This window comes from Drosophila miranda, chromosome 2, assembly GCF_003369915.1.
Source record: "Drosophila miranda strain MSH22 chromosome 2, D.miranda_PacBio2.1, whole genome shotgun sequence".
Classification (NCBI taxonomy): Eukaryota; Metazoa; Arthropoda; class Insecta; order Diptera; family Drosophilidae; genus Drosophila; species Drosophila miranda.
In genome coordinates, this window is record NC_046675.1 from 3841660 (window position 1) to 4096346 (window position 254687).

At 47.1% G+C, this 254687-nt stretch overlaps 29 protein-coding genes, 2 long non-coding RNA genes and 1 other non-coding gene across 67 annotated transcripts; 13 read left to right on the forward strand and 19 right to left on the reverse strand.

Moving 5' to 3' along the window:
* Positions 1-14994: 14994 nt before the first annotated feature.
* On the reverse strand, positions 14995-15379 carry LOC108154489 (chorion class high-cysteine HCB protein 13). The gene has a single exon (XM_017284790.2). It carries the CDS (start codon positions 15332-15334, stop codon positions 15119-15121), a length of 216 nt encoding a protein of 71 aa, XP_017140279.1. The 5' UTR covers positions 15335-15379; the 3' UTR covers positions 14995-15118.
* A 1404-nt stretch (positions 15380-16783) lies between these two features.
* LOC108154426 (salivary glue protein Sgs-5) lies at positions 16784-17511 on the reverse strand. Its single transcript, XM_017284695.2, has 3 exons — positions 17264-17511; positions 17013-17201; positions 16784-16952 (listed from the first exon to the last, which is right to left on the reverse strand). Exons 1-3 carry the CDS (start codon positions 17478-17480, stop codon positions 16921-16923), a joined length of 438 nt encoding a protein of 145 aa, XP_017140184.1. The 5' UTR covers positions 17481-17511; the 3' UTR covers positions 16784-16920.
* Positions 17512-34586: 17075 nt separating this feature from the next.
* Positions 34587-35688, reverse strand: LOC108157501. Its single transcript, XM_017289601.2, has one exon. The coding sequence runs from the start codon at positions 35662-35664 to the stop codon at positions 35248-35250; it is 417 nt and encodes a 138-aa protein (XP_017145090.1). The 5' UTR covers positions 35665-35688; the 3' UTR covers positions 34587-35247.
* On the reverse strand, positions 35668-44253 carry LOC108157500 (homeobox protein Hmx). Its single transcript, XM_017289600.2, has 3 exons — positions 42998-44253; positions 38191-38300; positions 35668-36545 (listed from the first exon to the last, which is right to left on the reverse strand). Exons 1-3 carry the CDS (start codon positions 43801-43803, stop codon positions 35689-35691), a joined length of 1773 nt encoding a protein of 590 aa, XP_017145089.1. The 5' UTR covers positions 43804-44253; the 3' UTR covers positions 35668-35688.
* A 13297-nt stretch (positions 44254-57550) lies between these two features.
* On the forward strand, positions 57551-58748 carry LOC108156509 (peroxiredoxin-2). The gene is made up of 4 exons (XM_017288013.2): positions 57551-57696; positions 57821-57884; positions 57945-58086; positions 58158-58748. Exons 1-4 carry the CDS (start codon positions 57664-57666, stop codon positions 58618-58620), a joined length of 702 nt encoding a protein of 233 aa, XP_017143502.1. The 5' UTR covers positions 57551-57663; the 3' UTR covers positions 58621-58748.
* A 12-nt stretch (positions 58749-58760) lies between these two features.
* On the reverse strand, positions 58761-63386 carry LOC108156508 (splicing factor 1). Of its 3 annotated transcripts, XM_017288010.2 has the most exons (6): positions 63076-63385; positions 62351-63012; positions 62151-62285; positions 61452-61527; positions 60242-60394; positions 58761-60185 (listed from the first exon to the last, which is right to left on the reverse strand). In XM_017288010.2, the coding sequence occupies exons 1-6, from the start codon at positions 63222-63224 to the stop codon at positions 58961-58963; spliced, it is 2400 nt and encodes a 799-aa protein (XP_017143499.1). In that variant the 5' UTR covers positions 63225-63385; the 3' UTR covers positions 58761-58960. The 3 variants fall into 3 exon arrangements, with proteins under 3 accessions (XP_017143499.1, XP_017143500.1, XP_017143501.1); XM_017288011.1 differs by lacking the exons at positions 61452-61527; positions 63076-63385 and having other exon boundaries at positions 62351-62443; XM_017288012.2 differs by lacking the exons at positions 58761-60185; positions 61452-61527 and having other exon boundaries at positions 60255-60394; positions 63076-63386.
* A 299-nt stretch (positions 63387-63685) lies between these two features.
* Positions 63686-66965, forward strand: LOC108156645 (G-protein-signaling modulator 2). Its single transcript, XM_017288247.2, has 2 exons — positions 63686-65185; positions 65245-66965. Exons 1-2 carry the CDS (start codon positions 63935-63937, stop codon positions 65938-65940), a joined length of 1947 nt encoding a protein of 648 aa, XP_017143736.1. The 5' UTR covers positions 63686-63934; the 3' UTR covers positions 65941-66965.
* A 635-nt stretch (positions 66966-67600) lies between these two features.
* Positions 67601-78782, reverse strand: LOC108156644. Its single transcript, XM_017288246.2, has 6 exons — positions 78374-78782; positions 74785-74974; positions 71437-72509; positions 70925-71369; positions 69209-70861; positions 67601-69144 (listed from the first exon to the last, which is right to left on the reverse strand). Exons 2-6 carry the CDS (start codon positions 74891-74893, stop codon positions 67832-67834), a joined length of 4593 nt encoding a protein of 1530 aa, XP_017143735.1. The 5' UTR covers positions 74894-74974; positions 78374-78782; the 3' UTR covers positions 67601-67831.
* Positions 78783-81384: 2602 nt separating this feature from the next.
* Positions 81385-89731, reverse strand: LOC108156544 (attractin-like protein 1). The gene is made up of 8 exons (XM_017288060.2): positions 88950-89731; positions 86786-87022; positions 86557-86714; positions 86350-86497; positions 83432-86279; positions 83276-83362; positions 83129-83210; positions 81385-83066 (listed from the first exon to the last, which is right to left on the reverse strand). The coding sequence occupies exons 1-8, from the start codon at positions 89378-89380 to the stop codon at positions 82912-82914; spliced, it is 4146 nt and encodes a 1381-aa protein (XP_017143549.1). The 5' UTR covers positions 89381-89731; the 3' UTR covers positions 81385-82911.
* A 372-nt stretch (positions 89732-90103) lies between these two features.
* Positions 90104-122293, forward strand: LOC108156756 (tubby-related protein 4). Of its 4 annotated transcripts, none has more exons than XM_017288417.2 (11): positions 90104-90813; positions 98867-99058; positions 116464-116628; positions 116691-117150; positions 117229-117755; positions 117821-118049; positions 118111-118397; positions 118457-120463; positions 120523-120867; positions 120916-121122; positions 121189-122293. In XM_017288417.2, exons 2-11 carry the CDS (start codon positions 98963-98965, stop codon positions 121303-121305), a joined length of 4440 nt encoding a protein of 1479 aa, XP_017143906.1. In that variant the 5' UTR covers positions 90104-90813; positions 98867-98962; the 3' UTR covers positions 121306-122293. The 4 variants fall into 4 exon arrangements, with proteins under 4 accessions (XP_017143906.1, XP_017143908.1, XP_017143907.1 ...); XM_017288419.2 differs by having other exon boundaries at positions 90105-90813; positions 120931-121122; XM_017288418.2 differs by having other exon boundaries at positions 90105-90813; positions 118460-120463.
* LOC108156759 lies at positions 108592-111878 on the reverse strand. Its single transcript, XM_017288421.2, has 4 exons — positions 111489-111878; positions 109428-109878; positions 109247-109374; positions 108592-109190 (listed from the first exon to the last, which is right to left on the reverse strand). Exons 1-4 carry the CDS (start codon positions 111714-111716, stop codon positions 108711-108713), a joined length of 1287 nt encoding a protein of 428 aa, XP_017143910.1. The 5' UTR covers positions 111717-111878; the 3' UTR covers positions 108592-108710.
* LOC108156760 (probable enoyl-CoA hydratase) lies at positions 121530-123520 on the reverse strand. Of its 2 annotated transcripts, XM_033389829.1 has the most exons (3): positions 122582-123520; positions 122392-122520; positions 121530-121845 (listed from the first exon to the last, which is right to left on the reverse strand). In XM_033389829.1, the coding sequence occupies exons 1-2, from the start codon at positions 123450-123452 to the stop codon at positions 122414-122416; spliced, it is 978 nt and encodes a 325-aa protein (XP_033245720.1). In that variant the 5' UTR covers positions 123453-123520; the 3' UTR covers positions 121530-121845; positions 122392-122413. The 2 variants fall into 2 exon arrangements, with proteins under 2 accessions (XP_033245720.1, XP_017143912.1); XM_017288423.2 differs by lacking the exon at positions 121530-121845 and having other exon boundaries at positions 122084-122520; positions 122582-123519.
* A 516-nt stretch (positions 123521-124036) lies between these two features.
* Positions 124037-127214, forward strand: LOC108156649 (ras-related C3 botulinum toxin substrate 1). The gene is made up of 5 exons (XM_017288260.2): positions 124037-124307; positions 125265-125401; positions 125479-125711; positions 125793-125953; positions 126046-127214. The coding sequence occupies exons 2-5, from the start codon at positions 125286-125288 to the stop codon at positions 126121-126123; spliced, it is 588 nt and encodes a 195-aa protein (XP_017143749.1). The 5' UTR covers positions 124037-124307; positions 125265-125285; the 3' UTR covers positions 126124-127214.
* LOC117187352 lies at positions 124862-125313 on the reverse strand. The gene is made up of 2 exons (XR_004472057.1): positions 125222-125313; positions 124862-125050 (listed from the first exon to the last, which is right to left on the reverse strand). It is a non-coding gene; the product is annotated as an uncharacterized LOC117187352 (long non-coding RNA).
* Positions 127215-127231: 17 nt separating the features above from the next.
* On the reverse strand, positions 127232-144720 carry LOC108156648 (microtubule-associated protein 2). Of its 9 annotated transcripts, XM_033389828.1 has the most exons (9): positions 137553-137698; positions 135444-136197; positions 135271-135314; positions 133939-134128; positions 133680-133882; positions 132848-133033; positions 131951-131968; positions 131317-131475; positions 129577-130484 (listed from the first exon to the last, which is right to left on the reverse strand). In XM_033389828.1, the coding sequence occupies exons 1-9, from the start codon at positions 137568-137570 to the stop codon at positions 130383-130385; spliced, it is 1674 nt and encodes a 557-aa protein (XP_033245719.1). In that variant the 5' UTR covers positions 137571-137698; the 3' UTR covers positions 129577-130382. The 9 variants fall into 9 exon arrangements, with proteins under 9 accessions (XP_017143742.1, XP_017143745.1, XP_017143746.1 ...); XM_017288256.2 differs by lacking the exons at positions 129577-130484; positions 135444-136197; positions 137553-137698 and adding exons at positions 128405-129001; positions 144017-144718; XM_017288254.2 differs by lacking the exons at positions 135444-136197; positions 137553-137698 and adding an exon at positions 144017-144720 and having other exon boundaries at positions 130002-130484.
* Positions 144721-145730: 1010 nt separating this feature from the next.
* On the reverse strand, positions 145731-148342 carry LOC108157637 (myosin light chain alkali). Of its 2 annotated transcripts, XM_017289780.2 has the most exons (6): positions 148260-148342; positions 148093-148120; positions 146622-146927; positions 146465-146551; positions 146095-146141; positions 145731-145953 (listed from the first exon to the last, which is right to left on the reverse strand). In XM_017289780.2, exons 1-5 carry the CDS (start codon positions 148260-148262, stop codon positions 146098-146100), a joined length of 468 nt encoding a protein of 155 aa, XP_017145269.1. In that variant the 5' UTR covers positions 148263-148342; the 3' UTR covers positions 145731-145953; positions 146095-146097. The 2 variants fall into 2 exon arrangements, with proteins under 2 accessions (XP_017145269.1, XP_017145270.1); XM_017289781.2 differs by lacking the exon at positions 146095-146141.
* Positions 148343-150654: 2312 nt separating this feature from the next.
* Positions 150655-165214, forward strand: LOC108156741 (protein unc-80 homolog). Of its 14 annotated transcripts, none has more exons than XM_033388925.1 (30): positions 150655-150762; positions 151490-151730; positions 152435-152461; positions 152792-152812; positions 152875-153210; positions 153279-153578; positions 153639-153776; positions 153833-154146; positions 154220-154416; positions 154475-154662; positions 154908-155020; positions 155248-155265; positions 155563-155707; positions 155766-156201; positions 156255-156452; positions 156840-157182; positions 157245-157350; positions 157408-158025; positions 158093-158825; positions 158882-159025; positions 159089-159387; positions 159453-159631; positions 159689-160262; positions 160351-161212; positions 161277-162226; positions 162286-163749; positions 163803-163971; positions 164025-164081; positions 164139-164674; positions 164734-165214. In XM_033388925.1, the coding sequence occupies exons 2-30, from the start codon at positions 151500-151502 to the stop codon at positions 164971-164973; spliced, it is 9936 nt and encodes a 3311-aa protein (XP_033244816.1). In that variant the 5' UTR covers positions 150655-150762; positions 151490-151499; the 3' UTR covers positions 164974-165214. The 14 variants fall into 14 exon arrangements, with proteins under 14 accessions (XP_033244816.1, XP_033244818.1, XP_033244809.1 ...); XM_033388927.1 differs by having other exon boundaries at positions 164034-164081; XM_033388918.1 differs by having other exon boundaries at positions 164025-164674.
* On the reverse strand, positions 165094-166620 carry LOC108156742 (vacuolar protein sorting-associated protein 72 homolog). Its single transcript, XM_017288403.2, has 4 exons — positions 166310-166620; positions 166117-166249; positions 165758-166058; positions 165094-165698 (listed from the first exon to the last, which is right to left on the reverse strand). Exons 1-4 carry the CDS (start codon positions 166441-166443, stop codon positions 165208-165210), a joined length of 1059 nt encoding a protein of 352 aa, XP_017143892.1. The 5' UTR covers positions 166444-166620; the 3' UTR covers positions 165094-165207.
* A 1634-nt stretch (positions 166621-168254) lies between these two features.
* Positions 168255-169833, forward strand: LOC108156697 (hydroxysteroid dehydrogenase-like protein 2). Its single transcript, XM_033389110.1, has 2 exons — positions 168255-168730; positions 168801-169833. Exons 1-2 carry the CDS (start codon positions 168431-168433, stop codon positions 169740-169742), a joined length of 1242 nt encoding a protein of 413 aa, XP_033245001.1. The 5' UTR covers positions 168255-168430; the 3' UTR covers positions 169743-169833.
* A 503-nt stretch (positions 169834-170336) lies between these two features.
* LOC108156698 lies at positions 170337-171356 on the forward strand. Its single transcript, XM_017288345.2, has 2 exons — positions 170337-170522; positions 170584-171356. The coding sequence occupies exons 1-2, from the start codon at positions 170502-170504 to the stop codon at positions 171034-171036; spliced, it is 474 nt and encodes a 157-aa protein (XP_017143834.1). The 5' UTR covers positions 170337-170501; the 3' UTR covers positions 171037-171356.
* Positions 171357-171359: 3 nt separating this feature from the next.
* On the reverse strand, positions 171360-172990 carry LOC108156696 (E3 ubiquitin-protein ligase RING1). 2 transcript variants are annotated; one of them, XM_017288343.2, is made up of 3 exons: positions 172375-172990; positions 171617-172278; positions 171360-171537 (listed from the first exon to the last, which is right to left on the reverse strand). In XM_017288343.2, the coding sequence occupies exons 1-3, from the start codon at positions 172880-172882 to the stop codon at positions 171493-171495; spliced, it is 1215 nt and encodes a 404-aa protein (XP_017143832.1). In that variant the 5' UTR covers positions 172883-172990; the 3' UTR covers positions 171360-171492. The 2 variants fall into 2 exon arrangements, with proteins under 2 accessions (XP_017143832.1, XP_017143831.1); XM_017288342.2 differs by having other exon boundaries at positions 171617-172990.
* A 4967-nt stretch (positions 172991-177957) lies between these two features.
* Positions 177958-180289, reverse strand: LOC117187270. 2 transcript variants are annotated; one of them, XM_033389605.1, is made up of 4 exons: positions 180061-180289; positions 178965-180002; positions 178749-178871; positions 177958-178683 (listed from the first exon to the last, which is right to left on the reverse strand). In XM_033389605.1, exons 1-4 carry the CDS (start codon positions 180174-180176, stop codon positions 178560-178562), a joined length of 1401 nt encoding a protein of 466 aa, XP_033245496.1. In that variant the 5' UTR covers positions 180177-180289; the 3' UTR covers positions 177958-178559. The 2 variants fall into 2 exon arrangements, with proteins under 2 accessions (XP_033245496.1, XP_033245497.1); XM_033389606.1 differs by having other exon boundaries at positions 178749-178853; positions 180061-180276.
* Positions 178083-185101, forward strand: LOC108157396. Its single transcript, XM_017289436.2, has 4 exons — positions 178083-178473; positions 182344-182577; positions 182804-183170; positions 184339-185101. Exons 1-4 carry the CDS (start codon positions 178427-178429, stop codon positions 184723-184725), a joined length of 1035 nt encoding a protein of 344 aa, XP_017144925.1. The 5' UTR covers positions 178083-178426; the 3' UTR covers positions 184726-185101.
* Positions 185102-186430: 1329 nt separating this feature from the next.
* LOC108157397 lies at positions 186431-187128 on the reverse strand. The gene is made up of 3 exons (XR_001775187.1): positions 187114-187128; positions 186523-186975; positions 186431-186445 (listed from the first exon to the last, which is right to left on the reverse strand). It is a non-coding gene; the product is annotated as an uncharacterized LOC108157397 (long non-coding RNA).
* A 675-nt stretch (positions 187129-187803) lies between these two features.
* Positions 187804-191032, forward strand: LOC108155276 (programmed cell death 6-interacting protein). The gene is made up of 6 exons (XM_017285983.1): positions 187804-188015; positions 188220-188338; positions 188419-188700; positions 188756-190351; positions 190420-190614; positions 190670-191032. Exons 1-6 carry the CDS (start codon positions 187804-187806, stop codon positions 190789-190791), a joined length of 2526 nt encoding a protein of 841 aa, XP_017141472.1. The 3' UTR covers positions 190792-191032.
* LOC108155280 (HSPB1-associated protein 1) lies at positions 190955-192452 on the reverse strand. The gene has a single exon (XM_017285989.2). The coding sequence runs from the start codon at positions 192224-192226 to the stop codon at positions 191030-191032; it is 1197 nt and encodes a 398-aa protein (XP_017141478.1). The 5' UTR covers positions 192227-192452; the 3' UTR covers positions 190955-191029.
* A 96-nt stretch (positions 192453-192548) lies between these two features.
* On the forward strand, positions 192549-195972 carry LOC108155277 (protein CASC3). Its single transcript, XM_017285984.2, has one exon. It carries the CDS (start codon positions 192795-192797, stop codon positions 195294-195296), a length of 2502 nt encoding a protein of 833 aa, XP_017141473.1. The 5' UTR covers positions 192549-192794; the 3' UTR covers positions 195297-195972.
* Positions 195899-199420, reverse strand: LOC108155278 (peroxisomal carnitine O-octanoyltransferase). Of its 4 annotated transcripts, none has more exons than XM_017285987.2 (6): positions 199325-199420; positions 197961-198360; positions 197090-197887; positions 196900-197030; positions 196422-196838; positions 196233-196365 (listed from the first exon to the last, which is right to left on the reverse strand). In XM_017285987.2, the coding sequence occupies exons 2-6, from the start codon at positions 198336-198338 to the stop codon at positions 196233-196235; spliced, it is 1857 nt and encodes a 618-aa protein (XP_017141476.1). In that variant the 5' UTR covers positions 198339-198360; positions 199325-199420. The 4 variants fall into 4 exon arrangements, with proteins under 4 accessions (XP_017141477.1, XP_017141476.1, XP_017141474.1 ...); XM_017285985.2 differs by lacking the exon at positions 199325-199420 and adding an exon at positions 199156-199304; XM_017285986.2 differs by lacking the exon at positions 199325-199420 and adding an exon at positions 198701-198859.
* Positions 199421-199568: 148 nt separating this feature from the next.
* Positions 199569-203072, forward strand: LOC108155275 (RNA exonuclease 1 homolog). The gene is made up of 6 exons (XM_017285982.2): positions 199569-199847; positions 199898-201187; positions 201254-201773; positions 201837-202430; positions 202501-202760; positions 202823-203072. Exons 1-6 carry the CDS (start codon positions 199736-199738, stop codon positions 202900-202902), a joined length of 2856 nt encoding a protein of 951 aa, XP_017141471.1. The 5' UTR covers positions 199569-199735; the 3' UTR covers positions 202903-203072.
* Positions 203073-212698: 9626 nt separating this feature from the next.
* On the reverse strand, positions 212699-212770 carry Trnat-cgu. Its single transcript has one exon. It is a non-coding gene; the product is annotated as a tRNA-Thr (tRNA).
* A 132-nt stretch (positions 212771-212902) lies between these two features.
* On the forward strand, positions 212903-213885 carry LOC108157443 (eukaryotic translation initiation factor 2 subunit 2-like). Its single transcript, XM_017289499.2, has one exon. It carries the CDS (start codon positions 212929-212931, stop codon positions 213865-213867), a length of 939 nt encoding a protein of 312 aa, XP_017144988.1. The 5' UTR covers positions 212903-212928; the 3' UTR covers positions 213868-213885.
* Positions 213886-223841: 9956 nt separating this feature from the next.
* Positions 223842-236796, forward strand: LOC108157461 (DNA-binding protein D-ETS-4). 3 transcript variants are annotated; one of them, XM_017289534.2, is made up of 5 exons: positions 223842-224586; positions 232425-233199; positions 233267-233427; positions 234788-234953; positions 235030-236796. In XM_017289534.2, the coding sequence occupies exons 1-5, from the start codon at positions 224545-224547 to the stop codon at positions 235452-235454; spliced, it is 1569 nt and encodes a 522-aa protein (XP_017145023.1). In that variant the 5' UTR covers positions 223842-224544; the 3' UTR covers positions 235455-236796. The 3 variants fall into 3 exon arrangements, with proteins under 3 accessions (XP_017145023.1, XP_033245421.1, XP_033245422.1); XM_033389530.1 differs by lacking the exon at positions 223842-224586 and adding an exon at positions 231963-232042; XM_033389531.1 differs by lacking the exon at positions 223842-224586 and adding an exon at positions 232074-232144.
* Positions 236797-254687: the final 17891 nt, after the last annotated feature.

Here is a 254687-nt window from a genome sequence, read left to right on the forward strand (position 1 = left end):
CTGTACAATACACATGCATGAAATATTTAGCAACGCTCACACGAGCTTAGATTGCATAATGCATATTTTATGAATGTTTTCGAGCATTCGCCCCCCCCCCTCTGTACACCGCTGTACGAGTATGTTTTCGCTTTGTTCTTTCTGTGCCAAGTCAGGTCGGGTCTCACAAAAAATGTGGAAAATAAAAATAAAGTGCGCTCGCAAAAAAGGCCAAGCAGAGCAAGAAGGGAACGGAACCAAACGAATTTTAAAGGCACTGCGGCAACAAAAGCAGCGCCTGGCACGGCCCCTCCGCCAAGGACAAACATCCAGGACATGCTGCAAAAATTGTTCCTCGGTTGCTTTTGCTACTCGAGAGCGAGCCGCGCCCTTGCTGGCATTGTTGCCACCCGGACAGGATTTTTTGGATTTGTAGCATTCTCAATGTTTGGCTTGCTGGCTGACTAACTGAGTCCGTCCGCCGTGCACCTACACTGTGCGAAAACTAAGGCCAACAAGAGACAGAACAACAAAGTGTAAGAGTTAGGGACGGATCTGCCATCCTGAGGCTCGAAATGGCTCCAGTGATCCTTTACTGCAGTTCAAAAGTCAATTCTTCCAAGTCGAGTCAAAACAAAGTAAAGGATTGATAGATAGATATGATGAAAGAAAGACAGTTCCTTGCAAGCACCAGCCAGAGAACCTAAAAGATAAGAGCACTACGAGCCGAATAGAGCTGTCCTAAATCTACCTTAAGGGAGGGAAAATTCTATTACCATCCTCTAGCAACAATTGATGAACCTTATGGTAGAGTTTAATGAGTCTTATTCAATGAGAATTCCTTAAAATCATATCTTAAGTTGCAAATATTCTTCACCCATTGGAAAGCCACTGATTTTGAAGATTTCTTCTCTTGATTTTGACAAATTTTAAGACATTTTTTTTTGTCAGTGTACACCTCTATACCAGAAAGATCTGTGTGTGTGTGAGTGAGTTGGCTGATGTCAATCCATCATTTGCCTTAACACCATGATTTGATTTGTTTATTTGACGAGAGCAATATTAAGAGAAATGGAACACAATTGCCTTTCCTCTACTGCTGCCTGCTCTGATTGCCATGAATAAATAATTTTCAAATCAGACACTGGCCAAATCCCTGCTATAGAAGGTAATGACAGGCCCCCGAGTGGAATTCAGTTGGAAGAGCCGGGGCCTGCATGCCTGATTACGCAGCCAATTGTGTGGATAGTTTTGATGTCTAATAATAGTTGCATAAAAGAAGAGGAATTTTGAATCAAAATTAATGTTAAAATTGATTAATGTTCGTGCTTGCTTGGTGTTAGGTCTAAGTTAAGTGCACTTTCTTGTCGCTTGGCACACCTGAGCTTCTTCCGTTGGCCATTGAAGGACAATTTATGGGCCAGTTTTTTGGCCTAATAAACCCGAAAACAACAGAGAACTTCCTTTTTAATAAGCTCATAAAGTAACAGGCACTTAAAACATGTTGTTCACAGCAACCCAGAAAGAGCTGCCAAATAAGCCGTGAACGAGTTCCGTTCCGCCTTTGCCTGCGACAGTGCCGCACATAAACGTCAGTGCCACATCATCATCAGCGTCGTACTCAGATGCGACCCAGAGCAACCCCTAGAACCATTGACTTGCCCTGTCTGTTTATAGAAATTAAATGACTTCAGACAAAAAATATGAAACATAAACTCAAGTCAACACTTCGATATTGAACATCGTTCCGTCCCCCAAAAACCCACAAAAGCCATACATAAATCCCGGGCCACAGTTGGAGGAGGTCTGTCTCCTCCTCAGGCTTTTTAACACTTTCGTTTGGGACGACAATGCGACGGCGGAGATGGCGGGTTGTTAACATATTTTTAGTGTGATTTTAAAAATTTAAATTGTCGTAATCGTAAATTAATTTCATGGCACATAAAAATGCAACATGCCATGCCATGCCGAAACACAGCCGCAGAGACAATGTCTTTTCGGGTCGTGCGGGATTCGGTTCTGCCTCTCGCTGATTTGCCCAAACGATACTTTGCTTTATAACACAATAGATTCGGAATACGTTTCTCCTTCTTTTTATTGTATTTTGAGTGTGCTCAGTTGGCGACTGCCGCCAGGCAATTGCAATTTCGATGAAAGATATACATATATGTATAAATATACAAATTTCGGGGCCCGTTTCTGCTGACTAATTTCGAGGAGGCCAAAATTATTTAAATTGAAATTCATGTAATATTTAGAGAATGCATTAAAGAGTCATAAAAGCATTATATTCAACAGTATCGAATCGTATCTTAATTAAATGGCAAACATTCATGTTGCCTCGACTGCACACGAGTCGCCTGCATGCGATATTTGTGTCAACGCCTCATAATCATTATGGCCAGAGAAAACGGCGAAAATGTGTCGCCAAATGAATAAAGTTTTTATAAATACACATCAAGTGCAATTAGAGGCTGGCTGGGGCAGGAAATGCCAGCATGTGCCATGCGGTAATTGTTTCCTCGATGTGACAGCCCGTCCAAGGTGTGATGATCCTCCTCTTATTGAACTTGGGGATCGCCCGTCTCCCATCTATTCGGAATCCAAGCTCTTTAGGGCTTATGGTGAGGCAACCAAAACAATATTTATGATAAATTAATGCAGTAAATGCAACTTGTAAATCTGTCACGCGTCCCAGTAAATCATCCTGCATAAGTAATATGCAGTTTATCCAAGGGAAAACACATACAAAATACGAACACGCGCAGCCAGCTCCGCCAGCCCCTCCTCTGAACTCCTCCGCTCACATTTGTCACACTTGAGGAGGGTGGTGGGGCGATACTCCCATAAGTAGCTGTATCTGTATCTGCATCCACACATTCAACAGATGCTCATACCAGAAGCCAACCAGCCAGCCAACCAGCCAGCCAGAGTGGATGGGGGGAGTGTGAAATTATGTGCTCGGCGGCAAGGAGGCAGGGCCGCGGCTAATCTATGACAGAAAACATGTAACCGGAGTGCGGGCACCCGAAAATAACCCAACATTTGATTTCTGAGACCTCTTTGTAGCTCTTTGCAGCTCTTTACATTGCAATATTCCCAGAGGATAGTGCGGGGAGGCACTAAAGGGCTTTTGGGTGGCGACCCCACGCCCAATTAAAGACACAATCAACGTTTTACAATAAATTTAGTTGTACGAATTAATTATGTTGCGTGGCCGCCATGTGCTTCAGCTCCAATTCGACTCTCAGTATCATTTCCATTCCCATTTCCATTCCCGACTCCTTCAGGGGCGGCACTTTCTTTTTATGAGTGCTCTGCTGCCGCCGTCGAATAAGTGAAGCGTGAACTAATTGAAATTTGTTGCGCTGACATGTTCTACAAGATCTGCTTGCAACCGATGGAGAGAGACAGAGACCCGAGGGGAGCTGGGGAGAGGGATGATGGCTCTGCCCCACTGTTGCCCTTGTCGATCGTCTCCAGCTCATTAGTGGGCTTCCCGTTGTAGTTATTGTCTAATTTTAATTAATTTATCACATACATAAAATGGCGCAACATTCTGGCATTCTCCCCCAACCCCACAAATCACTCACACGCCTCGTTGAATGCCCCGATCCGGAGTAGAGCTACCCCTGGGCCAGGGCCACCAGTCCCCCACAGAATTGTCTAGGCATAAATATCCACTCCAGATTCTTGGCATAGCTCTCGACAATCAAACCAAATTTATGACAAGTTCTTGTCGCGTCTGGTGTTTTGACATTGTCAAACAGATACAGAAACAACCAGAGAACAAGAACAAACAGATACTTCATTTGATTGGATCATTTAAATTCTACGGCAGGTACCACCGGAAATAGTCGTTTGACAACGCTTTATTCGAACTCAAAATACTTTAAAGTAAGAAGTGCAAGAAAATGTAAAATATAAATAAGAAAACACTGATAGAATAGAAAACTATGCTGCTCAAGAGTGTGCTATCAAGAATCAATGATATTTCACAGATTCCCGCTTGATGGGATTTCGAGATCAGAAGTGTATGTATACGAAAATGTCAATAAATTTGTATCAATCACATTGGTCTTTCTTTCTATGACCAGATGTACCAGACCAGAGTGTCCAAAGGCATCATAGGGGAATGGGTTAGCTGTTGGAAAGGCAGGTCTGATTGGGGTTGCCTTACTGAAAAGTTTGTCCCTTTTTTATGCATTGAAGAATTTTGTAGATTAACGCCACTTAACAATATAAGCCCAAAAAAATCAAAGATCAAAGTTACCCAAAGGTAGGTCCTAGTAACGTGACCCCCCAAGAGCCACACACAAAGCCTACCCACCAGGAATGGACCGGAACGGAACTATCGCTGCGTTCTTTGCCGACTAAACTGAGCATAAAATTTGCGTGCGGCGCTTTGGGGTCGGCCCCGTCTTTGATCCTGTCAAAGAGGCGAAAATAAATTGCTCAATTATGAAATATTAACGGCACACGAGGAACCGAGTGAGTCTCAGGCGCAAGTTAATTACTCATTTGTTGATTGTCGACTGTGGTTAATGAAGTATCCAACTAATTACATCTCAAGACGAGCCCGGGCGCTCTCCAAGGAATATTCGTGTTCGTATTGAAAAATGCCGCCTGCGGAAATTGAAAATGCACGCGCTGCCTCCACATAGGCCTCCAGCATCTTTGGACCGCAAGTATATCGTTATAGATATAGCTTCGCCAGCTGCCGACTTGGGGCTGCTGGATGGTGGCTGGTGGTGGCAGCAATTTATTACCTTTCCCTTTGACATCTTGACACAATGTGGCCATCTCTCTCGCTCCCCCTGTCCATATCACCATCTCTATCTTTCTTGCTCGCGTTTCGAGTAGTTTCCTTGGGGGGCGCTGAGATTACTCGAATTCATCTTTTGACAGTGGAAACTCATCGCACTGGCGACTAATTAGATTATTTGTCAGTTCCCCTGTTGAATGGCGTTAGTTCTGGGACTTGTACATATATTTTTCTCCTCTGAAATGTTTCGAATACTTTGTTTCGATTGGTATTTGACAGGGGGACGCAGGCGTTGAAGGCGACATGCTAATTAGATGTTTAATCATTTGGATTGAACCTTCATTTTGGGTAATTGGATTGCCATTTGGCTATCTTATTATGGTTATATGACAAAGTTATTTATCTGAATTTTCAAATATATATTATTTTGGTATGAATTAAAATCGAGTTGACAAATTCATAAATAATTTATGAAACAAAAAATTTAAATTTGAAGAGTTAACGATTTTCAAACTGATCTGAGTGCCGCCATCCAGCGCTGGTTATATACAAATGGAATGCGTTCGCCCTCTGTCTTTGGTGTGTGTCAGGCCAAGACCGCCAACTATCACTCAGGCTCAGATACTCACAGTGCAGAACTTCATAGCATACTTTTGGGTGGAATTTGGTGGGCATACCTCATAACTCCCAACAGATGGCGCTGACAGGTCATGTTAAACTCACGTAGAACTCCAATCATGTACAAATTCGGGATCTGTCTCAAAATCCAAATCTTTGGGACAATACAAATATTTATTTCAAAAATCTGCCGTCACTGCCGTTTCTTTTAGTAGCGTTCTATCAAGTTTGTCCAAAAACTGAATGTATATTTTAAATTTAAATTGAATTTATAGTTATCAAAAATCTTAGCATCGTCAAAGGCCAGCTTAGTTTAAGTTCTTTCGGCTTAGTCTTTAATTTTTGTACTTCTTCTTTGTTTCGTACAGAATTTGCCATTTCAGAATCATTCGACTATTCCGCCAACAGCTTCTATCAGCGAGATTTTGAACAGTTACTTCGAATTGCACTGTCCGTACTGAAATTGCTGCGGGCATACGAAATTTACAGTCAAACGAAAGGAAATTCCAGTTTAAGTTTTTCACCAGGCGCACAGCGCCGCAAAGCACGGGGGCCACATTCCTGAGCTAGCAGCCAAAAAGCGAAAGTATTTGCATGTATTGGTGTGCGAGTGTGTTTGTGTGAGGGGTGTGTTCGCTTGACATTGTCACAGTTTGCTTCAGGGGTGGGTTTTGTGCTATTGACGTGGCTGCGCTGGTACCCAGTGATATCAGAGTGCAAGGAAATATTGAATTTCTGCACAATTAAAAAAAAAATGTACTTTCCGATTTGAATAACAACAAAACTAAAAAAATCGATTTTATTTCATAATTTTTGTATAATAACAATTAAATTCCTTACAATCCCTGATTAATAGAATCTTTTATCAGACTCCTGTCAGTGTGTACCGGGTATCAAATTGCCGAGGCACGCGACGGAGTATCTCTCAACTCGTGACACATCGACTACGCCCAAGTGGGTGGGCCACACCAAACCACTGCGCCATACAGAGCGTTTCAATTAGCGAGTGCGGGCACTGGGTGGGTCCAAAACGGTGCCGAACGGTACCGACTGGTTCTTTGTGATTTTTGCCAAGAACCCGGGCCAGAACCGATGCAGCAGCAGCAGAAGCAGCAGCACATTAAAAGAGACAGATACGGACACGTGTCCATCAGCGGTTTTAACCCTTCTTAAGGTAACGCCCAAGGATGACCAGGCGAACAGGATTGTCAGCAGGCAGCCCGTGCCAGATTCGCTCCCACTGCGCATGTCACGGATTGCGGGCGGTCCACTCCGCAAACTAGGGCGTATCTACGGGGCGGAGTATAACCGTACTGTGGCACGGCCGATTGCCTGCTGCCCGCCCACCAGCTGGGCCGGGTTTGACGTTACCACTGACGTTGCTGGGCCTGCGTCGAGGCCATTACATAACGCTAACAGGCGAGAGCAGTGCGGATGTCACACCCAAAACCGGTTAACATTTACGTCGTAACTAGGAGCAACCTTAGTCCACCAGGCGCCCAGAACAACCGGAGCCAAGGGCGCATTACTACGTCTTTACATTGCTGGCGCCGCCACCGCGGTGGTGGTGGGTTTTCCCTCTTCCTGACTAAGGGTTGGTTCATTGAGTGCGCGACGACTCGGCCTCAAGGTCGCAGCTCGCACACCACTCACTCTCTCGCATACAGGACCGCACTTCTGGGCGCACGCTTACGCTTGCGTGTCTTGTCTCGTTCTTGTATGCGTGCCACAGCATCGCACACTGAAGCATCCCCTGCTGCATGTGTAGGCAGAAGACACGTGTATTGTCTGTCACATACTCGTACACATTCTTTCATGGTAGATTTCGAACCAGGCGAACATAATGTTCGCCAGTGTTCCTGAGGGTTCTCAGCATAATTTCCGACACGCACAGTCGCCCATGTGTGCGCGTGGCTAATGGAATTAGTGTGCGTGTGCGTACGCACACATGTGCGGGCATGTGTGTGTGCGAGGAGGGTGTCGCGTGATTCCTTGATGTGAGGAGATGGCTTGGGTTGGGGGTGGTTTTCCTAAAAGCTCAACTAAAAAGCTTTTGAGCGAAATAAAAGCTCGTCGTGGGTTCGTGCCAAAGATATTGGAAATCGGAGCTAAATTAAGGATTATTATAGTAAAATTAAATCAAATTCACTTTAATTTAAACTTAGACCATATTATATTAAATTTGTAGTAAATATATTGAGCCTAAACATGAAAATATTCAATTTAAATGTGAACTTTCCACTCTCGGTATTCAGTTTCTCAGGGTATTCTTCTCTAGAATCATTCTGAAGTTCTACCCTACTCAAGAACTTTGGGCCACTTTTACCAAACGACCTTCTAAGACTCTCTTAGTTCGCCCTCTTATTTTCCTGGCTATTTTTGCTTGTATCTCAACTACTTTTAAACAAGCTAATATACAGTACGATTGGAGCCAAGCCATTCCGTTGGCTTGCCTTATCAAGCTCAATAATATTAGCCATTTGTTAAATTGTTTGCACGATAAGCGTCGTCGAAACATCAACTCAACTTTTCAATGGCAAACAAAACGGAACAGGACAGAACAGCAAACAAGGACAATTGAGTGCCGGCCAACACTTTAAACAAAAAGGGCAGGCCGAAATGAAAAGGAGAGCCAAAGCAAGAGTCCTGGACAATGACAATCACAATGATGATCATGATGATCATGATGATGATGGCACTTGTCATTGTGTGTGATGTTGCTACTTAAAATTGCTTTTATATACACACTCACATGTACGTATCTGCCACTGAAAATCGCACAAAGCACAAAGCGACAACAGCGGGAAGACAACTTCATAGGTAGCCGAGTTGTCATTGCGTGTTTGCAACAAACTGGCGACAAAGCTTATCTCAGATGGACACTCACAAAGAGTCACAAGTCGGAGTCAGCGCCAGCGCCAGCCACTCTTTGAGTCGAAGAATGACAAAAGGGATTCCCGGCAGGCGAACGGAGGATGGAAAGATGAGATCTCGCTGGCCACTCGAACAGCTGGTCCCATTTTGATAGTTTCGTAATTAAACCCGGCAAGTGGCTCTTAAGTGACCTGAAGGAGGATCTGTCTGCTGTCGTTCCTCAAATGCAAGTCATAAATTTGATTGTCGTTTCGTTTGCTCAGGGCTGCGTCGCGTCTATCACGGCATGCCCCGGCCCAAGGACCAGGCCCAGGCCCGGGCCCAGCCCTGCCCTGCCCATCCTTGACTCCGGCCATAGTTTGTCGCTTATCTAAAGTCAAAACAATTTTCATATATTTTCCAGCCAACAGCCAGTTACACGGCGAGCTTTTCATTGTCCACCGACATGCCATTCCGCAATTAGCATTGGCGTACTCGCAACTAATTTGCGCTGCGGGAGTCCTGTCCAGTCCTGTCCTGTCCCGCCTGCACCCACATGTTAATTAACAGCTAGCCCGGCCAGAGCGGCCATCATTTGTACTTAAGTTGAATTTTATTTTGTGAACAATTATGCTAATTTGTTAAATAAATAGGCACACGCACTGTAGAGTAATGCTTGGAAAATGCTGGCTTTGCAGCTCAAGTTAAGTTTTATGGCGAGTTTTTTTATTTTATTGCCAGCTCGAAGACTCGGACAGGCAGACAGACCAGACAGACCAGACAGACGGACATGGCCGATGGCCATTCCAATTAAGTTTGCGTTTGCCATTTAATTACTCTAATATGCTAGCCTGCCAGCCAGTCAGCGTCAGCCAACTGAATCAACCACCTCCGCCCTCAAATGATTTTCCGTGTATTTGTGCGCGTGCCGAGCATGAAAATTAGTTTGTACATTTCCCTGTTTCGCTGTTTCCCTGGACGGACGAGGCAGCCAGGCCACACCTCGAATTGATGGCGCCATTTGTTTTGAGCCGCCATTGCTACCAAGTTATCAAAGCTCCCTTTGACACCCACATTCATTTGTCAAGCCGTCGCCCCAATCTGAATCTGTGCCACAGCGAAAATGGAATGGACTGCAAAACAAACATCCAAGAGCACTGGCAGCAACAACAAGTTGCCTACTTGGCGGCACATTTAATTAGTTTTAACCTTACACATTGGTATGCAAAGCAAGGGCACAACTTCGTCGTGATTATAAAGTTTGCTGTGCAAGAATTGGATGGCTGTCAGTCAGGGGCCAAAATCAAATCATAAGTATGATAATTTTGCACTGACCAAAAAACCGAGAACCAATCAGAGTTTCTATCAACTGGAATCCGGCGAAATTGACTGACAAAAAAGGGAGCAATAGCCATGTGGAGAGCAGCGACGGGTAGGGATCCCTACCCTACCAGCAATGTCCTCGACCCATACTGAAATCAAAGCAGCACAAAACAAACACACAAAAAAATAAAAATAAAACTTTAAATGGAAGGGAACACACGCCGTCTAGAGCGATGTTGACAGGGAAATGTGAAAAGCAGCAAACAGCATCAAAAGTTTTGCTTCCTTTTCGAGTCTAGTCCTTTCATCTTTTGGCTGCCACTGCGCCCTGCCCCTCTATGGAGGGGAAGCCAATTTTTGATTGCAACATTTTGCACCAAAGGCAAAATACATGCTGCAGCACAGGAGTGGAGCAGGAGCAGGATGCAGGACACAACATACAAACGAAAGATGTTAATGCTAATTTTAATATTTTTCGTGACATGGCGTTCACTTTGAGTGTGCCACAGCTTTTGTCGTTGTTTGTCTAATTTGTGTATTCATCCGTTAACAGATACTCTCTTCTCTCTCACAGATTCACACATGTATTGGTGCACACATATTCAGTCCCTCTCGTCTCGTAAGTGTAGTTGCCCCCATGCCCATGCGGCAGGCTCTTTGGCCGGAAGCGACAAGTAATTTTACTTGGAAAAATAAATTTCACAGTCTTCGCTGGCTTTGTGCTGCTCATGAGATTTTCTGTGTGTGTGCGATGGTGTTTTTGTGTGCTTGCGTTTGCGTACTTTTTTTTGTTCATTGGCCAGAATTTATTGTTAAACTGATGTCACTTTATTAGTTTGTAGGGAACACAAATGCTCTCGATTACTTCACGATTTGTACTTCAAATTAATTAAAAAATATTTGTGACAAATGCAATATTTGTGGACGACAACAAAAACTTTCTTGTTTAAACTTAACTTTGATTTGAAGAAAATCTTGACGAATGTCGTCCGGCAGTAACATGTCCAATACGATGGAAAATTGGCAGAAGGCGTGAGGGATCTTTTTGCCACTTCCGTCCGCAATGAGATATTGAATCATAAGGTCCAGGGGACCTTGAGTGGCATCTGCAACCAAAGATCATAGCGGACATTATCTCTGGAGTGACACGCAAGGAGACACCGAATGTGTACTTTAAGGACCAGGGGAATTCGAGTGGCAGCTGCGATCAGGGACCTGTCACATAGTTCATATATTCTGTGTATACTATTTTTTATTTATTCGATATATTTAATTTATTTATTCATCATGGAAAATTGAAATTGAAAAATATACTATAAAAAACATGCATACCATCCAAATCGATAAATAAAACCTTTAGGTACATTTCTTTATGGTTTCTATTGGGCTAATTCTATTGGCCCAATCACCGTCTGATTTATTTAAATGTAACTTATTATAGTTAGAGGCAAGGAATGTTTAATGACAGCAAGGATAATTTAACTCTCATTGGAAATTATGTATATTGTATGACAGGTTGATGTAAATGATTATCTGATATTGACGAAATGTGGCACAAACGTAATATAATTTTAATTTTTTTCCAAAGTGCTGCTTTGCATTTCGAATGAGCTGGAAGAACAAAAAAACAAAGGCAGAAAGAAGTCTGGGAGGACTCTGAGCTTATTTTCCAAGCCATCAACTGGCGGGGGGCATGAATGAGGTCTCCAAGCTGCGTGCAGCGACTGACAAAACAAATAAACTTGCTGGCACTTCATATGCTGTCCCTGTACCTGTCGCTGTCCCTAGACTGGAGCTGGAGCTGGGGCTGGTGCTGGGGCTGGAGCTGGGAAGGGACAGGACACACATATTTGGTATGCATAAGCAGTCCTTGCATACCTTACCTTGCCTCTCACATTATCCAAGCCAAGGAGACATTTTTCCATATTTTACACAACAAAAGCAATGCCAGACGCAACTTTTACCTCAACTTGCTGTGACATTTTCTCGTCTCTCTTTCGCTCCTGCATACTGGGTCTGGTATGCCGCTCTCTTTCGTCTAACAACCGACCGCAATTTCAAATTTAATTCGCCATTTTCAGCAGGCAGGCAACCACCCATCCATTGGCCCAACCTCCCATCCGCCCATACTTCCATCCACCCACTCAACGCCATCTTGTGGCTTTCTTTGCCTTTGTATGCTGTAGTTGTTGGTGGTTTCCTTTTGCTTTTTATTACGTTTGCTCGGTCGGCCCCCTCCATTCCGCCCCATCCGCCCCCGCTGCCATGCCGTTGTTGAAATGTGGAAATTCCTGAAGACATTTTACTTTGCAATTTCCTTACGAGTCGTTAAACATTTCCCAGCCAGCCAGCCAGCAAGCCAGGACCAGAGTAAGTCCATAACAACAACAACAGCAAGCCAAGCGCCGGCAAAAGTTAACAAAACTAATTTAAAAATTCAAATTTGCTTTCCGTTTTTTATATGCATCACAAACTGTGCATTTATATGGCTGGGTAAGTGTGTATGCCTGAGTATATGTATTTGTATTTGTGTGTTTGTGTGTGTGTGTATGTATGTGTATGGCATGGCTGTCTGACATTTTGTGGCCTGGTAATTTGTATTCTTGTGGCTTTATTGTTGATCTTCTTGTTACATTTGAGTTTTTCTTTTCTGTTCGATATTCGAGGATGGAATGAATTTTTTTTTTTGTGAGTGGAAAATTCGAAATAATTTATTGGCATTCGAGAGCTGGAGGCAGCAGCCAAAAAATGTGTGCAAATATATTTTGAATTCAATTTTCTGTTTCCCACTCCACTCCCACTGCCTCTATCTACATCCGAATTGGTAATGGAAATTCGTACGCCACAAACTTAATTATGCTTGAAATTTATGCAAGCATTTGGCAAATCTCTAAAGCAGAGAACACTCAAACGACACCAAACTCCACTCTCAGAGCTGCAAAACATGTGATCATCGTTGAATTAATGCAAATTTCGGCTCATTAATATCAATCAAATGATTGATAGCAACAGCCTAGCCGCACCCTGGCCTGTCCTCTGAGTCCCAACCCCTCTGAGCTATTAATAAATCCTTTGACAATTGTTACATTAATGTCAATAAGCTGCACGCACACACAGCGATTTCCGGGCATTTACATTTGTTCGAGTTTCTGTATCTCATTTGGCCCGCACCCCTTTTCTGTCACAATATTTGTTTGACTCGTGCCACTCCACTCCACTCTAAATGATGATGATCCCTATCCGGGTCGGGTGTGGGGGTTGTGTGGCTGCCCAACCACAGCACAACCTTCTCTGCGTAATCTGTCAAAGTTTAGATACATTCCAACTGTCTCATCAATCAATTTCATTTAACCAATTGTCACTCAGCCATTTTATTTGGCTTTGCCAATTCGAAAAAGAGGGTTTTTATCCGGAAAGGGGATAATTTCTGGCTTTCATAACCTCAGCTAAGACTAATTCAAATCATTTAAAGGGGGACGACGGAGGAGTTTAATTACAATATATTATTGAGTGGCCAGACATAGGAGTACAAATAGTTGTAAATGTAGATTTAACACAATGTTGACACTATTAGAGGCCAATAACTGGCAATATATGTACACGAAAGCTTACGGCAATGCCAACAAATTTGCAGCAAATTAAAGGCCAATTAACCCATCAGCCGATGTCCTGACAGGACATTGGCTAACGAGCCGCTGACTGCACACGCAATTGCAATTATCAAATTAGAGCTGGGCGGGGCCGCGGCAGTCAAACAATTCCATATACAAATAATAATAAATTCGACTTGGAAATGCAAAACACAAACACAAATACAAATACAAATACGTATGGATGCACGCGTAATTATAATTGAAGCACTCGGAGTGCACTAGAGGCCCGGGGCTAGTGGCGATGTCGGTGTCGGGGCAATATAATTAAGTTGTTGACCTGACCCGACTTGACCCGTCGCATCGGACATATGACAGGCGCATAGGCCTCTGTTTCTGTGTCTGTGTCTGTGTTAATTAATATGTTTGCCCACGAAGATGTTGTACAACAGCGGCCTGGGTGTGTCATCCCCTCCTACACTTCCACATCTTTAAGTATACCCCTTGATTGCCTGCTCCTCAAAATGCATTTAATTTTCCACTGATATGGATCCTCCCTGCTATTTTCAATGCGCCTGCTCTCTGCGCTCGTCATAGCTTATTAAACACACAGTTCGGGCCAGTCCGGCAGACAACCCCCGTGCGCCCCATTTACCTGAGTGTTTCCTCGAGCACGCGCCATGAAAATTTTCAAAAATTTTCAACATATTTCTGTGGTTTTCCAGCCCCTGACGTTTTTATAGTCTTTTCTCAAATTGCTCTAATTCGTTAAGTTATAAAACTGGCCGCCAGTTTGGCACTCCGTCAAAAGTTTTCGAAGCCATTTACTTTTATTGCCATCCGCCGGTCGGTCAATGAACCAGCCAGCAGTTCCAAAAAGGACTCACACACAAAAAGGACGACACATGCGTGTTAATCTCTAATTTGCTAGACGATCATTGTCATAGTGTACGGGCATAGCCCCTGTCCCTCTACTCTATCACACTCGTACATATTCATGGGCTGACGCAGCAGGACAGTTGAGAGAAGGACCTTGTATCATTCGTATCCTTTTAATTGCCAAAACTCGCCGTGTTTCGAATTTCGGTATCTAAAGTTGTTTTTCTTATTTTAATGGCGCTATTTTCATTAGGCAAATGTATGTTTCGGCCTTTTTCCTTTATTTTTTCCCGAATTTTTTGAACATTTTTTTCTGTAGATCCCCGTAAATGTGTGCCGCTCATTAGCATATAAAATGTATTGACGGGTGGTGGAAGGGGGCGAAAGGAATTGTCCTTTAGCGGCTGTCTGTGTGTTTCTGTGTGTGTTTGCATATACAATCCACATTTATTGCATATTCATCATTTTAATTGCTTGTTTTCTTACTAAATGACTCGATAAGGCTTTTAGGGTTATTAGGAGGAGATGCGACCCATGTCCTGCGGTTGCGAGGATGGGCCTGGTATCCAGTCGGCGACCAAGTTAGGGCTAAAGGGCCAAGCAAATGAAATGGAATACGAGTACCAGATCCAAACAGAGTTTAAAAGGAAACAAGAGGAGCAAAACAAAAAAGCAATTCACGTAGAAAAGTGCAAAGTATACGACGACGATGGTGGCGCCAAATGTGCGGGGGGACGGGTGCAGCGGGAGTCCGGATATGATTACTTTTTCTTTTGTTTCTCAGTTTTCTGAAGGGGCGTCGAGGGAGCTGAGCTGCATGGCTGGGAAAGAACAAAGAAATTACTTTGCCAACGAGTGAACGGATATGAATAAAAAAGTGATCAATGCAATGAAAATGATTGTCTGCTCATTCAAGCGCTCCCATCCATCCACGCTTCACAATCGAGCGCACAAAGTACGAAAGACAGCCGGAATCAAAGATGAAAGTTCTAAGAGGTTGCAACACTTTAATAACGGGGAAAACGTAACATTTGACAAGCAGGAATTCAGCTGGGAGGTCTCCTCACTTCCCAGACTGTAGATAGACAGTGCAGGACTCCCGTAGAGCTGGTTACTTGGGGCAGCCGCAGCTGGAGCCGCCGCAGCTGGGGCAGGGATTCCGGCATGGTTTTGCACCACATCCAGATGTCTTGACGCCACCGCAGCCGCAGGATCTGCACTGAGGCTTTCCACATCCGCAATTGGGCGTCTCGGGCTCGGTGACACAGCAGGCCTGGGTCAGGCAGATGGCCACAGCAATCAGGACGAATAACTTAAGATTGAACATGATGATCGACTGAGAAAACTCGGAAACTGTTGAGTATACTCCCTCTGGTAGCTCGTTATATAGGCTACAAAATGGGTCAAAAGTTGTATTTGAGCAGATGGTGGTTTGGGTATTTCGGTTATTTTTGCTGATTAATTTGTAAGTAAATATACTGTATCGATACCAGATGTACTCTGAAGAATACCTTTTCATACGATATTTATAGGTAACATCAGGCAACTGACCTTATCAATTGGATACTGTCACGTTCAAGGTAACCAAGAGGTAAATTGGCCAACTTTCTTTGACTATTTCTACGAGGCATATCCAAAGGAAGAGCACACAATACGAATCGTATTTACCAATGATCTAATATATTTCATTAAATATGTATTTTAACAATTATCTGACAAATAAGGTTTAAAATATTAACAATAAAGAAAACAAATATAGGATGGGAGAAAAGAAAAACAATTTTACAAATCGAACGATATGACATACTGGTAAATATTACAAGAAATCATTTAAAGGGACATTTCAGAGGATAAGGAATGGTAGAGGGTGCTGAAATTTTGAGATAGCGCTCTATACTCGTACGTAGCCCCTATTCCGATATTCGGTCTGGGGAGAAAAGAAATAGTATAGTATAGAAATATGTGAATACTATGTATATATTTTTAATGAACAATTTCTTAATGGTCCTGTCCTCAGCTGAATATTTCAATAGGTGGCACAGGCTCCAAGAACCATTCAGTTACCATGGAGCCTGGCTTTCTGTTGCATCCACAAGCAGCTGGCTTGGGAATTGTAGAGTTTTTGGAAAGCGGGCACGAGGCTTAAAAATGTATAGCATCGGGTTGGAATAAAATTATCATTCTGTCTCAGGCTCAGACTCAACCTCTGGTTCCGGCTCTGGCTTCGGCTCTGGCTCCGCATCTGGTTATGGCTCTGGCACTGGCTTGGATTCTTCTTGAATCAAAAGCCTTACGTAAGAAACTTGCAGAAATTCAAGAACAAGAAATACTAATTCAATGCTAAATATTTTATTGCAATGAAATGATCACAAAGACTATGGATATGAACTGATTAAGATTGTGTTTAAACGGCTTGTTCCGTGACTTTTTATAATAAACGAAATATATTATTTGTCCAGATGGGGTTTACGCGATGAGTACATAATGCTTAAGTCCGTCAACAATGAACTTGAAAATATTTGCAGAATGTGCACTAAAAATTTCAGGCGACCACATGTTTGACTTAATGAACCGAAAAATATTCGAATGGGAAAGAAAGCTTTTACTTTTTCATCTTTTTCGCCCAAAAACAGGCTTGACTAAACTCAAAACAGGTAATTACAAATACGAGTACAATTTTAGGCAGGGATAAGTGCCATTTCAGACTACACCTAAATGTAGGTAATCGCAGCAAACCTCGGGGAATATTATGGTAGATTGAAGTAGTAGATTGTAGTAGTTTTTTAAGTGCAGGGTATTTACTTCGTTTATGTTTGTATGTTAAATGGTTTGTGATAAGGTAAAATTAAAGAACAAAACAGCATGGGATTCGTCTATGTTGCAAGTAGTTCATGCTTCCATCGGGGAAGACTCCTAGCAGATTCCAATTGTGTAGCTGATGTAGGCTGTAAAATGATCACACATATTGTAGAAGACTGTTTTTTGAAATTTCGAAATTATCTTACGCCTTGAATTTTCAGAGGAGTATTTTTTCAGCGCACAGAGATTCTTGAACTGTTGGTTGACGAGGCTGCCAGGTTTGCCATTGCAGCCGCATGGTGCTGGTTTCGGGAACTTGGCCACCACTGGGAGTCCAATAAGGCACTTCTTCGGAATAAAACTTCGGCATAACTTCTCCGAAACAACGACAAGAGCTATCGATTGATAATGATTTAGATATTTCAGACACGGACACAAGATATTCAATAGAACTTACGGGTTTTTCCGGCCTTCGCCCTGCGAGCATTCTCCTCGCCCAGGAGGCAAGCGTTCTGGAAGACACGGCAGGTGCAATCCTCGAGGGCCCAGGTGTAGCCTCTTAGGTAGAGATTGCATGTGCTGCAGGGCTCCACCGGCTGGGGCTTGGGCTCAATCAGAATGGTGGCCTGTACCACGACCAGGAGGGCTGCAACCAGAAATATCGACTTAAGCATCTTTTTGGTAAATGTATGATAACTGTCTCTGGCTCTGGTTGTGGTACGCCCTTTTATAGACCGTGCAAATCATTCATTGTTTATCCAGATGTCATTGTTCATTTTTAGTGACTCTTTTTATTGGTAAACGATGAGTAAAATGTTTACACAAATATTTACGGTTCAGTTGAATATATATTTAGGCAGCCTTGAAGATGACATTCTGGCTTTAGCAGAACCATTTTGGAACATCTGCATGTGACTGGACCGGTTCAACTGGATTTAAGCCCCTGGAAAAATTCCATTCAAAATTCATGGAAAACCACATCAAATGTAACCGAAAAAGCACATAAAATTTCGGCAATAAATACTTGCGACACTTTTCCCTTATGGATGTCCTTGTGGTTGTTCCTGCCTGACAATTACACGCAGTTGTCATTAGCTCATTAGGAGAGCCCGCAAGTCGAGGAGTCGAGAAGGCAAACGGCGGAAAAGCAGATAAAACAAAAGGCAACAACTCAATTAACCCTTTTTCCGCCGAACCCCAAATGGCTGGATTATGATGTTGCTGTTGATGAGGCGATGCTGCTGCTGCTGCTGCTGCTTAGTATATAATAATACGAGTATAATAAAATAATAAACGAAAAGTGTCATCAGAGAGGGAGACAGGGGAGCAGTGAGAGGTGAGGTGAGAGAAGAGAAGAGCTTGAGGAGGGAGCAAATCCTGACGGATTTCGTATGTAATTACTTCAATTAAACCATCTGTGACAATTGCCGCAGCCGAACATGAAATTCAACTTTACTTTCGAAATTCCCAATTGAGTTGAGGCGCATTATCCTGGCAAGCAGTACGAGTAGCAGAAGCAGCCACAGGAGCTGAAGCAGAAACACACATTTATTTCTCTCCCCTTCTCTGTCGCTGTCTCTTTATAAGTAGATATACATATATATATATATATCTCCAACCCCCAGAGCGTAAAGAACTCATCGCGTATTTTTACCTTTACCTTTGCCTTTGGCTTTACCTTTGCCACTTCGTCGTCGTTTCTGTTGTTGTTGCTGCTGCTGCTGCCTCCTCTGTTAATGGGGTGACATTTATGGCACTTTATCAACTCGAAAGTCAATAATGCCAGCCAAGTATCTTAAATGTGGCTTAAAACATACATACACACCCAAGGGGGAAGAGAACCAACGAGAAAGGCACAGGAAAGGAAAAAGAAAATCGCAATGCGATAAAAATGAAATTTTAAAATTTATGCCGCTTATTGTCAATTCTTGGAGCTGCCTGGAATCGTAACTTAAGACTTTTGGGGGGGGAGGCCGCCGACTAATGCTTTCCATCTCCGTCAGGGAAAACTTGAGGGAACTTGATGGAAACCCCCCCCGAGTTTGTTATGACAACTGAGAGACATTTGAATCGAGCCAAGGACTGGGGAAACTCTAGCAGGGCATTAGTCGAATGGATCCCCCAGGATTAGCCAATGAGAGTGGATCTGTCGCGACGCCCTCTCAGAGCCCCCGCAGCCACTTGCCCCTTCCGGCTGCTTGGTGCGTCCCGGCCTAGGGAATTCGCGCTCGCTGAGAAAACTTTTTGGGGTAATTAGGAGTATAATATGCGATCCAAGTCAGCGTCTCAGCCACTGACTCTTTGCCGCTGACAACTTGATTACGTTTCAACAACATTGTAAAAGTTAATTGCCAGCGCAGCCTTAAAGCCTGATGAGCATTTATCACCCTCCCAGAACATGCCACACAGTCCTCGCGTGTTATGCAAAAACAAAACGAAAAACAAAAAATACGAAAAAAAATACGGTGGAAAAAGTGAGGCATTCATTAGGCCCGACACGGTGCCACACAGCTGAGGAGGAGGCTCGTTCGGCTGCGAAGCGTCTTGTTACCACATTTTTCAATTATAGCACATTTCCTGCCTGTGGGCTCCTCGGGCCTCGACTCACGTGTGCCGCGAGGGGCTGGGGCCCTGATGAAGAGTTATTTCATTTTAATTTGCAGGCCACTGCGAAATGTTCCGAAAATAAGCAACAATGTATTAGTGTAATGTGCAGGTGGCTACTCCCTCCTTACAATCGATGATCTCGCTCTCTGTCTTATCGTTTTCTTATCGGAGTAATGCGGCGAAAGACAAACCGTCAAATTCTTTCTCTAATGAAGCCAGCAGTTCAAAGTTCAAGCCGGCGCAGCTAATTAGTTACCGCCACCAGCGAATGCGCCACTTCATTAAAATAAGTGCCCGACTAAAAAAAAACCCACAAAAGTAAAAGAAAGAATAGACATCTACACTGAGAAAAAACATGAAGATTGAGCTACAGAAATTGTGATCAGTCCTGAATATTTTCGCAGATTTTCATTTATATTTGATGATTGCTAAGAATAAAGAAGTTTCCATTAGTGTGATTATTGAGATTATTTTATTATAAATTTAAGGTTTCTTAAGCAGGATTCTATGGGATGTCTTTCAGACACAGTAAAACCAAGGCCAATATATGTAGATGTAAGATGAGTAACGCCCAGAGATTTAAATTATACACGATTTTGAAAGCTCTCTTCGGTAGGGTCCGCCTTTAGTTAGCTGTATCCGTGAAAAGATATTTTTAGGAAGGAAAAGTTCCCTAAACAAGATTTGGAAATTAGTTCATAGCTCTAGTTTTTCCTCAGTGTAGAAACGGAGCTAGTCTCTAGTCGGAAAGGTCGTTTAGTCTGACCAACAAAAATGTATTGTTAAAAGCCGCTAATGAATTATTTACTGCCCATTTGGCTGTCCTTTATGCTGATGCCTTGACAGGAATTGGCTGAAGTCCGGAAGGGCCTGGTGGCAGTAAAGGCAGCCGTGTGTGTGTGGGGATGTTCTATGTACATGGAGGGTAATGGAGGGGGCCTGTGGTGGGGGTCCTGTCCTGTCCACGCATAACTCAACCAGTTCACACCCTTAATTAACTGCCTGTCTGTCTGCCTGTGCGTATGCGTGTGCGTGTGTGCGTGTTGCTGGCCAAGTTGGCTGACTCTTGGCCGAAATGTTGCGTGTGGCGTGGCTTTGCGGCGGAAAGAGTTGCTTAACCGAAATTATGTTTATTAAGCATTATAAAAAGCGTGACAAAGTCAGTTCCGGCTTTCAGTTGGGGAAAGAGTGTGTTGGCCAGTACGGCAGCAATTGAAAATTTGACCCCTTTTTCCTTGCGGATTTTTACTTACAATCGAATATCAATTTCTCTCTCTCCCCTGTGCGCTTTACACCACGAATCAGTCTTCAACTCAGCGATTATGATCACTCTCATCCATCAATCAAGAGCGTTTGAATAACATTTTTAATCACTCCGAATTACACAGGAGAGCGCACATGATGAATTGCATATTATGGCGGGAGAATATCACCCACATACATTCATATATGTATATGTATACCACACCGTGTTGGAGGGGGGATAAGTGATGTGGGAGCACAAACGCATTCACTTGACAATCACTTTTGTTTTATTGCGATTTGCCAGCCCTGAATAACGACACCCAGCCACAACAGCAGCAACAGCAGCAGTGGCAGTGGCAAAGGCAGTGGCAGTGGCAGGCAAAGCTGGAAAATTTCCACTTGGGATAACTTGTGAGCAATTGCAATGCTGCTGGAGCTATAGCCATGGCCCAGACACTGGCTGAGGCGGAAGACAATGAGCTGTGCCAACCAAATTGTTGTGGTGCAAAAATGCGGGCATATGTGTGGCAGACAGAGGCAATCGACGCCAGAAAGGAGCAACTGCAGCAGCAGCAGCCGACAAACAACGGAACGATTTACCAAGAAAATGAAAATTTATTGTCAGTAAATGAAAGAAAGCTCTCGACAAGCATTCAGCCTGGCCCGTTTCAGTTGAGTTCAGGCCAGCCCAGCTCGTTCTGCAGTTAATAGCAGCAGCTGGAGCTGAAGCAATCAAGGTGTTTCTTTGTTGGCCCAAAGGGAACTATCCGCACTGCGTCTTTCTTATGCATGCCCCAAGCATAGAGAGTGCAACAATTGCAGCTGTCTGGCAGCCTCCTGGCATTGTCATAGGAATCGCTTTCGATTTGTAGTAGCTCAATGGAAGTCTGTGGGGATGCCTCAAGCCCCACTTCCCACTCCCCGACCTAGTCTCAACTCCCACACTGACTCAGTCTCTGGCTTAGAGTGAGCAGCCCTAATGGCGATGATGTTGGCCAAAAATGATAATGGCCAAAACATTTAATGCACGTTATTGCCGAGCCAACAAAAAGCAATTTGACGTAACGCGCTACCAGGATTTGGCCCTCAGACCCTCAGCAGAATCTGACATCGAGCTAATGCAGTGAAATATTTATTGAAATTGTGTGCTCCCCGGGGGCCAATGCGGATTCGTCTGCTGCTATTAGGAGGGGGAATGGAGTGGTCCTTAGCCCGAAACTTGTGGCAGGGAATGGGAACAGGATACTCTTGTTGGTGGTGGCTGGAGGCTGGAATCTGGAGGCTGGAGGGAGGTGCAATTTACGAGTCTCCGTTTGGCACTTTCGGCATTATTGCTTGGCCAAATGTTTCGCCTTGCCGCATAAATATCCCAGGGCCAAGTAGGAGGCAAAGTTTTCACACGGCCCTAGAAAGGACTCGCCGCCACCCACTTACTTGTAAATTACGCACATTAATGCAATTAACAACAACAACAACAAAAACAACAGGGAGGACTAAAAAGGTCTCAATTACGCTTCGTACTCACCTGAAAGAGGCCTATCCATCCATCCAAACTTCACTCACTCTCTCTCTCACGGTGCGTGCTTCACTTGAGTGGCACTTCAGCGGGCGAAAAACATATTTACCCGCGATGCAGCCCAGATATGGGGTAAATATTTGTGGCAATTATGCAAGCGGAAGTCGGTGAGGATATGGATACTTGTAGAGCCTGGCCTGCCGCCACGTGCCGCAAATGCATGGCAACATAATTATCGCACGCTCGCGAGCGCGTGGCAGGAGGACAGGATCAGGGGCAGGCCTAGCCGGCATTTTCCACTTGAGTTTTTCCGCTCTAACTCTCGGCAGCCCTACAAATTGTTGCCATATAATAAGTGGGCGTAGCCCGGCCTCGGGCTGATTGCACTTGGCCCCGCGATGACAGCAAACAACATCATCCACAATAACATCGACACACACGCGTCGAGACGCGTCAAAAAGCCGTTGATTATAGACTTACTGGCTCCTAATGGCCGTCCTTGTTGGGTTTTAAGCCCTTAATGGCCACTTGATGGTTAAGGTAACACACCAGCAGGGGGAGCCGGAGCAGAAGGGGGACGGAGTTGTCTGTTGCTCGTCTTACGCCTGGGCACATCCTTTTATGAAATTATGAAATGAAATGAAAGGAAAGGAGGGTACAGCACTGTTCGATTGGATTACCACACTCCTTATAATCAATGGGAAAATGCTGGGCCATGGATGGGGGATGATGCAGAGACTTGGGCTTTAAATATGCTCTTTAATTAAAATTGATCCGCATCTAAAACCGCCGCACAGAGCCACACATCAAACAAAATTTGTAATCGAAAACCGCTGCAAAAAACAAAGCTGCAAAAAGTATGACGCACGGCGAAAAATGTCATTAAGAATTGCATTTCATACACGTTGCGGTGTCCTCATGTGTCCTGACATCGATCCTGTTCCTGCGGCATAGAAAAATGGCCCGAAATACGTACGATGCAAATTATTATTGGTCCGCCAAGCACACAAAAAATATTTCAAATTTGGAAACGGATAGGTGGAAAAAATGCACACAAATAAAAGAAAGTATGGAAAAGCATACTCGAATTTTTGTGGCCCGGCATCTGGCATGTCAACGAACTGGCAGCCAAATGAAAATGGAATACTCTGAATGAGTGGCAGATTTCCTAAATAATTTGTGGGCGCACTCCCAATGGTTGGCTGGAGCGGAGCCAGAGCGGCAGCAGGGGGCTGTTTTACCATCTTGTAACATGTATCCATTTCGAGTCTATCAAAAAAGCATTCACCTGGCGTTTCCCCAATGCCCGGGCATACCCTTGCCTGGGCGACTCTTGATCCTCTGTGTTTTGTATGAGGATACCAGCAGCTATGTACATAAATCAAATCCATTTCCCGAGCTCCAGCACCAATCCCCGGGCCGGTACCCAGTCCCAGTCTCCAAATCTGGGAACCCAGCGGCGTTTTGGCCAATTCTTTTGCCTTGGCCTGCCGCTGGCTCATATTATGGCATTTGTTGGCCTTTTTTGTGTGCCTCCCTTCCACATCAGTTCCTTTGCAGTTTTTTTTTTTTTTTTGGAGCAAGCTGTCAGCGAAAATGTTGAAAAATGGCAAAATACCATTGATGAAAGTAAGCTGCTTGCTGGGCTTTGCATTTGCACCAAAAAAAGAGAGGAGAATGTAGATGGCCCGGAACATGAAGCCAACCATGACGCATTGCAGTGCGGCGCCACGAAATCTAAGCAAGGCCGCAAAAAAGGCACACAAATCAGACGTGAGTTGGTCCTGGCCAAAAAAAAGAAAGGGGGGAGCATAAGCAAGCTGGTTCGGGCGTGTCGGCTCACAATATCCCAAAGTGAAAAGCTGTGTTAGCATTTTTTGCCCGCCTCTCGGAGAAGATTCTCTGGCTGCTGCGCGCTGGGTGCTGGTGGATGCCTTCTGCTGATTAATTGAGGAATGTGCCTGCCAGCCAGATGATATTCATAGGCAGCGCCCCGAAAAATCAGAGGAACAAATCCATGAAAACCAAAAAAAATTACCTGCAGCGCTGCATGCTAATTAAAACTAATATACACGGCGTATGCGTATTGTTGCAGAACTGACGGGGAAATATTTCCGCTAGAGCAAGCAATAAAAACAATGGACATCTTTCTCTAAATAAACAATGAGTGAAGGTTGCTTTTGGTGAACCGAGAAAGTTAATACTCTTAATCATTCATTGGATAGTGATGGCTGTTGGATATCTTTTCTCAGAGGCAAATAAAACCACTTTAAAATAAATATTATATACTGACTTTAAGGGAATATATTTGATCTAAATATGAGATAAATTTATTTTAAGTATGAAAAATATTTTAAAGCTTCGAAGAAAAACTATTGGTATATATTTTTAAATCCACAAGTAACTACTAAAATTATAGATGGAAACACACATCTCTCGTGTTAAATATCATGGAAGTTGTATGGTGATCTGCGATTAGCATTTATGGACTTAACAGCGCTGAATTCTATCAAATTTCCTTCTTTCTCCATGTTTTAATCAGGGTATAGGTCCATATACCCTCAGTGAGGGTATAAACTACAACCATAAAACAATTGCCTAGGCCACTCTTTGGGCAAATGAATTACGAAAGCGCAGGGCAAGAAAATGACAACAGAAGTCGGCCCAAAGGCAACGGGGGAGCCTGAGCCAGGTCTTTTCCTGCTTTCCTTTTTTTATGCCTGGGTGTATTTTTTTGTGTCCGCTTTCTGCCGTGCCGTTCCTGTTGTACGGCATTATGCGGCAACTGCATTGTTTATAGAGAGAGCCTCGGGGCTACCTGCCCGACAACTTTGTGCATTTTTTAATGGATCTCGGCGCAGACAAAAAGCCAGAACATGGCGCATTGAAGTGAAGAATTCGCACTCGCGGTCTTAAACGCGTGCGGGAGTCGCATTCGACGGGGGGGGGATATGGGTGTCTGTCAAGGCTGTTATTTGTTTGGCGAAATGCTGTTACCAGGAAGGACTCACCTCACCTCTCCTCTCCCGTCGCTCCGACCGACGTTGCCGTTGTCAATTTGGCCAAAGTGGTTTTTCAGTTGCTTTAGCGTGAAAAAAGGCGCACAATTCATGAGCTGGATGGGGTAGAAGGAGATTGTGTTGGAGATGGAGATGGGTTTGGGACTGAGACTGGGACTGGGACTGGGATCGTGGCTGAGGAGGAGCCCGTCTTTGACAAATTGCACTTGTGCGGCGTTTTAATCACTTAGGCAACAACGCCTACATTGGCCCTATCTAGGCGTCTCATTCTATTTACTTAATGACAGCGAAAAGTGGCAGCCGAGCCGAGAGCCGCCTTGAGGGTCCCGCACGGCTCAGCGCCGTGCAGCAAGTGCTCGACGCATTTGTCATTTGCCTGCGAGCACTATGCTCGTCCTGCGTCCCACATCCAGCACATCCTTCCAGCAGTGGCCTTGCTCTCCTTGGAGGTAGTTTCATTAGACTAAAATACTCCGCACGTGTGTGTCTGTGTGTGTCAGAGCTATTGTTTAAGGGATTTTGCCTTTTCAGAGAAATCTGCATTTGCCGGTTTCATTGAAGCGCAAACAATTGAACGGCTCCGGCTCCGGCTCTGGCGTCGGACCCGGCAAGAAAAGCCCTGGCCCAGCTGTTCTCTTTTGCTCTCGTGCCATTGTCCCTTTGTTTAAGCCGTGCGCCAAAAGGCGCGCAAATATCTTTTGATTTCTTTTCCCATTTCCAGCTTTTTGCGGCCCGAACGCACACACCAGTCACGCCGAAAAAAAAAAGAAATAAAAAGACGCACACTTTTGATAGCTTTTATTTATGATTATGTGGGGGGCGGGCCGAAGGCGGGGCACTGCCTGTCATCAATCAAAAAGTGCGCAAAATCAAAATGTCATTGGACGAGTGGGGGTGAGAATGCGGACTCCCAGGCAGGCAGGCAGGCAACCAAATCAAATCCTTTGACTGCTTTTGTGAGGGTGAATCCCTGGATAGAGCGCCCTTCTGCCGCTCCAAGGACAGGCAGGTGCAGATACGTACAATACAACGTCGATTGGTGAATATCTTTGGCCCTGATCAAGATCTATAGAAAACAGAAAACGATAGACACAGTCTGCTCTTGAGGGAGGAACATTGAAGATCGATCGTTTCTGCTACAGGGCTGATCTTTGAGTATGGACGATTCTATATATATATTATTTATGTCTACACATATCCAAGATTATGCTGATGCCATAAACTCCTGCCGTATTCCACAGTGTTTTTCCCCCTCTTCACAAATGAGTTCAAACATCAAATCGACCGCAAGCTTCTCCTGTATCGAAGTTTTGGGCAATTAATCATTCAGAGACATTCATTGACAAATACAAATTAATTACTTTCCAATTTGGAGTGGAAAGCAAAGCCAGGAATATCTTTGATTTGTCAGACAGTTGCCCGGTCTGGGTGACCGGCAAATTAATTGGAACCCCACCCAGTCCCGCAGACCAGGCAGGATAAACCAGTCAGGCGGGGGGAAGTGCACTTTAAAATGAAATTTATTACGAGTGCAGCAACCAGGTTGGGGAGGAACGAGAACAGAGACATTGGCAACCACAGGAATTATAACAATTTTACACGTTATAGCGACATAAGTCAGCCTGCGGATGTGGCAACATATGTCGCTAACTGGCACTGACACTGCCACTGGGGTGGCATCATCCACCGTCGCCGCGCCCACCACCAACAAACCGCCCACGCAATCAAATAATTCTAAATCATTAGGTTTTTTACGAGGGGTTGGCTCGTCCCTGGCTGCGGCTTTTGCCATTCTTACTTGGGTTGCAGGTTTCTATTGAGACATTTAGCTCAACTGGATGTTCATTATAATCCACTCTGAGCTTTCTCCGGGCCGCACTGCCGCCCTGCTGCATGTTGCATGTAAGTCGGGTATTCCCCGGGGCCACCTGCGTGCTCCCCGCTCTAGCCACTGCTCTATTATTAAATGCACTTTTAATCTTGGTCGCTGCTACTCTACCAGTCCCTCCCTCTACCCCAGTCCCTCGCGCGCTCTCTGATGTTCGCTTTCAATGATTTTTCCATTTTGCACCCTCAAATGGCGAACGATTATCACCCTTAAATGGTACTTTACACACACAAAGAATGCCAGGCATTGAATAGAATTGAACTGGTACCCAGAGCCAGACCCGGACCCACACTGAAATCAGTTGAACTGCTCGGCGAGACGGCAGATTGGTCCCGGACGCAGAAACAAAGTATGCGATGGGATGGGATGGGATGGGATGGGTTCCGTGTGTGTGTGCTTTTATAGTCATGCTGATATCATATGAAAACATTGGTTTGGGACTTCCAAGGCGAACGTGTGTATATCCCTCGGATTAGTATGCGATGTTTGCTTAACTTTACGTCGTGATTTCTCATTGCACTTCGCCAGGGAGTGGTGTGGTCGGTCAGGCAATAAGATAGGAATTAGGGAAATGGATTATTGTAATAAGAATTTAGAGCAGTGCCCCAACAGAAGGGGATGCCCCAGTTTTTAGGGACTGTCCCTCAGTAAGCTAACCTTCAGCATAGTTCCAGATGTGGGCTGGTTTTTATGAACGGCTTGGGACCTCTTCTCTGCCTCTTAATAGCCTGTCATCTTGCATTTGCCGTGATAGGAGTATGACAGAACTTCTGTGATGCCATTAAATGGCAAATTACTCACTCGTCGTCTAGCTGCTCTCTCCTGGTGTCGATTAAATGAACTCGGCCCAATCAGGCAACCCCAAACAAAAGCAGCAGCAGTCCTCTCCTCCTCCTCTCCGACGACTCGTCCTTCGGCGTTCCCTGCCGAGCAGCAGCAGCAGCAGGCAGGCAGGCACAATTACACGCCACAAAATTCTGCCTGATGGCCATACATAGATGGATGGGATGGCTGGATGGATGGGTCGAAAGCAGGCGGGGGGGGAAAAACACACACACACACACACTCCCCTGCTGTCATGTACGGTGGGGTACACTCTTAAAGAGCACATAATTGGTCTGTAATCTATTTTTGACAGATTGAATTTCGCTTTTATCTTGATTTTGTTTTGACTGACTCGGTTGCCAGTGCTTTTGGCTTGCTGCTTTTTCCGTTCATCTAATTGGGTTGTATTCGAGAGCCTGCCGCCACCACCAGCACCACCCCCAGACAAACCGAACCCAACCCATCCCGGCCCATTTACAGGTTGTGGGGGTTGGCACTGGATGAACATTTGCTAAATGGTTGCTGGGTTTTTTTTGTCCATAGTTTAATATGATAAGTGGGTTGCTTGTCTTGGGCTCAGATTCGGGCTCGGACTACGCTTGGGGAATCGCTTTGGGTTCGGTCTTTGGGTTCATGTTCATGTGCCTGATTTCGCTTTGGGTTCCGATGGTCCCGATGTCTGCAATTGGTTAAATGCCAATTTGGGCGTTTGAAAATTGGTAATTTAAAACCGCAAAAAGATTTCGGCAGTCCGATAAACAACCTTTGTCAAGAGTGGCGAGAGTTTTGGCATCCAACAGGCAACGGCAACTGTTTGGAATTATTCATGACACAGTTCAAGTGTTTTGCATTTCTGGTAATAAATTACATTAAGTTATCAGTAGGGTCCCGAGGGACTTATCCGAAAGAACTTTCCATAATTTGACTGTCAACAAGGACGAAAAAAAATGAAACGAAATGGAATCGGATAAGCCAAGGACAGCCTTCGGCTTAGACAATCTTCCATTTCACACTTGGACGCGCCTCGGGATTGTTCCCAGATTTGCTGAGGAGGGACTCGATCCAGCCAGCACCTACATATACAGTCCATATATGTACATATGCATACATAACGTGTATTTGGAGTTAAGGCCTGTTTGTTGTGTAATTACACTCTGCATGTGAACTCATTTACGGAGTTCCCTGCCGCCCCTCAACCCTTACAGAAGTCAATTCACGAAAATTGTTCAACATGTCGCATAACCTGTAATTTTCACACCATTTCCGCCGCTCCCTGAAAGCTGTTGATGCCATTTATTCATTTGCGATTCATTCCATTTGCCATTCGCTTTCAATATGGAACTGCCCGGGCAAAGGGCGTCACCTGAACGTGCGCTTGCGGCAGTTTCATATAAATATGTTATTCTTTCGATTTGGGGTGGGGCCGGGGGTCTCCATGGGGTAGCCATTACGGGCCTGCTATGATACCCACTTGCCGTTAACCAGAAGCGGGCGAGCGGCCCCGATTGGAAGCGTCAACAAACAGTAACAACAAATGGACCAAACGAGCGCAAACTTTGTTCAATTTTTTGCAATTAAAATTATTTTGTTCACATGACACCCCCAGCCGGGCAGAGCAGGGCAGGGCAGGGCAGTCGGACAGGATATTTCTGGAGGAGTTTGGCCTGTAATTGTAATGAAGCCCTTCCGGTGGCTGTCAGGGAAACAGCGAACGAGTTGGCTAGGGTTTGTGGTAGGAGCGGGTTGGATGGTCTCTGAAGCTCGGAAGTATCATCGATGGCAGAGTCAAATATCATGAAGAATTATTATTATGCATGGAATAAAAGTAGAGTCTATTTTCTTACACGATTTTTCGATATTTCGATTAAATATTTTTCTCCCTGATCATGAATTTTCCAAAAATGTTTTTATTAATAGAGAATTTTGTTGCCTTTGTTGAATTTTTCTGCCTCTGCTGTTGCTTGAAATAAATGCTTGTGGTTCATAATCCTAGAAATTTTATGGACTTTTTCTTTTATATAAACCGAATTCTCGAGGACTTTCCTGAGCAAGAGATGATAAAATAAGGAGGAATCCAAGCCTAGATCAAGGGTTGGGACTATTAGCCCTAAGGACTAAGGACTTGTAGCAAATACTCATAATTATTAGGTTGGACAAAATCTGTAGTTGATTAAACAACTTTCTTAGAGTCTTTTAAGTCCGTCTTTAATTAAATAATTTTTGATTACCTATTTCGAGGAATGGCACTTCAATGGGCTTCTGTTGTAACTTGAGTCTCGCGTTTTTTCTCAGTGTACTCCACAGGGCAGCAGACATTACTCCACGTGTATTTGGCCGCAGGCTAAATGACATTAAATAACATAACAGCCCGTCAACAATGACAGCAGAAGCAGGCAGGGCTTAGAGCCCTGGTGCTGTGCTGTGATTTGAAAAGCGTTTTACAATCATTTACACACTGTATCCTGTACACATCCTGGCTGTGGTAATGGCAGTGGCAATGCCAGCAGTGCAGTGCCACAACTCGTTGCTGTGAGCTCGCATTGTTGACTTCCTGTTACGCAGTGCAATGCCCAGGATCGGAGGACTGTCACGGCCTACATAATTTGTAGGTACACCGTGCCGTGGGCCCCGAGAGCGACGACGAGCACACAATGGAGCGGGCATCAAATAACCAAACAGCACAGTACAAAATTTTATTGTTATTCAATTGGATTCGAATTTAGCTAAAAGCGGTACAAGGGGTCTCTCTCTCTGGACTCCCTCTGTCCTCTGTCCTCAGCCCGTCTAAGTGTGTGACAATTGACGCCTTGCAAACAGGAGCTTCCGGTTGAGTCCTCCTTCGGCGTTGATACATGCTCGTAGGATCTGTAATTTGATCGGCGAAAGGCTCGTAATTAGCCCGCGACTTTCCTCTGTTTGCACTTTTCAACTTTATTTGCGAGTATGGGTGCGCATCTGTGTGTGTGTGAGAGTGCGTAATACGAGTGCGATGTTATGGGAACATTGTTTGTATGTTATTGCATTAATTTACAACAATATGGCGCGTAATGAGATGGAATTTGATTATGCCATTGTGAATGCGAATGCGAATGGGAATGCGAATGCGAATGGGGATTGGAATTGGAATTGGAAACTAATGCCACTCCGTCCGGTAAGTGCCTGTGTGTGCTGTAATTACTTGTTAAACGGCTTAGTTTCATCTTGCAACTGCAGCATTATTTCGGGAGGCAGGAACTACATACCATGCCCATAAAACATCCGTCGTTACACAACTGTCGGTTGATTAAAGCACCTACATCGCAAATAAAAGCCGTACGCGTCACAATAAAAAACAACGCCACGTTGATGAGCCTATTATAGTGACGGCAGGCAGGAGGGGTGGCTTGCTGAAACAACCAAAACATCCCATCCAAAAACGCACCGAAATGGACTTGTCATAAAGATACAAAGAAACATTCGCACAGCACACAAACCGCAACTGCTAAAAAATAAAGTCCATAAAAAAGGACCCCAGGGCTGACCATGCGAGGACAGATAAAATAAATGTGCTAAATGGATAATAAAGTACAAAGAGCGACAGGCATAATAATGTCCGAGCCAACGACACAAAAAAACAGCAATTCTCGTGCGAGTGGGTGCCTTTTTAAGCGTAACTTTACTGTTGTGCCCATTGTACTTAATTGAACTGTCAGCCAAAATAGATAAACATAATGGCCGTGGAAGGGGGAGGGACACACACAGATGCACAGTCAGTCTGCAGTCAGTCAATTCCATTTCTTTGAGTACTTAGAGGCTGCCAAAAATCCTGCTCTACTGTACTCTCTCTCATTGGAATATGCTATAGAGGAGAGTGGAGAGGGGAGAGGGGAGGAGGTGGAAACTTTGAGCTAAGCTGCGCCACTTCATGCCCAAAAAGGCTGCAATTAAAATAAGTACCCAGCCGCTTGGCTTTGCCAACTGCAGCCATCGCCAGACTCCTCTGCATAACCGGAGGAGCAAAAAGTGTTACCAAAACACTCTTATATAGCCGTTGAAAGGGGCACGGGCATGTACGAGCGGTATATGGTATATAAGCACATTGTGTTCGAAAGCTAATTAAGAAATTACTGCAGGCAAAACAGCATATACCAAAAGCGCCAGAGCAACCCCCACCCAGCTGCAGTCCACCCAGGGAGGAACTCCTCCAAATTGGGCATTCCCCATCCACATCCACATTCACATCTACGGCACACGGGTCTCTGTTATTTGCAAAAAGCCACTTCACATATGAGAACGGAAAATGAAATTAACAAAAAGACCGAAAAAAGACCAGAAGTAAAAGGAAAAAAAAAGAAAAATGAAAAGCCAATGAAAAATTTGAGAACTAGAGTCGAACAGGGAATGGGCTTTCCTCAAAAGTTGTTTCTTCTTTCAGCTAAATAAATTATTTCGTGGTATTTTTCATTTAAAATGTGTGAAAACTAGAAATAAATAATTCTGTATAATTATTATCTGTATCAGATATTATTTGGTATACGAAACGATGCTAAGATAGGGTAATGGTGCCCCACAAACTGGCTCTCAGAACTAACATACCCACTGTGCCAGTTGTACTCTGCCTGGACGAAAAAAGCGCTCTCATAAGCCAGCAGCAGTCCCCACACAAACACAAACACCCACTCACACCGCCTCCCCCCCAATCCGCCCAAACAATTCACTTTACATATGAGCAAATGTGGCCCAAAAGGACCAACAGAAATATTCGAGAGAGAGAGAGAAGCTACCATTTATGAAAAGCAGCCGAAAAGCAGCCAACCAAAGTGCTCGTTGTCTGGGGAAACCTGCCCTGGAAAGCCAGCAATTTTTATAATTTTGCTACAATTTTGAGGCATTTTATGAAATGAATTGAAATATATTTCTCTCTCGTCTCTTTTTCGGGGCCAGGCCCGGGCCCGGGCCCGGTTGCCTTCAGCCAAGAAAAGCCATCAAATCCATTCATGCGCTTAAATAAAATGCTCAAGCACTTGACTGCATCCATACAAAAATGTTGCTGCAGAGCAGACCAGGCCAGGAGCTTGGCAAAGGGGATGCCAAATAAAAGGTTGCCTAATTTGTTCAGTTGGCTTGTACATAAAATGACAGAAATACAAATAGGAAGCCAGCCTCGAACCCCTGCCCCTGCCCTTTCAAACATATAACAGAGGAGGGTCAGGGACAATGAGAACTGCCCCATTGTGAGGAAATTCATTTTGGAGCCAAACCAAAAAGTGGAAAGGATTCCTCAATTGTTAGGCCTGTCTAATGCTCGAGAGCAGCTTTAGGTGAATCCCGAATGATTTGGAATTGCCAGCATTTGATTACAAGCTTCGACGATCCAGTCAATCCTTAAAGTCAGCCTTTGGCCAATGATTTAGCCACAAAATAAACAATCGCTTGGCTGTGAAATAAGCGCATTAAACAGACATAAATGGATCTGTTCAGTACTACGCCCGTATAATAAATATTCATTCAAACAATAAAAACAAATCGATTTTAACGCCCGCCATTTATGCGCAGTCGTGTGAAATGCCACACTCCGCACAATCGCCTATAATTATGTACATACTCGTACGTACATCCCCATCCATCCAGCCGTATCTACAGCCTCGCAATTATGTGAGCCCCTCCGTGTGGGTAGGTGATTCCAGCTTCCCTTCCCCCAGCACTTGTTAGGCATAACGAAAAAGCATTTGATGCATTTTTATTGCCAGCTATTCCCAGTGCACAATTTGCAATTTATTTTTGCAATTTAACACGCGATGCGAATCTCGAATAGCAAAACGGCCCAAAGGGCAAGGAAGTGGGGAGGCCCGACGCGACTAAATTGCAACAAACTGCACAATAAATGGCAACTTAAAACGCCTGCCCCAACAACGAGCACCAAAAAAAAATTCAGTAGGAGTGCCATCGCTCGGGTATTCCCACTGTAAATACCCATTAATCAATTAGTTTTGTTAACTTAAAAAAAAGGATTATTCCATATTTTAAGGACACTAATTATCCGCCTAAAGCGTTCTGCAACGCAGTCTTTGGCTTGTTACATGCTCTAACAACAATTTGTAATACCCTTGCCATTTACGAGTACGGGGTATGCCGACAAGAATAAAAAGCCCCAACATCATGCATCGCAGCAATTGTTGCAAGAGCTGTTGCAGGCATTGTTGTTGCCGAGTTCGCGTATGTTTGCCTTGCTTTGCTGGTATTTCCATCTAGATATACTCGTATTCACATGGATATGGATGTACGAGTACACCCACGTTTATTTCCGTTGGCAATTAAACGAAAATAACCGTTTGCCGCCGCTTTAATGGCAATGGAGTGGGGGCCAGCAAAGGCAAAATGGCCGGGATGAATCTATGGAAAAACATTTATAACAAATGCCAGCAAATTGCCATAGAATACATAGATGGGCACAGATACCGAGAAGATCCGATACAAACACGGAACGTACATGTGGACAGATGCTTGAGAGGGGTCGAATAGATTTGAACAAAGGGTTAATTTTAGTGTGAAGCTGATGAACGGTATTTACATATCATTTAGCTGATGTCCGTGTCGGAATAAGATTGGAGAAATATTTATCACAAACAAATTTTAAAAAATTAAAACTCCTGTGTGTTTTCTATATGTTTATATATTTTATTAATATTTTGTTCATATGTATAATTTGTTATATGTATATTTATAAGCATTTCATGTGTGTTTTCATGTTTGTTTGTTTGAGTTTGGTTTGGTTTCTGTTTAGTTTTGGATTATCTTAACATTCGATTAAAATTAGAAATAATTTAACTAATTATTTGGTAGTTGCTTGACACATTGCGCCTCCCATCAATCCATTCTCTGTTTACGAATAACACTTAACTAACAATCATGGTAGCATATCGAGCTGCACTTACACTTGACCAGCAATTTAAAGATATCGAAGCAGAAACAAAAGGGGTTCAGAACTGCCCACACCCCACCTTTAATATAAGGTATATTTATATATGGTATATGTACATGGTGGAGGGGGTCTTGGCTACGCTAAAAGCAAAACGCACGAACAATTTACAAGCCTAAATCTTATTGAGCAAGAGACACATTTACATTTACGTTTACTGGGCGTAGGAGAATAGTAGAGTAGTTGTGCGGGATTAGCCCCGCCCCGTCCCGCCCCACCTGACAGTAAGTGAGTATTTACAAGAGTTTTAGGAACAAACTATCAAAAACTTTTATAGATTTCGTTAGGGGATGTCAAGGGGGACTGGGGTAAGCCTTTACTTGGATTGCGTTGAAACCAATTGGTGTGGACTGTTCGCCACGGTTATTCGGCCCGGCTCGTCTCAGTAAGCCTTCTGGTTCATCGATTTATCCGCATCTGCGGCAGAATCGGCAGCGGAAGAGGAAGTGGAAGTGGCCTCCATCGACTGAGTTGAGCCGGTGCCCAGACTCTCGTTGCGTTCCAGGCAATTGCCGCTCTTTGTGCTTACCTCCATCAGTGGCAGAGACAGAGGCAATGGCAGAGCTAGAGTCGATGACCCGATGGGAGTTGACTCGTGCATCGTTTCAGCCTCGTGCTCCTCATCGGCCTCGACATCGATGGCGGCATCGTCCTCGTCCAAGGCCATCTGCTCCTTCTCCTCATCCGAATCGGCGTCCATCGAGCAGTGTCTCAGCAGGAGTGGAGCAGGCGTGCGCGGCGGCATCGGGGGCATTGCTAGCGCCATTGATGTGGGCGTTGGCGGCTTCATCAGCGACATGGGCGCCGCCAGGCACCCCACGCCCTATACAAGCGACGACAGCGGCGGCCGCGGGGGGCTGGTGTTGCGTGCGGCGGCCGCTGCATAATACTGCATCGGGTGGTGGTGTGGCGGCGGTGGCGGAACGAAGCCAGCTGTTGTCCCGTCGTGGTAGAGCACCGGGACACGCACCAGGCGCTGGGCCGCATGCGCCATGTTAGCCATGTTGGCGGCCTCCAGCTCGGCGGCCAGCTGACGCTTCCATTTGTTGCGACGATTCTGAAACCAGATCTTCACCTGGGTCTCGGTGAGGCGCAGCGAGGCGGCCAGACCGGCGCGCTCCGACGAGCTGAGGTACCGTTTCATGTCGAACGTGGACTCCAGCTGAAAGACCTGCGCCCGCGAGAACACGGTCCTCGTCTTCTTCTTGCGCTTGGAGCCATTGCCATCGCCATGCGGCGAGGAGCTGTCCGAGGGTCCATCCGTGCCGTCGTCCTCCTCGATGATCTCCTCGCCATCGTCGTCCGACTCATTGGAGCTGGTGGGCAGCATGTACCCGGAATGCGATCCGGCCATATGGTGCGGATGGTGTGCCAGGCCACTGCTGCCGCTGTTGCTGCTGGTGGGCGTGCTGGGCTGATGTGGATGCTGTTGTGGGTGCTGCTGCTGTGGATGCTGTTGCTGCTGCTGCTGTTGCTGGTGCTGGTGCTGCTGATGGGGCTGGTAGAGTGGGTGGTGGTGCGGGACACCCACTCCGGGCGGGGGCGACTTGCTGCTGGCTTGGCTCGACCCGTTCGTGTTGGCAGTGCTGCTGCTGTTGTTGTTGTTGTTGTTGCTGCTCTGGCTGGGGCTCATGGGGGTGGGCGAGGGGGGGTTCTCAGTGGTGTTTGTGGAGGAGCTGTCTGCAAAGAGGAAAAGAGAGATGGAGAGCGGGGTTAGTTGAGAGAGCGAGCACATTGGGGAGAGCAGAAATTGTATTAGTTGATTTGTCAGTCTCTTCAGTCGGCTTTGGGTTGGGGGTTTGTGGGCGGTGGGTGGTGGGTGGTGGATGGTGTGCACGAAGGCTGACGACTGGCTTCGGCTAAGGGTTGTTCTAAGATGTTGTCTCTGTGTGTGTATCTGTGTATCTGTGTGGCTGCACAGATTTAAGCTGCAACACTTAACCTCACACTTGTCTTTCCATTTTTGTTGCTTCTTTTTATATTTTTGTCCGTGTCATTTGTTATTGCTTCTCTAACGTAAAGCGCAGACGCGGAGAGCGCCGCACCACATATCCGGTCCTTACTTTTCTATGTGTGTGTGTATATATATATGTGTGTGTGTGTTGGTGCCTGTCTGGGCGCTAAATTACCATTTAAAATGGCTGTCAGTCGGCTTGGCCGATTCTTTTTTTTTATCGAAGCTTTTAGTTTTGATCTCATTTGAAAAGTTTAAATTGCTGTAATTTGCCATGAAAGGATTCCATGGAGCAGGGGACAGAGAAAGACGAAGACGAAGTCGAAGTCAGAGGAGGGGCAGGGCAGGAGCCGGGGCGGAGTAAGAGCGGAAATGAAGGTGATGAACTTAAGGCCAATTTACATGAACAAATGTAATTGCAATGACTCTTAATACCAAACGGGCCAATTAAACGGGCTTAAACTACTGTTACTCTACTGCTGCCACTGCTGCTGCTGCTTTTGTTGCAGGTTGCACTTTGCCAACGAGGAGCCCCAGCCACAGCAACAAAACATGTCAGACGCTTTGTCCGTAACTCGATACTCGATTACAAATTGCAATTAATTGAAAATGGCGATTAATGCAGTCGGTCTCCGCGGGTAGGCAAGAAGCTGCCGCTGTACTCTACATTCCATGGCTGCACTGAGCGAAATAAACGAGGATTCTGCTTGAGTTGTTTGAAATATGTATTTAAAATTGCCATAAATCTGACAAAAACAAACCTAACAAAGAACAAGGACTGCCTTTAAAAATCAAGGAAAATTAATGTTTTTGTTAAAAAAATTCTTTTTTATTGTAAAAAAGACACCCGAAAGGGTACAAAACGATTGCGCAATTTTGATTTTACAAACCACTAAAGAGCCTTTGATTTTATGGGTGAAGTTCTTCAGGAAAACCTCAAAAAATTATACTGTTTTAAATTCTCAATTCTCAATCATTGTGCTCTCCCATTCGAGAGTATCTTCTGCTTGTTAGGGTTTAAGTGTATTTTTCTCAGTGTACGTTTTTCTTTGGCTTAAGACATTTACGTAGCCTGCTTCTGGGGGCAACCTGCAACATTCCTTAAGTCATTAGACCAGTCGTTAGGCCGCTGGCGTTGACTAAACAAATTAAATTGAATCGAATGCAACGAAATACTCTGAAGAATGTCTGACACGGCACATTCCTGACGAAAACAAAACTTGAAAACGACTAGTGTACGGTTGGTCAGGGGGTCGGGGGGGGGAAGCGACTAATCCTCAGTGGCATGTGGCAATTGCCTCAGTGTTCAGTTCGCTTCAGTGGGTTCCGAGTGGTTCCTAACTCCGTTGGCTAGTATTTTAATCAACTTACCATGAGTGGGACTGTGGAACGGCAGGCGCTGTGGGGCCCAGGGCCAGCCGGGCGGACAGAGGGCTGCGTAGCGCCCGGCCAGGGCTCCCCATTGCGAAATAAAGCCCAGTCTGTAATGAAAGAGAGAAGAGGCGCACACGCAAGACGTTGGTTGGTTAATAATGCCATCAATTATGCAGTCTAAGCATTGCTGCAAAATCAGAGGATAAATATTCAGGGCCCAAAAATAGCTGCCAAGATGCGGGCACGGGCTCTTAGGCCATTAGGCATTTACCGGAGCATTTGCCGACGGCCAAAAGTTGTTCGGGGCTAAGAAAGTTGAAGAATCAAAGTTTGTCGGCTCGTCTGACGAGGGTAGAGGGGAAGGGCGACCCTTAAATGGCGACGACCAACCCCATAACTGGCAACAGCTGCTGCGAATTTGGCTCTCGCCCAATCCTCCCCCTTTGGATGTGTGTGTGTGTAACCTTGTTAACTTTCTGGCTTAAAAGCATCTTTATAAATACGTTTTATTTATTTATGCTGGCATCGACCCAGAAGTTCGTTAGACGAAACACTTTTACGTTATAATGTGTTCCAGATTCGTTTATACGAAACATTTCTTAGTGGGAGGGAGGTCCTGGGAGAGGAAGTAAATCAAAGTTTACATGTCAGACCGTTTCAGGCAGAAGCCAATGTCTTAAGTGAATGCTGTTGTGATTGATTCATTGATACTCGCACATACAACGGTTGTATCTGAATGGTATTTGGTTTGGTTCTCATTGCCGTTCCTTAAGCTTCTTCCCACGCACCCAATGAACTTTGGTGTTTCGTTTAGCATGAGCTGCACGAAATGCGAATGCAATTCTCACCAGTATAAAATGCTACCCCTTTCTCTGGTCTTGGGCCCGTTTTTCGTTCTCACATTCCCCTCTTTTACAATAACGTTCTCTTGGGCTAAGCTCCCACCCAATCCCTGCCCCTAGCCAATGCAAACTTTGACCGTTTGGGCAAGTGACCCGTGCACAGACTGTGATTTCTTTTTACGGGCAACCCAACCCCACTCAGACAGACAATGCAACCAGGGGAGGCAAGTCGAGCATGTCTGTGTGTGTGACATTAACATTTAGTTGACCTCTTTCGTTGCGGCCAAGGGTGCATCAGGTGTGGAAATCAATAGCCAGAGCTGCCCACTCTTTCCCTTAAGCCCTGTTTTTCTCTTGCCTCTCGCGCCGGCAGTAATGATTTTCAATTAAGTTTACTTTCAGCCCAGGGAAATTATGAACCGGCCCCAACTGCTGCCCCAACCCCCGAGAAAACGCTTCAAGGGCTTCCCCCAAGTTGCCAGCTCAAATCACTTCTAATGGGCTTCATGTTTACAGCGTCAATTGAGAGAAAGCCGCTTTGCCTTTTGGCTAGTTTGGCGGAAGCCAGAAGCCAGACCCCAAACAAGCAGCAAGAAGAAACCAAATGCTGCTCAAGTTACTCATCTGTCAGACTGGGCCTGGGCCTGGGCCTGGAGGCAGCCAGACGACAAGAGACAAAAGAAATTACCTCAATTACTGGGCTAATTTTTAGGCTGTTTCCCCACAGAAAAAGTGAAACAACAACAACATGGAAAATCAGAGCACAGAAGCGTTGTAGCTATTTGCTTAACTAATTACAGAAATCAAGAGCTTGACTCCCGTAATGAAATAAATACGGAATAAATGTGCCCGCGGCCACTGCGGCCACCGCGGACAGCCGACCGACCTCCGTTCGGGTGTCACTCTGCGGCGGAAGTGGACGGCCATGTTTTAAATTGGAGTTGCGGGGCCGCCCCCCAGCCACCCAGCAGCCACTTCCGAGAGCTGTCAGAACTGGGCGCGGTGGGGGAGTATCTGCTGTGATGCATTTGCTGTTATTTAGCTTTTAATGAATTGTTTGCGGTTCTCGCTTTGGGCCCTCAGCTGTCATAATTCTCCGTCTTGGGCAACCTTTTGTCCAAGGGATAAAAGTGTGCTATGCAATTGAGTTGTTCAACATGGCATTCAACATGGGGTCCATCCCCATTTTGGTTAGGGTTTCGGCTCGTCTCGATTGGGGTTTTTCTCAACATCTTGCCAGGAATCTTTGATGTTGACGGAGAGACTTCGGCTCGGCTCGGACTGAGCTGAGCAGAGCTGAGTGTGAGGTTGCCCATTGTATAGAGATCTGAGTAAAGTTCAAAGTGATTTTGCTGAATGGCTCAAGTGTGGATTCCAAGTAAATTGTGGCAATAGCGGGAATTAACTAAATCTGTGGCAGAGTTAACCCGCACATTTCATCAAAACAGGGTACGGCAGGGTAGACAATTGTGACACAATCCCCGAAAGCGAATTACAGAAATTAATTTAAATAAATAAATTTAAATGGAACTGTACAGGAGAGTGATCTCTATGCCCGGCGGGGCCTGGAAACCGCTTAGGAATCGTTCATGCATAGCAGATTTGCGCACTCTAATTGGTCCCTCCTGTGCGGGACTCCCATATCCCAATGAATACGAATACGAATATATGAGTGGTAGTATATTCACATCGTTGACATTTCGAACGGGTGTGCTGGTACTGAGAGGTACTCGACCTAGCCGCAGAAGTAGGCAAAATATTGAACACTTGAATGAACCAGGGGCAGGGACAACGGACAGCGAACAGGGGCAAATGCTTTTGTCATTAAACAGGATTAGTGTGCAAATATCGCCCAATATTCGTGTGCCTGGAGAGCGGCTTAGTCTGAGCTACTTGCCACAAAAAAATATACATGTGTACATGGAATATGAAATCATGAAAAATGGTGACATTTGTGAAGAGCTCGAAATTAGTTTCTTTTTTGGGTGCTCAGTATTCGGTTATTGTCCGGCAACGCCATGGGAAGCCCGACCAAATGACACGCGACCCGGTCGGATGGAACAGAGGGAAAGTCAAACCTCAGATCTAGATCTGATGACAGAGCTGTGGAATATGTTTTGATTAAGGCACAGCCATAGAAATATCATCTAGATAAGGCCGAGCAGTGCGCACGGGAATCAAACGCCAGTCGCCACCACTAAATGCCGCACTACGATAATCCCCTCTGCGTCAGATACGACTGTACAGATAGGATTGGTTGGGTCCTGATTCCTGTTACCTTTTTATCCGTTCCCATTACGATTGCCATTGCAATTGGATTGTAATTACTTTGGTGATTGTGTATGTGTGTATGTATGTAATTATAATGTCATCGTCTGCTTTTTGCGTCATCCTTGGAGAAAAGAACAATGCCAGAGGGTGAGAGACAGAGAGCACCCTTTCCGTTTGGTTCTGTTTGGTCCGTTGGTCCTTTTGTTTCCCGTCTACTCACAAGCATATCAGGTTACACCTCTTCTTGAATGCTTTTCCCCGCCCATCCTTTCTCCCCGCTTTTTGCTGAAGGTAAAGCGTAATTAAGTAAACGCAATTGCAGAACAGGCAGACAGACAGAGAGAGAGAGTGAGAGCTACCAAAAAAAGCATTTCCGACTAATTAAAAACGTAAGCGCAACTGTCAAAATAATTCTGGCACAAGGTGAAAGTCCCCTCAAGCCATTAAACGATCATTCAGCAATATTTGTGCTGCCAGGCATTAATCATACCGAACCGAGCCCAAGTTCTATGATCGAGCGATAAGCCAGTCACAGAGGCAGCCACACGTCAGCTGGGGCAAGCGCCAAGCGCAGCAGGAGTCGACACTTGGACGAGGGCGAGATCGGATCCTTAATTGGGGTAAGCCGAGAACGAGCACGGGCCGCAGAAGCAGCGACCCTCGCACAACCTGACATTCCTTATCGACCAGATCAGCGGCGCGAGCACGCGTAAATGAAATGAAAATGATCATTATTAAAAAAACGGTGGAAGACCTAAACGAGAGGGAGTGAGTCCTCCCTCGGTCGAGTCCCCTCACTTTTTTTGTCTTCTTTGTATTTCTGATCCGAGTTCATAAAATAAAAGTGCAAACACATTCGTAAAGTTGTGTTCTCTTTTTTTTAATTCAACACATGCCTTAATCGAGCTGCATGGAAATTCGATCTCTCATTTGGTATGCAGAATTTTGAAAGCCGACTAAGTGGGGTTAACATGCCAGACACATATTCTTCGTTTTTTTTTTTTTTATCAATAAACTGCAGTTTTGGGTCATAAACAGCTGTAGGAACAGGACCCTGTTTGTAGGTCACTTTCGGTGCTGAGGGTTCATTCATTCATTTTGCATATGATACCGGAGCATTGTCAGTCTGTCAATCAGTCAGTAAAATTCGGTAAAATTCATTCACAAAAACAAAAATTGTGCATTGAATTTCATTTACGCAAATGGTTATGTAACTCGATATGCTGGCCAGATCGAAGGTCCCTAAATCGATGTCCGACCGGTTAAGCGCCTTTCTGGACAAATTCGAGGTCAGCTAATGGCGATTGCCGCACAATCGATTTTTTCGAATCGAATCTAATCGAACAATAGACTCCTGCAGCCATTTGCATCCTTCAGCAACTACTTAATGTCTCGTATAACATTTACCCAACATATTTTCGGACTTATCGGGTCCATCGCATCTCCCAGCTACTTATTTTGTGTCTTTCCTGCGAAGAGATTTGTGTCACCTCCCTTTGTCCCTGACGATTATACAAAATTGGCCCAACCAAGATTGAGGGAACAAGTGAAATTGTAGCCTCATTGAAGCAGAACGTTTGACTTTTTGGTTTCAGGTTGGTTCAGAGGATCCTAATCTGGGTCTTTGTCTGAGTAGCTGAGCCTAAGTAGCTGGCCTGGCCGAATGTTTTCAAATGTCTTCTCGGACCTACCTGGAGAGCATGGCTGCGTCCTGGGGCCCGCCAGGACCCGGGTGTGGCAGTTGCGGGATCGGCGTTATCAGCGTGGAGGCGCCGTTTTTCTTGGCCGGCTCGCTGCGGCTCAGGATGCTGGAGATGGAGAAGCTGGTGAAGCCGTTCGATCCCGTGGTGGCCTTGTTCCCGTTACTGCTCCCATTGCTGTCGTTGCTGTTGGCCCCAATGGAGGCCGCTGCGGCCGCCGCCACCGCTGCCGCCGCAGCCGAGGCGCAAGTGTTGTTGTGGTTCAATGTCTTGCTGTTGTTGTTGTTCAGGCTGTGCCCCTGCAGCTCCTCGCAGCCATTCCGCTCCGGCGACTTGGGCGGCGGACTGAGCCGTTCCCCAAGCTGCTGCTGTATATGCTGGTGGTGGGCTGTGGGGGTCAGGGCGTGCTGCAGCAGTGCGGGATGTGTGACCGGATGTCCGGAATGCAGATGGCCGAAACTGTGCAGCGCATGATGCAGTGCCACCGGATGGCCGCCCAGCGTGCTCAGATGATGTTGCAGATGGTGGTGCAACACCGCCGGCGGCACGGCGCCTCCATTGGGACTGTGGTGGTAGTGGCCCGTTGTGGCCGCCGACGAGGATGTGGGCGTGCCGGCGGCTGTGTTGGGCGTGGAGCGGTGCGTTGGGGTGGCCGGTGGCGTGCTACCGTCGGCGGAACGAGCCGGCGAACGCTCCAGCGGACTATCGCGGCCGTTGCTCATTCCGGCGGCACCCAAAGGACTCGGCTCGGGACTGGACACCACACTGATATCGACTTCAGCCTCGGAGGAAGACATGGCACTTATTTTTGGTAACTTAGTTCTTAATTTATTTAATCACACTTCAATCTTATCTTTTCCACCAGTCTATAGTTCACTCAATGAAACTGCGGGCCAAGTGCCACGAAAATCTGTGGTTGTTGAGGAAAACGGAGATTTTCCGCTGGCGAGCACAACCGAGAGACAGAGAGACACGTCTGCACCGTTTGATCAACGTTTCGCATTTAAATTCAAATGTTTCTGTTAACAGACGCAAAAGTCCTCGACAGGGTCTCAGTCCTCCGTGTCCTCTGCCTGTTTCTCAGTCTATGCATTGGTGTATGCGTGTACGTGTGTTTGTGTGTGTGTGGGAAAGCGATCGTTTAGTATTTTTATTGTTTCAGTCTCTAGATTTTTAACCCCCGGTCTCGTGTCCGTGTCCGTGTCCGTGTTTGTGTCCGGAGAGCTGCCTCTGCCTGCTGCTGCGTCGCGTCGCTCGACTGAAACTGAAACCCACTGAGGTGGTTGGTTGGCTGCCAGCTCTGGAAATTCTTTTGGTCTTTGCGCTAAATGGTTTTTCACCAGTTTACAGCACACACACACACACACACACACGCAGAGAGAGATCCAGAGCCATCGCTAAAGTGCGTGTGCTGAGAGCGTGATATACCTGTGTGTCTGTACTGCTACCCCTCTGGGAGGGTGTGTCCCACTCTCTCTCTCTCGCACTCTCTTACCCAGTCTCTCTCGCTCTTTCTCTTTCTGTCGCTCGCTCTGTCTCTCTTTCTGGCAGGGTTGTTGCTTGCTTTTGCTGCCTGCTCTTCCTATTTCCATTCCACTTGCAACTGGGAACTTCTTTTCGTTTATTTCGACAATTGCACTGCAACCGCATCGACAGACACTTTTTCTGTGGCAGGAGCAAAAAGCTTGAAAATTGCCAAGAAGGAGCAGAGCCAGGAGCAGAGGCAGGGGCAGGGGCAGAGGAGCAGCAGCAGAAGGCATAGAAGAAGCAAAGTTTCCATTCGAGCCAGGGAAACACTTGGCATTTGGAACATGCCTAAAGTGAGGGCGCACTCGGCTCGACTTTCGAGCTACTCGTTCGTATACACGGTGTGGATGTGGATGTGGGTGTGGATGTGGGTGTGAGTGTGGGTGTGAGTGTGGGTGCAAGTGTGTGTCTATTGAAATGCCAATATAAAATCAATCAATTGCCACCTAACAGAGGTCAAGTGCTGCTCTGTGGCGCCATTGAAATTTTCCTGTTGCCGCCACGCAGCAGCACACAGCAGATGGGAACTTTTTTGACCAGAAGTGTTGGGGAATACATGTTTTAATTGATTGCAACTTTGCGGTTAACTGTTTGAGTGGATGCATTTGTATCGAAAAGCGAATCACGCGGATCAAGTGACGGGTGTTCCGGGATTTAGGGTATTGAAAAGGCTTAAAATCAAAATAAATGAACAATAGAATTATACAAAACAAACTCAATTCATATAATATTCATACAGCCATCAGAACATATCATGGGTGGGGTTTATTCCATTTGCTATTTCATCTATGATAGTTTGAATGATAGTCAAAACATGCTAGTATTTTGTAAATTTCCATTGATCCATACTAAAATTTTACATTTGAAAAATTTCTAAACAAAAACCAAGTCTTTTATCAGTCTTTTATTTTATTATAATACAAAAATAAAATAGCTTTAAAATTCCATTCATTATTGTTTTCAGATTCTATAAAGCATATATCGAATATATGCTGTATCCCACATATGTATTTGAATTTCCATATGAAAGCACTACCTCTTAATAAGGACCTTCCCTACTTCCAATCGCCTTTGAAGTACATTTACATATGACCCAAAACGACTTCTCAAGCAAAATTCTCTTCTCTCCCATTGCCGGACATCTTCGGAGCTTAATGCACTACTGTGTTCCATTCCACGACGTTCCGCTCTACGGGGAGAGAAACCTCCCTCATGTGCACACCATATACAGGCGGCCATTTTTACAACTGAGCGCTGCACAAACGGAGTGGAAATGAGATGAAAACTTTGCAGGCGGAGAGAGCGCAACTGGGACAGAGAGAGATGGAGATACAGAGAGAGAGAGAGAGGCAAATTGAATTTTTAAATGCTTTCGCTTTTTATGAGACAACCACGAAGCATTCAAAGAGTGTTGCAAACGATTTGCCCGAAACAAAAAAAAAACATTAGGCGAGTCAATTACACGGAGAGAGACACGCCAAAAGAGCGAGAGAGTCTTTCTCTCCACTCTCTTCCTCACCCTTTCTGTGTCTCTCTCTCTCTCTCTCTTTCTCTCGCCCTGTGTCTCTGGGAAGGCGTGGCCAAGTCAGGGGCCAATGAGATGGCCCGATTTGGCCTGCTCTGGCGCTGAAGAACACTCAGCGACGGCAAAAACGAATTGAGACCAAAACGAGATAAAAGTTGAAACATTTCCAGCTCAGACAGCGATGCCGAAATATGCGTAGAAATTCATGCGCAATTACATTTATCCTGTTTAGAAGATTGCTTTTGCCAAAGTGCGTCTCCTCCAAGTGATGACACGGCAACCCCTATGCCCCATACCCTACACCCCATACCCTATAGATTACCCTACACTCTTCCGAGCCAGTGGGAGGGTGGGCATCCGTAACACATTTTCCCATCCGAATTTCCCACTGTGCATTGCTTGGTTTTGATTCGTTTTTGTGTAAGTATTTATGCGGATAAAAGGGGGGGAGTCACCGGGTTCAAATAGTTTCCGACACTTAGGCTTAGGTTGTCCCACTTCCGTTTCGGACCCCAATCCTCCAATGGAAATTGCGTTTGTGGTTGTCTTCTTTCCCCAGTGAACTTCGCTTTGCATTGATTGCATTGCATTTGAGCCGAATATGAAAGGGCAGCGGGCCAGGAACCACCTGGAACCCACACCGTCCCACACACGGCAACAACCGGAGAGAGAACCCATTAATCTCAATCCCTGACCACTGGCCGGGGCAAGCCACAAAAATTCCAAAAGCTCTTTTGCTTGGAACATTTAAAAGAAATAACAAACTGCTCAACTGTCGGACAAAACGATTTCTACAACAAATTGCACTGCAATAAAAGCAGTGCAGAGAGCGAGAGAGAGAGAACCGATAGAGAGAAAGCCGAAAGAGATGGACAGAGAGAAAGTAAAAGAGCCGTAAGCAATGCAGACAACTTTGCCAGTGTGTATGTGTGGGTGTGTGTGTGGGTGTGTATGTTTTTGAGCGTGTCTGTGCATGCTAGGGGCCCAAGGAGAAAGCGGCTCTAATTGACGTACGAGCAAAGTGGGAGTTGCAATTTTCATTGACTCCACTTTAGTTTTCCGAGCCACACAGCAGGCAGAACGAGCCCGACACACACACACACACACACAAGCGAAGACCCACACTAGCACAGCTTTGGATGACGAGAGAGGAGAGCGATGCGATGCAATGCGATGCGATGGAGAAGAGCTTGCTCGACTTAACTGCAATTAATTTGGCAATTGAAGCTGGCTCTCACAAAACTAACATTATCTCACCCTCCCGAGACACACTATATTTCCATTTCGGAATTTGGAAATTTTGGAAGTTTCGATTTTCAAACACACACAGACACACACACACACACACACACACATTCAGCAAATGGCCGGTGAGGTGGCCTTTGTTTGTTTGTTTGGATAGCATTTTGCATAATAGGCGAAAAGCATGCCGAAACAATAAACGTGGAGTGGACATGGCAGGAACCAGAATGAATGAATGACTGAATGAATGGATAGAATGGAATGGTTAAAAGCAAATGGAGTTGTAGGCCCCACCACCTCCCACACACTACACTATACCATACCATACCATACCATACCATACCATACCATACCCACCCATCACATCATTATCATCCTTTTGGCTATTTGCGGCTATTAGTCAGCTAAATTTGTGTGACGCGCTATTCCTTCGCTTTTGGGGCTTGGCTTTTGTCTTCTTTCAGAATGCAGAACAATGGCGCGGGGCGGGCATGGCATGGAAATATGAAAGCGCACAGAAGTGGAGCGCGAAGTGGAGGCGGAACACACGCAAAACCAGCAAAAACCCATCGAACCAACCCATAACCAGAGCCAGCAGGACCCACCCCAAAAACCACCTACGACCAACCACCCACCAACCCCACAGTGCTCGTAAATAACGCTTTAGACTTTGATTTAAATAAATTGTATTGCGAACGGTAATATTTTATGATTTCAACAGTTTCCGTTTCCGTTGCGTTCCGTTCCGATTTTTTTTTTCGCTTTTCCCCGCCTACCGCCCGGATATACATACCTCCATATATGTATCCCTTTCTGGCCGCCCTGATTGAGCGCCATTTCTGGGCGCATAAGTTTTACGAGTGTTAGAACATTTTACGTTCCTTCAAGAGACCAAAATACATATGTATATAGAGCACAGAAGAGCAGGCAATCAATTGAAATCTAAATATAAAATATTAAATGGTAAATGGAAAATGGGGAAAAGGGAAAACTTTGGCCAGTATATAATTCCCTTTTGGTCTGCAAGCATTTCTAATTAAACCAACAAGTGCAGAACAGAACACGAACAATGGCCAAAAGCATTTACGGTTTTGATTTTAAACAATTATTTTGTATTATTCACAATCAAGAGAACGCTATCGAGCCTGACCATCCGACCAGCCACCGTCCGTAGACCAAACAAAGGGACCGCCAACAGTATAAAATTACCAATTTGCAGCAGAATCGGGCTTGAGGCGGGGGAATCTGTTGAGAAGAGGCTGGTAGAGCCCGACAGCGACTCACAACAGAGAGAGATAGAGACAGAGAGAGACAGAGAACAACGATTGTTGTGCGAATTGAATCCTTTTGCCTGGCAGTACTCTTGGAAATCAAGGGCGTAGAACCAGCCCCCGAGGTCCGGGGAGGGACGAATCCGATATGGCTCTGTGGCCAGCACAGCGTCGGAAAATTGACAGATAAATTATTGGTTTAATTTGCTTGGCCCGAGGGTAGGGCGCAAACGATCTGTGAAATGGAAATAAGGAGGAAAACTAATCATAATTGTGTACTTGGATAATATAAATAGATAATATAAATATATTGTGTATCAGTCCTGGACGGATAACACTTTTAGATATACATAAATACTAGTTTCTAGTTATGTAAAAGATGAAAAAAGCGACGAACTTCAAACAGTTTCCCTATATATTGGAATGTATGTATGTGTACAAGATCGAATATAAAAGGGTTGTATTTTGTTGAATATTTATATTATTTATGGCCAGTTTCGTTTTAAAGAAATATACATATTCGAAACATAATTCAAATGTCACCCATACGACATGTACAACATGGATACAAATTAAATATGCATGGAGAAGCCATCTTGGCAGTGTTCTATTGTGCCTTTCAAAGTCTATTGGGTTGATGTTGATGTTCCCTACGAATGGAGAACCCTTCATTCACCTTTCCCCCTGCTCACCACCCTTAGCAGATCGTGATGATGCCCCTGGCTTTTGTGTGCCGCCTAATTTTGCAACTGAATGCTTGCCGGCAAAAGGATCGCACAGGACCCACTTGAAAGACGATCGCGGATTAATGCGATTAACTTACAGTTGATTTCAGCACAAAAATAAAGAAAAAATCGCTGAATGGGCGCGGCATCCGAATGAAAATGAAAAGTAAAAGTTTCAAATTTAACGGGAGATGAGATCCTGGCAACCGTGCGGTGCTCGGCATCGATGTCGGCGCGCACAAACACTGCGAAAATCGCGCTAAAGTCCTTAATGACGCTAGGATGCGCACGCACAACAGAGACAAACGGACAAACCGCCGACAGGAGGACAAAGGACTCACCGATAAACAGACAGACATACACTCGGAGAGCGGCAAATAGCAGCTAAGACTTAATTATTTTATAAGACGACCCCTGGCTCAACGGGGGCCCGAGAGGACCGCCCAGAGTGCGTGTGTTGCAGAGTGTTCCTGCCCCTGCCTGCCTCCTTGCGGTTGCTGCACCCGTGTAGCTCAATTGGCCTTCAAAGGCGAAGAAGAATCACCCGCACCGCACCGCCCCGCCCGACCCCGTCTCAGCCGACTCTGGTCAAAAGGAAATATCAATTTGTCGCCACATCATAAAAAGCAATGCAATAAAATTACCTCCCACCATTTACAGACACCTAACCAGCCAGCCAGCCAGCCAGCCATCCCAACCACCCAGCCACCCAGCACATACTCGTATAGAGAGCCCCTCTATCTCTCTGTCAAATCCCACATTCAATTTCGCACTGCTTTGTGCGCAAAATCCCCAAAGGAATCAGCACGGAGTCCGCCTTCTACCCACACAAAGCCTCAACTCAACCAGCAAGGAATAGCAAGGCAGAGGGAAAAACAAAGATAAAACGGGAATCACATCGTAAATGGCAAATGCAATTCGCGTATTTTATGACGCGCCGTTTTGATGGCGCAAAAGTGCCACCCATCTAGAGATACACCCCATAGCCACGTCCCCAACCATCCAGCTATCCAGCCGCCCAGCCACACCTCCAGCTGAGAGGTCTGGCACAATGGCTCATAGAGCTGCGGCTGGGGCTGGGGCTGGGGCTGGGGCTGGGACCCTGGCTGATAGTGCTGTCTGTCTGTCTCTGTGTGTCTGTGCGGTTCTGCTCTGTGCCCAAAGTAAGCTGGAACAATAATAAGAGACAAGCAAAATAATAAAATAAATAACGAAGAACAATTCAATTATTTTTGGGCGAATGTTAAAAGCCAACGCAATCACGGCACAAAGAGAGCCACATAGATTCCCGGGACCCAAAGAGTGCTTCGACTTGGCTAATGATGATGCATTATGGTTGGATTTGTACTAGGTGATTGCCAGGGACCAATGCTTTTCTCAGATTAACTTGAAGTACTATTAATAAGACAAGGATTAGCTAAAGAAACCCCGACAGTTCTCTGTAAATAAGATCCGTTTTGGAAAGCCAGGATATGTAGATTTACATACAGATACAGTTTATTGATCTTCTAACATAAAAATGTATCTATACTGCGTATTGGATATTATTATATTTTTTGATATGGTTCTCAGTTCTCAGCGAAAGATAAAGTTCTTAACATTTCACTGCGTTTTGCCCACAACCCTCCAAGTTCCATCCTAAAGCCCGTAATGATATTGTTTCCCATACAAACACCCAAGTATTCAGATTATTTTCGATGGCCGCCATTCGTTAATTATCTTGTGAATCTCGGCCGAAACACAGCTGGATATCGAAAGGTTTCCATATCAAATATAGAAAATATAACAAATTTTTAATTGAGGGCCGGGCCAACAAAGGCCTGTTGATGTAAATGCAATTTAATTGTAATCCAATTTGTTGCCAACACAACGAGCAGCCAAACGCACGGACGGAGAGGAGGGCAAACGGTAGCAGTGATACCTGGATAGCGGCATTAGATCGGCTTAAGATATGCGCGGTTCCAGGTCCAGCACCCTTCCCTTCCTGGCCAGCCAAATTTGCATTGCAGGCACTTACACAAAGGACGAGGAACGAAGTAAACCCTTGGCAGGGGCAGATCTCAAAAATTATGATTTCAATAATTCACTTCAGGAGAGAGAGGCTGAGGCTGAGTCGCCTGGCGCCAGTCTGAGTCCGAGCTACCGGCAATTATGTGCTCAACTTTAGTTAGATATAGATATAGATATGGCCAGATATAGTCGTGCTCCCCGGCCAAGTGCACAGCTGAGGGCGTTCCGATCTGTTGGCTAAACATGGCCACTGTTCACTTGGTTGAAGCGGAAGTTGAAAATGAAATTAAATGAATATGTTTATGGATATACTTGTACTTATTCCTATAAGGCCGGTGGGCAGGCAGGCCTTCCCCTAATGACGGCGACCCGTGAGATTTTCATCAATCAGATCGGACCCTTTCGCATCTTCCATGTGTTTCGTAATCAGGCGTAAAATGTACGGCAAACAACGCGGAAATCAAAGTGGTTGAATGCCTCACGTCACGTGCGCGCACTCCTAATGTCAGGGGGAGGGAGAGAGAGAGAGTGCCCGGCAAGGGGCAAGGGTAAATACTCGCATATAGTTTTAAACAAGGTATTTATACACTTTATGGTTTCTGACAGGCCCTGATTCCTTACATGCAAATGCGAGCGAATGTAACGTTACCTCTGCCGCAGCTACTGTTGCTGCTGCCATCCCATTATAACGAACCCCGATCCGGATGCTAGTTTTAGTGCCAGCACCCCTTCTCAGAGCCCACAGCCCTCAGCCTGTTAATAAAGTTGCTCAAGTGTACTCGAGTGGCATATGTTCGGGGCCGGGACTTGGCCCTGATTCTGGTCCTCGGCGTGGACTGAGGCAAGGGCATGGCCGAAGCTTGAGAGTCGTGCGTGTCTGGCTTTTGTTATATCACACAGGATTAGGCATAATGAAGTGTTTTAATGCGTTTAGGCACACAAACACATCCACATCCACGGAACTGCTACTACAGGAGTCGCTGAAGTAGCTGGGAATGTAATTAAATTGTAAACATTTTACGGTTTGATATACTTCAATTATAATAACCAATTTCTCTTGCTAACACAGGCATTAACTACCTTAGATCTATAAAGATTCAGTGCTTTATTTCCTATAATCAAATAGTTATAGTGGTATACATATTTTTGTATGTCATTCCATGAGGTTTTTTATCTTCTAAAACACTCATTTCTTTCTGTTTAATAACCATTCTATCAGCGTTGTTCTCTTTGTTGAATATTCTTCAATACGAACAAAAGTAGGAATAAAATAAATGATATTATGTATTGCATTTTTTCCCCCTACTTGAAAATAGATCATACTATTCTGAGAAGTGTTCCAACTCGCAATTTCCTTGAGCCCTGTCTGGCCCCAACTAATTGCGTGGCAACTTACTTCCGTTTCCGACCATGACCACCTGTGCCCCTTCCGCTCTACACCTCTGCAGTCGTCCTTTTGTTTTCAGTGTTCGTTTTCTTCCATTTTGTACACCTTATTTCATTTGAAATTTGATTTTTTGTTTATTTTTGGGACATTCGTTTTGAATTGTGGCACTGGAGAGTGAGGGCGGGCGAGAGGCGAGAGGCTAGAGGGAAAAACCATTAAAGAAATTACATGTTGCTGCCGCCACCAGCTCCTGTCCGCAGGATGGATGGATGGATGAGTGTCGAGGGTGTTGCGAACGGAGCTGGCGACGTGGTCGGGGTAAATGCAATCGCATTGATGTTTAAAAAGCGACGACTATGGCGCTTAAATGTCTGTAACTGGGCGTTAACATACGTTCAGTTTGATGGAGAGGGTGGTTGGGGCAGACGGAGGTACATTAGGGGGCGTGCCGCGGGTAGGCAGGAGAGTCGCTCGTTTTGTGGGCAACAAACATCAAAGTGATTGAATTGTTGCGATTGCTTTGAAAATCAACAGCCATTCCAGGAAAAGCGTGCCTATAAGGACAGAGAGGTAGAGGGGATGGGCATTTGTATTTAAATTAAATTAAAATTGCCTACATTTGAGTTGGAAAGTTTTTCCTATGGCAGTGGGGGATTTTTCAGTCTATTTTTAGAAGGCTCTGCGGTCCAAACATTCTTTTTCCATTTAAAATGTTACATTTTTTGATCTTGCATTAGTATCCGGTCCCACGTAGTCCCTTTCTTAGTATGACAGACATAGCTACTGATTTTTATTATATCGAATTATAGTCTATCAAAATCGTAGCACTATAGAACTGATGAATCTACTAGGGTTTGCCCCAATAAAGGCTTTATTGTTATTATTTTTTCCTGGCAATGGTGCTTTTCCCCTGACTCGTATGGCAAATGCATTTTGGCTGTTTTTCGCTGCTGCATCGATGCTATATAGTTTTCCATTGCAATAAATATAAATTAACAAGGGGCGCCATTGGCATCCATTGGAGCCACGCCATCCACCCAGTCGCCAACCCCCTTGGCCCTGCTGCTATCGTGTGCGTTTGTTTACCAACAATTGCCATTAAAATTTAAACCAGAGCAATTATTATTAATGGTCGAGAGCGCTTTTTATAAATGTATTCAAATTGCTGCAAATTGTGTGCTGCAATAACAACAAAGCCTGAAAGAGAGAGGTGGGGAAATTGTAGCCAGCCACAAGAGCAGCACAGCAGCAGCAGCAGCAGAAATCAATGGCAATAATTTTCACGCCATTTTAATGCATCTCTCGGTGAATGGGCTTGGTATTGGCCAAACCAGAATGAATGTGTTGGTGTATGGCTATGGGCAGATATACATATGAGTAACAGTACATATCCGTGTACGAAAATGATGAAGGCTGATTTTATCAACATTATAGGAAATGCAATGAATACGTAAATTAATCCATGTACGGATATATAATACCTCCATACTTGCTTGAAAGGTAATGTTAATTAGTAACGTAGATTAATGGGTCAGTGGGGGGATATGTATTGTATCTACATATCTCTACAAAGGAAATAACCCAGATACACAATGATGATTGATAAGTTCTTACGATCTCCATTCTCCACAAATCTGGCTATATATTGCTCATACCTAACACATCGAGTGCACAAAAACATAAATTTTGATAAAATACCTTAAAAGAGAAAGAGACTGAGAGGGCACCATCGACTCCCCTAATGATCCTGATCAGGAATTTATATATATATACTCTACGGAGTCGGATATGCTTCCTTAAGCCCTTCAATGGTATACAATGGTCTATCATATCGCTCGTTAATCTCTCGTTAAAAATTCTGATTTTAATGCCTCATCAAAGTTTCTGTTATTTAATGTTTTCTATAAAGTTGTCTACAACAAATTAGTATGAATTATAGTTAATTCAATTCAATTACCCAGGCACATAAAATGTATTACTTCAAGGAGGAAACTCCTTCCAACATTGAAACCTCCTCAAATATAATAATAATATACCACCTACCAGAGCCAATGATTGCATGGTTATAGGTGATCCGAACTCCAGACATTTTTTGTCCTCGACAGGGATGATGGGGATGCAGGTGTGAAGTGTCCCAGACGGAACCGAGTTCTCACGCCACGAATGCGATACTTTGGCCATGCCGAATGCACGAATGCATTGTCTCCACATTGTCGTGCACACTTTCTTAATTAACTGGCAAACATCTCGAATTTCCAAACACACAAAAGTGTTAAAAAAGAGCATCAAAGAAAGAAATTGCACGAAGATTGGAAATGAAGATGGGGAGAGAATGGAGAGAGAAGACTGAGGATCCTTGGTATGGTTATCTCTCCTGAACTGATACGAATCACATTAGCTAGATTTGCATCAGGATTACGCGTTGCCCCGAACAGGAGCACTCATCACCTCGAGCCTAAGCCGGGGCGCATTGTGACAATTGTCACAAATCAAGAGCGCCCTGAGCCCTCGGAATCTGGGCCAATCTCTGGGTGAGAGCACACTCGAGATGGAAACAAAAACGTAAGCAGATTTGTGCTAATATGACGGCATCTGTTTGACAATGAGCACAAGATGAGACTGGGACTGGGACTGAGGCTGCGGATGAGGCTGCGACAGGAGAAAGAGACACAGAGACCGAGCGGCACCTGAGCAGCTTTGAAAGTGCGTGTGAATGTCGGCAACGCCTTCAGAGAATCCCCGAGCTGAGCCTGCCGCTGCCGGCCCAGGAGATCCCTATGGCATGGCACACGAACGCCCGATGCGACGAGGACCACATCTTCAAGTGGTGTTTGTATAAATTATGTAAATCTGCGCAAATCCTGCGGGCGGGCCGGGGGATTGAAAGCGATATGTGAATACCAAGCCGAGCACCGAGTTCTAAAATCTGGGCAGAGGCCAGACAAAGCGACGTGCAATTTTAATTGGTAGAAGTAGTCAAACTGTCTGTCTGTGCAGTGCAGTGCAAAAGAATCGCTAAATCATGGACCAGGTCAACACAATCACTCGGTTGGGAGATTGGGCAGCAGTGCCCCACGGGATACACAATTTTCGGACCGGCCCGAGGAAGCTGCACATAATTACTTAGCGTTGCCTTTTAACGCATCCCCCAGCCAGAGGCTGCCTCCCCGGCACATAAACAAGTTAACGACCAAATGCGCCTGGATGGACGGGCGGAAGGACAGGGCAGGGACAGGGATACAGGCTGGGAGCCACTTGGAGCGCGTAATTTGCGCCAAATTACAGATGAAAAGCAGCGAAAATTGTAAAAGGCAGGCAAACGAGCAAGATGGGAAATGCGAGGGATGTGGAAAATGGTGGAGGGTGGTAGAATGTAATTGCAAACATGGGAATTGACTAATTGCGGGAAAGTAAGAGCCCCACTCCCACTGCCCCTCCCCAGGAGGGGAGAGATGGATTCAGCTCATGATCAAGGACGGGGCGGGCCGGGCCGGGCAGCTGGTGTTTGTTTGGGAGGGGAAAGGCCGCTGTGTGTGGGCGTATTTCCATCGAGATGTCAGATGTTTTGCCAACATTAGGCCCAAATATGCAAAAATATTTGCCATTTTTATGTCTCTACTCGTACTCGTACTCGTATGTGAGTTTTTGAGGGATTTCGAATGCCTATTCATTGTTTGAAATGGATCATGGAACCCGGCGGCATCCAGCAAGGCACAAAAGTATCAAGATCCTTCATTGTGCCTGCCCGCAAACCAAAAGACAAAACCAGAGCAAATTCTGGGGCATTCTTTTGGTGCGCGTTGCGCTTTCCCTTTGTGCGCCTCCAGAATGCGAGAGGACCAGGCTGAGGCAGAGGGTGAGGGTGAGTCTGATGCTGAGCCGATTTCGGGCATTTAGTAGATTAACGAACGGCGAACAAAACACATGTAGTGCAAATATATGGACATGTAAGCAGCTCATTACCATTGTGCGGCGTGTTCAGTGCGTGGTAAATATTTTGCTACACTTTCTATTATATTTCCTTATTTCCACTTCGGACAATAGCAACCAGGGACAGTAAGCAGCAAAAACAAGATACAGATTCGCTAAAATTTACTTTCCCTCAAAGAGTTTTCAAATGTGCCGCCCGACATATCGATACCATAGCTGTGCTTTCGATATCCAAAGAAAGCTTTTGAAGCCGTCACTTGCGAATAATTTGTCGTTATATTTTTGGTATATTTCTGGGGACTTTTTGTATGCTTTTTTCACTTTTTGGGATATCTTCTTTTCGTGGAATGAGGAACTTCTGATACCCTAAGGAAAAGGTATCAGAACTGAGGTATATAACTGAGGATATGTTTGTCATCTTAAGCTCCAATGAATGCATTTTCTGATTTAAAGCTATTTCAACGAAACTTTGCAATTAGTGGTCTTCTTACTGAGTCTAGAATCAGGATATTTATACAGGAAACTAATCAAATGCATGAATACGTCTAAAATTATCAATTTGAGAAAATGTATTAATTAATTACGTTTTAAAAAAGTTTGAAAAACAGTATCTTCATATAAAACCAACGAAATAGGGTATATAAATGCCCATCCTCCGGTTGACTACCAACAAGTCTTTAAATACCAGCAACGTGACGTGACAACATTGCGACTGTTAAACATTTTTGTTTAACCCTTGTTTTAGTAAAAATACACTAAATAGCAGTACTTAAAAGTAGTTATACTTGTAGAAAATATATGCATCAATATTTTAAAACTATGTGGGCAGGACTTAGGAATTTAGTTAGTCAGCATTATTCAACGGAATATCAAAATTGAGCAATAGGAACGATTGCTACAGAGGGTCAGACCGTATATGGTATCGATATCGCGGTCACACTGGTCAGGTATCAGCTGGACATTGCCGGTAAATAAATACTTAACTTTACTAACTTTAGTAAAGCGAGCTAAATTACTTTTTGTGTGAATTGCAAACTAAGATGTCTTTCATCGGACGCGCATTGATTCGTAACGTAAGTGGAGCAGCGACAGACCATGAAATTCCAAAAACATGCCCCTGCGATTACGTAATGAAATGGGGCCGGCGTCAACTTTGACTCGAATAAAACGTACTTATCTATTTATTATGCATTTCAGGTGCCATTGCTTGGCAAAAGCATTCTGGGCCAGCAGAAACAGGCCGCCCGCCTCCTGCATCAGAGTGAGTATAGTACCCACAACATTCGTATTCAGTGTATGACTGGCATTTTTTCGCCCGTAGCTGCTCCATTATGCACCGTTCGCGTGCAGCAGCCGGCTCCGGACTTCAAGGGATTGGCCGTGCTGGGAAATAGCTTCCAAGAGGTCAAGCTAGAGGACTACAGAGGCAAATATCTGGTGCTGTTCTTCTATCCGTTGGACTTGTACGTACAAAAAGACGTTTGCCATTGCCGTTTATCAGCAACATGTAACCTTTGACTCTTTCCGCATGCAGCACATTTGTTTGCCCCACCGAAATCGTTGCATTTAGTGAACGCATTAAGGAGTTCCAGGACATCAACGCTGAGGTTCTGGGCGTGTCGGTCGACTCGCACTTCAGCCATCTCACCTGGTGCAATGTGGACCGCAAGAACGGAGGCGTGGGCCAGTTGAACTATCCGCTCCTCTCCGATCTGACCAAGACCATCTCGGCCGACTACGATGTGTTGCTGGAGAAGGAGGGCATCTCGCTGCGCGGCACCTTCATCATCGATCCCAATGGCATTCTGCGTCAGTACTCGATCAACGATTTGCCCGTCGGCCGCTCTGTGGATGAGGTTCTGCGTTTGATCAAGGCCTTCCAGTTCGTGGAGCAGCACGGCGAGGTGTGCCCGGCCAATTGGAATCCCAAGACCAATCCGGCCACCATCAAGCCCGATGTGGAGGAGTCCAAACAGTACTTCTCCAAGCACGGTTAAATTTAATAAGATTCTAGGCCTTATTCAAGATATTTTCTACCTTAACATTCACCACAAACACACACAAAAGACTCCACTAATAAAGAAAAGGAATCGATAGAATCAATTCCTTCGTTTCCTCGATGAAATCTCCGATCCGGTAGTATAATAATTGCGTCCTTTATTGAAGCATCATAAAATACAAATTAGTTTTGTAGGGCCATCTCGATTATGTTGTAAAGTAAGCAAAAAGTCAAAGGGGGTGTATATTAATTGATTGCAGGGACAGTCGCACACGGTTGAGGACTGTCGTCATTGGATGTACAATTTATTGGCAGCTCTAGGGCTCCGGGAGAGGTGGTCAGATGGATGGCGGCGGCGGTGGTGGCGGCTGTGACAGGCTCAAGGGTGGGGGTGGTGGGCCACAGGGCGGTGGTGGAGGCGGCGCATAGCCGCCCCCCCAGCCGCTGTAGCCACTACCCCATGGCGGCATGGGCGGTGCACTGGTGCCCGGTGGCGGCGGTATGAGCGGTGGCAATGTGCCTGGTATGGGTGGATTCATCGGCTCGGTGGCTGGCGGCGGCGGCTGCGGAGCGCTCATCCACGGCATCAAGGGTGGCGGCATTGGCGGCGTGGCCTGTGCAGCGGGCGGGGCCGGAACATATGAGGACATCCCGTGATCCATGCCCATGCCAATGCCAAGGTCCATGCCCAGATTGTGCTGTTCCATGCCCCCCATGCCATGCTCCATTCCCATATTGTGCTCCATTCCCATACCATGCTCCATTCCCATGCCATGCTCATGCGCCGCCGCTCCCCATCCGCCCAGATCGCGCTGGTGATCACGGGACGAGGAGCTAGGTGGTGACTGGATGGCCTGCATCTGCGAGGGCTTCTTGTCAAAGATGCTGTAGCTCGCTCGATGCAGCTGAGGAGCGGCCGGTGGCTCTGGCTTGGCCGCTGGCGGCGGTGGACCCTCGCCCAGCTCGGCCATCAGACTCATGTACTCCTCGTCAATCTTGGCCTGCGAATCCTCACAGGCCATGCCCGGAGCGCCCGAACCAGGTCGCTTGTTGCGACAGTCCTTGGTCAAGTGTCCGGTGCCGCCGCAGGAGGTGCACACAATGGTGTTGGTGATAATGGGCTTGTCAGGACACTGCCAGGACTTGTGGTCCGTGGATCCGCACGTGCAGCGCAGTATGTCGTTCTCCCGCAACGTTCCATTGAGCTGGGCCAGCTCGCGGAGCTGCATGCGACGGAGATCGTTGTGCCCCTCCGGCACCTCAATGCCCTGACGTATTACATCCTTGATCTTGTCCACAGCCTTCCTCACCGCTTCCGGATTGGGAGCCGTAATGAACGCATGCAGCGGCTCATCTTCGCCCGGCAACGGTTGGCCATCCTTGCGTCCCACTTTGCCCTCCTTCACCGATCCCTTGCCGCGTATAATGATCTTGGCCCCCGTATCCTTCTCCATAGCCTTGAGCGTGTTGCCGCGCGGACCGATCAGCAGGCCCACGAAATTGATGTCTGGATGCTGTTCTTGCGGTATCAAGACCTTGTCGCTGACTCGGGTCACAGGCGGTCTGAAAAAACGATATAAGAAATACCGATGCCAAAAGAAGATAGACGCTCGACTTACTTGTAATCAGCTGGCGGCTTGAACTCTGGATTCACGGCCTGCATCTTGACAATCAGCTGGTGACGCTGCTCCTCCAGCCGCTTTCTGTAGCGGAATTCGCGTGTATTCAGGCGCTTGCCATCAGAACTGTAGATGGGCTCGGGCGATGGAGATCTGTGGGTTAGCAGAGCAGAAAAAAGGAGACGGTTCTGTTGAGACTGCACTGTTTCGACTATGCTAGAGGATTGATTCTTGGAGCTAGACTTAATGATCTTATCGTAATTACTACTAAGAATTAACGTTTATGTCGTATATATCGTATGCTGTAAGTTGCAAATCAGAATTCATTAATCAAGTGGTTTCATTAGCAAAGTTTTGATTAGCAGAAAGAGATTATTCGCTGGGGAATTGAGAAAAGAAGAATTTCGATTAATTCGTTCGATTCGGTTGCGGCCTATACGGATCGGATCGGATCAGATCGGATCTGGCTGGAGCTTCTGTAAAAGTTTCTCATGGATTTCTTTAGCAGAAATTCGAAATTCGCTTTGGTGGAAGAGAAAAAGAGTTGGAATTTATTATCATGTAGAGTTCTATTCCGATTTGTTGCCAGGCGCTTTTTGCTTACGATTTACATTTTGCTGCTGGGAATCGAATCAATCAGCCAATCAATCAATCAATCAACGATTTGATCGCTGTCTCTAAAATCGGAAAATCCCTTGAAGAGTTTCATTATTATCATTACACAAAAACATTTCAACAACAAAAATAGCTACAAAGGTTAGCCTCCTCCAAGCAGTCCCTCCTCTTTTGAACCTTCGGGGTATACTAAATATTCACTCATTCACCCGAAAAGTTAAAGGTTTTGTAAGTTAAGTTCAACATTTAGCTAGCGTTCGCCGTGGCCTCCATTTCGGGGGCTATGCCACTCCGCAAGATGGGGTATCGATTGAGAGTGATATAACCCCTTAAATGATGTGAAATTTAGAATTTAATACTGGATAAATAATGACTATAGAGTATGGATCTGATGTGTGAACACCCCCCAAATGCATCAAGTGCTACAATGAAACCTGTACAAATCATGTTAAGATTAGATCCCGGCGACGCATCCTTCCAGACAAGTAGACCCCTTGGCGGTGCTCTGATCGGGAAGGAAAGTGTTGCATGTTCTTTGGCTTTCTGGTCGTGGGAGCATGGATAGAGAGATAGAAAGAGATAACAGTGTTCAAACCTTTCTTCCGGATTCTGTGTAATGCCCAGATCGCCGGTGCGCAGCTTGCGGCTGATCTCCTCAATTTGGAATTGAACTGTAAGTAAAAGGCGTTAGAAAAGAAGGAAGAAAATCGAGTGCAACCTCGACATTAGTAAACGTCAAATGCTGGATTATCTAGAGAAGAGGAAAGATATCGTATTAAGTGGGGATAAGGTATCTAGAGAGTGGCGCTTTTATCGCATTTGTGTATCCGTTCCTAAACTAACTGAAAATGCTGTGAGCGGTTACAAGCAAATTAATTAATTAATTGAGTTGGATTTGGGTTTGGGTTTTGATTAATCTCTGCAAGTATTATATGTATTCTAGCCGTTTTTGGAACACGTCGTTTCGTTTCGTATCGTTTGTGTGTGGCACGCCGGAATCCCCTTCAAAAAGAGAACGAGAGATTATTATAGTTCGCTCAATGCAATTTGTTGTGGATGTTTGATTCTTATTTAGGTTGTGGTTTTACGCTCTCTCTGGCCAGCTGCACGTCCCCGTCTGCACATCTCTGATTTGTGGATCGCTCTATCGAGGACTATTCTGTTTTCTGCTCATCCTTAATTTGTTTTTGTCATTAGACTTAGAATCTAGTTACGCAGTGCTTACGAGCTAACTTAGTTTCGAAATGAGCTACGAAAATGAGCCGCTCGGAGGCAGCATGAAGGTTGGCTTTACCTAAGTAGGCGTCCTGCTGGGCGGGGTCCAGCGTGGAGGGAAGAATGGTGGGCATTCCCGGTATGAAAGTCTTGTCGTTCTCGGTGCCGCCCCATCGGGATTTGCGTTTGCGCTTCCGTTCCGCTGCGCTGTCAACTGCAGGATTCAGAAGTTACGAAAGTTATTCAATGACTCGAGAAACTTAATCGATCGGCACTTACATGGATTGTCCAGGGCACCATTGCTCATTGAGTCATTGCTGTTTTGATTGTTGAAGAACGAGGCGAATCCCTTGTTGCCACCCGCGTTGCCCATCAGCTCCAGCAGGGTCTGTGAGAGATCGAATCGCGATTCGCGCGGCTCCTCCCGAATCGTGTCCAGCGCGTGCTGCGGCCGGTCAAATAACGAGGGTATACGCGGTTCCTGCTCACGGTTCATCGAGCTGCGATTATTGGACGTGTCGAAGGGGTTCACATGGGTTCGCTCACGGCTGCCCCTCTCGCGACTGTTTCTCTGCTGATCCCTGCCCCCCCGATCATTCCTCCGCCGCTCGTAGCTGCGACTGCGTGACCGCCGCCGGTTACTCCGACTGAAGTCTTCGCGACCGCCACGAGAATTGCTACGCCTGGACCGCGAGTCACGGTCACGATCCCGCTTGCGATCGCTGCGGTCACTTCGATCCCTGCTGCGGGAACGCTTCCGACGTCTGTCGAAGTCCTCGTTATTCCGGGACCGGCTTCGATTCGTCTGGGAATCGCGATCACGATCGCGCTCACGCTCCCTGTCACGATCGCGGTCCCGATCCCGATCTCTGTCGCGTGGTTCGCGCTCCCTGTCGCGGCTATCCCGCCGGCGACTGTCTCGGTCCTTACTGTCCCGGTCTCTGTGCGAGGCAACGTGTTAGTTACATAACAGCACAGCACGGCTAAATGTGGCCCACACTCACCTTCGTTTCTTGTCACGCTCCTTGTCGCGGCTGCGGTCTTTGGAACGGGAGCGCTCCTTATCACCGCCACGGCTGCTGCTGCCATTGGCTGCTGAGGATGATGCTCTGCACGCCGCAGCCGAAAGTATATCTGGCGGCGGTGTGCTCATATTGATTTAAAAACCGACACGCTCTATAATTGGTTTAAGCAATTACCGCAAATTTATACAATTTCGAGCACAACTTATATTCTTATATTTATAATATATATATATTTCTTTTTTGCGGCGTTGCGTGGAAAAGAAGATGGCGTCCGGTGTGATTGTCGATTGGATATTCGGTCTGACCCTCAGAAATATACCGAAATATACCGTATATTTTCAAAATATACCGTAAATATACTGAGGAATTTTTCAAGTTCCATCATGCATATTCCTCGTTTTTGATATTACGTATATTACTAGCTAGTTAGAACCCTCAGGCCTGCCCGCATAATTTTATCCGATTAAGTTATATTGTACATTTTAAACAAAAAATGTCCGCTATCTTGCAGCTGCGGAATGCCATAAAAGTACTGTACGGCGTTTTATGCTGTCACGACTTTAATGAAATCACTCTTTTCAGACATAAACAACACTTCAAACTTTGGCCACACTAAAAAGTGAATCAGAATGAAATTAACGAAATAATTTGCCCAAAACGGTACAAAAGATATTAATTATAGCAATTTCGACTCTGAATATCGGGCCCAAACTCTCTCCGCTTGTGTAAGGTGCCCGCTAAAGACCTGCAGCCATTGTGTGTGCCCCGGGGAAGCAAGTGTAAAGTGGACAGCTCCCTAATTTTGAGATCGTCGCATCAGTAGCATCACATCACAGACATGTCCTCGCTCTCCGCGTCCGCGGAAAACGTATCCACGCTCGGGATCGGCGGTGGCCACGACTCCAACTCACATCTCGGTTCGGATGGGGGCTCCAGCATGTGCCTGGAGCTGGCCTTGGAGGGGGAGCGCCTCTGCAAGGCGGGTGACTGTCGGGCAGGCGTGGCCTTCTTTCAGGCCGCCATTCAGGCGGGCACCGAGGATCTTCGCACCTTATCAGCCATCTACTCGCAGCTAGGCAACGCCTACTTCTACCTTGGCGACTACTCCAAGGCCATGCAGTACCACAATCACGACCTGACGCTGGCCAAATCCATGAACGACAAGCTGGGCGAGGCCAAGTCGTCCGGGAATCTCGGCAACACCCTGAAGGTGATGGGCCGCTTCGACGAGGCGGCAATCTGTTGTGAGCGACACCTGACCCTCGCCCGTCAGCTGGGCGACCGCCTCTCCGAGGGAAGAGCCCTCTACAATCTCGGCAACGTCTACCACGCCAAGGGCAAGCACATGGGACAGCGGAATCCTGGAAAGTTCGGCGAGGATGTGAAGGAGGCCCTGGCCAAGGCCGTGGAGTTCTACCAGGAGAACCTCAAGCTAATGCGCGATCTGGGAGATCGCGGTGCCCAGGGCAGGGCGTGCGGGAATTTGGGGAACACGTACTACCTCCTCGGCGACTTTCAAGCGGCCATCGAGCATCACCAGGAGCGGCTGCGCATCGCCAGAGAGTTTGGCGATCGGGCGGCCGAGCGCAGGGCCAACAGCAACCTGGGCAACTCTCACATCTTCCTGGGGCAATTCGAGGACGCCGCCGAGCACTATCGTCGCACCCTGGCCCTGGCCGTAGAGCTGGGCGAACGCGAGGTGGAGGCCCAGTCATGCTACAGTCTCGGGAACACCTACACCCTGCTCCACGAATTCAACACAGCCGTGGAGTTCCACAATCGACATTTGGCCATTGCCCAAGAGCTGGGCGATCGCATTGGCGAGGCCCGCGCCTGCTGGTCCCTGGGCAATGCCCACTCTGCCATGGGCAACAATGAGCGATCGCTGCAGTATGCCGAATCGCATCTACAGTTGGCCAAAGAGCTGCACGACCCCGTGGGCGAGAGCACGGCTCGTGTAAACATCTCAGATTTGCGCAAGCTTCTGGGCCTCCCAGAAACCGAGCGAAGTCCCACAGAGGATGAGCGTTCGAGTGCCTCGGATCACTCACATCAGTCGGACGGATCAGAGAACTCGCAGGGGCGAATGGTGAGTGGGAAAAAAAGGTGATAAGCTTTCCTTAAACACGATTTGACCTTCCTCTTCAGATACGCGTGCGTCGCCAGAGCATGGAGCAATTGGATCTGATTAAAATCACGCCGGATGGCAAGCGCTTGCACGAGGAGAAGCAGAGGGCGGCGTCTGCTGCCAACAAGAATACAAAGGCCAAAGACGATGACTTCTTCGAGATGTTATCGCGATCACAGTCGAAGCGCATGGACGACCAGCGCTGCTCAATCAAGATCAATCCAAATGGTCCGCCGGTGGCTGGAGCTGCCACAGGAGGAGCCACGCGAAAGCCGCTGGTGCAGCAGAACTCTCTGTTTGTGGACCCCACGAATCTGCCTGGCCTGAAGTCGCCATCATCGGGCAATGCAAGTGCCATGGCCCATCCGCCGCTGACCAGGAGCGCCACCACCGCGGCGCAGCCGGATGAGGCTTTCCTCGACATGCTGATGCGTTGCCAGGGCTCAAGGCTGGAGGAGCAGCGCTCGGAATTGCCACGTCCAAATGTGACAATGGATGCAGAGGCACCACAGCCGCAGGCCCCCGAGGCCGGTGGACAGGCCGGACGTGGGGCCACGGTGCCCGATGAGGACTTCTTCTCGCTGATCATGAAGGTGCAGAGCGGACGCATGGAGGATCAGCGGGCATCGATACCGTTCGGCGGTTTCCGGAATGCGAACAACAACCAAAACAACAATCGGAACAACAATGGAGCAGCCGGCGGAGCTGCCAAGTAGGCATCCCAGGCGAAGTAAATGAAGTGGAGATGATGTCCAGAAAAGTCCAAAATCCAAAAACTCAATCCTTTCAGTCCATCCCTGGCAGCAGCAGCTCCTTCTGATTCCGGATTTCTGATTCCTGATTCATTTGTTATACCTACATTTTAGGGCCAAATTTCTGCGTCATTATTGTGAGGCAACGGGCCGCTAACCCTTTTGTTCTTTTATAAGATTTATACACAAAAAAAAAAAAACCATTTATTTATGAAGAATAGCAACTAACAAAAGTAACCAAATATTAGAGTGAAAAATCGAGAGAAAACTTCCGGGCAATGCCCCACCCATCCATCAATCATTCTACAACTCATTCATCCCAAAGTTTAGCGATGATATTGCACACAATACGTTACAATACAATACACGAGTTTTACGATATTAAAAATGTTTGAATTGCATGCAAAACAAAGAAAAAAACACTATATAGCTTAAGCCGCGCAACAGTAAAAAGTATTCCCGATTTGCTCAATATTGTTGATGGAGCCCGAAGTCTTCTTGGGTAGAACATTACACTTTCTAACATTCACAGCCTAACTCTTAAGTTTTACTCTTAATCGAAACGATCTACACATATAAGCAATGCATTTTTCTAAAAGAGAAAACCACAAGCTAATCAAAAGAACTTTCCAATTGTAACCCCATGAGTATTGCATTTTTCTATCCGAGAGGAGAGCTCTTACAATTTTTTTAGAATATTAACTAACAAAGAGAGAGAATAAGAGCTGTTCAGGTTTCTCTTTATGGCCTGGCGCTTGTGGTTTAGCATAAAGCTACGATATTGATATATAATATACACATACTACACACATATACGACATACATATGAAGAACAGATTAAATATACCTATAGTTACTCACACACACAATTATACAAATGCGAAATGCAAAACAAAACTGAGTTCGAATTGCACGAGAAATGAAGCCAAAATTGAATTGAATATGGATTAAAGTTGTACGAAAGATAGACGTACGTTTCATGAAGCTAATCACCGTAATGATAACGATCATCGATCATTATACGATTATACAAATACGAGTACGCGGAATGTGTATTATTAAACATTAAAAATCAAAACTTGTTTGCTGACAAATAGAAAGGTTTCCTTTTTGAAGGGTCTATGGGTTTATTAAACTAAGAGTTTCCAAATTTTTAGAAAGTATTCGGTATAATCGATGTATTGCCTAAGGCTTTATGGAGCTCTGAGTCAACTAGGATTAATTATTTCTACACAGAATGAGATACATTCGTGTTGTACATATATGTCTCTAATTCACTCATTTTTATCTCACTTAGATACACAGTTCCTTCATTGTTTTGAAGATAGAAGAATTCAATTACAAGCTATAATTTTTCTTAATAATTTCCTTCATAAATTCCTTTTTTTCAAGAATTTATGAACTAGTCCTTTAACTAACTTCAAAATTACTAAGATGTTGCTTCCTTCACGTTTTCCTCAGTCTGTTTTATGGGTTTTAATAAGTATCCCTCTTTAAATTAACTTTGTCAAGGAAGCATAGCCTCAGGAATATTCCATTGAAATGTGAAAGAGTAGATAATTACTAGTAGAAATGTATCTGTATTATCTTATCCATCAAAAGTGAATACAAAAATATGTTCGATTTTAAAGCTTTATTCATAAATTAATCGTCTTAGGGTTCTAGAACATATTCGATAAGTTAGCGATAGTGGGGGCTACCCGTTTGGCTTAGTCGCGGGGCAGAATGAAAGAAAATCTAACCCGCCCTAAAGGTAAATCCTAAGCTCTGATCTCTGTTACTTTTATGTACAAATTGATTTAGATATATATCTAGATGTAGATGTATCTTAACAACCAACAAGAGCCTAACAGCCCTACGCCTTGGCCCCCTTAATACTCTCCATGCCATGGGGTTCCATCCCACTGGCCGCCAGCACAAATATGGGGGCCGAGTAGTCCACAGCCTTGTCGCCGTGCGGATAGGAGGAGTGCATCGCTTTGCTGCTCCTGCCACGTTTCAGCATCACATAGACGACGAACACGCTGACCAGGAAGGCCGAGCTGGTGGCCATGATGAACAGCACCAGCTGGATGGACTCGTCTTGGGCGGTGGCTGCCTGGGCCACGGCCGGAGCAGCACTGCGGTGCACAAAGTGCGAACGCGTCAGATCCGGCCGGAAGTGGCCGCCAGCCAAATGGAACTCGCCCGCCGTGATGGCCGATTCGATGGCAAAGGCCAGATCCACCTTGGACTCGTTGTGCAGCTCGAAGCGGACGATCGCAGAGCCATCAAAGTTCTCCTGGACGCGGAGATTCTCCACGGCTTCGCCCAGCAGCTGCTGCAGTTCCATGCGAATGGTGTCGTAGGCATTCCTCACACTCCGCCCGCTGCTGTTGGTCATGTGCAGCTCGATGGACACCGCCTCGATGGGCACATGGGTGCACCGTCGATCGCCGACCCCAAAGACATGGGTGGCCTGCAGCTGATTGCCGGCCGCATCGACGCACCAGCAGCTGCGTCCGTTGCACTGCAGCGGCCGGAAGGCGCCCGCCTCGTCACAGCTCACGGGAAAGGTGGCCGTGTTGGCCAGACCCCGGCAGCGGGTGGTCTTCAGCTGCATGGGCTTCAGGGCGGGCTGCTCCACGGACAGCTGCGAGTCGAGCAGGGAATTGGCCAACTCCAGGACCCGTTCGGTCACACTGGACTCGGCAGCACTGGCCGTCGAGGCTGGCAGTATCTTGGCTTCCAGCTCCTCAAAGTCGAGATCCTCGCTGGCCACATCATTGAGTTGGGTCAGTTGTCCAATCAGCTGCTCCATGAGCGGATCACCCATGTCAAAGTTCTTGCGATTGCGTGCCTGGCGGCTATTGCAGATGGGTTCGATCTCTCGGGTGAGAGTGCCCTTCAGTGGGGCTCCCTTCTTGTCCGCGCACCAGCAAACGCCATACGGGCTGGCAGCAGTCTCCTCCTCCACCACGGTTTTGCTGCTGCTGGCAAAGGCGCGACTCACGATCTCCGTTTGGGGCGGTCTAATGGCTGATGGCTGCGGCTGTTTGCCCAAACATTGGACGGGGCTCCAGTGGCCTGTGATGGGATCACAACGGGGCTGGAACCACACCGAAGAGTGTCCAGTGCGCTGGGCAGCCAGGCTGTTCTTCAGCTTTAGGCGTTCGCATTGGGTAAGAACTGAAACAGAGAGAATACCATTGGAATTATTCCGGGAATATTTGCAGAGAAAGGATTCCCTTACCAGGACAAACCGAATTGCAGGCGAGTTCATTGTGGAATAGATTCTTTGTCTGACAGGCTGGAGCTTCTGCATCGATAGTCACGGCCACACATTTGTTGACCTTCGGACTGAATCGATAGCGTGTGCTGTTCCTCGTCGACGTGCTCCTGGAGAGGCACACACTGTCCATCGATTCAAAGCAGACGTCGCGCGTCTTGGAGCAGCAGACACCGCGATTGCTCACGGGATTCAACTGACACGAGTGGGTGGTGGGACAGGCCTCGTGCTCGTTGTGGGGCCCGCAGCTCACATCCAGGTCGCCCTGCTGCAGCGGAGACCCCTCCGGGCAGACGGAGGCACGGCGCGGCACACAGATGGGCATCTTGGGGCAGGGACTGTCCACGCACTCGACGCTGATCAGCTGGCACTCCTCGTCGCTGGCGCAGCTCACCTCGTCGCAGAAGCTGCGGCACTGGCAGGTGGCACAGCCCTGGGCATCCACCTGGTAGCCGCTCTCGCAGGAGAGGCTGCATTTGGGACTCAGTGGGGCACAGGCGAAGCTGGAGTTCACCTGGCAGGCCGGTGTCGCGGGAGATTTCACTCTGGTGCCGGGCATAGCCCCTCCCTGTTCATCCACGCACCAGCAGTGGCCGTCGGGGGAGCACTGGACCTGCTCCCACTTGCCGCTCTTCAGATCGCACTGTGCCACGGACATCTGGCGGGCGGGTATCCCTAGCTCTGAGCTCTGATGCAGCTGGATCCCCTGCAGGTGCTGGCAGGCGGTCTTTAGTTGCGGCTCCACGCACTGCGTGCCACAGCCGTTGGAGCAGCAGCGTCGCGATCCCTCGCAGTGGGCATCGGTGCGGCATTCATAGGCACACGTATTGGCATCCAGATTATCGGGTCCCGGTGGCACCAGGTACGGGCATTGACCGGGCTTCCTGGGCAGACAGGCAGGCACCGGGGGACAGTACTCGCCCTCGCAGCTTACGTCCACGATGCGGCACTCCTTGCCCTGGCCACAGCTGACATTCTCGCACGGATCACGGCACTGGCAGGCCGGACAGCGGGTGTCCTGATCCAAAGCGAACCCGTACTCGCAGCCCATGCGGCAGGTGAGATCCAGGCAGTCCAGTTCCTCGCGCAGCTGCTGGCAGGTGTCGTCGCTGACATTGAATCCCCTCGAGCGCGGTATCTCCGTGCCAAAGCTGTCTACGCACCAGCACTGCTCCACCTCCATTTCGACGAGATCATCCTCGGACTCTATTGGTCGCTTGGCGGCCGAAGCCACCTTCTTGAACTCCGTTTCGAACAGCTGTCCGAGTCCCTGCTGCCGGTCGGCCCCCACATCGATGACCTTGGCACTGCGGCCCATCACGGGAGCCGCCACCTGCACTTTGAGGGCACTATCATCCACGCGGTACAGCTTCAGTACGGCCTCTGCATCGCGACGAGTCCGCTTGGGGGCGGTGGCCAGGAGCATTCTCATGCGGCGGATGGTGTTCTCCTCGAGGATCTTGCGCTGCTCGGCTCTGGTCACACGGATCGTTCGCAGCTGGCACTGGCGTCCCCTGTAGTCGCCATCGTCGTTGCAGCGGGGCGATGGAACAGCCAGCTGCATGCCCTCCTCGGTGCCCTCCATGCGCTCCGAGAAGTCCCTCAGATATTCGCACACTTCAAAGAAGAAAACCAATATCAGATATATCTTCTTTAGAGGATAAGGAGGGATATACTTACTGCTTTGTTGACGAGCTCCTGCTGCATCTTCTGGGGCTGTGGTCTGTTCCGGCAGCGGACAGCAGACGCTCTCCGTCTCTCGATGGAGCTTCGTGCACTTGTACTCCGCCGGACACATGATGCGGTTGCTCATGGCACGACCCTGCTTCGTCAGCGCCTCGGGCTCTGGCTCAAAGAAGGCCGTGGGCTGGAAGCTGCGTCCCTGGCGCTGCTCCTCTTCGAAGCAGTACATCACCTCGCCCGTGGCCGTATCGGACAGGGGCGTGCCCACATCACAGGGATTGGAGTAGGCCAGATCGGGCTTGCACACAGGCCAGGAGGCGCACAGAGAGGACCCGGACTCGCAGAGCGGATCAGTGGCCACCTCGCAGTGGGAGCCCATGGAGCACTTGAAGCCCTCGCAGGGCTCTGAGCATTCGCACGTGGGACACCCGTTGTGATCGTTCTACGGGGAAGAGAAGAGGGAGAGTTGGTGTCAGGAATGGGTTTGGGGAAATGCATCCATTGCTCACCTTGAATCCGTATTCGCAGACAGCCGCACAGATGTTGGTGTCGCACTGCTCCATCTGGAAGCTCCTCGCGTAAGATCTACTGATCATATTCTCCCAGCCATCGCAATTCACATTCATGGCCGCTCCCATGGTCTCCTTGATCTTGTGACCCGTGCGTGGATCCACGCACCAGCAGACAAGGCCGTTTCTCGAGCACTGCCTCGGAGAGAACTGTCCGCCGGGGCCATTACAATCGGGCACATAGCCACGGCCCTCGCGCTCGTTGATCGAGAGGATGTCGGCAAGGGCCTTGGCCTGGTGGCAGCCTGTCACATTTCCGGGCTGCTGGCAATTGAATTGGCATCCCTTCGTGAAGCAGCACTTCTCCAGGTTGCGGCACTCCAGATCGTGGCTGCACGGCGATCCACACATGTAGCCTGTCCTTGCCGTGTACTTAGTTTGGTCCGGAGCCGGACAGAGGCCGGGTTTCTGGAAGGTCAAGGCACTCGGACAGCACACGCCGTAGTCGTTGCCCGACTCGACCATGCACTGGTAGAGCGGTGGACACTGGGGCTTGCCCGAATCCACTCCACAGAGGAAGGGCCTCACACTGTCATCGATGGAGAGCGGGAGTCCGGCGGGACAGTAGTTGGCCAAAGAGCGAGCCTTCTTGCACGTGGGAAGCGGCGGACACGGCTCGGATTTGCATTGGACTTCCTGCAGCTGACACGTTTGTCCGTTGGGGCACTCCAGGCCATCACATGGGTCCCGACAGCGGCACACAGAGCAGCCAGTCTCCAGATCCCTGGCGAATCCGGACGGACAGAACATGCGGCACGCGGAGGCCGTGCAATTCTCCGGCTCGGCACAGCGAACACCCGCTCTCGTATCATTCCGACTGCCGGGCAACTCCACGCCGTACTCATCGATGCACCAGCAATCCTCTCCAGCCCGCTCATTGCTGCACTGAATCGTATCAAAGTCTCCGTTCTTCTGGCAGCGCGGTATCCGTACGGATGATGCCCCCACCGGCTGCAGGGCCTTGGCGCGTCGCGTCTCCGATCTCCTCAGATGCTGGCAGGCCGTAAGATTCGCTGTGAAAAACGAAGAAGAAAGGGAGAAGGGTTTTTTGACATACTTTCGTGTTATTCAACTGCCGAATCCCAAGCCACGGAGTCACGACAATTTCACTTTTTATTTCTTTGCGTGACGCGTGCGCGAAACCACTCGAAAAAAATATAATAAAAAAAAAACAAAACCTCAAAGAAACCATAAAAAAACTGCAAAATTGAAATTAATTATACAAAATGAAATTGAACGACGGCGGCATTGCTCGAATTGTTGCTATTTTTGATACCCTTTAAGAGGGTATCATCTGTTCTTAGAAGATGTTTGGAAAGCACAAACAAAACAAGCCTTCTTTCCGAAAGATAATGGAATCTAAAAAGAATTTAAGACATCAGAATATCCATTATTATTCGATCGGTAAAAAAAACCAAAGTCTATGGAAAACGTCTCTGATATTCCACACAGAATTCAGTGTAGGCTCATAGCGGAGTACACTGTCGATCAAACTCGTGTCAGATATCTGTAGGGTATTTAGGGTTTCAAACGCTTCTCAATACGAAGTTTGCCTTCCCTTTCTTGTTGCTGTTTTAATTGTTGCTTTTGTAGTTTCATTTTTGTGGCTCGTCTCAGGGCCAGTAGCGGCATAGCTTCGCGTTTAGTATGCGAGCAGCGAGGTGAAGAGAGCTACGAATAGAGAGGAGGAGGTCAGAGGAGGGCTCAGGTGAGCAGGGGGGAGGGTGAAGCTCTGTTGAGGACAGGTTGATCGCCTGTGTCCACGAGGCGTATAAGCAATTCGCTTCAAATGGCATTCGGATTGGGTTGTTTGGATGCTACGAGCATTCTGCACCATAAGAGGCAGGCAGCCTCAAGCCTCAGGCCCCATTGTCTCTCTGGTCTCTGCCCAGTGAGCGATTACGCAATTAAAGTGGGTATTATCCACCCCCATTACCCCCTCCTCCTCCATGCAACACTGCCTTTGGGGTTGCGACAGCGACAGACCCATTTATGTTGCGTCAATGGTTGCCTGGTCACTTCCTATGCACTTTCAATACAAAAATACATTTGAAGGCATCTTATGCAATTGTCGAATGCATTAAGGGGCATACTTCCTATATCTAAACCTGTAGCAATCTATACCCATAGGTATCTAAGAGTGCATATGCCATAGGTCTTCTTAATCGCTCAACTTTTAGGAGATTTGTTTCCTCTTCCACGAATGTGTACTGAAATCATTTAAGAGGTATATCTCTGTGAGCAATTTGAGGGTATTACATATGTTAAGTACAACGCAGATAGGGCTCTGCGGTAATTTCTGTTTAATCAGAGATTTCTTTTCATTTTCGAAGCGCACATCCGGCTTGCTTCGGATCTTCCATCTGCCGAAAGTCGCATCATTTTTTGTGGGTTTTGTTGTCTTTCTTTTTTTCTGGAAATTTCGCTAGAAATTGAATGAAAGTTTTATTTATTTGGCAGCACCTCTCGTACCCATGTCCGGCCATCAATTTGGAGTAAAAAAAAAAAAGTAAAATGAAAATGTTTTTCATGAATGAAAAGCAACAAAACAAAAGCCAAAGGCAATTAAAGCTGGCGTTCGGCATTCGGTCTATGATGAAAATAATCAAAGCGACAAAAACAATGGTCTCCAAGAGAGCTCTAGAGCAAATGGACAGACGGACGGACGTACGTCTTTTATTCTCACCATTAAGCCAGAAATCAAGTTTGTCGCTTGAGTCTTTCGTTGGGGTTTCAGTTTGGCAGAAAAAAAAGCAAGAATCAAGGCAGACAGAAGCGTAACGAAAACGAAATCAAAGACAAAAAAACTGGCACTTATGTGGCAGTGCCCCCTGTACGTACTCGTAGCTCCACTTCATGCGGGTTGCGGTCTGGCGTCGGTGGTCTGTGGTCTGTGTGCCCTAGCCTGACCGACTGACACACTGTTTTGCAGCAGAACCCGAGTTTCTTTTCGCCTTTGTTTCCCTTTTGCTCTAGACCAGAGTCTTAACGGTTTTTGGCGTACCGAGTACGTGAGTGCTTTAGGCCTGGTCTCTAAGCACTTTTTAATGATGCCATGGCGTGCTATATTTAGCACCTACTTTAATGCCTGAGTTCTACACGAATTTCCCCACACTCCACCCGTGTGTGGGCTAATGATGCATCTGCAAGATTCGCAAAAACACACTGCAAAAAGAGTTCAATGACTGGGGACTGATGATTCTGGGCCGCCTCTCCTCCATCCGAAAAAGAAGAAGTCGTTGACTTCACCAAAAATTCCTCCTGGAGAGGGAGAAACAGAATACTCACCATTTGTCCGCTTGGCCGCTGCGGGTGTGACGGGCAGGAGGACCAAAAGCGTTGCAAGCAGCAGGCAGCAGGAGAAGAGTTTCAGCCAACGTTGATCATAGTGTGCCATATTCAGGCATCCACAAAAAAAAAAGTTGCCAAAAAAATACAAGAGATTTCCTGTTTTCGGTTGTGCGTGTGTGTGTGGCAGCTGCAGGATGAAAAGAGACAGAGATACAGAGAAAGAGTCAGAGAGAGAGTAAGAGAGAGAGAGTGCAATGCGTGAGTAATGTGGTGGCACGTCACGTTTGACGTCACACGATGCGAGGCCCCTGAGAAATCCACAAATTTCCATATACAATATACTCGTTTATCTGCTCGTTCCATAGACCATACAGCACTTTCACTATCAACCACTGGGCTGGGCTGGGCTGGGACTCGTGGTGTCTCGATTTTGTTTGTGGCGGCTTTCTGGCATACATTTGCATCTGCTTTTGGGGCGGGCGGGGCACAAAGAATTCAAAGCGTTTCCATTGCGTAACATTTTTGGGAAGAGTGGCGAGGCATTGACTGTGTGTTCGCTTCGGGTTCAGAGGGGGTCACGAACTTATGGAATCCGCTAACATATGGAGCGGTGGAGGGGGGGAAGGAAAGCTCCCTTACTGTATGCCGGGTGATTAATCTGCGCAGACTTCGACGCTGACGCCGCGCCGCTGCGCTTTCACTTTGGCAACAGAAACAACGGCAATCGGCAAAAGGCAGCCCGAAACATCGCCAACCAGTTAACATTTTTTCTGTTCAACATCATTTATTTTTATTTATTTAAAATTCACTTTTTGCGCATGAGTGTATGAGTCTAGGTGTGTGTGTGTGTGCGGGTTTTCCGGTCCATTGAAAATGTCTCAGATTTGGGATCGTTATCTTGCATCCATCTCCACTCAACAGCCTCACCTTTTCCACCTTTAATGACAATGGAGGATAACTTTTCCCTCATTAGGCCTGCCACATTATATAATGCGTTGGTCAGCATTCAACAAAAAAAGAGGCCGCAAATGAGCCTCTAAAAGTGAGGAGCAGAAAGAGTTTGCCGCTTAAGTCTTTCGTTAATTTGTTATAACTTTCAAGAGGGTCCTATGACTTTTATCAGAGATTTTCACATTAAAAATATGATGCATTTCTTTTCCTTAAATGAGTTATATTTTCTTGATCAGCACCCAGAGTTTATAGCCAAAAAAGCTTTGTTTTTACCTCAAAAATAATCTTTAAACCATAATATTTTTGCAATCACAATTCCTTTACTTTTATTGGATCTTTATATCATTCTTTATTGTTTTCAGGATAAAAACTTGTAAATCTCTAAAGGTTTTGCAATATTTTCAGGCAACTTAATGGATTTATGCATTAGAGTATACTGAGCTTCAACTACGAAGAAAATCACTTTTCTCTTTCTTCGTTTTGGGTGAAAATTGTTGTCTGCTGTTCGTTCGATGAATCATGGGATAAATTACCATTGGCCGCCTTTGCAATTTGGCCAAAAACATGAAAACTTGGCAAACACCTGGCCAATCCGCAATCCACAATCCACAATGAAATTTCAACACGGAACTGACGGGAAAAACCAAAAACTGGAGTTTATTTTTTCTATTTTTTTTTGGCTGGTTTGGCTGTTGAATGGGTTCGGTTCTCTGGCCAAACGAGGCCAGTGTTTGCCCGTGGAAACATACATATTTTCACTCTAGAGCCAACAGCAAAATGAAATGCAAAAGGAAAGCCCCGTTGCTGGCTTGAACTTGGGCCAAAACTTAGGCGCGCCTCGAACGCCAGTTAATTTCCAAAAGATTTCACCGCAAATGCAAAAACCTCTGGCTTAAGACCCGCTTAAGCAGGTACTAACGCGCTTATTGTTTGTCATTGAGGCAAGTGTGGCTAATGGCTAATGGCTGGTGGCGGGGAGTTCGAAGGTGGGTCTGGGCCCTTGACGCGGAGTTGACCCTGCCTGACATGCTTGGCCAGGCCCACAGCAAGTAGAGTGTAAAGTTAAATGATTGGTGAAATAGGGTCAAATGTTGGCGAGAAGCAACGGATTGGGTGGCCACTCTGTGGCAATGAGAGCTTTAAGATTGGCTTATGGGTGCGGAGAGGAATGTTGTACGGGAGTTAAGCCCATAATCCGATCAATTTTTCATTTGCATTGAGTACTTAAAAAATATTTCCTTTTGACTATGGAAACCGAGAGATTTCCGATTGCATTTCGGGTGTCAAGCCTCCTATAATCCGATCAATCTTTTCCCCAAAGAACCCTCTTATGCTGCTCCACTTTGTAGTCGAGTACTCTTGTACTTTTGGCCATTTTCCCTTTGCAAAACTCTTTTCTTTTCTTCTTTATTTGTGGTTGGCTTTTCTGCTACAGTTATTTTCAGTTGCGAAATGTGTTTTTTTCGGGCTTACGGCTAGCGGTTTTTGGCCAGGTCTTGCGCAGTTAATGTCGTTACTTCTTTAAGAGCCCGTTTTAAACACTGAGAGCGTGTCGAACTCTTGAGTGTGGGCCTAAGGCGTACATTACTCAGAGTGTACTCGCAGTACATCGTCATAGTTGTAGTACTGGGGCCTGACATAATTTCGTAATGCGCAAAAATTCGATACGTAAATATGTAAATATGTAGACATGTATGTATATTTGTACAGCTTAACTCATTCATTCCAGTTTTCGAGTGTCAGTTTTGAGAATATGGCATCCGATGCGATGCGATCTCTGGCAAATGCCAAGAGTTCACCTTGAGTATGAAATTAGCGCCTTAGGTGAGTGTAAAAGTAAGGTGCGTAACAAAAGTGTACGATACACAGAAAATATTACTTTCCGAAGCATGTCAGCTTTGGATATTTGTTCATAATATGGCCAGTACTTCTTCGGAAACACAATTGAAATTGAATTAAAGAGTTTTTGCAAGATTCAATTGTAGAATTGAGGTTGTTTTTAAATCAAAAACTATGAATTTTACTGTAATTTGATATAAACTCCTTTTTCATCGTATATATATCGAATAGTTTTACATTTTTATCAACAATTGAGACAAACTACCATTTTTCGGATGCTCTCCTATTGTTTTGATTGAAAATAAGATATTAATGTAGTATTTCTAAAATAGTTTGCTATAAATTTTACAAGTACTTCATCGGATATTAGAGTACTGCATGGTTTTTGATAAAATAATAGTTGAAACCGATTTACCGATTGAAATTTCGATGAAAAATTAAAAGGAGTCTTTCAATATCCATTATAAAGGAGATCAAGACAAAAATTTGCTGTATTACTTTATGCAGGGATTTATGCAGGGTCCCTAAACTCAAATTTTCGGAGTTTTCAAGAATGGAATGTACACTTTTTGGACATTCCATAGTTCCGAGAAGCACCTTCCGAGTGAGACATGTTAGTTCATGTGTGTGGGGTAGGCCTAACTGAATGATTCAATTGTGGTCTGTGGCTAAACCAATATTTGACTGCACCTTTGACACGTTTACGAGACAGCCATAAAGCTACGATCTGAGTTTCGGTTTCTATTAGCCAATTAGCTCCTCTGCGGCTCGACTGCGTCTCGACTGGGGCACAAACCTGTTTAATCTAAGCTAGAGATGAGATGAGAGGTCTTCTCGGCGGCGGTTAATCCAATAAAAAGTGAAATTATTTGATTGGTTTCAGTTTCGGTTTCAATTTCTGTTTGGGTGCTAGGGGGCGCTGCGGTGTGCTTTAATCCAGGTGCACAGATGGTTAGCGGTCGCTACGACTACGACCCTGCAGATATTTTCACAATTTCACTCACACCAATACACCGGGATTTTGTTGAACAAACTTTGTGCCAAATTTGGTTTTCACTTTGAATTTCTACGGCCACGACCAGCACTTTGAAAACTCTCTCGGGGCGGACACTTTTCTCTTCACTCTTCCACTCTACCACTCTACGACTCTTTCGTTTCGTTTGGTTTCTTTCACGGCAATTCAAATTCGCGTGCTACCTCGACGACAACCGTTAAGCATTTGAGCTTTTGCAAGACATCGCCGTGGCCTAGTAGCAAGCGGAGCAGCCAAAAGCGGAGCTCAGGTTGGATCCAACATGTTCGTTTGGGTTGCGATGGAGCAAAGCTTAGCTTTTGGGCCCCACTCGTTGCTTCGGATACTCTAACAAGGGCAGAAATATGATATAGTTTTTCGATTTAGATATAATTTAAATAAATATGAGAGGTAGGTAGATGGATAATGACATTATATTGGTAAAAGAGCCTTTTCTGTAAGCATTTGATAGCAATATTCCTATACTATCGGTACTATACTACAGTAGTTTACTCAAGTACGAGTATCCTATTGGATCCTGGCTACTATTTCTTATGTGCATATACCTTGAGTTTTACCAAAAAACTTCATTTCACTTCATTTAGTTTTATATACACCCAGATCTTATATCTTATGCCCTAGAGTGTGGGAGATATTTCCTCTACTGCATTACAAACTTCTAAAATAGATAACACTACTTGTTGTTAGGGTATTCCACCAAAAAACAGCACTTCAAACTCTACCGAAAATTTGAAATATTTTTTCTGACGCATTAACATTACCCGTATCGTGCGTACCTTAACATTGTTGTCGTTGCTTTTGGGTTGGACTTTTGGACAGTCGCTCAGTTGTTGGGAGTTTCGAAATGCGATTATGCTGCGTAGATGGATGGAGCCTAAGTCTGTCCACTTATTCATGCTCCAATTCCAGTCCAGTGGCCACCCCAGTGGGGTTCTGGGACGACTTCGGGCATTCCACAGTTGATTCATAAAGTTCAGTTCGGTTCAGTTAATATGCTGATTGTCATTGTTATGGATCGTAATAGTTCACTTAACCTAGTGCGTGATAGCCTTCGTTTGTCAGAATAAGCTGAACATTGGGGTAAAACCATTTAAATTTACCCGCACCTGACGACGATAGCTGCTGACTCAACGATAGGTGCATATGCTCTCGCATATTCGATGTTTTTGTACGTCAATGGAGACCTATCAAGGGCGCAGTTTACCCTTGATGGATGTTTTGACAGAGATCGTCTCCAATAAGTATGATCGTGTGGCTGCAGCCTCTACTTCCGCCTCGCAGGGGATTTCGCACGCTTTTGACGGGCGGCTTTCTTCTTTAATTTCATTAATAAAATCGTCATCATTAAATTAAGTGCGGTGGTGCCGCCTGGAAACGTCGTGACACAAAAGACACCCAAATTGCCAATGATGGTAGGGGCGAAGCAGGGGAATAAAGAAAGAAAGAAACGAACAAAAAATGAAAGAAAGCAGGGTACTAGGAAGGGGCCACGGGCCACCCTAATCGCAGCATCCGCTTTCAAGCATGTATGATGGCTGTAAGATCTCAAAAAAAGGGCAAGGCATGAAAGCTCCGCCTCCCAAAGCCCCCCCAATTACTGGCTTACTGCACTTCAACTGCAATCGAACCTCGACCTGATTCAACAACATATCGCATTTACATTGTTTATCAGGCCATACAGGCCGCGCCTCCAACTCCCCAAGACAGCGGCTACCGTACGATGTCTGGGGGCGGACGGCGAAAGTGAAAGTTCTGTGCATGTATGGGGGCTCGGGCCAGCCGTATTTCAATGTACGAGTACTGTAAAAAACACAGCAAGAATAGTGATAAGATAATGGTTAATCGAATACCCTAGTAGTAGCAATATTTCGTTCGTCATATTTTGTGTAAATATTTTTTAATCATGATCATTACTTGTGAAATTATAGATAATGATTTATTTTTGAGTAGATTTATCATCAAAGATATGGATGGGCTGGAAAGGAAAATATGTTTCGAATAAAAGACATAATAATTGCACCTCGAATACCTTAGTAGAAAAATATTATACAAATATCATTAGATCATGAAAGTTTTTGGTGATAGTATTTCTAATGATCTTATGTATCATCGAGTTACATACTACATCTTCAAAGCTGCGGATAACACAGTCTTCGGAAGAACTAAGAAGAAATTCCAAATCAACATAATCTGCAGAAGATTTTCCTGCCACTTTTAATGCTGATTAAGAATAAGTATATCTTATTATCCAACTTTATAAGCTTTAAATGAAAATCTATTTCCTCTTAAATAAAGTAGAAACTATTCAAAATACATTCCTTTCCCTGCTATAATAATAATCAAATTAATAAAATATAATTTAATCGAGGGGGAACGTTGCGAGTAGCTTCTACGGCCGCTACTCTACATTTATACACGATTCTCAGTTAGCATGGTTCCCCTCCGCTAGAGGGCACACATTGAATGAGGAAGAGAGAGAATGAGTTAGACGTTCCTTCGTTCCTTCTGGCTATAATAATGATCCGATCTGACTCAGATTCAGCAATCTGCTAGATGCGGTCATTCTCAGACAGATATGGCTATATCGACTCGGCTATTGATACTGATCAAGAATACATATGTATATACTTTATGGGGTAGGAGACGCACATCAATGTCACCACAAACCAAAACTTAATAGCTGCATACATTTGGAATGCCTCTTCTTTGTTGGTACATAAGATTCTTCATCTATATATATTGTTTACTGCTGCCCCAAAAAACAAGCCTTGATCTGGGATTGGATTTTCCTTGTGTTTATTTCATCTTGGGATTGGATTTCCGTTTGTGGCAAGTGTTTATATATTTATATATAGTATTATAAGTGTCTAAACGCATTTTACAATTGAAATTAAATTTCGTAAGTGGACATTTGATAATAATAATACGAAAAAAAGATTAATCGATTTACAAATATATCTTTTCTTGTTGTTGTTGTTGTTTTGGCCTAACCCGAAGCGATCTCAGTGGGAGATTGAGTTCAAAGTTTGTGTTGTTCCTGCTCTAAGTGATAGTTAAAGATCTGTTTGTTTGATTCTAACGATTGCGGCGGCTCCTCATTCTGGCTGTTGATGCAGCAGAGCTTGCGTCTAGTAAATTGGTGTTTTGTATCTGAACTATCAAGTTAATAAAACTCTCTGAGTGAGTGAGTGTGTGTGTGTGTTTGGTTACTTTTAGTGGAAACCTTACGATTAGTTTGTGATTTCAATTGTTTGTTGGTTTTTTATCTAGATTGCGTGTAAAATATATAATCGTTTGATTTGTTTTGTTTGTTTGACTTTAGGGGTCGCGTTCTTCATTCCTACCAAGAGTAATATGTATATGTATAACTACTATCTATTTAGCGGGTATTAATTTACGTATGTTTTCTTTTTTGTATTTACAAACTACATTTTGCATTGTTCTTTCCGTTCTCCTCTCTCTCGCTCTCTGGCGTTTCTTGTTCCACTCATGTCTTGCGCTGTAAATATTTGCACGGATTTGAAAAACTAAAAACAAAACAAAACAATTAAAAAATACAATATTCCTATATATTGAACACAGTATTGCATATATATATATATATATATATCGGTTAACTTCTTAACTCCTTGTATAATCGGATCTGTCTCTTTTATGTGGATTTTGTTCATCACTTTTTGTTGTTTTTGTGTTTTGCAGAAATCAAATAAATGTCTTTTGTTTTTGTTTTATCTTCGCTTTGCTTTTGCTTTGCTTCCGGTGCTGTGGCGCACATAAATTTGCATAAATAAATTCTAACAACACGCTTAAGCTATTGTGATTAGGGTAAAAAAAAATACATACAATAATGTTAATCTTGCAGCTGCGGCTGCTGCTGCTGCTGCTGAACTCTCACATATGCGGTATAAATAATAAATTAAACATTTATAACTATTGCAACGCTACTCGACCTATCAACTATATCATTAAATTGTATATATATATAACCGTGTATAAATATGTCCTTTCTGCTATAAAAATTACTATTATTTTTGTTTTGTTGTTTCTCGCGTTTCTTGTTTTGCTTTTGTTGTTATTAGTCTAATCGTTTATAAAGTAATAATAACTGCAGGATTATCAACTTGCTCTAGCATGCACACCATGCCCTTCGCGTGTTTAGTACTCGTAGAAGAAGGTCAAATATGCGCTATATACCTATTATCGCTAGTTTTACATATTATCAAAATTATTATCTGTATCATTATTATTATATTATAGAATTAATTAGAATTATATAGGTATGCATTAGCGTTATTGTTACATTATGTACAACTCTCCGGGTGCTGGCTCTGCTTGCGTTTCGATTTTGGCTCCTTGGGATGCTGCTCCATCGACGGACGACGCGGCCCGAGCGTGACTAAAGCGCTGGCCACGGCCAGGCCATTCGATTGACCCGTCGGCGCTTGGGATTGGCCACCTATCAAACACGAAACAGATTATCAATTGATTCAGGTCTAAAGCATTCAAATTAATTCAAACCCGTGGGCAGCCGGACTAGAAGCGAGAGCACAGCCGCTCGATTGCCGCAGCAAGGCTCCAAGGCAATGGGACTGGGACATTCCTATGAATATGAACGAAATATAGTCAATAAAATAAAGCCATTTGAGGCAGTCTCGTTTCGCCCACCTTTTTGCGTTTCTTGGACATATGGCCAATGCCCTCCAGCGTTAGACTCAGATCAATACTTTCGCGGTTTTCAATGTCGACGAGCACCTATAACGAAATCGAAGAATGCGTCAAGAGTGTGTGTCCATTAGGGCCGTCAAAAGTTGATTGATTTACCTGTGAAAACGGTCGACTGGCCATCTGTTCCATTTCGACAAACAAACGTTGTCGTCGCCGGAACATGTCATACTTTTGCTTAATCTTCCACAGCACGGCGGCCATGAGGAGCAGCAGCAGGAAGCAGGAGGAGAACGTAATGAAGAACTGCTGCAGATTGAGCTTGGGATACTGGGAGAATGCAATCTGAATCCAGATGGGGGGCTGGAAGTCATGCACAAACACATAGAATGTCGTCAGCGAGCTATTGTCATCCGGCGAGTGACCGAACTGATATTCGGTTTTGGGGAACCGATGGCGGAACGTCGAGCAGTTGACGCCCACCAAAATGAGCATGTCTGGCGAACCGGCTCGCTTCACCGAAATGTCCATTTTGGCCGGCACACTGCAGGTAATCGTAAAGTCCGCGTCGATCTCCGGCTTGCCGGGCGAATTGCGAAAGTTGATTTGGGTGAAGTGGCGGTCCTCCTTCTTCGACAGATTGAACGTGAACTGGTAGTCGATGGTGAGCTCGTAGTAGCACGAGCCCTTGAGCGGATCGCCATGGTAATGGTTCTGGGAGTCACACTTCTCGCAATGATCGCCGACAATGCCCTTGGTGGTGCAGTAGCACTTGCCAGTATCCGGATGACAATAGACGCCCTGATCGTTGCACTCGCAGCGCTGGCACTTCCCCCCGTTGATGGGACTGCCCCAGTATCCCGTCCGGCACTTCTCGCAATGCAAGCCCGTCGTCAGATTGTTGCACGGCTGTTCGCAGTGCTGCTGATCGTTGCACACCGAATGGCCGTTGCAATTGCAGCGCGGACACGACGTGAAAAACCAGTGCTTCAGGGCGCACTCTGTCTCGTCGTAGGGTGCCAGGGCACCGCCCACCACACATCGGCCGAGCCCCGTGTTGGAGCCGTTGTCGCACCAGCCGCAGGCGGGATCGTCGAGACACTGCTGGCAGCTGTTGTAGTAGCCGCACTGGGCACTCGACAGGGCCGTGGTGGTGCCGATGCTCAGTGCCGTCACCGGGGAGGAGCGGCACTTGGCAGTGAAGGTGGTCCACTCCCGACACTGGCCGTAGGGGAAGCTGGCCGTGTAGGCATTGCGATCCACGCACCGCTGCTCGTTCTGGCACCAAATGCACTCATCCTCCGTGCAGTTCTGGCAGTTGGTCAGCGTCGCACACGCCGGCGGACAGACAACATCGTCCTGCGTGCGATTGGACACTGGCCCACCGGCTGTGGAGGACGATCCATGGCTGCGACAGCGATTCTGCTCTGTGTCCCACTTGCAGGCCGCGTTCGAGGAGCAGGCACGACAGTTGTGCAGCTGCTCGCAGACGGACTGCATGAGGAATTCCTCCGACACGGGACAGGCTACCAATTGCTTGGCATTCAGCGGGGGCCCCACTGTCGATGCCGGCACCTGCGGCACGGACTGGTGGGTCGTCGACAGCTCGAGGAAGACGGACGCCACGGAGGTGGTCTCGCGACAGCGCTCCTTGCTGCACACCCCATTGCCGCAGTAGGTGCAATCGAAGGCGGTCGAGACGCACGACTGACAGTTGCCCAGCTCCTGGCAGCGCAGGACGTCGTGCAGCAGCTCCGAGGTCATGGTGAGACGACTCTTCGAGGGGCACGCCACATAGTCGTACTGCTCTCGGCCGTAAATGGCCGATCGCTGCACCTGGGTGATCGAAATGCAGCGCATCTTCTGCACATCCCAGATGCACTTGATGCCGGGCCGGGCGCTGGTGCATTTCTCCTGCTTGGTATAATAGCTGCAGTATCCCGGCTGGTAGCGCAATATGTCGTTGAGCAGCTGTCCATTGAATCCCCCGTAGATGTAGAGAGCGTCCTCAAACACCACCGAACTGTGGCCAAAGCGAGCCAGATCTGCCTGCAGGTAGCTGGGCATCTGATGGAAGTGCCACGAATCACAGTAGACGTCATAGACGAGCAGGTCCTTGCTATAGCACTTAGCGCCGTAGCTCGTGGAGGTGTCGTTGTGCGTGTTTCCCCCAAACACCATCATCAGGCCATGGTTCACAAAGTTCGCGGTGTGCAGCAGCCGGGCACTAGGCGCCGACGAGAGCAGGCTCCAGATGCGTGTCGAGGGCTCGTACGCGTACAGCCGCGAGCTCAGCACTTGGCTGGACTCGCTCTCCGACACAATGCCGCCGTACACGTAGACCTTCTCTGTGAGAAAGTCGTAGGCGGCGCTGTGTCCGTAGCCTCCCTTTACGACGAAGCCAGAGGTCTGGACGATGCGCCACTCACGTGATCCGAAGTTAAACTCCTGCACCGTGTTGAGGTAGCCATAGTGGGGCGAATGCCCGAATATGACCACCATATACTGATAGTTGTTCTTGTCCCCGAAGCCAGGGACCAGCGTGGCCGTGTGCCCCACCACATGGAGGGGCCCGCACATGCCACTTGGCCCGGTGGTCACGTTGCACGCGTCCGTCCGCACGGTGATGTTCTCCCACGTCTTGGCCGACACATCGAAGGCCCACAGCTCGTTGGAGATGCCCTGGCCCTTGATGACGCCGCCGTACATGAAGATCTTGTCGCCGTACATGACGGTGGAGCTGCCATAGCGTTTGTCGGGCACCTCGCCGCCATCCTCCGGATGTACAGTCTCCCACACATTGCCGTTAAAGTCATAGGTACTCATTAGCTCGCCGCGTCCATACGATTCCCCGCCCACAATGTGCAGAGTGTCGCGCCAGACGGTGGCGCCATGGGAGGCGCTGCCCGCCGGCGCCGGTGAATGCTTGGGATGTACAGTGGTCCAGGCGCCATGGGCGCTGACCTGACTACAATCATCGCCAGCAAAGCCATCGTAGCAGATGCAGCTAAGGACAGAGCAACGGATCGGATAAGTATTTGGACGAGGATTGGATGGGGACTACGCTGGGGACTTACCGCTCCTGATCCAGTCTGCAGTGGCCTTGGTTTTTCTCCTCCAAGCAATTGCCCGGACAGGCAGCCATATTGCAGGCCTCGCCCCTGTACATGGGATCACAGATGCAGTCGCCATCCCGGCACTTGCCATGCCCAGAGCATTCCACCTCTGCAAAAGGGATGAGAGAATCAATCGGAGTACATGGAAGGCAAGGAAGCTATAGCTACCATCGCTATCCGTGGGACAGCCATTCATTTTGTAGGTTAGATTAAAGCCAGACATGTTGTAAGCATCGTCACTGAAGAAGTGCACCAGGGCAGTGCCCGATCTGGCTATCACCTGCGGCACGTGTCGTATGGAGAAGTTCCCCCTGTACATGAGGCCGCTGCAAACAGAAAGAGAGACGGATAAAGGTCAGACATTGACAGAGGAGGTCACGACTAGTCTATCACTCACCTGAAGACCGCCAGCAGGGGCGAGTCCACGCTGTCGCCGTCGTATATGTAGAGGTGATCCCAGCCGCATTCCGTCGCAAATTCCCGCAGGTGAATCCGTATATTGGATGTTCTTGGCGAATTGGCATTATGTCGCCGGCCCCAGTGCGGGTGGCGGGCATCGATAAGCCAACTGCACTTGACACTCACCGAATAGTTGCCCCAACCATCGTGTATGGTCCCCATGGGATGGTACATGCTGCAACACAGAGGCACAGAAAGAGAAAGAGACAGATGTAGGGGGGTGGTGGGGGGTAATGTGAAATGAATCCGTATAAAGCGTAATCGATGTGGCAAAAGATAAATCAATTCCGCAATCGATTCAATGGGAGGCGACTACATGCGCAATGCCTTCTTCAATGGATGCTGCCTCTGCCGCTGCCGCAGCCGCTGTCTCTGTTCAAAGATAATTGAATTCGCCGGCCAGTGCAAATGCAATCTCACCCCATTGATTGATAGAAAAAAGCGGCAGAGTGAGGGAGACCGACCACAGCTGAAGCCTCTCAACTGTTGAGTGTGTGCCTCGCCTCTCTCTCTCATTCACAAAAGGTGACCATTCATTCTTTACTCTTTTCCCAACCCTAGCACTAGCCCTAGCCTTACGCTGCAGCTCACACACACACACATGCAAAAATGGAGATTATAAATAGAAATATCTGCTGAGTAGAGGGCATGAGCGACAGGTGACAGTTCCAGTGACAGTCGCTGCATGTAACCCAGTGAGAGCATTCAATAGTCGACTCTCATCTACGACTCACATTCGCTTAAAAATAACTGCTTTCTTTTTGCTCGTCTCTCATTCCACGCGAAATGTAACTCAAGGAATGGTTTACCCTACACTCGGGTGAACGTGTCCTACAGACTCTCTCAAGATGTTTAAACAATCAAGTGGGGGAAAGTGGTTTCGGGTGTCCCAAACTCGAATGCTGCTGCTCACGTTACATCGGGCACGCAGACGATTCTAGTCATTGAATAACAAGAATCAATGTCAGTAGGGTATGCATATGTACATATATTTATACCCTCATTGGTAAATCCAATGAATCATTTTGGGCACTGAAGCGCCTAACATGGCCCAGCCATACGCACAAAGAGAGTAATAGAGAGAGAGAGAGAGAGAGTAACGTAGGGAGAGAGCGTGTGTAGGTGACCAGCAGGAGACTTTGTCATGTGTGCAATGGCTTGGAATGCATTAGTGTAGGAGGAGGAGGAGGGGCAACCCAGCAGAGTTTCTGTTGTTGCTGCCCAAAGCCCATTCAAATGCGAATCGTGTGCAAACACAGACGACAGGTGGGCGGTGGGAGAGTCCAACTAAATACTCTCTCCCCCAGCGATAAGCGCGGCTGATAAGCGAGTGAGGAAGATTTTGCTTATCGGCTGAGTAAATCGCAATGCACGGGAGTTGTTGGAGGGAGCGGCCCATAAAGCAGGTCTGGGAGATCAGAAATGCATAGTTCTGCGGCAGGTGAAACGACCTTAATGGTTGGGTGCGCATGTTTTTCGGATCCATCATTCGGGCAACGCCGCAGGGCAGGTGTTTTAAAGCGCTGACAGCGCCCAGAGCTTAGTTAATGTCAAGATAGTAACAGGAGAGGGGAAGCTCTCTTTCTCTCTTATCGAGTTTGCTGAACAAACAGCTTTTGAAACATAAACAAAGCATTTCATAAGCTTTATGACGATTTATAATATATGTACATCATCATATCATATTAGCCTGGCCAAGAGAACGAACTGTGGCAGAGAGACAGAAAACCTGTCTATCTCCCCGGACAAGTTCAAAGTCAAAAGCGGGTTAATTAAATAATCCGTATTGGCAGTGACAGGAGGAGGCGACGCGACTGTTCTGCTGGTGGTCGTAGAAAGCAGGTGAAAGAACGCTCGGAGCGGGTCCACAAAGAGAGAGGGAGAGAGATTGCGAGAGAGAGGTAAGAACCCGTTCAACGAGAAAAACCAAACCGTTGCTTGACACAAATAGGCCACAAAAACAAAAAAAAAAAAAAAAAGAAAGAGTGTGGAGCGTTGATTGGATAACGTTGACGCAGATTTGTGTTTTTTATTTTGTATGAATCATTGAGCAGCACCCCAGGCTCATCTCTTCCTTCCCTTTCATTTTGAGTAGAACTTACCGCACTTTTCCACCGCAGAACTGGCACTCGGGCCCCTGCCACCCGTCCGCGCACAGGCACTGGCCATCCTCCTGGCACTGGCCGTCATTCTGGCAGCGGCTCCCGTGCGCCGTGCAATTGTACGCGCTGGCCCGATGCAGGCCGCTGAAGCAACCGTGGAAGAGGAGCAGCGTCAGCAGGAGCAAACATTTTCGCCTGTATTTCGCATTGAAGGTCGGCGATGTGGTGGTGGTAGTAGGAGTGGAGGTGCTGGCGCCACTACGCAGGCTCTGATGATGGTGGTGGTGCTGCTGCTGCTGGCTGTTTACTATGGTAATGGAGGGGGAGGGATTGTTGTTGCGATTCCGATTTGAGCAGAATGATGTTGTGGAAGACGTCACTGGCGATGAAGGCTGCTTCTGCTGGTCCCCCGCATGCTCCACCAAGCACATGTTTGATAGACTTTCGTCGACTGCCGCTGTTTGGGGTATTGGCTGCAGTTTCACGTTTCACATTTTCTCGCGACGACAAAATCCTTCGATTTTTGTGGAGGGGAATGCCTATTGCACAATTCTTTTGCTCTCCCCGCACGGACAAGCAGACGGCCAGGAGTACGCTGGACACTAGACGAACACACACACACACAGAAACACACACACGAATTGCACAACCTGGTCGCGCTCTTAAGAATTAGTTGCAGCGCCTTAGCCACTTTCTGAGCAAAGTTATTGACAATTTTTATTATGAACAGAGAGACGAGAAATCAGCGCGAGTGTTGGATAGCACTGCACTTACGCTTGCAGCGTTGCCAGAAAGCATACCGTGACCCGCAACCGATGTATCGATATGGAATGTATGGAATTGTTGTGAACCGGGCCATAACCGATTGAAAAAAACGACCAATTCCTCAATTTCGAGATTCCGTCGAATATTCCTAGCTATATAGAACATTTGGCAATGCCCAGATAGTTTTGTCCCAATTCTCAATCAATTCTCTACCCGACCGGCCTGTTCCAAACAATTGCATTTCTATGGATTTCTATGAAATTTCTAACTTATTTTTGCAAAGAGAAATCAGCGTAAGTGTTGGATAGCACTGCACTTAAGGTTGCAGCGCTGCCAGAAAGCAGACCGTGACCCGCAATCGATGTGTCGATATACATCGCAACAATCGCGGTTCGTTAGAGCGGAAGTCGCAGGCAGCTGAAATTATTTGGATTTATTAGAATTTCTGAAAGAAATCGTCCTTCTTGGTAGTGCCACAAGTTGCGGCTGTTGTTGCTGCTTCACTGGATGTTTTCCCCAAGTTGCACACGCATTAAATGTTGCTGGCAGAAGCGTTAAAGTACATAAAATCAATATCCCCGAAATAACAACAACCAGGCGTCCGGTTAGAAGCGCGTAAATTCCGTCAGTTTTTCGAGAGCTTCAGTGATAAGAAAATGTGCGAATCGGCAGGCGCAGGCGCGCTCTTCCCCGACAAATTTTCCGACTTTTCCTGCGATGCGAGAGGCGAGGCGACAATCCAATGGCCACAGTTTACGTTCGGAAGTCGATGAAAGCTGTGTGCTGGCCGTGGCCAACGGAATTTTAACCGTTGCATGTGCGTTACGCGAGTGTGTGTGAGTGTGTGCCATGCGCGCGTCTGTGTGCCATCCGTGTAGTAGTAGAGGAGCAGCGAACGAAAAAACGGAACGTCTGCTTTAACAATTGCAAAAAGAAAACCACACACACACACACGTCACGTCACAGAGCGTCTAAAGAGCGGAGCTTAGGCTGCATCCGGGATTCGGTTGGAAAAAAACTATAATTAGATTGGCGTCCAGCATTGCAGTGGATACCTGGAAGCACAGGGACACCACCCGCAGCAGCAGCGGCAGCACAGGTGAGTGCCGGAATTTCGTTGTCTCCATGGAGTGGCAATCATTCGTTACAGCAGGGATGGGATGGATTCCGGGGGTGGATTCCGGGCCCGGGCTCTGGCTATGGCTATAGCTCCCGGTGCCTGCCTACAACAGACACGTCTCTCTGGAGGTGTGGGAGTGTTGTTGTGGCGACACAATGCTGCCGACCACAACAACACATTCCCCTCCCTTCCAACGAAGTTCCCTTTAGTTTTAGCCTCTAATTAAAGTCTGTCCATTATCAGCACTTTGGCTATATTTGCTTAGCGCTTCGCTGCTTTTGTGGCACATTTTTTTGTGTGTGTTTTTTCGGCTAAAAATGCCTGGAATTTAGCAGTTACAGAGGAAGCTCTGCCCACGCACGTTTTCGATTAATCCCCGCATCAAATGAACCGAAGCAATGACAGTGAAAATCGATTGGCATTGGCACGCTTCCCTGTATGCCAGTGGCTGTGTGTGTGTGTGGCTGAAACGAGTCCGCGGGGACTAGTAGGGAACGGCACATTTCTGGCAGAGGCAATCATAAGCGCCCATAAAAAAAGCGAGCGGCTCATCCAACGGCTGGGAGAGGGGCGCCCTGTAATACGAATGCGTGCTGAAATTGAAATTCCGTTAGTTGGAGCGATAACCGTTATTCATATATTAGCATGTACATATGTGTGTGTGCTACTCAGTTTTTGCATAATTTAGATGACCGCGCTGCTGGCGTCAACCGCGGCCGCGGCGCCTACGCCAACGCCAACGCATGACCGCCAATGTATTGCTGTTGTTCTTGGCTGCTCTTCCTTATGCTCCTCCTCTTCTTGTTCTTGGCTGCTGCTCTGCTTCCTCCTTCCCCTCGGCGGCGACTGCTCTTTGAGAAATTATTTTTAAGTTTGTGGGCGTCCGGGGCCTTGGAGGGGAGGGGTCGGATGTGTGTGTGCGGGAATGTGTGCCACCGCCGCCGCCGCCCCAGCCCTCAAGGTCATTTACATTCTGTTTTATTTCTTTTCAATGAGCGTTGCGTTTCGTTTTCTCTGTTTTTGTACCCCGTACTCGAAGATTTTAGGGGTATATACGATTTGTGGCGAAAGTGGTGGAAAGCGTTTTCGGCCCGGCTCAAACAACGTACAAAATATATTGTATAAATTACATAAATAAATTCACTGAGTAAGGGTTATAAAAGTAGAGCCGCGGCCTTTGCCGCTCCCCCTCGTTTTTTTTTTGTTTATCTTCAATTTGCATTTTTTCTTCTTTTTTTCATTATATAATTTGTAACGTTTGTGGAGAGGGGTGTGGCAGTGGGTGGGCGTTGTTTTGTGGCAAGTTCAAGTGCAGCAGTGCCGAGACGACGACGACGACGGCGGCGGCGGCTTGCGGTTGTTTTTTGTTGAATGTTTTGCCAATATTTTCGCCATTGACGACACACACACACCCATACAGGGGGGGCGGCAATGGTGTGTGGGCGGGGCTGTTGTTTACCTTGCCGATACCTGAATTGGCGGGCAGTTTTATTATTTTGCATAACTAAAGAAGGAACAACAGAAAGAAGGAACAAGAGCCAGACGATACAAGAGAAAAAAGAAACATAAAAAAATAGAGGAAAAAAAGCAACAGAAAAGCAGCAACAAATAATGAAAAAATTGTTTGTATTACAAGGGGAGGGGGTGGAAGGTGGGGCAATCGAAATATTTAATGCCCTAGAAGATTTATGGTTTTTCAGGGAATATATAGAAACATGTGTGATATTATATAGTTATCCCATTTTTTGTAGACTTCGTTTTACAATATAATAAACTCAATAAATTGTCATTGAACTTAACTTTCTGTAAGTTGTGTTGGAATATCCTCGGAAACCAACAAGATTTCCTCACAAAGAAAGGGGTTTTCAAGCGTTTTTTCCTATATCAGCCACAAAATACAGTGATATATGGTTATATGTATATTTATTTGGCAGAGTAAACAGAAAATGGTAGGCATTCCGTGGATTATCTTAGCGACTGGGACTTCGGGAGGGAATTCTGATGAAAATTTCTTCAACTTAGGGACTTTTTTGAACATAAATATACGGAAGTATCTTGGGAAAGTATCTATCTGCTGTGGAATATGAAGATGGGTCCTTTTCAATGGGTTTTTTGGGCATACATTTTAGGTGTCTTATGTTCCACGGTTCTGCGTTGCAAACTCCAGTTTCAAGTCAAAATACCCTTCCTTCTGCCAGAGAACTATCAACATGGAAAAAAGATAACGCACCCGGCAACAAAACAAGCAACAAGAACAGAAACAACAACAACGCAACGGAGAGCAGTAGCGCCAGTGAGGCGCACAATTTTCCCAGTCGATGGGTGGGGCAGGGAGAGAGGAGGATGGCAGGGACGGGACTAAAGAGCGAGAAGGTTGGGGTGGGGGCCCAGGGAGGGTTAGGTTAAAGTAGAAACAAATTATACGACACACCCCCCTCTCAGCGTACAGCGGATTGGGTGGGGTGGTGTAGGGGGGCTTTGGTTTCGGTAGCGCCCCGTCCGCATCAAGTCAATAAACAAGCAGCAGTTACAACAACAACAACAGCAAACACAAAAACAATGGGGAAAAATTGAAGGATAAAATGGAAGGAGGCGCTCTCCTCGCCCGTCAGCTTTTATACGGCATTTCCCCAGTGCCATCGTTCCGTTGCTCCATTAAAGCTCAGTGCACACACACGCACACAAACAACATGCTCGTACATTTAACGGTTCCCAGCACCCCAAAGAGCTGTTTGTCTCTCTCACACCACCACAGCCACAGCCGCAGACACACACACACTCTCAGTCGGTGACTGACGCTCTTCCTCTCTGCGGAGACCCTCTCTCTCTCTCTCTCACGCTCCTCCGATGCCCGAGTATTTGTCAATGTTGCTTTTCTTGGCTTCTCATTTATTTCATCATTTATGCAAAATTTTATTGCTTTTTCTTGTCTTTTGGTTTTCATTGATTGAGGGGGACTCGTTTGGGTAAGGGGTTAAACAACGGGGAGTCCCCACAGGAAGCCACAGCAAAATCTTGCCAATTAAATGCATGCAAGTGCATGTCCTACAATAGTTGTTGCTTCTCTGGAATCGATGTGTTCTTGAGAGGAATGGGGGTGTACGTCAATATATGACACGTCTTTCTTTGTGTCCTAGAGGGCATGCTGTAAGCTAAGGTTTAACCCTCCCAGGATTTTTCCAGTCTGTAACAAATCAAGCAGGACGTCATGTCGGAACCCCTGGGAATAGTCTGCCTCTGCTCAAAGCTGTTTCGGAAAACACTTAAAGTCTTTGCTTAATAAACTATCCAGAAATGATAAGCTACGACAGGGTAACAGCTGCATATTTAACACCCAATCAAAAGCTGGTCTTTGTTCTAGTCTAGCTCTGACTTTGTTGATTCTAGGAACTAATTACAGAAAGAAAATAAGCCATATGGACTCCTGCGATGCTAGTCTTTGGTAAACCCCTCATCTAGAACCTAGAATGAAGGTAGCAGAACCAGTCAAAAGGTTTTTATCGAGGCCTATGAGCCTGTTACCTTTTCTGTTGCATAGATTTACACTTTTTGTAGGTAATTATGTGCTCTTGCACTCCTATAAGATAGAAGACCCTTACCAAAAATCCCTCCAATGGGGTATGCCTGAAAAGTGCTAAGTATTACACCCATTGATACACCCTTTCGTGCTCCCATAAGTCGAGGAAAAGGCCACATTTGAACACATTTTAAAGACTTGTAGATGGAACAAATGCTTAAGTAGACATCCTTCAAACAAGACTATTTATTATTTCAGGAATATTTCATGTATTCACCACTCTGTTTTTGCTCTCATTTTTGTAGCAATTGTTTGGGAATTAAATCTGAGTATCGGGTATCTACATACGAGTGCCACATGTCCCCCCCCCCCCCCCCCCCCCCCCCCCCCCCCCCCCCCCGAGTTGTTGTCCCCCGTTTCGAGGGCATTTCTTGTGCTCGCTGGCGTGCGGCTAATTAATGCGAATGCCATGCCCCACGGGCAGTGGCCACACAGGCTGTGGAACTCCAGGCAATTACTGGGGTGTCCTGTGGCCCGAGTGTGCTTTGAACTTGCTTCAATCTCGCCGGTTGCGTGGCATGCGGCATAGAACAAAGCCCCAGCACGAGTACTGGGGCACACATAATGATGCGGAACCCAAAACCGAAACCGAGACACAAGGCGGACCTTAGATCCTTTTCCGATAAATGCTACTAAATAATACATTTTCCTGTGGCCACGACGGCACGAAGGGGCCCTGCGGAAGGACTCCTCGCTACTCTCGAATCGGGCACAAAGTTGTTCCTTCCTTCTGCTGTACTTTTTGTACTTTGTGGCAGGTCTTGTTGCATGCCTCACTGCGTTTTCATTATACGATATGCGCACAGGGAAAAGGCGAAGGAGGGAGAGAGCGGTTCAAGGGCATTTTCCTACAACAAAAATAGTTGGAAAAACAATGGCCAGCGCCAGCGCCAGAGCCAGAGCGCCTTTTAGGTAAATGAAAAGCTTTTGCAAATAAAACAAATGCGTGCACTCGCATTCGAATGCTGTCCTGTGTCCACAAATTGCCGCAATTAATTCCCAGACATGATGGCAGGACATGCGCGCAGGATAAAAAAAGTAAATCATGATTTTAGCGGGGATTAAGTGGGGGCCAAATATATGTACATTTGCGTGGAAAATTATGCTCACAAGCGCAAAAGAGCAAAACAGCAAAAGTTGCCACCAAGCGACTGTAACTGTATTTAAGCGCCTTAGAAGGGGAGCGGGAGGAGCGAAGCGGAGGGGAGTCGACTGGCGTACAATGGAGCGTATACGCAATCCCATTTCGGGGCGGCAGTAAGCTGGGGATGGGGAGCAACTAACAAGCAACTAAACTTTCGCTCTGTCTTTCCACATAATTAACTTTTGATGGCAAAGCCAAAAGCAAATCCTTCCACCCCGAGGTGTGTGGGAAACAGACTATTTCCCGGGCTCAATGGCCTAGGAAATATTCATTAAACAATTTCAATTGTTATTTGCCTTGTCCTAAACGGATTTTAATTGATTTTGCACTTGAAATTCTCTGTTCTCTGGAATGGTGCCCATTTCTTACTCGGAAACCGTCCGTCCCGGAGTTCGCCGTAATTCGAACTCAGTTGCGTGGAAGGTGTGATAAATTCCTGGCAATTTGTGGATAATTCTCTTGAGCTCCAAGTGGAATTTTCCCATGTTTATTTGTGTGCAATTTTCCAATGAAAATTGTGTTTTAAGAGAACATGTGTTGCAAAAACAGATTTAAATATCAATAATATTATTATATGATAGCAAAGCCGGGACTGTGTATTTTGTAATGGGATACTGAGCCCCGGAAAAAGAACAATATTGTCACAATTGACAGCTTGGACGCTTTATACACCCCTGCAGACTCGTCGATTGAAGCCAATGACGTTAATTCTTAGTAAAAATGTCACATAAGCGAACGGCCACATTCATATCGAATGACATGAACGGAAATCAAGAGACTCGTTGTTTTTTTATGGGGGAAGCGCTTCGCTCTTGAGTAAAATATGGGGCTACTACGAGGACCCACAAGTTTTTTATATAAACTGTAGAGTCTAGTATTTTTTGTTGTTCTTTTTGCCACAGTTTCAGGTCTCGACTGTACTTGAATAGAACCCTTGACTGCATTTAATTGTTACGTTAAATCAATAAAAACTGCTATTGACATTAAGCCCAGCACTATTTTTGGTTATTTCTGGTTGATATCACGGCATAAAGGACTTTGCCTGTGCCCAATGCCAGGACTTAAACCATTGTTGATGGCTAAATGCATATTTCATGATGTCTCGGGCGTCGATTGGCCCACCTGCACAGACAGAATGACCCACCCACCGACCCACCCACCGAATCCTTTGACTGGCATTTCGACAGCTTTTGTGGCACTGCTTGCCAGCCTTATAGCGGCCGTGAACCGCACGTTGCTAAAAGTGCTCAATGTCGCATGAAAGCGGAGAGCGGAGGGCGGAGTGGCAAGTGTGGCACGTTGCACAAAGCCAGCCTGTGTGTGGCAGAGTGGCAAAAGTAACACGTACCAAAAATATGGCCTGGGGCAAATGTGCAATCATTCATCTCGAGAACTACTCGACAATGCATTCCACTCGCCCGACTGCTACCCTGCCACAGTGCTACCCTGCCACGCTGCCACACGGCTGCTGCCTCGTCTCCTGTCTGTCGCTGTTATTGAAATGGAATTCAAAGGACCCTCGCGAAATGTAGTTGGCTTTTTATCAATATTTAAGCAGGCAAAAGCTCTTCCCCACTCTCGAGATTCCATTAGTTTTATTCCTTTCTGTCTGAGCGGCAGGGCCCCCGCCTCGGCTCTGCCTTTGTTGATGACGGCCCGCCCTCGGGGGCGTATACGCAATCAAAAATTGTGTATCACATGACAAATTCAATCAGACAAAGCACACGACCTAATTGAAGCGAATGCGTGTGCTATGTGCTCTGGAGGCTGGAGGCGATGCCTGGGCAAAGACAAACAAATGTTGACTGGCTGCCAGCTAGACCAAAAATATTGTACTACATAAAGCCAGAAGCCAGAGAGAGTCAAGCAGTCATCCAGCAGGGACCACCCTCAAAGACAGCAGACAGGAGACAACACAGCCGTCAGGCATCCATCCATGCATCCAGCAGCAAAGCCATATCAATTATTCAGGCATAATTTGAAACATTGTCGTACCCTGCTCCGAGCATTTCTTGGCTCTAGGATTCTGCATAGGACTGTGATATCCTCTATAAGGAGGGTCTGCACCTTTGTACATAGATAAGGCCCATAAATGTTGTATTTAAAGGTCTTTGAACCCGAAATTGGAAAAATCTTTGAGCATTTTTCTTTCTAAAGATTTAGTATTTATTTTGAATATTTATATATCTTTGATCGGAAATTCCTATCACGAATATTTAAAAAAAGCTATGATATCTGTATTTCTTGAGATATAGGGCTCAAATTTTTTATATTTATATATGTATCTTGCTTAAAATCATTCCGATCTGATAATCCTATCCCGAAGCTGTGACTTCTGTATTTCTTGGGATATAAGGCTCTGAATTTTAAAATATTTTCATACACTTTGAAGATATTATCTACAAATACAGGAAAATGGGTTTCCATTTATTTATTTATTTTTTAATTATTTTTATATTATATTATTATAATTTATATTATATTTTTAATTTGTATTAAATTAATTTTTATTTTTTCAATGGAACTCAGCAAACCCTAGGCTTTATTTAGTCTCTCTCTGAAGTGCTTTTCCATTAAATAAAAATACCAAAACTCCGCCAAATATAATCTTCTGCGAGTACAGGATATCCTTTAGTCGCCACACCACAACATATCATTCCTGCTGGCTTCTGGCTTTGTCCTCAGCTCTTCTGCTGCTCCGCTGCTCTGCCCCTCGACTCGACTCGGTTGAGTTTTTGCCTGAAAACTTTTTAAATTATTTAAATGAGGAGAAAATGTACACACAAAAGGACGCAGCTCTCGACAGCGTTTTTGCTCTCCCAGTTTTATATATCATATTTTTTCCATCTTTTTTCCCCCGTTTATTATTTTAGATCGCAGACAAACGCACAAGTTTTCCGAGCTGTTTGCTAGAAAGCATTTTTATGAGCCATGTGCCGGGGAGAGCGTGGGCTATCCGTGGGTTATCCGCAGGTTATACGGGTTATTCGGTCTGACGGAGACCCCAGAGGTAGATAGGACACAGCGCCACCACTTGGCCACTAACACCAATTAGTGTGCCCCGGAAAGTGTGCTTCAAATGAGGGGGAGATGTTCCATATTGGGGTTCACAGCATATGCCCCGTCACAGCACTCCATCAGGCAGGGGCGTGTGTGTGCGTCTGGCTGATAAGGAAGCAGCAGCACGGCGGTGGCCAAAGCCCCACTCCAATTGGCTTTCATCGTAAATTAGTTATTGGCATGTTATACCAAACGATAATGAAACTTTGCCCTCCCCCATTAATCTCTCTCTCTCTCTCTCTCTGTTGTAGCAACATGTGTGTGGCCTGAATCCGTGCAGGAGTACTACGGACAAGCCACCGAGCAACCACTAGTGGGGACTTTGGACATATATCTGGGGACATAAAATGCATTTACATTTCGAGCGGAACATCAACACAAAATGCGACTGCACGATACTATCGTTGTCATGGATGGGAAAGGTGCCAGATGATATACCCGAGGTAAGTGCTACCGCCTCGCCCCGCCCATAGTAGACCAAAAAGCCATTAACAGTGCGGTCCAAACGGCCCCCTGGTGTCCTTCCTTAATACAATAAATACTGGACAATGTCCATTAAACGATGGGGACATTTTAAACCAAGAGGAGAACTAAGACGGAAGACTTTTAAGGGGAGAGCTGGCCCTGGCCCTGGCCGTGACTCGGGCCCCAACATTGCATTAATTTCTGGCCACGTTGGCCGCTTTTCAGGCTTCCAATTGATTTTACATGCCCCCTCCTGCCGCCGTGGGGCAATCGATCGGTGGATTTTATGGAGAGCGAGAGGGGGACTGTCTGAGTGGGCTGTAACTTTTCCAATCATTATGAACTTCCAAGGCGCGCACAACAAATGCCATATAATCCTTTTTATATTGAATATAAAAATCCAATCACGTCTGTCTCTGTCGGTGGCCTCCTCGCAGCTACCTCCTCATATCCCTCTACTGTTACAGGTTTTTCTCCTGCTGCTCCTTGTGTGCTCCCTGTGATGGCTCTCTGCCTCCTTTAGATACAGATACTTTTGTGTTTTGTGGCAACGAAGCAGCAACAGGATCTTGGGTTTCTCGATTCCTTTCTGTTTTTGTGGCGTCCTTAAACTCGTTTGGCGATTTATTTAACAGTTTTCAATTTCGTTCTCAACAGTCTCTGGAAATCGAAGGGGGGGGGGGGAGGGGAGGGCTGTGTGTGTGGCCACGGGACACGTGTCGCGGTTTGTCGGAGAGGCCGACGCGTGCTCTTGCCATTTCCTCATTTCCCGTTTCCATTTCCATTCCGATTGTGTTGCAAGTGCGCCAAGCCACAAGCTTAATGCCTTGTTACGCCCTGGCGGCAATTTACCAGCGATAAGCACTTCTCTCTCCTGCCCGGCGCCCCTTTTCCCCCTTTTTTCCATCCCTTCGACTATCAGGCCATTGGGGTGCTGGCCTCATTTCCCTGTCCACTGGCCATAAATCATCTGCATATTAAAACAAGCGAGAAAACACTCTCCAGAGTCCAGAGCGGTGCAATTTGCCAGGGAATCATAATATTTTAACAACTGCGACGCCATCAATAGAATATTGATGATGGAGTGCGTCATCGCGTTGTTTCTGATTTATTGGCCAGAGAACAACATCCTTCGAGTGGATACTCATCCCCCGTCCCTCATTTGTGGGCTCTACCCAACCCCCTCATGGATCCATGGAGTCGTCTTCTTCATCGGCCTCCCAAGGGCTGTGCCACAAATTGACATGCCAGCGGACAAGAACACACAACTCAAATCGCAAATGGAAATTTAATAGCAATAGCTCGTAGCTCTGCTGCTTGTCTCTGCATCGCACACATGTCCACAAATATATTTGAGGCATGCCACCAAGGCAAAGGCACTTTCCTCCGCCATCTCCAGACGTTGAAGGACACATCACATCATGCAGAATCCGCAACAAATGAATTCTAATGAGCATAATGTGTGAAGTGGGGAAAACATTCCACTTTTCTTTAATTTGTGGCCATTATTGGGCCAGAATCGATTGTGGCTCTGCGTGGAAGTACAGTGCGTTTCAGTATAATAATGGGAATGAATTTTGTGTAGAATTTCGCCTGGGAATATATTCTTTCAAGACTTTACACCCAAAACGGCGAATGGTATTACTTCGTATAAGATTGGAATATTTCCTGTAATTTTCAACATTTTTCCTTATAATTTCTATATATAATACTTTGCTCTGTTCGTTTAAGTCGTTACAATTATGTCCTTTCGCTTATGGGAAATTTGCAAATGCCTCATTTGCTTCATTCAACGAGCGGCTCTTGAAAATTACATCATTATATCATCCCAAAAATTAACAAAATATCCAAAAAGTAGAAAGCGATTTCCCTGTAATTTTCTCTTCAATAATTCCCGCAAAATTCTTGCCCCTTGTGGCAACTGTGGCTTGTGCCTGACAATGATCTTGTAATTACGAAATCCATTAATATTTTAGAGACATTTACAGGCGTACATCTGGCGGAATGGCATTTAAACCGCCAGCAGAATCGAGTCGGAATGTATTTTGCATATTTATGCCAAGCGCAGAAGTGGGCTACAACTTTTTTATGTGTGCAGAAAGTTTTAAATAATGCAAAAAAGAATAACAATTGTGCTCGGGAAAAGCTGAAGATGAAACTGAAACTGAAGCTAAAGACGCTGCTGAATGCTGGATGCTGGATGCTGGAGAGCTGCTGATGATGGCCTGGCTGAAACGGTTCACTTAGCGTAATTAACTTGCCAACTTGCTGGATGAAGCCAGACGCCAGAGGGAAGCAGCGTCATTAGTAGTCGGAGGAGAGCTTAACATCATTAATATTTGCAACAGAACTGCCATTCTGCCACTGCCACGCACAGAGGACAATCCGTTTCCACTTTTTTGTACGCTTTTTGCACAGTTTTAATTACGCGCAGTAAAAAATAATTGAGTTCTTTTCAATCTTTGTGCCCTGCCCAGACGACGACAACAGTTGAGTGGCCTGGCCGAGTGGCCAGTGACCACAAAAACCACTTGAACGAATCCCTCCCGGCTAGTCCAGTCGCTGGCTAATTATGTGCAGCAGACCATTATTCCTATGTACCAAGTACCACCGTGTACTCTGTACAATATCCCCATAGTAACCGAGGGCTCTGCGCCGTGTGGTGCGTGTTTTTAGTTCATTTCGTGGCGCTCATAAAAATGCCGAGCTGTTGCCACCTTTCGACACGCTTCCACGCTCTTGTTGTATGCAGGCGAAGCCTCTCTCCAGCTCCAGAGATTCATGTCATTTTGGTTGCCTTAAAGCTAAAGTTTGGCCCAACTTTCATCAGAAACAACATCAACAGCAGCCCTGAAAGTATGCAATGAAATGTGGGAATCCTCTTGCCGAAAACTCATTTGCTCGGAACATCAGATACTGGGAGAAAGATTCAAGTATTCAGCCTTGCAAAATTACACTTTACCGAATTTACAAGTATTTTAGATTTACATCAGAGCTACTTATAGGATAGGATATAGGATATAGGAGCTACAACGAGTACATCGGAGAACAACGAGTAATCATCTATAGCGAATCATCTAAGAAATACAGAAAGAGAGCGAAATAAATGTTTATTGAGAGCAATAAAACCCACATTAAATTAAATATAGAGTTCTTTCGATATTAATTCAGTCTTAAACGTAAGTTCTAGACAGTATTATAAAAGTACCTCTCACTTTGTTTTGAAAACTTGAATATTTTCCATACGATTACCACAATTTTAGGGACATAACTTTTAAAAATTTGTTAGTTAGTAGCTAGTTTTTTCTCAGTTAAACTACGCAATTTTCAGGATATATATATCTACGGATTTATATTTTTCCTAACCTAATTGGTCGATAATCATTTTTTTTTTTAATTTGTGGGCTGTCCTGAAAAATACAATCCTTATCGAGAGACTCGAATCGAACATCAATGTGCCAGATCATGCATACAACCCCGATCCTCGGTTATAGACCGTCTTGAGTCGAGCATCAATGTTCCCGATCATGCACACGGCATAAATATTGGTTTGACATAAAGTAGGTATTATCTTCACACATTTTTACTTACTCCTGGTATAAAAATCGTATCCCAAGCATGATTTGATGACGATTTCTTGGGATCTTACCCTTGGACACTCACTTATTCTCTCAGTGTGCGCACACACACCCTCATAAACATACGCACACACTCACGTTGACAGGGGAACGGCGTGCTCACGCGTAATAAATGTATTACGTGCCTGCCTGTAGTAGTGTGTCACACACAGTGCCACCCCCCATCGCACCCCCGCCCCCTTCCACTCAATCTGGGCTTATTTAAACAGGGAAACAGGCCCCTGGCAACAGGCTCTGCCCCGCCGCCCCCCTTGGACCGTGCTGTGTTTGTTACGCTTGTTGAACAGGTGCCGATTACAAGTGCCAATTTGGCTGTTCTGTTTCGCAGGCAAACTTAATTGAAAACTTTTTAATTGTTTAGGCACGGGGCAACATTTCGCTTCGAAATAAACTTGGCTTGGTGGCGCTTCGAGCCTGGCAACTGATTTATGGCCATGTCTCTGGCCAAGGCCTGCCGCTGACAGTTTCAATTAAGGAGCAAAGCACACGGATTGGCCAAGGACCACCGTCTCGGACTGGGGCCCTGTGTCGTGTCTCGGGTTCCATTGAGTGGCGCCACAGCCACAGAGAGAAAGAGAGTGCAATTTCAAACAATCGAACGGGCGGCCAGCCATCCATCGATTCAAGTTTGAGAGTCCTGTCCCGTCCCGTCCCGTCCTGTCCTGTCCTGCACTTTGATTGTTTGTTCTTGGCACTCTTCTTGGCCCTGTCTTTGGCCAACAACTGTAATTTAATGTGTCTAACAGTTACACTGAGAGAAAAACCCAGACAAAAGAACTCTGTATAATGAGCGCAGGACAAGGTTCGTTTCGTTTGAGGGATTCAACGAGAAATCGGGTTCAATCTAAGCCTGGGGCACGATAGTTCTCCCATGCATATTCTGAAGGGAGAAGAGTGCCACTGTATTAGTATTAGTGCGTATTTGTAGCGGTCTCTGCCCGAGTCTCTGCCACAGCATCAGTATGAGTGCGTTTCGCGTTGGCTTCTGCCTGAATTTTGGGGCCAGAGACGGATCCTAGCTGATCCGCGCTCAAGAGGCAGAGATTAATAATTTTAGATTTAAGAAAAAAGATTCAAAAAAATTTTTAAAAGTATTTAAAGTGTGAAAATATTTGATTTAAATAAATTTCATATATAAAATAAACAAAATCCGTATTTTAATTATATATTTTTATATGATGATTCGAATCGAAAAAATTCGAAAAATCGAATATATTATTTTTATTTTAAATTTTTTATTTTAAGAATTATTCAATTATTCTTATTATATTATAATATTTCATTGTTATAATATTAAATTATTATTATATTTAATTATTATTATATATAATTATTACATTTAATTATTATTATACTCAACCCAAAGTGAGTTCCAATTAATTTCCCTATTTTTTTTATTTAAAAAAAAATATAAAATTTAAATATGCGTGTGTTTATTTTTAGTATGCCCCTTTTTCCGAGTGCACAGCAAAATCCTTGAAAATAATCCTCCGCTGGTTCTAAGAACTGTAATTCAAACAGCTGGAACCTTTTTTCTACGAAATTTAAGTAAAAAACCTGCTCTTTTAGAGGCTTACCTTTTATTCGTTTTCACATTTCAAAAACTTTTTGTTGATGGTGAAACCTGTTTTTCCTGCAGTGCTTGGCCTGGACGTATACATGCCTGAAACAACAATACGGGGAAAACCACATACATGGCTCAATCATTCCGAAAGCCATCTGCACTCTCGGCCATCGACCACCGGCCATCGGCTTTCCACGCCCCGTCCTTCACACTTGGGTGACGCTGTGGCTTTCAGTTGTGCCATTGATTGGTTTACCCAGCATTCTGTTTGTTTGCATTGGCTTCGATCGAGAGCCACGTCCCAGGATTTGTGGTTTTTCTATGCTCTGTGTTTTGTGCCTCCTTCTGGCACTCCTGCCACGCCTGCCACTCCTGCCACTTGCCAACAATTGTATGCGATTGACCGCACACACAGAGCTGCCGTGCTGCCACCGCCCTGCCACTGGCTAACCATGATTTCCCTTCAATTGTTGCATGCCGCATCAATCAATCAATTATGCAACCTACCCCCAGCCCAAACTATTCTCCGAAGCCCCTTCGTGGCGGAGGACCAAAAGTAATTTCGATTTTAATTGTCGCCATTTACATATACGAGAGTACTTTCCGAATGCGAATGCGAGTCCTGGCCCGCTTTGCATGCACTTCAATTTGGATGCCATTTGTGCAGCCATCCATCCAGATGCATCCACGTCCACTCGCATCCCTTCCATCCCCACAATGAAGGCGGCCGCCCAGAGATTGAGGATGCAGAATGCATCCATTTTGAGGATGGATGTCAGCGGCGATGCGCTCATGCTCCATTTGTCAGCAACAGACACAGAGGAGACATCAGTTCTCTGTTCCTGCTCATCTTCTCTTCTGGAAGAGAGACACATTCAGACACAGATTCAGGGGAGACTCATTGCGCTTTGTCCTCGATTCACAGAGAGATTTTCTTGCCCCTTTGCTTTTCCACTTTCTGTGAGAGGTGAGGGACCTCCCTCTCCCTCTAATTCTCTTTGCGATGCTCTCCCCCTAGGTCTTTCATTCTCTGTGAGACGTTCTCCGTCTCCCATTCTCCCATTCTCTCGTGTGTGTGCGCATTTCTCACCCCTTTATGTTTTTTTCTCTCTCTGTAATGTTACAAAAGATGAGTTGCACTTGAGCATGCTAAAATGCGTTATTAAGTGCATAAATATGCAATGTGTGCAACCTTTGCACCTGCCCCTGCCTCCCACTGCCACCCACCTGTCTAACAATGGCCGCCGCCGCCGCCGCTGCCTCTTCAGGTGAGCCCTCGAGTGGGTGGGATGGACGGATGGATGGGTGGCTGGGCTACATGTGAGAAGAGCTTTTGAAATTTAATAAAATGCAAATTCAAATGCAGAAACCAGTCAGCCAGACACACAGATCCACCGAGCAGCATGTGCCACACATGCCACGCCCAATGGTCCCATTGTCAGGCAAAAAGGGGCCTCTCCCCCTCCCTCTCCCCCTCCCACCGCAGGAGTGCAACAACTGGAGGACTGGCAACACGCTAATGAGTTGAGTTTTGTCTCCGCATCTCCAGAATGGATGGAGAATGGGCGGGTCGCTGCGTAGGCATTATGCAAAAAAAAACGTGCAGAAAGGATGCACTGAAGCGGCTGTCCCCACAACGAAATTGTGGTAATGGAAAATATAAGGAAATACAGTGCGTTTCAGGCCTAAAAAACATGGGAAAACGTAGAAAAATAACAGGGATTTCGATATGAAAAAAAATATTGTAATATATTCCCAAAATAATTAAAGTTTGGTTGAGGAGTAGAATTTTAAAAGGTAATGGAGGCAAAAAATAATGTTTGTTGAATTATAAAAATTATGTTAAATAAAATAAAATTGTTATACGTAATAATAGGAGGAGATATAATGAACAAAAATTCTTGGTTTAAATGGTGTAAAATATTTCCACTAGTTTTTATAGACTTTTATTATTTCCAGAGTGTTTTTTTTTTGCTTTCCTTCATATAAAAAATAATTTTTTCGTGTGCAAAATTTAGTTTACAAATCCCTTGCCTTGGTTTCAAATATTTCCACTGGTTTCTATGGTTTTTTATTATTTCCAGAGAGTGTTTTTTTGTTTGCCTTAATTTAAAAATCTTTTTTTTTCGGTGTTAAGCAATGATGTAAAAAAATTTAATTATTTGCCAGTAAATTGAGCAACAAATCCCCCTCTCTCTATCTTTCTCTCTCCCTCTCTCTCTCTCTCTCTCTCTCTCTCTCTCTCTCTTTTTTCTGGCTTTCATATTTTTGTAATCTAAAATAAAAGACCTTTTTTTTGAGAATATTATTGATTCTAGATAAATATTTAATGCTTTGTTAACCTTTGACATGGGTTTGGTTCTTTGTGCTCTAGAGATTATAGTTATCCTTTTTTCATGGTGCCGAGCAATCCTTTTTCTAACATGAAAATCCCTTAATTTAATTCCCTGAAACGCACTGTAATTTTAATTATTTTTAAATTTAAAAGGCATCAAAAAGGCAGCCAAGGGGAAAAAGCATAACAACATAGAGAGATAGAGAGTGGGAGAGAGAGAGAGAATTAAATGTATAAAAATCGATACAACTTTTGGGCGGGCATTAAAAAAGGATCAAACGGAGGAACACGTGCGCACAGCCAGGAGGCGAAACGCACAAGGATATCTGTGCTTTGCTTGGCTATACTATCGTGTACGGTGTATCCTTTTGTATCCCTGTAGGTATACACATGTAAGTCACATGGAGAGAGAGAGAGAGAGAGCACCGCACAGCCATAAAAAAGTTGCCAGTATTCCCATTTCCACTCCCAATCCGCATTGCCATTGCCATTGGCATTGGCATTGTCTGGCGGTCGGTTCTGGTCTTGGTCTTGGTCCTTCCTTGGCTTTGGCTGGGTTAAGGCGGCGGATGAGGCCCTTAAGCAAAGGTTCTCCCACTCTCGGCCTGCCTCTGTCTGTGGCTCTGTCGAGAAGCCCTTTCACACCAACCGTGTGCTCTGTGTGTGTATGTGTGCTCGTGGCACAAGTGGCAAAATGTTGTTACGTGAGCATTAAACCATATTTTAAGTTATTAAGTTATTGACAAAAGCTCACGTCACCCCTTATGCCGGGGCTTGGCTCGGTCTCTGGCTAAGGGTTGGGTTGGCTTGGAGGACACTTGTGCGCTGCTTATCCCTTACGGCTTACAATGCCACGCCTAGGCGCACACAGAGACATCATATATCGTATATATATATATGTATATATAATGCCTGAATCATATGTCTGAAGGATAACCACTTTTGTGTAATACGAGGAGTACTCGCTGTCGCTGTCGCTCTCACACTCGGTACTTTTTCAATTTTTGTCCAAGCTGTGCGGCTCCTCGGCAACTCTGTTGAAATTTCAGCTGTAAATGAAAGCATAAATATTGCTGCTTCCCCAATGGGAGGCGCCTGCTGCGGTAAAGGTCTCCATCTCACATGCTCAAACCCCCGACTGGACTCTCTCACTCTGAGCTGTCCTTTGTTTGTGGTCCGTCTGTGACATATTTTACTCTTTCGGTGTTTGTTTCTGTTGCATTCTCGCAGGCGCTTTGCCGGAATGTCAGGCCATCTCCGGAGCCCCGGAGTCCGGCTCCAGGTAGCCGTGCCATCTGCAAAGGACACGAGACAAAGGAGTAAAGTCCTCTGGACAGTTGACTGCCGGAAATTGAAATACAAGTTATTAGATTTCTTTGACAGAACAGAAAAGAGCCAAAGCCACAGCCCATGTATTGGCTCTCGTAAATTGCTCTCAACTTTTGAACGCTTAAAGGATTATTTGCTGTGTTCCTTTGCTGCTCTGTTGCTCTGCAGCTCCTCTGTTTTCATTTACATTTTCCTCTGCAGTTGTTCTTTTTTTGGAAACAAAATACAAGGCACATAAATTGCCTTCGCAAAGGACACATTTGGGTCTCCCTCTCTCTCCGACTTGATGTCCAAGCAAATAAACACACAGTCACATTTGGAAAGGATGGGCTTGTGGCTCTGGTCGTCTGCTGTCGTCAGTTGGCGTTTTCCACACAGTTTTTCCTTTTGTTTTCCCAATGCCAAATCAACCACCGCCGACGCAGATAATTTGCCAAGGGAGTTGTTTTATGGCCAAAGGCAGGGCAGGGCCGAGGGCGAGGGTGTCTTAATATGTGCTTGCTTCTCTTTGCCGCTGAATGTGGGTTGCGGCCAGTCGGGGGGGGTGGCAGGGGTCAGGACGCCATGACCTACTTTTGTGCGGCAACTTTTTCAATTTGTTTTGAGAACAGGGGACCGGCGGACCGGCGGACCGGCACGGGGGACTTTCGCTTGGTTTGGCTTGGGCCAAGAGTTTATTTCATAAAATACAATACAAAGAATGTTGGGACTAAAGTCTACTCATAAAGCTTTCAATGGATTAACTAACGATACCCCCACCTCCACTACTGCTGCTGCTGCTGCAGGATCAACAGCAGCAGCCACATCAGGGCCCAGGAGCCCCGATCGAGCTGCGGCAGGGCCGCATTCGTCTCGTCCTCGCGCTGGTCCTCCGCACGCGTCCTCTCGTAGTGCATGTCCTCGGGCCGCATCGTCCGCAGCAGATCCTCGTCATTGTCGGCGATGCCCGTGCTATGCGGTGCGGCGGCAGTGGTGGCCTTGCCCGTCATCAGCAGCAGTTGCATGCGCTGCAGGGGCGTCAGCGGCGGGTCATCCGGGGGCCGCTGCCAGTGCGGGGGCGGCAGGAACGGCTCGTACGTGGTCGGAGCCTCGCGGGCCCTGTAGCCGTAAACGAACATCTGAACGAAGAGCGAGACGGTGCTGAAGTCCGTGATGACGGCCTTCAGAGTGCAGCTGGAATAATGGCTGTACTCTGCCACAGGTGGCACATAGTTGGGATCCGTGCCGCTTTTGTCGGAATAGTGCTGAAAGGAAAGAAAAGAGTTAACCATGTCCGATCTTTGCACTGGCCTGGACTTACCCCGAAGATGACAAACTTCACGTAGGTGATGGAGTCGCTGTCGACGTAGTAGAACACCACCGTGTGGTTTGTTTCCACCGACGACTCATTCGGCGAGGTCTGAAAGGTCTCGTACACCAGTTGGTCGCCTGAGAAGTGGATAGATATAGATCGTGTTAAGGGATCATCAATCATCACTTACCCGGCTGCCTGTGACCAATTTCAATGACCTTGTCGATGTTATCGAACTCCAAACTGGCCCCCGAGCCCGGACCCTCCGTCTCCGCCTCTGTTTCCGCTTCTTCGTCCTCCTCTTCGATGTCCACCTCGAAAGCGTCTCGCTTGATGTTGTCATAGAGCTCTGTCAGCTCTTTGCTCACCTGCCCGAACTCCCCATCGTCCTCGTCGTCGTCGTCGTAGTCCTCGTAGGGCTGCATCTCGCCCTCGAACTGTCGATCGCGATTGATCAGCAGCGAGGGATTCACATTCAGAACTGTGTGGTTGAAGCCGAACACCAGGATGGTCACATCGAAGGCGGCCGTGGGCAGCGGCAGGGGCAGCGTCTCGTCCTGGCTCTGATTGTTGCCCAACACGCTGATCATTCCCACAACCAGATGATCCGTATAGCTGAACTTCACCTCCGCGTATATGTTCTGCAAAGGAATAGGAGGGTGTGGCGAGGGGGGTACAGAAATCAGACACTCAATCCACTTTGGGGCAGAGTCAATCAGGCATGTCCACGTCCATCGTCGGCTGCCACGATTTCCGAGATGTTTACAGGCCGCCGCGCGATTTTTCTCGAGAAAAACTCACGTCATAATTGCCTTCAGAAATGTGCCTCAAATTGAAAATGCATTTAACATGATTTTCACGATTTATGTGTGTATATTCTAGAAATAACAAGCACACTCCTACCCCCGCCCCTTTCTATACCTCATTAGCCCGCCAATCCGATTTGACTTTTTGGCATTGCCACAAAATTGCCACATTTTAACATTTTCCTCCGTACTTTTCTAGCCTCAAATTAGTTAAAGGCATGTTTTTTGTACCCACTCCTTGAATAATATACATGTATTATTGGGCTCTATTATTACTTTCAATTATCGGGCCACAGATGCCATTATATATTGGCTGTTGAAAATCGTTACGTGTGCACAGCACAGAGCAAACAGCACACAGCTCATAATCCAATTCGATTTCAGGGCAATGGAAATAAACAACAAATTTTGGGTGTATAACGGAGGGTAACGACTGCGTGATACCTCTAAGAAATATCTGTACTCTGTGGGAGTGGAATATGTATTTTTTTGGTTTTTTAAAGAAACATTTTCGGGATGAAAATATACGAAAAAGAAGAACAGGCTACACCAAATCGAAGCTTGTTATCGCTTCGAGTGGCGCTGCTGCATGACGCGCGATGCACCAAAGAGTTGCGTTCTCTTTATTCTAGACACTAATATTCGGACTATGATGGAATTTGGTATTCAAATAGATTACACAGCCCTACAAAAAAAAGTGTCGTGTGCGGCTGTCCAAGGTATCCTATCCCTATGTATTTTGGGGCCCTGAACACGAATCCAAGGTCAGAAAAAACCTCCAAAAACCAATATGGTCGAAACATGGTGGAAACTCATTTGAAAAATTGATCGGATTTGCTTGATACTCGTCACTGGGGGCTTTTGATGCCACTTTTCAAGATGTATCGAGTTATTTTCTCTTCAAAAGATCTATTTAAAGGGGGCAGATGTAGATGTAGCAAGGCCGGGGAGTTATTCGTTTTAAGTGAATCCGGAATTATTGGATCCGCCATTTTGAATTTTTGAATTATTGATCCCGAAAGCCCCCGAGTGAAGCTACGTGATTCTACAGGGTTTTAGAGACCTGAACTCAAGCTTGTTTTAGCGTGTGGAAAGGAAACATTTGTAGCAATCAGCCTAAGATCCTAAGGGATCCACCAAGCATCAATCTCTACAGTTACCTTTCTCATGGCCTGCCTGTTACATATAAATGAGGTATACCCCAAGCATCCCCTACTGGTGCCAGGTACAGAATAAGATGAGCCAAAAAGATCTGGTAAACAGTGGACCCAGCGGGGCACATACTGGATATAAATATAGACCGAAACTTGTTGTCGTCTGCAATGACGAAAAAGCGACAATTTTGTTATTTTTTCGTATCTATTCTTGGTTCTCGGGAATATGCAAAACGAACGGAGCCCCGAGGGTCACTCTATGTCTGGGTATTCGCCAGAACTCGGACTCACCTCCTCCGAAACGATCTCGATGTAGGTGATGGGCTCCGGTATCTCGTAGTTGAAGACCACACGGGGCTGCTCGCTGATGCCAGCAGGACGCGAGTGCTGGACATCCTTGAGCAGCAGCTGATCCCCCTCGATGCGCTGGCCAACGCCAAAGAAACGCTTGGCATCGCTGCCCCTCAGTAGCGCCTGAGAGGCAAAGATCAGCAGCAGGCAAAATACTTTTGCACACATTTTGGTTTCCCCCTTTCGAGTTCTGTTTAGTTTGTGGGATGCCTTTTTATTTTGTGAATTTTTGGTGGCACATTTTTAGACACAAACACGCGCCCCGAAACGATCGAGAGATCTTGCAACGCGTCGCGGCAAACGAACTTTGGCAACTGAGAATCGAGAATGCCGAGTGCCGAGTGCCGAGCGCCAAGTGCTGCTGGCCGCTGGGCTGCTATGTGCTCCAAGTGTTGACTGATCCATCGGCCGCGTCGTTTTTCGCTTTCGTTTCCCCAAGAGAGCGAATATTGGGAGCAGGGCCAGAGCTCTCGTCGAACAGGGAAGATAGTTCTCCATATGCTTGATTTTTCTACTGCTGCTGCTGCTGCACTTGACCTGAAATCATCTGGCCATCATTCCAGGCGGCCAACTCTTTGAACTCTTTGTCAACGACCCGGACGACAGTCCCAGGCCCCGACCAACCCAATCCAACCCTTTCGAAATTGGCCAACAAAAGTCATAAAAATAGCCTGAAATATATGTATATATAGCACACGGGAATATATGTATACTATATATAAATAGCGTGCGTGCTTTGCAAAAGAGTTCTTTGACTTTGTCAAACACTGGGGTTCTTGATTGGTCAGATCTGAATTATTCATCGGCTATTCATTCTTTGAACTCTGTTCCGTGGGAGATACATTTTTCCCGGGCTTGTTTCGGGGGCTTTTATAAATTGTTAATTTATGGACCTCTAATTCTTGCATGTTTTTGTGTCCGTTTGGAGGCTTATATTTCATTTATGAAATGCTCATTTCGCATTATTTGTCCGTTTAGCCGCAGCTTTGTCCATTAGCCGGGGGGACAGGGCAGGGAATATAGATGGTTCTAATATCTGGGGTCATGATGATAATGAAGCTGATGCGAATGCGAATTCGCCGGAAGGGGGCCGAGGGGCAGGGAGGGCCCATGCATAATGGATTGCAATTATGGTTAATGCGCACAAGTGCGGCACGGTGTGGCCAAAACGTGTGGCACAGGCTGGCCTGGCAGTCAGGTGTTTGGATTAAAAATGATTTTGTGTACAGGGTACGTTTTTGGCGTTGAAGAGTATATTCGCTAGATGTAGGCCATGGAAAAGGTGTTCCGTTACGTACAGTTCCATAAAGCAGCGGTGGACACAGTTTTTGAAAGTGTTTTTGTGTTGGTAACCGCCCAGGAACAACATTAATAAGTCGCGTCATGCACACGACATGTAATTGTTTGCGGATTCTTCGCGGTATTCTCTTTTCGTTGCGTTCGTTTCCGCATTTGGGTGGTGGGTGGTGTCTTGTGACGCGCGGATAGCAGTCAGAAACGCACACAGCGAGAGGCGCCCCAATATGACGCACGACACGTCTGGCACAGTTGTGCAAAAAATCTTAAGAAATTCCACAAAACAATGAAATATGATTACAAATCTATACAAAATTGAAGGATAGGTATCTTAAAGTCGATTCTTTCCGCAGTTCCTTCCTGCTTTTTAATTAAATGCTGCGTGTGTGTGTGTGTGTGAGCAAGTAGCAGCATTTGAAATGGAGCATAGCAGGAGTAGAAGCAACAGCATCGGCAACACGGCTGCAGTTTCGTGTGGCAAATGGCTGAAACATAAATTATGGAGAGTCGCAACTTGCCACAGCCACAGCCACAGCCAATGCGTGCCACTGCAGCCAGAAACTGCAGCATAATCAGATGCAGACACAGAGGCAATCCGATAATAGTTTGTGGCCCCCCTCAACGTGTGTGTGTTTTTGTGGCCATAAATTTAGGTATTTCTCTCTGGCGTCTTTCTGGCCTGAGCGATTGCACAACATTTGAGATTTGAGCGTTTCCTAAACGAATGTAGGCAGGATGTCGGCTGCTGGCGTTGGCAAAACTGTTAACAAGCTTACAAGTAGCCACTTAGACATGGGGCAACAGCAGGCAGCAGCCAGCAGCCAGCAGCCAGCAGCCACTAACAAGCCAAAGACATGGCCAAAGTGCGAGGCTGTCAACGCCTTGCCTTCCGAGCCGAGCCGCGTCTTGTCGTGTCGTGTCTTCCTTGTCGTTGGCTCTGACATTGATGGGGGCGAGGGCTGCCCTGATGTTTCCTGCGGTTCTTGTTTTATTACATAAATGAAATGAAATTATGGCATTTGATGATGGAAAATTGCATTTGCCCCAATGGGAAACATGGGAATTTAAATAATTTTCGATGGCTTTAAGCACACTCCCGACGTTCCAAACGGAGGCCACTTTGTGGGGCATGCTCTCTGCTCCAATTAGAGGCAGTGTGCCATAAAAGTTTACATGTGTGCACACATTTTAGTTGTGCATTATTAAAATGCAAATGCAAAAGTGTTGCAGAAATGCACGAAAATACACTCGCCCAGGCCCATTCCGAAACGGTTCAAGTGTCTCAAGAGCACGAATCGATTGGAATTCGAATGCATTCCGTCAATGGCAGGCATCATCATCCGTGGCTGCCGCTCAAGTGTTTCAATGAAAGGTTAACAACACTCTACAAAGAAACTTTGAATGGCTTTTCATAATTGCTAGCCCATTGGGAAAGGGGGGAAAGAACGTTCTCTGGCCATAATGATGATGATGGCAATGTGAGGCCATTCAACGGCCTGTCGATGCCACTCGGCAATCGGAAATGTGCGTACAAATGGCCCAGGCCCAGGCCCAGGCGCAGACGACCGGCAGGCCAGCAATTATATAATTGAATTTACCATTGCAAGGACATCGGACAGCAGGAGCATATGCACATCAATCAATCGGGCTAATAAAGCAATTAACATGGTCAATGGGTGGGTCAGAAATCAATGAAAGGTCCACCCCCCTGGGGCCCAATGACCAATGACCGCTGGTCCGCCGGACCGCTCGTCCGAAAACGGAAATTACAATTTTGTGCTGCGATTGCGGGTATTTTAATTTATGCGTCTCGCAAATTGGATTTTGACGCACGCCCGCCCCCCACCCCCTGTCCAAAAAAATGCCCATTTAGCTTAGTCGGGGATTAGCCCCGGCAAAATGCTGAAAGCCTCTGAATTTTCGTTTAAATTGAAAATGTATTTTCGCTCTGTCGGCAGTTATGCCAGTCAAACGCTGAAATGTAGGCTACAATTTCTGCCGGGAAAACAATCAATGGAAAGGCAGCAGCACCAGGAGCAGATGGAAAAAGATGGAGCCGGAGCCGCGGTTGAGTGCAGCTGCCGCTGCGGCTGCGGCTGCTGCAGATGATAAACAGTCAAAGAGTTTTTCCAAAGAAAACCCCGCAGCATAGAAAAAGAGAAGGAGCTGGGGGCAAAGCCCGAGAACAAGTTTTAGAATGAAAACTCGACTCGACTGCTGTCTGCCGGTTGCCGCTTTCTCTGGAGGGGGGGAGGTAGGGAGGAAACTTTTGAAATGATGATTGAGGTATGCCTTAATTGGATTGTTTGCCGGGATTGTTTTGCACCTTAATTGCATTGAGCAGGAAACGGGGGTTTTCAATTCAGAACAGTAGTCGGTTGAGTCCTTCCAAAGTGAGCAAAATAGAACAGATGTGTAATTAAGATTTGAAAGACTTGCTTTTAAATTGAATTTCTCTGCAAAATTGTAGAGAAAGTCTGAAGCGGATCTTGAATGGCTGATGTTTCTTCAGGTAATGGGAAATTCGAAAGTTTCGAGCAGCTCAGAGAGTTTTACAGTCTTTCTGAAGGCACTGAGAACAGGACTGGCGGAATATGAGCTTTGTCCAATGATTAAGCCTGTCGTTGTTCAAATAAATAAATCTTAAATTATAAGCAGAGCTCGCAAGCACCTCTCAACTCTTTAAGGTGCTTTCGTGCTTTTACATACGCAATGAAGACGGAGCTTCCAAGCAAAAACTCTCTTTTTCGTCTCCTTTTCGATTCTGTTTGTGATCACAGGCTGGCAAAGTGTATTTTTCGTATGTATGCATGTATGTGCATGTGTTCTTGTGCTCGAGAGCTTAGCTTTACAAAGAGATCGGCTGCTTGTCTCTCACACTCGCCCACACACCACGAACAAAAAGCTTTTAGTGTGAGACAGACGTGTTCAATCGTGCTCAACCGAAAGCACGAAACAAAGACAGCCACACAAAGCGAAGGTAGAAAAGGTGTTCGGCTCAGTGAGAGATAAGAGAGCAAGTAGGTGCGCTTGTTTTTTTTGTTTCTCCGTAGATCCCTTGGATAAATGTGTTTGCTGGTTATTTGCGAGCGGGGATAAATACCAGTTCGGGTCAGTGAGAGGCTGGGCTTGGCTCTTCAGTAAGCAGAAAAATGTAAGTGTTCTTCTGAATATATCGAGCATATCGAGCACACCCAATTCCACTGCCATTTACATGGTACTTAAAACTGATTGAGTAAAAACCGCCTGGCCCGCGGCTGTCTAAGGGCCAAACGACTGAGTATATAGAAGGCAGCAGAAAGAGAGAGAGAGAGAGAGAGAGAGGGAAAGAGGTACAAGTAGATGCAGTCACAAAAGTGGAGCATATTTACCCAGCCAACGGCAAGCGGCAAACGGCAAACGGCAGTGGCACAAACTGTCGATTGTGGAAATGTGTGTGTGTGAATGGGGGGACAGGGCAGGAGCTTGGACTTTGAGCCTGCGGCGGAGGCAATCCATTTCAAAAGCAGGCTCCGGCGAGCACTTGACTTGCAATTGGCGCCTGCTTAAAAACAGCTGCCAACAGTGGCGGACATCGTGTTCTCATCGCCTTTGTTGGCACTCCTCTCTTTGTCTCCAGGATGAGGGCTGGAAGCTAAATCGCACCAACTACTACCAGGAGGGATGGCTGGCCACGGGCAATGTGCGCGGCATTGTGGGCGTCACCTTTACCACCTCCCATTGCCGCAAGAACATGGACTATCCGCTTCGGACCAACTACAATCTGCGCGGCCATCGATCGGATGTAAGTGGAGCATCCGGTACGAGCCATCAATTCTTTTCTAATCTCTATTTCCCCTTTGGCAGGTCATCCTGGTCAAATGGAACGAGCCGTACCAGAAGCTGGCCTCCTGCGACAGCTCGGGCATCATCTTTGTGTGGATAAAGTACGAGGGCCGATGGTCCATTGAGCTGATCAACGATCGGAACACGCCAGTGACACATTTCTCCTGGTCGCACGACGGACGGATGGCCCTCATCTGCTACCAGGATGGCTTCGTTCTGGTGGGCTCTGTGGCGGGACAGCGCTATTGGTCCTCCATGCTGAACCTGGAGTCGACCATCACCTGCGGCATTTGGACGCCCGACGATCAGCAGGTGTATTTCGGCACCACCCAGGGCCAGGTGATCGTCATGGATGTCCATGGGGCGATGGTGTCGCAGGTGCAGCTCTCCAACGATGTGCCCATCACCTCGATGGCCTGGTCCTGCGAGAAGTTCAAAATGGAGGAGGGCGAAGAAGCAGAACCCGGCGTGACTAATGCGGGTGAGTGCGGGAAAATATCTCTCTCTCTCTCCCTCTCTGGACTATCCCCAATAATCTCCTCTCTCTCTTTCCCCATAGCCAAACGCTCGTTTGTGCTGGCTGTTAGCTTCCAGAATGGATATATCTATCTGTTGAAGTCATTCGACGACGTCTCACCCGCACATATCAACACTTGCCTCAACGGCGCCCTCGGCATGGTCATGGAGTGGAGCAATTCCCGCGAACTGCTCGCCGTGGCTGGGACCCTGCGCACCGGGATGGATGGCCATGGCCTGAAGCCATCGGAGGACCCGACCACGCCCGCCAGCTACACGAATCTGGTCAAGTTCTACACGGAGACGGGGGCGTGTCTGTATCAGGCGCATATACCCTGCAACAGTGCCCCGGTGTCGGCCATTACGTGGGGCCACAACGACAAGCGTCTGTTTATTGCCACGGGAACGCAGGTGCACATTGCCTGGGTGTCGCGGCGGGTGGCCTCGCTGCAGTTGCTCTGCCGCCTGGAGATTCAGGCCAGCGTGGGCTCCGAGACGCTGCTGCCACTGCTGCCGTTGCCTTCTAGGATTAAGTCTCTAATTGGCAATCTGTTTGCTCAAACGATACGAGTGAGTGCATCATCTGTTTGTCTTTCTTTCAGTGATTTATGATCTATGATGCACCCTTTTTGCAGTGCTGTGTACCTGATCTGAAGTCGCTGCGCGATTTTGTATCGCGACCACCGCTCTGCTCCACGCGACTCCACTGCACCATGATCCGGCACGACGATGACTCCAATCTGAGCTCGGGCACCTGCTACACGCTCTACCTGGAGTATCTGGGGGGTCTGGTGCCGCTGCTCAAGGGCAAGCGCACCTCAAAGATACGCCCGGAGTTTGTCATATTCGATCCACAAGTGAATGGTGAGTGCGAGTCCCCCAGTTTCCGACTCATTTCTAAACTCATTTCACTCCCTTTTGTTAGATGCTTCTTTGTACTTTCAATACTCCGCGGAGGCCAAGAGCTCGTCGGGCTCCAGTCAGTCCACCACAACGGGCAACAGCGGACGCACCGACTCCTCGGACAGTGACTTCGAGGAGCGATCATCGCGCTTTGGTTCGCCCAGGACGCCGCGCAAGAAGCGAGTGCGGCCCAAGCGTCGCAACCAAGCGGGCGAGCGTGTGGGCACAGCAGGAGGAGGCGGAGCAGCAGCAGGAGGCAATGATCCGGACAGCCTGGACGAGCTGGCCTACGTGGACACACTGCCGGAGGTAAGGGGCATCCAACGTCTACCAGGCACATGCAATCACTGATCCCTCTATCTCTTAAGCAGGAAGTCAAGCTGGTGGAGGTGACCTCCAACATTTGGGGAACGAAATTCAAGATCCATGGACTTGCCAAAACCGTCCCAGCCAATTTAGGCCAAGTAACATATAAGACGTCCCTTCTGCATTTGCAGCCGCGTCAGATGACGCTGGTGATCACCGAGCTACGCGACGATTTTCCACCTGGTCCCGATCCCAGCTTCAATCCCAACATCTTCTCCGAGGACGAAGACGAGCAGCAGCAGCAGCACCAGCAGCACCACCACGAGGCAGTGCCGCAGGTGAATGTGACCACGCCCCAAGATGTGGCGACCGCCCTAAAGCCGCCGATGATGCCACAGCGACGCCTGCTGGAGGGTGCGTCTGCCCCACTGATTGCACCCATGTCGCCACGCCCCAATCGAATACTGGCGCGGCACAAGAACTCGCTGACGGTGAACGGCGGAGGAGGCGGGGAACGAGGCTCAAACGCGGGACTCAGTCCGTTGGCGCGGGCCGAGAGCTACGATGATGATTCATCCAATGACTCGCAGGAAGCAGGAGCCGCTGCTGCTGCCGCCGCCTGCCAGTCCACCACCGTGCTGCTGCATCAGGCACCCTCCTCCAATGGCTCGGGGCCCAGCAGCAGCAGCAACGGCAGCGGCAACGGCAGCGGCAGCGGCAAGAATCTAACACGTCCAAAGACCATAAGCAGCTTCAAGAACAGCTACAGCCGCTCCAGCTCCAATTCCAGCTGCCAGTCGCGGCACGCCATCTCGCCGCTCTACTGCGACGGGGCTGTGCCCACGCTCCAGTCGCCCAAGAACGCGGTGGCACCCTCGGACATTATTTTCGAGAGGCCTGCAGTGCCGGGCGCCGGGCAGACCACCCTGATGTCCTACTCGAGCAATGCGGACTATGCCAACAATGTGGTTCAGGTGAAGAATGCTCTGATGTCGGAACCCGTGCGCTCAGCCAATAGCCACGTGAACCCCGTGCCCCTCAATCTGAATCTGAATCTGGAGCGCATGGATGCGAGGCAGGTCAAGTGCATGGCGCCGCATGCATCCGCATCCACATCCACATCGAAGCGACGTGATATGCTATACATCGACGAGGAGACCCAGTCCCCGACACCCACCACGAGCAGCAGCAGCATGAAGCGGACGCCCACGGTGGTTTCCATAGCGCCCGCAATGCCCGACTCCATTACGCGCAGCTGCAGCGTTGGCTACCTGGACTCCGTGGCCATCACGCCCTCCGACGAGGCACTGTCCGCCCTGCGCAAGGAGGCGCCCAACAAGCGTCTGGTGCTGGTGGACAAGCGACGCAACCGCCGGAAGCGGCAGCAGCAGGAAGATGCGCGACGGCACAAACTGCAGCAGACGGGCAAGTCCAAGAGCTTGGACTCGTGCGATCTGCTGTCGCTGCAAACGAAACTGTCCAGCAAGGAGCACGAGCTGGTGGTGAAGAAACTCCAGGAGATCTCCGACAGCAGTGCCTGCAGCAGTGCAGCCAACACGCTCTGCTTCAAGTGCCGCAACAACATGAACCCCAGCAGCGCCTGCAAGCGGTGCCAGCCCACGTCCAACGCTGTGCTCGACGAGATCACGGCTGTGGTCAGCGTGGAGGCACCCGCGAAAGAGGCACCGCCTGCCACACAGCCACTCACAGCCACACAGCCAAAGCCCGCGACCAAGAAACGCTTCGATGTCATCACCAGCTTCACGGACTCTCCGCTCTTCACGCGAAAGCATCGCTTCGGCTACGGGCGCAGCAAAGATGGTGCCGGGACAGAAAACTCCACCCCAGTGTTGGGACGAAAGCAGGATAACACTTTCAGCTTTGTCAAGCAGCTGTCCGAGGTGCGCTGGCGTCGCAAGGAGCCACCGCCACAGGGGCAGGTGAATGGATCCAGCAATGCCAGCACCTTGGAGAGGCAGCAGCAGCTAGAAACAACTGGAGCCGCCGCCTGCGGTGCCGTAGAGGCCACGCCCGTGGAAGCCAAGGCATCTGTGTCGCTGCACACCCAGGTAGGAGGACTACCTCCATCTTTAAGAGTATTCCTTTTATCAAATATTATCCTCTTCAGGCTCTTACAACTTTGGAGAACATAATCAGCCGCCTGCGGGATCTGGACGAGGGTCGTTTGACGCCACCCTCGACGCCACAGCGTCTGCCACGCAGCTCTCCGGCCTCGCCGGCGGCCAGCAAGAAGAACAAGCGCCAGCAGAGCAATTCCCCCATACGCCACATTCTCAACTCTCCGCTGCTCAATCGCAGGCAGCGCAAGAAGCCGAGCATCATCGAGAGCTCGGACGATGAGGGAAACCAGACGAACGGCTCTGGCGCAGAGGAGAGCAGCAACAACGGTGGGGGCAATGGCAAGCAGTATCGCGACCTGGAGACATTCCAAAAGGCACAGCTGCGTCAGAAGGTGAGATCAAGAGCCCCCAATCCAAATCCAAATCAACTCTAAGGGAAGTCCTCTTATCCACAGCTGAAGCGCGGCAAGATCGAGCCGAATGGCAGTGCCAGCTGTGCCAATCCGGCACCGGTGCGTCGGGAATTCGTGATGCACAACAAGGCCCCCATGTGGAACGAGATGAGTCAGGTGTATCAGCTGGATTTCGGTGGCCGCGTTACCCAGGAGTCGGCCAAGAACTTCCAAATTGAGTTCCGTGGCAAGCAGGTGAGCACCGAACATTACTTTCCTTAAGAATATCTCAACTAATTCCTGCTCTAACCGCACCATTAGGTCATGCAATTTGGTCGTATCGATGGGAATGCCTACACATTAGACTTCCAGTATCCCTTTTCCGCCCTACAAGCCTTTGCCGTGGCTCTGGCAAATGTAACACAGCGACTAAAGTAATTTCCGAGGCAGGGTCTATGAGAATGTGTGTGTATATCGCAACGTATCGTATCCGTATCCGTATCCGTATCCTTATTGTGCATTGCATTGCGCTCTACAAAATGTCGCCAGCTGATTGCAGCAGCAGTTGCTTTTTTGGCCTATGCTATACATATATTTTTTATACCAAATGGCAGACGACAGACGACGAAGACGACCGACCGACCGATTAGCGAAAATTTGCCTTTTCATTTTGTATATAATGTATTTATATGATATGATTGTGTATGTATGATCTTTAGGTTTCTGAACAGATGCCGTATCGTATTTTTAGTGAGCGTAATGAACACGTACCACCACACCACTGATTGAAGGTTTTGCCATATGCAAAAAACATATGTAGTGCATATGCATAATGGGTGTCACAGTCCGATCCATTTTTGTGCAATATTTGTATGACAAATTTTTTGGATTAAGTGTAGTCGGGTAGCCGGGTAGCCGCAGAAGGTGTAAATTTGTAGCCGTAAACGATGTAATATTTTAAATGTAAAACCCAAGCAACTAAAATTAGATCAGAGTCGATTTTTAACACTAGTTTGTACAAGAGCAGCCTTTTTTGCATAGAGCTTCGTTTCTTGCTTTACTCGATTTAAGTGCAATACAAAAATTCCTTTCGTTAACACTCTAATAGACATAAGCCAATATGAATATGAATATGAGCCCCTTGAACGGGGGAGGGGGAGACGTAAAAGCGATTACTTAATGCTAGGCCTAGCGTACTCGTATTTTGTATATGTGTAAACAAATTGGGAAGTGAATGTTGGAATGGAAAACAAATCTCTGTGCTTTTTCCTCTTACTCTTTTTGGTAGTTAGGCTTAAATTCAAATGAAAATTCGTTATTGTAATTGTTGTGAATATTGAAAATAAGCACCGGAGTCGTAAACGATTTAGGCGATCTACTACATTCATACATACATCATTAAATAAATGTATTTTACGTGAATAAAGGCTTTCGTTTTATAAAAATAACAACATAAATATATCAGATATCGTGTAAACACAACCTAAATATTGCACCATGAAATAAGATATGAAAATATCCCACCTATATACAGATTCTGCTCGTATCACGTCTTTTTCAATTGCTTCTCCAGTTCGATCTCGGCCTTCTCCCAATCTGGAATGGTTTTCTCCTTGATGTGCCACGAGTCGGTTTTGGGTCCCTTTTCCTCAGCTGCTCAGAGATGGAAAAAGGATAATAAAATATAGAGCTCTTCCTTAGATCAACCACTCACAGGTCTTGAATCGCCTCACGCCCTCTTGCATGTCCGTGACCATTTCGGATGTCACATTCATGACTTCATTGTAAGTGCCGGCATAGAAACCGGGTCGGTTATAGGTATTCGCATTCTCCAGCACAGCGTTCCGATCGTGCATCAGCGAGCCCATGGGAAATTTTGCAATCGAGAAGGCTAAATTTACGGCCTGGCCAAGGGCTGTGCCCGTGGCAACGATTCGATTCACCAGACCTATGCGCAGCGCTTCACGGGCATAGACACGTCGACCCGTTTCAATAATATCCAGGGCATTCGAGAAGCCCACTGCAGCGGCTAGACGCACTGTGCCGCCATCGCTAATCGGGACACCCAGCCGTCGATTGAAGAAACCCAGAACAGCTGTGTCTTCCATCACTCGCAGGTCACACAGCAGGGCCAGCTCCAGGCCACCGGCCACACAGAAGCCGCTAATGCCACACACAATGGGTTTGCGTAGATGCCGCCGTGTGGGTCCCACAGAACCCTCATGACGCAACAGAAAGTTCAGGCTGCCACGATCCGCCTCTGCTTGGAGTTCCTCCAGATCATAGCCGGCACAGAAGGAGCCACCAATGCCGTACAACACGCCCACGGGAGACGTATCATCCGCCTCGAACTGGCTGATGGCTTCGCCCAGTTTTTGTGCAGTGAGTGCATCGATGGAGTTACGCTTTTGTTCCCGATTCAGGCCGATCAATGTTATATGAGAATCCTTCTCCACGAGCACTGTGGGAGCGTCACCACTGTCCTTGCTTTCTTCCACATGCCTAGCAGCTGTTAAACAAATAGTCCTTCTGGCTGAATTTGAACAGTTCACGCGTGGAAACAGTTTATAAACAATTCTAATCATTTCACCGCGAAAACAACTGTGCAGTGTTGGGCAACGTTGAAATTGTCGTCTTCAGAGGCGAAAAGGGTGTGTTGATTGTATGGTTGTGTTTGTGTGGAAAAAAACAGAATCTTAACCCATGGTAGACCAGTGGCTATTAAAATGTACTCAGCGAAAGAGATTAAACTTGGAAAAACATCGTGTTTGTTTTTACTTATATGGTAATATATATATATATATTATGCAGCCATTCATAATTTTGCTTCAACATTTTTAGTTATATTAAAATGTTCTTTTACATAATATATAAATATTAGTTCAAATTCTTTGATATTTTTTTATATGCTATTTATATAATATAATTTGGAATATGTAATTTGCTTGTTGTCGGGACATAAGGGCTAAGAATATATCAACAATCTTTTCGCAACAACAAGCAAGCATGTACTGCACTTCCGACAAGACCGCCTTGTATAATTCCATCTTGGATAGGATGGATCGTAAATGACAATATAGAAACAGCATTATTTTCCGCGGCCCAACTCAAGCTGTTCGCCTGTTTAAACAGAGGGGTGTTGAGTGGGCTAAGTTTCTTCATTCACTTATGATTCATGGTCACACTGGTGGGGAAAAAAAGAAAATACATTTTAAAACTCTGCGCTGCCAATAAACAGATATTTACAAGTAAAAAAATTTACAATTTGTGTGGAAAGTAATCTTTGAAGTGCGGCGCGTGTGCCAGCGCATTGTATTCGTGGAGTACACAAACAATTCCAGTGATATAAGCAAAGTACAAAACAGTCGCCGCTTCCTCTTGGACCTCGACTACGCTCGCTGAACTCCCGTTTGCAGACAAAGAAAGGATAGGTTAAAACGGTAACCAAACAATCCCATTCCATTTGCGTGAATATGCAATTACTGCTTCGGGGCAAGGACTGCAACAATGGATGGCGGGGCAGGGCATGGGCGTCCACAACAAAAGAACGCGCGAGTGTCGGCAAGCGGCGGCCCGCCCTGTGCCCAGGCGTTGCATGTGGCGTAATGTCTCACTTGAACTTTAATTGAATTGGCATCCGTATTGTGGTTAAATCATGTCAGACCGGAGGCGCCGTCAGACAGTCGCGCCGCCCTACACGCCCGTCCGCCCACCCTGCATTATTAGATCTTAATTGTGTCTATTTTTATCAGTGCGCGTCTGCCGGTGCGGTGGCTTCCGCGTCACCGCAACATTTGGGCGCACTCGTCTGTCGACGCGCCTCCCCCACGCGCTCCACCCATGCATCATTGGAGGCTCCCGAGGGCCCTGGTTCTGTGTGTTCTCTGGCCTCTGGCGCAGCGCAACTGTTGCCATTTGCTCTGCTCTGGTTGTGTGTTTTCCTCGCTGTTCCCATTATTTTCTATGAGTGGCGCAGTCGAGTGTCGCATCATGATCTATTTTCGTAAATTTTATTTGCAAAAACAAGAGTCTCTCCTCCGAGCAGAAACGAGACTGTCGTTTTATGTTTGTTGTTCTGGCTGTGGGACACACCTTTCGAACGCCCAGCCTTTTGATCACACAGAGATATACGGGTGTAGGCCAGGTTGTTAGTCGCTGGTGCAGCAGTTCAGTTCTGTAGACCCTAAAGGCAATTAAAGTATGTATTCAGAAATGTGGTATGTGGTATGTGGTATGTGGTCAGAGCTTGCCACAACAAAGTTTATTGCCTCAAGTAGAACTTAATTAATTGAATTAAGCGCGCACGCATTCATTGGAAAGACATTCTCACATACGAGTGCACACTTATACTCACGTCTTTCTGTGTTCGTTCTCTTACTCTTTTGCCGGTCGCACAGCACACATAGTCACGACTCACGATGTCAACCGGAAGGCCCATAAAATGTGTTGTCGTTGGTGACGGCACCGTCGGAAAGACTTGCATGCTAATCTCCTACACAACAGACAGTTTTCCCGGTGAATATGTGCCTACAGTGTGAGTATATCCGATACTTCTTCCGGTACCTACTGATTGAGATCATTACTAACTTTTACCATTGTTTAAACGCATAGCTTCGATAATTACTCCGCACCCATGCAAGTGGACACAATACAGGTCTCGCTGGGACTTTGGGATACAGCGGGACAGGAAGACTACGACCGCCTGCGTCCACTCTCCTACCCACAGACAGATGTTTTCCTGATATGCTACAGCGTGGCGAGTCCCTCGTCATTCGAAAATGTCACCTCGAAATGGTATCCGGAGATAAAGCACCACTGTCCCGACGCGCCCATTATTCTAGTTGGTAAGTTGCCAGCTCATGGCTCATGGCAGCTCTGCCCATTCCCACAAGAACGAGTTGTATATGTGGCGTATTGTATTGCAGGCACTAAAATCGATTTGCGGGAAGATCGTGAGACGTTGAGTGGCCTGGCCGAACAGGGTCTGACGCCGCTAAAGCGCGAGCAAGGTCAGAAGCTGGCGAATAAAATACGCGCTGTGAAATACATGGAGTGCTCCGCCTTGACGCAGCGCGGCCTTAAGCAAGTAAGTCATCAGAGTGGCGTCGGGCGCACCCACTTACGCACACACGAGCATATGATCTCACTTATCGCTTTTTCCCTTGTGTTGCATTTTAGGTGTTCGAAGAAGCGGTGCGTGCCGTACTCAGACCAGAGCCATTAAAGCGACGCCAGCGAAAGTGTCTAGTTATGTAAATAAGATAGCAGCAAGTTAATTGCTTTGTAACGACCACAAAGAGAGAGAATACTCGGAAGCAGTAGCACATACAACACACAGACAGAAAGCACACCTTTTGAGCGCCCTCATCTACCTTAAAGTGAACACGAATCAAAAACAGACAAACAGACAACCAACTCCTTTCATTGAGCACTACTGAGCCACACTCTTTGTTTAAGTTCAAAATTATTTGTATCGTATTATTGTGGAACAGACAGCAAAACGATTCCCTCCCGGAAAACAGCACCAGCAGGAACAGGAAAATCAATCTAATGTATCTAAATCAGCTATAGAAATCTAGTCAATTGAATCGAATGTATTTGAACTAATTGTAACAGGCAGCAGCGCACGAGAAAATTATAATGAAGCAAAGCATTGGTTTCGTTTCGCATATCATATCTCCTAATTTCCCCCCATTAAATGTAATATAATTATCTAGCCAAGAGTTAAAGCAAAAAAGCCCTCTCCTAAAACTAAAGTCCACGCCAATCCCCGCGTGACGACGACGAGCTCTTAGATAAAGCATCCTTTATACGATATTTAAGCATATTGCATTTTTTTTACTCGACAACTCGACCCTCGTCGAACCGTTATCATAATCACGCTTACTTGACGCTCATTTGACACTTCTGTCGCTTGGAAATTGTAACCAACTGTTGTTTTGTTTAAGTATTATTTTATAATTACTTATTTATTATCCTAACTTTAAAGAAGGCAATGTTTAAACAACTTTTACGGCGTAAGGATAGCAAAATGGTTTATGTAAATGGAATTTAAAAACTGCATTTAAATGTGACGACGCGACTCGAACAAAACAGAGGAACAAGAATCAAAAGAATCGAAATAGATCGAATAAACAAAAGCAAACAATTTTCAAAACAAAGAACACTCAAAGATGCGTGAAGATGAGATGAAATCCCAGGACAATTTTTTTACGAATTATATATACATAAACTATATTTAAAATCTAACGAATCGAATGTCTTATGTAAATGAATTGTAAACGAAGGGCGTAAACCTGATTTAATACTTACGAGAAATATATAACTACTGTAATTATTTAAAGAAACAACTCGTCGGACTCTCTGTTTTGTGCTTAACTTTGCCTCTCAGTTTATCGTTTATTTTGTTTATAAATGCCACGGTTCGTTTTGTAGTATTAACTCGATTTCTAAACAATTAACAGTTTCATAAAATTTGTTCTCAAATGGTATTTTTTATAGAAGTGCGTGCCTCGATACTCGTATCAACGTGTGCACAAATCTCGTAGTGCTTGGATGTGGTGTGTCGTCTCGTGCAACATGTGGAGGAGGAGCAGCAGCAGCAGCAGCATCATCGTATCGGCTACGGCGGCGGTTCAGTATAAGCGGAACGGCTTCTGATGGACTGCTTGGCTGGGCTTCTTCTTGGGACCCGCGCTCTTGGGACGCTTGGGCTCCGAATTGAGCGAGGGCATGGACACAGAGAGCACCAAACACTCGGCTGGCAGGGACATGGACGAGGTCAGTGTGGTGGCGCGTTGAATGCGCGGCGCCTTCCAGTACTGTGGGGGCGGGATGGGAGGATAGAATAGGCAACATTTTAATTCGATTCACACATGGATTCACCGCTGAATGGAAAGCTGAATAGTAGTCGAAAAGTCATAGCTGGATTGAGATGGAAACTTACAATTTGTTTTAATCAAAATTTATTCAAAAATTGTTTGTTGCCTCGATTACCAATGCATCCAATGAGGTAGAGATGTGTGCTCGTGCGTGGCTTTGTTGGAACGCTTGCGGCGTGGGCGTGGGCGTGGCTTTGCCAAATTTACTTAAGATTCTCCAAATATTTTACGAGTATATACGATTGTATTGTATGTCTATCTTAAATGGTGGCTGTTGAGATTTTCAAAAAACTAAGTGCAACAACGCCAGAATTTTGGTAAATGAAAAAACGTTTTTTTTGTCGGTTTTATTATGTTTAAATTTTTGCCATTGATCTTACATTTTGTAACAGGGTGTAAATAAATTGTGAGAATGATGCGCTTTACTAATAAGATACAAATTAATAGTAATAATATGCTTATACGTGTTCATTTCTTTTCGGTTCTGTTCGGTTGAAGTTCTCTGTTCTGTTCGGTTTTTGGGTTGGGCTGTTCGCAAAAGTATCTAAATCGGATAGGTCATAGGTCTTGTATTATACGAGTACGAATAGTTCAACTGATTAACATTAAGGGTAGTCGTCAAGTGGGTTTGCGTTTGCGTTTACGTTTACTTTTACTTTTAAGTGTCGTTCAACATTTTCAACTAAGCACACACAGTTTACGATTGGATTTCTTGTATAATTCGCTTAAATATTTAGATACTTTTATGTATATATAAATGTATATATATTTGTATGTATATATGGGGTTTTCGTAATACATTGAGATATATAATTTATGTCTTGTATCTGTATGATAAAGAGTGCACTGCTCAACTAGTCAAATATACTCTTGATTCTTGAATACCGCTTCTATGTGATGTGGGTATCTGGTGGTGTGGATGCATCTGTATCTCAGTGCATCAGTTGGAATCGAACCGTATGCTCCGGCTCTCATTACATGTCTGGTTGTGGTGTGATGTGGGTGTGGATTATTGCATATTTTGCATCGATTTTGCCAATGTGTGCAGGCATTTTTGTTTGCTTAAGATATACTTTTCAAATTAGCGCTTGTTCAATATTCAATGTTCAATGTTCGGTTTGGATTGGTTTCATTCCTATATTGCAAAGAAAAGATTCAGCTCAACCTCAACATGCATTTTCGGCACTTAGCATTTAGCTTTGTTGATTTAAATTCTCATCAGCGCCAGAAGCCGTCATGGATGGTAGTGGACTCTGCGTTCAAGATAAAAATATAAATGTGAATGCATATATAATTGCACAAATCAAAAAAGGGGGAAACTATTACAAACATAAACCAAAAGCCTTGTTAGATCATGAACATGGAGCGTGGATAGAAAGGGTGGAGTCGGGGAGTTCGGGCTCTGGGCTCTGGGCCGCTGGTCAAGCAAATTTGCACATGAAACCGTTTTGGGGTGAATGGATAGATGGCAAATCAGATTTGATTCTGGTACTAACGGATCGGTTAGTCTATCACAGCACTGTTAAATATATTTATAGGCAATATCATCTATCTATGCAGCGGACACATCTCAGGGTAGAACACGCAACGCACATTCACTTACGGAGGATGCTCTTTGATCGATGATCGAATGTTTCTATATTGCTTAAAACCGCTTCGTATTCTGAGAGTATACTCTTAAAGTAGTAGTACGATTGCAGCAGTGGATGATAAATAACTCTAATGGACGTAACATGTATACGGATTTCGAATTAATGCACTTAGTTTCGTATGGACTAGCCTAATAAAATTGGTATATATATTCCTATAATAAACGAAAGAGAAACATTAAGCCACAGAAATGAAGAAAACACACTTAACAATTCATAATTAATTGGAATTCAAAGATGATGTAAGTGTATGTATATATGTATGCAATGTGTATGGGTGTGTGTGTGTTGTATTTGTATCTGTGTGTGAGCAAAGCACTTTCTTTGTTAGATGATTTTAAATGCTGGGCAGCCTTTTCAAAACCGTCCTTAAGGTCAGAGTCTCTGGGGTTTCTGGGGGGTTCTTTGAGCATTTGCGGATCAGTAAAAATATTGTTTAAAATTTGTACTATCCTATATAGTATAAAATTGCTGGCCATTTTGCCATAAATAATACTTTGTGTTAAGGGATATACTCTATATAATACTAAAGGAATTAACAAACATTCTCTCTCTCAGCCCTCTCAGACCCAGGGGCGGCACCCGAAAGCAGGAGGTTTTCTTTTGGTTAAAGTTCAATTATCGGATCGGTAAAGCCACCATCTGCCGTGTGTCCGCCCCTGGGAGAGAATCGGCTTATATGTATCATCATCTAAGTATACACGTTCCATGGGGATAGTATAGTATAGCCTCAACCGATGGATAGTGTATAGTTATCGGGGCTTTAGTATACAATTTAAAATAGAAACTCTTGCAAACTCATTCGAGATTTTTCTTAGTTGAGTGTTGAACTGAGTTGAGGTTTCGTTTGAGTAGTTCTGTGTTTTAGTCCTGCAACAGTTACTGGTGTTTGGCCTTAGGTACAGTACGAGTAGTTAATGGATGTCTTATTGTTCGGTTCGTTTCGTATCGTTTGGTTGTTAAAGCTATTACTATAGGGAGTTGTTCATTTAAAAAGCGACTCGAATATATTGTTACACACACAGTCTGAGTTACAGAGGCCGAATTCTAGATGGATCGTTGCAATCAAGCGCCCTTGCGCCTCAAACTACGGTTAGCCGGCGGGTAGGTAGGCAGAGGGCGCAAACGGAGGGGGAGAGACAGAGAAAGAAAGAGAAGAGAATAGTTTAGAGAAATGCGGTGTTTTTTTTTTTTTGAGAATTCTGGAATGCACCAGTGGCATGTGGGACGCTTTTTGCTAGCAAATTTTGTCATCGATTTGATCGCCAATGAATCTCAGTTTGAGTTTGAAAGAAATTCATTTTTAAATGTACATAAATATAAATGAAAGTATGGAAAATCATCGAAACTAAATGAAGAGTTACACAAAACTCAAAACAGAAGAAAAGCCCACCCATACTTCGAGACCTGAAAGTGCCAAGAATTACGAGTACTCAGAAGTCCAGATGTTAGTTCTCATTAGTTATTGATTATTGATTTGTACAGTTGCGGAATGGTTTGATCTTTTCTTGGGAGGAGTTCTCTGAAAGCGGTTGTGGGTGTGTTGGGAGGTGTTAGGTGTTCTGGTTGGTGGGTTTTTTTCGGGTGCTGTGGGGTGCTTGGTTATCGGCTGACAGTAAAAATGATAGGTGTAAACCACAAATGCAACCAAATACAAATATAGATTACACAAAAATGAATTTCTTAAAGTAAACACAAAATGGGACTATATCCATAATTTATAGAGTACGCTTTTGTTGAATACTTTATTAGGGGTGTGCCTTAACGAGAAACTAAAAATTCAATGGGAATAAATCAGGGTAAAGGTTCAGTTTAAATACTAAAGGTTAAAGGTTAAACGTTAGGAGGTCTCTCTAGTCTAGGTCTAGTTACTGAATTAATTACTGAACGGATGGATGGCTTATGTACACGTAGTTTACCTGTGTTGGTGGTGTTGTCAGTGCAGCAGAGTGCTCAACATTTTTCAAATAATCCTTATCATCGAAAATCTTCTTCTCGCCGCCACCGGGCCTGTGCTTTACATTATCCCAAGAGCCAACTTTGCTTTGTGCCTTAATTTCTATCTTTTGCGTTTGTATCTGAAAGGGTAGCACCGGCACCGGCAACGTACAGAAATTGATTAGCAAAAACACACTTGAAATTCGATTTGGATTCAGATGCATTTCATCTATGGGGCGGGGTATGGAGAATTTCGTTTTCTGCGGTTGGATTATATGTTTTATGGGGCACACGACAACACAACACGAATCGGGGGGGGGTAGCCAATCGAGGACACAACTGAAACTTAGAACTTTCAAACACAGAAACAGCAGAGCACAGAACGGAAACAAAGTCACAAAAAACATATGCTACGATTTCTACTTGGGGGTATTTTGGGGGTGCCTTGAGGATCTCAAAAAGACGGTGGGTTAAGTGTTCAAAAAATAACAAAAATTATGGACAAATTATGCATCCAAACGTTTCATACAAAAGCACACATACATATGTATCATATACGTAGTATGATGCACACAAAGGACAGATAGAATAAAGAGTGTAATCACGACTACTTACTTCCTTGGGTTGGTTATCCTTCAATACGGTTGTTAAATGGTTTAGTTAAAAGCAAAATACAGTTTTCAAAAATATGTTTTAAATATGTATGTTTTCGGTTCGTTAAAATCAATGTGAACGAAATAATAAGATACAGTCAATTCGAAGTTCTTGGTTAGGAACTAAAAACAGAACGCTGTCCCTGGCATTCTGGACGTAACCCAAATCGGAACGGAACTGTTTAATCAATGCGGGTCTATGCTATGTGGGTGTATTGTGTGTTTAGCACCGAGTGTCTGGCTTATAGGTGGTGTCGCCTACTGTTACCTACCCAAGCTAAGGGAGGAGAGCTACAACTCCTCCTCGTTATACAAATTCTCATCCAGGCGCTCGCTGCTCATCTGGCAGGCGCGTTGGTTGACAATTTTGGAGCCCTCGCCATAGATGATGTTTATCTTTTTATCGTGGGACATTCTGTTTGAGTGGCTCTGGAAAGTGTTTCAGACTTTTTTACATTGTTAACTCCGAAATGTATGTTTGTAGGTGTGGAGGGGGTGTTAGTGGATCTGTTCTTGTGTACACCGAAAACTTTGAAGAAGATTTTGAAGAACATTTGCAGCATGCTGTTTTTAAAACTAAGAGAACTTCCCCATGCATCTTTCCCACATGCCCACCTGCCCCGTCATGCCGCATGCCAGTTGCTGTTTGCTGTTGCTGTTTTGCTGTGGATTGAAGGAGCAACTGCATGCGTTGCCAGGTCAGAAAAAATCGGTAACAAAACGAGAGAAGAGCATCCAAAAAACCAAGCAATCGGAAATCATACTTAACCGCTACAAAAATCAATAGGAGAATTCGTTCGCGTCTCTGGGTCAAACTCAAATGTGAAAAATCGGAAGGTTCTAGGAGCGGGACACATACCTTGATATCACCGCCGCCTGGCTGATATTTCACGTTGTCCTTGGAGCCGACCTTCGGCTTGGCCTTGTCCTTGAAGTCCATCTTCAGGGTCTCGATCTTCTTATCGCCGCCGCCGGGCTTATAGGCCGCATTCTCCAACGAGCCGATTTTCGACTTTGCGTTCCACTGCAACTTTGTTGTAACTATCTACGGATTTGCGGTGGTTTTGTGGTGCGAGGTGGTGGTGGTGGTGGTGGCGTGGGTGTGAGTTGTAAATAGATACAAGGTAGAACCATTATGAGCCAAAGTCAATTTACGCAAAAAGTATCGATCGAACAGAGATATCCTATCCAACGCCCAATTGCAGCCCGCTGTCAATGTCAGAGTCGCGCCCAGCTCTGGAACACCGAATGCGGATGGATGTATTCATATGGTTATGGGTATGGGTATGGATATGGGTATGCTCCAAAAAGGCAACGGAATTATGTTGCTAAGTGTCGCTGTGGATTGGTAATTGCATTTCCTACAACAAGATACAAGATACCGGTGGTGCTGCCGATTCCCATCTAAATGGGGAATCGAGTAAGTATGTATATGTATGTTCTCAAATCGCAAATCGAGCGTGAAATTGAATTTTTGTTTGCCAATACTTTTTACTTTACGTTTTACCGTTTACTGTTTACTGTACTATACTTTACGTTTCTTTGGCTAGATCTAGATTGATTCAGATCGTTTAGTACTTTAAAAGCCATTTGTTGATGAGAGAAATTTACAGAGGATTATGAGGATACACCAGTCTGGTACACACGGTCCCTCCCTGTGGTTCAGTCCGTGTCCAGCCCCCTCAACATACCTTCTTCTCGCCGCCCTTGGGCATGTACTTGTCGTTCTTGGCCTCGATGCGGGGCGCAGCCTTGATTTCGACCTTCTTGGACTCGATCTTCACATGGCCGCCGCCCGGCTTGTAGGTGGCATTGTCCAGCGAACCGATTTTGGAGCGTACCGCCTTCAGGTTCGGCGAAGGAGCATGTCCAACCTGTACTTTGTTCATTGGAACTGCGACCAGGGGTCGGTTGAAAATCATTCGAGGAGGGATGGGAGGAGGGACTTACCTTTCTTTACTGGCTCGGGTTCTGGGGTCTTGAGTAGCAAGCGATTCTTCGAGGCACTGCGCGACTTCGATGCGGATTTGTTCGAGGGCGTAGCACTCGGTGGACGCGATATGCCCGACTTGTCAGCCTTCGATGAGGTCGATGTGGGCGTCTTGACCGGGGAACTGGGTGAAATGGGTCCGTTGCGGTCCTATCACGATACAACCACAGAATCATAGTCACAATACGGCAACATTTCAAATGAAATTTCGTTGTTGATTACAATAAAATATTTCGAATCGGCCAAGATGACCAGATGCATCTTGGGATTCACTCGGATGGGTACTCGGACTGGCACTCTGACTAGGTTCATCTCTTATTTAAGACTCTCTCTGCTGTCACAATACACTCCCAGGCTGGCCAAAGCTGTCAACGTAATGCCATTGCCATTTGTGACTAGACTCTGGAAACAGGGCTGCCCGCTGCCTGCTGCCTGCTGCTTGGCTGCCTGGTGATGCCGATGCCGATGCCATTGTGGATGTCGATGTCGGTACGAAGGACTTATAGTTTATGCATTGTTTTATCGATTGTCGCCACTTCGTGTCGTTTTTGCATATGTCTTGATATTTATAGAGACAACAAGCCCCACCACAGCCCCGATACGGAGTACGGAATACGGAATACCTATAAATATTTGTGTGTGCGGTAGGGCCCCAATCCGCGTTTCGTGTTTGGCACTTATCTACCGCACAAGGCACAGACACAGGGCACAGATATCACCAGGCATTTACTCGTAAATCGGTTTTTGGTGTTTTCTTTTTGGTCTTCTTTTTGGCAATAGTATTGGCCTTCCCCTTCCTTTGGGGAGTCTTCTGCCTCGCACCTGTGTGTGGTTCACGTTCGAGTTGGTGGCACGAATATATGACTTTGTTGTCGCACTTTTCTTGCGGGTTTTTCCGGCGCGTCGAACTGCCGTCTGCCAAGACAAAACTAAGTCTGAACTTTGGCGTCAACACACGAGCCAACTTTCGGATCTTGGATACTTGGGAGCCATCCACTCAACTGTGGCCCCGCCAGAAGTCGGGCACAGTACTATATGGTATCTAATGGAGCGTGGAGCTTGAACCGTTGAGCAGGGGGCCTGCCTTTTACAGATATTTATGATTTGTGAACAGAGACAGAGACAGACAATCCAGACAGACAGACAGACCAGAAAGAGAGGGTCAACGTCGACTGAATTAAATTAATTTGTCGCCAGTTTCCAGTTAATTTCCTCTCAATTAATGGAGACGCAACCAACTCGCATTTATGGCCAAATGGCCAACTAGTTCACCGACGACGACGACAACTCACCTTCTCCTGTGTGGACTCATCCACGCCGCTGTCATTGTCGCCTTCTGCAATGATAATAAATAAATTAGTCGAGTTATGCTAATGTTACGATATGGGGACTTCCGCTGAAAGAATAAACTGGCAAATGGCTTCACTTAATGGGGGGGTGGGAGCTTGTTCCCACTCGATCTTACTAAGAGCAGGCCCCTTTCCCTTCCTCTGGGCCTCTGCTGGTGCTGTTGGTCGACTCGTCTCGAAGGGTGGCTCTGTGTCCTCCAGCAGGGGCGAGCCCATCGGGTCGGCCTTCATGTTGAACGTCTTGAGGGGAGTCACGGCCGGACCCATGATCACGTCATCGTCATCGTCATTGTGTGCCCCCATTGACGATGGTGGGCGTAGCTGTGGCGGTGGCTGAGGCTGGGGCTGTGGCTGCTGCTGAATGTGTGGCTGCTGTTGCTGCTGCTGCTGTGGTGGGGCCTGTTGATGTGGGGGCTGCTGCTGCAGCTGTTGCATGGGCTGCTGATTGAAGGTCGGTCGGAATGGCGCCTGCAGCGGCTGGCCCGGTGCCGGGCGAGCAAATGTCGGCGGAGGAGGTCGCGTCATATTCTGTGGAGGTCGTGCACCGGGCGGCATGCCAGGTGGCGCTCCAGATGGCGTCCAGGGGAATCCGCCGGGCGGCCGTGGAGGTCCCTGTCCGGGCGGCGAAAGAGGTCCTCCTGCATTGGGCGGACGTGGCTGCTGCAGACTCAGCTGTGGCGGCATTCCCGGCCTCATCTGCGCCGGACCCATTATCAGATTGCTCTTGCTTTCGGTGTTCCTCAACGGCGGAGGCATCTGCCTGGCCCCCATATTTGGCGGTGGCATGGATGGGCGTGGTCCCATTCCGACCATCGGCCGGGCTCCCGCAAAGGGGGGACGCTGCTGCGGCGGCCCCACAGGTGGACGCATCTGCGGTGGCAAGACATAGTTCTGTGGTTTTCGCACGTACTCTGTATTATGCTTGGGTGGTGGGTGTTGGGGCTGGGGCTGTTGCTGGGGATTGCTGTGCGGAAGGGTGCGTTCTTTAGCGGTGCCAAAGCTGGTGGGATAGTCAATCGTGCTCTGTGGACGCTGCTGCTGCTGCCTGGAGTAGTCCACGGTGGCTGCGTCATAAGCCGAACGATCTATGAAAGAGTACTCTGAATTCGACTGCGGACGCATCTGCTGCTTGGAGCGGTCATAATCTACGTTTGAGGTCTCGTAGGTTGAACGATCCATGGCTCCACTGCTGGAGGAGTACTCTGCATTCGTCTGAGGACGCAGCTGCTGCCTAGAGCGATCTACAGGGGCTGGCTCTGCAGAGGCAGTCTCGTAGGATGGACGATCCATGGCTCTGGAGGAACGCTCTGCAGCCTCATAAGAGGGACGCCGATTGCTGGCGACGGGACGCTCGCTCTCAGGACGCTCGCTCTCAGGACGCTCCTGGGATCTCTCGTTTGCCGTGCCGTACATCTTCGAACTTCTCGCCTGCGGTGTCGGTGCAGAAATGTGCAAGTGTCGGGTAACCCAATACCTGGCAGGTCTCTAGTTTCCAAACTGGCGGCCACTGCCACTGCCAGCAGCAGCAGCAGCACCAGCACCAAGTGGCTCATATCATTTGCATATGTATGGCCATATATCCTACGTGGGCGACAGTTACGGGTGGGAGTGCAAGGAACACTAGCTACAGGATACAGTACTGGTGCTACATGTGCATGTACTTGTTTCGCCGCAGGGACCCATCAATAAATTCCGTATTGAGTGGAGCCTTTCAAATTTGATGGCTTCTTTTTGCATTTGTTTACATTTTACGAGTATTGTTTTGGTGTCCTGGTGGGCTTTCAGGGTTCGGTTCGGTTTGGTTCGGTTCGGTTACCAATAGGGAATTTTGTCATGAATATGTCGGTTGCCAGCTGTAACGTGACCCAAATTGTTTTTGTGGCTTATTGATTCAACAAAAGTTTCGGCAGTTCTAAGCCCCCCGGCCCCACGAAAATGAGTCGGCGGGGCAGCCAGACCACGAAAACGAGAGCAAATCGCTGTTTGATTTGTTTCGCAAAGGGTTCTTTCTCTGGCTCTGACATGTCTGGCCCCCAGAATGATGTATGCAAGGTCGCCCGAATTCGCGTATTGCCATCATTAATAACCCAGTTGTATTCAAATTATGCTCCCTGGCAGGCGAATCAGTCCGTAAATCGGTTGTGCATGGGCAATTGGGTGATATTTCATTGCTACGACTAGCTGGGATTTAAGTGCAGTTTGTAGATATTACGACTTTCACTCACCGCATCGGTATCACTCATATCGGGAGGAATGCTTGGGCTGGGGCTATGGCTGAAACTGGGACTGGGGTCTGGTTCTAGGCACTACCTGGCAATTAACTTTATAAAGAACCGAAAACTTTTGCATTTAGTTTTTGGGGGTTTTCTGTGTTTTTTGTGTGTTACATTTGACAGGTAAATCGATAAAACTGCACAAACAAACAGCAACGATTTTAAGCTGCTGACTCTTGGACCTCCATGGAGCAGCACGTGCAACACCCGAGTGGCAACTAAAGCGGCAGCTCCGACTTGTGTCGAGTCAGAGCCCAGATTCGAGCCCAACTTCCTGGCCATACAATATACTCAAACAATGGAAATGAAATGAAATAAAATAAAGAAGGAAGTCTTTGCAAGTCAACTGCAAATTAGGGCCGCAATGATTTGTTTCTCTTGGCTGACATCGACTCGACTCGACTCGACTGAAATTCCACACAATGTTCATGTCAATCGCAACAACAACAATGGCAAGAACTGTCATTTGTGGCCAAATGGTCTTGTCCAAATTGATTATCAGCGGGGCAGGAATGCCAAGGCATTTTCCAACCGCAGCACATAAAAAACCAAACTTGTGCCCTCTCTATTTAGGTCTTCTAAGCATGCCTGCCACCTTTCAATTAGATCCTTCGCCAGGAAAATATTGTTAACAAACTTTGCCTGCTGGCAATTGAATTTTTGTGGTGGAAAGTTGTTCCGTTCCCACACTGCAGTTGCGATTTTTATCACAGACAGGACGGATACGTCTACGTACACGGACACGGACACGGACGCGGACACGGACCCATTATCAATTGTTGCGGTTCGCCATAAACCAAGAGACATGCAATTGTATCGATTTTTCTAGCCAGAGGGCAATAACTTGGCCACGTACTCGCACTAGAGGCCTACTGGGAAGTAAGGCTAATGCACTTTGCACTTTGCGCCCACCGCACTGATGGATACGATACCCACCCAACGGAACAGGTGCAGTTGTTCCAAGACGACACTGACTTTAACCTGAGCTCACAAGTTGATTTGTTATTAATTTGAGTTTATTTATAGATTTTTCCTATAATTTATTTAGATGTTTATTTAGTTGGGTATTTATTGCCCTGTGGAAAATATCGCGTCGCGGTAGCCAGCTCTGACTGCGTTGTGTTTGGCGCGAGTGTTAAAACTCGACTGCTTTTATTTGCTTTGAAAAATTTCGAATTACAATACTTAGAATTTGTTTTGATACGGGTATATGGTATGCCCCAATGCTGGAGCCCCTCTCTATCTCTCTCTCTCTCTTTGCTCGTAAACTTCTTGGGGCGGCGCATAAACAGAAAGTGTCCTTGCGCAGTTCAAAGAGAAGGCAATCACAAATACCTTAGCAAAGTCAGAGCAAAACTATAGCCAGGACGTGCTCAGACGACGCCTTTGCCTTATTCGATTGACATAGAAATTTATTTATTAGTGGGGCGCCGGGGAAAAATGCAAATTCAACACGCCAACAATGAGCACGGGGGGCGACAGGGACAGGGACAGGACCAGGAGCAGTACTCCTCGTAGTAAAGGCAGCGTTGATTTTATATGGAGATTTCATTTGACTTGATTAATTTAATGGCTCCTACCGGGTGCGGAGCGCATTTGTGCAATGCTCAGCTAACGACAATCAAATGCAAAGTACGAAGAAATATATAAAGAATCAGGGCTGGCTATATTTGTTTCTTGTACTATATATGGGGGAGCTACAGGCACCGCTTGCCACGCACCATTGCGAGGTGTTGTTGTCATAGGTTCCACGGTTCTCCCTTTAATTGTTGACTATTTAGCGGCAGACAGCACGCAAAGCAACGCAACGCGAGATTCCCCCGCGCACTGCTCACATGTCTGCCCTAGTGGGGATAACTGTTCCTCCCTCTGTTCTTTGCTTGCTAATTCGATTGTCAAGGTTATGTGTTGGCAGACACAAACCAGAGAAGTGTTTACTTTTGCTTAGGTTGGGCTATGCTTAGGTACTGAGGGTAGTGGGCAGAATAGGGTTGATGTTGATGCATGCACATACGAGTACCCGTATATACAGATGTAGTCGAATAATTTGTTCTGCAGTTGCTGCTTTGGCCTAATTAATTTAAATATAGACATAACATACCATTGAGTGAAGCCATTTCAAGTAATTAATTGTACAATATATTCCAGATATCTGCGTACGAGTACATACCTGAAATAAAAAGAGATATTTATATGTTATTAAGATGTTTGCTGATTGTGATACATTGCATATTTGCAATGGAATTAATTATTGACAATATATACATATATAATTATAATATAGAACTGTGGGATAAATATACAAGTTTAAACGTAAATCTGAGCTAAATCTAAGAGCGGGTGGATCTCTTCCCGCGCGCTAGTTTTGAAATGTTCATGTATTTTCCAGTACTGATTTTGTTTGCCCTAAAAGCATTTAACATTTATACGACACCAGCGGGTGGTAATGGAACACAGTGATTGGCTCAGTGGCGCCACAGACGGACGGCAGCGAAAGTTCGCGTATGCTACTTGATGTGCAGTAGTAACGCCGTCTTCCCTTCGCTAGATGGCGTGTTGGTTCCAGGCGCACATTCGATATTTATTCGATAAGAAAGTCCGATAATTTGATAAGTCCGCCTGTAGGCGCGAAGTTGAAATGTGTATTTTCTGTCCTATTAGGTGGATGTGTGTAACAGCCAGCATCAGTAGCCCGGTCTGTACGTCCGTCCACCTTGGGCGCCCAGTTCTCAGAGACTATAACAGCTAGAGCAATTAAATTTTGTGTGCAGACTCCTGTGATATCACATGGAATCAGGTTTACACAAAAGGGCGAAAATCTGTATCCACAATTTTAAAGCTACAAGAAAACCGTAAAGGCAGAATAATTTAGAATTACCATCTCTACCAGAATACCGAAGGGGAATCAGAATGCATCATTATGTTACTAGAGTAAAATTAAATAGAATTAGCAGAAACAACCCCCAGCTAAGTTTCGTTGTAGATTAAGTAAAATTTAAAGAGAGATAGGATTTAGAGACCAGACCCGCACGCAAACCAAGGCCGCCGACTGCTTGAACAAGGGGTGGTTCTTTTGCCACCCCCATTTGATTTGTTTTTGTTACAGTTGTCTTTGAAGCTCTTCTTGCGTTGTTTTGCTTTTTTTGAGGGATGCAGCCGGTACGTTGAGCGTGTATCCATCGGCATGCCCTCTTTTTGGTTGGCTTCCCCCCGCGCCGGTCAATTCTGTGTGCACTCATTGATTATTCTGTCCAACATTCCTCTGCGGCTGCGGGGGAGGAATTCCTCATGTGGTTGCTGAAGCCGAAGCCGAAGCCTGCCTCGAACTGCGCATGTTTAAGGCAGACGCGACTCCTGGTTCTGCGACGCAAAAGATGAATCAGAGCCCAGGTCCAACAGAGCGCTCTGCAGTGGCAGGGAAACCCGAATGGAGCCAGAAGCAGCTCATCAATTAATCAACACCTGAATTATTGCTTTATTGACTAGGACTAGGACTAGGGACTAGGACCCATCCTAGAAGGCTCCTCCGCCTCGTGTCGAATATGGTTAGGTGTATTTATAGTCTGGGCGATTGGGTAACGTAGCTGTCTAACATTTGTATCTTTGACGCACTTCGATTATTGATTGCTTCCACAAAATGTGGCAATTGTCAGTGTGAGTGGTGCCGCACGCACTCGTCGGGGCACCGAAACAGGCGATGCCGCCGACGAATATGGCCCGGCTACAACCAGAACAACAAATTATGCGGCGTCTGCCAAAAGTGGTATTGGCCAATAGGATTGGGATTGGGTAACCACCTTACCACCTAACCACTCAACCGCCGGAGCACCACCGAAGAGCGAACATCGCATATCGAACAGCGGGTCGGAATTGGAAGACTACCCATCTACTTACGAGTTCCATCAGGCGAAAGTGCACAAATGCAATGGCCATAAAATTGAGGAGGAAAATCGAAATCAAAGCAGGTCTTCCAGGCTGGCCGAGTTTATTGAACTGGAATTGGAAGTGGCAGCTCTCCCGGCGGCCTGGCTCTGGCTCTGGCTCGAGCCGAAGCCATTTGACAACTCTTTTGTGGCTTTAATTAAAGGGCAACACGGACCCGGGGATTCGCGTGTCAAGCGACACTTTGTATGGGGGGGGGGAAACAATTAAACAAACACCGTACCAACAGCACGATGGCTCTGCTTGCTCGGCAGCACCCACCCCAAGAGACTTCAAAGGATCCTTCAGGGTTTTTATTAATTTTTGCTACACATTTTATTGATCAAACTTTTCAATTTATAATTAATTAATCAAGACCGGGGAGCATGGCGCATTCCTCGCATTAAACTTGGAGATGCATCCATTAGATACAAAATGCACATTAATATGCCGGAGGCCCAGGGACAGTAACAGCTTAACAAACGTTCTTGGGGCACCATGTGCATGCTAATGTGGAACCCTCTTTTCACAGAGAGAACGGAACCCAACCGATCAGATCCATAGCATTTATAGGTTGAAAATCCAATAGCAAACCATTTGTTCGTAAAAACCATATATGGGGGGGGGCGGGGCCCAAGCGAATCCCAGTGTCCCAAAATCTTTGTCTTGCTTCATTGGTCTGCACAGCAAGGCGTGGCCTTCATCCCAAATATGGCACCAAACATTTTGGTAATTGTTTCATTCACGTTTTTTGACAAGCACAAAACGGAAGCCTTAACAATTAGCAGAGTTCTTGAGGCTCTGTGCCACAGAAAGTATCTAGAATATCTAGCGCACGCCCCCAATCCCAATCGGGAGGGAAGGTAAAGCAAGAGGGAAAACCGAGAAAGATAGAGAAGGGAAAATCAATTTCCACGACAAACATTGCAAATGAGAATCGCAACGAAACGAAACTGTCGCGTCGCGTCGCTCAGCTGGCAACGTTTCATGTTAATTGAAAAGCCAAAGAATAGAGGTGGCTGAAATTGCAACGAATCTTGTCTATTTATAACGTCAAGGAGCGGGGCATGGCAAAGATATCGCGGTCATTACGTCACTCGATGAATATTGTATTTGATCTTTAAAATTATGATTACCGAACCAAGCCACTTTTGCAGAGTGCTAAGCACTCTCGACACTCGCAGAAAGAAAGCCAATTCACCTGCTTATCAGTTCAGTGCAATCTAGATGATATATATAGGGTACGTCCGTACCCCCTGAAACCCCTCAGTACAGAGTGATGGGGGAGGGAGAGCGAGTGACTTCATTGGGGATGAGAACGAACGCTGATAGTAATCAGGCACACTACTACTACTCGCCCGTCGTATATTTTCTCTTTTATTACTGATTCCGCACTAAACAAAAACAATGCCCGCCCGCCGCCAGTGTTATTATTATTTAACAGAGCCGGTTTGCTCTTGACTTGAACATTTGATTTAATCATCACCCGAGGCAGGGGTGTTCGCGGGTGCGAACCTCAAATGTTTTAAAACAACCGCAAGATGAGAGCGAAATGAACTAGAGCAGCGGCCACGTCGTGTGGGGGACACGGGATACCCTAACAAAAGATCTGCACAAAAGCGAATTCCTGCACTCTTTTGATAGCTAATCAACCCCATCGGAGATGGTATGGTACCACCACATACATATGTACATATGTATGTATGTATGAGGCTTGATTCGAAACGAGGTCAAATGCAGAGCAACCACAACAGCAGCAGCAGCAGCAGCCGCAGCAGCAGCACGAGCTCATATGGCTGATAACTTTTATCGCAGTCGGCTGGGGCAGTATCTATATCTATATCTGATGGATACCTACACAATGCTGGTCAAAAGGGAGGTAAGGGTAAGGGTATAGCTCAAAGGCACTATGCACTAGACACCGGGCAGAGCATTAGGAACAATTAAAAGCTGCACTCAGCCGCCATGTGGGTGGGTGGTTCGTGGCTCGTCACAGTTGTAGGTCGTTAAACCGACTGGAGAGCCATGCCCATGCCCGCAACAATGAAGCATTCAACATCCTGGTGGCCTCAGCGGCTGAGACTGAGCTGAGCCCTCTTCAGACAGGCTTAATAGCCCACCATCCAACCTTGCGTTGCGGCGCGAGCGGGTTCAAAGAGCGGCTGAGCAAACAGATCATACAAAAAACAAAACCTGGGAAATCTATTTGCATAATTTCCTACGTGAGAATACGACATGAGCTGGCAGTGCATGTTGGCCTGACATAATCGTAATCGTAGCCATCAATGTCCTGGGGTGTGCCGGTACACACACGCTACACCCTCTAATTGAGAGATATATCCAATGTGCAACTAGAATGCCGGGCCGTGCCCCTTTTCTCCGTGAACTTTGCCTAATTGATTTTCTAAGACAAACACGGCGTATGCGTATGCGTATGCGTAATGCGGTGTGAAGTCACTTCTGTGCAAAGTCCGTATCCGTGTCCGGGGCCTCACCTTTTTGCTCCTGATTAGCGCGCTCTGGGCCCGTTGCAGGCACCTGCTTGGATGGCTCTGGTTTCTGTTGTTGCTGCTGCTGCTGTTGTTGCTGTTGTTGGGGTGGTGGTGGCTGCTGCTGTGGTGCTGGAGGTTGTATTGGTGGTGCTGCTTCCTGTTGCAGCTGCTGCTTCGGCTGGACCGGCAGAGATGGAGGCTGGGCATCCAACACAGAGCTTTTCTCCATGACATCCGCCATATTGAAAGTTAACCGAGTGTTTGTCTGTGTGTGTGTTTATTTGTGTGTGTATGTTTTCTCTATCTGTGTATGCCTCCTTGTCGGTCGGTGGCTGCACTCACAGGAAAGGACTTTCCACTCTTTATATGTGGGCGATTTTCGTGTGTATCTTTGATATATTCTGTGTTTCACTTTTGCACCGTGCACTTTTCTTCCTGTTGTCGATGTATCGCAGCGTTTGGAATGCTTCCTTCCTTATTGCGGCCTCGAGGGTAGCGCACTGAAAATCGGTCACAGAAATTGCACTATATATAATATATACCCGTATTTCGACTGGGACTTGAGTGTGCAATCACTTCACTGGCACTTTTCTATTTTATTTGGATTTTTGCTATTGCAAAATTGAGAGGCGCAGCACAGCACAGCACACCGCACGTTCACGTTCGCTGTTTTGTATCTTTTGGGTTTGTTATCTCGCTTTCAACTGATTTTCCATACGGTGAAATTTTCTAACAGGACGGAGCTTTGAGAGAGCTTTTGATGTTACTTCACTGTTAACACTCTAAAACTTTCATGTCATGTAACATGTAATGTAATGTATATTTAATGTATATATACATAGACATAACGCCAGTGTAAGTAAAATAAAGTGGCCAAGCTTTTCGTTTCATTTCATTTGGCGCTCATACTATTTTCAAACATATTAAGTTCATATTTAATATATGAACGATTATTATTGGAGCAGGGCAGATTGTGTGGCTTGATGATGTGGTTCGCACGCCCGCCGATATCTGCTTTGACTATGCCTGTCCTGCTGTCACATGTGCCGGATCACAGTGGTCACAGTGGTGCTCCATAGGAACTGCTTAGAAAAAAACTGAACTGATCATAAGAAGATTAAAATGGGGCTCAGCTACCCCATGCTTTGTTGTAGCTTGGCTTTCCAGTTGAACTGGAAGCAGAGCAGTGGCAGAAATGCTCGATTGTGTGTTGGATAACATAACGAATCGAGACTGGAGACGAGCACCAGTACTAATTGTCACTCTCATGCTATCTCAGTCTTTTCAGCCTCCATTTTGTTGCACTGTTTCATCCAAATCCACCTTTTCCATAATTAAATGAATAAATTATCATTGTGCTTGTCCCATTTGGTAGGGGCTTCACAAACTATTCATAGTGTTTATTTAAATACATTGGACTTATTTCACTTTCAAATATTCAGTGTGGTAACCTCTGAAGTGGTGACCTCAGGGTGGCTGCAGGTAGCAGCTGACTCGTTTTGCTTCAGGTAGCAGGTTGCAGTTTCCTAAACATTATTGTATTTGCTATTCGATTTATTTGCGTCTCATAAGGAATAATAATTAACTATTGTTTTGGGCTTGTAAAAGCAACAAAATAATGTGCACAGAAACTTAATATTTTTTTCAGTTTTTTTTCGTTATTTTATAATTTAAATTTTTTTTATTTTTTAAAAAATAATATTATCTTGAAGTTCAATTGCAGTTGTAGTAGCAGAAGTAAAATTTAATTAAAATAATATACGAGAGAGAGATAGAGAGAGTTAGCGATGAATATAACATCTATGGAGAATGGTTGTTGCTAAAAATCTGTTGGTGTTGTTTCAGTTGTTGTTGATTGGATGTCGGTCTCAACAACTCATTTCATTCATTTCATATTCACTTCAACATATCTGGTCTTTCACACATTCTGGCGAGGAATGCTGTGGAGTAGAGGGGCAGAGAAGATTGAAGTGGATTAGCAGGCGATCATCAACATTATCGATTGCATGTGCACGTCCAGACATCAAGACATCATCAGACATCGGGTGGACAGACATCAATACAATACTTTCAGTACTTACTGTTTAGTCGAAGACGACGGGATCGCTCATCAGGCGCTGGATGAACTCTGTGCGTATCGGATCGACGATTCACGGGAAACACGGGATACAGGACACGCAAACACGGATGCCATTCGGGAATTGGTTTTGTTTGTGGACATGGAAACATGGACACGCATACAGAGAACACATTTGTCGGGATTCAGGTGGTTTCATAATGGTGCATTGTGCATAGTGCAGTGTGGTTGGGAGAGTGAGTGGTTTGTGCGCAGAGAAAACGAATTGCATGTGGAAAATACAAATAACATTTACGATTCACGTTAACAAAGAGTAACACATTGACCTTGGGCGAGGGGCCTCAGCCAGAGGGGACTGCTACACAAATACTTACGAGAGTAGGGGATCAATCCCTCATCGTCCTCGGGATCCATGCAGTCAGCGAACAGAGTCTCAACCTGCTCGTCATCCAAGCTCTCACCTAACGGTTCGCAAGTAAAGTGGAAATAAGTGGGTGTCTTTTGTGGGTTTGCGTTTTAGCAGCTACTCACCAAGCGCCAGCAGGGCGTGCTGCAGCTCAGCGAGCATCATGGTGCCGTTCTCCTCCTTGTCGTAGAGCTTCAAGCACTCAATGAAGTCCTCGTAGCAGCCCTGCTCCTTCTCCTTCTTGACCTGTGAGTAAATGGGCAGGAATTCGTCCATCTTGATCTTCTTCTCGTTGCGCTTCTTGGTGCCACCCATTTTCTCGATCAGAGCCAAGGTGGGGTTCAAGTTCAGGGCACGCAGAGCATCGCCTAGATCGACGGCATCAATGCCCTCGCCGGCGGAACCCATGACTTCGAACACGAATTCGACATCTGCACAAGACATACATTTTATTAGCACACATCATCATCAACATCGAAGGCAAACGCAAATCGCATCAAATTGGAATTATTATTTTTATTTAGTTGATTATTTATTTATTTATTGATTGATTGATTTAAAAATATTTTAGGGCTGGGGAGGCGTCGACACCTCTCGCTAATGGGGTCGACTATGTGGTAACCCTGAAATTTCTGGTACGCACATTTTTGGTCATCATGAAAATCTTTGACATGGCCGAGAGCATTAGTTACTGCCTATATGTGCGTGCCAGTGAATGTGTGTGCATGTATGAGTGTTTCTGGGAGCATTGCCAACACGAAGAACACACTACGTATACGTAATCCGACACCCGAACCGAACGAACGCCTTCACCATCGTCTATGTATATATGTATGGTTGCATATGTATGCATATCCACACACACACAGCTACATATTTTTCTCCTCTATTTCTCTTCGTGCGTTTTGAACGAAAATAAATCTCGAGAAATAACTTAGCCAAAATTAGATCTCTGAACGAGCAGCAGTGCTATACGCCTTTGGGATCTCGAACATACACATACACACACACACACGCACACGATTTTCCATTGTATTTTCTTTTAAAACATAACTTTGCACTAGATTTTCCCGATCCGATTTTGGGGTTTTTTCGCTGTTGGCAACATTCTGTTGTTCCGATTTCTTTCTTCTCTGTTCATCGTTTAAGTGCCGTCAATCGGGGCGATGGCGATTTCGACGGTGATGAAAATAGCACAATTGATGCATATAGAAATTCCTGAATGAAAATTTTCCGCAACACGTTATGTGTACATATACATATGTACATAGGCTCGTATATGTGATATTCCAAGTGATTACGAAATATGTTCACTGATTTTTATTGTGTACTTTTTGTTGTTGTATCTATATTATGTGTATCCCCGATCTCACACGCGCACATTATGCAATCAATTTGTGATAGGTAGATTGATCACAGAAGAAACGAGTTTTTTTCGAGTGATTGCTGAATATTACATTTTATATGGCGTTTTAATCCTTTCTGTGGTTGCCGATTCCCGTATGATTTAATATTTATAGTAACTGTTTGGTTTATTATTTGATCGATTGTGGTTTGAGGTTAAAGATAATCCTTTTTCTGTGCGGTTCAACTTACTTTCAATTTCACGCTTGGGAACATCAGCCTGTCAATGGAGTTGAGGAGGATACAAATTGCGAGAGTTTTGCATTAGTTGGTGCTGGGATAATTCCATTCAATATTCTATCTTCTGCCTAGATGTATCTCTAATATGTGCAGAGTCTCTGGCTGGTATATGCACTCACCATTTTGTCTGTTGGATGCGAAAAGCAACTGTATCGCGGATGAGCTCGGTCTCGACTGAACGTTATTCGTCAGCGGCAGTACGGCAAGGTAATTCTGAGGTGATAGCCAAGCAGCATATCGCCACACGCACACATAGATATGCACCCATACATAGATACATAGATACACGCATAGGCACAGCACAGCACAGCACAGCGAAACAAAATGACGAAATTCTGTTCTCCTGCACACACATACCCATGCCACATGGGAAGACCTATCTATGTGCATGTCTGTGTGGATGTGTGGATATGTGGCTATGTAGGATGGGATGGCAAGAATTTACTTTCATCTTGAGAACTTTTTCTAATGCCCTCGCCAATGCTCTTTCACTCTCCCAGCAGCGACCACTATATGTAGATATATGTATATGCATATGTCGGGGCTCTCCCATGGAGCTGTTTGTTGTGCTCTCTATAAACAGGCTATTTTTAAGAATTTGTGTTGTTTTTTTCGGTGAATTTTAGTTGTTGTTTCGCTCGTGAAGGCAAAATAATAATCGGTAGTGGCATTCCCAGCCGGATAGTGTTGAATATCATTCGATGTTACAGATGATTTTGCAGATAATATTTTGGGCAACATATGTACGATTCGATTCGATTCGTTGTAGGGATACACTGCGCAATAGATTAGTGGAAGAGCATCCGGGCGGACGGCGGAGTGGGGGAGGAGAGGCGGACGGGAGGAGAGACCTACACATGTCTTTGGCACATATGTATGCATATATTTATACACTCATCGACCCTGATCATCTTTTTGGCGCAAACCCCGAAACTTATTTCTCAGGTCTTTCTTGCGTGTTATCATTAGAAAATGTTTTGTCAGTCGGTCGGGGGTGTTAAATGGCCGATTCCTTCTGGTTTTGTCGGTCGCAACACCTGAAAGTCTTTTCAATATTTATACATTTTCCAAAATGTTCCCAATATACCACCCCTCTCGCTCCCACTCGTTCTCGTTCGTTGGGGCTGAGGCTGGGGCTAGTGCTGGGACTCTCATCTACATAGAAGGCGCCTTGCCTTACTGGCCCCCTCACTGAGGCAGTCGGCAGGCAGGCCGTCCCAGCGTCTCTGCAACAGTTTAATGCGTGCTATTTATATAAACTATGACACAGATACACAAAATGTATTCAGAGCAAAAATGTACAGCAACAAATACCCGTATTCGTTCGGAATTGTTTGCGTGGGTACATACTCGCAAAACGGGGCACATAGTCGTAGTAGAACCCCAGTCCCAGCCTGGTCCAAAGGGTAAAAAGGCACTTAAAAAGGCTCAAAATCTGGCAAGGAAAAACAATTAACACTATATACTACGGTCCATTGGCATGACATGACTCGTCTTCGTCGCAGTCCTTGTCCTTGACATTCAATCCCTTTGGTTTCGAGACGGGCCCTTCTTTGACCCAGTTCTGGGACTCAGCTGTTGGCCAACTTTCGGCCATCTCCCACCATTCACTCTCTCTCTCTCTCTATTTGTGTGTCTGGCTTCCTGCCTCTCTTTCTATTGATGCTTCGGCTCGGCTTTTGGCCGCGCAGCCTCCCTGGCTTTGTTTGTGTTTTTACTCCTTGGAGCCAGCCACCTGTTGCCTTTTGGGGGTAATTGCTGCCTTCAAATTTGGTCCAGAGTGTAGTCCCTAATCAAACAGCTGTTATCATCAGCCGATGGCTGAGGGCATTCCTGCGCAGATGAAAGTGCGCATTCATTGATAAATCATCCATCCCATTCCACTGGGGATGTTTGACCAACTAGGGTTCGGAGGAATTACAATAACAAGGGTAGAATTAAAGGTGGCCATTAAAGTAAAGATTTCTCCTATTTTTGCCTCCTATAGTATTCATTTCAAGTATGAGCCGACCAGGACAAACCATAGAAAGAAACTATCTTTTCTTTGCCTTTTATGTGTCCCTTTTCGGCTGTATTTTGCTATATCCCATTTCGACCAGCACTTCAACTGCCGCTTAAGTACAACATTGATATCGACCGACGCACCCTCGAAGCCTGGCGATGGCAACACAATGGCAATGCCATTTAATGATACCCGTACATAAATCGACATAAATGTGTCTGGTCGGACGTTACGACGTATACGCAATATCCACCCCCAGACGTTTGTTATCATCGACAAGTGTGCCAAACGAACAGGGTGATGCAGTCAAGGAGCGGATTCCCATAAATGGCATCCCCTGCAAAGACACCCTCTATGTGGGGGCAGCCCTTTTCGGAATTCCCATAGCATGGAGCGCGGGTGGTGGTTCTGTATGTATGGGAATATCCTGTATACGCACTGCTGCCTCTTCTTCTGCTGCTGCTGCTGCTGTCGGCACTGGCAACGACGGATACGAGGATAACAACGACGGGGAGCACGGCCCAGAGACCAGAGTCCTCGTCAGTTAACGACGCTCGTCTCAGTTGCATCCGAACGCTCCAGCCGTAAACGTTATCGAAACTGGCCACGCGTAAATCAAGGTAAGGTACATGGAAAATATTCTGAAAACTATAACTGCAGAGGAAAAGTAGGGGAAAACTACACACAAATTGAAATCAAAAGTAAGAAAAGTGCTGGATAAACACCAGTGCTCGGAAGCTATCCATAAAAACCGTTTGCAATTAGTAAACGTCCAAAGGCCAAGCCCTTTGTTGCGGTTCTAACGTGGGTGCGGCCCCAATCAAGCCAAATGTTGGCATAAAAGACATCGTTTGATTTGAGTGTGTGCCAAGTGCTAAACAATTGCCCTTTGAGCATCAATTAAAATGGGAAAATCCACAATTTTCACCCATCATCTCAAGCGTTATATAAGTCTGTGAAAATTTTTGCCCCAAATTAGCATGTATACCAAAAACCCAATTCTGTATCTATAACCCAGTCGCCTCGTTCTCGCCGCTGCGGCGGAGTCTGCGTTCTGCGCAGCGTCCCAGGACCAGCTGGCGAAGGACCGAAATCTCTGTGCGGCTCAAGAGATTGGGAGAGGAGGTCAGGGGGTTGGGTTGCGGGTAGATGGGGATGTGGCACTGACCTACTCGTGGCCTGTGGGGGCAGCAACAGCAACAGACGAGCCTGCGCACGCAAATACCTGTTGCGCTGCCCCTGCTGCTGGCATGCTAATGCCACATTTTCATGAATGAGTCGCCATCAGCGGCGCAGCTGTTGCATGCCAATTGATTTGTGTATGTCCTTGTGCTTGTGCCATTCCAGCCGGGCCACCATGGTGACCACCAATGCCGGCGCAACGGCAACAGCCACAACCAACAACAACAACCTGCAGACGAACAACAACAGTCATGCGGCGAACAACAATAACGATGACTTTGACTTTGACCAGGACGATGGCCTGCAGGACCTGGGCTTGCCGGTGTCCGTCCAGACATTCCTGTGGCGCCAAATAGCCCCATTCATCCGGCCAAAGCTCGGAAAACTGCACGAATCTACCTGCCTGGTGAGTGTCCGATGTGTGGTGTGCCCAGCGAATGGCAAGGTCAAAGTCCAATTCGGAGAGCGAGCCACATGATCGACGAAGGGCAGGCACACCGAGGGTGTGCGTGTGGTGTGCCCCATAAAGTTATTCTGAAAACTGTGCTGTAAATTCGCTATGCGTGTTTGTTGTAAGGATGATGGACTGTGTAACATAATCCAAAAAACCCTAATTGGCATTAACAATTCGAGACCAGAAAATATATACCTTATTCGATGTTCTCTCGTTTTTGATTTTCTCAGCTAAATTCAAGGACAAAATTGATAAACCAAAAAACTTGACATTGATGTTTGATGTATTCTTATTCTTTCCTGCATTCGATATGATATACTTTCTTATAACTAAGATACTAACACGACCACCTTCTTCCACAAACCAAACAACAACAACAACAAGAACAGTCCTATCTTCAATATATACTCGTACTAACAGACAGGGAATGTTTCTGAGGGGACCGACCAACCCAACGCTTTATAGGCTGTCACCCAATCACCTCGAAAGAAACATTTCCAGTGCTCGTACTCGTATATGTATGTTAACCTATAATATTTGTTTACTATGTGCCTTTCCCCACAAAAAAACAAACGACAAACCACTATAACATTAACAACAAACTGTACAAATTAACATTGTAAAATCTTTCGCAATTTGTCTGAATCTGAATGTAGTTTTGTCAACATGCACCGGGACACCATGTAAGTTATAAATGTCTCTGCCAGACATACAACCCCTTATCTAGCTCTAGTCCTTGTTAGCCCAATCTACAGATGAATTAGGGAAGAAATCTCCAAGATCCCAGATCACCCAGATCTCTGTACATTGAGTTGACTAGCCCCCCATTTTCCTTTTGCTTTCAATTGTAGATGTTGTGCGTTTCTTGTGCCTATGATTAAGATTTATGTTTGTGTTTGAAAGCCATTATTTTGCTATACTGTAGATAGTCTTGGCATAACCCTAACATGTATTGCCAGTCTTACCTCATAATAAATCTCTTCTCACCCGCCGCCCAACATATCGATGCTAAGGAGTCGAAGGAAGCCTGCAAGGTAGGTGGCAGAGAATACTTATCATCCTGGCATGTTTAACTAATGATCCATGTCCATTTCAGTCCTTTGAGAAAGTGCTCGTGCAGAACATACAGTTTGGTCTCTCGCCGCCCCTTACGAAGGCCCTGGGTGCCATTCCGCGCTGGCGTCTGCTGCAGGGCGCACTGCCACATGTCATGCACGCTTGCGCCGCCCTGCTCTACAATCGGGTGAAGGATATGCAGGCCATTGGGCCTGTGGAGACCAAACTGCTATACACGATGCAGTGGATCCTGCTCTATGCGGCTGAGGAGTGTGCCGACGACGAGGGCGGCGAGGAGCTCGGTCTGGGCGAGACTCCGGCGGAGCCCAAGTCGAAGCCCATAGAGCAGTACCTATTTTCAGTGCCAACGATTGCAGTAAGTGCAATGCCAAGTACTAACGACAAATACCGTCTAATTTCCATAATTTTCCCTTTCCCTTTGAGCTCTTTGTGTATCTGTTTGCACCAATCATAAGCCACCTCAAGGAATCGGATTTCCAAAACTTTCGCCTGGAGAACGGCATAAAGCTGTGGCAAGGCATGTGGGATAATCGCGCACCGGGAGCTCCGTGCTTTACGGCTCCGGTAAAGCCCAAGGCCCGCAATCTGCTCTGTGCGCCAACTCCCAAAGGATCCACCGATGTGTTTCCCACACGAAAGCACTCCCTGAGTGCCGATGCAATGTCCCCTAAAGCCGACTCACCACAGAGCGGCATCTCTGACTATGGAAGGCAGGACGAGGAGGTAAAACCGGTGGGGAATATATGGCAGGACGATCCACTAATGCATTCGAATTTCATCTAGGGCTCTTGGGTATCTTCTCCCAAGGAATTTGCTTTCCCCGAGACCATTCCAGAAGAGGCCTCCAGCGTGGAAGACGAACGTGTCGTAATATTTAGGCTGCCATCAGCGCCGCAACTCATGGATAATTCATTTTTTACGGTAAGGAAACTAGTCAATACCTTATCCTCACATAAGCTATATATTCTTTATTCCAGGCCGACGCTAGCCTTCTGCAACAGCAGCAATCGCAGAGTCGTCGAGGCAGTCGACAGTCCATGAACTCGCGCGACAAGGACAAAATTCCCTCCACAAAATTCGAGTTCGATCAGCAGGAGCTGATGCGCGGGGCATCGATGAAGGAGAAGCGCAGTGCCTCCATCGAGAAGGAGACGGACTCGGATAAGTCCGAAAGTGTCAAGGCAGATGTTTCGGCAGCCACCTTCCTCGATGTGGCAGTGCTGCGTTGCCTCTTCATCTCGCACTGGCAGGAGGAGGGCATCTTCTGGAGCCTGCAATATCTATATAATCGGTAAGAATATCCAAACGTTCCTCTTGATATACATACATATATAGACATACGTTTCTCACTGTTTTTATGGCAGTCTCAGTGATATTGGTGAGGAGGCGGCCATTACCTTGAATCAGCCCCGGAAGCGTTCCAATTCCTTGCCCATACCACAAATCGAGATATCGCTGTATCAGGGTCCCGGCAGCAACAGTCGCGACAGTCCGGGCAGCTCTGTGGTGAAGGACTACATCGAAATACCAGAACCATCGCCGACAGTGACAGCTGTTGTTGGTACGCACATTTTGAAGATTAACTCTGGTCGATATTCATAAAAATTCCTCCTTTGCAGAAGAACCCCCCACTGCACCCAGCAGCTCAGAGCGTCGCGGCAGCGAAAAAAAGAAGCGCGTCAAGATGTCCGATCTGCGGACCTTTGTCGAGACGAAAATGTTTTCGAAATCGGAGAAGAACTTGGAAAAAGTAGGGCTCGATACAAACTCTGCCAATGGCAAGACACCACTGCAACTGCAACAAGCAGTAAGCCCAAGCCAAACCTGATGTTTTGTTTGCTGTTACTGTTCTTACAATAAGTGTTTTCCTGCCTGTCCACCCACGCCTAAGACCCACCCATACATAACCTCAATAATCGTATGAATATGCCCCCAATGTCACTGCTGTTTGTTTGGCTTTATTGAGAGTTGTCTGTTTTACTCATACTGTACTTATTATCACATTTTCTTATATACTCCCCTAATGGTTACGCTTTCATTCAATCCCCTTAGGAGTACCATCGCAGCCTGGACACGGGGGAGAAGAAACTATCACGCTCTGCATCCATGATCAGTCGCGAACCAGCCAGTAACCTGATCAAGGGAAAATCCATGCCAAGTCTCAGGTAACTACACGAATCCCCTCCCACTGTAAGCCCACCTCAAAAACATAAACGACTCTTGGAACAGGCCTATGACACCAGAACACCAGAACACAAAAAAACACTCCCACACTTCCAATAGATTCTCAACAATTTCTCATAATCTTCAGAGACTTGTTCTGTGTTCTTAAGCTAATGCTACTATATATTCTATACCTTATGTACTACAACTTTCTCTTATGATCAACCAGCTGTCTGCTTGATAGCGGGTGAGTTTTCGTCCACTAAACAGATAATTCTTAACCTCCTCCGATCTCTCAATCTGTGTACACATTTGTATCTATCAAAGTGCTTCAACACCTATATCACCCCTTCCGCAACTTTCAAATGTATGCCTTTTATGCCTGCTTACCTCTGGCACCACCTGTCTTTGCCTGCCTCTTTCTCACCACCACCCGAACCCCCAACCCCCAGCTTTTCCTCTCTTTTGACCCTTAAGCTTGCCGCACTTTGGTTTGACTAATGCCACACACACAACTTTTCGCACGTCTGCTACAAAATGCAAGATTTTACAGATACGTAGAGCCACCCAAGGCCCCAAGACCTTCGCAGGTGGCATGTCCACGCTCCACGGCATTCTATCCAAGGAATCCCATCATTACGGTGACAGAACACACTCCGACACCGTCGCCGGACTACATCAAGCGACAGGTAAATATCCAATGGACATATATCTCTTTTATACAATCTAATGTCTTTATATCGACAGGGTTCCATTGATTCCCAGCTGGATGCGTTGAGCAATGGTGGCAGCATCGGTGGCATGGGTGGAAATGGCGGGGGCAATGGGAGTGGCGGCGCTGGTAGCTCCACTACCCGGTATCGTGGCCAAATGCTGCGCTCCCACACAGACTCGCACATCGATTATACGGGCGTAGATGAGTCCGAGGCACCCGGCTCCTCCTTTTACATAACGCGGGATGGCGGCATTGACTACGAGATCATCTTGCTGGCCATAAGCAATGTGTTTAAGCGCGATCCGGCCTTGGTCTGCTCTCTCCGCGTCCTGGAAGCGGGCCTGAACATCTGCGAACTTCTCATCGAGATGGGGGTCCTGAAGCTGGGAGAGCATGCTCATGAGATATCCATGAGCATCACACGACGAGCTCTCCAGGTGCTTGGCTGTCCACATGGATGCAATGACGGTGAGTAGTTCCAGATATATTTTCTATATCTTCACATTAATTTAATCCATTAGGTGTTCGCGGTCCTCCGGCTGACTTTCTGCGCAATCAGTGCCAGAAGATCCTGTCACGAATGCTGCGCCAGGCCGGACAGCGCACCAAGCGATACATGCAGGAGATGGTCAAGACATCGCCACTCCCAGAGCTGATTGACTACTTCCATGCCTTCCTGGCCTTCTGTGTGGATCCCAGCTCCCTTTTGTCGCCATTAAGTGAGTGTCCTGCGTTTTTAACCATTAGCTAGCCGAATTTCTTAGCAAAACTGCAAATGCGGGGCTGGCTTGGATTTGCATCCAATGTAGGCGCACCCAAAAACCCCAATCCCAATCTCTAAAATCGTACAAGTCTCCTGAGTTCCATTGGACATTTTGTGTTGGGCTGCCTCCTGCCTCCTGTTATCTCCCCTATCTTTCTATCCTTTGTTTGGTTTGCTCTTGGACTGGCTTGTATCTTGACCCTCTTGCCCCGCTGTTCCCTCTTCTTGCATGCCACGACTTTGCTAATGCTTTTGAGTTGTCCTTCCTTCCTTACTCCTCCTTACTGTCACCACCAATACTCGTACGTTGTATATATGTGTATGTATGAAATGATGCAAATAGCTCATAAACGTCAGAGTGGATATAAAAATGCTAACACCGATCTTGGCGGCGTACCAGGTCAGGGCGGCTATTCGACAAATTTTAGTGGTGGCATGAACGGCGGCGCCGAGTCCCAAGTCGTTGGCGCTGTCTTCAAGCCGCTGGTCAGCCGCTTTGTGGAGGCAAGCAAAGATCTGAAATCGCCAGAGAATATCGCCCTATATGGCGACATCCGTCAGTTCGTCACCTACGTGAAGGGGGCTCATGGTGGACCATTCCGTATGGTGGCCCTTAGCGGTATACTAGCCGTCACACCGCGTCCCCACAAAAAGGGACCGACGGCCCAGACCACTCGTGTGATAAGGTGAGATCCGTATTCATAAATCTATAAAGCATGATTGATTCTGTAATCCACCTTCTTTTCAGACACATTCCACAGTCCAATGTGACGCACAGCATCCAGAACGATGACAATCGCTCCCAGCGCCGTTTGCTGCTGAAGAAACGGAGCACTTCATCGGCCTGCGCGGTAGTGAGTGATGGCCAAGGCGCTGATATTTATGACTAATCCCCCGAATTGTCATTGCAGAGCCTGCTGGAGACGGAGACCTGCGAAGAGCACTACAAGACCAGCCAATCGCCGTTGAGCAACTTCCGGCGTCGCACCACCGGGGTGCGACCGACGCTGACGCCACGACACAGTGAGCGTGCGCTGCTCTCCGATTCCACGTCCAGCTCGGAACGCAATTCGTTGGGACGGCTCAGCGGCTTGGTGCGCTGGTTTCGCGGCACGCCCAAGGAGGCATCGTCCATTGATCTGGAGATTGGCTCACTGAATCCAGAGATATCCTCCACATTTATGAGGCACGCCTCGCTGAAGATACAGCGGGGACGGTCTAGCGATGGCATTGGCCGTTCCATACAGCGCGCCAAGCGACGCGTCGAGAGGCGGCTGAACCGTTTCGGCGGCATTGTGAAGGGCAAGAAGAAGGTGGGTGGCATCGAAGAGACAGCGGACTTCAGTCGGCGCAGCTCCTCGGATATGTGCGACGGACCCCGCGAGTCCGAGGTGGTCATTCTCAAGGAACGGAAGCTCGTGCCCACTGAGCCAGTGCGAGTGGGCATGCTGCGGCTCTCCTTCCTCCTAGAGACATGTGCACCCGGCTCGTTTCCCGATCCCCAGCTGGTGGCTGCCGTCCTGGATTTGGTAAGACTTGGCAGACTCAATCCTGATGACTCCCCAAACTGATATTAAAACTTTGTGTCCATATTAGCCTCAAGCTCCTTTGGTCTCGCGCGCCACTTTCTTGCTGGAATGCGCGCACTTTGTGCATCTGTGCAACAAGGGTCAATGGCCCGCCTGGATGAAGCAGAACGTTGGCAGCTATCGGGCGTCGGGGGCCAACATCAATGTCAATCAGCTGAAGCAGCAAGTAAGCCAGACCAGTGCCCGGCGTACCCACATCCTGCAGCGGGCCGCTGGCAAAATGTTTCACCAATGGGCGGAGATGGTGGGCGCTCGTCTAGAGGAAATACTCTTCACCGAGCGACTGCAGTACGAGGCGGTTAATGCCAGCCTGACCGATCCCGAGAAACAGAGGGAGCTGCTGCAGCAGGACGAAGAGGAGGACTTCCTTGATGAGACATCCGTGAATCCGCACGGGAATGACTGTCCGCATTCGCTGAAACTGATTGCCTGCGTACTGCTCTTCGAGATTACGGCCTTTTTGCGAGACACTTACATAATGCTGCCGAAGACATCGAAGCTGATACATCGGGACAAGCCAGCACCTTGGGAGAAGGTCTACCGCGAGGCGAATCGTCGCTGGTCCATGGCCCTAAGCTCCATGGGTCACTCGCAGACTTCGGCCCAGAGCCTGCAGTCCATCGCAGCGGGAAACGATGGCGCCGGTCAATCGGAACGGAAGATTTCGTTTGTGCTCCACGAGCCAGACAACGAGTCGGAGAACAGCAGCAACACCACCTTAACCAAGGAGGGAGAAGAAGGTAATCAAATCAAACTGAACGCCTACGTTCCCCTACTAAGTTATCCTTTCCACCAGCACCTCGTCGCCCTGCTGCTGCGTCTGCAGTGCGTCCGTTTTTGCTGCGCCGAGGCACGGCAACGACCACGGGCGGATCCTTCAAGCGTCGCTCCCTGAAACTGCGTCGCAACACAAAGGACAGCAAGGAAATAGAAACTGATTGTAAGTATAACCAATAGACAACTATTCTCCAGATATTCACACCCCTTCCCATCCTCTTTGAAGTTAACACGCAATCCCGACGCAAGGTCTCGTCGCTCTCTGACCGCAGTGACACCTCGGAACAGGGAATGATTAGTGGCGGTGAGGAGTCCCCGGGCATCCTCAGCGACGACCAGCAGCCCGAGTCGCCAACGGACTCCAATGAAAACGATGATACGGCAAAGAATATGCCCTGGCTCAAGGCAGTCATCGAGATGATGTCCAGCTACAATTACTACTGCACCCACAAGGGATATTGTCATCCGTTCTGCTACAAGCGACACATGCGGTCCTGCACACGACTAATAAAAGCCACAAGAAAGGTGAGATTAGAGTTGGTGTTCAAACGGAACTTTTCTTTAATGGAATTTCCCTAATTCCCTGACAGGTCTATGGAGAAGAATTCGGCTTTACCTTTGATGCAGACCATCCTACGGTGGAGCCCACAGTCATTAGCTCCAGCAAGCCGCACACCTCGCGGGCCCGCTCCACGCGCAAAGTATCCGAGCAAAGCTCAACGCAGACATCTCCGTCCAAGCGCAAGGATAGCTTGTCCCGCAAGGATCGGTATGGAATGATCTTGTAAGACAAGTCTAGACCTCATTTTGGTTCTCGTTTCTGTAGCATCAGCGATGATCCTGACCTGGAAATGGCGGAAAAACTGGCGAAGGCTTTCCGCCAGGAGAAGGAAAAAAAGCTGCAGGAGGAACCACCGATCTTGAAGTTTATTCGGGTCCACATACGCAACCTGTTTCACTTTCCACTGGCCACCCTGCTGAAGGGTGCCGTTGTCCTCACCGAGGAGATGGTGATTGAGGCAATGCCCGCCGCTTGGGAGCTATTACTGGAGACCAATCACGACACGGCCACATCGAGTGCTGCCGTATTCCTGATGGGCTCCGTGAAGGCACAGAATTTCGCCTTCGATATCATGCAAAGAGCCTTGAAGCACAGGGATCCGGATATACGCATTGGCGCCATTCAGCGCTATTTGGTGCTCTGGAAGTGCCGCTTCCATGTGTGGCCTCGCATGGAGGATAACGCACACGATGTTACCTTTAAGGTGCCACCGGGCGGCATTGAATTCACATTGCCGTCGCCGAAAATTGGTATCGAAAGCCTGCCGGTGGTGGATCCCCCCTGGATGCCCGTGCAGCAGACCAAAGATATGGACGTGACGCTCAACCAAGACAGACATGTGAGTGAGAAGGCTGCAGTAACACTGGGCTATGTAGGAAACGGGAGGGAATCCTTTATGGCCACTAAATAATTGATTTACTTTACAGCGCTCCCTGGTCACCGCCACGAAGAGCCGCAAAATGCAGCAGACGGAGGCCATACGGAATGCCCTGCGCCAGCAGCGGGACAAACAGCGAGCCGAGAGGCACAGCTTCCTAATCACCATGATACCGATCAGTCAGCAAGCCTCACACGAACCTGGCATGGAAAAATTGGAGGACCATGAGGATCAAGAGGAACTCGATGGCACACGAATGTCTTCGCACCTCCATCACTCCCATTCGCTCTTTCCCTCCGTACTGTGCTCGTCCGTTATGCAGATTGTGGGCTGCCTGGACGATGCTGCCATTGGATCGGATGGTAATGCAGTCTACGAGATTGCCTACCAGGTGATTTGGGTGTGCCTTGTCGAGGAATCGGCTCTTTTCCTGCGCTATGTGTTTGAGCGCCTGACCCGCGATCGACAGGACCAGATGTTCAAGCTGCTGCGACACCTCATACGCTTTGTGCCACGTCTGCCCCAGCAGGCGGCCTTTGCCCTCTACAACTCTATCATTGGATACATCATGTTCTATGTGCGCTCGTCCAACGACCTGAAGCAGGAGCTCGTGGGATCAGCCCTGTCTGTGCTCTGGATGGTTGTGCACTCTGTCCACGGCATTATGTTCAAGGATTTGAAGCAAATTCTGCGCAAGGAGCAGTGCGATGCCTCCATTTTGCTTACCGCAAATGTGCCTGCTGCCAAGAAGATTGTGGTACACGGACCTGCTGATGACGATTACAATATACCCTCGCAATTTCCAGTACAAGAGGATACACTGTTCTGCCAGTTGTTGAAGGAGGCCCTGGACTATTATCCCATTGATGAGAGGAATACTAGCCATTACTGTCTAGTGGATTATAAGAGCAGTAAGTTTTCATTTAATTGAAGTTCTCCAGCTCATTTTAATTTTCTTTCATTCTTGTATGCTAGGCAAAATCCTCAATCCCAATTGGTACATAAGGGACTTGTATTTTTTCAAACGATCGCAGTATCCGGAGGTTCGTCTAATGCTAATGCGTCCCGAAGAGTCCTTCCTGGCTCTGCAGAAACAGGAGTTGTCGAAAAAGTTCGTTGAGATCGGCAAAGTGCATCTGACTTGGGCCATTCTCAAGAATGTGGACATGGTGGTGCAACGTGTTGTCTTCCTGCACGAGGAGCTAATGAAGCTGCCCTCCTTCCCTCGGAAGGCACTGGAGGTGGACCTGGATCTGCACCACGGCGGCGAGTATGGCAAGGTGCTGCTCGGCCTGGATGTTTTGCACAAGTTTATGTGGGTTCGTCTGATAGCCCGCATGTTCGAGGCCATGGCTGGTAATTTCGCATACTCGGCGGACATACAGCTCTTCCTCAATGTGCTCTCTGGCGCCTCCATCCTCCACGCCGAGGATTCATGCATAATGCGCTATGTGATGGCCACATTCATCAACGCTGCTTTCAACTTTAAGAACATATTCTCCACGAATGGGTACTTTATGATTATGCCCACACTGCTGCAAGTTTATTCCCTCCATCAAACCAACAAACTAATCACGACGACCATCGAATACGCTGTAAAACAGTTTTACCTCCTCAACAGAAAGCCCTTCATTCTGCAAATGTTCGGCTCCGTTTCCGCCATACTCGATACGGACGAGGATGGCACCTACGGAGAGGCGCATAAGGTGCAGTCTAGCTGCCTTTTCAATTTATTGCTCAGCCTGGAGGATCCTTCACCAGATCCACTCAACATTGCGGAGCTGGTCAAGGAGCCCAAACCCCTGAAAGCGATTGACTTTTGTTATCATGATGAAGATGACGATGTTACGGTATTGGACTGCATCACGCTCTGTGTGATGGTCGTCTCCTACTCGGCGGAGAGCACTCGTGGCTATCAAATGCTTGTGAGTACTCACTAAAGTCTCCCCAATCCTGTCTTCATTGCATTGTGTTGCTCTTTCAGATCATTCTGGAGGCCATTCTGCCTTGCTATCTGCAACAGATTCAATCGCCCAGCTACATTCCACTTCAGGGCAAGTCCGAACGCGACATCATCTTGCAATTGGCTGTGGCCATTCGCACCATGGTTCACAACTGCGAAGGCCTGGCCAAGAGCTACAATGGACCCTATCGCAACAGTCCCGAGCACAAGGGATCCTCACAACGAAACTGCAGCCGAGGACCGCCCTGTTCACCTGGTCTTGACTTTGAGGAGGAGTCGCATCCAAAGTATGTGACAGATGCGCGTACCAAGAATATGATGGATTCTGCTGAGGATTCCGAAATGATACGCACTGAATATCGGCGACCTCGTGATGTGCTGCTTTCCGTTGTGGCGGATTTTCTAACCAAATCCACGGCCCGTCTGGCAGAGCTGGCAAAGAAGATGCCTGCCGACACGAAGCCTACTGAGGTCCTGGACGCCAAGTGTCACATACGTCTCGCAGACATCGCTCACTCGCTGCTAAAGGTATCACCCTATGATCCAGAGTCGATGGCCTGTCGTGGGCTCCAACGTTACATGCAGGCTGTGCTGCCTCGGGCGGAATGGTCAAACGACACCTTGCGCAATGCTCTGGTAACTATACTACGGCGTATCGATAAGGTGTTCCTCAAAATATCGAAGAAACCATCGATTCGACGGAACACGGACTGGGAGGCGGCCGCCGGACTACTCAAAGGCATTCACGAGACGATTATCCGGCATTCCTATGTTTTGCACTGGCAGCAGATGAAGACTCTAATTAACACCGTGCAGAATCTGATTGTAAATGAGCCCGGCTCTGGCATTCCCGAGGGCGTCTCCAGTGCAGGGGCAGCGCTCATGTCTCAGAATCCGCCGGCCTTTTTCTGCTCGGCCGTGGTGCGTCTGGTGGCCCTACAGGTGGTCAGCCCCGTGGACTGTTTTTCTCTTGTCCAAATATGCGGAGGCAGCGCCGAGTTTGCCACGCAGGAAAAGGCCGAGGGATTTCTGATGCATCTGATCATGCCGCTGTGTCTGAAGGTCTGTTCGGGACGCGGCGTTTCGGATGTTGGCGAGCTGAAGATGACCGATGTAACCTTCCTGCTCACCGCCGTCCTCAATGCAATGAGTCCCCCAGCGGGACGAACAGGTCAGGCTGTGTCCCAGATCAATCGAGTCACGGGAGATCTGCGAGCCGGCTCTCTTACCTTCACCGGCAGCCGTGATGCCAAGCGTCCAGCACGCATTTCCGGCTCTCTCTATCAAGCGGCCTTCTTGGCCCTGCGCATCGTGTGCATCTGCTTTGAGAATCGCCTGTCTACCGAGTGGCCTCGCATTGTACGGGTGATGCGGGATCTAGGCAGACGAAACGAAGCTGCTCCCGATCTATGGAGCTTCATGGAGTTCGTAGTCACCCACCGCACGCCACTCTACATTGTTCTATTGCCATTTATTATGCATAAGGTAAGGATTAAACGTTGAAGTTTGAACGGATTGTAGCTTCCCATCTGCTGCAGATCTCACAGCCTCCCATCGGCGATCACGAGCGACACATGCAGTTCATCATTAGAGAGCGTCTGCGCGGAACACCACCACAAGGCGGCATCAAGTCCAAGGGAGCCCTGCTGTTGGAGCTGGCCAGAGAGTTGCGCGACCTGCGTGACGAACTGGAGGAGAAGCGATATGGTAAGTCTATGTGGTGGCCGCTGACAGTTTCCACACATCCGCTTATGTTTCAGTCTCCACAGATCGCGAGAGTTCCGAGCAAAAGAAGAGCGACACACCGGCGGCCACCAGTGCGGCAGATGCCCACAAGTCCCAGCAAAGACCTTCACTTATATCTATCTTCACAGGGACAACTACCGGCCAGGCCACCCACTCGCATGTCTCCGCTGTACCAATCGACTCACGCAGCGGCTCCGGCGGCATCTGCACGCCCAGCGATACGTTGTCACAGCAAACACTGCACCCGCCGCGAGAGTCATTGTCCAGCAGCTCAACGGGACGAGATCCACACACCACAACAAGCGAGAGTCAGAGCGGGGATGGAGAGGCAGGATCAGCGCCGACACTGGTTGGCGCAGCGCCCAGTGGTTCAGGCCATGGTACTTCCGGGACGGTATCTGCTTTGCCCTCGCACATGTCGCACTCTCAGTCGCTTCAGCAGCCGCCATTTAAAGCCCAGCCACCAAAGCTGCGCTTCGTTTCGTCTGTGGAATTCAGGCACTCTTCGGGAGAGACATCGACCACCCCGCTGTCGCCCGAGAGTCCTGCCGAAGATAGCTCGGGTGATCATACACGTTCACGTCTACAGCGCTCGAAGGCTGCCAGTCGCAAGACCTTCAGGCTAAAGCGCAGTCGGCTTACGCCTATGGAGCCACCAAGCATCGTAAGCCGATCCCAAATCTCTAATACTAATCTGTAACCTTACATTAAATAATTTGAAAGGTTACATCGCTATCCCAAGAGGAGCAACAGCCTCAGGCCCAGCCCAAGGCAATTGGTGAGATATCCTGGGACTCGGTGTCGCAGACATCCTCCACATCCGGCTACCGGGACAATAATAGCTTGCAGACGGGTCTGCTCTCGCCGGATGGCTCATTGGGCGGTCTAACTCTGGGTCGCTCCCCATCGCAGCACTCACTTTTAATGGTGTTCGAGGGACAGGACGAAGACACACTTATTTAACAATCACAGAATGGCGACCGGGCCTACGAACTCTAGTGACTAGCGTGACTTTCAGAGACACAATTAGCACGAATTTGAGATAGAATAGTACTCGTATAATATAATATATATATGAATATGTGTTGGGTAGTTGGATGTTAAGTTTTATAGAAGAATCGCTGTTTTCCAATTTGTGCCCCGTTTTGTACATGATGAATTACCTTAAAATGTTAATAAATAAACACGGTAGCCGTTCTATGTATCTCCGTTCTTTTTCTGAGCCGCAGACAATGTCTTCACACGATTCTCCTTTACCATCTTGCGCCACTCCAGCCACTTGACCATCTCCGGCTGATCACTGTTGCCATTCTGTGTCTCTAGTTGCATGTAGTAGGCCTCGCGCAATATCTTAAAGGCCTGGATGCTGTAATATGGCTGTTGTGTGACCGGATCAAAGTAGCGTGCTGGCAGCCTGGTGATGGGACAAATGCCTCTAGTGGGTTTGGGCGGAGGCTTGGGTCGGCTAATCGATTGGAACACCTTGTCGTTGAAGTCGTTCTCGATGGTGACGAATGTGCGCTCACACTTGGAGTCTGGATCATTTGGATCATGCGGTAAGGTAGTTCCCCGAGTGGGCTTCCGCATCACAGGCATGGTCAACGAATGGTAACGTATTGTAGCCCCATTAAAAGTGCGCTTGGTGGGACGTGTTTTTTTTTTCTCCAATTCCATTTTCTGGAATTTCTCTGCAATTACGAATGAATACTCAATTATTGTAGCTTCAGCATATAATTTAAAGACTTACCAAGGGAAAGGATGTTCTCCTCTTCGGTTATTTTTGCCTCCTCCAGGAGTTCTTCCTGTGTGGGCATGTAATCCTCAACGCGAACCTTCTTTTTCTTGCGCTTCCGTGCATCGTCTAATTCCTTGAGGCGTTTCTTTGTGGCCTGTGTTTTGATAGCCGTCGATGTGCGTATGGATTTGCGACCAGAGTCGAGGACAGTAAAGCGCGGCCGCACTCTACGTTTGACCATACCGCCTCTACCACGCTTTTTATGCAGTGCCGGTACGGATTTTGTCTCCTTTTTGGCAGCAGGTGGCGGCTCCTGTAAGGAAAGCCTTGTTACAAAACAATATAAATGTACGAAATTTGGGGAATCGCACCTTGTAAGCCTTTGTATTGACGCCGCCTCGTTTCCGCTTCTTCTCCGTCGGCTCTTCTTGGTCGGATACCGGCTCATCCTGCTCATCAATACTGAAGTCTGAATCAACCACATCGTCCTCTTCGTCTTTTTGTCTTAAATATGGATTTGAAATGACATTATGGTCGGATTTATCCCAAGGGCGGGAGACTCACTCATATTCCCTGTCCTCTCCTTCCTCCTGGAATCCACCGTAAGTGGTTTTGTAGAAATCATCCTCCTCTTCCTCGTCCAGAAGTGTGGCTATGCGGTTTCCAGCATTGTTGCGCCTAGCTCTCGAGGCAGCCATTTTTATATTTTACGAGATAACTTAACTTTTGAGGCCTATGTGAAGCTAGAAATTGCCAAGTTAAAGAAGAGAAGATTGTTGTTAGTGATGTAAGAAACATCGAGGCATCGAGCATCGATGTTTTTCTGCCGATGTTTACTGATATTTTCCGATGTTTTTGCTGATACCGATGTTCAGTGATGCATCGATGTTTTGCAAAACATCGGTAGCTTAATTTCATATCATTTGTCTTTTGTAAGCAGCAACACAGCAATGCCAAAGTAAGTAAACATATTTGACTTAAAATGAATCAAATTTACTATAGATGGTATACATTTGTTTAAATATGAAACTGCGAACGCCGTTAACATCATTCGAAGGCAACCCGTTGTGTGTTTGGGAAGGGTACTGTTCAGTCACAGACATATACCTTATTAATATTACAGAATAGACAGTACAATCTCATACACAAATACTCATAAATACAATTGTCCATGTCACTTCATGTCAATGAATATGACGACACGAAAATTACCTTAGCAACTAAGAATAGACAATTGCACTTTTAAACTCGAACCCACCAAAAAGGGTGAAGCAATAAACTACTATTTACTCTATTGCTGCCAAGTAATGAAATGAAATGTAACCACCGCACAGAGTAAGTGAACCCTATCTAGGATACCCACTCCGCAGTCCAACTGGTTCAAGTTCTAGTTGCGACGACCAAACTGTAGACGGTTTATGTACCGAATACAACCCAGCTTCCGACAACACAATTTTTTAGTTTTAAGATTTTTTGTATAATAATAACGCAATAATAATAATATAATCAAATGGGAAAGTTTTCAAACATCGATACATCGATGCATCGAAGAATAAATCCGATGTATCAATCCAACATCGATGTTTGATTTTGATAACATCGATGGACATCGACATCGATGTTTTTATTCAAATTTACATCACTAATTGTTGTTATAGTTGTTGTCTCGTCGATGAAGTCGTGTTTTGTAAATAAAAACGAGCTTAGCCCACTTAAGCCCCCTTTATTTAATTAGGTGAGCACCTTGAGGGAAACGGCGACAAATGGTACTGGTTGTAAATTCTTCGTGTAGATCCATTCCACCCTATCCTCCTTTTTTCAATTACAAAAACTATGACCACGATATTTTACACCTGAATTGCGCTAAATCTATTAAATTTTCATTATTTTCGGTGGAATTTTAAAATACCCCCTGGTCTACAATGGGCTAATCGGTCTCCGTCAAGGATTGGAAACTATATTCCTCGTTTTTTATATTCGATTTGATATTACTAGCTAGATAGAAACCTTTGCCCTGAATACATAACTTTATCCGAATGACGAATTAGTTTTCTATATGACTAGCTAATTTGAATACTACGCTGAATTCATCGGTTCTTAGCTTAATTTATTCATGGAATTTTTATTTCACAGAAAACAAACATAAACGAAGAAAATATCGAGTGAGATGGGCATGGTCATACTATTAAACATCGTATCGACGATAGATTGCCTAGAATGACCTGTGTAGAGCACCAAAAAGTTGCTTATACTCGAAAATGACGATCTGCCGCTGCGCTGCCTCGAGATCTCCTACAAAAATAGGTGCATATATTTCTCTCGCATTTTCTCGTATTTACTTTCCCCATAATTGGTCTGACTGGCTTTACCTGAAGTGTAAAGGAATGCGTGGTTTTAATTAATTAATTAAATTAACTAGAATATTCCTTTTAAGAAGAGCACATAGAAAATCTTTTATCGTCAAATGCGACTCTTTTGTAGAACATTTCTCGGAGCGAGAGCAGAGCAGCAAAAAGTTGTCTATACCCGAACCTTTATGCTGCTGCCGGCCGCTGCCTGGTCGTTGGACCTGTTGTTGGATCAAATCTGATTGCACTTTGGACTTTCTCTGGCTTTTCGACGCGAAACGGTGACAGTGTATTTACTTTTCAAAGCAAACGGTTTAAAAATTAGCACACACCCAACATGATCAACTCGGGAAAGCTAGCAGGGCGCACCCTCTTCATTACGGGAGCCTCGAGAGGAATCGGCAAGGAAATTGCCTTGAAGGCGGCTCGTGATGGTGCTAACATTGTGGTGGCGGCCAAGACAGCCGAGCCACATCCAAAGCTGCCCGGCACCATTTACTCAGCGGCCGAGGAGATCGAGAAAGCCGGCGGACGGGCCCACCCCTGCATTGTCGATGTTCGCGATGAGGTCCAGGTTCGGACCGCCATTCAGGAGGCAGTGGCCAAATTCGGGGGCATCGACATTGTCGTCAACAATGTGTGTATATATGATACTACTATCTATTAAATCAGAGGGCATATCACCACGATTTTTACAAATTTTTCAGGCTAGTGCGATCTCCCTGACCAACACACCCAACACAGATATGAAGCGGTACGACCTTATGCACAACATTAACACCAGGGGAACTTTCTTGGTGTCCAAGGAGTGCCTGCCGTACTTGAAGAAGAGCAACCACGCCCACATACTCAACATCTCGCCACCGCTGAGCATGCTGCCAAAGTGGTTTGGTCCACATGTGGCCTATACGATGGCCAAGTACGGCATGTCCATGTGTGTTTTGGGAATGGCGGAGGAGTTTAAAAACGATGGCATTGCCGTCAACGCGCTCTGGCCCCGCACTGCTATTCTGACTGCTGCCATTGAAATGCTTACTGGTTCTGAATCGGCCCAGTGGTCGCGCAAGCCCGAGATCATGGCTGATGCCGCGTATGCCATTCTGTCGAGAGAGCCCAAGCAATTTACTGGTCAATTCTTTGTCGATGATGAAGTGCTTGAGGCAGCCGGGATCAAAGATCTCAAGCGCTACGCCTGCGTCCCCGAGAACGCTGACAACCTAATGGTTGACTTCTTTGTGGAGGCCAAGGGAGCGACAGCTGAAACACTAGCTGCTGCAGCTGGTGCATCCACTCCCACTGCAGGCAGTGATAGCGGCAAAATACCTCAACTTTTCCAGAAGATTGAATCTCTTCTATCTACCGAGATTGTCTCCAAGACGCAGGCCGTCTTCCAGTTCAACATTAGCGGCGCTGAGCAGGGAACCTGGTACTTGGACTTGAAAAATGGTTCAGGCTCCTGCGGCTCCGGCACACCACCAGCCACTCCCGACGCAACGCTCACGATGAACTCGACTAACTTTTTCGACATGTTTTCGGGGAAATTAAAGGCAGCACCAGCCTACATGACTGGCAAGCTAAAGATTAGCGGAGATTTCCAGAAGGCCCTCAAGCTGGAGAAGCTCATGAAGGCGCTCAAGTCAAAGTTGTAGGAGTTACCCAATTCCATTTCATATTCCTTAACTATATATTCACATTTATAGCTGACAAGTGCATGTTTGCAATAAAGTCTGAATCCTATTACCTATGGTCGAGAGACCCGTTTAGTATTTTTAATTGCACACGTCTGGAACCGTTGTTGAATTCATTATCCATTATCTTAATACGTACAAACAAATTATTTCTCAAGCTAGAAAAACATTTTTGCTGTGATATACTTCAATTAAACTCGATTTATCTTTTAACAAAAAAAAAAAAGGGAAAACCCCCGCAAACGAAAATTGAAATGGAATTTGGTCCAGATGCTTGGTTTTGGATAGACTTTGTTTACACATATGGTTCAAATCTATTCTCAATCGATATACCCGTGAAAAAGCGATAGCGTGCCGGTGCTGACCAGTGCTGCCGATTTTGCTTTTTCCCGTCAGATCTGTCGTTTTTTGAAGGCCAACTGCGGCTAATCCCGTAGAGCTAAATGAGTTAATGGAAGTACTGTTAAAAACATTAAGTATCACTTTAATAAAAACTTGTTAAAACCATTAATTAAGCGATTTTTCTGAAACTTTTAAGCTTTTTTTCAAGTCACAAACATTATATTTCCTGTTGAAAAGTTGGCAGCACTGGTGCTGATAGATATTTGCAAATCCATTTTCTTGCAAACATATTGTATTTGTTCCTATTCACACTGCATACAGTTTATAGCTGTAGGCTCTATTTATCGTGAAGGTGGAATACTGAGCATTAGTTTCGATATGGCGAGTTGTTCCTATAAGGTACGTCTATATGCAATTGACAGAGCGCCAACGTGTTGATTAATCATGGCAAAAAAAACAGGAAAAGGTCGTGAGACTGGTCAAGTGCTTCTGCGGATGCAGTGACATGACCGTCGAGGAAGTGCACCGCATCTACACGCTGACAAACAGTGTCCACGAAACACTACTAGATGCCGAGGCCACAAAGCTGCTGCGCCGCTTCATGGAGCTGAGACGGTCCGGCGACAAAAACGAGGCTGAACAATATTTGGAAATCTACGAAAAGTGTGCGGAATTTCTGCAGGAGGAACAACGTACTTTTACCCAGGATGAAGTGGACGAACTCTGTGATTTGGGGCTTCCCTATGACTTGGAGCAGGATCTGTCCAAACGCATGCTCAGCGGTCAACGTACGGACATAAGTCTCGGTCTTTATCGCATCCAGGGCAAATGCCGCAACGAGATTGAGGCCAGCAGCGATTTTCGAGATTTCCGAGACGCCATACGGGACAAGATGCGGCGAGTTCCGAAATGATATATTTGGGAAATCCACAAGCTACAATTGGTGCTTCTTGTGTTCATATTACTACGTACATACCAAAGTCAAAATGGTACCTTTTAGAACCGCACTAAACCTCGTCGTCTATTTAGTTAGCAGTGCCTTGATGCCCTCCACAATCTCCACATCACACTAATCTTAACTCACCCACATTTCGTGTCTCCGTGCAACGGACCGAAACGCGTCCCATAACTTCAGCGACAAGCAATGCAATTGTGACTTGCATAAGTGCTAGCTAACAAAATGCCTCATAAAAATTCGCATCACAAATAGAACAACGAACAAAGTTATCTGTTGACTTACGAGTAAATGTATTTTTTATTTAGTTTAGTTCTTTATATATTCTTGTTGAGCACTATTGCTACAAAACTATGTATATTTCTAGTTCCGAAATAAACGACTTAATACTAAAGTGCTCTTAGAGTACCCCTCTTAGGTTTTCTTCCATGAGTAATACATTTCCATGGGCTTGTTCACCTGCAAATCGAGACAAAGAAGGATAAAGATTAGCAAAAGATTCGATTATGATATACATGCTGCTTGATTGGCTACTTACCTTCCAGAACTTATCGTTGACCTGATGCAACGTCTGGTTGCCATTCAGAATGACCAACTGCTGTGGCTGGGGAGCGACATAGATGCAAAAGTTGAGCAGGCGGCATGCTTCCGGCAGATCGGCGCCCAAATCAAGGGTCAGGCGCATGGCCAGATACTTGCTGAGATGATCCACAGTTGCATTGGCTGTGGTCTTGATGTAACGCACGCAGTTCTCCTTGAGCGCCCTAATCAATTGGTTATCGGCAGACATCTCTGTGGGATGCGGCTTGAAGACCAGTTCGATTTCATCATTGATGCCCAGTTCACCGTTGCCCTCGCCCTCCGTGTCGATGGAGTCGCCCTCTGTGCGACAATCCATCTGAGAGTCTGACTCAGACTCTTCGGACCGCTCCGAGGTCAGCACGGACATAGCACGCTTGGGCTTGGAACTGCTTGAATTGGATGGAACTGGCGAAGGTGTGCTCCGCACTGAGGGAGGATTCGAGGCATCGTCCACCTGCATACGGTTGGCGGATGTGCTGGCGCCAGTAGTGGCCGATGAGGTGGCAGGCGCCACATTGGAGGTGCTGGTATTCGCCGAAGTTGCTGAAGTTCCAGAGTGCCCGGGATCCCGATTTTCGCGGTCGATGCTGTTCGTGTTGCTGTTGCTGTCATTGGACGCTGTATCGTGGACATTTAATTGATTAGAGGCATTGCGACCCACGCCAGAACCAACAGCGCTACCCCCAACCCCGCCTGCCCCACCACCACCATTACCATTGCCTCCGCCTCCTCCTCCGGCTCCGCCGCTGCCCTTGGTGCGGAAGCGCTGTGGTCGGTTTTGAGACTGTAGCTTGATGCCCTCGTTGATCGAGTTGACCAAGGCCTGCTGGGACTGCGTTTGATTGAACTTCGCCATCACCTTCTCCTGAATGGCCTCGTATTCCTCACGACTGGGATAGATCTTCGAGATGAGCAAATCAAAGTTGGGGTCGGCGCGCAGGGAGCGCTTGGAAACGAGTTTCTTCCGGCATGTTGGGCACTCCTTGTTTCCGGACCGCAGTGCGGTCACAATGCAGTCCGAGCAGAAGCGATGCAAGCACTCCTTAGTAGTCATTGTCTTCTTCAGCATATCCAAGCAAATGGGACACATTAGCTCGCTGTGGAGACTCCGGGGTGAAACTGCTATCTCCGTGCTGTCTGTGATTATCTCCTGCGGCTTGCGCTGCAGCTCGTAAAGGGATAATTCCCATGTCTTGTTTGGCGCCGGATCCAACGACGTCATTTTTACACCAATTCTGAGGCTTTTTAATAATTTATTTTCTTCTTTTCTAGAAATTTTCGCTCAATTGTTAAAATTTGATGTTATCGAAATTATCGAAATTTAGCTCACTAAGGCCCCCTTTATTTAAACAGGATATCAACTTTGATTTAAGTGTGGAAAATAATAAAAAGAATAGTAATAATAAAATGTAGTCTTGAAGGTCTTATACTTTATCTTAACTTAAAAAAAGACCACGATATCTACCAAAACTGTGCTAAAATTATTCAATTTTCGTCTACAATGTGTTAATCGGTCTCTGTCTATCATCGGGAAATGGTTGAGGCCGACAACCTTAACAAAAAATATCATGCAAAGCCAGAAGCAACGTTTGCTTGCAATTTCAAAATTATTAAAATTAAAACTATAAAAAAAACTTCACCTCTTCGTATTATAATAGGAAATTTTAAACCCCACGGGCCTGAAAAGGGTTAATCGACATCAACATATGCCAACATATCTCACTCACACTCACTATGTGCCTTTCACTCGCACTTATGGCTTGCATACGTTAAGAGACTGACTTTTGCCGTGTATTAACGTAATCAATTTCTGCCGAGTGTCGAAATTATGACTTATCCTTTTTGAATCGCTTTCAAAATTGCTTGACTGATCGCTTCTTCCATCTGACGGTTGGGTTTGTTCGTTCTCGTCTTCCTGATCGTTACGAGTGGTTTTCTTTATTCTTCTCCACCCGTGAGACATGGAGCTAATGGCTCTGCTCCTGGGTTCTCTTAAAATTAAATGCATTCACAGCATCGTCTAGACAGGGCGGGCATACGTTTTCTGGTAACAAATCCCCTTGACGAACCACGTACCCGGTACTCTCCGCAATCATTGCAGCAATATAAATATAAATTTCAGCAGCTCTGTTTGGAAATTGGTTTGGAGTATCACTCGCTTTGTTTCCTGGTGCTCATTTTTTGGTCTCTTCATTTTGTATTGTCTTTGTATTTCAACGATTTTAAATTCGAATTACAATTTGAAATATGTCTAGGCGCGAACTATTTTTTATTGCCATTCATTGCTTTTTAGGGTTGCATTTGAAAACCATCAGCTAACTATCGCAAAGAAACGTGTGGTTTAGGAACATCCCAGACGGATGGTGGAATAACTGGCATACGGCAAAACCTTCCATCCTTCCAAGATTTTGAAAATATATTTTATATTTTTCTGGACTGGCGCATATATAAGAAAATGATTTTTTGTTGGATATATCATTAACGGAACTTTTTTTTATGAATTTGGAGCCACAACTTTTTGAAATAGCATTGCTGCATGAAGGCGAACTTGATGCCGCCCGCATGTATGGACGTGATGGCATCCTGTCCTAGCTGCACGAAGCTGACCAGGGCCTGAATGACTCCAAAGAGGGTGACCAGCTTGTCCTCGTTGCCGTGGAGTTGCTACTGTATGGTATTAATCTGCCAAATCCTTTTCGGTTGACAATCCGTCAACACCTCAATTTCCACGAGTTTTCTTGCGGCTGTCAATCACTGGAGGAGCAACTGCAGGAGGAGACGGAGACACTTACCAGAACCCGCCAAATATGGCTTAAATGCAGAATTGCCGTTACCTAAATTGCAGTCGCCCGTCGCCAGGAATTCAGCAGTTGTTGGTGTCTTAGTGGCTGTGCTGTGTGTGGGGCCGAGAATGCATCAAGTTGGGTTGACTGTTAATTGAATTAGAGGCTCGCCGCCGCCGCCGCCGCCGCCGCCGCTGCCACGCGAAATTGACAACTGCATGGCTCTTTAAGTCTGCATGCGACGACAATGACCCTCGAGTGGTAGCCGGGAGCAGCATTCCATTAGTTTTTGAATCGCGTGCTCTAGACCTCAAACCCCGAGACGATTTTTCCCAAGCCAAAGGTTTTTCCTGGCTTTGCATGGCGATGCCAGTTCGTCACTCAAGCGCGATTACCGCCGCGTCCCACTCACCTGTCTGTCACATTGGTTGCGCATGCGCGGTGCCCAGCGGGTGACGTGGCACTTAACTAACAGAGACCTTAGGAAAAGGCCGCCGCCGACCGGGACAGCGGTGAAAATGCTGGACGGACATGTGTGGCATGGCTAAAAACGAAATGGTATATTTGTCATATCACACGGGGTGTGTGCTGCTGCAGGAGCAAGAGCAGGCGTTGCCACTTTCAAATTCCTCATTAGATCGGCTAATTATCGTGTGCCCCATGGAGGTGTGCCCCGATTTTCGCTCCCCACCAAATTGCTGCCTCATGGCAGCAGCCCCATAATTGCAGCCTCCATGGGGTCTGCCTGGTCTGCCTGCCTGGGCAATTTTCAACTTATCGAGGTTATCCTCCGCTGCACAGCGATCACTTGACCAGAAACAGCACCAGTTGAACTTCTGCTCCCACACGACGCTTGCGGATCATAGATGTGGCCCATGGCTGTTGCCGTTTCCAGAGATGCTGCCGCTGTCCTCAATTCTATTCGGTTGGGGTACGTGCAGGTTCACGACCCACATAGCCCCTCCTCTGTGGCTCTCTACTTTCAAGCTTTCTTGAATGATTTCAGCATTTTCCAGGCATTTGCCGGCATCTATTGACATTAATCATTGGCAGACTCTTGTAAAAATTTGCAAGTACAAGTCAGGTACTTCTGGGAAATGATTGGCTTTCGGCATGCTTTTTTATGGCAGCTTTATGAACAGTCGTCGACTAACATAAAGGAATTCTCTCTTTTCGATTTTTTCCCCCCATGTTTGCTGGTGGGGCATCCCAGGGAATGAATGCAGGAATGGATACTGGGTACTGGGACTGCTCGTTCTTGTGTGGGTCCCAACTCAATCATTTGGCGCTAGACCGGAAGGAAGCAGACGCCATTTAGCTGTTGTTTTTGTTGCACTTTTGTTGTCTGCGCCATTTTTGTTGGGTGTCTGTTTTTGTACAAGTCTGCGCATTGTCAGCCATTGTCCCAGGAGTTCAAGTGAAAGTTTTCCAAGGCAACGCTTTATAGAACGAACGAACGTAAAGCGTAACTTTAACGTTGCCTAATTGGGCATAACGACCTGAACATGAAGGGGGGCGTGGACTTTGGATGTGGGCCTGGAATTGGGATTCAAGCACTTAAAGCAGTAAGCAGGCCAGATTGCAGCCCCAGCCCTGCTCCAAATTGCGGTATGAGTAGATCGCAACATGCCACTTAGCCTCCAACTCAAAATCGTAGGCCAAAATCAATGAAACTGAACGGATTGCAATGGGCAATGGGGACCTGGTTTTTGGGGTTAGAGAACAGCACACATTCCAGGCAATAGAGCAGACAGTTAGAATGTCACCCACACCCACAATCAGAGGTAGAGTCAGAGTCAGACTCAGATACAGGCACACATACTCGTACATCACCTGCAATTGCAATCTGTTAACTTGTCCAACAACAGCAGAAACTTCTACTGCCACTGCCACTGCCACTCATAGCCAACAATTGACAATAACAAGCAGGCGGCGTCCGCCCAATTTTCAACCCAAACCAAACCGTTGGCCGACTCTTTGTGCTCCTGCTGCTGAAGTGCCTCTCTGGCCACCGCACAACAACATTGAAAGCAACAGCAACATTGGCGATAACAAGAGCGAAAGGACAGTTTTTGGGGTCGAAACAAAAGATACCCTTGAAGGTATAGAATTCCTAGAACTACGAGAATATTGAAATACAATTAAAAAAGTTGGCTTTAAAATTGGATCATCTATTGCCGAAACCTTAGAAACTCCTTTCAGTTACAACGTTCTATGGGCGATATATGTATAATATTTAAAACCCAATGTGATGGCAATACATTTACAATTTTGGCAACAAGAGTTTCGAAAAGATTTTTTAGACACAGATAGACGTTTGCCGAATCCAGAGCACACACCATAATGAACTATCCTTTCATAGGGTGTTCGAACCGCAGTAACAACAACAACAGCAGCAACACAATTGGAGTTGAGTTCTTCAATTGCCCACTGTCCAAATATTGCCAGAACCCAGGAACGTTGCGCATTGTTTGCTCGTTATTATGGACGTGGCTGTTGATGTGAGCCTGGGAGCGGGAGCTGAGTTTGGGAGTGGGAATGGAACCTGGATGAGGACCACAAATCTTTTGTCTTGGCTCCGCAAAAAACAAAAAAACTCGTAACATAAATAAATCTCAATTAAACTGCAACCCCTTTTTCGAGGGAGGCGTTTCCCATGGCCAGGATAATAATCAATCAGCTAACAAGCGACTGTCGGGGCTACTCCTGGATTCCGTGTGGCTGGTCCCCTTCCCCGATCCATGATTCCCCTGTCAAAGATGTCTCTGGCAGTCACACCCCGAGTTTTCCCCGAGTTTTCGGCTGCCACTCTTTTCTATGCCACGCCATGCGGCACTTGCATGTTTATTATTTGGTTTGGCTTTTAGAAGCCGGCCCGATCCCGACTCAGAAGAGTGGGATAGGTACAGGTAGAGGGTGGAAGCAGGAGGAGGGGAGAGTATGGGCCAGGCCAAGTCGCGACGACGTCACAGTCGTTAAGCGTGACTTTTGTGCTGTTGTTGTTTGTGGTATGCAAAATACCGACGACGGTAGAACGGAACGGGAACGTAAACAAAAAGCCGAACCTCCTCAAGACCAAGTCGAAGTCAAAGTCGAAGCCACTCCACGAACCGAACCCAAAGGCAAAGAAGAAAGAAAAGTCCCTAGAGGTGTTATGGTAAGAACGATCCATGTATGCCCTATAAATGCTCGTATACTCGAAATACAGAAGAAGGTTTACCTACGAAAAATTGATTTGATATTGGAATACATATGGATCTTCGAAGATTAAAATATATCAACTTTTCAGCGAATAATTTTTGGTTAAATAAAGCTAAGAGCAAGGCTATAGATGAGGAACAAATTCCTAGATGAAATATATGAATAAATTACGTTGATAAATCCTCGAATAGTACCTTAAAAATACAACTTTTTTATCGATTCATCTTTTCATAAGAGGTAAAACTTTTGAAATCAGTTCCAATTAATAGTTTTTAATTTCAATCTTAAAGACATGCATTGTACTTCTTTTTCATGATAACATTATAATTTTATTTGTAAACTAATTAACATTTTGTAAAGGGGAATCAGATCACGGGGCTATTCAGGTGAGAGTGTGCCTCCCACAGTTGGTTTAACTAAACAAGTTTTGTCATTGCCACAATGCACGAGCTGCCACAAAGCTGAAATACCCAACATCATCCAGGGAGAGGTGGCTTCGGCAACGTTGGCCGGCCTCGTCCATTCAGTCTTTTGCGAGATTTTATCGTGTGCGGACGTGTCTGCGGGTTTATTTGCGAACTCTTTGGCTATATATCATACGGGTCCCGGATTCCGCATCCCAAAGCTGCACGCGATTCTCATAGATGCATTGGCCAGCCGTTTGGCGCCACAGCCACAAATACAGCCGCACAGATTGGGAGTCGTCGTCTCTGATTTAACTTGCAAACGAAAAAGTGACAAAACCAAACGAAAAAAATTAAAGAAGAAGTTCAACGAGAGATATGAGTGCAACAATGGTGAGGACATATGCTGCGGCCTGGTTGCTCGGGTAAGTCTGGTGTCTGTATGTGTCTGTCTGTCTGTCTGTCTGTGAGGAGGAGTAGGGTCCGGCAGTGTCCGTGGCTTCCTTCCTTTTTAGTTATATACCAAATTCATCCAGCCCCGCCGCTTCTTCTCGGTCTGGGTGAATGCGTCTGTGCCGGTGAACAAGACCTTCAGCTCCTCCAAGTCATCGGTCTGCGTGCTGTACTCATGGCAGCTGGGAAAGGGTAGGGAAATCTATGGATTACTGTGTGTCGACTGGGTCGCCTCTGAGTCACCTACTCGATGGGCATCCAGAGCCTTGGTTGACTGCAGTGTGGCGCTTTTACAAGCTTTTTGGTATAGCTGAGACCAAAACGACGCTTCCTTGCAGACTCAGAGGCTATCCTAAGAGCAGAGTGGAGACTATTCGGTTGATTGGAGGAATTTTTATGGTTATGTTTATCGAATGAGTATCGTTATGGAGTTTAAACTCAAGTGTAAATAGTCGTTTAATACCTTCTCATCTGGCATTTGGCCTTAGCCTTGTCCGCCTTTTCCGAAGGAGCCTTCACCACTGGAAGTGTATCCCCGATCTGTTCGCACCCCGGCTCTTCCACTGGAAGTGTATCCCCGATCTGTTCGCACGACGGCGTGGGTGTGGTCGGTGGCTCTACTAACCCCTCTTTGTGCCGATCGGCTTCTAATCGTAGCTCCTTCACCTCCATTAGAGTGAACTCCATCAGCTGATTGAGTGTGTGCATCATGTCGTTTTCGATGAGGCCAGTTAGGTTTTGAAAGTTTTGGTGGATTACGTTCAAGGCATCTAAGAGCGGCTTCTGTACCTCTGCCTCAACGTATGTGGTCGTGGTCTGGCTGTGCAAGGATCGGTTATTAGTCGTGGTTTGCACGGCCACGCAGTTATTTCCCCGCACTGTCTGGATGCCCACACAGCAGATATCCGGGCTAGTTTGATTGCCACTGTCTCCTGTATTAGGAATCCATTGCGTGGATATGGTATTGCAATTCGGAGCCTGTCCCTGGCTACCGATGGACTTTTCTTCGATGGCTTTGTTGTCTTGGATCATGATCGGATCAGATGTTTGGCTGCCTGTGGTTTCCAGAATCGTTTGAGACTCTGGTGCTTGACTGGCCTTAGTCCCTTGGTTCATCGAGGAACAGGGGGTTTGGCTGCCTTTCGTCTCCTGAATGGTTGTCGGATCAGTTTGGCTGCCGTTGGTCTTCTGGATCATAGTTGGATCAATCGTTTGGCTGCCTTTGGTTTCCTGAATCATCACCGGATCAATAGTCTGACTGCCTTTGGTATTCTGGATCATCGCTGGATCAAGGGTTTGGCTGCTTTTGGTCTTCTGGACTTTACTATATTCACGCTTTTTGGTGCCTCTATTCTTAAAGGTCACTTGTGGTGTTTTCTTTGCCTGCATCAACCGCCGGAGACGCTTTGCAATGCGACTCAACCGGCTGGGAGTACACCTCCTCCTCCTTATGTGTAGAATTGTGAGTAGACCATTCTTCATGGTATAATGCACGGCATATCTAAGGGGGGCGACATGAGTCCATCCGTCCTGGCTTCAAGAGCCCCGTTCACACTTACCTCACTTTGCCGCACGGCACTCGCCAGTGGCCATGGTGACTGCCACTTGGACCATCGGCCATGGACTTTGCCAGCAGCTTCTTCAAATCGATTTGTATATTCAGATTGCGTCCCATTGTATCTTATTGGTATTCGCTCAAAATTCTCAACTTTTCAATTTTGACAAACAAAATTTTTATTTGTTATGTGGGAATATTAGGTTGATGGCTGGCGGAGCTGTAATGATATATGACTGAATGGATTCATGGAATTCTAATGAACAACCTACTAAGTTTCCTACTTCCAATCGAATTTTCACACGAAACCCTTTTGTAATTTTGAAATTTGTCTTTAAATATCCAACACAACACGCAATCTGTGCATCGCTCCCCGTGGCTGCCCAGGTCGGTGGTTCCATGTTGTTCCTGCTGTTTGTGTGTATGGCTTGCGGGCTCCTTTGTGCTGGCGATTCATTAATAATTCAAAAATGCCGCATATGTTGCACTCTGTAGTGGTACGGGATAGGGATGGAGGCAGGACGACAGCAGAAGCGACAGCAGCGGCAGCAGCAACAGCAACAAAAATGCATTCACTTATTCTGCAATTTATCAATTCGAAGTTAACATGAAAATGGCCACAAAAACCACAGACACACAGACACAGAGGATACAAAGGCCATGTGGCAGGAGTTGGAGTCGGAGCCGGAGTTTGAGTCCCTGCCTCGGGTGTTTGGATGAAGTTGGGTCTGGACCTCGGCAGCAGCATGTGGTGGCCCCTGCTAAATACGTGTTGATTTGAGCGCCTTTCGATTGGATTTGCAATCCATGCACAAAAACATACAAAAATCGATTGGAGGAGAGAGGATTGGAGCTCCGACCCGGCCCGGCCCGGCCCGGCCCGACCATCCATCAGCGTGCCTCTAATCCCGCCCAGAGGCATGGCTTCCTTTGTGTGCCTTGTGTCTTCCCACTTGGAATTTATGCAGCTTCTTCTTCTAAGGCTCCTCTTTGCATGCATTATGTGGAGTGCGCGACTCAGACCGAGACCGAGGCTCAGAAATGCCATGCACGTCTTGTGGCCTTCGGTTACATTTATTGCATAAAACTTGGCCAATTTCCATTATAATTTGTGTCGACCAGAGACCGCCAAGAGCCAAGAGGCGATTGAAGTACCTCGAAAAAAAAAAAGAAACGGAAAACTAAAAACGAAGACGCTAAAAGCCAACTGCTTAGTCGGTCAATAACATTTCTTGACTTGACAAAGTATCCAATGGGAAGATCTCTCTTAAGAGGCTCTCGATGGTTCTCTGGGAACAGTTTGTCAAACGCTGACCTAAGCCATTCCATGGCATGCCATTCGGAGTGCTGTAAATCGAACACTGAGGGAAAAAATTGCACCCAGATAAAATATCCAGAATAGTGCGTAGGCTTTTAAGGTTTAAAAACGTATAAATATATCTTATGGATATATCTTTCTGTTAGATAGATAACCTATACTATAATGTTTGTAAATCCATTTCATTTTATTTAACTCATTTCTATGTGTAGTCTTTTCGCTCAGTGTAGTACATTATACTACTGATATACTATCCTTCTCAGGCCCCCGTATCAGTGATTGGAACACCCTGGGAGATAGTTAGAGCTTGGAATTTCATCTAATGCTCTCACGCCTTCATGGGTTTCCCATTTCCCAGCTCTCCATCTCTGATCGCTCTCCATTTCCCTCACCAAGCTCTTTCTATCTTCTTTCCTACTCTATCACTAGTGTGCTGTAATTGTACGTGCTTATTTGCATTTTTATCTGCTTTGTTGTACGCTTTCTTCCGTGCTGGTATCATTACTTGACACTGCCACACCAGAGGAACCAGAACGGGAACCCCTCTTCCTCGGAAAACCCCCACTGGTCTCTGGGGCAGGCAGTGTCCATCCGTGCGTCCGAAGGTGTACAATTTCAAAGAGGGCGGGCCCCTCTGTTAAAGTCATCTCTTGGGTTACACTTTACCCCTCGACAAAAAAAGAGCTAAAATAAAAAAAGGGAACATAATGAAGACCTGAAGTCCGGGCCACTTGTCAAAGCCTGCCGCCTTTGCCGACTGATTGACCCTGAACCCTGTGAAGGAGCAGGAGCAGAAGCCGGGAGTAGGGAGCTGGTGGTATGGAGTGCCTGGTGCCTGGTCAGCAGGGTCCAATCAAAACCGCATGGAGCCTAATCCCCTCTAGAATTTCGCACATAAAATACAACAGCAAATAATGCCAGCGTATAAAACGACAGCCATAAAAGTAATTTCATTTTATTTCTGTTCAGATTCTGCTGTCTCGTTTGTCTAGCTGCCGCGGCGCAGGGCAGCAGCAGCAGCAGCAGTCGTTCGGCACTGGCCAAGGATGTGGCGCACATGCACAAAATCAAGAGGCAGCAGCAGGACAAACACCAGCAGACGCTGCAACTGCAACTGCAACAAGGAGTGGCTGTAACAGGGGCCAAGCAGCAGAAGAAGCAGCTGGCCAGAAGCGCACATGGCCTCAATAAGAAGCTCCTCGGGTGAGTAGCCAGTGGAGGCAGGGCAGGGGAGGGGGACAAATGTTGCACGCCTCTTATTTTGGGCTTAATTAAAGCACTGTTTTTGTGCCCGGCACTAAGGCCATAAATTACATAATGAAATATTCATGGAAATACCTCTCTCCCGCTCTCTGCCTGCAACCATCTTCTGCTTGGCGGCTAACCTCTGTTACACTCTCTGTTTGCCTCTTTCCCCTCTGTGTTGCAGCCAAATGGGCTTCATGAAGGTGAAGGCTCCCAACAGCCACAACCGGAAACGTTTGGCCGTTGAGTCACGACGCCATGCCTCGCGCGATGATTCACACATGTTCATCATCAAATTGCCGCCAAATATGCACTACTATGCAGGACCCAATGCCGTGCCACACAATGCACCACCGATCGGCAGCAGCAGCAGCAGCAGCAGCCAAAAAGGCAACGCACCCAAGAAGATGGAAGCGGCGGCAGTGGCAGCAGCCTCGAGAAGATCTGCCACACAAGCACCGGCCAAGGCAGCAGCAGAAGCCGCAGCAGCAGCGGCAGCGGCAACCACAACCGCAACGGAGGCGTCGGCGTTGAAAGCTAACGGGAAAAAGGTAAACGGGATTCCATTAGGTTACACCATAGACGCACACAATGCCAGCAATGCACTCGCACTCGCACTCGCACTCGCGTCTCCCTCTTGGCCAGAACTGGCTCGATGGATGGCCAGCCAAGCCACATGGGTTGGCTGGGGGTTTCTGGGTTCTGGGTTCTGGCTCTGATGTTGACTCTCGACTCTGGTTCTGGGCAACTGGTGATAAACATCGGCCGCGCATGCGCATAAAACAAATTGCAAAAGAGAGAGAGAGAGATAGAGAGATGCAGTAGAAACCAAAGAAGATGTCGAAAGAGAGAAGCAGAAAATGGATTACCCATTTGGGCCGATGGCAACAGACATGGGAGACATGGAGACGTGCAGTCATGGTAGTCACCCATATAGACGGGAAATACTTGTAAGTAAAACCAAGACTAAAGTTGGACCTCAGCTGCTGAGCTGCTGAACTGCTGATGATGGCCGACCGACATACAAGCTTCAACTGCAACTGCAGCTCCCTCTCCAAGCTGCAGTTCCACATAATTTGTTGTATTCCCAAAATGGGTATCTTGGGCAGGCCTATAAATAGCATTGACATAGGGTTTTCCCTCTCTGCTCTCCAGCTGTCATTCTGTCTGTCCACTGGGTATCCCTTAGTCGAGCAAGTGTATGCCGCATTCCCAGTTGTAAAACATTGCCTTTTGGCTTGTAGCTGTTGCTGTTGGGGCTTGGGTTTGTTGTGTGTGCAGAATTAATGCGGCAAGTGTCAATGTCAGTGGATGTGGGACAGAAAACAGGGAACATCCAGCAGGCAGGCAACATGTGGATGCTTCCCGAACAGAGGCACGAAAATTATTACGCTCTCACGACTCCTGCTGGAGGTTTGGCTCTTTGGAGTGATGCCACATGAACCAGAAATTAATATGCAAGCCATTAACCAACTCCGAGCTTCAATTAAAAATGCAATTTGTTAGAGTCAGTCCCACAGAGCAGCCACCAGCCACCAGCCACCACTAGCCACTAGTCACTGATCACCGTTGAGCCTAATATAGACGCCAGCCAGTCCGTACTCCGTGTCCCGAGCTGATTTATGGGACGCCAGTCTACGAGTCGCGAGTCGCGAGTCCAGTCCAGTCCAGTCCTGTCCGTGCGTAATGTTGTCTAATCAGTGAGTTTTTCAATTGCAGGTCTCATTTCCCTTCAGCTCGAATGGTCGGCCGGGTCGCATCTACCACTGGAACCTGCCGGTGCTGAAGCAGGCACTGCAGAAGAAGCCGCACTTTGCCCACGTCTCGGCATCAGACCGCAACCGGCTGCTGGACATCGAGAATATACCAACCTGGCGCAAGCCCTGGGAAAATGAGACCATGGAGAAATCAATCACCACCAGCAGCGGCAAGTCCAAGTACAAGAAGTCCCTCAAACCGAAGTCGCCCACATACTATGCCCCCTCGCAGGCGGTCAGCAAGCAGAGTTTCCACAAGTACTTCGCCGGCAATGGGAAGCCCAAGGGCTTCTATGTCATCAAGGAGCACCAGAGCAAGCCGCAGTTCTATCACAACATCATATCATAATCTAATCAGCCCATAGCTCCCCGCCTTGCGGGCTTCTATTCCTATTCCCCTATTTAACTTCTACTTCTACTTTAGAACACTTCCGTCCAGTTTCGACTAGGATTGTAATGGCAGTCCTTGTATAATACTCGACCGCATTTGCTGTCCAACAGTTGGGCGTGTGAAATCTATTTTTATAAACGCAAAGAATACAATAACAGCGTCGGGATGGTCCATGGTCCCCACTGCATCAATACCGGGGACGGACCATTCCGAACTGCATTTTAGCTGCTAAGCATCTGCGGAAAGCAATAAATTATGGCAAATATCAATGCTAGGTTTAAGTGCATGTACGATTTTGTTTTAATAAATAAATATTGACTGATTTTTAAATGCACTCAAGGGTCTTTACTACTCCACGACCTCTCCACTGAATCAGACAAAGAAGCGACAAAGAGGCGGTACTGTCTGCTGTCTGTTGTCTGGGCTCTGTTCTCTGTTCAGTTTGTTGACTTTGACAAAGGTAGATGTGAGCCACAAAAAGGTGGGGCGAGTGTCTGGCAAATTTTGGGCGACGGCGAAGAACGAGACTCTTGAGCCAGCACCGCAGTCGTCTGCTAATTATATAAGCCATAAGCCATAAGACATAAGCCTGATCGTGTTCTCTCACTGCGAACGAACCCTTTGCGAAAGATCTGCACCGGCGAGAAATGGAAACGGAAGCGAGGCGATCGTGCGCATGCGCAATATCTCATTTGGCAGAGATTCAAAATTCAGATACAGATACATACATATTTATAAGCCCAGCGCCAGGTCGTAATAAGTAACAAGAATAATAATAATAATAATCTTAACAACGACAAAAAGTCGCAGATATAATGGGAGATGTGGCGCACACCTTCAAACTGCCGCATAAATAATGTTGTTTGGCTTTTCTTCTCTTCACTTAATTTCCCATATTTTTTTCTGTTTCTGTTGTTTTTTTTGGCGACTCTGCCGCATAATTGTTTTCGCGGCTTACGCCTTCCTGCGTTTGCCGGCTGCCGCTGCTGCTGCTGACTCACGTACGTTGAACTTTTCACCCGTATCGTATGCCCATCAGAATGCGTACGTACGAGAACGAGGGTCTGGTCTGTCGTATTGAGTGCGCGGCTTAAGTAGATTTAATGACTTGTAGTTTTGTAGTAGCCACAGACCAGAGAATGAAACACACATAAATCACTTTTATGACAAATGCCGTCAACTGATTACTGTCGAAAGCCGCCAGGACGCGTGTGGCTGAGGCTGGGCCCGACGGCAAGGCATTGAATTTTTATGGCCTTCATCAATGGAAATTGCTTTGTTGGCCTCCACTAGGCGGTAATGCAGATAACAGTTACCGCAATCAAATGTCGGATAACATTCGTTTGTCTAAATGTGCCATTTCTTAAGCCAAAAGCACGGACAAGTGTCTGGCTATCAGTGGCACACAGTTGTAGTATCGTTGTTGGAGGCAGAAGTTGCAACATGTTAACGCCATTTCCGCTTGTCATATCAAAATAATTATCTCAAACTGTTGCCACGACCAAGTCCTAGGTACCCAGCCACAGCCACAGACACACCACACCATACCACTCAAAACCAAACCAAACTGAAGCGAGTCCACGATATGCGACAATAACAAGATCTACTCCGAGCGCAGTCGTTTGCATGCGGGGCATAAGCTCAGAAGTTGATCCGCAGAACTCGTTCTTCACGCAATCTTGATTGTAATTATGTAATTCCGAAATTCTAACTAATTAAACCAACATTGCAGCTAATTGTATTTACATAACGTACCTGTTTGGGAGCAGCTTGACTCCTGTCCAAGGCATACGCGCTGTGCTTAAGATAATAAGATGACTTAATCTTAGTGCTTGATTTAAATTGATGTTCAAACGTAACGGCTGTGGTATTAGGCGCCACCTGGCGACATTGTCTCTTGAGTTGCTGGAGTTAGCACTAATCGATTGTTTGGCGCGCATTTTGATTTATATACATTCAGGATGACCAAGCCAAGCTCACATATTGTTCATTTTAATGACATAAGGGTACAGAAAGTTCTATAATCTTTTCTTTTAATTTTCGGCATAAGGTCCGAGTGGGGGATCCGCCCTCTTTGCAGATATAAGAAGCGGCAAGACAACGGCCAGAAGGAGTCCTAGGTAGAGCTTCATTATGGTTTGAACTAATCGCTGAATACGAATGTCTAGTTCCCATTTAAGGCACCCTATTTATACAGCTCACTTGTACCTGGAAAAAATTGGATTTATATGGTCTCTCCAACTTCTTTAAGGTCAAAATCAACTGACGCGCAACTCCCTATCCAATTGGGAATCCGTGCAAATCAAACAATTTGTACTCGCTTTTTATGTTATTTTCAAAAATTACCTTCTCAAGTTCTGCATGAATTGTTGATTTAAAGTTTTTTTTAATAATTCTCAAGTTCCGCTTGAATTGTTTATTCAAATTTTTTTTAATAATTTCCGTCCCATATACCCGGATTCTACATATAGATTTGGCACGGGAATAAATATGTCTAAAACATATAAATTTGAGAAAATTTCTTTATGAATTACGTTTTAAAAACAGTTCAGAAACAGGACCTTCAAATTATATTAGCGAAATAGGGTATACAAAGGCCTGTACACGCATCATGACTTCAAATACCAGCAACATTGCGACGGTTTTTTTCTTGAACTGTTTTGTTTAGTCCTTGTTTTAGTCAAAATACAATAAAAACAAGGACTAAAAACTAGCCAGTTAAGTAGAAAATTGATTCATCAATCAGATAAAATTATGTGGGCATGGCTAAATGTTTTATATAGCTAGTAATGCTCCACGGAAGATCAAAAACGAGGAATATGCATAACAGAACTTGACTTCGTCAGTATATTTACGGTATATTTTTAAAATGAGACGGTATGTTTCGGTATATTTCCGAGGGTCGGACGGTAATCGGACGGTATCGATAAATCCGCGGTCACACTGACCAGGGACCGATTTCAATTAAAAAAATAAAATAAATAAAATAAGTTGAAAGTTGAATTGTTCTAGGCTCGTGTCCGTGTGAAACTAGAAATGTCGAAGTTTTTGAGTGTGCCGTTGAAGAAGCCATCGGAGGTGGACATTGTGAAGCCGCTGAACAATCTCATCCAAAGCACCTACAATGGTGCCTCGGAGGCGGAGAAGGCGAAATATTCGGAGGCTGTAAATGAGTTTGCGAAACAACGCAATACGGCGATTTGGAAATTCTTTGAGAAATACGAGGCCTCTCTGGAGGTTGTCTATGCGTAAGTACTTTCGGGGGCTGTGACTGGGGGTTTTATTGGAGTTTCCGCATGAGTCACGCACATGATAGGAGAAAGAGTACTCGGACACACTGTGGGGCCACCTATGTGTGTGTGTGTGTCTTTGTGATTGCGGCAGACGTAAACAAGCTCAGCGGATGACGTCGTCTCTTAATTGTTCTTCGCCTTTCGCTTTTGTTTGCCCAGCTATTACGATCAGATCTGCGCTTTGGAGACAAAGATATCGGTCAGCGAATTGCAGATCCCCTTCAAGTGGAAAGATGCCTTCGACAAGGGCTCCATCTTCGGTGGCAAAATCAGCCTCAGTGAGTAGTGACTCATCTTCAGTTGTGGAATTTCATAATTAACTCTCTTGCGGTTCTGTTCGGTTTGGTTCTCTTTGTAGCTCACACATCGTTGCTGTACGAGAAGGTCTGTGTGCTCTTCAATATTGCGGCCCTGCAGAGCAGCATTGCCGCCAGCCAGCAGCTGGACAACGATGAGGGCCTCAAGATGGCCATCAAACTGCTGCAGCAGAGTGCGGGGATATTTCAGTACTTGAAGGGAGCCACGCCGGCCGCAGTGCCATCGGAGCCGACGCCCGATATCAGCCAGGACACACTCGTAGTGATGCAGGCCCTGATGGTGGCCCAGGCGCAGGAGGTGTTTATCCTTAAGGCCATCAAAGGTAACTGAAACCCATGGGTTATCCGAGCAGAATAACAACTGCAATTTCTTTGCAGATAACATGAACAATCTGATCATAGCGAAGCTATGCTGCCAGGGCGAGGAGTTCTATGCGGATGTTCTGCGCGCCATGCAAAAGGAGTCGGTGCGCAGTCTGTGGGAGAAGGAGTGGATACCCACGGTGGCCGGCAAGCAGGCTGGATTCCATGCTTTGACACAGCTTTACCAGAGTCTCGTCTGTCGTGCGGCCAAGAAGATTGGGGAAGAGATCGCTCGTCTGCGCAACGCCATCGATCTGTTCAAGGCGGCACAGTCGCGGGGCGGCAACGAGACCTACCTGGACGAGTACTTCAGTCGCGCCAAGCGCCACCTGGCCGAGTCCACCAAGGACAACGAGTTCATTTACAATGAGATGATACCAGAGCTGAGCACGCTCGCCTCTCCGGGCAAAGCACAGCTGGCAAAGCCCCTGGGCATTGCCTCTCCCATGGCATCCAATTTCCGAGACATCTTCACCAACCTCGTGCCCGTGGAATTGCATCGTGCCCTGACCGCTTCGGATATGCGCAAGAATGAGATTGTCAATGTGGAGATAATGAAGCTCCGTGAGTCCACCCAGACGCTGAATGCTGTGCTGGCGAGCCTAAACCTTCCGGCGGCTGTGGAGACAGCCGATAGCAACAGCGGTCTGCCGCCATCCCTGAAGGAGAAGGCGGTCGAGGTGCGCCAAAAGGGAGGTGTCGAAAATGTCAAGACAATGCTGAAGGAACTGCCTGATCTACTCAATCGTAATCGCGAGATTCTGGACGAAACGGAGCGGCTGCTCGACGAGGAGCGCGACTCGGATAATCAGCTCCGGGCACAGTTCAAAGAGCGCTGGACACGCATCAGTTCCGATAAGCTTACGGAGATGTTCCGCACCAATGCGAAGAAGTATCGCGAGGTCATCAACAATGCCATCGAGGCCGATAAGGTTGTGCGCCAGAAGTTCGAATCCAATCAGAATGGCATCCAGCTGCTTTCTATGTCCCCGGAGGAGATCCAGCAATCGCTGCCTTCGGCCAGCGGCAGCGTGGATCCAAACTGCTCCAGCGTGCAGCGGCTCAAGCAGCTGATGGAGGATGTGGAGACCATCAAAGCCGAGCGCGATGCCATCGAGTCGGAGCTCAAGTCGGCCACGTTCGACATGAAGAACGAGTTCTTGCTTGCTCTGCAGAAGGATGGGGCTATCGACGAGCCCGCCCTGTCGTTGTCGCGCATTGGCCAGGTCCTGAATCCTTTGCAGCAGCAGGTGAGGGAGAGCGTCGACCGTCAGCAGTCCCTGGTGGCAGACATTCAGAGCGCCCATGGAGCATTTGTCTCGGAGACTGGAAGCTGTGGCAGCTCGCGCGACACCCTCTACCAGGAACTGGCCACGGCCTACGATAGCTACATTGAGCTATCCGGCAATCTCCAGGAGGGAACTAAATTCTACAACGACCTCACCCAGCTGCTGGTCGTATTCCAGAACAAGATCTCCGACTTTGTGTTTGCCCGCAAAACGGAAAAGGAGGAGCTCATGAAGGACCTAACCACAGCGTCGAGCCGACAAGCTTGCCCGGCCACGCCCTCTCTGCCCTCGCACTATGCCTCCACCTCGGGCAGTGGCAGCGGTAGGTACAGTCATTCCCTATCACAGTTTGATAATAAAACATTTTGTTTTTTCGCCCCCATCCGACAGACATTCCATCCAATCCAGCTGGTTCTGCTCCCAGCGTACCGGCTGCGGCAGCTGCTGCCAATATGCCGTATCCTTCCCAGGTACATGGCATGCCAGTGCCATATGGCGCCCAGCCAGGAATGCCATATCCAGCGTATGTTTCGCCACCGATGCCCCAGAGCTTCAATCCATACGCCACGCTCCCATATCCTGGCAGTAAGTACTGATAATCGATGGAATTTGCATTCCCACTTATGCTTTTCATTTGCAGATTTTCAGTATCCGGGGGGATATCCACAAGGACCACCACCTGGGCACTATGGCACCTATCCTGGCAGTTATGCTCCCCAACAGCAAGGCGGCTATCCCAACCAGAAGCCACCAGGATGGTAAACCGCATCCAACCCGTATTTATACCCACACTGTGGTTTAACCAAGGTCTCTTCGATGAGTCCCGGATCGTAGAGAAGCGGCGATTGGTGGTCATGGCATTTAATGCTCTTTGTTCTGTTTCTGTTCCGGCGTTCGTTCGTTTGCTTGCAATTGTATCATACATGTTGATGGCTTCTTGGATTTTAATCTCATATATGCAACAAATTATCACGTATCACAATAAAAGTTTTTAGTGCTATTACGCCTCGCCCTGTCTCAGTCTCCGGAAGAACTCTCGCTTCATGCCCGCAATGGTGCGCGGGGCACACATACTGCTGATGAGCAGTTCTAATGTGGAGCTGATCGGCGAACTCGCAGCAGCAGTTCTCGTCTCTGCTTGCAGTCGCTTGGAGTTGGACTCCAGCAGGAGCTTGTATTCCTCCTTGGGCATCACCTCCAGGGGCCGAACGGTGAGACGCACTCTAGCAAGGAGCTCCCTAAATTTGGATTGAGTCAAGTAATCGGTTTCCCACAGCTTCCGTTTGTGCTCCTCGCTCTCGGCATTCTGTACGGCCTGCTGGAACTGGGCAAACAGTTCGCTGGGCGTCGAGGATACGTCCTCCAGTTGATTGGGATTCAGTAGATACTGCTTCGTCTGTTCACTTTCGCCCTTGACAAAGCTCTCGACTATGTGCTTGACCAGAAACTCGTCCAGGGCCAGGTCCATGTCGTCCTTGAGGGGCACCCAGTAGTTGAGACTGAGCGATGTCGCCGTCGCCTCCACATAGTGCCACCAGTGACGGGGCACGATGAGAACATCGCCTGGCTGCAGTGTGCACTGGTAGGCCTGATCGCTATACTCCAGCAAGCGCGGCAGCTTATCCTGCGCAGGGGCATAGAAGTTGTCCAGACAGTACACGCTAGATTCCTCGTAGGGCACCCGCGTTGATTGCAGCGGCGACTCGGGTGGAAAGAGCAGCCACGATTTGCTGCCGTACTCCTGCACCACAATGTTCACGCCAAAGGTGTCGTAGTGGCAGGGCGTATTGGCCTGTTCCGATCCCAGCCAGAAGGTAAAATCGTTTTGGTGTTCCGGAAACCCAAAGCAGGAAAAGTCGATGCCCTTCAAGCAGCTGGCTGGCACTTCATGGGCCCGCTTGTACTGATAGGCCGCCCAATGTGTCTGGTCATCCTCCAAGTAGCCGTAGTTCCGCAGAAACTGCTGCATGCTCATGTCGTTGACCCTCATCCGCTTTCGCTCCCATTGCGGCGTGCTGCAGTCCGTCAATGACATGAGCTCGAATGCCGGCGGACCAGCCGCTTCCTTGTCAAAGCGTTCGCACCAGTCGTGCAGCGATCCCCTGAAGCATTCCCAGTCGATCGGGAACTGGTCAATGATCAGAGGCACTCGGGTATTCAGTATTAGATCTCTCAGTTGGGTGCTCAAGGCGTCCATGTCTGCAAAGAAAATATTTCTTATTACACCGGCAGCGCTGGGGAGGTATCCAGGCCAGTTTCAGCGATGGTCTGCTCTGTGGTCGGATTAATGGTCCGATTTGCTCTTGTGCCACGTGCAGAGCACCTCCGAGGTGTTCTGGGGGCGCCGCAGGTCGTCAAAACGGCAGTCCACGGGAAAATCACCCCCACAAATCCAATTGAGATGGCAGCGCTTCGATAAGTCGCGACAGCTGATTGCTGGTGGCGGCAGTTTCTCAATATTGATTTGTCTATCGACTCTATCGACTGGATCCAGACTCATCAAGATTGCCATTCCTACTTAAGAGTTTTCCCAACCCTAGGCAGCCAAGGAGAAAGGTAACCCTAGACACTTTCTATTTTCTGATTGCGTTGTTTTCGCGAAAACTTTTCCCCGAAATTTATCGTTAAACAAAATCGAAGGATCGCACTGAGACAGATTCAGGGACTCTCACGTGAGCTGTGAGTATCTGAGTGCAAGCCGTGTTGACTAGAACGGAGGAGAAAGGTATCAGAAAAAGTATAAAAAATCGAAGAGTTTGTTCGCGATGGCCGAAGTAGAGAAAATGACTGCGGCTCCGCCGACCGATATACCCGTCTCATCACCAAATGCCAGTGAAGCGGGGGGTGGTAGCAGCAGCACAGCCGAACTGGGGACATCCCCCAACCAGGAGCCGTCGAGCAACTCCCATCCCCACGACTCCGAGTACGACACTGCCAGCGATCTGGAGGGCGGTGAGGACTACGATGACGACGACGACGAGAGCGGCAGCGAGGAGGATTCGGAGACGGATGAGGACGATGTGGGCAGCGAGACCACCGAGGATGATAGGCACAGCGGCACGGTCAGCGGCAACGACAATTGCCAGGACAGATCTGTGGCCGACAGCGAGGCGCAGAAGAAAGTCGACGAAGATCGCAGCAATCCGCAGTACATACCGAAACGCGGCACCTTCTATGAGCACGATGACCGCACGGCCGAAACCGAGGGCTGCCTGGTCCCCGAGACGGAGAACAGCTCTCAGGTAGCACCAGAGTCAAACGGTGAAGTCAACGGGGTCTCTGCCTCGGGCACCACACCCAGTGGACAGCCACCAGCCATATCGCAGGCTTCCAAGACCATGAAGCAGTGGCAGCCGGCCTCTGGTGGCGACCGCTGGTCCCATGATAGGTTCGAGGCCAGCGAACAGGCCCCCAAGTCGCGCTCGGAGCTCATGCATTCCTATGGCTATGACATACGGAATGAGGATTGTGCACCACGTGCCCGACGTCGCAGAAGGTACACGCGTGGCCCCAGCAAGTACTCTCGCAACTGGGAGGACGAGCAGGCGTATCTGAAGGCCAGCAACAAGGAACGCAAGCCACCCCGACCTCAGGACTTCCCGGCACTAAATGAGCGAAAGCCGCGTGGCCCACGCACTTCCTCCTTCCGGGAGGAGAAGGAAAATCGCCGCTCAGAACGCGGTGCCGACAAACCACAAGGAGGCGGAGGTGGAAGTGCAGGCGGTGCGAGCGTCTCGAATCCCGCCCCACGAGCTCAGGAAGTAGAGCGCGAGCGTGAACGTGGAGATCGGGATAGGGAGCGTGAGCCAAAGAACCGCAACTATGGGCGCGTGAATGGCGGTCCGGGTCGACAGAATCCCATGGAGTTTAAGCCAAAGTCAAATCGTGGTCCCCCGCCCGACCGTCGTGAGCGTAATGAGCGGGGAGACCGGGGAGAACGTGAGCGCGAGCGCGACCGTGAGCAGGAGCATGTGGATCAGCGCAACGAGCGTGCTCATCAGAAGCCATCTACTCCCAGATCAAACGGACAGGGCAGGCAGTCGACGGATGGCCCAATTCTTCAGCAGAGCCAGCAACAGCCGCCGCAGCAGCAGCAGCCGAGACAGTCCCCACAGCAGGTGCAGCCGCCTCCACTGGCGGCGCCCCAGACTCAGCTTTCGACCACTAATTTGTCGCAGCGACTGCAGCAGGTGCAGCAGCGCAACGACCCCAGTCATGTAGGAAGCGTTCAGATGCATTCTCTGGCCAACCAGAACCAACAGCAGAAGCAGCTGCAGCTAACGCAGCAGGCACAGCCGGCAGTCCCAGAGCCAAGGACTGCACCCAAACGATACTCCAGTCTCCGTCGCTCCCAGCAGGAGGCATCCCAGCACTTGGCAGAGCAGCAGCAGCAACAACAACTGCAGCAGCAGCTTCATCTTCAACAGCAGCAGCAACAGCAACAACAACAGCAGCCCTCACAGATTATGATACAGGATCCCCATGTCCTGATGCAGTTTGCCTATCAGCAGCAAGAGATTCAAGCCCAACTCCAGACACTGCAACTGGGACCGGCAGCAGCGGCCGTGCCAGCGCCACCAAAGCAACATGCCCCGCCAGCGGCAGCCTATCCCCAGGCACAGGCGGCACCCTATTATGTGACTGGAACGGATCCGGTGCCGGTGCCGGTGCCGGTGCAGGTCCCAGTTTCGGTGACTGTACCCCCAGCTTCCCCCTATGTTAATCCGGCGAGTGCCGCCTACTTGCCCACCACACCGGCAGCTGTGGCCTTTGCCCAGGCCCAGACGTCCGTGGTGACGCAGCCACAGCCACAGCCGCCGGCCCAGGCGCAGCCGCCAGCTGCGGTGGCTGGCCAGGCGACACCGTCCATGAACTTCCATCAGAACTACAATACGGTCGGGGGCACAACCTACTTTGTGCCGCCTGTCCAGACCACCAGCCGACCCGCTGCCTTGCCCCAGCGTCGACCCACCAATGCGATTCCCATTCTACCGCCATCCGAGAAGCATAAGGCGCGACCCGGAGGATTAGCAGGGCCAAATGCCAACCAGACGACCAATGCCAAGGAGGAGGGCGGGCACACAGACAACATTGACCACATCATTGACAACATGTTTGTACAGCGGCCTGCATTCCAGCCGCCGGCCACTGGAGAGGCTGCGGCTGCGGGTGCCAAGGAGGATGTGGCCAATAGCAATCCCATCCTTCCGGCACTGGCGGCAGCCGAACAGAACCTCCAGCCTGTGCCGGCTGTTGGGCAGGAATGAGTGTACGCCAATCTTCAACATCAGCAGCTGCAGCAACAGCAGCAGCAAAGGCGCGGGCGCCACGCCCCTGGGCACTCAGTTCCTTTGCCCGCCTACGCCCTGCTGCCGCCGCCGCACATTGGCTACTACCGCCAGCAGCACTAATTCGGATAGAAGACCCCCTTAGACGGAACTCAGCTCATCAGCGTTTGGCTGCTGCCTATTGCCCCCAATAGATATTTTGTTGATTTTTTTATTGCACTTTTGGCTTTAAGTCTGTGACTTGAATTAAATTTTTTGTAGAAACATACGTAAGAAATTTGTGGAAAATCATTTGTAATTAGCAGCACTAAGCACACACACACACACACACACGCAAGTAATCGTAATTGAACGAACACTAAAAAAGTTACACACACTTTATCCCCATATATAATTGTAGAAATCGAAACATACTAGACCCCAAGCCCAAGCTTCAATTGAACTTGTATGTAGGATCTAGGATCATCAGCTGCGGAGTACAGTACCCGCCCTTGCTTATTGTATCGAAATAAGTACAGTGGAGTTGGCTGGGCGCCTTCGCTTAATTAGACGCATTTTAAACAAGTGAAACGAAATGAAAATGAAAATTACCATGCGAAAATGTATTTGCGTAAACTAATCCAAACATTGAATTTGAAATAAACGTTAACACGAAGCACGAAAAGAGTCCTATCAATTTGGGGAATAGGCACGCGGATGAAACAGAATAATACGCGTTTCGCGAGGGCACGCATTCAAGGAATGATTTTCTCCATGATTCGCTGTATAAATTTCCCTTAAGCGAACGACTAATCCGCATATAAGAATGTACTGCTAATGGAAATGTGGTATAGTCAAGACTACCTATTGTAAAATGTTGCAAGAGGTATGGTACTCTCTTTTGTCCACTTAAAACTAAGCCCTTAAGCCGGTGGTTTACAGCTTGGACTCCTTGGCCAGCTGCTCCAGCAGGACACTTATCCTGCGGAACGAGGCCTTGAAGGTGTCATTAAACTTTCGTGCGCTCGTCTTGATGCTGTCGCGATAGGCAGTGGTATTGATGAAGACACTATCAAAGACAAACCATTATCAGGAGTTATGCTTATAATAAAATAAAGAACTTACGCTCCAGAGGTAATTGAATAGAACACGCCATAGCCATCGATCAGCATGGGTGCCACAAAGCCCACGTTGGCCGTGAAGCCGAGGGTGCTGGAGGAGAGCACAAAATTGCCACCACCGCCGCTCTTCGCATACAGCGGATCGTCGTAGAAGGCGGGAATGTCCAATTTGTTTTCGTAGGCGGCACACCACAGGCCAAACAAGTGCCTGTCGATGCCATTGCCCTTGCGCGCTTCGTCCATGGCCCGCTTGTGATCGTCGACGGCTGTGCGAAAGCTCTTGGCCAGGGCGAGATCGCTGACGCGCGAATCAGCGGAAGCCTTGAGGAACTCGGCCACGGCGCCAGTGCAGGAGCGTAGCGTCTCCGTTCGTCCATTGTAATACTGTCGCATCAAAGCGGTTTCGTAGGTGGGCGCAATTCTGCAAGGTAACCCGTATTATCTTCAACTGGGGCATCCAAATGATCGTCCACTCTACTCACTCTTCGTGCATCTGGTGGAAGGTCCACTGCATGACCACCTGAATAAAGGAGTCTGGATGCAATCTTTGGGATTTCATAAAGTCCTTGCCGTACTCATCAAACACCGTAAAAGTCGCTGTGATATCTATGCCCTAATAAAAAGCAAATGTTTACAAATAGAGTCCCTTTTTTGCCTCCTCTATCTACTAACCCTCTCGTCTTTCTCCTTTCGCAGACGTGTTATCTCGCTCTTGAGCGTATCGTCCAGCTCGAACTTGAGTTCCTGGAGCTCCACTACCTGCGTGCTCTCGGCCAGGCCCCAATCCGGCTCTGGCACCTCAAGCATGCTCAGCTGCATGAATGTGGCAAAGCTGACACTCACGGTGCCATCGTAGCAACTGTGCTCCCCCGTCCAGTTGTAACGTCCATTCCTGTAGGCGATGATGCTGCTGGCGTGGTCCGCCCAACGGCTATGGGTGTCTCCATATAACCCCAATTGGGAGCACTCCTCGTAGTCCTGGGGGGTGTTCTCATCCCAGCAGATGCCCATGGAAGCCCCCTCCACCAGTTTCAGGGTTTCTTTGTTGGCATCGGATATCTCCATCAGACGAGCACGGTTGTTGGCCCAGCTGGGTCTGTCGTCATGGGAGAGAATCGGAACACCGGCACCCTCTGGTTCGTAGTCCAAGATGCTGCGCAGACGCTGCAGAGCTACAAGAATTTCGGGTGCAGTGAGAATTGTGTCATCGTCATGCACGCAATTGATGATAAATTGACGGCCCTTGGCGCCAATCAAAACATGCGTTGGCGTGTTTCCCTCATCCTTAGTGAGAAAGTGCTTCTCGATGTGGTCCTGCTCCACGCCGGGAATACGAGATGTGGAAAAGAAGCGTTTGTACAGTGCGGAGGAGTACTTGATCTTGCCTCCGTTCGAGGAAAGCGGCTTAATGGCCGACTTGCGGGTAAGATCCCAAAACTCCAGAGTGTGAAATATTATCCGTGAGAAGCTCTGCAAGTGGAAATATTCGTAAATAAACAAAAAAAAAAAAAAAAGAAAAAAGAACATGCGGTGGACTCTTTACCTTCAGCATATACTCCGGTGTCTCTGGGACACCCACCACCTCCAGCTGGCTGGCCATCGTCATGAGCTGGTAGGGTAACAGAGGCAGGCGCAGCAAGTGATAGCCATAGTCCTCCCACCAGGTGCCCAGCCAGTTCTTCATTGTGGCTGCCCGCTGCTTGAGCTTTTCGTGCAGCTCGGCCCCCACTCCGTCCCGAAACTCATCGATGGACTTCCTCGCCTGGGCCAACTCCTCGGGGGTGCCAAAGGGCTGGATGCAGGTGTAGTACCGCTCCAAGGTATCTCGCAACTCCGGCAGCGGAAGCGGAGGCAGGGACTCATCGAAATCGAAGGTGTTCTTATCATCCTTGCTCATGAAATATAGGCTTTCCCGATCCATAGTGGTTAAGTGCTTTGCTTATCTGTGGAGTGGAGAGTATGCGAGTGTTAGTTGGTTAGTAGGATGACTTTGCGTGTGGTAGCCCCAATAAATAAATATACATATGCCTATGAACCAGATAACAAGTTCGGATCATATCGAAAACTTTTGCTTTTGCGGCGGTCCAAAGTACCAAAAATGTGAGCAGCGAGAGACTATCTTCGTTCTGCACAGACGTACAAAGTCCATTCTTATGATATTGGAATTCGGTGAAATCGAACCTTAGGCGGATTAGACGTAGACTTTGTCTCACGCAACGTTCTGTTTGATTGCACTTCAACGTAACGCCAATCCCTGACTAATGCCACAAAACACTGACTGACCTTTGGACCTTTTTGGATGGTGAAAGTGTTTGCGTTGTGCCCGGTGACACCCGAATCGTCAGAGTGCCGTTGTACGACTAATCGGTGGCCAGGCGATGCTATAAAAGCAAACCTCTTCGCCGGTCAACTCTTATCAGAGCGCCCACCAGCCGCGGGGGAGGCTACCAGCACTCCCCTGTTTACCTCAGATAAGCACACATATATTTATGTATCGTCAAACGTCAATAGATTATTCATAATCGCGCTGGGAGGTAGACAGGCAGACGAAATAGGAGTACAATCAATCGGATACAGGGCCGGCTTTAGGATGTTATGACACCCAGGCGCCCTTTGGTATTGGAAGCCTAAAAAACAAATAATCACCGTGGGGAATTTGGCGCCCCCCAAAAACAGCCAGCCCTGATCGGATACACGCACAGTCACATCAAGATAAAAATAAAAATTGAAATTTGTACCTGAACTCTATTATCGCGCAATGGTATGCAATTCCTAGACGACAAGGGTTAAAAGATGTATGCAGCTAACATGTCACAATTGCGCACTTAAGTCAGTAAAGTCGACTATTGTTTCAATTAAAAAATCAGTGAACTCGACGCGGACATCATTTGTTTACAAGCGGCTTACCCAGTGACGAATTTACATGGCACGCCAGGACGCAAAGATACACAAACACCTTGAGCTTGTACTTGGAACAGTTTATCACTTGTTAGTTATGCATGTTTTTTACATTATTCAATATAAACAAAACAGGGTGTGGAGTACATTTAGAATCGTATCAGCAAATATATTTTTTTTTTCCACTGGGGTTCTATATTTTATGCACACGCAACAGCTGGGGACAGAGCTGCCATATTCCAGGAAAAAGAACAACAAAACTCCACACGATCTGGCAGCTCAAACATCTGATTCCGCAAACAACACACACTGACGAAATGAGCGAAAAAGATAGCGCTGGAGGAATATAAAGCCAATTTAGGACGGGACGCTTGCTTTACTCGAGCAGCTAGATAAACAAAACGCGAACTGGTGGCCGTCATGTTGCCGTCGACGGGACTGTTTAAGGACTTTCCCTGTCCCTACTTCGACAGCGAGACCGAGGCAACCTGCAACCGTCCCTTTTGTCATTTTAAGCACCACGCCAAAAAAGGTGAGTACATGGCTGTAAATGTACTGCCTATTAAGACCTGTGGCTTGCAGATGATGTTGAGGCCGCGCCGCCTGCCGAGCCGGTGCCAGAGTACAAGCCGGCTCAGCCGAAGCTGCTCACCCTGCCGCTGCCGGAGATGACAATGTACGCCCCAAAGAAGAAAAAGGCCAATCTAGAGTACCATCCAGAAAAGCCGGCATTGAATGCCTCATCGGCGAAAAAGAAGCCCGAGGCTGCTGCCGGCAGTGCTCCTGCCTATGTGCCTGCTCAGGTGGCCGCCACAAATGGGGCGAGCGGCGACTGGGAAGCCGATCTCGCAAATGAAATTGACGAACAAATGCAGATTGTTATTAATGAACCATCCACAGCGGTGGTGGAGGATAAAGTGGAGCCGCAAGCAGAGGACTTGGAAGAGGGGGAACTGAATGACGCGCCAAAGAGCGATAGAGAAACGGGCGGTAGCGCTACCCACAAACACAAACACAAGCACAAGTCAAGTAGAGAGCGTGATAGGGACAAGGAAAAGGATAGGAAGTCATCGCATAGGGATAAAGATCGATCCAAGGAGAGGCACAAATCCAGTTCCAGCTCATCCAGGCATAAGTCTTCCTCCTCATCGTCTTCGAAACATAAGTCGTCCAGCAGCGACAAGCATCGGGATGAGAAAAAATCCAGCAGCAGCAGCAAGCACAAGAGCAGTTCGTCATCTTCCTCGTCGAAGAGGCACCATAGGTCCAGTTCAACGGCTCGCAGTTCTAGCTCCAAGTCGAAATCATCCTCCAGCAAAGCCAGCGAGCCGTCGGAGCCGTCAAAAGAAAAAAAGACTGCCAGAAAAACATCCAAGGCGAATCCCAATAGTGACATTGAATCGGACTTTGACTTTGAGATGGAAACATCCGAGGGAGAAATAGTACGCCAGTGTGAGATGATCTTTGATCAGCTCGAGACTCAATTTGCACAGATGCACAACGCGGAGTCAACGCCCGAGAACACCCTCAAACGGAATGCGCCCTCACCGGACATCCATGCCCTCACAGAGGCAGCAACGGCTGCCCTGCAAAAGCGGCGTGTGGCCCACGAAAATGCGGATAAATACAAGGCGCCTCTTCCAGCCACAGTGCAAAAGCCCAATCACATACGCAATGCCATGCAGGCGATCTTCGACAGGCGCACCGAGCTGCGGCGCCAGGAGAAACTGCGTAGCGATGCCGCGGCAGAGGAGCTGCGGCAGGCTCAGGAGCGTGTCCGAGTGGCACAGGAAGAACTGCGGCAGGCCCAGGCCAATTCACACCTGACACCTCTGATACCAAGAAGTGCCCTAACTCCTCCAGTGCGTTCTGGTAAGCAGAACACTTGGAATTCAATATCTGAAAACAAAGTAATAATGTTTTTCCATTATTTTCCAGCTCGCAGTATTGCCCCTGTAGCCAATATTGTGGCTATAGCTCGGGCAAAGAAGAAGATCCAGGAGCTCCAGGCCGCAAAGAAACCCGCCTTTACGCCTGCCCAGTCGTTCAAGGGCGCGGGTCGCATGGCCCACAAGCCGACGGCTGCCCTGGACAAGACAGCGCCCGTAGTCAGCGGTGCTAGTGCACAGAAACCACCAGTGCTGGAGCCGCAGAGCTCCAAGATATCCTACAACATACGGATGCAGTATTACGAGATGATGGTGAAGCAGTGCGTCATTATCTATCCACAGCTGGCCGATGCCTGGGAGCGGGCGCAGGTCGAGGAGCTGGCTGCCTTCAAGAAGTGCAACACGTCGGCCATCTACAAGAACAGCTGCCTGCTGGCGATCAACAAGTTGCGTAAGGAGGCCATCGAGGCGGGGAATCGGCCGAGTGTGGCCAGCAAGTGTGTATCGCACGAGATGATGCTGGGTGGCAAGCGGGCCCTGACCACGTCCTGGAGTGTGGAAAAGAAGAAGTAGGTTGCAATGTTATCTTCTGCCCAAATCAATTGATAATCTTAGATGTGAAATTCTCTTAGCAAATTGGCATCCATTGGCAATGGCGAACCATTCGATGCCTTGGATGCCGTCAAGGCATATGAAATGGTATTCGATCTGTGCCTCACCGATGAGCAGCTGGTGGAGAACGGCTATCCAAGGCCTGGTCCGAAGCGCGGCACGGCTGTCATACGCGCCTGCCGTCCCAATCGTCGCCCCAACGAAACGGAACGCTACTGCAGCCGCTGCGGCAAAGTGTTCAATCTAATCATATACGAAAGTCAGGGCTCCGACATGTGCAACTATCATCCAAAGAGCACGGGCTACCGCCGAGGATTCACAGACAATCAGCATCGCTGTTGTCAGCAGCCAGCCGGCACACCTGGCTGCACCTATGGCAACTACCATGTCAGCGACTACTACGATCCAGATAAATTGACCTGCTTTGTGAAGACCATCGAAAGAAGCGAAGACTTGGTGCCCACGAAGAAAGACATCTTTGCGTTGGATTGTGAAATGTGCTACACAACGCATGGCATCGAGCTGACGCGCGTAACCGTGGTGGATATCAATGGGCGGACGGTATACGATGCTCTGGTGAAGCCAGACAACCTGATTGTGGACTACAACACAACGTAGGATGTCGAATCTGGGCGTCTGAAATTGATTTCGCTTACTAATTGAACGCATTATGTTTGTTTGCAGCTATTCGGGCATCACAGAGTCCATTCTGGCCAAGGAGACGCGAACTCTGCGCGATGTTCAGGCCGTGCTAATGTCGATGTTCCATGCCAAGACTGTGCTGGTGGGCCATAGTCTGGAGAGCGATCTGAAGGCCCTGAAGATCATACATGACGTTGTGGTGGACACCTCAGTGCTATTTCCCCACAAAATGGGGCCGCCCAAGAAGCGTGCCTTGAAGACGCTCTGCATTGAGAACCTGAAGCGCATTATACAGGAGAATGGTGAGAATTTTGAATGTATGTATGATAAATAGTCTTCTTTAATGCACTTTTGCCCTCTGCAGAGGCCGGTCATGACAGTGCGGAGGATGCCGAGGTCTGCATACAACTCATTAAGTACTATCTGCGCAACAAAATCAGTTGAGCTGGGCGTACCATTCGCTCTTCGTTTCATTTGCATTACATACATCTGTTAATATGTATACCACAATACAACCCATTCTGGAATCAAAATAATAGCTTTTAAGCGTACCGTCTACATCATCAGATCAATCTTTATTTATATACTATTAAATGTTAAGCCACAGAATTGTAGTTCCTTTTGCCTTGAATCGTTTGGGAAACTTTGATCTTTGCTGATTACGATTTGATCCAATTACGAATGAATTCCTTCTCCAACCGTATCGTTATGGTCGAAGTACCTATCTCTACTGATTCATCGATGTACTGGATGATGCGTACAAACTGACGTTGCAGAGTATATTTGTTCTCGACGTCTTTGCAGATGAGTGGAGAGAGTGCAGTTTTGAGTGGTCTGGGGTGCACATTACCTCAGGTGCTGGTTTCTTGAGGGAGGCTCTTTGTATGGGTACGAATGCTCAACGGACTGTTCAAGAACTTCATAATGAAATGGTTCAATTAATAAACATGATTGCTTCGGAAGATTCTCAAGAAAAATGTCGAAGGTTGTGAGTACAAAAATATTAAAGGCCATATTATTATTAATATGAGCACAAAAAATAAGCAAAATGGATTTCAAAGTCCTACGTATCCTGGTTTGTTGCCCAAATACAAAACTGCGCCTGAATGGTATATTTTTATACCCGATACTCAAAATGAGTATTGGGGTATATTAGATTTGTGGTAAAAGTGGATGTGTGTAACGTCCAGAAGGAATCAGTTCCGACCCCATAAAGTATATATATTCTTGATCAGCATCAATAGCCGAGTCGATTGAGCCCTGTCTGTCTGTCTGTCTGTCCGTCTGTCCGTCTGTCCGTCCGTCCGTCCGTCCGTCCGTCCCCTTCAGCGCCTAGTGCTCAAAGACTATAAGATCTAGAGCAACGATGTTTTGGATCCAGACTTCTGTGATATGTCACTGCTACAAAAATATTTCAAAACTTCGCCCCGCCCACTTCCGCCCCCACAAAGGACGAAAATCTTTGGCATCCACATTTTTAAAGATACGATAAAACCAAAAACGCAGAATCGTAGAGGATGACTATATGTTCTAGAGTGTAAAATCTCAACCAGATCGTATAATTATTATAGCCAGAATCAAGAAAACAATTTCATTCTTTGTCGCTCTGTCTCTCTCTAACACACAGGTTTCATGGTCGGCTTTGCCAATTGCAAAATATGAGTTCAAGGATCTCAGAACCTATAAGAGCCAGAGCAACCAAATTTGGTATCCACACTCCTGTGATATCGGACCTTGACCGTTTCGTGTCCAAATTTCGCCAATTAAGTTTACGCGCATGCTATTTCTGAAGTAAAGTTTTATAGTTCTAACTGGTCCTGAAAGGGCAAAATTCGTTGCTCTGTCCATCTTGAAGGGGCCTATCAATAGATCTCAGAGATTCGATTTGTGCCTTGAAAAAAACAATCGGACTGGTTTATTGTGCTAGGTTTCGTCTTGGTCGCTCCATTTCTCCCACTTTCCTTTCTCTCTCCTTTCCCTTTTCTATCGATACAAAATTCAATGAGAAGCAATTGTAAAGTTTTGTAGAGTTTTTTACCTGCCTTTTCACTTGTTTTACCTGTGTACAAACTGCAATTTCAAGTTTCATGGCGGACGCCACATCGCGGTATGCGCGGTTCTGGCCTTGTTGTTCTTTTTTCTGTTGGCGATGGTGGAGGTGGTGGTGGTGGTGCTGCTGCTGTTGTTATTATTTAAATGTAATTTTAATCAGATTTCCACGATACCTTATATTTTTCAATTACACGTGGAGCTCCACTCGCCCCACAGGCAGAGCCCTGGGCGTCATCTGGCTGTCCATTCTCTGATGCTGTTGTTTCTCCTCCTCCTCCTCCTCCTGTCATGATATGATTTTTCAATTTTAACGTTTTATTATATTCCATTTTCCGATTCGGAAAAGTTTTGGCTTATTGAACGGCGCTAAAAGAATATCCGGAAAAGTTTTGTACTTAATTTGCTGTAATTGTGTCCGCCGGCACTGTCCCAAGGATCCCCCAAGTCATGGGGAATGGGATGGGATGGTTGAAAGCAGCTGATGGGGCTACGTGGGGCGTGTTTATCTATTGAGCAGAACAGAACCTAACGAAATGTAAATAATATTAGTGGTACTTGGGCTCTGACAATGTGCATATGTGGCCTCAGTCAGGGAAGGGATATGATGGGATGGATAGAAGTAGGGGTAGGGGTAGGGGTGACGGTGACGGTGACCCAACAACCACAACGACAGGACAAACAAAGATGCGGAAGTGCTGCTTGAGGCTTAGCTGGAGAAGAAGAAGGAATGGGAATCCCATTCGGAGTCAGAACCAGAATCTAAGCAGTACAGGAGGAGCCAAAGGAGGTCCTGCCAGTGGGCAAAACAAACACGAAGCCAAATACAAATACAAATAAAAAGCCAAAAACCAAGGAGAGGCGGGTGTAAAAGAACAGAAGCTGCTTGACTCCTGGATGGTGGGAGTGGGAGGGTGTTCTAGTTGGTCGGGGTTTGGGCCTCGTCGGAAGTTTACTTAAGACCGTCGAAATAGAGGCATTAAGATCTTTGCAGTTAATCCCTTGAGTAAATGTTGTGTGGTCGCGACGACAGAACATTGTGTGCCATGTATGTGTGTCATGTGTGTCTGTGTGTGTGTGCGGAGTACCTTCTCTAGTTGTAGTTAAGGCATTATGAAAAGGCTTAAAAGCTTGGCCTCACGACTAGCCCCAGGGACAGGTCTCTCTTCAATGAATATTTCATCCCGCCTGATGACAGCATGCGTGCTGGTTAAGTGCTTTAAACATTTAGCTTAATGCCGGGGCTCGTTTTAATTTGCAGTCGCCCATGCCATTGAGCAAGAACAGCCTCTGCTGTCACGTATGTAACCAAATTGCGCATACGCCGCATTGGCGCTGTGCAAAATTATTAAAGCAGATGCCCGAAAAGGCTGAAAGTTATGCCGGGAATACTATGCCGTGGGGCTAAGCCGGCAGCGCATCTGGTCCCGGCCAGAAACCTTTTTACAACTTTTGCCAGAGAGCACGAGTCGACCAAAAAACTGCTAAGCTTCCGCCACAATCCACAAACCCGCCGCCGCCGCCGCCACCGCCGACGCCACTGCCACAGCCACCCCGCAGCCAATCTAAATAAGGTGGGAAAAAGCCAAAACCCGGAAAAAAATGGAACTGCCGGAGCAAGAAAAAAAAATAAAAAGAAACGAAACGAAAGAAAGAAAGAAAGCTGGCAAAAGCAAAGCCTGAGCGCCAGACGAAGGCAAAGCTGGCGGTAAACGCAAAATAAAGTCATCACAAACATATTAGCAGCTAAAAACACCTGAGCAAATAGATTTATATGCACGATAAAGCACAGAGTAATTTCCCCTAGATCCTGTCAACCAACGCCAACCCCCCCAGCCATGCACACACACACCCATCCACCCATATCCACCCCTTAGGCAACGCCTACACGCCTGTTGCCTAAGCCGCAAAGTAGCTGGAGAGCAGCACAAGATAACATCACTTTATTGTAAGAAAGTTAAAACACAAAAATGCAAGCCAGTCCCATCTGCGGGGTAGTGCGTGTGTGTGTGCGGGCCCTTGAGTGGGGGTGGGGGCGGTGTTGTGTGTGTGGAGAGGCACTAAAATGTAGCACCAAAAAAGAAAAAACCTTGAAGGTGGGATAGCTTCAGGAACGAAACTGTTGATACCCTTGAAGATGCGCCTACACATAGTTCATGTGGCAGTTGCAGGAATAAGCATTTGACCATGGCATCCATGGACCATATAGCCATCCAATCTGTACGGCAAAACAAAAGATACTTTGACTGCCAGGAAGCTCTCACAATGAGGAATCACCTTTGTAGCAATCAAGAATACACTTATGCATACCCTATAGTCGTCTCTGCCTGACAAACATCTGGTCACAGTCAAAATACCCCCCGCTAAGGTACTAAAAAAAGTACGAAAATATCAAAAAAAGAAGAAGAAAAAGAACGAGAGAGCGTAAAACTTCTCAATGCCGTTTGCCGTTGTTTTACGAGCCATTTCCGTTTTGGATGATGCTGTCGTGGTGTAGGTGTGAAATTATAAAATTTGTAGCATAATTCTAGATTGCTCCGCCTGGAAGTGGGACACGCGTGCGTCCACGTAACAAGCACACACATACGAACGTACCGTGCCCCATTTCCTATTTCGCATGCCCCAATCTGCGGAGTCTCCCAGGGAAGTTGGCGAGTTTATGACTCCATGCAAGTGCACGTCAGGCAGGACCAGGACACACACGTAGTGCTTTTATTTTGTACTTAGCAGGACATTTTTATACTCTAGCCGAGCCTGGTGCAGCTTTCAGATGCGATTTGTGGACCCTCTTTGGGGATTCAAGGGAAGTCAGAAAAAATGACTTTCTCTCCAAGAACTTTAATCGTCGTGAAAAAACTTTCAAATGGGGCTTGCGGAGAGAGATCCAAAGTAGGATAGCACTTTCAGTCTTTTGAGGAATTCTCAGTTGAAGCTATAGCTCCATTCTCATTAGAAAGAACTGTTTTATCGAACCTTTTAGAGTCGAAAGCAGATCGTGTGGAGATATCTACTCCGCAAATGTACTGAAATTTGTGGACAACTTTTCAATGAGGCTTTTGATGAGTAAAGCCTCTTGAGGGAATTACAGAAGCAAAGAAATAATCTTTCTATTTTCCTTGCCATTTATGGAACTCTCGAATCCTTTGTGCAAATGGTCCTTGTTTCATATGAGGACTTCTATTCAATTTCCCATTTGGCAACAGTTTTCCCAGCTGATTCTCGAGTGCATGTGTGGATTCGCTGAGGCCAAAATGAGGAAAATTTTACCCAGTTTCCTTAAATTTTTGTTTGTTTTTGCTCTACTGCGTGGGTGTCGGTCGACCCAGGCCATTAGCAGAATGCTTGACAAATAATTAGGGCAAAAACTATTAAGTTGTCCGGTGCTGGACGTTGGACACACACATGACTGATGACGGCCACTGGAAGTGGATGTGGCAGTGGGGATGCGAGCACGGATGCGGCAGCGGCCGAAGACATGGTTGAGGATGTGGTATCGACTGAGGATGGACACAAATTGACAGTGCTCAACATGCCAGTCAAGTTGGCGACCAAAGTTCAGGGAAAAACGGCAAAGATTTGTCGCAACATCGCAACTAAAAAAGTTAATTGCAGTTAATGACGACATTAATCACAAGAAAATGAAGCCGGGCGCAATGACAATCAGCACAAAAGCGACAAATGGAGAGAGCCGAGGCGACGAGACTGGGGGCAGGCAGGAAGAAACCCCGGTCCAGCAGCCAACAGCGTCTATTAACACCGATTCCTGGGACCAGGACCAGGACAGGGACCGAGACCGGGACAGGGACCGGGACTTTCCCCACAAGACAATGGGAAAGTTGCGTCAGCTTCAGCTTCAGCCAGAGCGCAACAAGCGGCAACAGGAAGCGAGCGCGTACTAGGAAAAGCAATTTTACTGCGAGTTTCCTCAAGACAAATAAGTCTGCTGGATCAAAAAGGACTTTCAGGCAGGGCACAATAGAAATGAATTATAAGCGACAACACAGTGGGAGAGAATAGTGAGAGGGAAGGGTCTGGAGAGGAGGAGAGGCAGAAGAAGCAGTGTCAGCGATAATAATGAAGTAGCATGACTGATGATGCTCCCTCTTGGAGTGCAGCAGGAAAAAGCACAACTTTGGGGCGGGGATGGGGATGGGGGTCCGTTCCGATTAGGCGGCAATAAAGGCAGCGACAAGCCAGTAAAATGTTTTCCTTTGTTTCCCATTTTTTTTCCCAGAGTTTCTTTTGTGTGTTTATTGCTCGGTTTTCCCTTTTTTGTTATATGGAAATCAAAGAGGCGCCTCGCCCGTCTCGATATAATGAAAATGACCCCAGCCAACGCTCCGCTCCGCTCCGCACCTCTCATAGTTGGCGTTAATTAAACGAGATTCCTGGCCAACTTTTATTGATTGTGTTGAACGGTGAACAGATGAAGGAGACACTCCCCCTTTTTGGTCAGGTAATGAGCTGCACGTTCCTTGGAAGATGACGCACGACCGCACAATCCACAGAGTGAGATGCGATGCAGCTGGTTTTAGTCGCCTATCTGGCAGGCCTGGTGGCAGTGTCAAAACAAAGGAGTTTGCGGAATTTATGCAACATGAGCATCTATAACTTATCCAATTAAAACTCAATAAACGCTCGGCTTCGTAGCCAAAGCCAGGGCAAATAAATGAAGATGCCAGCCATGCCAGAGGCGTGTGGCAACGGGCCCTGGAAGGAGGAAGGAGGAGGTGGCCCAAAGGAAGCAGTTCAATAGCATCCAGTTCCTGCCTCGGCCTCCTCTCGTCTCTATCTCCCTGTGGCTGTCTCTCTGGCTTAACACAGCGATTACAAGTGCCTTCAGCTTGTAATCCACTTTCGGAAATGCACCGAGCACCGAACACCGAACACCGAACACTGAACGTTGGAGCCTTCCTGCCTGCCTCATACTGTGCCCCATGTCCTGGCGGCACACTCTCCCAAGGCATGACAGACACAAATTGAAGATGACAAAATGTCTAAACAAGTGAGTGGGTGGGGCGGGGCAGTGGGAAGCCATGTTCGGGCTATGAGCGGGTGTGGCATCGAGCATATCTAGCGGAATAATCAATAAATTACACACCTGTCTGGCCACAGCAAATTTCTATATGTACTTCGGGAGAGTTATGGCTATGACTTAGGGGATAAGACAGCGAGAAGGAGCCGGAGTGGGAACAGTAGTGGGTGTGGGAGTAGCAGCATTAGAAATATTTTTCCTAGAGATTCCAGCGAGCGGCAGCAGCCGCATTCCGCAGGTGCCGTCTCAAGAAGATGCCAAGGAATGGTCCTAGTCGACAGTCCTGGTCATTATGTACGCCATCTACTCGTACACTCTGAGGAGCTGGTGCAGAAGCCGCCGTAATGGGGGGATGTTTCTCTCAGTGCAGTTATGCTCCTTGAGCTTTAATATTTCACGCTGGCTGCCTTTTCGATTGTATTTTGCAGGGAAGGAACCTGCGTGGGGCTTCTGCTGCTGCTACCTCTGTGTACTTGTCTGGTAATTGCACTGCCCGATGGGCAGGACTGGCACATTGCTAGGAATTTTAACGCGTACTCGGACCCAGAGCCAGACCCAGACCCAGACCTGGACTGGTAGCTGGTAGCTGGTAGCTGGATCCTGGCACTGAGTGAGTATTTCTGCGTGCCATTCTGACAGGCAGCAATGTTGGCGGCACTGAATTTTTGATTTATGTGCCTTACTTATGCTTTTACTTAGTTGTCTGCGGCTGTGCGAGCTGGCTGTGTATGCCTCATGACTGCTACTACTACTCCTGTCCCGTACGGACGGACTCCCACTCCTTGGAGGGGAGGAGTCTTATGGACGAGCCACCAAATTGATGCTAAGTGCTTGGGTGCGCGTGCGAAATGGGTTGGCAAGTGGCAGGCTCCTCCGCTTCATGGGCCTCTGCCTTTCAAACACACGCCACATATTCCCCTACACACTCTTTAGTTAGAGACACACACACACGCGCATATATGTATACACGCATATTAAATACCATCCTTGGAGAGTCATCAGCATTCCTCGAGCGGTTTTTATTTCCGTTTTCATTAGTTGCTTTTTACACAAGCGACACTCGCAGTAACACACCCACAGGACACTCACCCACTCATCCACACACCCATACACCCAGACGCGTAATAGCATTAATGTCTCGTTTACGTCTTCCCAGGACTCCTCTCACTGCAATGGCACTCTCTCCCTCTCCATCGCTACTTTCGTGTGTGTTTGTCTGCGTGTCAATGGCAGCCATTTCTATGTTTGCTCACGTATTCCGCTGTTGACATTCCAGTGGCAGTGCAGCAGCAGCAGCCAGCCATCGGCCATTGGCCATTGGCCATTGGCCGGTGGCCAACGTCAAAGTGAAAAATGAATTGTGAAATTGTTTGCTATAATTTGCAGCATCAACAGGCGATCTTTTGCTGCCCTTGCCTTCTCCTTTCACAAATCCTTTCGACTTTGAGTCCCACTTATGTGGCACTCGATAAGTGGGACACGGGCCGCGGTTCGTTCTCGAGGCTCTGGCCTCGAAAGTGCAGAGAACAAGCTGGGATTTTTGGGCGCTAATCAAATCACGTACTTAGCCAAGTAAAATACATCCGCAAAGACCCAGAAGGAAGCTCTACCCAGCAGCTCAAAAGTGTGCTATACATTTTGTACACGACAAGGACTCGTAAGGAGGCGCATTAATAGCTTCTCGTTCCCTTTCCCTTTCCCTTCCTCTCCCTTTCGCTCTTTCTCTGTATGTGTGTACATTTCCATTTACATGTACTTCTATGCCACACAGCCTGCCTTCCCTATATGTGGAAGGAAGGGAAAACTTGGATGCCACAAAGGCAAATTACGAGCGCATTTAAACTGGGGCGCGAGTGCTACTTAAATAACTCATTTAGGGTTGCCTTTCCTGATCCCCAAAGAACGAAAGGAAGGGACCCTCGCTCACTCCGTCTCCCTCCTTCTGTGTGTGTGTGTGTGTGTTACCATAAAATCAACAATAAACTTTGTCATCTCAATTTGCTTATTACCAGCAGGCAGGCTACAGCTACCCCGAAAACTTTCTTATTAATGGCTCCGGCGATTGCAACGTGTCTCTGGGAGTATCTTCTACTCCTTATCCATATATAGGACGATATATGTGTGGGAAAACTACGAAGAAACTTTTAATTTTGACGTCATCAAACCCGTGCACTACCCCTTCCTAGTACCCTGGACCAAAGGCAAGACAATCCCCTCTTCGAAGAGCCGCAAACGACGACGGCGTCGCCGACGAGGTGTGTCCTGTGGCATATCCTTCCTGTGTCGCTGTCTTGCGGTTAGCTGCACGTCGCAAATTGCAGAATCCATAATTAGTGTCTGTCATGGCGACCCCACACTGCCCCCGCCGCCCACCCCCCAAAGACTCTTTGTCCCCAACTCCTCGCTGAGCATCCCCCACTGGCATCCCATCCTGAAGGCGAGAGCTGAGCACTGAGCGCTGCACTTGAGTGGCCTGCTGGCAGCTGCTCTAATTGCAAGTAAATATTTTATGCGGCAAGTCGGTTTTAATTGCCAGCTGAAATAAATACAGAATCATTATAAAATTATTTAAAATGTGTTGCAGTGGGGACGCTACACCACGCCAGCTGCCCCACATTTGTAGTGGCAGCAAGTTTTAATGATGCACCAACCACTCCCCCCCCCGCATTGGCAAGGCCCCGTGGTGGTGGTGCCCCCAAAAACCACTTTCATACACTCGTATTGCTCATTTCTGGGGCCGGATGGAGTGCTGCAGAAATCACGCAAATTATCGAAACATGCGCCACAGTACACTTAAACTCCTGGCGACTCTCTGGCCCTGCCGCATAAATCTTACCAAAGTCAGGAAAAAAACATAAAAACACAAACTTTTGCAGCAGAAAACGAAAAGAGAGAGAGAGAGAGAGCAGGAGCAAAAAAATGTTCTATAAATCTTGAGGTACTCCTCGGTACTATGGACCAACTTTCCAATGCCGCAAATTGCGAAAACTTCAACATTATCGTATGAAGTGCGAACATGGAGCAATCGATTGGAAACTGCAGCAGCCACCAGCAGCCAGTAGGCAGTTGGTGCAGTGTGGCCTAAAATATAATAAAATCATCGGATAATAAAAAAAAAATTAAAAAAAAAGAAAGAATGATTACTAGAGAAATGCATGCCCCCTGTGAGGGTTGAACTCACGGCCTTTGGTTTACGAGACCAACGCTCTACCACTGAGCTAAAGAGGCAGTTAGCAGTGGTCTGCTAAAACACCAACAAACCTCTGTTACGATCGTTCTCGATAAAAGAGCAACAGCAAGCCAGGTGGCAACGCTTAAACGCTAACCAGAAATGTCAATGTGAAATTGAATAAATGAAACTAAGTTTAACTACAACTATAAGAGCAATGGACGCGGAAGACGGTTTTGATCCCACTTTGTTGAAAAAGAAGAAGAAGAAGAAGACCACCTTCGACTTAGATGCGGCATTGGGTCTCGATGATGAAGGAAAGAAAGAGGAGCCCCAGGATGATGGCTCGATCGAGGCCGGGGAGCCCGAGCTGGAAGATAATTTAGATCTGGAAAGCTTTGGTAAAAAGAAGAAAAAGAAGAAGAAGCCATTCAATATGGATGAAATCGAGGCCGCTGTGCCAACGTTTGGCTCCCACGATATTGTGCTCACGGAGGAGCCCGAGGAAGAGGAAATCAACTTGGACATGGACTTCTCCATGGCTAAAAAGAAGAAAAAGAGCAAGAAGAAGGACTTGGATAAGTTGTTCGCCGACAAAATGGATGATGATAAGGGCGACGACAAGGAAAATGCGGAAGACAACAGTTCGACCTGGGCAGGTTCCGATCGAGACTATACTTATGACGAATTGTTAAAGCGTGTGTTCGAAATAATCCTTGACAAAAATCCCGACATGGCTGCTGGACGTAAGCCGAAATTTGTCATGCGACCTCCTCAGGTGTTGCGCGTGGGCACAAAGAAAACCTCTTTCGCCAATTTCATGGACATTGCAAAGACGCTGCATCGTATGCCCAAGCATCTGCTTGACTTTTTACTGGCCGAGTTGGGTACAAGCGGCTCTATGGACGGTAACCAGCAGCTCATTATAAAGGGTCGCTTCCAGCCCAAACAGATCGAAAACGTACTGCGTCGCTACATTAAGGAATACGTGACGTGTCACACCTGCCGTTCCCCCGAGACAATATTGCAGAAAGACACACGCCTGTTCTTCCTCCAGTGCGAATCCTGCGGTTCTAGATGCTCTGTGGCCAGTATCAAATCAGGTTTCCAGGCTGTCACCGGCAAACGTGCCGCCATTCGAGCAAAAACAACCTAAATATTTTATATTTCTCTATATTTAATACATGCTTTTTTTATTGAGTAAAAATTCAATATAAAAGGAAAAAAAAAAAAAAATATTTCCATCTCTATGAATTTTTGGAGGTCCTGAAAGGGACCGATGCAAGCGGAATCTATTGCCAGATTCATTGTTTTTTCGTGGCTTTGACAGAAATGATGGCTGAACAGTGAGCGGCCAAAGTTTTTCTCCACACAAAAACTGCCAAATGCAATTTAGTTGATAGGATCAAAATCTTTGGGAAATTCTATCCCCCAGCACCCATCCTTTGGAGCTGACTTTCGCCGTCTCTGTCTCTGACTTTGGCCTGTCGTCGCGCCATCCCTTTCGCTTGCTCCTTCGCACTGTCTGTCTGCATGTAAAGTGACTTTCTGGCTGGGGGAATTTAACGATTTAAATGCGATTTACGGCGCTAATTCGTTGTGGCAGTGGCAACCAGAGCAAGTCGTCGGCTCGGATCTGGATCCCAGCCCAGGCAATCGAATGTTGGTCCTGCTTCTGGTCCTCCTGCTCCTGCTCCTTGCTGTCTGCCTGCCTTATAAACCATGGCGTACTTTTCAGCATCATTTGATTCTGGGCGCATTTATCATAATGGTCTCGGCCCTCAAACCGCACAATGGCAGCGAATGCAATTTTCCGCTGAAAAGTTTGCAATCGGATTTGAATTTTGTTGGTCTGAAGCGAGCGGGTAACTTATTTGTTTGGGCATTAGGTCCAATTATGGCAGGAGATCGTTCCAACAATAGCAATAGGGCCACTCATTTGTGATGAGATATTGAAAAGCCCTTCTTCTAACATTCGCACCTTGAAGAGGTAGATCTGCTATATAAAGTTGCATTCGGTGGAATACAATTTAAATTCTTTGGATTTTCATCTACTTGAAATTGATTCCATTGTACGGCGTGCGCCATTGTGCCGGGGCTCTAGTCATTCTCCTGACTCCGCTCTCTTCTCTGTCTGATAATCTTTTTGATTTCTCAACTATTTCTAATGCGATTGCTGCCATGCATTATGCCGGGGCCAACAATTGGTTTTGTCGTGCTCCTCCTCGCAGTCGTTTTCGTTCGCCCGTTCCCCCGTTCCCCCGTTCCACCGTTTCCACATTGTCATCATCATCGTATTCTTGTGCCACCTTATTTGGTTCAGTGGCGCTGCTTGTCTGCGACCCTCGAGTGCACTCATCGGTGCTTGAGCTTCTCATCTATGAGCTCTGCTGCTGCCACAGCCACAGACACATACACATCCACATCCACATCCACAGCTGCAGGCAATGCCCTGGTCCAGGGATCCCAATCTTAGACCCACTCCCCTCAGAGCTTCTCAGTCTTCTGGCAATGTCGTCAATGCACTGCCTGCTTATAATGGTAGGCAAATTTCGTTATCAACTGCTTTTAATGCGAGTGCCAACGTCTACTCCATCCTCCATGTGCGATTATTCAACTCTAATGGCTTGATAAATGTGATTTTGAAATTGAGCCTGGTGCACAGAATTTAATTGAATTCGCACGAGGATGTCAGAGTTATCAGCGTGCATATACATATATCAAACACGACGCCAGATCTACAGCCGACTAATTGGCAACTAATTGGGAGCGTGTTAATATCGAAAACCCAAGACACACTTCCACTTCAGATACACATTACAGCTAGGCGGACAGGAAGGACTCCGGAATGATGGTCATCCAGCCCCTGGATACTGAGGCCTTTGTCTGATTTATGGCCAACCGCGACTTGTGGCTGTACGTATTTTTGTGGCTGACAGCGAACTAAGTGCGAATCATTTATGGACTGGTGCTCGGAAAGTCGGGGCGAAAACTTTTAATAATAATTTGCAAATAAATTACAACCAAGTTGGCGGCCATTAGGGGGGGAACCAATTGCTCTGGCTGTTGCTTCTGCTGCTCGTTGTGCTGCTGCTGCTACTGCTGTTGTTGTTGTTGTTGTTGTTGGTGGTACATTAAGAACTCATTGGCATAAATTGCAATTTAATGTCTGGCATTTTGGCCTCCACAACATCTTTAAATTTACCCGGATGCCAGCCGCCATTGCCAAATAGTTGAAGCGTATTTATTGCTGGAGCCCCGTGCTTCCCCGAGGTCCGACTCCTTTTTGCCTTTCGTTTGATATGTATTGCTGCTGCCACAATGGCCACAATTCACACGGAGGCACGAGGAGCCGCAGGAGCAGCTGGTGCTGCAATACGCATACGCCCCATGGGCGGGCAGACAGCATAGCATACTTACCAGCGTTGCCGCCGCCATTTTATAGCTTCGCACTTGTGTGTTTATGGATTCGCACCTTAATTTGCCTGTTGTCTGATTTTCCCAACCGTTCCTGCTGCCTGCCGCCTGCTGCTGCTGCCCTCCAGCTATTCCCCATGTATCTCCTCTTCCTGCTCCTCCTCCTCCTCCTCCTCTACTCGACTACTGAATTAATGTGCTTATATTTCAGAGAAAATGCTCGTTGGATCTCTGTGGATGGTTCATTCTTTGGCTGGCTGGGTTGGCTGGTCCGCATTCGCCTTTCAGTTTGTCATTTATTTCGGTGCTTCTGTGTTTAAATTCCCTTTGATTGTTCTCTGTTCTCGCACTTTAATTAAAGTCCGGCCACGGCCACGACCACGGCCCCGACTCCAACTCCGACTCCGCTCTTCTCCGAGTTAATTACGCTGAGAATGAACGAATGGTGGCCACCCCGCCGAAAATATTTTCTGCTCGTTAATATGGTGGCGGGGCCATGGGCCAGTCCAAGGCCCAAACGAAAGCGAGGAGGAAATTTGTTAAATTCAATGGCGGCAAGTGCATAAAAATGGCAGCCAGCCAAGTGCAGTGCAGTGCAGTACAGTGCCACTGGGTGGATGGGGTAATGACCGACTGTCCTGCATCTTAACGCGCTTTTCTCCCGCCGTGGTACATGCCACATGGCCCCATCCCACCGTGCCCCATAATTGTGTATGTAATTGTAAACGCTGAATTAAACAAGCGTCATTAAAATGTAATTAATTGTAATTTACGTTTACGTTCCGCTGCCTCTCACGTCGCAAGGTGTTGGCGGCGGCGGCCTCAGGTCCTGCCCGTTTTTTAAGATCACTGCACAGTGCGTGCAATAAAAATACAGCCTGGCTTAATGACCATTTCATTGGTCTCTCTCTGGCTCTTTAAGGCAGCGGCAAGTCCCAGGACTCACGGAAATTCCCCGCCCATTCCCATTCCCATTCAGATTTCATATTGGTAACATTTTCGCATGCCTCATGCTAATTAATTGAATTGCAATTGATATGAAAAGTTAATTTACATGTGTACTGGTTAATTTGATTAAGGCCACACCGCATGGACGTGATTTATGGTGCCATATCGAAAAACAAAACCAACAGACAGCCGGCCCAGCCCGACCACACGGCATATGCGCAATCAATTGAGCGGCAAAACACTTGCTCGAACTCAATTATAAGCGAAAGACGGAGGAGGCCTGATCCTTCCAGCTTAATGAGCCCCGGAGTCTCGTGAAAATTGATGCGAAAACATTTGCATTTGCATAAATAGGGAGAGCAGCAGGCAAACAAAATAATTAAACGGGCAATGGCAGTGGCAATGGCAATGGTATTCTGTATTATGTATTCGGTGTACGGTGTTCGGTGGGGAAAGAAATGGCCACCAAGGCGGCGGCGACCTCAAGAAAAATGGCGCGTTTACATGCAAATTATGCCAACTCGAGAGTGAGCGCGGCAATAAAATGTTTGCTGTGTGTGCAATGGAGTAGGAGGTGGAGCTGCCTCTGTTGCTGCTGCTTTTGGATCGGTTGCATAAATATTTACATGTGGCAGCAGTGCCGCTGACATTCCGGGCCGGCATTTGCATATTTTAATTATAAGTGCAGCAGCAGCAGCAGGGGCAGCAGAAGGAGCGGCAGAAGGAAGCAACAGCAGCGCATTTGTCATTTTCATAAGCGGACAAGCTGAAAGACTGAGGCGCCACCAGGAGCTACTCTCCAGCTCCAGCTCCAGCTCCACCTCCTGCTCCTGCTCCTGCTGCTTGCTTACTCACATACTTGGCCATAGTTCAATGAGCAGTGCAATGTCCCTTTGCCTTTGCAAGGACCTTCGATGCAACGTCAGGCCACCCAACCCTTACATGTACTCTCGTTCGTATATAAGTTTTTATACATCCATGTACATATATATAAAGTATACGCTGGCATTTATCTATGTAGAACTTCCACGATGGCTTCGGCGTGAGGGGCAGTCCGATTTGGTTGAGCTGCTTGCTAAACTTGAAAGGAAATCCTGCAGGTCTTGTGGAAGAGTTGGCCAGCCACTGCCGCCCGCTGTGGAAAGGGTATACGTGATTCGCTTTTACGTGGAGATAATCTAGTTTATTTTTTACTTTTCTATTTAATTTTGTTGCAGCTGCTCATGCTGCTGCCCCCGCTGCAGCTCGAGCTTCCTCTCCTGCGCTCTTTCCGTGCGCTTGAAGGATAACGCGTGCAATGACATGAAGAAAGGGAGCAACAGGAAGGAGCAGCAAAGGAACTGCGCTGAACGGGGGCTGGGGTCCGGGGTCTGCCTGCGCGCGAAAACTCCCCCGTATTAGTTTCATCTTGAGCTGTTACTTTCGCCATTTATTTAGATTTCTACGTAGCTGCTTGCGGACGCTGTTTTTTCCCCCGCATCAAGTTTAATTGACTGTGGCTAAGTTCTGCTCTCGCACATCCTTCCAGAGCTCTGGCTGTTCTCTGGCTGAAACTTTCACTCAACTTTGCGCAACAGAAGAAGGTGGAGCTGGGTCTTGGGAGTGGGATTGGGGTTTCTTGGGAAGTCCTTGGAGCCTGGGTGGGTAATCCGTAAATAGCATTACTGCTTGGCCAGAACGGAGCTCGCTCAAAAGGTGCAATCAGGCATTTTCATAATCGCATGAAGTGTTTCATACAATGATTCCCATACACACATATTTAGAAGGAATCAAAGACTCAGGACTCAGACACTCCCAATCTTTCTTTTCTTGCCTTGCAGTTATCAAACAAAAATTGCACAAGCACAATTGAATTCGTTCGGAAAAGGATTTAACATACCATTCCGCTGCTGGGACCAACAAAAACCCACTGAAGCGCACCACTATAGAGGGGCATCGATGGGGTAGTGCCGTGGGGACGGGCCATGCAAATAGCAAGGAAACAGGACACAAGACACGGCACACGGCACACGGCTGCACGTTATGAGACAAGAGAGACAGGACACACAGACCGACCGAGCGAACAAAGCTAAGGCGCTTACAGCTACAGCTACAGCCAGAAGAAGTGCTCTCTTTCTCTACATCGAAGACGATGCTCAATATGCTCGAATGCCGTTTGCATTTGGGGCGAAAGACAATGGGTAATAGATAAAAGAGGACTGTGGGAGTCTGGAGTGGAGGCCAGGCCGAGTCAACCATTCCATTCCGTTTCGGGCTACGCAATTTGCTGCTCGATTGTCTTGCCATCGTCCGGGGCGCTGGCGCTGTCTATCGTTTGGCAGGACGAGGACCCTTGAGCAGCACCATAATTCAATTGAATCTTGGCAACATTATACACAAATGGCCATTATGTTTATCGTTGCCAATAATGATCACGATGACGATGACGACTACTCGATGATGATGTTGATGGGAAGGAGGCTGGAGTAGGCCACCTGTTATCCTGTTAGCCCGCTTTTCAATAGCACTGCACTCGGCTTTCTAGGCAAATGAGCTCTACATGATTACGATTTGAGTTCAAGTGACTTGTCATTGACGTCATGGCAGAAAAAATCTGAAATAAAATCCGAGCTGAAAAGAAAAAGACACATGAATGTATCTCAGAGATAGACTGAGGAGCATCTTGGCCTTGCCTCTGTGGCAAGAGTTGGCGGCAGCTCTTGAAAAGAGCAGGCCTCGACTCGTACTGGCTGGTGCGGGCACTCAACCTTGTTAGCTTTTAGGATTCTGGTAGCACTGAACCGCAAATTCGCAATTAACTATTCGATTGAAACTGAAACGAGATACAAATGATTCGATGATGATGTCTCTGCTGTGGCAGGATGGTTGATAGATGGAAAGACTGGTGCAGGAAGACGGTGAAAGTCCTTTCCTAAGTCAAAGAGAATGCTCTGTTTCGTCCATCATTTTAATTAATAAATGGCAAAAACAATAAAATCATCATTTGACAAAAGGTTTCCATTTTGCGGGCAGGAAACACACAATCACAATCACAACACAAACTCAAATAGAAATCCTAAGGACTTGCAACAAATTAATCAAGTCCCATCCGGACGGAGGGGACATTCAGGGATACGGTCACTGGATTCGGCATTTGCATAATGTCAAATGCACTTTGTTCCGGGTAGCGGGGCTCGACTTTTGTTTGTGAAAATATAAATTTTGACTTAAATCAACAATGGAGCCCCACTCTCCTTCTCCTTTTCCTGCGCTCTATGCGGCTTGACCTTTGGCCTTTTGATTGTTTTTATGGGGGAGGGAGAGGACATCATTTTACATATATTTGTCCGAAGAGTTATGCAAATGAAACAAACGAAAGTTCTTTGTCTTGTGGTCGAGGCAGGGGCCTTAAAGTTATTATTTGCTCTATTTATTATGCATTGAAGTTGCGTCAAGTGCAGAAGCTTTCTCTCTCTCCCTCACTCTCGCTCTCCGTCAAAGAGCCCATAATTATTATTTACATTTCGTCCTTAGGGGACAAGCCGCACACGCAAATTTAACCACATGAAACAGTCCGTGTAATTAAGAGTCCTGGCTACGGAAATAACACTTTCGAGCGGACAGTTCTGGGCCCAGGAATAGCTGACAATCGGCACGTGATTTGACTGTGAAAATTGTTCTCTGTTCCACATCCTGTCGTGGTCCTGTCTCCACTCCAGGCTCCTGAACCTGTGTGACCCTCAGCTCCGCGCTGCGTGTGATTTAAAAATAATTAAACACGTACAGCGAATAACTGTAATTTCCAGGGTGGGGATCGGGGGGCAGAAGCCGAAGCAGAAGCAAGAGGCCCAACAACAAGGACGGGAAGAATTTTAAAATTAACATTTTTATTTATTTGAAATCAACGCGTCGCCTCATTGAGTGCGCGGCGACCTTCTCTCTTCAGCTTCAGGATACATCGGAGTCGCGCCGCCCTGATTACGATGGGCATCACGGAATCGCATAAAATACCCTTTGGGGCATTGGCGAAATCAAAATCGCCAAACGGTGCCGCTTGATGGTGACGGTGGCAATTATTTACATAGCCACATATTGAGCAGACCTGGAGCCCTGTGGCGGAGCATTGGATTACGGGTGCTCGTAGCGGATTTCCATGTGAACGGACACCGCAACAATTCCATTCGCGTTCCATTCGCGTTCGTGTGGCGATTCAGACAAAGCCATCCCACTAACTGGGATTTGGTGACTCTGAATTGTCACTCCCTCTCTCACTGGATCTCTGGTGGGGCAGATGGTGAGTGTCCCTCCCACTTCGGATCTGTCTCTCCCACTCTTTGGATCTCTGGCGTGTGGCAGCCATACGATATGCCGAAGGACTCTAGAGGGAATTGTCCAAACAGAGAGACGTCTATTACTCGAGTATCCAACAGGCAACAGGCATGCAACAGTTTGCTCAGCGATCCTGTCTCTCCTCCATCTGACTGGCTGTCTGTCTGTCTTTTTGTGGCAGGGGAAGTCACCCTCATTCCGACTTGGCCATTGTGGATGCAGCGTTTCCGGAGCACTGCGGCACTGGGCATTGTAACCGGCTTAAGCGTCGCAACGTTGCATTCATTTACATCAATGCTGTGGCCTCCTACACCGGAAGTGTCTCATTGACCGACCATCCGGCAGCATGCGCTGTCACGCCTCATGTCTTTACCCCACTACTCCTGCTACATCTTCTTCTCCTCCTTCTCCTCCTTCTCCTTTCCTGGCCGACCATCTGCCCCACTTCCTGCCCCAGCTCGTGCATTCAATGGGTGTTCGACCGACTGGGCTGTGGCTGTGTGTCTGTGTTTGTGTTTGTATCTGGGTGTCTATTTGTGTACTCGACTGTCTGGGGCTCCACCTCCCTGTCAATGCTGTGGGACTAACGCATTAATCCTTGCTTTGATTTAAGTCCAATTTGTGTGACGCCCCAATGGGTGTGGCGTGGAGTGCAGTGGAGCCCATGTACTGCACATTGTTCTGCTCCTCCCCGAATAAGAGTGCATCTATCAGGACTCGACTCATAAGAGAACGAACGACAGGCTACACAGAGAGTCAACTAAACCCGTCTCTGGGAACAATGCAGTTTTTAATTCGAATGTTCGGACAATGCAATCCCCTGTCCACTCCATTAAATGAAGGCTCACCTGTCCCCCGATTAGCTCCTGATTTATCATGCATAGGCCTGATTAAATGATGCTTGGTGGCTTCTGTCCCCATCCAGGGCCAGTGTGGTCATCAATCCTTTTGCATTCAGCATTCCATTCCTTCTCTGTGAAATAAGTAAACTATTTTTCCCCATGCTGCTCCTGGGATGCAGCCAATCTAATCGAGACTGCGTGTGGTGCCCCAGGGCCTGGCTCAGCTATGCTTTGCGAGCTCTTTGAGCGTCCTGCCACCTCAGCACGTTCTCTCCCTGGACACGCAGCGGCCATTGTCCGCGTGGGCTAATGGCTGTCCCATCAGGACATTCACAGCCGGGTCCGGGCCCTCGGCGGTTCGCAGCTGGCCATTAAACGCAACGGTCTTTGCATCCAGCTGTTCATCAAGGTGTGTGGCCATTTCCGATGCTGTCAGTTGTTGTGATCACATCACGATTGGGGCTCGCGGGCGAACGACTCTATCTCGCTGCCTACCATATTCGGTATAAGGATGGCTATCGGCGGGAGTCCTGCCTGAGTGGCAGTCGCTGTTGACATGCCTTTCAATTTAGAGGACGACACTTCCTGTTCGCGGCTCCAGCTGGACGACGATTGGCGGCATCCCGGCGCGAGGCCATCGCTTGAACGGAAAGGAGCATTTAAGGTGGAAAACCACCGGCAGGATACCGGGAGGCATGTGATAGTCAGCTGATATCTTCTGTGCTCACATTTAAGTGTTTTGGAGTGATCCACGAACCATAAAAAATGGCTATTTCCATTGCAGTTTCTTTCATCTAAGAATTTAATGGCTAACCTTTTTTGGCATTGAAATAATGGAGTCGAGGAGTCAATGTCCGCCACTGCCTCGAGGCAGACTGAGAGGACAGTAGTTTTTTTATCAACAAAAAATTGCAGAATTGTCATTGTGCAATGAAATATAAATGTCAAACAGATTTTTGAAATTGTATTTCGCTTTTACCGCCGCAGTCTGTCGCTGTGGCTGTGGCTTTGGCATCGTCTTTGGGTCTGCTGCAAACGGATGCGGAAATGATAATGCAGTTGACGTAGAGCCGCACACACACGCACATACTGACTGCGGAAAGTATCTGCACAGTGTACACATCTGTCGGGACTGGCTGGCCAGCTCTATCCACTCTTTGGCGTGGCAGCAGTAGCCCCGCGGCGAATCCAGCCCGCAAACAGTATATGCGCTGACAGACCCACTGAAAGACAGACAGACATGCACAGACAGGCACAGACAGACATACAGATGGATGGATACTCCTCATGCGGGAAGATACACTGAGGGACAGAGAGATAGTGGGCGTGGGCCCTCCAATTCAATCAAAGTTGCAGTGGCAGTGGGAGTGGCAGTATCAGTGGCAGTTCCACTGCCAGTGCCAGTCTCTGTTGCAGTTGCATTTTCAGTGGCGGTTTCTGTTTCTGTCGTTTTATGTGAAATAATAAATTTCATCTTGAAATTGATGGACTTTTGATGGCTGTAAGCTTATAAAGAAGAGAGCTTGAAAAGAGCTTGTACACAGATGAGAGCTTTGAAACCAGTTTAAGCTTTCGGATGAGGTAAGTAAGTAAGCCGAGGCACGACCGCCGATCGTGCAAACAGAATTGATCGTGAAGACTCGGCGAACGGTTCACTCAGCGGACGGATTGAATCGATATAATATAAATATATGTACAAAGAGAGCGAGAAAGAAAGAGAGAGGCAGACAGAGACAGCAACAGTGCGAAGAAAGAAAGAGCAACAAGTTTGCAAGTGGAAATTTTAATAACGAAATGCAGTGAATACCCGTCCCGTCCCGTCCCACGAATGCCACAAAACAAAAAGCCTAGACTTAAAATCAAAACCGAAATAAAATCAAAAATCAAAATCGTAGTTAAATCAAAAACTAATCGAATCTGTGGCTCATTATGAGCACAAAAGACAGAAACAGTGTAAAAACGAAAATCCACAAGAGCGAGAGCCAAAAGAGCCACAAAAACATCGTGAATCTAGTTTACAATTTTTGAAAAATCAAAAAAAAAAAAATCAAAAAATAATACAAAATAAACAGCAACAAGTGAAAGAGCCGAACAGAGACGGTTAGAGCGGGAGGTGCCGCCTGCCCCGACAGCCAGAACGAGACGGCCGAACGACAGACCGAGACTTTCGCAGTTGAGGTTGATTTTTGCATGCGAAAAGATACACATACAGCGCTACAGCACCAGCTAGAGCTACAGAGATACATCTGGAAGACAGCAGCCACAGTCCGGAGCCCGAAGAATTGTTATTATCCAGACAGGCAGACACACGCACCGAAATGGAGTACGAGAAAATGATGTACCTGGCAAATAGCAGTGAGGTAAGTGAAATATACACCGAGAAGATACTGTATCTGCATCTGTGGCTGTTGTTGTGTCTGTGTCTGTGGCGGAGAGTGGCACTTTTATGGGGGCCAGAGCACTAGAGCAACTACAGGCGGCCCGATGATAGCTGACAGTTGATAACCTTTTGCCAGCCCTTATCAGCCAGCGAAATGTATCTGTATCTCATCCAGTCCCTGCTGTGTAGCAGCAGCACTCGTACTCTGTGGTATGCTCGAGTTTTATGCGCAGTTTTTGATGGGGCCGAAGCTGCGTGTACGACGGCGTGTGCTGCTGATAGGAAAGCAACGAGTAGGAGAGATGCCTTGCCTTGTGGCAGCGTTTTAATTAGCAGCCCGATTCGTGTGGGCGGCAGGCAGATGTATCTCGCGAATGCGTGTCACTGGGTGAGAGTCGCCGTGTCCCTCTCTGGCTTAAGGCCAGCTTGCTGTAACACTTGGCAGTTACATTTTCCCATTTGTCTTATGGCATTTCGCTTTAATTACAATAACAGCAATAGCAAAAGCAGTGGCTGCGGCAGTGGCAGCAGCACTGGCATTGGCACTGGCATTGGTACGAGTGGCAACAGCAGCAGCAACTTTCAAAAGATGCTTTCATTTTGCCAGAAGTGATTCTAAATGATTGTCAACTATGGCATGACAACAAACGGTGGCAGCCAGCAACAACAGCACCAGCAAGAGCAATAGCACAAATAGTAAGAGCTGCCATGTCGGCCTGGCATTTCACTCGGAAAGTGCATTCCAATCCAGCAGATACAGCAGCTAAAGCAGCAGTAGCAGCAGCATCAGCAGCAGATACTTTTTGTTGGACCTACTTAGGCTGAAGTCTTTGACGTTTTGTCGCTGCTGCTGCTGCTGCTTCTGCCAGCATTGCAATAAAAGAAAATACTGTAGAAATGCAGAAGAAAAAAAAAACTTGTATTTACCATTTTTGATTGATTTGATGGAAATGTGTCTCCGCGCTGCAATGTTGCACCGCGTTGTTGCAGCTTCTCGCGCTTTTCCAATCGCTGACACAGAAGTTGACGCTGAACAGCATTTAGAAATGCACTTCAAGACGCTCGCTCTCGCTCTCCACCTGCCCCTGGGCGACCCCTCTCTCTGGACTCTCAACCAGTCTCATTATATTTATGGACATAATAAAATAAATACTACTGCCAGCAATTATAAATGCAGGCGCTTTCGCAGATCAGATGAGATGAGATGAGATGGAATGGATGGGGATGGAATGGGAGGATGGGGCCTGACATAAATACTTCAAGTTGTTCGTTTGGCTTCGCTTTCCCCCTTTCCCCCTTTCAATGGATGTATCTTTCCCTACAGAACAGCAAACAGCCCTTTGGCCATATATCTAATATTGTTGAGTATCAATCAAATGGATTATACAATAATCATCGTTGGGTTTGGCATTTTTTGGGGTGTGGCTTCTTAAGACAAGACCCATTGTGGTTGCAACAGCACTGCTGTTGTTGTTGTTGTTGCTGTTGCTGTTGCGGTCTTCCCAGCACAGCAGTATATCTCTGGAGCCCAGGCTTTTATGCAAATTGAAAATGACTTGGCTTTGCAACGTCTTTTGTACAGAATAATTGTCGGTGCGTGCCAAGCATAATGAGGAGTTTCAAGGAACAGCACTAGAAGCAGCACTAGTGGCACTGTCAGAAGGGCTTGGAGTTCAGTGCCTAGACATTGCGAGTATCGTAAGCGCATTCCTGTCAAGAGTGTGGGATGGGCTACTCCGGACTCCGGACTGCAGACTGCGGACTCCGGCGACTCCCCCAAAGTGCCATTCATGTGATGTCTTGTCTGGGTTGCGTAGAGTCTGAGGCACGAAGCTTGACAAGTGAAAATCCTGCAAAAGACACTCAGTCCGATATGCGATTGAGTGCTAATTAAGGGGTTTCCCTACGGCATCCCGGAACATTCTAGATCGCAACATGTAATGAAAGATATGCATATTTAAGAGAGATATGTACATGCACTATCGTATCCTATCCTATCCTATCCTATTCTATCCTATCCACTGTATGTATAATGAGGTGGGAAAAAAGAATCTAGCATAATTGAAATGTTGCACCCATTCCCACTGTACCACTGTAGCACTGTAGCACTGCTGTGTCAAGATATTTATTAACCTTGCAGCAGCAATTTATTTAGCATGAAATGTCGACAATTAAATGCAATGCAAATAGCTGAAGCGAACCGAAGAACGGCAAGAACTGCAAACAGAATTGCGCCGTCACGACAGGCAGACCAGCAGAGAGACAGACAGACAGACAGAGCTACTAAAAGCCAACACCAAACACAGATACAATAATACAAAGATACAGAGATACAGAGAATAATGAAAGAGACAAACAGAAGGCAGAGGCGAACGATGTAAAAATAAGCAGAAATAAGTCTTGTCTCTTTGACAGCTTAACCCACGCATCCAAAGTGCTCGTACTTCGTAGATTGTACGTGGATATTGTTCGGGGGATTTGCTGGCTGTATCTCTCTATATGTATATGTATCTGTATCTCTATCTCTATCTCTGGCTGTATCTATCTGTGTCTGTGTCTCTGTCTGTGGCTGTATCTGTATCTGTGTGCTTATGCTGTTGACAGCGCACTTCAACATTGCCATAACCCCATTCCCCACACCACACCACACCATGCCACGCCACGCCACACACTCCTCCTCAGTATATCCAATCCCTAAGCCAGCGAATAAAGCGAACATTCATTAAACAAACAATTTGCGCCTGCGCATCTACCACCACAGTGGGAAAGAGATAGAGCCAGATGGATTTAGACAGAGAGGGAGAGGTGGCCGGTGAAGGGGTTTGGTCTTCGCCGCTCGTGGCTTTTGCGAGCTCCATTGCCATAATGCGATTAGAACAGATTACCTGACAATTGTCGCCAGAGACCCAGCAGAACCCAGAGCCCAGAACCCAATACCCGACCTGAACACCTGAGGAGGTTGAGGCTGCGGCTGTCGCTGTGGCTGTGGCCGTATCCGAGCGACACAGAGAGACACATTTGCATAGTTCGTTTTATTTGGTTCAAAGATACATATAAATTAATTTAAATACCACTTGGCCATAATTCAACATCAACATCAGCATGAGAACATGGTCATGTCAGGCCCCAAGGCTGTCCAGAGCTGTAATTGCAACTGTTCTGGACAGCCGCACAACTATATAGTATATCTATATCTATATCTTACCCTTCACTTCCACCAAGGGGGGGCAGGCAACCTTTTGTCTCCGACTCCGACATTAACTCCGACTCTGTGTCCCGCTCCAAGGTTTCCTTTGTCTATGTGCCTGGGCCGCGCCCCGTGTAAGATCATGTTATATGGTATACCCCACCCGTACCGTACCCATATCTATATAGATCGGGTCGTGAGGCTCGCCCGAGGCGTTGGCCATTTCGTTCGATTTATTATCTGCTGTCGGCGCACCACACACGACCATAAGCTGACTGCTATCTGATCGCCGCTTTTAATAATGCTTTTTGTCGTTCTTAAAACGTAAACTTGATTTTATTATTAGGCAAAGAGACACACACAAATACACGCAATTTACACACCACATGAGGAGAATATGCCACATTCTTGGCAATGGCTTTGACTTGTTCTAATGAATTTCGTTTGACGTCGGCCCCAGCCACAAAAATCATACATAAAACTTGTTTTTCTCTTGCCTTTTGCCCGCCTGCTATTTCCAATTTATTACTTTTTCTCTCCCTCTCGCCCTGCCTCTCCTCCTGTCTCCCTGTCTCGCATTGCTTAAATATTATTGTTGCTAATTTTTAGGTAAGGGTTTTTTCAATTTTGGGAAATTCAATCCAATTCAAATCCTCACCACTAACTCTGAGAGTCGTGTTTTCGTCTTGGAATTCGATTTGGACATCGCTTTGGCCTCAAATTTGATTCGTTTTCTTTTGTTTCATCTGCTGGAAACATGATTTTATCGCCTGCTGGAATTTTAATATTTATTTTGTTATATCTCGTCAGTTTTTTTCTGCTGGCAGTGTAGTGTGTGGCATGAGTCAGGCTCTGATGTTTCTGTGGCATTTTTGGGATGCCCGAAATTGCCATAATTTAATTGGCATTCGATTCTTTTGGTGCCAGTGCGTGTCAGGGCCACACTCGTTTATGAATTTTGTGGTTAACATATGTATACTTTTCTCTCCATCAGATTTGATATTTAAGCATTAGTCAGCAGTAGCGGTAGTCGGTTGTCCGGTAGCCGATTGCTTTCCTCGATAAGAGCGCTTTTCATCGAATCGAGTGAGTGTTGGATCCTGTTGTTGGGGCCAAGTGGAAAGCCCAGAGGAACACGGAATGCACTCCCATTCGCATTCACATTCACATTCCCATTCATACCCACACTCTCTGTAGTCCGACACCCACGAGTGTACGAGTGTATCGCTGTTCTGTGACTTTTGTAAACGGTTTTATAAATAGAACCGCCGGCTATTGTGGTTTTTCTAAAAATACTACTACGTACAACCCAACACCTGACAATCGTTTTGGCCATATCCTAATTGCTGGCCCCGGCCCCATTGTTCCCTTGTACCGGCATTGACACCACACCACAGCGAAGTGGCCAAGTGGCTGGAACTCCACCGTGATCGATGGCCAAACACGCGAAAACAAACGCTCGCCGGCTCAGAGAACCCACCAATTTGTGACGTTGATTGGGTCGACTCAATGGTGCGGTGCGGGTGTTGGTGGCTGTGCGGCGGCTATTTATATGTCGATATATGATTCCTAAATGACCATTGCAACGCCCTGTACCCCTGTCCGCCCATGACAAAGGCGTTTATTGACAGCCGACGCCCGATGCCCGATGTCCGACATGCCAATGAAATATTAGCGGCCGAAAGCGTTTGGCTAAGCGGGCCACAAAAACAGCCTTTTGTCCGCGTTTCGCCCCATTCCCTCTTTCGGGCAATTGGAAACTCCAATTCTCGCCAGAACTGTGTTTGTTGAGCTTGTTTTTCAGTATTTCTCTGTACAAAAAAAGATTTAATTAAAATTGACGAGTACACCACATGATTCAGATCGCTGAGATCTTTTGTTCAAAGTCAGCAGGAAATCCACATACATACCATACAATATTGTCTGTAGGATCCATGTGGAATAACCCGAGTGATCTAATTCGTACAGCTGTGAGGAAGTGGGTCTCTCTGTGTCGGTCTCTGTATCGGTCTCTGTATCGGTCTCTGCCTTCGGTCTCGGTGTTGGTCTAGGGGTAAAATGTAAAGATATTGCAAATAAATCAAAAGTCCGGTCAAAATGCAAATTTCTGTTTCACTTTTATTGCCTCAGCGCCGAGCCGAGAGAATATTTATAGACATTATTTGGCATCACCTATTTGGAGAGCTCTCTTCGTTGCGTTCTGTCCTTCTCCTTAATGGCCAAACCCTGGCTCAAATTGAGTTGTAAGACCTTTTTCTGGCAAAATTTATGGCTGCAACCCATAGGGTGGTCGACGAGAGGGGAGAACTGTTAATAGTCATAAAATGTAATATGAAAATAGTTTATTAAAAAATGCATAGAAAATGTTGTGCCTAGTCAGGCAGATGTAATAACTAGTTGACATTTTAGTGGCCAGAGTCGCCCTTAATGGTCCATAAATGGTAGATGGGAGAGAGAACCCCTGGCTATGTCTCTGTATCTGGCCACTCAATTTATTATGCAGTTTTTGCCAGGCAATCACATATTTTATGGCTTTTCGACTGAGTCATCGGCTGCAGCCAGCAGCCAGCTGCTTCTGCTGCCGCTGCTGAATCATGTATGTCCTCGGTTTTCCTCGGGGACTCTTTTGGGCTTGAGAGTTGCGGTGAAGTACCCTAGGCTAAGTACAGGCCTGAGATACTTGCTCTAATAATATGGAGATTACGCAAGGGGTATAGGCAGGCAGTCCGCACAGCGAAATCGAAATGTTTGCGCTGGCAATTATCGGGCAGGCGAGAAAAGCGAACTCAAATCACTCATACGCCCCGGTGCCCAACAATTAAAACATAGAAATTGTAATAACATCGTGACTAGTTAGAATTATGGCGAACGTCGAACGGGCAATAATGGCAGCCATCCCTTCAGCACACCTCTCACCTCCCCCTGGTGCCCCTTCTGCCTGGTGCCCACCAACCGAAAGTACTTGTCGGAAAATCCAGTATGAGCTGTTTTATTAATAATAAGCGCACAGCGCATAGCCATAGCGTATGCATGCCCCCTCCCTCTGCCACCACAGCCCGCAGCCCACAGCCTTCCTCTGCCTACGAATGGCAACCTTCTTCTGCCTCTCCCCCCCCTTGAAGCATTGTGACACACCGAGCTCCCCAGAGATACGAGCAGATAGCTGCTGCATCGAGTTGCTTAATGAAAAACCAGTTTCTCCGAGGTAGAAATTGGTAGCGCATTCGGGCCATATATTAGCATTGCCTTCTTTTGTGACGCTGTGTGCAAATGAATATCAAACAAATAGTATGAAACAAAACCAGAAGAAAAGGCAACCATTGTGAGGGCGAAACTAGTGATACCCTATGAGATCTCTCGTTCTTTAAAGCAGAAAGGGATTCAAAAACATTTGTATCTTTTTTAAAATATTTTGAAAGTATACAAGAGCCAATGTCTTCGACTTGTTTTAAGACCTCGATAAGGGATTTTATGGATATAGGAAGACTGAAGAGCATAATGATTAGGACTCTCTCGTTCTTTAAAGCAGAAAGGGATTCAAAAACATTTGTATCTTTTTTAAAATATTTTGAAAGTATACAAGAACCAATGTTTTCGACTTGTTTTAAGACCTCGATAAGGGATTTTATGGATTTAGGAAGACTGAAGAGCATAATGATTAGGATTAGGCTCTCGATGGACCATTCATAATAAATGTATTCTTTAGGAAAATGATAGGCTTTAAAAGCATCTCCTCAAAGGTAGGGAACACCCTAGCTATAGTCTACAAATTATAGTGAAAAAGTGAGAAAGAGAGGGGGAGAAGTAGAGCGAAAGAGAAGAAAAAAAAACAGACTACGAGAGGGAGGAAGGTAGTAAAACAGACAGAAATCTCTGTGAGAAGCAAGCGACAAGAGAACGCTTTGATTTCGATCTAGTCATTGTTTGGGCTGCTCATAAAAAAAGCACACAAACAAACACCGAGCTCTGCCCCCACATCTCGCCCTGCTCTAGTCTTGGTGCTCCCCCTTTGTCCAGACCACGCCCCCCTCCACAGCTGGGGCTTTGGGTTTTTTTGCAGTTGGCTTTTGTGGCGTCACAGGCCAAGTCGCAGCTTGATAAATGAGAAAATCAATGCCACTCGAAGCTTAGTACGTCTCCTGCTGTTGTCTGGTCGGTTTCGCATTCACATCCCGCCATTGCCATTGCCGTTGCCATTGCCGTTGCCGTTGCCTTTGCAGACCTTTGCCCGCCTTTTGGAAATCTTAAGGTTAAGCACCGACAATCAACAATTAACAATCGACAACCGAATCAGAATCAGAATAGCAGTCAGAATCCGAAAAATTTCCATACTTTTTTTGGCGCTCGCCAGGTAGGTCGTCTGGTGATGCTAGTACGAATTAGAAAGGCGGCAGCCACAGCAACAGCCACAGCCACACGCTCGTAAAACCAGTGGAGAAGTAACAGAAATTCATTAACTTTCATGGGCGTGATAATTAAGACAGGTGGCCGCAATTTGGCAGCTCCGATCGGTTGATAATTGCTGATACTCGAAATTCGCCATCGAGGAAAGATGGCGCCGCTTAGCAGACAGAAGATGTCCCTAATCCATTTACTAATTCGTGATTCTTTTCTTTTTTTCGCCCTAACAGATGCCGCACAGTCCCCATCTGAAGCCACAACCGTTCCAGGCCCTCACGCCGCCGGACCAGTACTCCGCCTATGCGGATAACTTTGATCTGTCGCTGCTGCCACAGGACGCCGGCATACCCACCACGGTGTACCAGTACAACGCGCCACAGATCAAGATTGAATGCGCCTGGGACTGCCCCACGGATAACCAGCAGCAGCAGCAGCAGCAGCCGGCACTGGCCTATGCCTCCTCCGGCCATCAGTTGATCCCTCCTCCTGCCTATCCACACAGCGTGTACCCCTCTCCCCAGTCCTCGCCCCTTCAGTCGGAGTTCGCCTCATTCGGCGGGGGCTACGGCAAGTTCCACGGCAGCTACGACTGTCTGAGCAGCCCCTCGCCCTCGTTGGATGCCTCGAGCATCAAGCAGGAGCTGCACATCCTGCCGCCCTCCCCGCCAGAGTCCAACTGTGAGACACCCTCGCCGCGCTCTTCCTGCAGCGAGAGCATTAAGGCGGAGCCGCTGGACTCGGACATTGAGAGCTTCATCGACCTGAACGCCTTGCTGCAGCAGCAGCAGGCGCAGCCGGACACCAAGCCCGACCATCAGCTGTTGCGCGAGTGCTTGGAGGACACGACGTTCCAGAAGAAGCACAACCTGCGGCCACTGGCCCTGGAATCCTTCATCGGCGGCTTGGCCGAGGTGCGCGGGGACTTTGAGCCTGTCATTTCGCTGGCGCTGGAGCATGCCAAGCGGGAAGCTGATGCCATCTGTATGGAGCTGCAAATATCGCAGGGTGAGTCTCCATGGCCTCTCTGCTTTGGTATGCAGATTTCCTCATGGTTCTTCATAACTATTTGCAGATCCAAATGCATGGACACCCTCGCAAGTACACGCATGGCTACGATCCACCTTGGCACAGTTCAAGCTGCCGCCGGCCGCCAATTTGGAGCTGAAGTTCTCCGAAGACGGCGCCGCATTGGCATTACTCAGCGAAGAGGAATTCGTGCGTCGACTGCCAGAGGTAAGTAGTGGTCGACCATCATTATGGTGCACCATGTACATCATTCGTAGTTGTAGTAGCAGTCTGTAAAGGCTATGACTTAACTGGGCAAGGCGAGTGCCAAAATAACTATCTATTACAAAATTGATCAGCACAAAGCATTGCCCGATACCATGTAAAACAATCACACAATGCAAATGGCAATAGCAAAAGGCAAAAGGCCCAGAGCAGAAAGCAGAAAGCCCAATCAATGCGATTGAATCAAATTTCGCGTACGAATCGAAATGGAATGGAATGGAATGGACAAAACAACAACACAACCGAAAACAACGCAAACAAAACAAAATACAACGAAACGAAAACTAAAACGAAACAAGTTTCGTAACTGGTGTTGACGTCATGGCTCTTGGCCAGGCCAGGCCAGGCCAGGCCAGGCCAGGCCAGAGCGGGCCAGAAGAGCAGGCCAAGACAGCAGAGCAGAGCAGGCCACGGGAGCTTACATACTTGAATAAGCCAAAATCAGAAATCAGAAAGCAAAACGCAAAACTCAAAAACAACTCAAAACCCCGAAACCTGTTGCCGCCAACAATTAGGCAAAGGCTTGCGGCATCTACTCTACGAGTAAAAACTACTCCACATGCGCTCTCCAGAGCTTCAGTCCAGTCCGAAGACTTTTGCCAAAAATATATCAATGATTACATTCGTTTAGGCCCAGGCCGATGGTGCTGCTACTGCAACAAAAAACGAAACAAAAGACTTGGGCAACGAACGTGATCGGGAGAGCGCGAGCGAAATGAAATCGGAGTGGAGACAAGCCCAGCCAAGCCGAGCAGTCGACAAAATTAGTAACCGTGGTCATGGCTGTAAAGGTGAAAGAATGTGTGAAGGTTGTTTGGTGAAACTGCAGCACTTGGATGGATGATTACGAGCCAACCATCGCGTAGAGGCTCAGATGACTATGGCTATGGCTTTCTGTCTCTGTCTCTGTCGCTGGCTCTGGCTCTGGGGACTGGCAGTAGCAGCACAGCACTCCACTCCACTCCACTCGAACTGAGCCAACGACCAGCAACGACATTGCAAGGTGAAAGTAAGTCGTTGTCGCAGTCTCATGTGGTTTTTGTTGCTGCTGTTGCTAGTTGATGTTGCTGTTTGCTGTTTGCTGCTTGCTGCTGTAGATGTTGCTTGTCTGTTGTCTGCGGAGGCTGCCTCCGCAGACTGCAGATAGTGCAGATTTATTTATGCACTTGGATAGCATAAGAATTTCCAATTGATAGGCCGTCTAGATTGAGATCTAGCCGGGATTAAGGCTCTATGCTCTGTCTGTTTGTCTGTCTGTGTGCCCATTCAAAATGTATCACTTTCGGCTTTCTTTTCCTTCCAGAGCGGGAGCACACTACATGCCCAATTGGAGATATGGAAGATGGCCTATGCCGATCAGCCGAACAGCCAGATCCAGCACCAGCAGCAGCAGCAGCCAGGCCTCGATCTGTGGCCGCCAGCTAGCTATCCGATGCTGAACCTGGACGACTACAATGAGGACAGCGAAGGTGCGTGGGGGATTGGGGATGCTTTGGCGGTTCTCTTGAGATTAATTTCTTTTCGTTTCGTTTCTCCCCTTAACAGATGATGAGGATATGGAGGTGGAAGCCACAGTAACCCCCACACCCACGCCAACGCCCACTTCAACTTCCACTTCCACTCCCGCAGTGACAGCTGCCACACCGACTTCCACTCCTGTGAAGCGCACTAGTGGCGGACGCACTGGCGGCGGCTCCCACATCCATCTGTGGCAGTTCCTCAAGGAGCTGCTGTCATCGCCGCAGGTGAACGGCACAGCCATACGCTGGATCGATCGCACCAAGGGCATCTTCAAGATCGAGGACTCGGTGCGGGTGGCCAAGCTGTGGGGTCGCCGCAAGAATCGCCCGGCCATGAACTACGACAAGCTGTCCCGCTCCATCCGGCAGTACTACAAGAAGGGCATCATGAAGAAAACGGAGCGGTCGCAGCGTCTGGTCTATCAGTTCTGCCATCCCTACAACCAGTAGAGAGGAGGAGGACTAGGACTCTTATCCAGATCGCGTAGTTCTAAGGGTATTTATTTGCTAGCATAGCCACCTCTCCCATCAGTCCCACCTGTCCCAATCCAAGTCCCATTCCACACTCCGACTATGCCCGACTAGCCTTGTGGGTTTAGCGGGTCCTAGTTCTTGTACATACACAATCTTTATAGCGCACGAAGGTAAGTTCGTGCATCGATTAAGTTTGGCTCTAGCTCGTAGGCTAAAACCATTGCCCCCATGGCGAAGGTAAGTTCGTCGAAGGGCACAGGTTTTAAGCGCAATCCATCATAATGTAAATCTAATCTTGCACTGCGGCTGGGCGTGGCTGTTGGCCCATCGCTGCAGGCATATGTTTGACTTACTGCCGACATCTTTATTCAAATGCTGCCTGCCCATGCAGTGGATAATCCTGCACCCACATGTGTGTGTGAGTGTGTGTGTCTGAGTGTGTGTTGCTGCTGCCAGGAGGAGTGGCGTCAAAAGTGAGGGACCACCATTAGTAGCCTGAGGCGAAACTTGGTTAAAGGTCGAGTCACTAGACGCTCCCTCTCAGAGGCACTGCAACAACACCAGACACTGGTGCACCCACTGTTGGCGGCATGAAGGTGTTGCGGTAATTTTAGGAACCATATATCTATGATATATCAAAAGTAAGTTCTATGAACAACTTAATAACCGAACAAAATGTTAATACTAGACTCTAAGGCAAACGATTAGTCGTATAGGACTCCTTGAAAGTTTTTTCTCTTCAAAACAGAACCCGGGAAAAGTTAAAAAACTTTCGACCCTCCCCCTAGGCTTAGGCGTTATGCGTTATGCGTTATGCTCTCTAAACAAATATCGAATATCAATTATTTATTCTGTACTCCGGTGGTGGATCAATTTAGACAGTAATTTTGTTAATTTTATTACAATTATATTTTCTGCAGTTTGCATATGAGTTTTTAGCTTCCATAGTTTCCAGTTTCGTGTCTGTGTCGGGTATTCAGTTTAAGTTAATTTTAGTATTTATTTGTGGCCAAAAAGTCAATTATTTGGCTTTTATTTGCATTCGCCATCGAAAACGAAAGGTGAGCAGTGTTAACGTTAATGCTGGCGGTTTTTAATTGAATTATGCAATGGGCAATCGACTCGGCTCGGATTTGGCTTATTTGCTAACCAAATAGCAACATATTTATCTGCATATTACACATATAATTAGGATACTGTTCGATTTATGCGCTTTACACTTTTTGCGACACCACTTATTTATTTATTTATTTATTCAACTAACATATTGTCATGCCGATACACTATCCGATAATAAAAAGTCACACAAAAAGAACAATTGTTTAAATATTTACTTTAAAGCTTTAAATGAGAGACGCCACTGGCATTCCCCGTTGGGAAAATGAAACTAAAAGCGATGGAAATTGTGAAGTGGGGCTGCTGCTGCACGATAGCCGTTCCACCGGCAATTATATTTTGATAGCAATGACTTGACTACACCATCAAGTGTCGCCACCAGCAGAAGCGGATCCCAGTGCAGCGGTGCATCTAAAGACCAAAGACCAAAGACCCAAAAATCTAAAGCAAATGCACAGCCGAAAACCCATTGAATTGTTCGTCCAATCTTTTTTTCATGAAATCTGTTGCTGAAAATGGTTTTCTATTCTTTGAAAACCGTCGGTGGAAAATGTATGGTATAACTGCAGGGCTGATGCGGTGGACTAGCACTTATCCCCCGGCTGGTTGCTGATGCGACTCCCGCTGGTGCGGCATTCATCCCCATGGATGGCTCCTGTTGAGGGGCACTCACGTGCAGCGAGCAAAACATTTTAGATTGCCCTGTCAGTCAGTCATTCAGTCAGTGGGGCAGTGGGCGGGCGTTGGGTGTACGTACTGTGTGGGCCTCCTGGTGGCACTCGTGTGTGACCGTGTCTAGTTCCAATTTTCAATCAGCGAAAACTATTTCGAGCCACTGCCACCGAGCCATTGGACAGTCAACGACGTAATCGAGGAGCCATCGATTGGAGCTGCAACATATCCATTCAAATTCTGAATCCGCATGCAGAGAGATGGGTGTAAAGTCCAGGGCACGGGCACGGGCAGTGGCACGGGCAGGATTATCATTGCCATATACTTAATAAGCAGGAGGAGATGCTGCCTTGGCTGAGATTAATTTAATGCGCCCGAATAAGTTTATCGTCTTTGTTGTCCCAGCTCCCAGCTTCAGCCCCGTCTTCATTTAAATACTAAATCGCATTAAATGCCATCAAGTGGAAAATTCCCAAAAGCAATAAATTCATTCCTTGCAGGGCTCGAGTTCCTTCGGCACCGCCTATGCCTGCTCTCACTTTTTCAGTGAAAGCTTCACGTTCGACAATATTTGCGTTATGGCGCTAGGGCGCTCCGCTCCACCAAAAGAGGACCATGTCCTAGCCGGGAATCGGGAATTGGGAGCCACTACGGTGAGCTGTTTATCCTTCGCCGGCAGCCTTGGCTTTCTCTTTGTCTTTGGCCTTTGTCAGGGATCGGAACTGGTATTGGGCTAGGGAGCGGTATGGGCTCTGGTGTCTGGGTATTTTTGCCCTCATCATATTTCTTCGTTTCGTTTCGTTTCTTTTCTTCTTTTCGTCTCAGGGCGGCTGTGTGCCTGTGCGTGCCGCTGGGAAACTACAAAGACAAATATTTAATTGAATTAGTGCAGCAAGCGTTAAGCATTGTCAGACAATGTGCAAGGCCACGCCCAACGACCAGGGTTCCCTGAAATTGCTCCTGGCTTGCCTTAAATTTGAATTTTGTATTTCGTATTTGATTCATCAACAGGTTCGTTACCGCCCGAAGGCTTAAGATATTCAGCAATTTGTGGATATATGTATCTCCGCCCAATTTCCATCCCCCTTTTGTCTGCATAAACGTTCAACTGTATAGCTGCTCACCTGACTAACCATTCTTATGTTAATTTGTCAATTCCAAAAGGTTGTTACCTCAGCGGCAGCAGCCCTACCATTTTCTACATATTTTGATAATTACGCTTCGGCTGTCAATTGTCACGCCCAGACCCCCGAGGCAGCCCGCCAGCCAGCCAGCCAGCCAGCAGCTAGTTAGCCCTTTTTATAAGCCTTAGCCCTTTTGAGCCTGCCCGTTAGTCGTTTAAAAATAACCACCCCTTACCGGCGACCAATTCCTGCCCCTCACCACATCCATCAGGCACCCCATCATCCCTCTGGGCCATAAACAGAGACATTTTGCGCGCTTTGTTGAGCTTTCCACCTCCGCTGACGGCACCTTTAATTAGCATAATTGGTGACATTGAAGCGCGGACATAGGACCAGCACCAGTACCAGCACCAGGACCTGGAGGAGGACCTGGAGGAGGACCAGAACCAGAACCCATCAAAGCATGATGAATGTGCTCAAAAGGCAAGCCGCAGCGGAACCAAAAATATTCGCTGCTAATTAAATGTCGGGCCTAATCAATTAAGATTGCCCTTCCGCGCCCTAACCCCATGCCATTTTGGGCATGCGGTTGAATTGAGTGGCCGTGCCGTGCCCCCCCCAGATAAAAAGTTTCGGTTTAAATTGTACATTAGACTAATTCAAGACATAAATTGTCGGTCGTCTGGGTTGCATACCAAAGCTCTTCCAAAGAAACTCAAAAGGCACAAGCCGCTCATCCTCCTCATCCTTAGACCCATCCTTAGACCCATCCTTAGACCCCGAGCCCACAGGTAAAATTGAAAATTCAATTTAAATTGATGTCGACTGGCCAAGAATACCAGACTAGACCAGACCCAAGTCTCAGCAGAACCAGGACCAGGGCAAGTGGAGGACTGTGTGGCATGGCATTTAAGTTAAGTACCTTGGCCACACTCTCCCACAACCCACACGGACGGACGGACGGATGAATGGACGGATGGACAGATAGCGAGAGGGCCTTTGTGGGAACGTAAAATAGCTAACAAGTGGCCGGGCATTTGGGTCCTACGACGACCACACGGCCATGACTGCCCATGACTGCGAAATCAGCGCGGGCAGCCGCCAAAACAGAAACATTTTTAAAAATTCATAAAAAAAGGTAGCAGCCAGGCACAGAGACTAAGAGGGCGAAAGAGGGGAGGGGGAGACGGGATGTGGCAGGACCAGTGGGAGTAGACACCTTTCGGGTGTTTTGAGCTTGTGGTTGTGTTTCCGGCCACCTTCCATTTTTCAAGTGTGTTTCAATTTTTGCACTTGCCACTTTTGCTCAAGACCCTGCCCCAGCACCCCAGCTCCCTCTAACCGCCACTGCCCCCACCAGCACCACACGGACCACCGCTCTCACCTTCTTGGCAACCGCCTGTCGGTGGTAATGAAATTACAATTTTTATAGGCCAAGTCATGAAAAATAAATGAGACTTAAGCACATTGCCCGGCACTGACTAAACTGTTTGGCGCTTCTGTGGCACGAGCACGAGGAGGAGGAGGATGCCAAAAGGAAAACCAGGGGGGAAAAACTCCATTGGAAATGGCCAAAACATATTCGTAGGCCATTCAACAAGTCCGAGTCTTGCCGTTTCGAGGCCTACGCATGGGCATAAATATCCGCCCGGAATGGGGCAGAGGCAATCCTGGTTCTGATCAAACGAAAACTAGAATTCAAACCTTTTTTTGGGGATACCCTTTAGAGGTGGTTACGCAGGGATTACAAGGCTCTACCACATCGTGCATTTACATCGGTTTCGAAGGTATAACTATAGTTCATACCATCTTGGGCCCTTGGACCAAATTTCAATTAACTTAAAAAAGTTTCAAACTCAGTTTCAGCTTATTTCGGAGCAGCGTTTGAGGCAAGCAAAGGCAGATCTCGGAATGGGAGGCGAGTCGAGTCCCTTTTAACAGTTTTCCCTTTTTCCACACGAAATGAAATTTATGCTGCCAGCATATCGTTGCCTACTTCGGGGCGCATTTCTGTGGCACCGCCCGAGTCTCTGTGTGTGCGTTTGTATGTTTGCGGCTGAGTGGCAACATTTAGTTTAGTTAAGTGCATTTGATTTGGCAGGCAAATCCCCACGGGGCGAGTTAGCAGCATGGAATTGCAATTTATTGAATTATCCCAACCGAATGGTACATATGTACCAGGGACAATAATCGCATTATGCGGCTCGGCTCTGGGCGGCGACAGCGGCAGCGGCAAGTCCATTACACACACTCGGCAGAGCAGTTCAATGGGTCATCGACCTCGGATGCCAATTGAATTTTCGGTGCAGAGAAATTCCTTTCACGGTCCCGGTCACGTCGCCATTGTTCGGGCGTTTTTAATTAGTTGTGTCGCCTGGCATACGGCCTGGCCTCCAACTCGTCCTGGCTTCGCATTTAATTTAATCACGCACTGTATGCGTCAAATATTTGAGTTGGCAAAGCATTGGAAATTGCGTATGCGCCATGTGGGGCAATGGCAAACGCCCTCAATCCACAACCCTCCATTCCTGCCGCTGAGAGATTGTCTGACGAGCTCCGGCTCTTCGGGGATCGAGCGGGCTGGCTGAGCAAATGTGTTGACGTATTTTACAATACACAATGGGACCGACACATACCTACAGCTGTGCTCCTGTGTAATTATGAATTCCATAATCATTTCGTTAATATTCGCAGCACGCGACTCTGCCGGTCGCTTAGGATAAATTGCAGTGGAAGCAGACGCTCAAAGGCCTCCAAAGGAGGCCCAATCCCCCGGCTTCCGGTTGCTCGACTGCTGGCTTATCCAGCGGGGAATTAAAAATAATTTGGGTCGTTTTGGTGTTATGTTCAGCTCTGGCGGAAGGAAGCAGAGTCCTCTGCCATTTGTTGTTTGCCTTTTGCTGGCAGGTGTTTGCCATGGGCCTGTTCCTGGTCCTGGTCCCGGTCCTGGCCCTGTTCCTGCTTCGTGCGTGTGTTGATTATGGCTTAATTTTTAGTAATTATATTAACATGATTAAATTTTGTTTTGATTTTCCAGGGCACACACAGAGAGCACAGGGTGAGGCAATGGGCAATTAGACTGACATGCTGTGTGCCAGAAATTCGGACCGATTGTGGCCAAAATATATATACCCATATTGGAAATTCATTCGGTTCCTAATTAGCCCGAGTAATCCAATATTGAATATGAGCACATTCTTGTATTTCGGATATCGTATGCCCTTTAAAAGGGGTGTTATGATTTTGATAGTAGGTTCGAAACGATGCTAACAATCGTTCACAGGTTCGTGCCAGTGAAAAACTCCTTCGAAGCACAAGAAAATTGTCTTTGATTCCACAAAGTATCGTATCAAAATTAATAATCGGAGTAACCCTGGTAACATTCCACAGTAAGGGTATCAACACGTTTCATTTATGTTCAGAGCAGTGTAGCGTGATATTTGGATCCCGCCAGGCATGCCTAATCCAATATTATATAACCCATAAAATAATAGGAATATAAAAATTAAGTTTCCTGTCCGCTCATCGGTCCTGTATTTGTATTTGTATGTACAAGCTTGTGCCCGCTTTGTTATTAATTAAAAACGCACATGTGCAGCTCATTAAACGAGAACACATTTTGCAAATTCATTTTTATTGAATCTCGTCGCATAACCCCTTATTATGGCAAGTAGCTAGCGTTTTGTTCACGACCATTAAGGAACAGCCAGCAGGGGACACACACACAATCTGAGGTGGCAGAGAGGGGGCAAAGAGGTGGAAAAGAGGGGGCAAAGTGGGTGTGGTGTGTTGCACCGCTAGTTGAATTAAAAATAAATCTGAAATTATGCAATTAAATTTGCACGTCCTGAAGCCAAATCGCTGAGCACAGAAACGCGACACAAACGCAACAGAAACGCGACACAAAAGCAACACGAGCAGGGGGAATACGTATATATATACAGGGGGACATTCGTGCAATTGGAAAATGGTGTAAGGGGGTAAAAATGCGAACCGTGGAAAACGCTGGGCGGGCAAACAGCGGAAAGTGTATTAATTTCTTTAAAACGCAACATTGCGTGTCATCGTCAATCCATTCAAAGGGACAGGTAAATGGCGGAGCAGGGGGAGGTCCACTTCCACATCCACGTTCACGGACTCTGAGCCGGAGCTGGAAAAGGAGGTCTCATCGGAGTCACATGAAAAATAGGTGCAAAAGCGCCAATGCAACATCATCGCCCACGCCACCTAGTTAGCGGCTGACACGCGGCGGCATACAGAGGAGAGGTGGCACAGGTGGCAGGATCAGGACGTTGGGTGATGGGTGATGGGAGGCCCAGTTGCCATGGCAGAGCCCCACGCGGGACACACAGCTTTGTGGAGAGCTAAAGGGGAAATTTGCAATATTTTCGATGCACAAAAAAAAGGAGAAAAGAAAAGAATGAAGGGAAAATGCGAACAGGGAAAATGCGCTGTCGAGTATCATAAGTTGGCTGAACTTTTGAGCAAGTCGATGACTTGTGTGCACTGTAATTGCGAGAACTGGTCGTCGAAGGACTTTTTTCCCCGGCAAACATCTTCATGTCGTTGTCGTATTCGTTGTCATATTGGGGCATTGCTTTGTGCTGCTGCGCTTTTGTGTTGCTGCTGCTGCTGCTGCTGCTGCAGTTCGTTATAACATACGCAACTCATAAATAACGCGAGGCAGTGGCAGGGACAGGGGCTGCGGCAGTGGCAATGGTACGAGGCACAGAGCTAGTATTCCTCTGGACCCCAAAGGCAAGCCAAGCCACGTACTTGCACTTTTGCCACTTTTCTACTTACTTGCTTGGGATTGTGTGCTGGTGTGAGTGTATACGTGTATGTGGTGTGTGTGTGTGTGTGTGTATCTGTGTCTATGTGGCACTTCAACTCTAATATAAAGTTTGCACTCGAAATGTGCTGCCAGCACTTTTTGGTATTACGCAAAGTTTTCCCAACCTCCCGCGGGGCAGCTGCGTGAGAGCTCGCTTCAACGTGTGAGGGGCGACGAGGTGGTGTGGCAGTGGCATGCAGCATGCAGCAAGCATGATTTCTAAGAGGGAAAAGAGAGAGCGAAAAAAATTAAATTGCTCGCAATTTGCACAGTTCAATGCGCTTTAGCTAAGAGAATTCTCGCACAGATTTTCATAACTTGGCGAATGGTGCAGTCAATGTCTTTGAGCGGTGCTGTGCTGCTGCCTGCTTGCTGCAATGGAAAGTTCTGTGTGGCACATAGCGGCTGTCAGTGTGGGTGACACACCTGTCTTTCTGGCTGCATGTGTGTGTGTGTGAGAGAGAGGGAGTTGTAAACTAACGCAATGACAAACGCAATCACAATAAGAAATTTCACAGTTAGTTAAGTTTGTCTTGTTGGGGTTTTTGTTTCGTTTCGTTTCTGTATTTCCTAGCACTCCTCTGGTTCCTCTTCTGTATGTGTGTGGACGTGGCGTAGCGCCTTTGTTCCTTCCACAAATATGCATAAATAAATGGCAAAAATTTTGTCTCTCTCTCTGTGTGTGTCTCTTTACAATTACAAAGCATTCCCTAGCTTCTTTCTCCTTCAAATGCTCTGAGAAATTATCATTAAGACGGAGTATCCTTGGGGGCGGGCAAGACCTTCTATCTCTCATCCCCAAAACAAAAAGGCAATAAATTTCGCCTGATGCGAAAGTTAATAAAAAAAGTTCAATAAAATCGAAAAGGGTGCTGATTTCGATTGGGAATTGGGGCGGCGTCTGGCTGGACCCGGCACCAGGCACCAGCCACCAGCCACCCAGCCACCAGCCACCAGCCACCGGTATACCCTCATCATAGTTCATTAAATGCGTAAAGGAATAAAATGAGAAAAAATTCGTCCAGAAATATTCCATAAAAATCCATGCCTATGCCCGGACCAGGAGGGCGCGCCAGAAGGCAGGATGGGCGACCCGCACACATAAAAGCATTTATTTAGTCTTATTTCGGGGCCTCTGAATGGATGGATGGGATGCCAGAGCATGTCTTGGAATGGATGGATGGATGTATTGCATTAAAGCGAAAAGCGGCCCAGCAAGCATAAATAAATTTTACTTTATGCGTCAATAATGATGAAGTTATTACGACTCTATTAGAAGGCAACCAAAAACTTCCTCGAAAAGACTGTCCCACCCCGTCTCATTTTCTCTCGTTCTCCATAAAATGGCGGGGCATTAAAAAAGTTTACAAAAACGGGGGAGAAAGAGAACAGAGAGAACAGATATACGTAGCTATATATATGTATATACTCGTACACCTCCAGGTATATAGAGATATACATACTTGTGTATTAACCGCAACCTCAGCTCCCGTTTCGGCACCCTCTGTCCGACCCACTTAAGCGACTCCCGAAACTTTTTTATTAAACCGTGCAGTCCGGCTAATAGAAGAGAGACAGCGCCCGGAGGGTGTACGGGTGTACGGGTGTACACGAGCAGATCGGGGGTCAGTTTCCAGAATGGTCGCTTGGTTGCGCTTAATAAAATTTATGATTCCGACGCACGGCTTTGACAGTTCAAATTAAAATGGGTGTGGCCCCTGGATGAAAATGGATGAAAATGGTGGAGGAGAGTGCCCTCAGGGCCACTGCCAGGTGGGACATTGATCGCGGGCGAGCATTTCGCGAAAAGTTGATGGCCAAGAAAAGTGGAAAGTCAAAAGTTAAACACAAAGTTGAGCGCACAAATTGATAATGTTGGGGCGCCGCCGCCGCCTTGGACAGAAGAGGAGTCATAATGCAAAAACCGACATGGCAGCAGAGCACAATATGAAGGATTATGGCATGCAGCGCAAACAGCGCGGAACGGACCCCCCGACGGAGCGGAAGTAAAGTGAAGTGGGGGAGCCAGAAGGAGACCGGAGAAGAGCAAAGGGCGACGGAAGAGAAGACGGAGGAGACTTGAAGCGGATGTGCCGCTGCCATCAAATCATTTTGCAAGCGGAAAATGGCGCTTGACAATGTACTCAGCATTGGAGAACCTCAAACCCCCCCATCACCCGGCGACGAGTCATTGTTGTTTGCTTTTCGAGGGAACCCACTCTTCCTGTGGCCTGCCCATCCTGACATTGGCAGCATTGTGGCGCTGTATAAAAAATTGCAAACATTTTTAAAGCATGCCAGCAAAAACACTAAAAATAATGGATTGAAGCTCAAGATACCCTATAAAGATAATGGAAATTAGTCAGCAATACTCGCAAAAAAGTTTTCGGTTTAAATTTGAGGGGGTTCTGGATTTTGTCTCTTGTTTTCGTTTGTTGGAGAAATATCTTTTATTTTAAACTAATATTAGGATCACAAATACCACCAATCTCTGTAATGTTTTTGAACATGCAACATACCCTCAGAATGTACTCAAAACGTTGAAATAATGCACATCAAATCCGAGCAGCAGTGGAGTACTGTTGGAGACTGTTTTTCCGGGCCGTGATGGGCCGGGTCAGCAAATGAAAAACCATAATCAGCAAGGACATTGAGCGGGACAGGGACATGCACATCGACATGGCCGGCTCGCTGACCAACAAGCAATGAGCCACGTTTTCGTTGCGCTTAGTTATTTTATAACAATTTCTTGTCTCTCCTCAGCTTTTTAGCTTCTTCTCAAGCTTCATCTTCGTCCTGGCCATCTTTCGGGGGCTCCCTTCGTTCAGCACGTTCCTCTGTTTGACTTTCATAAACTTTTAACGACTTTTGCCTTTGCCTTGGCCTGGCTTACATGTGGCAGCGTCAAAAAACAGCAGCACCAGCACCAGCGGCAGCGGCAGCGTCGGCAGCAATAAGAGCAGGAAAAACGAGAAAAATTGTTGAGAAACTTTCCACTTATACCTATTTGTTTGCAAGTAATTTTGCACTCGTTCCGATCCTGTCCGTCCGAGTGGCCTCAAGTGAGCACGCTTCATTTCCCGCCTTCCTGCCGCTCGATTGATCGTATCTTGACCATTCCCCAAATTCCAGGCTAATCTCCAGTTGCGGCTTCTTCTTGGGGATGTCCAGGCAAATATCCAAATTAAATCCGATACGATTCAGGCTCATGGAGATGCAGGAGGCAATGAGAGTGCAGTTGCACATTCATCATACATTTACTCGAGTTCCTGGCTGGATATCAGATATAGGTATCTTTTGGTATTGTTTGTGGCAACGTGGCTGTGTGGCTCCTGGCTCCTACTTGTCCTCTTCCCCAGCCTGTGGCTCAGCAATTGATCTGGCGATGCTCCTGCTGCTGCTGCTAACCCAGTAACCCCAATCCAATCCAAACCGAATCGCAGACAGAACGTGTGTGGCAACACGGGTCACAGCCGTAGCCGTAGCCGTATCCATAGCCGTGGCAATTAGTCAGAGCTTGTGGCACATTTCTGCCGCTCCGCTGGCCAGTGGCCGCAAATTAAATCATATAAATGCACAATTATTTAATGTCAGGGGCGGAAGAATCGGGAATGCAACAATAAATTAACATTGCTGTCGGTGGCGGTAGGCAGCAGGAGTGCGGCATGTGGCACGATGCAAGAGTAACAGTTTCATTGAAAACTGCGCAAAATAAATGTAAATTAAAATACATAATTTATGTGTTTTTTGCAATTATTTACAAACCGACACATTAAAACGCCAAGAGATAATGCAAAAGGCCCTCTCGCCGGGGAAAGGTCGTTTCGGGTTGGGTTGGTCTCAGTGGATGTGGGGTGGGCAGTGCGAGTGGGTGGCTGTGCGAGTGGGTGGCTGTGCGAGTGGGTGTGTGGGTGTGGCCGGTAGTCAATTGCTCATTTGGTTTTGGCAGCACGCAGCTGCTGGCCGCAACAATGGAGTCCCTGCAGACCAATGAATGCGTAATGGCTGCGAGTCGCGGGCACGTGTGTATGTCAGACAGTATCTTTGTATCTTTGTGCGAGTATCTGTGCTTGTGCTTGTATTAGTCAACGCTAATTGTGTGAGTGTTTGCGTGTGTGCGTGCCTCTTATCGTGCCCCGGCGAGCGGCGAGTGTCAGGTCTCTCAACCGAAACTCGCTTATCGTGTGTGCAGCTCTCTGACCCCTTTGGCACTTCCACCGTTGATAATTATATAAATTAAATGTCGGCCAGAAAATGTTCTGCTTCTGCCACCCGACACCGCACGCAGCACAGCACATATCTAGATGCTATATGGTATATCTGTGAGTCCACCCAGTGGGGGGCTCCGGGTTCTCATGTAACTCAATCGAAATGTCAAAGTCGCACAGAGAGAGAGAGAGAGAAAGAGAGAGAGAGAGAGCGCTGGAAAATTGTGAAAATGCATAAATACATTTGCCCCTTGAGCGTCAGGTGAAATAATAGCAATGGCAATCTGTGACAAACACTCAAGGCGGCTGCCCCACTGCCACAGGGCTGTGGTCTGCAATTGAGCGATGGTGCAGCGTATCCACACAGAAGAGGGGACGGTGGTGGCGGTGCTGGCGGTGCTGCTGCTGCCCAAGTAACTGTAACTCGAGCTTAGCAGCTCATGAATATCGTGCTCAGGCAAACGGGTAACGAGCTGTCAGAGATTAAGTTGCAAGCGTTATTTTTTATTATATTTAGCGAGTGGGTGGGTGCCACGAAGGAAAGGGGCTACCGCAGGGACACAGATAAGGGGCAGCAGCAGCAGCAGCAGGAAAAAGCAACATTTTGCATATGGTTATGGGTGGCACACAGAGCGAGGGAGAGGGTTGTTTAGGCGGTGGTTCGGGGGGGAGGAGGACGGACCAACGAGCCAAGGCAAAAATCGTTTTGACCAGCTCAGAGGCAAAGCAAACAAACAGACCGGGAAAACACGGGAAAGCGGTGGCAACAGAGAGGGGTGGTGGGGTGGAGAGGGTTGGGGATGGAAGGGAAGGCAAGAAGCAAGAGGCAGATGAGAAAGCGCAGCAAGCCGAAACGAACACTTTGTGGGGCCGATCAGCAGGGGGCGGGTCTTTGGGGCAGGTCAGTGGGCACCCCACACGAGGCGAGGACACAGTTGCAAGCGAATTTATGCGCTTTGTTAAACAGCAACAGCAGCAGGAAAAAAATATGGTAAAAAGAGAAACAAGCAATCCGCGTTGCCTTCGATGGCAATACGGGGTGGGATGGTGCCCCATGGGGGGAGGCAGTGAGAGGTGTAGAGAGTTCTGCTCTGCATAAATAACACAGAGAGAGAAAGTAGGCGAGCGGGGCATCCTCTCTCTCTCTCTCTCCGGCGCCCTGGTGTATGCTATACAAATGAAAATCGTGTTTACGTTGGGTGTAAAGTGGCATGTGTAGTGGTGGACGGCAACGGCAACAGCAACAGCAACCCGAGCCGAGCAGCCTGCAACATTTTCGTTTCGTTGTTGCTTCTTGTGATTTACAACAAAACAAATATAGGGGCTGGAGGAGCAGGGGGACCCACCTTTGCCAAGAGACGACGAGCACGCCACTCTCGGGCTCTGACTGACTGATTTACAAGGCTGCAAGTTGAGATTGCATGGCGCTGGGTAAATAAAATAAACGCCAGCAAACGCCGGGGCAGAGCAGGGGCAGGGGCAGGCAACAAAACCTAGGGGAGGGGTCAGCGTGGAGGAAGAGATGGCCAACGGGGTCAGAGGATTGCAGTTTCGCATTTCGCGTCTTGAGCTGCCTCGAAATGCAATTCTCGTTTTCGCATTTCGCAAAATAATTAAAACTTAAAGAAAACGACTGCCCCGCGGCCATCAGATGCAGGTCCAGATAGGGACACAGCAGCAGATTTTGGAGATGGAGCAGGACTTGGAAGCAGCACGGAATGGAGTACGAGCACTCACTACCTTTTGGACCATTTTTTTGCTGGAGAGTTAACTAAGTTCTGGGGGCCAAGTGCAGTGGGGCAGTTAATTGTGGAGTTTACTCGTACCTGCAGCGCGCAGGTGTCAAGGCTGCTGCCTGCTGCTAAAAAATTCAACAGGAAGTCGCCGTTCGCCGTTCGCCATCGTGTTGCATGCTCTCGATAAAATTCGCCTGTTTCTGTTTCTGTTTCTTTTTCTGTTTTTATTAACCCAAGCTCGGAGCCGTGCAGAAGGAGGGACATCCCATTTATCAACGGAAATCATAAATAAAAGCCTGCCGCATATTTCACGCCACACTCTCATACGATACACACACACACACACAAACGCCCCACACACACTCGCAACAAAACAAACAACCCGCACATGTGACATATTTTTTATCTCTCTTAATTTACAATCACGCTCATTGCGAATTTTAATTGTTGCATAAACGAAGCAGACAGTCGAAGGATACAGGGACATCAGGACGCGAGGACGCCAGGACGCCAGGATAAGGACACAACAGAGCTGCTGCTGCTGCTGGCTCAACGTTTGCCCGGTGGCCCTTGTTGTTGCCACCTCAGTGGACGTTGTCGCAGCCAGCCACCGTCTGTTGTCTGCTTTCTTTGATTATCCACTGCAATCAGGTCGAGGCGAGGTCCCTACAAAGGAGGCGGGCACGGACACGGACACAGACACAGACACAGACACAATCGAGGCCCAAATAAAGTGTGCAAAATGTTCAGGAATTGCTTTTAAAATTAATTTCGAGCTGCCTGGACACAAGGATGGGGAATTTCCACCATATGAGGACCTTGGAGGAGGACATTCAAGGCATCCGTTGTATCCTTTGTGCAGCTCGCCTTTTTTGTCCCTCGAACGGAGATCATAATTTATTTGTACTGTCGCTATCCTCCAAAGCAAAGCAGATTATTGGCTCAGTAGCGCGGACAGCAGAAATTAAGTTGAACGGGAAGTGCAGCTCTGACATCAGCAGTGGGAAAAGCAGGCAGGAGCAGGAGCAGAAGGAGCAGGCTGGGGAAGATCCAGTGGCAATAGCAGTGGCGGTGGCATGGGGCAGCAATGGAAGCCATTTCTCATAACTGGCAGCAAGGAATGAGCAGCAGGAGGAGCAGCAGGGAAGGGGAGCAGGCCAGGGTTTATGGATTGGGAGGGCTGGTTGTCAAATGGTCGCCGGGGCTCTTTACGCTCGGGATGTGCCACGGGAGTGGGGAGCGCCGAGAGCTTCTTGGCATGAAATTTATGTTTTCCTGCCATAAGTGGCACGGCGTGGCCCAGAGAGGAAAAGTAGGAGGTGGAGGTGGAGGTGGTGGAGCAGGAGTGGAGTGGAGTGGCCGGAAAACGGGCAGCGACGAAGGCGTTGCCAGAATTTGTGGATGTGGTCAATGTGCTTGACAAATTGGTTATTGTTATGGTTTTTGCGGTGCTTCCCGTACCCCCATTCCCGTCGGGTGGGGCGGTGAGGACGACATCTGCGGATACCCGTAGATTTCGAGTCCATAATCCTTGGGCGCTAAATATGTCTGCTCATTATTTTTAGGCTACGTGCGGGGCGTGGGATACGGGACGCGGGACACGGATACGGATACGGACACGGCTTTCCCCTCACTTGACAGAAAAAGGAAATGTCGCGCAAATGCGGCCTCGTTAATTGTTTTGATTAATGAACGGGCGCCTGACCTCACGTCCTTGTGGGTGGGTGGCTGCGGCTGTGGCTCCACTTGGGGATGAGGAATGGGGGATATGCCCCGCCACGCTGGGCACACTTCCTTTCAATTTGCAGTTGCATGTGCCTGTGCCCCACCAACCGACCTGAATTTGCGCCGCTCATTCCTTTGGTAGTTCAGGAGGAGGAGGAGCTGTTTATTCGATTGTGTCGTGTGCTGAATTTTTCTTAATTTGCAGTTTTTCACCGCTTTTCTTTTACCCGCTCTGTGGCCCCATGGAAGTTTATTTACTTTTGTTGATTTTTCAATTAATTTAATGCTTGTTGCATACCCGCAGAGGTATGCCTCATGCCCCACGTCGCAGGTCCCCCACGATTGCGTGATGCACCGACCGCCTCCTGCGGCTGGGGCTGGGGCTGGGGCTGTGGCTTCGGCCGCGACACGCACGCTCACATTGTGGCTGTAATTAGAAAATTGTTGCACTTTGTAGGGCCGTGCCCCACATCTTATTGAAGGGCCCAGTATGCAATTTGCGCAGCGCCTAAATTAAGCGATTTGCTTCGGGGATAGACACAGGCCAAATCTAGGCAAATTAAAGCTACCAGTAGCAATGGAATAGAAATAAGTATTAAAAGTTAAGCGCCCCACAATTCGTTAAAGGAAGGAGAGAGAGAGAGAGAGAGAGAGAGCGAGAGCCTGAGAGAGAAGTTAATGCCACTTCAGCTGGCAGCTGCCTGACAACGTCCAGATATCCCGTAGCAGGAAGAAGGCAGTGGCAGCCACCACCAGCCACCACCAGCCACCAGCCACCAGCCACCAGCCACCACTGCTACTGCGATGGTGACGGCGATGGCGTCGACGGCCACGTTGCATGCATGCCATGTGCCTCGGACTCTGACTCTGACTCTGACTCGGACGCTTTCTCTCTCTCTCTCTGTGTGTGGAAACAAGCGCTTGACAGGCCGTCATCCGAGGAGGGCTATCCTGTCCTGCTCCTGTTGACCCGAGGTCCGGCTCAGGACCCGGACCCGTCGGACCCGTCGGACCCGTCGGACCCGGAGTACTCCGATGGGGCTCAGAGTCCGTACCCCTTTGGGGCTCTCTGTTAAGTAAGCGCTCCCCAGTGGATGCGCACTAATTGTGGCCTCTGGCCGGCATGTTAAAATGAAATGGATTTTCATTCAACAATTGGCTACCCAGCAGCGAGGGGGCACCACTGAGTGGATGAGTGCAAGAGTGGATGAGGAGGAGCAGGAGGAAGAAAAGCCGCAGCTAAAATGATCTGAGCAGCAAATGGGTTAGGCTAGGCATTTTAACTTATGATGGATTATGGCTGAAATCGTGTGTGGTCTATGCGTGTGTGGTGTGTGCGTGTGTGGAGGATGTGGTGCCTCCTGGGGGGCGGTTTCGGTTACTGCTGTTATGGTTACGCTGAGAGCTGGCCACAATGTCCCGCATAATAATGCGATTGCCGAGTAGTAGACCATGGATGGAGTGGAGTGCAGGCTTATGGTGGGGCGCAGCAGCTGCTGCACGCATTCTGTGGCAGTTGCCCCTTTTCGGTGCTCTCTTGCAACTTGAACTGCTTCTGCTGGAAGGCAAACACATGCTGCCACATGGGGAAAGTAGTGTGTGGGAAGACCATTCGGGGGGATCCGTCCTGCAACAAGTAGAGGGGAGTAGAGTGGGGCGGGTCCCCGTCCTCGTCCTCGGCAAGGACAAGCCAAAGTCAAATGGTGGCCGCAAAAATTGAAAAACGGTGTGGGAAATGTTGACAACGGAGACATGAGAGAAACCAAACTGAAAGAAAATTATGTAGATTACGTTATTGTACATGGAAAATCCTTGTAGGACACAGAACCCATATATGTATGGACGGACCACCAGCAACAGTGTGCAATAGAATCGAACAATTGGCAAGTGGGAACTGGGAGCCGAGAAGAAGTCCAAGAGGAGCACCGAGGACCAAGGACCAAGGACCGAGAACTGAGCAATGGGTTGCATGTAGCGGTCCAAAACGACAACTTCGTTGACGCTTACTCCACGGGAATTGCCCCAAGCTGCAAAAGAGAGAACGCAAAGGATGGAGGGAGACAGAAAACAAAAATGTAAGCGGGTAAACATATAAAAGCGGACAGGGATTCGAGATGGACGATGGGTGGAGGCGGGAGTACAGGAGCAGCAGAACATCCTGCCAGGCCCTCGCAGTGGTTGCCTCAATTGTGGACATGCCACAGAGCTCGCAAGGATGCTTACATGTAAAATCACTGAAAAATTCCGCAGCAACAGAACAGAACAGAAAACGGATGGGAAAGCCAAACGAATGAATGAACAGGGAAAACACAATTTAGCAGAAACAAACAAACAAACAAACAGAACTCAGCGCGGCACCAAAGGCAGTGCCACAGGCAGTAGCAACCGAAGCTGCCACTGGCCCAGCAGCAGCAGCAACAGCAGCTTCGGTTTTTTCATTGAGCAGACATTAAGAAAAAGAAAAAAAAAAATATAACAAAGTCAACAGCAACAATTCTGTGCAGCATAATAGCAGCAGCAGCAGCAGCAGCATCGGCGTCAGTGGCAAGGATACTCTACGACAACAAAAGAAGCCAACAAATCCATGCAAATCGGATTTTCTGATTTGGCTGCTCCTCGTCCTCGTCCTCATCGTGGTCCTTCCCAGTTCTCCCAGACGTGGACCCTGCCCCGTTGAAACTTGCTATTTGTTGCAAGGTTTTATACGTTTTTTTTTCGTGTTTGTCTGCATTTGACTTTAGTTTCAGCTGCCCCTCGACTGCTATTTGCTTTGGCATTCAGCTCTGGCAACAATTGCAACAGCCGAGCACCGGCCTCTCCAAGGCATAGCTCGTTAGCGCTCCTCCTGGTGATTCTGCTTCCGCCAGTGCTTCCGCCCGTGCTCCCACTGTTGCTGCCCAGTCACTCTCTGGGGTCGCATTAGCCGCACATCAATACGTATGGGGCACGTTGTTAGGCGTATTTATAAATGATATTACGTATACATGCTCGTACCTAGCGATGTGCCAATTTAAAGAGCAAACAAAGGACCCGTCCGCTTCATTCCCGACGACAAGAGCAATTTTATGAATAATCGTCATCGAGGCAACCAAATTAAGGGCATTCTGACTTTCGGCTCACTCGAGGACTTCTTCCTCGGCTTCATTAACATGGATTGGCAGAGAATATGAATGCAGAGAGCGCGGATAGGGCGAAAGATTGACATGGCAACCCTTTCGTGGGCACGGCTTTAAAATCCTTTGGAAATGGTCAACAAGAATGTCGGAAGTCTTTCATTCGTAAAATTAAAAAACCATTTTGTTGAAAGCTTTCATATATAATTAATTTTGTTAATTACAGCGGTATTCTTGAGCTGTCAGCCAGTTGAACCATGGAAATGGATATATGTATGTCTATTTGTTTGCGTAAATTCGAGAAGAATGCCTTTAAATTTTCAGTGAATATTCTGACATGGCGCCGGCGGCGGGTGGGTGCACAGGCTGAACACAGATTGATCTGGATCTGATTTGAAAATGAAATCAATTTCTATCTCTATCTCGCTCTCTCAGGTTGCCCTAGGAGACATGTCAGACATCGCGGTGACAGGCAACACTCAAACGGGGGGGACAGCATCAGCCTCAGCATCCTGGATCCCTGGATGCCTGGATTAGAAGAGCGAGTGTCGGAAAGTTTGTTAGCTCTGCCGCTGGCAGTCAACATCCTGTTCGGGGGCACGTCACAGAGATCCACCTTCTTCCTCCTACCCCTCCTTCTTCGCCTCTTTCTTTGTGATGTGCATTATGAATTAAAAACGC

Excerpts from the sequence above, each read along its gene's own strand:
- LOC108154489 (XM_017284790.2), bottom strand. The coding sequence starts at position 15,334 with ATGTTCAATCTTAAGTTATTCGTCCTGATTGCTGTGGCCATCTGCCTG.
- LOC108154426 (XM_017284695.2), bottom strand. The coding sequence starts at position 17,480 with ATGCTTAAGTCGATATTTCTGGTTGCAGCCCTCCTGGTCGTGGTACAG. Across the intron at positions 17,202-17,263 it reads GGCGAAGGCCGGAAAAACCC|CTCTTGTCGTTGTTTCGGAG; the intron begins GTAAGTTCTATT and ends ATCAATCGATAG. Across the intron at positions 16,953-17,012 it reads CTCCTCTGAAAATTCAAGGC|CCTACATCAGCTACACAATT; the intron begins GTAAGATAATTT and ends ATCATTTTACAG.
- LOC108157501 (XM_017289601.2), bottom strand. The coding sequence starts at position 35,664 with ATGTCGCTGATGAAGCCGCCAACGCCCACATCAATGGCGCTAGCAATG.
- LOC108157500 (XM_017289600.2), bottom strand. The coding sequence starts at position 43,803 with ATGTCTTCCTCCGAGGCTGAAGTCGATATCAGTGTGGTGTCCAGTCCC. Across the intron at positions 38,301-42,997 it reads GACGCAGCCATGCTCTCCAG|ACTGGGCTTTATTTCGCAAT; the intron begins GTAGGTCCGAGA and ends CTTTCATTACAG. Across the intron at positions 36,546-38,190 it reads GTTCCACAGTCCCACTCATG|ACAGCTCCTCCACAAACACC; the intron begins GTAAGTTGATTA and ends TCCTCTTTGCAG.
- LOC108156509 (XM_017288013.2), top strand. The coding sequence starts at position 57,664 with ATGTCTTTCATCGGACGCGCATTGATTCGTAAC. Across the intron at positions 57,885-57,944 it reads CGCCCGCCTCCTGCATCAGA|CTGCTCCATTATGCACCGTT; the intron begins GTGAGTATAGTA and ends TTTCGCCCGTAG. Across the intron at positions 58,087-58,157 it reads TTCTTCTATCCGTTGGACTT|CACATTTGTTTGCCCCACCG; the intron begins GTACGTACAAAA and ends TTCCGCATGCAG.
- LOC108156508 (XM_017288010.2), bottom strand. The coding sequence starts at position 63,224 with ATGAGCACACCGCCGCCAGATATACTTTCGGCTGCGGCGTGCAGAGCA. Across the intron at positions 61,528-62,150 it reads CCAGCAGGACGCCTACTTAG|TTCAATTCCAAATTGAGGAG; the intron begins GTAAAGCCAACC and ends TTTTACTTACAG. Across the intron at positions 60,186-60,241 it reads AAGCCGCCAGCTGATTACAA|ACCGCCTGTGACCCGAGTCA; the intron begins GTAAGTCGAGCG and ends TCGTTTTTTCAG.
- LOC108156645 (XM_017288247.2), top strand. The coding sequence starts at position 63,935 with ATGTCCTCGCTCTCCGCGTCCGCGGAAAACGTATCCACGCTCGGGATC. Across the intron at positions 65,186-65,244 it reads AGAACTCGCAGGGGCGAATG|ATACGCGTGCGTCGCCAGAG; the intron begins GTGAGTGGGAAA and ends CTTCCTCTTCAG.
- LOC108156644 (XM_017288246.2), bottom strand. The coding sequence starts at position 74,893 with ATGGCACACTATGATCAACGTTGGCTGAAACTCTTCTCCTGCTGCCTG. Across the intron at positions 72,510-74,784 it reads AGCGGCCAAGCGGACAAATG|CGAATCTTACGGCCTGCCAG; the intron begins GTGAGTATTCTG and ends CGTTTTTCACAG. Across the intron at positions 71,370-71,436 it reads TCTGCGAATACGGATTCAAG|AACGATCACAACGGGTGTCC; the intron begins GTGAGCAATGGA and ends TCTTCCCCGTAG.
- LOC108156544 (XM_017288060.2), bottom strand. The coding sequence starts at position 89,380 with ATGTGCTTGGTGGAGCATGCGGGGGACCAGCAGAAGCAGCCTTCATCG. Across the intron at positions 86,498-86,556 it reads CTGTCCCACGGATAGCGATG|AGGTGGAATGCTCTGGGCAT; the intron begins GTAGCTATAGCT and ends TCCCTTTTGCAG. Across the intron at positions 86,280-86,349 it reads TGCAGACTGGATCAGGAGCG|CTGCATCTGCTACGATGGCT; the intron begins GTAAGTCCCCAG and ends CTCTGTCCTTAG.
- LOC108156756 (XM_017288417.2), top strand. The coding sequence starts at position 98,963 with ATGCATTTACATTTCGAGCGGAACATCAACACAAAATGCGACTGCACG. Across the intron at positions 120,868-120,915 it reads AGGCACAGCTGCGTCAGAAG|TCCTCTTATCCACAGCTGAA; the intron begins GTGAGATCAAGA and ends CTCTAAGGGAAG. Across the intron at positions 121,123-121,188 it reads TTGAGTTCCGTGGCAAGCAG|GTCATGCAATTTGGTCGTAT; the intron begins GTGAGCACCGAA and ends CCGCACCATTAG.
- LOC108156759 (XM_017288421.2), bottom strand. The coding sequence starts at position 111,716 with ATGTGTGCAAAAGTATTTTGCCTGCTGCTGATCTTTGCCTCTCAGGCG. Across the intron at positions 109,879-111,488 it reads TCGAGATCGTTTCGGAGGAG|AACATATACGCGGAGGTGAA; the intron begins GTGAGTCCGAGT and ends ATTCCTTTGCAG. Across the intron at positions 109,191-109,246 it reads TGAAGTTTGTCATCTTCGGG|CACTATTCCGACAAAAGCGG; the intron begins GTAAGTCCAGGC and ends CTTTCCTTTCAG.
- LOC108156760 (XM_033389829.1), bottom strand. The coding sequence starts at position 123,452 with ATGATTAGAATTGTTTATAAACTGTTTCCACGCGTGAACTGTTCAAAT. Across the intron at positions 122,521-122,581 it reads CGTGAGGCGATTCAAGACCT|CTGAGGAAAAGGGACCCAAA; the intron begins GTGAGTGGTTGA and ends ATCTCTGAGCAG.
- LOC108156649 (XM_017288260.2), top strand. The coding sequence starts at position 125,286 with ATGTCAACCGGAAGGCCCATAAAATGTGTTGTCGTTGGTGACGGCACC. Across the intron at positions 125,712-125,792 it reads CGCGCCCATTATTCTAGTTG|GCACTAAAATCGATTTGCGG; the intron begins GTAAGTTGCCAG and ends ATTGTATTGCAG. Across the intron at positions 125,954-126,045 it reads CGCAGCGCGGCCTTAAGCAA|GTGTTCGAAGAAGCGGTGCG; the intron begins GTAAGTCATCAG and ends GTTGCATTTTAG.
- LOC108156648 (XM_017288250.2), bottom strand. The coding sequence starts at position 136,740 with ATGTACGGCACGGCAAACGAGAGATCCCAGGAGCGTCCTGAGAGCGAG. Across the intron at positions 135,315-135,443 it reads GGGAAAGGGGCCTGCTCTTA|AAGGCGACAATGACAGCGGC; the intron begins GTAAGATCGAGT and ends TTATCATTGCAG. Across the intron at positions 133,034-133,679 it reads CCAAGGGCGGCGAGAAGAAG|ATAGTTACAACAAAGTTGCA; the intron begins GTATGTTGAGGG and ends GCAAATCCGTAG.
- LOC108157637 (XM_017289781.2), bottom strand. Across the intron at positions 146,928-148,092 it reads TCCCAAGCGTGAAATTGAAA|ATGTCGAATTCGTGTTCGAA; the intron begins GTAAGTTGAACC and ends TGTCTTGTGCAG. Across the intron at positions 146,552-146,621 it reads GCACGCCCTGCTGGCGCTTG|GTGAGAGCTTGGATGACGAG; the intron begins GTGAGTAGCTGC and ends GCGAACCGTTAG.
- LOC108156741 (XM_033388918.1), top strand. The coding sequence starts at position 151,500 with ATGGTGACCACCAATGCCGGCGCAACGGCAACAGCCACAACCAACAAC. Across the intron at positions 153,579-153,638 it reads ATGGAAGGCAGGACGAGGAG|GGCTCTTGGGTATCTTCTCC; the intron begins GTAAAACCGGTG and ends AATTTCATCTAG. Across the intron at positions 155,708-155,765 it reads CGGACTACATCAAGCGACAG|GGTTCCATTGATTCCCAGCT; the intron begins GTAAATATCCAA and ends TTATATCGACAG.
- LOC108156742 (XM_017288403.2), bottom strand. The coding sequence starts at position 166,443 with ATGGCTGCCTCGAGAGCTAGGCGCAACAATGCTGGAAACCGCATAGCC. Across the intron at positions 166,250-166,309 it reads GGAGAGGACAGGGAATATGA|ACAAAAAGACGAAGAGGACG; the intron begins GTGAGTCTCCCG and ends TCCATATTTAAG. Across the intron at positions 166,059-166,116 it reads TCAATACAAAGGCTTACAAG|GAGCCGCCACCTGCTGCCAA; the intron begins GTGCGATTCCCC and ends CTTTCCTTACAG.
- LOC108156697 (XM_033389110.1), top strand. The coding sequence starts at position 168,431 with ATGATCAACTCGGGAAAGCTAGCAGGGCGCACCCTCTTCATTACGGGA. Across the intron at positions 168,731-168,800 it reads TCGACATTGTCGTCAACAAT|GCTAGTGCGATCTCCCTGAC; the intron begins GTGTGTATATAT and ends CAAATTTTTCAG.
- LOC108156698 (XM_017288345.2), top strand. The coding sequence starts at position 170,502 with ATGGCGAGTTGTTCCTATAAG. Across the intron at positions 170,523-170,583 it reads TGGCGAGTTGTTCCTATAAG|GAAAAGGTCGTGAGACTGGT; the intron begins GTACGTCTATAT and ends CAAAAAAAACAG.
- LOC108156696 (XM_017288342.2), bottom strand. The coding sequence starts at position 172,882 with ATGACGTCGTTGGATCCGGCGCCAAACAAGACATGGGAATTATCCCTT. Across the intron at positions 171,538-171,616 it reads TCAACGATAAGTTCTGGAAG|GTGAACAAGCCCATGGAAAT; the intron begins GTAAGTAGCCAA and ends CTCGATTTGCAG.
- LOC108157396 (XM_017289436.2), top strand. The coding sequence starts at position 178,427 with ATGAGTGCAACAATGGTGAGGACATATGCTGCGGCCTGGTTGCTCGG. Across the intron at positions 182,578-182,803 it reads CTCAATAAGAAGCTCCTCGG|CCAAATGGGCTTCATGAAGG; the intron begins GTGAGTAGCCAG and ends TCTGTGTTGCAG. Across the intron at positions 183,171-184,338 it reads TGAAAGCTAACGGGAAAAAG|GTCTCATTTCCCTTCAGCTC; the intron begins GTAAACGGGATT and ends TTTCAATTGCAG.
- LOC117187270 (XM_033389605.1), bottom strand. The coding sequence starts at position 180,176 with ATGGGACGCAATCTGAATATACAAATCGATTTGAAGAAGCTGCTGGCA. Across the intron at positions 180,003-180,060 it reads GTGCCGTGCGGCAAAGTGAG|ATATGCCGTGCATTATACCA; the intron begins GTAAGTGTGAAC and ends CGCCCCCCTTAG. Across the intron at positions 178,684-178,748 it reads AGGCTCTGGATGCCCATCGA|CTGCCATGAGTACAGCACGC; the intron begins GTAGGTGACTCA and ends ACCCTTTCCCAG.
- LOC108155276 (XM_017285983.1), top strand. The coding sequence starts at position 187,804 with ATGTCGAAGTTTTTGAGTGTGCCGTTGAAGAAGCCATCGGAGGTGGAC. Across the intron at positions 188,016-188,219 it reads TCTCTGGAGGTTGTCTATGC|CTATTACGATCAGATCTGCG; the intron begins GTAAGTACTTTC and ends TTGTTTGCCCAG. Across the intron at positions 188,339-188,418 it reads CGGTGGCAAAATCAGCCTCA|CTCACACATCGTTGCTGTAC; the intron begins GTGAGTAGTGAC and ends TTCTCTTTGTAG.
- LOC108155280 (XM_017285989.2), bottom strand. The coding sequence starts at position 192,226 with ATGGACGCCTTGAGCACCCAACTGAGAGATCTAATACTGAATACCCGA.
- LOC108155277 (XM_017285984.2), top strand. The coding sequence starts at position 192,795 with ATGGCCGAAGTAGAGAAAATGACTGCGGCTCCGCCGACCGATATACCC.
- LOC108155278 (XM_017285988.1), bottom strand. The coding sequence starts at position 198,338 with ATGGATCGGGAAAGCCTATATTTCATGAGCAAGGATGATAAGAACACC. Across the intron at positions 197,031-197,089 it reads GAAAGGAGAAAGACGAGAGG|GGCATAGATATCACAGCGAC; the intron begins GTTAGTAGATAG and ends GCTTTTTATTAG. Across the intron at positions 196,366-196,421 it reads TATTCAATTACCTCTGGAGC|TGTCTTCATCAATACCACTG; the intron begins GTAAGTTCTTTA and ends TGTCTTTGATAG.
- LOC108155275 (XM_017285982.2), top strand. The coding sequence starts at position 199,736 with ATGTTGCCGTCGACGGGACTGTTTAAGGACTTTCCCTGTCCCTACTTC. Across the intron at positions 201,188-201,253 it reads AACTCCTCCAGTGCGTTCTG|CTCGCAGTATTGCCCCTGTA; the intron begins GTAAGCAGAACA and ends ATTATTTTCCAG. Across the intron at positions 201,774-201,836 it reads TGGAGTGTGGAAAAGAAGAA|CAAATTGGCATCCATTGGCA; the intron begins GTAGGTTGCAAT and ends AAATTCTCTTAG.
- LOC108157443 (XM_017289499.2), top strand. The coding sequence starts at position 212,929 with ATGGACGCGGAAGACGGTTTTGATCCCACTTTGTTGAAAAAGAAGAAG.
- LOC108157461 (XM_017289534.2), top strand. The coding sequence starts at position 224,545 with ATGGAGTACGAGAAAATGATGTACCTGGCAAATAGCAGTGAG. Across the intron at positions 224,587-232,424 it reads ACCTGGCAAATAGCAGTGAG|ATGCCGCACAGTCCCCATCT; the intron begins GTAAGTGAAATA and ends TCGCCCTAACAG. Across the intron at positions 233,428-234,787 it reads TCGTGCGTCGACTGCCAGAG|AGCGGGAGCACACTACATGC; the intron begins GTAAGTAGTGGT and ends TTTTCCTTCCAG.